Raw genomic sequence first — 239,022 nt, forward strand, 5'->3', positions numbered from 1 at the left:
AGCGAATGTGAAAGTGCAATTCACCCTGTTTTGAGTGGATGAACCACTGAAACTTTTTTGGAAACGTTATTTTAAGGTAAAAAAAACTCTTTGGTGTTGCTTTAATATTTTTTACTTAACTCATTCCACGCCAGCCATTTTTTTAAAAGTTGCCCGCTGGCATTTTTTTGTGATTTTCACAAGTTTCACAAAATGCCTTACAGAAAAAAATTCTTCTAAAAAATATATAAACATACATATATATCAAATGAAAGAACAGACCCTCTGCTTTCAAACAAACAATAAACAAACAAACAAACAAACAGAAAAAAAAGTTTCATCCTATCTATATTTTTTCCTCTGCTTATAAACTCTTAAATATGGGTATTTTTCTTTAGAAAGATTTTTTCGCAAAAAGCTGAAATAATTGCATTTTTGTGAAGGAATTTTGTTAGAGATCAGATTCTGAACGATTATCAAAACATACACAGAGTTTAAAATTAGTAAATAACGTTTTGGCTTCAGTTTGCATAAATTGGGTAGTGGATAATCGCGGTATTGCAGATTAACCTACATTTTTTCAGAAACACTTTTTTATGCAAATGTTTTCTCTTAATTGACGAAATAACTGAAAAATTATCTCGAAAAAAGTGTTACGTGATAAATTTAAAGTGAAAAAACTTACTTCAGTTGGTAACACCTAAAATTAAACTTTTTAACTTAAATTAAATTTAAATTCAGTTAAATTAATTTCAGTTAAAGTGAGAAAATGTAAGTTGAACATTTTTTAAATTTCTTACCAACTGAAGTAATCTTTTTAAGTTAATCCAACTTTCACTTTTCTTATGAACCAACAATAAACATAACCAGAGTGTCCAGCATACTATTGTCCAAAGGCGAACGTTTAACGGAAATACTGAAATGCAGACTGAATTTCAACAGGTACCTCTGGTTTGTGTCTTCTCGTATTATGAATTTGAATCACATTCTGCAGTGAGCTCATGTGGGGCTTCTGGCAAGATCATGCTGAGCTTTCAACAAGTGCCATTGCACTCGTTCACCCCCTTTATGTGTTTGAAGAAAAACGAATGCGTGCTGGCTAGTACGATTTCAAACCATTAAAATGAAATAAAACGTGACTTCCTTTCCAAAGCTGAAATTATACTTTTCCAAATGTGGCTCCAGCAATCTTGTTTCTGGGGTAATGGACTGAGGTATGATTAGAGTCAGGTGGGTTTTGCGCTTTGGCCAAGCTGAACTGAAAACAAACCTTAACCGTGAGCATTCAGTGCTTCCTTTCTTCTACTTTTCAGAAGAAAATATCTGGTGCTCCAAAGTTTGTTTTGCGCAGAAATGACTCATTAACATCCTGAGTTCCCGCTATCAAGTGACTATTAAAGTGATAAAATCTATCATCTAACAGATAAACAGTTTACATGACAACAACAATGAGGATCGTTTAGTAGTGCCTTTTACACTAAAAAAGCACTGTATTTTGCATGCCAGGCAAGTTGTTGCCAATGTCACACTTTATCTGTACACATAATGTCGTCACTATTTTCACAAATTAGATTTTTGTATTTAGCATGGAGACAACAACAATTTCATTTTCAAAAGTGAGCATTTTCAGGCCCCCAAAACCCTGTTCTCATGTAAAAAAAGATCAAAATTCATGTTGATCCCAACACACACACACTGGTAAAATGTACAGTATTGTACTGCACTGTATGTTGCTTTGAATAAAAGTAGCTTTCTGCCAAATCATGCCAAATGCACTCATTTAAAGGATAACTCCACTTTTTTTGATTTTTATCGTTTTGGAATCTATTCAGCTGATCTCCGGGTCTGGCGGTACCACTTTTAGCATATCTTACGTAATCCATTGAATCTGATTAGACCATTAGCATTACGCTCAAAAATAATCAAAGAGTTTCGATATTTTTCCTATTTAAAACTACACTCCTCTGTAGTTACATTGTGTACTAAAACTTTATCTAGGCAGATATGGCTAGAACTATACTCTCATTCTGGCGTAATAATCAAGGACTTTGCTGCCGTAACATAGCTGCAGGCGACGCAATGATATTACGCTGCCCGGAAAAAAAAACGCAACTTTTAATTTTCCGTCAGTCTTAGTACATGATTTAACTACAGAAGAGTCAAGTTTTGAATAGGAAAAATATCAAAACTCTTTGATAATTTTTTTGCGCGATGCTAATGGTCTAATCAGATTCAATGGATTATGCTAAGCTATGCTAAAAGTGCTAGCGCAAGACCTGGAGATCAGCTGAATGGATTGGAAAATGAGAATATTTTCAAAAAAAAAAGAGTGTCCCTTTAACACATCATTACAAATACATGGCGAGACAGCCTGATCTCCTGGAAATGCGTACGTATTTTAAGCATTCAGCTTGTTTGAAGAAAAACACGAGTCAGTTCTGAGTTGTAGCATAGCTTTGTTTATTTTTTTATTTCATTTTCATTTTATTTTTTTGCATAGGGAAACATACTCACTTCCAGTATTGTATTCATGAGCGATTTCTTTGCGAACAGCGATGGCTGAATACAATGTTATAATGAAATATTGTTAAAGCTGTAATCTCCCCCTCACACCAGTTCAAAAACACATGGCAAATTTAGTTGGGTTGTGCGTGAGAAAAACACAAAAGTAGTTTCTCGTCCGCTTCGACATACCGACTTTTGCTGACAGGTTACAATTTTTGCGAGGTTCTAGAGGAACACAGACAAATAACAAAAATCTGACGCTTTCCAAAAGAACACAAAAGCATGTTAGCGTGCCAGTCGTGTGATTTCTTCCACAGAATGTGTCTGAACTAAATGTCCACATGCCCCTTCCTGGTGTGAAGTGTGTTTATCTGTGCAGCAAGCAAGCGTTTAATGAGTAACTACTATGGTAATATTTGTAAAGAATAATGTGATTAAAAAAAAGAAAGAGGAAGGAAAAACCAACAAAAACCTTGAAATTTAACACTGCATTAGAATGCTCTCTGAAACACATTTCAACCTTCGTTCTTTTAACTCAAAACCAGCCTCCAAATGTAGAGAAAACAGCATGCTTTAAAAACAAACAAATAACAACAACAACAACAGAAATATTCATAAAAACTAAATCATAGTTCAAATAACAAACGGAGCAAAACAAAGTCATTGTTCTCATGAGAAAGAAGGGCACCTTGAACCAAACTGATTGGGATCTGAAGCATACACTGTATTTTTGGGACATCATAAAACATTAAGGGAGCAGGTGGTGTGTCTGTGTTTTTGGCAATTCATTGGTGACAGATGTATTAAAATATTGCATAACTGTAAAGCCTGTTAATGGCTTTCTCCCCTTTAAACAGCAATAGTGACTGACATGTATTCTTAACCCCCTTTAAGACCCATTTTGAGCCTTAGGACGGCCCTTAGAACAAACTAACATATTCCTAGCATGGCATATTCTCATACAATGGTCAATGTGAAAATGTTGCAGCAATTAGAGGTCGTGTTACTGACAGGCTTTGGCAAATTTGGCTCCTTGATTGGACCGTACAAAAACATTATTAGATAATAACAAAACCTGTATCCATAACTGAATAAAACAAAGCCGAGAATTAAAATGGCAGGCACTGCATGTTACAAATCTTTAACCCATTGTTGTATTATATCAGAATATATACCTTTGATTTCACCTGCTGGTTTGCTAGGAATAAAAAAGTGGGCATAAAATAAACAGCCAGTCTATAGAAACTGTAGGATGTGTCGTCATTCATAGTTATCTGCTATCAAATCTGTGAGTTCCTGAAAGTGTCACAACCCATTTCTCGTATTTAATCAACAAATTTTCATTTACTCAAGAGTTTCCGGATCTCAGTTAGCAAGATGACTATTCCAAAATATTTTTTATATTTTAATTGCAATGGGTTACTGTTATAACCAATGACTTCACCTACACAAAACAAGGCGGCAGCAAAATCAAACGCCAATTCACAGAAGCATCTAAGTCTAAACAGACCCACAGAGACCGGCTCAAACTAATCAAAACACATCAAAGATGGATTATCAAAATCAATTTTTTCCATATTTTTGAGTGGTAATTTTTGCGCAAACATCTCAGTAAAGCTAGGTTTAATTGCATAGCTGTTGTTCATACATTTACCCAAGCACAACAAATTTCCAGACGCCTTATAAAATTTTAGTGTACATTTTTAAGCTAGATGCTCCACACTAGCCTGTTATTCTGACCAAACCAGTGCAGATTTGCATATACCTGCAATCAATTTGAAAATCACCATCCTGCCATCAGTTTAACACGGGAGAACAAGAAGAACCGCAACATAAAATCTGCCAAGTGTCACAACATTTACTGAGCCCTTACTGAAAAGATCGGAGTACATTTCTATCTACCTCGACCGTACAGAGTTCATATTGCAGGGTTTAGATTTCACAAACCGCAAAAGGAAAGGAAACGTGTCAGACAAAGGCTTAAGTAGGATCGGTTATTTCGATGGTCCACTTTAGACATTTTACAAACTATTAACTATTAACTTTCAACTGACTATAAGACACTTTGCAACTACATGTCTTATTTTTTCCTAACCCCTAAGCCTAAAACCCGCACACGTGCATGGTCGACTGCACAGCCTTGCAAATTTATTTGACTTGTACATGTGCACATTGCGACAAAATACAATGCATCACTTGGGCTACATACTACATTCGCGGCATGCGCGACCTATGCATACAAAATCTCTTCTGATGACGAAAACGAAACACGGACCCCTGTATGCACGTAAAAATGGACTATACTTTGAGAGTTATTTGACATGTAGGTGCAAAGTTACAAATATTTTTAGTATTAATGTCTAAAGTGGACTATCGAAATACTATAACCGCAGGATCTTACAACATGCTCTTCATATCATTGGGTGAACACGGCATTGGGAAAATAAACTAAATTTACATTCTTTAATGGGGACATACTGTACATGTGTCATTGACTAACTAAAGTGCCTGGTTTTAAGAATTAAACAATCTTTTCAGTGATTCGATTGAGCACATTCTGCCAATTCTGGAAATACAGTACAGACATGAGTGGGGTACATGAGAAAGAGTGGATGAATGGATGGATGAAGGCACTCAGAACAGCTAAGTCAAAAGTTCTGTTACACTTACAAAAAGTAACAAAAATATTATGGTACTACGGTATTACTATGGTTTTTGATACAAATTATACAACGTCCAATAGTGCTATCAAGGAAGTATGCAATTATTACCATCTACAGTACCATTTTGTAAGTGTAATTATGGTAGTCTGATTATACACACTGCATGATACAATCAATAGACTGAGGTAAGTCAACCGTGCCACTGATTGTCCAAAACCGACTGGGCACGAATTTATCTCAACCACCTTCAATCCAATATGGCCGACTTTGAGGTTTGTAGTGCACTGAAAGTTGACATAATTTCAGTGTTGAAGGGTTAATTTATTTTAGAAATGACACAAGGATTAAATAAAAGGTAGCGTATAAGCAGCTTCTTTCTCGCATTCTCATCTCTGTGGATCGTAAAGGCTGAGGAATATACTCAGAGAAGCAATCCTTAAAACAAGCCCAATACCAGATTATCTAGTGCAATCTTCCAAGTAAAAGTACAGAAAGGAAGTGTTTCAAAATCTTGACAAAGGAAATGAAATAAGTGCAGAAGTGTAAAATAAGTCAAGCAATGAAATCTGCATATACCTCTAAAATCTAGGTGAAGCTGTTTAAAATGACGACAAGTGATGCTGAATTCACTGATATTTAACTGAATGAAATGGGTGTGGTGATGGTGCTGACAATTTACTTACAGTTCAGATCCTTCAAAAAGATCCTTATTTTCGTGGCTTGGCCACAAGCTTATTACTACCAAATCTGAACATACAAACGAAAACATATCTTCTCATACAAAAGACATTTTATGTACATTTTGCCTTTTTCTCATTCTACACGGTGGATATATAAGTAAGCATTTATACACAAGAAAACTGTGTTTAAAACGTAACATTTCAAAAGACGCGCATAAAAACGATAATATTAGTGAAGGGTTTCGAAATGAAATGCTAAGATAAGATTAATTTTACATGCATCGGCTAAAATGCATTATTAACGACGACGCAAGTTCAATCATCACCTGTGGCCACTTTAAAAACGAACGGGGAACGCCGCGCGGTTTGTCAGTCTTGCATAGCCTTATCCAATACAAAGCAAACAATTCACAGAGCTCTCCACAGAGCCACCGTGCTGGTGAAACCATAATCAGACCCCTGTTTACTGAGCCCACAATCCCAACCTGGCCAGAAGGTTAACAGCTTTAAAAAAATGAACGTGGAACAGTGCAAATCTTCACAGGATAGACGATGGGCCATGCAAGTCTGAACTAAGGTGATAGTTAAGTTTCAAAGAAACAAGCACAAAATGATTCCAATATGTTGCATGAGGATGCAATGTAGGTGTCTGGGCCCTCAATCATCTCTCATGCCCTGTAATTGTGCCTAGAAGCCCCCAATCAACTCAGACTTATGACCCGTCGCCTGTCCTGTTACACACAAGAAAAATTGCGTGCCGAATGACTTTAGCACTCCTGTAAATGTTTGGATAATGGTACGGTTAGAATGCCTTTCTGCTTAAGCACTCCGATTCGGCCGGTATGGGAAAAAGCGGGCTCACGAGCTTTCCGCTCCAAGATCTTACTACCAGGGACATCATGTAAACAAAACTCGTTCTTTCTCATTCAACTTAAACTTTAAATACCTACAAGCGAATTGTATTAGCTACCAGCATCGCAATATCCATTGCAGAAACAATACTGTACACTGCATCACATTCTACCTGATGGCAATTCCTAACCCAGCTCCAATACACAATATCTTCTCTTGAACTCCCCCGACACAACACAGTACGAAATATAAATTATCTCCTACCATCAAAAAAATCAGAATAAGCAAAATACAAAGTCAGCAGTTTGCATGGCATTTTTGCTGTTGTTGTGTCTATACACTGAATTTAACAAGTAAATTTCATCAATCTTGCTGAATGTGATCTATGAATGAATGTATATGGACATATACAAGGGATTCTGCTAATAAAGAAATTCTGGCAACACTACAATAAGGTTGTATTTGTTTACATTAGTAATTGCATTCACTAACATGAACTAACAATGAGCAATGTAGTTGTACAGCATATATTACTATTTGTTAATGTTATTTAAAGCCAATACGATTGTTCATGTTAGTTTATTACTAACTAATCTTAACAGTTACAACTTTTAATTATAAAAATGTATTAGTAGACGCTGAAATTGCCATGAACTACAGTGCTAAACAGCACTAAAAGTGGTTCACATAATCATAGGGTGCCATATAGCACATAAACTCACCTAAAGGATTATTAGGAACACCTGTTCAATTTCTCATTCATGCAATTGTGTAATGGTGTGGGGGATGTTTTCTTGGCACACTTTAGGCCCCTTAGTGCCAAATGGGCATCGTTTAAATGCCACGGCCTACCTGAGCATTGTTTCTGACCATGCTCATCCCTTTATGACCACCATGAACCCATCCTCTAATGGCTACTTCCAGCAGGATATTGCACTGTGTCACAAAGCTCAAATCATTTCAAATTGGTTTCTTGAACATGACAATGAGTTCACTGTACTAAAATGACCAGATCTCAACCCAATAGAGCATCTTTGGGATGTGGTGGAACGGGAGCTTCATGCCCTGGATGTGCATCCCACAAATCTCCATCAACTGCAAGATGCTATCTTATCAATATGGGCCAACATTTCTAAAGAATGCTTTCAGCACCTTGTTGAATCAATGCCACGGGAATTAAGGCAGTTCTGAAGGCAAAAGGGGGTCAAACACAGTATTAGTATGGTGTTCCTAATAATCCTTTAGGTGAGTGTATGTAGCACCTGTGTAAGTGGTGCTATAGTGGCACTATATCACCACTTCTGGTTCTTCATTGGTGCTATATGGCACTTAAATGGTTTAGCACCAATTTTTAGGGTGCAATATATTCTGTAATAGTATTGTTCATTGTTAGTTCATAATAGCTAAAACATATATACACTAATAATAATAACAAATGCAAGCTTATTGAAAAGTGTTACCGAAATTCGTTGTCACATGTTACTATACAATCTATTGCAGTCAGAGTTACTGAACCCTCACAAGTAAATATTTTAAGCCAACAGCACTTAAGGTCTTAAAAGTGTTTCGAAACAAAAAGAAATGTAAATTCGACCATTCAATGAACAATAAAAAAGTGCTTCGGGGAAATTAAGTCAAATGCTAACAAATGGGCACACACCTAAACGTGTGAATCTCAAGACTGACCCAAACTTATTAAAAGATTTAAAATATTCAAATTGAACAAACTATATATAATTTTATAACTTCTAAATAATTTTTAAAAAGTAAAAAAACAAATCAAATGTCAGCTCGGATTGGATATGGAGACCTGCTACTCCATCATTCACAGATTTTGTTACATTCTCAATACATTAATCAATGGAGAAAAATGAAATGTTTAAATGCAGGGACGATCTCATGCCCTGGCCATACAACTACGGCGCTTTAAAGGAAGGTCAAATAAGCTCTTCTTACCCATTCAAACCTACAGCTATTGGGTAACCCGGTTAGTCTTAATCTAATAATGACAGGCAATCAAACATGCAGCAATAATTTTCCCATCGTGACACAGGTTACATAAAAAATTGACTTTTTTAAAATCATTATCATCTATTATTGTTCTTAACTAAAAGCAAGGCACATAACGTTTTATAAAATATCGTGCAAAGTAGAAGAGGGATCGTTGGATAAAATTCAAAACCAATGTAGTATAAAGGTAAAATCCATCCGTGTCATTGGCTCTTCGCTCACAGGGGGTCATAAGGAGGAGTCGGGGAGCGTTTAGCTTCAGAGTTAATACTAAGATTATCTGCCATGCGCTTATGTCAGCGATACGGTGGTTGTTTGAGCTTAATTTTCATGATTTTTCTTTAGGAAGCACCATGCAGTTACATATAATTCATATATAGAGAGATTTTCATATAATTTTCATATCAGCACCATTAAAACAAGTCATGTATGTATTTGGGTCTTGCTATGGTCAACTTAACAGCATGTGTATGCAAAGCCATTTAAAAAGTTTAGCTAAAGCAACCAGAGTGTGGATATTATTCAGTTTATTTATATATTTGCAAGGGACCTAGGAAAGTTCTGATATGTGTTGATTTTGTCATGTTCTGGCAGATAACAAGAGGGTATGTTCATGTATCTTGTAGCCATCTGCACTGCCTGCGGCTGTGTGTGTTGACCAGTACAGCACATGGCTTGGGGGGTTTGCGGGGTCTCTCTCTGGGCATAAAATGACCCTTATACTTCTACAAAAACCCATAGTAGATGAAGCAAACTTCCAAAAGAGAAAAAAATAAGACTTTAAATCTCACAATGTCTCAGGCACTTTTCATGGCTTCGTGATTTAAGTTTGGTAGCGTTGTAGAGTAAAGCCCTGATGTTATTTCAATAGTACAAACCAACACATCTCAGAGTGCAGAAAAAACACGTTTCTGTGGCAAGCAGTCACCAACCAGCCAAGTAGAGACTTTTCTGCAATAGAAACATAGGAAGGATAGCTTGTTTTTGAGTTTTTTCCTAAACTATGGGAATTGTAAAAATGAATGGAGATCTTGAATAAATGACTTCTACATTAAAAATGTTGCGATCAACTTCTTAGCTACTAGGAAACCGACCCTTATCTACTTTGAGATCAGAACATGACTAAAAAAAAACTAAACGATTTGCAGCATTCCATACGATTAGGCCAAAGAAGGAATTTGCAAAATAGGAAACTTAAAAATTCAAAGTAGTGCAATGCCTGTAATTTTCAATGCATATGAACAAATTACACAATATCCTCTACACCCAATACTGTCTTAGTAGTGACAGAACTATATATAGTTATGAATATAACTATATATAACTTTATATTTCAACTCCCTTTGTCACTTCGTGGAAAAACTCCACCTATCTACATGAATCAAAAACCATAATCTGTGAAGTCACAGAGATGAATAAGGGACTACCAATATTTGTGAAGTTTGTGCACATGCATACACGCACGTACAGCACAGTCCAGGACATAAGGGGCTTTCATATTGCGAAGAGAGGAAGGTGCTAGTTAACCCCTGGTATTACCTGGTTCGTCCTATGCGGGCTGTTTTACAGCTCACACACACCTAGTGTAGCCTTAACAGTACATGCCTTTGCTTTAAAGCCTATTTGTAGGTGTGTGAGTGTGTGCGTGTGTGTGTATGCGCGTATACACGCTGACTGTGATGTATGATGTCACAAGGTACCACTATTAGTCCTCCGATGTACAAAAACATGACAGGCTTCCGCCAAAAAGTGGAACTCCGTTACAAACGGTGGAGTATGCAATTTAAAAAATATCACAATTTGAGCAAAACCAAGGACGCAGATGCATGATTGTCAATAAACGTGGATGAAAAGTTGCCTTTTCCTCTTGAAAATGTTGTGTGAACGGAAGCATCGACCAGTCAAAAGCTTTTAGTTTCCTTTTCCGCATAACGTCGCCCCATTTAAAAGAAAAACAGACCGTGCTCACTCTGAACCTGGCCAAATCCTAGCGCAATAAAACCCTGTCCTTTGGGTTTCTCTTCCCTGTTTGTTAAGAAAATAAAGGATACTTATTTTGCATATTGGAGGAAGCAGCACCTGTAGCGGAAGAAGGGGATGGAGGAGAGGTGATCCAGGAGGCAGAGAGTCAGGGTGGGCCGTTTTTGACACGTCCGCGAATGTACGCCATAGTTCAGGCTGTCCCCGAAAAATACAACATCCTTATTGTTCTCCTTGTCTTCTGATCCATCCATGACCTTGCTTTCTTTCTTTCCTACGTTTCCGTTCTCCTTTCGAAAAAGTGTATTGAAGCATCTTATACATTGTTATGCATATATAAATATGTGTGCACATATATCTATACACACATATTGTGTATATATATATGTGTGTGTGTGTATATATATATACAAATACTGCATATATATCTAATTTTCCCCCTTGCATCTCGTTCACAAATCTTTTTCTGGTAAATTCCACAAAAATTTGATTTTCAAATCCATGTCCGTGTCCTCTGGTTTGTCTGTGTATGTGTTCGTCAGTTTCCCAAATACCAGGACTGTAAAGGAAAAAAAGAGTAATCAAAATTAGTCCATGTAAACAGTAACACAATAGGAAACATGATATCAGATATCCACACATCGGATCCCAACCACAGTCAATATAGATCAAATTCATCTAAACTGGATATACACTCACCTAAAGGATTATTAGGAACACCTGTTCAATTTCTCATTAATGCAATTATCTAATCAACTAATCACATGGCAGTTACTTAAATGCATTTAGGGGTGTGGTCCTGGTCAAGGCAATCTCCTGAACTCCAAACTGAATGTCAGAATGGGAAAGAAAGGTGATTTAAGCAATTTTGAGCTGTTGGTGCCAGTCTGAGATTTCATAACCTGCTCAGTTACTGGGATTTTCACGCACAACCATTTCTAAGAACGGTGTGAAAAGGTAAAAACATCCAGTATGCGGCAGTCCTGTAAGCGAAAATGCCTTGTTGATGCTAGAGGTCAGAGGAGAATGGGCCGAATGACTTGATAGAAGAGCAACTTTGACTGAAACAACCACTCGTTACAACTGAGGTATGCAGCAAAGCATTTGTGAAGCCACAACACGCACAATAGGCTACAACAGCAGAAGAACCCACTGGGTACCATCTCCACTACGAATAAGAAAAGAGGCTACAATTTGCACAAGCTCAACAAAATTGGACAGTTGAAGACTGGAAAAACGTTGGCCGGTCTGATGAGTCTCGATTTCTGTTGAGACATTCAGATGGTAGAGTCAGAATTTGGCATAAACAGAATGAGAACATGGATCCATCATGCCTTGTTACCACTGTACAGCCTGGTGGTGGTAGTGGTGTAATGGTGTGGGGAATGTTTTCTTGGCACACTTTAGGCCCTCTTAGTGCCAACTGGGCATCGTTTGAATGCCACGGCCTACCTGAGCATTGTTTTTGACCATGTCCATCCCTTTTTGACCACCATGTATCTATCCTCTGATGTACTAAAATGGCCCCCACAGTCACTAGATCTCAACCCAATAGAGCATCTTTGGGATGTGGTGGAACGGGAGCTTTGTGCCCTGGATGTGCATCCCACAAATCTCCATAAACTGCAAGATGCTATCCTATCAATATGGGCCAACATTTCTAAAGAATGCTTTCAGCACCTTGTTGAATCAATGGCATGTAGAATTAAGGCAGTTCGGAAGGCGAAAGGGGGTCAAACACAGTATTAGTATGGTGTTCCTAATAATCCTTTAAGTGAGTGTATAGTGTGATGTATATATATATACACCCTACTAAGCCTACTGGGGAAACCAGGTTGTGTATAACACCCTTTACAAAATAATTATACATGAAAAACATAGATGCAAAACAAAAAGAACAAAAATGGCACAATGCAAAGTGAATACTGCAATGCTCCATCTTGCTACAAGTTTAAGAGAATCCGGCTGACCACCGCAATCTAACATACTTTACTGGGTCTTTACAGCACATTGTGATCCAGAAACCTGAATTGGCTCTTTGCACACGACTGCATTAAGGGTCTGGATGTGTGCCCAGTAATAATGCTCTTCTCCATTGTTTGGTCATCATTTGATGAAGCACTATTGCCATGATCAATAAAAATATACAACAGTCCTTCATTAAAAAGTTTACCACCTGCTTTCTGCGGCCAGTTACAGAAAAATAATCTTTAAAATAAGTGTCTAATGTACATACAAGAAGAAGAGCTTAAAAGAAACAATAACTAGCGTATTAAGTGACTTGTTAAACCAGATCATGATTGGTTAGTAAATAAAACATTTTGTTTTTATTTAATACTGCTTTAGGAAATTCCCCATTTTTACCCAGGGATCTGTTAAAACTAATACAGAGCACTAGAAAGGCAAAAAAAGAGCCCGGCAGGATCCCACCCAAACCCTTTTAAAAGCATAACAGGATTTTGGCTTTCCCTCACAGACCGCTGAAGTCTTTTTAAACAACTTGACAAGGTTTAAAAACAGAAAACTCAGTTCAGGCTTTAAGCCTCTGGCTCTTATTTTCCACTAAGATTTAAGTAATTTCACAGACATCTTTAACTACACCCAAATGCATTGATTTAATAATGCAAAAAAACTGTAATCTGTTCCTATTCCCTGCAGAAACGTTTGTATACAGTACATTAGACTAACGGTTATTCTGTGCAATACCATACCAAGACCTAATAAATCCCTAAAAATCCCATAGGCAACAAATGCATGGCCCAGATATTAGCACACAGCTATTATTGTGTAACATTAGGTACGGGATGCAACTCTAAAGTGTGACTGACGCTATAAATAAAGCTGTTAAATGTATAACAGACGCACAATTTTCAATCTATAACCATATTAATCTATAGTCATAAGTGCATTAACATCAACTCACTGTCTGTGTGTACTCAGTCTAATGAAATCTGTGTATTTTGACCTTCTGCTTGGTTGCTAGATGAGATACTGTTATTGGAATTGAAGCTAAGTTTAACCTTACACAACCCAGGACACTTAGGCGACTTGTGAAACTATTGCCAGGAATCAAAATAAGTTTATAATGACAGCAGACGCTGCTGGGAAATGCAAAGTTGTTTTCTGAGTGATAGCTACGGTGTCCTGGGGTGAAATATTTCCTAAATCATATTATGTGTTGATTACTGGATGGAATGTAAGCCCGGGAGAGTGGGCAGTGTGGGATTTTCTACGCGTTTTAAAGTTTGACGGCACAATAACGGAAACTCCTCTGTCAAAACTTATTTCGTCCAAAACTGCACTGAACTTTCCCTTTGAATGCTTGAGAAGGCAAACTGGAAGTATAAATCTACACTGTAATAATACTGTATACACAGTATGTACAGTACATTATAGAGCTCTGGATATCATCTTGGCTTGACCACAAGCCATTTTAGTGTACTTGAAATGTCTCTTGATGAGATAAATACACAATCCTCATCCTCCACAAGTTGTGATTTAATATATTCTAGTTTATGTTATGGAAACTCAATCCTCGACTCGGAAGGAAAGCGGGCCACGCAGTATCTCAAATGCTTGGTTTGACATTTTCATGATAATTTTACCTCCCACCTTAAATGGTCTAATTTGTATTTTACACACAAAAAAAGATCAAAACAGTTTATGAGTAAATGTCCCGTGCAGCATCTTGTCATTTCTTTGATTAATGTGGTGAAGTGGGCCAGAAACTGGAGAGTCGAGACCAAATCCATCTATCCAAGTGCTGATACATGAACACCAATGCAAAACCACTACTGAAGTCAATTTAAGAAGGATAAATAGGCTGAACATGCCTTGCATGCACAACACTGGAGCAAAACACAATAAACCCTTTTTTCCCAAAACACAATAAACGCCAGTCCTCCTTCTATGCAGAATGCAATAAATCTGCTCAACAAATAACAGCGCACCATTCCACACACTGTAAACAACAATGGTGGCACATTGAATACACACAGAATCCTAGTTTCCTCATCTACTTTGTACTTCGTGATCAACAAACAAACAAAAACAAAATACTACTTTTGTTGGCTTTGATAAACCTGTGGTGGTTTTCTGTGATGGGGAAGAAACGTAAGCCACCAAAATCTAATAATTTACGCGAGAGGTACTCAGACGAAGGAAAAATGCCGACTGTTGCTTGTTCTCCAGACAGCATCAAGCTTCTGTCATGCTATCACATTGATAAACTTTCTATTATTTTACTCGAAGTCAACGAAAATCGAGCAGGACCAAAACATTTTACAGCTGATCAAAAAAGTTCAGCGAGGACGTCCCAAGGATGTCAGCAGCAATGACAGGGTTCTTAATATGATAAAGTAAGTGTTTTGATTAATGACATTAATGTTTTTTTTAATCAGTGTATACCACTAGTTAACTAAACGAATATACAATGGCAAAGATGAATGCACATTTATATATTGATTCAATAGATTTATAGCATTTTGAAAAAAAAAGGTGTCATGGATTTTGCAGAAAAAATAATAATGGATAATAATAAATTATGGATTTTAATTTTGAATGTTTTTATAACCTAAAGATGCAATGTGAGAGTTTGTAACAGAAAATAGTGGTTTTCATCTTGTCACTTTCTTGGTATAGAAAACACCTTTTTTCCAGAAATTAGTCAAAATTGATTTATTGTATTTTGGAACCAAACTATTCAAATTACATTTACACTTATGCATTTGGCAAACGCTTTTATCCAAAGTGACTTAGCAGTTATATGTCTGAAACTGCCAAATGTAGCATCAATTTATATGGTCTGAGATGGTGTGAAAGAGTGGAAGAGGGAACAAATTTTTATATTCATATCTATGGTCTGAGCTGTGCGATCGAATAGAGGCAGGGAATAATTTGCTTATTCATAGGTCTGCGTATACTAAAGAAAAGAGGGTGTAGAAGTACATTCAAGCTGTTTTAAAGCATGAAGAAATTACTGTCACAGAAAAAACTTGTACATATAGGGGAGAGCGGGGTATGTTGTCACACTTTTCACACTGTCTAACATTTACTGAGCACCATACATCAAAATGGTATAAATCTCATACCAAATGAAAGAAGGAAGTCTTGGGCACATATGTTGTATTCATAACATCTTTATATCTTATCTCATTACAGAGTTGTAGACTGTTGAATAGTGACTGTGCACTTGTGACAATTTGCCCCATCGGAGGGTAAGTTGTCACACTAGGGCGGGTAAGTTGTCACACTAGATTATCTAAAAATAAGAACACAACTACTTAATTGTGAATATTGATTTTAATTTTTAAACTCAAACCAAACTGGAAATATAAACATCCGTGCCTGGAGAATCTGGAAAAACAATTATTTCAATCCAAATAATGCACATTTCAATTAAGTGGCAAGACCACTTTACTTTGAACTTTGGTTCAAATGTTCTATGGCTTTCACATAAAACCAGATAACTGAATGGAACGCTGCAGATAACTTGCTTAACTTAACATGTTTAACCTCTGAACAAAACAGATGCCCTGTATGACTAATAGGACTCATCTCCAGAATCACAATTCTGACACACATAAATTGCCTGGCCTGAGGTGCAAGCATCATGGGCCCAATTGTTGCATTTTACACATTTTACCCAGGTCTCCTTTGGACGACTCTTTGAAAATGGCTCTACACAGACGAGGCAGAAGCACTCTTCATCATCTGATGATGACTCTTGCATGATTTTTCTTCTTTTAGCTGCCTTGTTTTTCATCGGTCCAGATTTCTGCTTCCCTTTCTTTTGAAACAGCTTTTTGCTAGATTGAGGCTTATTCTTTTCTATATCATGTTTTCTGAGCATGTTCGATGTGTTTGTTTGTACAGGGGCAAGTTGTCAGATGTGACGACTTGCCCCAAAGTCATTGAGACAACTTGCCCCATACTTACTTGTGTGCTAATGTTGTCTAAATCTCAAGTTTAGCTCATCATATCACTTTAGCTAAAGTATCAAAAGACACTTTACGGTCTCCTCTATTTTGTGCAAAATAATCATTTTAAACATTCACACCTAACAAAGTTGTATTGCATAAAATGTAAAGTGATTTTTTTTTTACTTTTTAAGCAGAAAAATAAGAAAATTGTGCTAACCTCAGATTACAGTGATCTTGACCACATGTGAACAGGAAGTTGACTATAGAAGAAGAAGTCACATAAAGTGGCTATTTGATTTTTGACATAGAGCCTCTAGTGTTGCAGTTATGAACAGTGTGACAACTTACCCGTGTGACAACTTACCCCGCTCTCCCCTACTATTCACCTTATTTTTCACGACAACAAGGGCGGCGCCATTTCGCTCATTTTGTCAACGTTCTTCCGGCCGCATAGACGATGAGCAGCTGTGGCAGTGACTGAAGGCGACGCGTTAAGCTTAAAAAGCTCACTCGAGCGCCTTTATGTTTCTTTCTTACCAATTTTAAGCAAACTGAGGAACAGCCTTATCCCAAGTAATGGTTCGACTACGATGTTCCGGTCACTTTAAACCACGCCGGTTGTTGAAAAGGTGGCCAGTTTCAGGTAAGCTATCTTAGCTAACTTTGTGCTCGTTCGCCTAAAGTTAGATTTGTAAAGTCCGTTCTACAAATACACTTAAGACCAGGAACGTTAGTTTATAAAATGCAACTATTTGAATGGTTTTAATTGTTCACCTATATTTTTATATTTACGATAGTACAACGAGATATTATAGTACATTGCATTCTTACAGTAGCCCACGTGATTCCTACAAGTTACTGAGATTTCGGATGGTAGAATGTCAGTTCATTCCTCATTCAGATATTGATAATGACCTATTAAACAACGTATTATTTAACACTGAAGTTAAAGGTTGTGTGTATAATGTTACTGTCTCTTTTTAATGCATCTCTCTCTTTACACACTGTTCTGTTTAAGTATGGGTGTCATTTATATATTAATTCTCATGATGCAAGTTTATTTTAAATGCTAACATGTTTATGGTAATATTGTTTTCACAGATGCATTGATGTGTAGTGATGCAGTGGACAACTGTGAGGATGATACAATCAACATTTTCCTAAACTGTGATGCAGAAACACAATGGGAGCATCCATCCGTCTCTGACCACAACTACACTTTAAAATCACAACTCAACCTGAAGCAACCAACATCTGATATGGAAAAACAAAATTGAGGTTTCACGTAAAGGGCTTATCCTGGTCCCAGGCTAAAATGCATATTTGAGCTACAATAATTTAAAAACACCTTTTACTGACATACCTCAACATATATGAGTGCCATTGTTTTGTCACAAGATGCGCACCAGTCTTGTTTTTTTGTAGGGTTTGTTTGTAAAAACTAAAATGTCCTAATATAATTAAATCCTAGTCCTGTAAACCCTGTCCGAGAAACTGCTTCAATGTGTTGAGCTGGCACAAATGTACAAATCTCTACTGAGAAACAACCATCTTTGTGTCAGCTTTACAGAGGGTTGATATTGCATCCATTACACAGTCGCCAAGCACTTTACCAGTACATACACCAACAGCTTCCAGATAAACACTTGGGATCAGCTCCTGATGACTCCGATAAAGCTGTGTCTTAATTTATTGCAGGGTGGTCTTGCTTTACCTGTTGTAAAGTTACATTAAACCTTCATATGTGATCAGATGTCATGCAGTGATATTAAACATTTACAGTGTGATCAGATGTTGTGCATTTATATTAAACCTTTACAATGTGATCAGATGTTGTGCAATTATATTAAACCTTTACAATGTGATCAGATGTTGTGCAATTATATTAAACCTTTACAATGTGATCAGATGTTGTGCAGTTATATTAAACCTTTACAATATGATCAGATGTTGTGCAGTTATATTAAACCTTCACTATGTGATCAGCTGTTACCTGTCATGCAGTTATATTAAACTATGTGATCAGATGTAACCTGCCATGCAGTTATATAAACCTTTACAGTGTGATCAGATATTATCTGTAAGGAATTTCTTAAACCATATGTGAACTTTGTAGATTCCACTTAAAAGGATTTAAGTCTCCTGATTTGAAGGAATAAGTGTTGGCAAGTTTGCAAATGAATTCTATCGTGGTACCACATAAAAACGAAATAGTTATTGGACTGGTTAAGGTGCACATTTGCTTTAAAAAAGACGAAATCACTGTGTAAATATTGCTAGGCATAAGTACTTTAATAATTTCCAATGCTGCTCCATCAACTCCTGACAGGACGAGGTAGGTTACTTGCCGCGGCCGCTTCATATCGTCTAACCACGAGACGATTGATGGGACAATATAAGACTATCCGAGCGTCGTATGAAGTTTTCTCCGTGCTCCTAATTTAAAACATTAACAGCAGTAGCGATATTTGTCATTTGGCTAAAGTTATAGTGAACTACAAACAATCTTCTAACCCCCAAACTAACCACCGAATGCACTGTGCCATATTAGCAGCGGAAGTCGGTTGACAAAATGCGGAAGAGCGAAGAATTAAAAAGGGGCGTGGCGGAATAAGGTGAATTATGATGCTCAAAGATAAGTTTCAAGTAAATTATTGACTATAGGGGAACTTTAAGACCTGGTTAAAATCATTTCAGAGAATAAAATGGCAAGCTTATTCTAGAATTGTCTTTATTTTCCAGCTGCCAAGTGATATTTTTATTTTGCACAACGGCATATTCAAGACTAAAATGTTCTCAACTCTTCTGAGAACAAAATGAACAGAACAGCCCAGGCCCATGCTAACAGCAGTTAGGCGTTTACTCCAATCAAAATATTTAGTGCCCTATAAAAGCTAAAAGTTTTGTCTTGGTGACAGGCGGTTTAGGTTATGAATACAAAATGAGACAAGGGCGGTTTTATGTTTAACCCTTAGATAGACTATAAAGTATAATGCTACACTGTAAAAAAAACTTTGCTGCCTTAACATTTTTTGTTGAATCAACTCACAACTTATAAAATATAGTTGAGAAAAGTCAACTTAAATTTATAAGTTATAACAACTTACCTGTAGTTATAACAAATTATCTCTAGTCAAGATAAATAATAGTAAGTTGAAATGACTTGTAAATCCGAGTTGATTCAACAAAAAATTTTAAGGCAGCAAAGTATTTTTTACAGTGTATAGTAGAATCGGGAGGTGATTTTTTTTACAACCATTAGTCTTACTGTATGTTATGCTTTTGTAAATAGACTTTACATAGACAAATAAGAAAAAAAACGTTTTTGTTTTTATTTAGAAAAAAAAACGAGTGATCGAAAGAAGTCATTTTAGATTTAATGTGGTGGAAGAAAAACAGTGGAAATAATTTAGACACGAGTGAAATGAACAATATAACTCACTAGAAATGTCTTGTTGTGCTGTTGAGTGTCTGAATAGGAATGCCAAAATATATGACCTTCATTTTTATAGTATACCGTCGTCGAAGACACCATTTGAAGATAAACGTAGGTGTTTATATTTATGTGTTTATATAAGCCCTCAACCGGACAGACTGGAGTGATGAAATCATTTGGAAATCTTTTAATAATTTGAATAGGAAATAATTAGAGAAGATATCCGGTGTTCTGTCGAAGTCTGATCCCTCTATGTGTCTCTTATAGCGTTTTCATCACGTTACGTTTATAATTTATTTAGAAAGATTAAAGATTTGAATGAGTTCATAATATCAATAATATTACCATTTATTAAACTTTTCATACTTTTTACCTTATATCTTAGCCTATGTCTTCCTGTTTGTTCTAAATTATGATGTTTACTAATAAATATATAAACATAGCACACACACACGATGTAAAGTGTTAATAATATATAAACAGGCCTATACAAATTAATTTGTATGTAAACATAATACAACCCCAAAACAGAAAAAGTTGGGACATAGCAGAAATTGTGAGCAAAAAAGGAATGGAATAACCCACAAATCTCACAAACTTACATTTCATTCACAGTAGAACACAGACAACACATCAAATGTTGAAAGTAAGACACTTTGAAATGTCATGCCAAACACCGGCTCATTTTGGACTCCATGAGAGCCACACATTCCAAAAAAAGCTGGGACAGGTAGCAACAAGAGGCCAGAAAATGTAAATGTACATACAAGGAACAGCTGAAAGACCAATTTGCAACTTATTAGGTCAATTGGCAACATGATTGGGTATAAAAAGAGCCTCTCAGAGTGGCAGTGTCTCTCAGAGGTCAAGATGGGCAGAGAATCACCAATTCCCCCAATACTGCAGCGAAAAATAGTTTTCTGAGTTTCTCAAAGAAAAATTGCAAAGATTTTGAAGTTATCATCATCTACAGTGCATAATATCATTCAAAGATTCAGAGAATCTGGAACAATCTCTGTGCGAAAGGGTCAAGGCCGGAAAACCATACTGGATGCCCGTGATCTTCGGGCCCTTAGACAGCACTGCATCACATACAGGAATGCTACTGTAATGGAAATCACAACATGGGCTCTGGAATACTTCCAGAAAACATTGTCAGTGAACACAATCCACCGTGTCATTCGTTGTTGCCAGCTAAAACTCTGTAGGTCAAAAAAGAAGCCATATCTAAACATGATCCAGAAGCACAGGCGTTTTCCCTGGGCAACGCTCATTTAAAATGGACTTTGGCAAAGTGGAAAACTGTTCTGTGGTCAGACGTATCAAAATTTGAAGTTCTTTTTGGAAAACTGGGACGCCATTTCATCCGGACTAAAGAGGACAATGACAACCCAAGTTGTTATAAGCGTTCTTTTCAGAAGCCTGCATCTCTGATGGTTTGGGGTTGCATGAATGCGTGCGGCATGGGCAGCTTACACCTCTGGAAAGGCACCATCAATGCTGAAAGGTTTATCCAAGTTCTAGATCCATATGATCCCATTCAGATGTCGTCTCTTTCAGGGAAGAGCTTGCATTTTCCAACATGCCAATGCCAGACCACATACTGCATCAATTACAACATCAAGACTGCGTAGAAGAAGGATCCGGGTACTGAAATGGCCAACCTGCAGTCCAGATCTTTCACCCATAGAAAACATTCGGCGGATCATAAAGAGGAAGCTGTGACAAAGAAGACCTAAGACAGTTGAGCAACTAGAAGTCTGTATTAGACAAGAATAGGACAACATTCTTATTCCTAAACATTGGTCCTCCTCCAGCTGTTCCTTTATATGTGCATTTAACTTTTCTGGCCTCTTATTGTTACCTGTCCCAACTTTTTTTGGAATGTGCAGCCCCCATGAAATCCAAAACGAGCCAACACCTGGCACGACACCTCAAAATGTATCACTTTCAACATTTATTTTGTTATCTATATTCTACTGTGAATAAAATATAAGTTTATGAGATTTGTAAATTATTCCATTCCTTTTTTACGCACAATTTCTACTGTGTCCCAACTTTTTCTGTTTTGGGGTTGTAGTTTTAGAACAAACACATAGGCTATAAATATAAGGAAGAAATTGAAAACAGAAAAATGATGAAATATTTAATAAATGGTATTATACAGAATACATGATAGTATTGCTCTTATAAGTACTTCAGCAATTCATACTGTAAAATAATTGATTTATCAATAAAGAACAATACATATACATTACATACATGCACACATATCATATATTTAAATGACCAAGCCATTTAAACTTTTAATTTATTTAAAAAATAAACGTAACTTGGTGAAAACGTTATAAGAAACATTACACTTAAGAGAAATATAGGGGAAACAGACTTCTACAGAACACCGGATCCATAAAAATCACAGTTTAACGCTAAAACACTTCACACCGCTATTGCAGAGCTGTCACTTTCTGCCACCAGTTGGGCTCCGCCCACAAAAAAGTCATCTCTGTTTGCAAACACGCAAAAGGTCTATTGGTTACAGAGTTACGGTCAAATGAATAGCGCTTGGTAGAATGTGCGAGCGATGTTGAAGCCAATGGTGTAGTGGGGAGCGCTCCGACATATGGTGCAAACGCACTTCCGGCAACCCGAGTTCGAATCCCGGCTCGAGGTCCTTTGCCGATCCCATACCCCTCTCTCCACCCTCCACTTTCCTGTCGTCTCTCAAACTACTGTCTATCAATAAAAGCCAAAAAAAGAATGTGCGAGCGATGACAAATCTGGTCTAATAAGGTTAAAGAAAAGACAACAACAGAGTCCATTAAACACTAAAGTTAAAGCAAAGACATAAGGGAAGAGTCAAATAGAGAAGTAACAAAGAAAGAAAGCATGAAAGAGAAATAAATAAAGATAAAGTAAGTAAGAAATAAGCATTTATATCCCCTCTTGTAATTCTAAGCTCCTATGACTTTGTCTTCTGTGAAATACAAAAGTTAAGACTCCAAACTGTGCTGGTTGCTCGTTTCCATTTAGTTACAATGAACAGAGAGCAAAGTTTTAAAGCTTTTGACAGGACACAAAAGTACTCCACATGACTTCAGGACAATCACTGATTCACAGCCCTGTCCTGTTTCTTGGACAAGGAAGACAAATTGGTCAATCTGACTGCCTGTAGTGGACTCTTCCGGTTCCTCAATCACAGGTTTATCCGACAAATTACATCATGTCTGGTTTCCCTAGCAACCAGACAGCCTCGGACGTGACCATCCTGGAGCAAGTGAACAGGAGCTCCACAATGTTTCGCTTAATGTATATTTTTTCCTTCGTTTTCGATTGTCTCTCATCTAACTGGAGCTCAGCTCATGATAGTCTCAGAGGGACGTATCTAACCCAGAGCCAGAAGAGTTTTGACCTTCTTAAGCGTACCGCACAAAATGAAACCGCATTAAAACAACAGTAACAAAAGATTGCTTACAGCAGGATGCTACAGCACCTGGAGTTTTTACTTGCGGATTGTCTGTCTGAATGTATTTATACGTTCATATTGACCTGTGGCTTTTAAGAAACAAATCCACACAGACTGGAATACACATTCAGGTCCTTTCTGATCACTTTGTTTCTCTCTCCCTCTCATCACACACTTCAGTGAACTGCATTTAAGCTTTTTCCTAGGGCTGAAAGCACTGCAATGCAGCACGCTTGGACTCCTGAGCCCTGCGGTTCACACACAACCAGATTTTACCTGTGCTGCAGCATTACACATCCAACTGCAGCCATTATTTAGGTCTACTGTGAATTAAATGTGACCCTGTCTGTGAAATTCAGGTTGAAGTATCATAACCTAATTATGAGATTAGGAGCATCAAAGTTTGATTTCAATCATCGATTTCACTTTAATTTTATTACTTGGTCAATATTAAAGATATCAAGGTTATTTTTCACAGAATGCTCTTTGCATTATGTAAGTGATTTTATATAGAAAACAGTAAATCACAAAAAAATGACTTTAGATGGATTTTTGCAGGCAGGGTCTCAAATAGGCAGGACATACAGTATTAATGTTAGAATATCAGATCATGGGTCTCATTTATAAAGCGTGCGTATGCACAAAACATGTTGGAAACGTGCGTACGCCAGTTCCCATGCAAAGGTTTTGATTTATAAAAAACAAGCTTAATGGGAAAATGGGGCTTGCAGGGTGGGATAGCTTTACCGAATCTTTCTGATAACTAGAGTTGGGCAAAAAAATTTTTTTTTCGATTAATCGTTTTTTAAAACGTGGTCGATTCAAAATCGATTCTCAAAGAGCCGAATCGATTTTTTCCATTCATATTTATTTCATATTGATGCCACCTTCACATAAAAAGTCAGATGTATGGAAGCATTTTAGATTTTGCAAGCAAGACGACAACGATAGTGTTGTGGCTTTTAATTTTTTAATTAATTACCCACTTGTAAACTGCTGTTCACTGTTCTTTTTTACTAATATAGTATTTGTATTAAATCTATATTCATTGAGTTGAATCGAATATAAAAAGTGACCCGAGAAACGGAATCGAAAATTGAACCGAGAATCGAAATCGAATCAATTTGATAGCTTGTGAATCGAAATCGAATCGATCTGGACTATCTGAATCGATACCCAGCCCTACTGATAACGTACGAAAAAATGCAGACGGAGGAGTTACTACACTGGGAGGAGCGAGTACGAGTCATGCAACACTATACAACACTGTTTAACTTATGAATCACTACATGTTTGTGTCATTTATATAATATGCACGCGCCTATATCCAACATAAAGTCTTATCGCATGCAATTATGACCCGGTTGGGACTTTTCAATGAAATCCAGTGCATCAAACACACACGTAAAATTCCGCTGCTACCCCGGATAATAAACTATATTCATTGTTTCCATAAGGCTGGCTTTCTTCTCCTTACATCCAAAAACACACTTCTTCATTCATGCCATTGTTGAGTTTTGAAATTAAACAAAGCTGTCACGTGATATGATGTTTGTAAGTTCTAGCGTCTCCTGCTGATTGATGGGTGGGCAGGGTTTTCGGGGAAAGTGCCCATAAAAAGAAGTGATACCTATAGAAACCCCTGAAATGTCAGCTGGACCCGTAATCGAAAAAAAATTCCAAAATTTGTATGAACCCTGGCGAAGTGCATTCGGCACAGAAATACTCTGTAACACACCCAACTGCTTTTTTGACACTTTGCCTACGTTTAGCATTAGGAAACAACTCTATAACTGTGTTAATAAATCACAATGCATGAAATACCATTGAACCACCCCTTTAATATTTTTTGGCATACAGCATTTTTGGCTTTTGGGTGCACGTAAAGTTTTAGTAAGGATCCTACGCACAGTTTTATAAATGAGAGCCCAGATCTACTGCATGCATTAAGCCTAGATCCAGTTCTATGCTGCACTGCATATGTTAAAAGTGTCAGTACTGTATATGTATTTATTTGCTCTATATTTCATGAGAAAGACCAGATTTTATTCAGCTGCTGAGTATATACAGTATAATCTCTGATCTATAATTGAACACAGAGGTCTTTGGTTTCACACCAAAGAGTCCAGAGCACTGGGTTCCTCGGGAACAGGGTTTAAGGGAAATTTACAAGTGGTGCTTGAAATCAATAATGTTATGGTGTTTAGGTTTCTTAAAGTTATCAAGAAAAAGTTCCAGGAGTTGCAATGAAGTTATTTCTTTTAGAAATAATAAGATATAATAATTTATCAAAATCAATTAACAGGTTTAAAAGATTACTATTAAAAGTGCCAAATGTATCCAATAAGAACCTCGGCAGATATTTTCACGCTGGCTTGACACTGGGAATGCTTATATCAGGGGTTAACTTCATGGCCCCCCTGTTGCCCACAACAATATTTAATGCCCCCCATTCACAATTTCTACCAAATAAAATATAGTAGAGCATGGCAAAAACATTTTTTACAAACAAATAACCAAACCACAAAAAAGTTTCAGCTTATTTTAAAGCTTGTTTTATCTTATTGTGAATCATTTAAAGTTTCTTCTCTTTATCTTGAGATCCCATCAGAAATTTGTTGAGGAACCCCTGTGGAGCCCTGCCTCCTGGTTGAAAAACACTGACTTGTATTCATACCAGGGGCGGAGTGGGACCAAAAAATCTACCGGGAAATTTCGTATACCACCGGCCCTCCGTGGTAAAAAAAATGTCTCGTAGCCTATTTGTAGTAAAACTAGGGTAATACAAATCGTAATCAATTTGCCCCCCCCAAAAAAAAAACATTTTCATAACATTAATAAAATCATTAAATCATGGCTAATTTTCCTAAATTAGTAAATATACAAAATGATACCTGGTTGAAAGACGAAGATGCGCACCTCATTCAGCTATTACATAACAGAGCGAGACCAGAGATGAATGTGATCATAAACGGAGTAATATGGAATAATTTGTGCATCTTTGAATAACTGTAAGAATATTTCCTTTAAATATAATTTTTGTCAAAGTTTTGAGAAATAATAATGTTGTGAGGATATTTGTATATTTCAGTTGAATACTCTCGTCTATTAATATGGAAATCTAATAGAAATCTAATAGTAGGAAATATAAAATGTGATACTGCAAAGTTACCCTTCTAAATTTTATTTATTATATATAGCCATATGGAGATAAACCTTTGCAAAAGTGCTGATTTTATCCATTCAAGTACTGACCACCAGGCTAGAGATTTTAAACATCCTTAATCCACACTTTCTATCAAATAGTCTCCGCTTGATGGATCAATCCGACCGCATATGTTCTGAAATAAACAGGTATTCGGCGACGCAGCTTTTCACATAAAAAGGCCGACAGGCTATGTAATTTGGAGAGGGGCCGTTCAATAATCCCCCTATATTAAAAAAAAAAAATCCTAAACATGGTTGGACCTTGCGAACAGGTTGAGCACTTTAATATAGCCTTCTGTGTTGAGCAAAGAGGCTGCACAGTTTGACCAGCGGGAAGCGGACGCACATCAGGCCGCCAGACGGGGTTGCTAACTTGCAATGTATAACTATTATACATTATCAGACCGGCCCTCGCAGCCTCAAAACACTACCGGCCCACCGGGAAATGTCCCGACTCTCCCGATGGCCACTCCGCTACTGATTCATACAATTCAAAATAATCACGTATCCAGATTTACATTTTTAAATTTCCCTCTTGATATCTCCAGGTTGTCTACAACTAAAGTACTACTGTGTGTAGATGGAGAATTGTGTTGTGATACCTGTGCCTGATACAGACTGCCAGGGTCTCGAGAACCAATTCCTACGAAGGGGCGGTTGGCAGGTGGCGTCCCTGGAGCAGAGTATGCTAAAAAAAGAGAGACAGAAAGAGATATAGTTTAAGTAATAAAAAGTTAGCACCAGTTATAACTCATCTCCAATTGGACCAATCAGAGTCTACAAAACCATTAAACGAAGAAATCCTAGAGATAAAGGCCATTCATAATAAGCTTTTCAATCATAAGGGTGTTTACAACATGCATGTGTTACACACCGAGGTTCTGCTGATGCTGCCTCAAAGTTTATCAAACTGGTCTTTGAACAAGATGATTCTGTCTGAATAATTGTGCACATTATTGACTCTGAGCATGTGATACGATACAGAAGCGATCGATCATCTGTGATTCTGCAGTACAGCGGTCAGGGAACATATTGAGCTGTTTTCTGCATTTATTAATTACATTAGCATGATTTATGGGTGGAGCAGAAAGCACCAGGCCATTCGAGCTGACAGACCCGTCCTCTATAAAGTATCTGTGCTATGGGATTTTCTGATGGAAAGACAATCGATGGGTTACTCTCATGCCGAAACCACATATTCTGTAAAACCTTACAAAACAGATACCTTTGATTCTGATTGGATGAGCTGCACTTGATGCTGTGACAAAATGCTGATAAATGTACAGATGTGACCACATACAGTATAATCAGATTAACAACTTATATAATTTGATGAAAAATGTAATATATAATAAATGTATCTATTTATTGAACATTAGTGTATTTTATTAATGCACTCCACTGACTTTATCATAGTAAAGGCTTTATGCTTTGGACTTTAAACTCTGCCTACTACTTTAAATTGTGAACACCCCTTATCCATCTCAAAACAACAAACTGCCTAATGTTTTATTGCTTTATTATAAATGGGTGATTCTCATGAAATTAGACTTATGAGGTGTCATGAAACATTTTGATAAAAAAGTAAATGCAAAGTAAGAGTATCAAAACAAGAAGCATACAGTTACAAACATCTCTTCATGTACTATTTTGCACATGATTTCAAATGAAATCATACAAAACAATTTTGTTGTTTTTTTCACATTTAAAGGGAAAATTTTCATTACCGCAACATGTCCATGACTGGATTTGGGTTCTTTGACATGGAAATATTTATAGTTAAAAAATATAAAAATCAAAAGCTTCAGTGCATGTTATATTATAAACATTTACAGTAAAGAAACATGTGGTATTTGGTGATCATTGGTAAATGTAGAGTCAATAATAAGGAATATAAATGTGTCCAAGAAAAATTTTCTCATCCTCCGCAACAATTTTTAAACATTGTTTAAGCCCTCAAGGAACTAACATTTGAAAAAAAATTGTTGGAAGGGACATAATTGACTGTGACACACAAGATGGCTACCAGGTAAGCAGCTCTTATTTTTTCTCTCCAGAAAAAAGTTAAAATTGTGTTTGTCATATTACCTAGACACATTTTTTGTTCTCATTACCGAAACATGAGTTTGTAAATGCATATATTTAATGTAATATCATGTTGCGGTAATGATAATTTTTAAAATAATAATCTAAAAAATGTAAATAATATTTTTTAAATCCTCTAAAAATAATGGTTATAGTAAGTTCAGACCGTAATCTTATATGTGCAAAATAATTGGCTTCAAGGGCTTTTTAAAAAATCTGATGCTGAACACCTTCTAAGTCTGGATTTCGTGAGAATCACCCAAATGTATTTTGTGTGAATGTCAATATAAACATCAAAGGATAAAATGAGACATCATAGTCAAAGCAGCCAAGTCTCCATTGAGGTAGCAGTGACCACACATTTACAATGTACTCTATATTGCGTGTCATTGTGACTGTGTCAATGTTGTGAGACATGAGCCAGACCACTAACTCTGAGCCACACACTTTACATGTCTTTGTTTTATTCAAATGAGCATTAGCATCTGTATAGACCTTGAGGTATAACTCTGTTGTTTATGTGTTTTTTGGCTAATAAAGCAGTAGTCCTGTCAGAGGTGGGACAGAGACGGGCAAACGGACGACGGGTGCCTGACTTACTGGGGGAGGTGGGTGAGCTGGATGCTGCGTCTGCAGAGGTGGTGCTGGATTTGGACTCTGAGGGCAGCGTCAGACGGGGCAGGCCAGGGGGTGGTGGGGGGGCCAGCATCTGAGAGGAGATGTAGTGACTGGATACTTTCACCTGACCACTGCCATTCAGCTGCAGAGGAAGAGAGGGCAACAATCAGCCACTGTGGGGAGCGACACCTCACTGCCTCTACACAGCCAACATCACAATACATGCAGTCTACTTTCACTGTGTGTCCTTGATATCTCGATTATAAAACTACATTCTCATTATAGTTTTTAATCTTTGCATTTAGTAGCTAGATTAGTCTTGACATGCATTTAATGTAGCTCTTAATATACAATATTGTAGTATTCAAAAAAAGTATATTGTAGTACACGTTTAAGTAAAACAGTCCAACTTGGAAACTTGGGTGGAAATTTTTAAACCCACTTTGGATCAGATGTGGGTTTATGATATCATGGGAACATGGAGGCACCCTGGGAGATATACTACACACTAAAAGGGGGAAAATATTAGATGCAATAAAATATAATGCATGTTTGAGTCAAAGTGCCTACATTTAGTAAGAACGATCTTCTATGTTAATACATAACAAATGCTAGCATTGCCATTTCTTTCTTTACAGTTGTACAACAAGGATACCAAGCAGGAATATCCCACTTCTACTACATTTTAAACTGCTTCTGCTGTTTATTTGTCATCTAGAGAGCAATTTACACTGATCCAACCAACACCAACATTATAACTTAGAATGAATGAGTCTGTTGGCGTTTGTTGAATCAGTTTGAAATTGTTTTTCAGTGTTGGGTGGTGTTTGTGGAATGGTTTAGCCCTAGACATGTATACACAGATATGATCCTGCAGGTGTCACTCACAGCTTTTTAGGATACATTGAGCAGCCTCTGGTTGTAAATCCTGCAGAGATTGATATTCCCAGGAAAAATGGGATACATTTTCACAGGTGAGAATGTGTAGTTTTTGTATATGTATTACAGTTTTTAAAATACAGTAACGCTTTCGTGTGTTGTGTAAAAAGTTACAATGTTTGGGTCTACACAACAACACATAACATTTGATAATTATACAGTACTGTACAGTACAAAAGTCTTAGGCCACCACCACCAGATTTGTTGTTTTAGAAGTTTTAATGTCCATCCATATTTATTTTTCAATCTATTTTATAAAGATACAAACACAAAATAAAGGAAATATTTACAAAAAAATTAAAAAATAAAATTTCAGGACTAAATGCCTTCTTTAGGCATCGTCTGTTTTTAGTGTGACCTCTCTTGGCACTAAGCCAGTGTTTCTCAAACTTTTTCAGCCCAAGGACCACTTTATCTTCCAATTTTTTTCTGAGGACCACCTAACAAAATCCCACTCTAACACACCCCCAAAAAACAACATAAAAATTAAGTTTAATATGCAACTGTTTCAAGTCAAAAACTAATTTTTTAAACACAAATGCAATGCTATTTCAGAAATTATTCTATGAATTTATTTAGTTTGAAAAAGTAAATGTGAAATGAGTTGCAGCTTAATATGAACAACAAACTGCACATGTGAAAAAAAACCCTGCAATTAAACATACTGTAATTACAGGGATTTTACACATGAAACAAAAACTAGTACATTACTAAACGAATAGATCTGTGGATTTTAGCTGCTTTCCGTTGATGCTTGATCTTTTCTTTTGACTCCTCTTTGGTTTAGACACAGATCCATTTTTACGTTATTAAAACAGAATGGCAAGAACTGATATCACAGTTCTGCATGTGCATTAAAAATCTACTTAAATAAGTGACGATTGTATAAACACTTGCCTAGTTTTGGTCATCTTTTGGTGGACCACTGGGATGGTTTGGGGGACCACACTTTAAGAATTGCTGCACTAAACACATCTTGAGCGTTTTTGAGCAGAATGAAGTAAAAAAAATAATTTCTTTCAAATTAGAAATGTTAATTTTATTTAGGTTTAAGAGATCCTGCAGTTTCCTGCTACTGCTCAAGTGAAAGGGGAGTTTACCCTAAAAACTTGACACATCAGTTTACATTTATATACAGTTTTTAATACTATATACACATTTCCTGTATTTTCTGGATGTATTCTATTAAAGAGACTTAGAAACAATTATATATGATCACTATAGCATTGCAAAAACAACAAATCTAATTCTGGCATGGTGGCCTAAGACTTTTGCACAGTACTGTACATGCGTATTACCATGGTTGTGGGTGCACAGTCAGCTTGCTCTCTAGTGTTCACCAGATTTGCATAACAAATTCAAAAACTTTACTTTCATAAATAAAATAGTATTACGTTAAAGTCGCCGTGATAATAAAATTAAAAACTGTAATTTGTTTTGTAATATTGTGGTTCTTTTTTACAAATGACCTGTAAGCATCATTATATTTTAAAAAATTCATGCAAATCTCCTCCCCTCCTCAAAACAATCTCTCTTTCCTTACAGTCATATGGTATGGCAGGTGGGGGGTCCGGGAGAAGATCACTGCGATTACCAAATAGCAACACACCCCAACTTCAAAGAATCCAATTAGATCTCGATGGACAAATTCAAATCCAGCCCTGCCTTATTTCGTTTCAGAAACCGGTTTCACTCGGATATACGTCACCATGGGGAAAATTAGGCAATCAATACCTCAGTTTCATGGCGACTTTAATATTGACAGGGTTAGGGTTATATTGACAGCCAATTAACAAAAACCTTCCACATTTAACCCGCAGAAAAAACGATCCATGTCAACAGTTTTAAAGTAATCCAATTCCTCGGAAACCGCTGACCTGGCATATCGCCTTGGACTGTTCCAATCTGGTGTACGACTTATGTATAATGGTCCATAGAAACAGCTCCTAATGACTTATCTAGGTAAATATATGGATTCAGCCTACAAAAAACTACACTCACTTAATGGATTATTAGGAACACCATACTAATACTGTGTTTGACCCCCTTTCGCTTTCAGAACTGCCTTAATTCTACGTGGCATTGATTCAACAAGGTGCTGAAATCATTCTTTAAAAATGTTGGCCCATATTGATAGGATAGCATCTTGCAGTTGATGGAGATTTGTGGGATGCACATCCAGGGCACGAAGCTCCCGTTCCACCACATCCCAAAGATGCTCTATTGGGTTGAGATCTGTGACTGTGGGGGCCATTTTAGTACACTGAACTCACTGTCATGTTCAAGAAACCAATTTGAAATGATTCGAGCTTTGTGACATGGTGCATTATCCTGCTGGAAGTAGCCATCAGAGGATGGGTACATGGTGGTCATAAACGGATGGACATGGTCAGAAACAATGCTTAGGTAGACCGTGGCATTTAAACGATGCCCAGTTGACACTAAGGGGCCTAAAGTGTGCCAAGTAAACATCCCCCACACCATTAGACCACCACCACCAGCCTGCACAGTGGTAACAAGGCATGATGGATCCATATTCTCATTCTGTTTACACCAAATTCTGACTCTACCATCTGAATGTCTCTATAGAAATCGAGACTCATCAGACCAGGCAACATTTTTCCAGTCTTCAACTGTCTAATTTTGGTAAGCTCGTGCAAATTATAGCCTCTTTTTCCTATTTTTAGTGGAGATGAGTGGTACCCGGTGGGGTCTTCTGCTGTTGTAGCCCATCTGCCTTAAAGTTGTGCGCGTTGTGGCTTCACAAATGCTTTGCTGCATACCTCAGTTGTAACGAGTGGTTATTTCAGTCAAAGTTGCTCTTCTATCAGCTTGAATCAGTCGGCCCATTCTCCTCTGACCTCTAGCATCAACAAGGCATTTTCGCCCACAGGACTGCCACATACTGGATGTTTTTCCTTTTCACACCATTCTTCGTAAACCCTAGAAATGGTTGTGCTTAAAAATCCCAGTAACTGAGCAAATTGTGAAATACTCAGACTGGCCCGTCTGGCACCAACAACCATGCCACGCTCAAAATTGCTTAAATCACCTTTCTTTCCCATTCTGACATTCAGTTTGGAGTTCAGGAGATTGTCTTGACCAGGACCACACCCCTTAATGCATTGAAGCAACTGCCATGTGATTGGTTCATTAGATAATTGCATTAATGAGAAATTGAACATGTGTTCCTAATATCCTTTAGGTGAGTGTATAACTGATGTATTAGCCTCTCTTCTGTCCCCACCAGATGTGCCCCTCATTATTTAAAAAGGCACAAAATTGCTTCTGATGTTTCAAAGATGCTTCCTTAACCTGATCTTGCTAACGAAAATTCTCCTCAACACAAGTAAACTTCAAAGTTCAGGCGAAAATCTCCCTTCTCCCATCTTTTCTCTCTCCATCAGCAGTTATACGAGTAAAACAAAGTAACGTTCTGCACACCGTTCCATCAGAACAACCCATTATGCAACGCTTGTTTCTTCTTCCCCAGCCACGAATCCATAAAGCCCTCCATCATGCCCTCTTTCTCTCTGAGAGCTTGGCTGCAGGTTGCGTTCTCTCTCTGTAAAACTGCACACTCACTGCCCTGCACAACAATAGATGCTGAGTGAGTCAGCGGCATTGTGGGTCGGTGCGGCTGTGCTTTGTGACTGCAGCAGGGGGAATTTCAATGAGTCTGCAGAATCAGCGGGACCCGGCTGCCACAGTGCATCTCTCTCTCTCTCTCTCTCTCTCTCTCTCTCTCTCTCTCACTCTTTCCCTCAGACATTTACAATCCCTCTCATCCACCGTTTCTATGCCAACATCAGCAGCACTCTTAGACACAGAGGTCTCCTCTCTCTTGGCTGCGTTTCCTGTTTCTTTCAATCTCTTTATATTTTGACGTGGTACTGGCACATGGCTCGGGTCTCACATGGGCACCCCTGTGGATAGGTTATTCAGACTTTGTGTTAGGTCCTTCTGTCGCTGTCAGAATGAATCGATTCAGTGCTAATTGTTCATTCATGTTCAAAACTGGCTGGGAGAGACTAACACTGCCTATCCTGTTATAACTCACATATTCAGCTGTACAAGACTTTAAAAGAAAAATCATCAATGGAAGGCATCCAGTGTCTGGCAATTCATCTGGCTTGGCCTATGGCTACTCAATCAAAGGGGTATTCATTTGAAAATGTTAAAGAAACACAGGAACTGTTTTCTGTAAGTGTTAGGGACACAAGATTGGTGGACACTGTTGTTTAGTCTGTAGGTTGCTTTGTATTGCATATGTGTTTTTGCAGTTTCGTTTTTATAAATGCTCTTTTTAAGGAGAACGTTTTATATGGAAAGAAATCAGACTCAATATTATTAACAAATACATGCACAGTTATCTTTGAACTGGATGCATGTTACAAATGTATTTTACTATCCACGAACAAATGTCTTTAGATTTGAATATGTGAAATTCAGAATTTGAATGAACGTGTATCGATTTGTACAAATGTACAAATACACATGTTTTATTGTGTATTCAAATATCATAATTTGCGCGTGCAAAAAGGGAGATGTGCATTTGTGGATCAGATGACACGCGTGCATTAATCCCGCTCTGTTCATTTGTATATTGAGACTTTCATTTCGCTGTTTAAAGCATTTTATGAGCCAAATACAAACAACTATTAATGAATGAACTAAAAAGATGTCTTTGATTTTGTGTCTGCGAATTTTAATATTTACGTGAATGTGCATCGATTTGTACAAACAGAGACATATTTGTGAATTCAGTTGGCATATTTCGTATCATTATTTCACAATTTGTGCACGCAAAAAAGAGGATGCGCATTTGTGGATCAGGCGACGCGCGTGCATTAATCCTGTTCTGTTCATACGAGTTTTGAGACTTAAGTTGCGTGGTTTGCATTGAAAGATCCACGAGCACAGATGTGCTATGAAAACAGTCACCACTAGGTGTCAGTCTAACGGAGTTTCACACATGGCGGTGAATTCTGTTTTCTGTGTTTCCCTTTAGTCTGGTGTTTTTATAGCATTACGTTTATTATCTATATATATTAAATGTTTTAATGGCTTGGCTACTGAGATGTGTTTGTGTGCATGTATGTAATGTATCTTTATTGTCCTTTAATGGTAAGTCAATTATTTTTACAGTATAATTCACTTCATTTTAAAAAGTAATACTTTCATGTATTAAACTATACCATTTATTAAATATTTCATAATTTTCCTATTTTCTATTATTTCTTTTTACCTTATATATATAGCCTACGTGTTTGTTCTACAATTATTGTGTTACATGCATAAAAATTAATATGCCCCAGCCTGTTTATATATAAATAACACTTCACATCATGGGTTTGTGCTATATTTATTAAGAATGTCCACATAATAATTATTAAAACAATTTTATTAAAACAGGTTATAAATAATACCAAAATAGAAAACTGGGGAAAGTATGAAATATTTAATAAACTGTATTATATAATACGTTAAATTATTATTATTTTTTTTGTATAAACCATTCAAATCTTTAGTCTTTATAAATATATAAAAACATACCGTGATAAAAACGCTACACTAAAGGGAAGGGAACAGACTTTGACAGAACACCAGAAATCAGTTGCTTTGCTTGGGACCTATGCTGTTATCCCCAACGCCAAACAATGTATAATCTAGTCTAAATTTAATTAAGATCCTAAATCAGATTATACGTTATTTAAGGTTATGTGAATAATAGCCTATATTTAAGCACTTATAGAATATTGTATTAACAAAGTAGCCTACTTATACACACTTTGAAGTGCTGAACTGCTGATCGGTTCATAAATTATGAACGAAAACATGATTTATAAACGTACATAATTAGTATGATATAAATTGTAAAAAGTCTGTTGCCTGTTGTTAAAAGCGCTCCTCAGGCTTCGTCTTTGGGTCGTCAGAGGGATTACTCGCCCGAATATTAACATTTACTAAATTTCCCATCGGCCCGTACCTGAGACTGATTGCGCGCATCGCCTGTTCTTCATTTGGTGGACTTTATTTATTTCATTTAGATCTTCATTTAGATCTCACCAAACCTGTTCGGTGCGAAGTCTTGCTTTGCCATACGTTGCTGAGCGTTTCTTTGCCTATCTTTACTTGGATTTATATATCCCGACTGTTTATTGGATTAGTATAATCTAATAAAAATGTAATGTACTGTCACCCAGATCAGGAAAGGCAGTAAGGATCCTGATCTGAGTGACAGTACATTACACACACGGTAACGTTTTTTTATTAAGCTCCTAAATCAAATTACTGATTAAATTACAAATAATGTCACTGAACTAGTTTTGTAGCGGTGTCGGACTTTCCCTTGCGGTGATTTTGCGTGGCGCTGTATGCAATTTTACGGCCTTTATTTACTAAAAATATAATTTAAATCCAGAACAACGAGGTACACTAGAAGTTGGGTGCTATGCCTTAACCCTTATGAGAAGAAACATCATCAACACAAGCTACTACAGCTACATTTAAACAAAAATACATAAATAAATTAAAGAACATGGTTTAGGCTTGTTAAGTGCAAATTTTCAGAGCATCGGTATACAGAACACTGCGCTGTAAATGTACAAAACGAATGCAATACACAAGCACTGTTGATTAAATTAGGCCATTTTCAATAATATATGAGTATTCTCATGAAATGCGTACAAATAACACGCAGTTTGATTATCGTGCAATACATAGGCTACATAAAATTACAATTTTGAGTGAATATGTTACGCAAGTCCTTCCTGTTCCCTTATGGCTCATCTATTCGTGTTTTTTAATAATTGGTTTCTCATTTGTTTTTTACCATTGTCTCTTGGGTTTGGGGTTAGAGTAAGTTTTTGTAAAATAAAATGATATCCAAACCCAATCGGCAATGGTTTAAAAAACAGACAAAAAAACAACGACACCAAACGATGCGCCATTTAAGTGAACGGGAAGGACTAGCATATGCACGCAAAATTGAATTTGGCGTAGGCTATGTATTGCACGATAATCACACTGATTGCTATTCATACGCATTTGATGATAATAGGTTGATTAGATAAATTAATGTTTATCTATAAAGTATGAAAACGAATGAATCAGTATTTTGGCTAAATTAAGATGGATCATTTCAAGATCATTTTCAGTCATTTAGATTTTGTCATCATTTCAGAACAAGCTTATTCTATCTATAACAACTTACATTATATCATGTGTGTTTCTTGAATATATGTTGAAAATATATATAAAAAAGTACAAAATAAAATCGTTCAGCTCATGGGGAGTGAACAAAAAGACGTTAAAGTCTCTCCGCAAGGACGTGCTGAAACTGTCGAGTCGACAGATGATCATCATGCTTAAAATGTTTCACCCAGAAATTAATAATGAAAACTTGAATATCTAAATGCCCAGGTAAGAGTCAAGTGTTCAGTCAGTTCACTATAAAGAAAAAAGCCAACGACATTGGCTGCAGCTTCCTCATCCACGGGCGGATGTTGCAGATACACAAAGAAAAAACTATAAAGGTTTAAATGCTGGTAAAAAACGTCAATTGTATTATGGCATTTTATATTTGTGTTGATCAGTTAAAGTTATTTTAATCTTTAATACTGCATCTGCAGACAATCTGCAGACGACGCTATCATTCTATTATCTCAGTTTCACTTTCTCACGCATTCACTGTAGCCAGGCCCGGATTAACACAGTGAAGTGCCCCCCCCCAATATATTTTATTTATTTATTTATTATTTTAAACTAGTCATTCAGGGCTCCAGACTAACGTTTGTTATTAGGAGCAATGTAGCCCCTGACTGAAAATTTTAGGAGCGCTAGCAGAAAATTTAGGGCACACCTTAAATAAGCCTACAATGCAATATTTTGACATTTTCCCAAAATAACTGCATTACTGAAAAATACTAAATAGACTTAACTATGCAGTTGCTGCACATGTCATCATTATGCACAATTAATGAAACTTTCAGAATAGGAAGTTATGAATCAAAGATTCATACAACCCCCTTAACTAGGCATAAGATAGGCTACATATAGGCTACAATAAGTTATATCTAGATAGCATACTTTAATGAGATGAGTGGCAGGGCAGCAGTTTACATGCTTGTATCCTTTACACGTTTCTCATCTTTTATCTAGTTTTCCTTGGGCACTGATGTAGACCTTTATTCTCGTCTATAATGTTTTTAGTGTTAATGTAGGCTAAAAGTTGTCCGGCTCTCTTTATCTCTCATCGCTGTAATGTTTAACCGGCGCGGTTCTGAGTGCGATGTGTTAACTTTACCAGGGCTGCGTAGATCCATCGGTAAAATCAACCGAGCGCATGGTGACATAAAACGATATACGCGATTACGCGTCATGCAGTTGAGCGGTTAAAACCCAATCGCGCATTCCGTAGTGCCCGCACATGCTCGAGTACTTGTAAAAACGTTTTGGCCGCAGTCTGGAGACCTTGGTGACCCCCTATTGCCTGGGGCACTCGCCCAATATTGACAATCCAGCCCTGGCTGTAGCCTGTGATTTAACGAAATGACCTCTTACCAATTTATTTGGCCTTCATTATACATGTATGATGTGAAAAACAAGAAGGTCATAGCTAGTTTCATTAATTCAATGTAAAAAGCGCCGTGGTTGCATTCATGCGGTTGGCTTGTCAGTGCGGTAATACAGGATTGCGTTAATTAGTAGGTCCAAAGCAACTGATTTCAGGTGTTCTGTCAAAGTCTGTTCCCTTCCCTTTAGTGTAGCGTTTTTATCACGGTATGTTTTTATATATTTATAAAGACTAAAGATTTGAATGGTTTATACTAAAAAAAACCCAATAATTTAATGTATTCTATAATACAGTTTATTAAATATTTCATACTTTCCCCAGTTTTCTATTGTGGTATTTTTATAACCTGTTTTAATAAAATTGTTTTAATAATTATTATGTGGACATTCTTAATAAATACATAAATATAGCACAAACCCATGATGTGAAGTGTTATTTATATATAAACAGGCTGGGGCATATTAATTTGTATGCATGTAACAAAATAATCGTAGAACAAACTCGTAGGCTATATATATAAGGTAAAAAGAAATAATAGAAAATAGGTAAATTATGAAATATTTTAATAAATGGTATAGTTTAATACATGAAAGTATTACTTTTTAAAATGTTTTAAATTGTAAAAATAATTGACTTACCATTAAAGGACAATAAAGATACATTACATACATGCACACAAACACATCTCAGTAGCCAAGCCATTAAAACATTTAATATATATAGATAATAAACGTAATGCTATAAAAACACCAGACTAAAGGGAAACACAGAAAACAGAATTCACCGCCATGTGTGAAACCCTGTTAGACTGACACCTAGTGGTGACTGTTTTCATAGCACATCTGTGCTCGTGGATCTTTCAATGCAAACCACGCAACTTAAGTCTCAAAACTCGTATGAACAGAACAGGATTAATGCACGCGCGTCGCCTGATCCACAAATGCGCATCCTCTTTTTTGCGTGCACAAATTGTGAAATAATGATACGAAATATGGCAACTGAATTCACAAATATGTCTCTGTTTGTACAAATCGATGCACATTCACGTAAATATTAAAATTCGCAGACACAAAATCAAAGACATATTTTAGTTCATTCATTGATAGTTGTTTGTATTTGGCTCATAAAATGCTTTAAACAGCGAAATGAAAGTCCCAACACACAAATGAACAGAACGGGACCAATGCACGCGTGCCACCCGATCCACAAACGCACATCTCCCTTTTTGCACGCGCGAATTATGATATTTGAATACACAACAAAACATGTGTATCTGCAAATCTGCACAAATCGACACACTCTCATTCAAATTCTGAATTTCACACATCCAAATCCAAAGACATTTGTTCGTGGATAGTAAAATACATTTGTAACATGCATCCAGTTCACAGATAACTGTGCATGTATTTGTTAATAATATTGAGTCTGATTTCTTTCCATAGTTTTAGGTTCTGAAAGTTAAGGAATGTTTACATAATACATTATGTGATAGATGTTCCTGTAGCTAAATTGGTAGCGCATTGCGTTACCAGTGAAAAGGTCAATGTATAATTGCTAAAAATAATACATAAAAGCGTTTGCCAAATACATAAATGTAAATGTAAGCTTTTCTCAGATTACAAAAAATTATATCTAATGATTATGAATGAACACGGCAGGCTCAGAGCTGTGTATGGCTCGTGTCCCACAGGGTCCCAGAACTAGGCTGCTGGTTGGCTAAACTGATGATTTGATAACTTGGGAGACGTTTTGAAAGTTAGAGTGTGGATCTTACCGGGCTGGGCTGTTGATTGGACGGGTCACAGGCAAGAGAGACCAGGTCCTTCAACGGGTCTTGAGAGCTGAGGTGAGGGGGGTACCGGATGGTCGTGTGGGGGAAGTAGGTAGAGGCAGTCTGGGGGAGGATGGGGCCGCCAGGAAAGTGAAGAGATGAGGAGGGATGTGGACTTCTGGAGAGACCTGAGGGAGACAAAGCATTTTACATTCACACAATTATTGAAGGAATTACTGTACAGTGAAAATCTTGCTTTACATCACAGCTCCAAAGTGATGGTTATGACTACATTAAAGCCATTTTATTTTTTTAAAGAATTGTCGATTGATGGTTCAAAATAAACAACATTTGGCTTTGTACCTTTAACTTGATGATCACAGAGTATATAAAGTAAATGAACACATCAATGTACTGTACAACCATTTACTAATGCACCATATAACCAACATCTTAACTAAAGAGGTTTGTTCCCTGTCACACTCCAGTCAAACTGAACAAAAATCAGTTTTAAAGATTTTTAAAGTATATAACATAACAATATATTTTTTGTTTCCTCCAAATTATGTTTTCTTGAATTTTTAAGTCACACTTTTAACAATAAAAAAAATGTAGAGATTAAAGAAACATTATGTAAAGTGTGAAAATTTGGATATTTAGTTTAATCTGGAAAGAAACTGATACATCAGTCATACAGTGACAAACTTGATGATGCATTATAAAATAATAGTTGCAATAAAAAAAAACTCATAATGGGGAGTCAATTTTAAAGGGGTGGTTCAATGGTATTTCATGCATTCTGACTTATTAACACAGTTATAGAGTTGTTTCCTCATGCTAAACGTAGGCAAAGTGTCAAAAAAGCAGTTGGGCGTGTTACAGAGTATTTCTGTGCCAAATGCACTTTTTCGATTACGGGTCCAGCTGATGTTTCAGGGGTTTCTATACGTATCACTTCTTTATATGGGCACTTCCCCCGGAAAACCCCGCCCACCCGTCAATCAGCGGGAGACACTAGAACTTACAAACATCACTTCACACAACAGCTTTGTGTAATTTCATAACTCAACAATGGCACGAAAGAAGAAGTGTGTTTTTGGATGTAAGGAGAAAAAAGCCAGCCTTATGAAAACAATGGATATAGTTTATTATCCGGGGTAGCAGCAGAGTTTTGCGTGTGTGTTCGATGCGCTGGATTTCATTGAAAAGTCCCAACGGGGTCATGAGTTGCATGCGGTAAGTAAGAACTTGTGTTATGTTGGAAATAGGCACGTGCATATTATATAAATGACAGGAACATGTAGTGAATCATAAGTTAAACAGTGTTGTATAGTGTTGCATGACTCGTACTCCCTCCTCCTGCGGTAGTAACTCCTCCTTCGTCATTTTTGGTACGTTATCAGAAAGATTCGGTAAAGCTAATCTTTCTTTTATAAATCTGATTAAACTAAAGACTCTTCGGAGATATAAAGGATGTAATACTACTATAGGTACTCCAGATTAACATCAGAAATGCAGAAACAGCGCGTATTGTGTGAGCTTTAAAAAGCGCACCTACTTCATTGCTAAAAAACAATGCTATTTTGTTTACTTGGTATAATATAATGTCTTTGCGTGGTTTATGCACATTATTTTCCACATACCGTACATTTTTGTAGCTTCAGATTTCACTCTTATCCTAAAATGCATGGATCTGAAAAGCGTCCCTGATTGGCCAGCTAATCTGTACAGTACGTTGTGATTGGCCTGAATACCTCTGACGTCAGCCAGAAATGTGACGCTTTTTACCATGTTTGAAAGAATCGGTCACAATGCAATGCTAACAGGAGTTAAATAAAGTTGTTTCAATATAATTCCTTTTCAATCCCACCATTTCAAAAATTCCATTCTGACGTGGAACTTCGTTTCCCCTCAAAATTCACTCCCCGGACTCCGTCCCTCCATTTTCAGCACTGGTTGTAACACATTACGCAATGCTCAGCAGAGGTAATGTAGTATCAGCGTGATGCTTCTGTGCTGGCACCATATGGGTGTCATGCTCCACAGATTCATCTGAACAGTCAGGCTAATAGTTTAAACAGAACTCGGCCAGCTGTGCGTCTCGGCAAGACGACATATCACTCCTCAGTCTCCCAAAAGCAATGACCTAACAGGGACGGAAGCACAGTCTGCCTGACTATTTTCAGCCTAATAAATTATACCATAATTTATCATTAAATTAGCCACACCTGGCTCCAAACTAGTAAGCGGTTATTTTTAGTGAAACACAAATTTGAAGTTTAGTTCTGATAACTATAAAAACTAAAATCTTTATCCAAACAGATTGTACTTTGCAGGGTCTAGGTGGCTGAAGTCTATCCCAGCACCTCCAGCTGCAGGAAACCGCCTGGATAGACGGACAGTCCATAGACCACAAGAACACAATGATGTACAATATATTTGTGATTCTCATCGGTACTTTACTACCTATAAAACATTGCCGTGTGTGTGTGTGTGTGTGTGTGTGTGTGTGTGTGTGTTTATGCCCATGATAACAAGACACGTGTGTTTAGTCTCCTTACCGCTGTGCACTGCGATGACAGGTCTGTGATGCTGTGTAAAGCCAAGGCGTGGAGAGCTCTCCTGAGGGGATGGACTATCCATCTCTGTCTTCTTAACAGTGGGGGACATTCCTGAAAGATAAAGGAAAAAAGTAGGCAGCTGTACAGAGAGGAAAAGAGCTAATATTCTGCAAATTCAGCACCATTGTTCTACACAAGGACAAACTTTTCTGAATCTAAAGGAAAGCTTAGTCAGCTGATTATTGACTGTATGCATTGCCTCTGCCTGCAGTTACTACATCTGACCACCAGATGGCGCAGTGTTATGAGCAAACTGGTGGTTTTTCATTGCTGCAGTGCATTGCAGAGAGTGCAGTGGACTCTCTTCTCTTGTTGCAGCCAGACCTGCGGGATTATGGGAAAGTATGTTTATAGTCGTTGACCCGCGTCGGTTATTTAAGGTCAATCTGATGATATAGCCTCCATATGGATTTTCAAGAGTACTCTATAATACCGCTGCATTTAGTAGCTTCCCTATATGGGATTTTTTTTCCTGACAAGTGAATCATATATGTCTTAGGTTTCCAGTAATTACTCTGTTTTCAAAGGAAGAATATGCGGTCATCTTTCATTCGATGTTTTCATACTGCTCGCGGTTGACGCGCTGTCATTTAAGGACACAAATTATGAATGGATACGGTTCCTCTCGCATGCAGGCTCTGTTTAAAATGACATACTTATTCCATTGGTCTATGGTTTTGGGGAGAGGACGTCCTGTTTGGCTTGCCTCTATAACCAAACGCTCACCAGATCTTAAATCATATGTACCTGCGAAGGTGCCGGTAAAAAGTAATCAGAAGGGGAATGTTAAAGAGAAACTCATTAGGATCGTCTAGACAGGAAGTGAGGTGGGCAGAACCGGTTCCCCGCAGGGGGTTCTGCTGTGCATATGGTAATGGGATTTACTATCGAAAATTCTGATCTGAAATCAGTTCTGGCGTTTCATATAGAGTGATGGAGTTCAGATGCCTGCCGGTTATAGATCAGTGAGGAGGGGTGAAGCAGATCTCCTGAGATCTTTAGCAACAGTTTTGCCTGGAGGGTTTAATGGATATTCAAGGGTGTGACAGCAGTCAGATGATACGCTAGGACTGAAATACTAATTCAGCAACTTTCTCATCTTTTAACTCTTACGGGATTTAGGCCGACTGCATACCTTTAAGCTTTTTAACGTTGCATTAAAGCAATAGTTCACCCAAAAATGAAAATAATGTCATTAATGACTCACCCTCATGTCGTTTCAAAATCGTAATCCCTACGTTCATCTTCAGAACAAAGTTTAAGATGTTTTATGTTTAGTCTGAGGGCTTGTTGGCCCTTCATTGAAAATCTATGTAAGGTATACTGTCCATGACCAGAAAGGTAATAACAAACTCATCAAAGTAGTCCATGTGACATCAGTGGGTCAGTTAGAATGTGTTGAAGCATCCAAAATACATTTTGGTCCAAAAATAACAAAAATTACGACTTTATTCAGCATTGTCTTTTCTTATGACGCGACTGACGTGTTATCTGGTGCGCCCCAGCTGTTTTTTTTGTGCGCCAGGGCTTCGTTTACAGTCTGAGGGAGACGCTCACTGTAAGTTTGAAAAAAAATATTGCAAACATGTCTGAGGATAACACGTCATCCGCGTCACTGCAGTCACGTGACTTTAGTCTCATGCATGCGCTTCACAACAGAAGCAGAAGAGAAGACAATGCTGAATAATGTTGTATTTTTTATTTTTGGACCAAATTGTATTTTTGATGCTTTAAAACATTCTAACTGACCCACTGATGTCACACTAACTACTTTGATGATGTTTTTATTACCTTTCTGGACATGGACAGTATACCGTACATAGATTTTCAATGAAGGGTCAACAAGCTCTCGGACTAAATATAAAACATCTTAAACTGTGTTCCGAACATGAACGGAGGTCTTACGAGTTTGGAACGAGATGAGATTGAGTCAATAATGACATTATTTTCTCTTTAACATTTACGTGCGTATATATACAGTCAATTTAAATCCAGTTTATTTTAACACAAACCAGCAGAACTGCACAAGGACACATGAGCTCTCGAACTAGAACTCACTGCTCTCCATATCCTTTTATGCTCTTCACAACTAAACTCCCGCTACACAGATTGCTCATTGAAACTTTACCCATATACTGTGAATTAGTACGGTTTCTGTATATCTACTACCTGTCCTACTTCATCTGCACTTTGGCTGCTTCAGCATTATAAAAAGCTGTCCAAATGGTTTTTAAGTACCTTTATAGTGTGTTGATGGCTGTCAAACCCCCTTAGCTATTCATAAAGTCAAAAGCATCTTACCTATTTTAATCACGATACAACAGCAATTTACACATTGCACCACTCATTCGACATGTTTACTGTAATGGCATGCCACTTTTTAATACAAAGACAATACATTTTGCATATACAGTAAGATTTAAAGCCATACTAGGCTACAATGGTGCTCTAAAGTGCAGCGCAGACAGAAGAAGTGCTTTCTGCAGACTTATACAAAAATGAGAGTTCATGAATTAATGAAGAATTTGGCACTATGTTACGGAAATTCAAATCCCGACCTAAGCCTGTTGGACTTCCTCTACTGTAGCTTAAAACCTGATCTGATGCTTCGCATGTATAAGGTCAGTACCCTACCTGTAAAAATACGTAGCTAAAGTCCTTTACTTTTTTACATTAAATCATCCTACGTAACGTAAAAACATTGTGTGCAAATATAACCTTAATATATTTAATGTTGTCTGAGTAAGATCATGTCAAAGATTAAAATCAATGTGAAATCAGTGAGTGATTCTCCTAGTCTCATAATTAGATTACTAGACTTCAGCCTGAATTTCACATTCTCACTTGACACATTTCTATATTAAATCACATACTTTAATTAAACACAAGCTAACCTCCTTCGATCTCCTCTTGCCAGTTACGTGAACTGCTGGCGGGGGAGTTGGGCGAGGTGTAGTACTCGCCTCCTGGGCTGGTGTCTATATCGTCCTCCATGGATCCCGATTTGTGTCTCTTACTTCTGTGTGAGGAACAAAAATCAATCATGAACATAAAGCTCTGCTTAGTCATTCAGCATTATTTTTCATTTATATACAAACACATCTAAATCGTCTGGATGTGTATTACGGATACCTCTCAGCCTGGCTTTTCCCAGGCACACGGCTATAGCAAGCAGGTTGCCAACATTCACCATTCGTTTTAGCTTTCCAGTGCGTTTAATGGAAAATAAGAGCTTTGGCTGGCCACATAATGCTAATAAATCAAATAAACTGCCCTCGGATGAGCAGCAGGCCTGAGTGAAGTGCTATATTCCTTGCTCATTATTCTCAGGTGCACATGTAATTTTGCGATGTTTTTATTCAACTTTGTGCTCGCCTGAGGTGTTTTCTTTTGCCTCGATGGATCCATGACAAATTTGAATGTCAAATAAGCAAACTGGTGGTGTCAACAGACCTCTGGCTCCCTCTGTCTAATGCATCCAACACAGCACCAGCTACAGCCAAGGTTTTTCATAGTAAGACACTCAACCTTTAAAGACACATCTACCCCGCTACAATCTCAAAATTTCGTTCGGTGGTTTTAGGTCTGGTTCTGATAAGCGGGCCAAACCGATCTTGGTTTGGACCAATCAGCAACTGCTGCAGGCTGTGCCAATCACAGCAACATGGGGGACCACCAAACACAAAAACAACAGCTGGAGACTAAACTACATCTAGAACATGGCCACTGTTTCTTCTAGTCTTGAGGTAGTTTTTTTGGTAGTCTTCTGGAATTGATTTTAAGAGGCATTTTTACCTTTATGAGGGCATTGTTACCGAATTAAAACACACAGCGTGTGATCTATTTATGACAAATACTTTCAATTCTCGGTTTAAATGATTACAGCTGTTGCTTATGAAATCACACCAGCATCAAATACCAAAGTAGCTGTAAATAATGCACATGATATCAGTTCACAGTAAAAGATCTGCTTAAATATGTTTTAAATAACTGTCGCATCCCTGTGTTAGATTAAACAGCTGTCGACCGTCACAGCACATTTAGTCTTTTCATCACGTTCATTGTTTTCAGAGCTGATTTGTGTTTCTTTTTCTTTTAGATATACTTTGGGTTGGTTGAGTTGAATGTGTTACTTTTTAATGACAAGCTAAACTTTTCTACACTTATAAATGTGACCCAATGTTCCTGGTATTGGTTGGTTTTGAGTTCACGGGTTCAGAGATTCTTGTGTACTATAACGGCAATTAAAATGGATTAGAACAGAACGGCCTTGAATATTCTTAAGTTTTAACTATTCTAACTGAACAAAGTGTACTAAAAACACAACGCTCAGGGTATAAATACTTATAAAAATGGCACAACACCTAATGGTATTCTGTAAGGAGAATTAAATTTAAGACGCAAACAAGAGGATTTTTACGATGTAAACAGCTCAAAAAACAGCACAACAAATCTATAAAACATTAAAAAGCTTAGATGTAAAAGCCGCTCCACATTTGTCAAAAATTAGATAATGAAATGGACCAAATGGTCCTGGCCTGTATTATACGGTCATCAAAGACTTTCGCTTCATATCCGTTTAAGCCTGGCCTCAGGATATTGATCGAATTTTTTTGACTTTTAACTTAATTCAGAAAGGATAGTAGAGAGTGACTGGAGATGAGTTTTTTGTTTTTGCAAAAACACACACAAACACTTGACGAATAACCTTTTCATTGCCATTAAAGGGACATTCCACTTTTCTTGAAAATACGCTAATTTTCCAGCTTCCCTAGAGTTAAAAATTTGGTTTTTACCGTTTTGGAATCCATTCAGCTGATCTCCGGGTCTGGCGCTAGCACTTTTAGCATAGCTTAGCATAATTTATTGAATCTGATTAGACCATTAGCATCGGGCAAAAAATAACTAAAGAGTTCGATATTTTCCTATTTAAAACTTGACTCTTCTGTAGCTACAATGTGTACTAAGACCGACAGAAAATTAAAAGTTGCGATTTTCTAGGCAGATATGGTTAGGACTATACTCTCATTCTGGCGTAATAATCAAGGATATAATAATATAATAATAATCAAGCAGGTGTAGTGATATTATGCACTGCCCGAAAATAGTCCCCTGCCATTGAAAGTAACCAAGGGGACTATTTTCGGGCAGTGCGTAATATCACTACGCCTCCTGCAGCCATGTTACATAAGCAAAGTCCTTGATTATTACGCCATTATGAGAGGATAGTTCCTAGCCATATCTGCCTTGAAAATTGCAGCTTTTAATTTTCTGTCGGTCTTAGTACACAATGTAACTACAGAAGAGTCAAGCCTTAAATAGAAAAAAATCGAAACTCTTTGGTTATTTATAGCGTGATGCTAATGGTCTAATCAGATTCAATGGATTGTTGTAAGCTATGCTGGGAGTGGTAGCGCCAGACCTGGAGATCGTCTGAATGGATTTCAAAATGGTGGGGATCGGATGTTTAACTCTAGGGGACCTGGAAAATGAGTCTATTTTCAAAAAAAGTGGAATGTCCCTTTAAAGCGAAATGACTAAACCTAAACAAAAGAGCCTGATAAAAAAATGCTAATTTACAAGAATGCCAAAGCCAATGTCAGACACACTTTAGCATCTGAACTCTTCAATGTAAACCTTTATTTTAAAACAAATATAATATTACACTTGTTTCTCGACTAGTCTTCCATCACATCATCGCCCCGAACCCTGGTTAACTTCTGACCCTGTTTGCAGAGTAAGTGAAAGCTATACTGTAAAAGAACACAGAGGGCCTTTTTATGTGGCAGGAATGTGACAACGCACAAAACCAAAGTTATCTGGTAAAAATGTTTGCTCACTGATTAAGATCAGACTAAACCACTGGACCGAATCAGTGCGAGATCTCATCAAAGCTGAAGTCAGCTTTCTTTCAACGTGAGAGAATAGTGCATGGCAATAAACAGATGTTGCATTAGTTTTTCTCATTATACCACACACACGGGTTGAAAACCATCTAGAAATAGCTCACGGACACAGTGCCTCTCACAAGATGATTCATGCATGCTGCAGACAGATGTGGCTGTGCATGCAAGCATGTGGGTTTAGTGTCAGTGTGTGTGTACAGTGGGCATGCGTGTACTGACCCGCTGGAGGAAGTGCTGGGTAGGGTCCTTCTCATTCCCACACCTGAAGGGTTCAGATCGTAAGCAAGATGTCCCTGCAGCTCTCCGAGAGAGAAGTTTGGCCCCGTGCCTGTCACCACCGGTGCTGTGTACACAGAATCCACAATAAGCATAGCATTCGTAACATCATTCAATTTTTTATAAGCTGAATATCAAAAATCATACTGGACATGTTACATTGGAGTACAGCATGACAAAATGGTATCTCTTTGCTCTATATTTTAAATTACTATGGCACTTTACCATGGTAATGCTCCTACATTTTTTAAGAAAATCCAAATATACTGGTACTTGCAGTGATAAATCCTTTAGCATCTTTCCATAAAGGAATATTTGTGGTTGAGACATGACTATTCATGCCTATTTATTTACATGTGCACCGTAGCAATGCAAAAACAGTGATGGTTATCTACAGTAAACTAAATCCGCACAGGTTTAATCTCTTACATTTGTGTTTGATCGTAGAGTCTGTTAGCCTTTATTGCACAGGTTAAGACCTGTATGTCTTTGGTTACGTCTGAATGCATTATATGCAAATATATAATGTGAAACCCAAAGGCTTGGTGTTTTAGCAAGTATGACTAGTATTACCTCTCATCTATGGGGATTGAGGTCAATTGGGTCATGGGCTCATAATTTAACTAGTGCTGCACAATTAATCGCATCGCAATCGCAATCGCAATCGCAATGTCAGCCTGTGCAATTATATGACAGCAAAATGTTGCAATTATATTAAATGAATAAATGTGAGGACTTGTTAACACAAACTTTCTGATAACAGTTTGATGATTTTCGTTGCTGAAAGAAAAACGAACAAAAAAGGCAGTGCACCGTGTGGCATGCACGTGTGTGGTGTGCGTCGTCACTTATACCAGAGCAAAGATGGATGCAGAGGAGGTTGACAGTGATCTGGTAGCAAAAAAAAAACTATGTCTGTTGTATGGCGGTATTTTGGATTTAGGATTACTGACACTAAGCAGTTGCTACATCACGTGGCAATACGAAAACATTTCTAGTTTTACAAATACACATTTTAGCTAAACTGTGTGTGGATTTTCCTTAAATCCCATCAAGTTGACTCATGATACCATTTAGTATAATTGCAATCGCACATCGCAATATTAGCAGCAATAACCGCAATGGGAAAAATTACCCAAATCGTGCAGCCCTAAATTTAACCCATGCAAGGTTGTTTCAACTCAAAATGCTGGGTTATTTGACCCATTGTTGGGTCAAATATACATTTTTGGGGGGGTTAACTGTAACCCAGCTGCTGGGTCCCATTTTCATCACTTTTTTTACCCAATAAAGTTGGGTCAACTTAAAAAATGACTTTAATTGGTAACGCCTAAAAATGTCAATTTTAAGTGACAAAATGTTGAAAATCTTTAAATATTTTAGGTGTTACCAATTTAATTAATTTTATTTGTAACTTTTTAGCTGGTACCAATTGAGGCAAGTTATTCTTTTTTGAGGTAAGGAAGTAGAGCGGCTTCACTTTTTACAGTTTATACTAAATCAGGTTTGGTTTATAGGCAAATGCTTCTATTTTTGGTAGTATGCTTACATTTTCATAATTAGTTTATTTTATTCCAAAAAAAGAAGGAACAGTTTGGTGTTTAGAAAAAACACGGTAGTCTTTTAGGACATATAGACAAAATATTAATCAGATGATGAGTACTTGTACGAATCACTCCATAAAGCGGACAACTGACGGCCTGCATGAAACCACAGCGTTTAGTTTCTCTGTCACACAGATGCGTCACCTTATGCGGATCACCTAAAAGACTACAATATTTGTTTCGGGCAGCTGACAGATGATTTATGTATGCCTTTACCATCTATTTCATTAGCAATCCATCAACGTGTTTGTACAGAGTAAAGTGCAGTGATTACACACAGGTGTGAGGGCCGAACGGGCTCATGTTCATTTACATGGACCTTATCTGATTACCAATCAACAGGAAGACTGCTGGGAAAAAGAAAATAATTTCAGCTAAACGTAATCAATTATGCTGGTCATTTTTTCCTTTCTAATGAGGATCGGTCAGACTTGACGCGTAGCAGCTGTGAATTTGACGGTTATGCGGATAAGCCGCGTGGGAGGTGGGAAACGACATTTGAGAGAAATGAGAGAAAAGATGACTATCTCAGATGCAGAATGTGTTCAAACAAAGCGATTGGCTAAAATAAACACTACTTGCAAATGCTACCTAAAAGAGAAAAGTACAGTATTTCATGTGTATGGGAAAAACTGTCAATTGCGAGTAAACTGAGAAAATGTATACAGCATGTGAATATAGAGTAATACAATATAAAAACTAAAACTGCTAGTTTAACCTCCTGATGTTGATGCTCAATATTTTCTGAGGGTTTAGTACCTCATTTTATTGAACATTAATTGATAAAGAAATGGAAAGATCAATTAATTAGACATTTAGGCATGTACTCCATATAGAGAAATGGCCACTTGCGTCCTTCGTATCAATGTATACAATATTAAAACGAATCTGTATTGAACAGGTTTTCTCTGCTAGTTTTTCATTTGATTTTCTGCGAGGGTAAGACTACACTACAAGTTGTGGACAAAACAGCCGGATTCTGGAAATGCTACATATATAGCATTATAAATTCTGCTTAGCTACAGTCTTGATGTTGAGCTGTTCCTTGTAGTTTAAATTGTGGGCCATTGTGTTAGCAGTGCAAACTTAATAGGTTCGATCCCCAGGAAACATGCATGCTGATAAAATTTAGATCGAATGTGCTGTATGTTGGATACAAGCGTCTTCCAAATGCATAAATGTAAATGTACTGAAAAATGTATTTAGGAATGTCATTACTCTTAAATACAGCTTAACTCCAGCAGATTTAGATCACATTGCATTATTTGGGACAAGATTGGGGCCAACATGCTCATGCGGGCCACTGGAATTCATTTGCTGTTCTCTGCAAACCAAAATCTTTAAAGCAAGTCAGTGCACTTGGCGGTCGTATTCATTATGCCCCTGGGCAGCTTTTTCAAGTCAGGCAAGTAGAGCTCTGATCTACTTTAATAGTGAGAGACAGAAATCTCCAAACCTGTTAGTCAAGATTACGTTCAAAAACACATTTTAAATCAGAAATGAAATCTACATTGGTATCAAAATGATGATTTTATAGCTTAAATAACACAAATTTAAAGCTCTCTTACTGTAACTGTAAGGTGGGACCTTCATTCCTATCACCCCTGTAAGAATGCATTAAAATGAATAAATCAAAACCTTTTTTACTGTAATATGAAACTACAACCACTAGATTTAGCATTGCAATTTCTCCCAATCATATAAGTGTCCCATCTCTACAGTATAATGCCCAAAACGCTTAAGACCCAGTGTAAAATGAGTCAGATGGGCCATTTTTTAGGCAAACTGTATGATTTCTATAATAAAATACAACAATAATAAATATTTAATATAGCGAACCAACACGATTTGGCTTCCAACCCTTCATCACATTTCAACCTTTCAATTTTTATTTATAATATAAATACACAAATAGAGGGTATGCACGTGACATCACCTTCGGCGAAAGTGACTGCGGTTACGTCCACTGAGTGGCAAAAGACAGTGCCGCAGAATTTTTGTACAGTGTGAATTCACCGAAAATGCGTCCAAATGGGAAAAAGCTGTTGTGCGATAGACTGCACTAACAGATTAACAAGAATTCGGAGCTATCGTTATATAGACTGTCAAAAACACCGAAAGGAAAAGTAAATAGATCGTTTATTGCAACGTCCACAGGTGGGTTGACAAGTTGCTAGGGTCACTATCAAGCAGAGGTTTTACGTGTACTTTCTACTAAGGATCGACCGATACGGATTTTTTTGTGCCAATGCCGATACCGATTTTTGTTTCATCAGCCTTAGCCGATGACCGATACAGGCTGCCGATTTTCTTGAGCCGATACTGCTTTTGCTCACTCAATACACATCATAAAAATGACACGATGATGCCAAAAGTCTCAATTTCAAAAAGAAACATTTATTAAAAAACTATATTTAACAAATAGTAAAAACAGGTGAGGGTGCTATGGAACCATGAACTGCACTCTCCACAATGACGAAGAACTATCAGCAAAGGATATTGATTTGTAGCGCTTTACTACTACAAATATATATAGAGATGAGAAATAAAAACCCGCTTTGTGCAGCTATGATCAGCTGTTAGGCCGAGCTTTCGATGTTGTCATGGAAAGGTTGGTTGTTTTAGTCACATGACCTGCAATCGCTTGCGGCTTCCAGCACTCTGTCTGTAAATAATGCCGGAAAAAATCGGCGAACACAGCAGCCATATATTGGCTGATACACATAAAACTCGCAGAAATCGGCCCGATATATATCGGCCGGCCGATATACCGGTCTATCACTACTTTCTACTTAAACGGATTTTTTCAGGTATTCGTATTTTATTCGTGTTTTTCTTTGGAAAACATACATTCCAAAACATATTTTCATAATTTTTACTTTATTACATTTCATAAATACAAGTTTTTGTTTTACATTTAATATTTAAGTACATTAACGTACTTTTACTCAAGTAAAATCACACAATTTAAATGTAATTAGGTATTAAATAAATATTAATATGCAATATTAAAGAATACACAGTATGATTCTATGCTTTAGAATAGTGATGCACCGATGTATCGGCCGACGATATTTATCGGCCGATTTTTGATGAATTTAAAACCATCAGCATATCGGCAATAGCACGAGAAAGGCCGATACCGATTGTTTATCAATTAACTGCATAAAGAAATCCATTATATGTAAAAAATGAGTTAATGTTATTAATAAAATAAATGCTGAATAGCAAAAACCACCTTTGAAGGTTGTTATGCTGGGTTATTATATTAGTTTTAGCTTAATTTGTGCCTCTCTTATTATGTTGGTCAGTTGAATGTTAATTATATCCAATCCATGTTTAGTAAAAATAATTTGATGCAGAAATAAGCTAGCTAATAGACCAACTGTATAGTATTGTATACAAGTGTTTAATATCGGTATCGGCATCGGTATCAGCCAGAAGTTGTCTGTTTAAATCGGTATCGGCCCAAAAAAAATCCTATCGGTGCATCCCTACTTTAGAATGTAGAGAAGTAAATCAAGTCCAACTACATTCAATTTAAGCTGATAATAGTCAGTTTTACTGGCATTTTCGCAGCAGCCGCTATGAAAACCAGCCATTTTGTTGAACGTTTGCCACTCAACAGTGGTCACGTGGAAAAGTGACGTCAATGCATACCCTCTATTGCAGTAGCAACCATGTAAATATTTAGATACACAATCAGAAAAAATATTTAAAAAGTCCTTAGCTGTCACCAGGGCAGTACCCCTTCAAAACGTACGCGTTTGCACATGTTTATATAATACCTTAGAGGTAAATAATGGTATTAAAGAGTGCATAAAAATATCTCAAATGTACATATTGGTGCCAAATGTATATATTTGTGTACCTAAAATGTACATAGTAGGGACTTTTTAAAGGGTACGTCCACAGTGACTACTTGGGACCATTTTTTCTGACAGTGTGGCTATTTAGCCTCTGTTGTTGGATAACAGCCCATAAATGATACAGGTTACATTAATTATACAGACATAGATCCTTTATAATTATAATAAAATAAATGATCTCACTTCTTGATACTTGCACCAGTTCTGTTACACTGAAGACCCCTGAAGTCAAGAAGCTCTCCTGAAACTCTGGAGCATCTGTGGAAAAAAAACATGGAACAAATGATGACATTTTGCTTTCAGCACAAGAATGTCATCAGCGTGTCACACACACAAAGACTCTATTAACTTTCATTTCAAAGTCACTTTAGATAAAAGTATCTGCTAAACGAATCAATGTAAGTGTTTTTGCCAGCACACAGGGGTCTTAGTGAATTATAAACAACAGAAAGTTTGTTTTAAATTATTGTCACTTGCTGAGATACTTTTTTGTGTTAATCAAAGCCATTCACTGCAAAAGCACGACAGCGAAGGGTACAACTGGTTAAATATGCATACTAAACCACCAACCAGATCTCAAAGATGCAAGGTTTGCCTCCTGTGTGGTGTGTTTTGGTAATTCTGCACGTAATGCAGAATAAACCAGAGCCTTTGTCAACTAGCTCTTGAAACAGGGGAATGTGGGTAGGACTGTTATATGAACTGGGCAGAGAGAATGAGAGAGAGAGATTGTGTATGTGTGTGTGTGGGTTTGTGAAGCCGTGCATATAGGTTGAATTGAGTAAACAGGATGTTTGTATAGTGCAGGAGAGATCACTAACACGACTGCACTGCACTGTAAAAATGCTGCAGCCACACATGTACAGTATATAGAGGTTTGCTGCAAGTATTGTTGCATGAGTATATTTGTGCATGTGTTTGTGCCTACATACCCATGGTGGCTGCTCTGCTGTCCTCCTGATCTGAACCAATGCCTGTGCGAGGACTGCTGCTCTGTTCTGCTTCTGAGCAAGAGAGAGAGAGAGAGAGAGAGAGAGAGAGAGTGAGAGTGAGAGTGAGAAAGAGAGATAAGTCCAGATTCAGCAGATTCTCACAATAGATATTGAAAAAGTTCAGGTCAATGTTCCGGATATAACAAGTAAAGCTAAATGGTTCAAATCTGTTATACCTTCTGTTGTCTATCTAATTTTTTATTACAATAAGTATTGGTGTTAACGTGTTGCGATTTGCTTAAATGTGTTTAACATGGTTCAATGTTGCCGCATACGCATTTATGCAATTGAACATTACTTGAACATTATTTTTTTCTTTATATAATTGTCATAAAAATTGTAAAAATGTTCCCCTGGGCTGTCACTGCATGTATACTTTTAACAAGCACATCTTTGCACCTAAAAAGTTTATATTAGTACATCAAAGGGTAAATATTTTTAACAAACGTGTACATATCTGTACCTAAACGGTACATATTAGGACCTTTTTCCACTGTATTGAATGGCTTTGCAATATAATTACGTTACAATATCAGTTAAGGAGCTCCATCTAATACAGTCTCATTTATACAGGCGCTGCAGCTCCCCCTTGTGTTTTTAAAGAGATGTGCGATCATTGCGGTGATTGGAAATCATCGCGATGAGGTCAAACAATTGCGATGAGATGATTATAAAACATTGTGACAGCCCTATCTACTTTTTTATTTACAATTGCCCCAATGAGAGCAAAGGACCGTTTTTTGACCATTGTTTTTTACAGTGTAATATGTAATATTCATTGAAAAAAGGCAGTTTGAGAAATACACAGTATCTTTTAGTATGATTCAGAGACAGGTAAAGAGCCCTGTTTTATATGGTAGATCTAATTCTAGGGCTGTCACGATTTTGTAATTTTGTTGATAGTTAATTGTCTAATAAATTGTGCTGATTATGACGATTAATTGCCTATTTTAGAACTTTGCCGATTGTGGTGATTAATTGACTGTTTTAGAACTTTGCCAATTATGACGATTAATTGACTGTTTTAGAACTTTGCCGATTATGACGATTAATTGCCTGTTTTAGAACTTTGCAGATTATGCCGGTTAATTGACTGTTTTAGAACTTTGCCAATCATGACGATTAATTGACTGTTTTAGAACTTTGCTGATTATGACAATTAATTGACTGTTTTAGAACTTTGCCAATTATGACGATTAATTGACTGTTTTAGAACTTTGACAATTAATTGACTGTTTTAGGACTTTGACGATTATGACGATTAATTGCCTATTTTAGAACTTTGCAGATTATGACGATTAATTGTCTGTTTTATTGCTTTGACATTTAATTCTCATTATTTTTTTTGTTTGTTCATGAAATCTTTTTCACACATTGTTGTGATTATTTAAATCAAATATTTTGCTAGGTTTACCTGGCGGTAAGTATTGCTACACATAACACATAATTAAAAGTAATTATTATCTTTCAAAAACTAAAAAAAGTTTTGCAGCAGTTTTTTCCACTGTATTGAATGGCTTTGCAATACATTACTTAGAGAGCCATCTGATACAGTCTCGTTTATACAGGCGCTGCAGCTCCCCCTTGTTTTTTAAAGAGATGTGCAATCATTGCGGTGATTTGAAATCATCGCAATGAGGTCAAAAATTGCGATGAGATGATTATTTAAGCAGTGTGACAGCCCTATCTACTTCCACCCAGTACTTCTGTCCAATTATATATGAGGAGCTCAGATGCAAAAGCCGCTAAACACCACATCTGTCAAAAATGCGATAATGGTATTATCCAAATGCTCTTGGCACGTATTATATGCTCATCAAATACTTTTGCTTCAAATCCGCTTAATATCGACCTTAGGCCATACAGAAATACCACTTTGTTGGCACTACAGAATCTATGAAGAGTTTGATAAAAAAAGAAAGAAAGAAAACGTCAGACGCACTTAAAGGATTTTAAATCTGAGCTCTTCTTATGATTTAAATGAAATGTTAAAAAACCTTAAAACATTTCAGTCGATTTAAACTGCAGCATTTATTCAAGAGTCTGAATTTCTCATAAAAAAGCTTTCTTTAACCAAAAGAAACGGACATGTTGGCATGTGGTTGATCTTGTCAGCGATAGCTATGGTAATCTGACATAAGAACCCATTTCTGTATAAACAACAGAGATAGAAAAAATACACTGTATGTTTTATAAAATCACTCTAGGTTACTGATACAGCTATGATAGCCCAGCGAGGCTTAGCCAAATGCTTTGTAAATGAGAAACACACCATATCATCGTGCTCCAAAACTATTCAAATATTCTCTTTCTTTTCAACTTGTATGGCATCGGCGAGCATAATCTTGTTGAACCCTCTTCGCTGGCAGTGCACGGGGATTTGTATTGCCAAATTGTAAACTCACTGAAGCGATACAATAATGACAAAACAACCTAATCTAACCATAAAGACCTTGCCGTTTGTCTATGTTCCGGCTCTCTGCCACGCGGATGTGAGGGGAAAGAGCAGATAAACACATAAAACGAATTTGAGTCGAGAAGTGGCGGAGGATTTTCTCAGTAGAGAATGAAAGAATGGTCGGGTTACCACAAGGACTCTGGCAGGCGTTCAAAGAAAAGACGGTAAAAAAAGCTTGCGCTGGATAAATAAATAAGAGCACTCCCTATCAGATGGGCAGCACGCCACTGCCAGTTCAAAGTGGAGGAGAGCACGACCGGCTGCACACGTCTGAATTCAACGCTTCATTACGACTTCTCACACTTTTTATGGCCTGCAGGACTCAGAAACCAACCACAAGCTACTGCTTACAGTACAATATACATAGAGATACAAACACAGCGTGGCAGTGACAGTGCTGTGCTTATATTATACAGGATATGTATTACATACTTTTCTGTCAGATGTCCTTTATAGACCGGCATAGATGGTTACCAGCACTTACTGTGTTGTGTTTTTGATCCTGGCATGCTAATGGCACCAGCAAGGCTTTTTATCAACTCAACTATCAGGGTTTGGTCAACCAGCTCTAGCAGAAAGATCACAGCCCAAAGGCATGGGAATAAAAAGCATAAAGATCTCTTTAATATCTTAATTGTTTCTTCTTAAGAGCAAAAAAATTAAATGGAGGTCTTAACAATCTTGTGCCAAGCCTTGCTCAGACTGACACATGAACATTTCTTGTAAGATTGCTATGCACATACTTTTTATAGCTCTATACTTACTGTACGTAAACATTTATCATGTAAAAAAAGAGATATTGGAAAAAAGGCACAACCGAGAACCCAACAATGCCTTATAGGCTTTAAAAGAGTAACCTTAGCAATAAAACTGGCTTCCTCTGAAGCTTGTTGTTAACCAGATTCACTAGTAAAGAATTGCTAGTACGAGACAAAAAAAAATAATGCTTATATGGATAGTACATTATTATGCAAACTGGTCTTTGATCTGCATGCTAGGATATTGACACAAAAATATATGCGCACAGTACTGTCTAATAATGTTTTGGGAAATACACATGCTTTGGGAAAAATAATTCTGTAAACCCTGCAAAACAAATCACAAATCACTTTTAGTTCAAGGACATTTCAGATGAGACAGTTGGATCTGGGCCATAATAATTATATAATAAAATTTGGTTTTAAAAAATTACATGGGAGCAGACGGATGCGAAAAGCTGAATTCGTTCCCAAGAAGAAGCTACGCTTAAATTCACAGCAAATTAAAACTAATAAAATAACCCAATGCAAAAACATAAACAAACACGTCTGTCATCGCTGTGATTTTGTACACTGCCAGCCACCGCTCCAGTGCTCTCCATCTCTCAGCTTTTGTATTCCATAACTGTCTTCGAAGTCCTGTATGCTCCTGCCAAAATCTGAAGCGGTTTCTAGGCAAGCAGCCCTAGGCGAATCTTGGCAGAGAGAATCGGAGGAAAGGAAAAATAAAAGTGTCAGTCTGAGGCACAAATTGGCAAAGAGCACCTCTGACACATCTCAAAACGGCCCATGTCAAATACGGCCAGTGAGGCTGAGGGCACAGAAGCATAAAACATAAATAAGTGAGGAATTGCTTCTGAATCCAACCGAGAGATCCGCATTTAATCTTTTTTTATACGTAGAAACGCCGAAGGAAAATATGATCGGTAGTATTGAATAACGTCCATTTTGTCTTGTGTAAGGAGTCAGCGTGCACCATTTTGGTAGAATTATTATCGTTATCCTGGCACGTACTAGTTTAGTCGCTTAACAAACCGAGAAATATTTTCTGACCCATTGCTACGTCTCCTTCAACTAAGCCATCATTTCTGCTGCTTGACCTCTATACTTTATCACGCTAACCATCTTTAGCATCTTGTTGATTTAATGGCCGACAGCTAAGAACTTTTCGTCCTTGTACAGTATGTGCTTTCCATACTGAAACTGTCATTGCAATAAATGTGAGGTTACTTCTGGTGAAAGTTGTTGCTATTTCTTTTCAAGCGAGCTCCATTTCTAGGCAGAAATCATTCGTCGGCACGGCCATTTCAAGTTTTTTCTTTTTTGGCAGACATTTCATGAGCAGAGGAGTTTGCTGTTGGCAGCCATTTTAGATTTCTCTTTCTCTGCTGTCTGTATCTCTCATACTCACTCTATCCCTCCCTCCTTCTCTGAAGCAAGAACAGTAAGCCTATGTAACCCTACTAAAGAGTGCCAGCTTGCCCATGTGCCAACTTACTCTGTGCAGTGAGAAAGAGGCACAAATGGCCTCTACTAAATGGCTGGCAGAGCATCTGAAGATCCAAAAAGTTGGAGTGGGCAGAGACAGAGAGTCACCGGTAAATGAAATAAGGTTTCAGTTGTGGAAATGACTTTACGTGAAAGACATTCCTATGCACTACCTCAGCTATTAAAGTGACTAACAGCTAAATAACAACATGAGCTATTACGCGGTTAGATGCGGCAGGAAGAGTGAGTGAACTTTTACTCTCCTGGAGCCATAAGAAAATAGAAGCAGCCTGAGATGAGTGCAGAACGTCGGGAGGATCTTCTCCTAGATATCAGCTGAAACACTTAAAACAACCCACAACACTGTATGATTAAAAACATGCACAGACTGTTGAGAGTAAGAACTACTGTATGTGTTTTTCACACAGTTAAGCCTAGCAGCTCAACTCTTCAAATCAATGTAATGTTTCCAGTAACAGGCTACTTTTTCTATGCTAAGCAGAACAGAGTGATAAAATGCTAGAGTTATGGTTTATTTCACATTTTATTGAACTCATAGCGACACAACTGAGAAAACACTGGCTGGTAATTCTCATACTGTAAGCTGTCTCCTCTCCCTTTAATATTGAGTTAAAAGTTGCACATTTTCAAGTGACATGTTAATTTAAGTTGCTGTAAGTGAATGCTGTAAGTTCTGCTAGAGTCTCTTCTGTAGTTACATCGTGTACTAAGACCGACGGAAAATTAAAAGTTGCGATTTTCTAGGCAGATATGGCTAGGAACTATACTCTCATTCTGGCATAATAATCAAGGACTTTGCATGGCTGCAGCAGGCGTAGTGATATTACGCACTGCCCGAAAATAGTCCCCTGCTATTTAAAGTAACCAAGGGGACTATTTTCGGGCAGTGCGTAATATCACTACGCCTGCTGCAGCCATGTTACATCGGCCAAGTCCTTGATTATTACACCAGTTTGAGAGTATAGTCCTAGCCATATCTGCCTGGAAAATCACAAATTTTAATTTTCAGTCAGTCTTAGCACATGATAGTAACTACAGAAGAGTCAAGTCCCAAATAGAAAAAATATCGAAACTCCTTGGCCATTTTTAGCGCGATGCCAATGGTCTAATCAGATCCAATGGATTATACTAAGCTATACTAAAAGTGCTAGCGCCAGACCAGACCCGGAGATCAGGTGAATGTTCACCCAAAAATAAAAATTACCCCATGGTTTACTAACCCTAAAGCCATCCTTGATGTATATGATAAACTTTTTTCAGATGAATACAATCTGAAAATGTAAAAAAAAGTTCTGGCAGTTCCAAGCTTTACAATGGTAGTAAATGGTGCTTTGGACTTCAAACCCAAAAAAAAGTTAGTAAACCACATGGCTCCAGGGGGTTAATAAAGGTCTTTTGAGGGCAATCTGTGCAATTTTCATAGCAAAAATATCAATATTTAAAACTTATAGACATAAACTAGCTTAAAGGAATAGCCTACTCATTTTCAATATTAAAATATGTTATTCCCTTAACTAAGAACTGTTGATACATCCCTCTATCATCTGTGTGCGTGCACGTAAGTGCTGGAGCGCGCTGCGACGCTTCGATAGCATTTAGCTTAGCCCCATTCATTCAATTGTACCATTTAGAGATAAAGTTAGAAGTGACCAAACACATCAACGTTTTTCCTATTTAAGACGAGTAGTTATACGAGCAAGTTTGGTGTTACAAAATAAAACGTAGCGTTTTTCTAAGCGGATTTAAAAGAGGAGCTATGTTTTGTGGCGTAGTGGCACTTTTGGGAGTACTTCAACTCTGCGCAGTAACACCCTCCCTCTCCCATTATGAGAGTGAGAAGGGGAGCAGACTTTTCAGGCGAGTCGAAGTACTCCCAGAAGTGCTATTACGCCATAAAATATAGTTCCTCTTTTAAATACGCTTAGAAAAGCGCTATGTTTTATTTTGTACCACCAAACTTGCTAGTATAACTACTCGTCTTAAATAGGAAAAACGTTGATGTGTTTGGTCACTTCTAACTTTATCTCTAAATGGTACCATTGAATGAATGGGGCTAAGCTAAATGCTATCGAAGCGTCGCAGCGCGCTCCAGCGCTTACGTGCACGCACACAGATGATAGAGGGATGTATCAATAATTCTTAGTTAAGGTAATAACATGTTTTAATATTGAAAATGAGTAGACTATTCCTTTAACTAGGTAACTACTGAAACACATTCACGAGACAATGAGTTTTTCAACGTAGGACGAAGTGTACGACACATAGTCCCCATTTTACTATTTCCTTACTTACTTATTTATATAGCGCTTTTCACAATTGTTTAATTGTTTCAAAGCAGCTTTAGATGCAGGATAAAACACAAAAAATGTAATGGACAACATAAGCAGCAGAATACAGCGGCTAAGATTAAACCATACTAGCGAGCGTAGTTATAATGTAACGTATAGAAGAGGGTGCTAAGTTAAGCCAATGTTAGCAAACTCCCCAAGGGTTGAAAAACCCCCTAGGAGAAAAAACCTCCCGGCTTTTTAGTCAGGAAGGAAAAGTCCTAGAAGGAAAAAAACTTGAGAGAGAGACAGACATAGCTGATTCTATAGAGGATATATTTTATAATAGGTACGATTTTATGTTGTACGACAGCTTTGTAACAGCATGTGCAAGTATCTGTAACCTCATTCATAGCTGAAGCTAAACCAATTGGGAGGACAACCTTTGTCCTACCACACCCTTATGTTCTCCATCACTCAGAGAGGTGTCCCAGAGCCAAACTGGCGTGGCAGCGGTACATCCATTGACAATGAGACAGTTAGACTTGGAGGTCATTCAGATGGCGAAATACTGAAGCAATTATGAGCTGTTCCTTTACACTACAACTGTGGAATTTCAAATGCAACAGAGCGGAAAAAAACAAGCACTTATTAACCTTGTTTAACCCACAGAGCATGGTATAATACTTTTTGTATTGTAACACAAGAATCACTTGTTTGTACCACAAACATAAATAATACTTATGAGATATAATGAGAAAAGGTTTGTTATCACTATTCTAAGCAGACAAATTTTTCCATATTTTTGGAACTTGGGCTTTTGATTTGGATCACCTATAGTAGTAGTAACAATATACTGTATAATATCCTAGCAATCACCAAGACGACTTTAGCAACCACAAAGCAATGACCTAAACACTATAAAATATCAACAGCATAGCAACACCACTGCAACGAGGACTGTAGCCACGCATAACGCACAAATTCTACTATTTACATTAACACTTCAAGGACTTTTTAGGGTTGCACAGATGAAACCCTAGGCACTGTTTAGATAAGAGTCAAATACAGTAACTAATTGGACAGTAATTTTTCAATATTTTCATTTCAAACCTTTCCCTAACAATGGTGTTATTGGAGAAAAGCTTGACAGTCCTCTTGAGTTCTTGCAGTAATTTTCTTAGTGAACTGACATGGGCCCACAGGATCTCAGCCAATGTGGCATCTGAAAAACCACAAGTGGTGCCTCAAGAATCTTTTAATTTTTACAGTCGAAAGTATGCTTGGAAAGTGTTTAAACCGTTTAACCAAAATATAGCTATGCACCGCATTCCTGACTCTCAAACTCAACGGGAATCAATGGAAGACCCAATGCCAACAATCTTGAAATGATTGGAGCTGAGTGCTTGGCCTAAAGTTAAATACACTTCAGATTGCTGTAAATCACAACACAGCAGGAGACAACACACAACATAATGCAACAGCACACCCAACACTTAATACCACAAGACAATACAAGAATCAGTTTCTTATACAGTCAGTTTTTTACTTTACTCTCTCTGTTTCATTTAGTCTCTCTCTCTTATTCCTTGTAATCGCCCTTGTCTTTTTTTCAATCTCTGTGTCCCTTTCTCCTTCTCTCTCTATCCACCTATTTCCCGGACGCGGAAGTAAGTGATGTGACTTATTTCCCTTCTTGTGCAAGACTTCCAGTTCAATAGCCAGCCGGTAGAAAACAGTGTAGTGGGAGCACGCCTAAAACATGATTTAAACAGTTAATATTTACTAGACCTGCCATGTATGAACCAGTGTGAGGATGAAATTAAGAAGTGGCTTGATATACGAAGATATATTCGGAGGTGACGGGTCTTCAATGCGCAAATATAAAAGCACAGAGACGTACTAGTATCTTTACAATGGGAAAGTCAGTTGAGTGTTTGTACATGGAATTTACCAAAACTTCGTGTTTTTAACTTTAAAAATGTCACAACTGTCCCTCTGGTGTGAGTTTTTTTAAAACGGCAATTTTTAATGGACTTGTTTATGGTGACACGTCGAGCTTCACGTAGTCCAGCAGTATCTTTATCATTCTACAGTGTAGTTATTTGAACAAACCATAATAAACATATTAAACTACTACATGTATTGAGTATTGTTTTATGAAAATTGTATTACATCGCTTCTCACGCACTAGGTGGAGACAGGTGAAATTATTTACTTTTTTTTTTTTTAAGTATTTGCTTTTTATTTAAAACATAACAAAAGTATGCGCAAACACATTACGGACTATTAGATAATGTCGTATATATTCTGTACTGTAATCACATTTTTTGTAATAATATGGTAGCAGATTAAATAAATCAGCTAAATCAGCATATTTTTATCAGCATAATATTAGTTTGTTTAAACAATTATTGTATTTATTGTTTAATGGCAGTTTCTATGAAAGGTTTTACTGGATGGATTTGTAAATACAGATCATGAGTGCATGTGCGCCACATACACATTCAGCACTTGTGCATGGATTATGGTTAAAACAAATGTTTTGTAGAGATTTACTGCATTTGTATTAGCTATTTTGGCAACCCCTAACTGCCCAAATTATGTCAGTCTTCCTAGATTTCATAATAAACATTAAACAGCCAGTCAAAACGGCACACTTGTGTCCTTCGCAACAGACTACCATTAGCTTTAGTGGCTCACCGAAAGTCTTAAACAGGAAAGCTCAAAGATGGCGGCGCCCACATTTATGTCAAAAAACAGGTGGATAGTCCTCCCAAACTGTTTGCAGCTTTAATTTCATTACTCATCAGTTTTCTGCTGAGAACCAAACACAGTGAATGCAAATCACTAAAAGTCTCTCTCTCTCTCTCTCTGTACTGCCTGTGTCTCTCACTCGTTCTGCTGAGGGAAGGAGGTGTTGTAGGAAAAGTTATTGATCGAGTCACATCCACCCAATAAGTCATCAACAGTAAAAAAGTCTGTGTGTCAGTGTGAGAAATCAACTTTTTTATTAGTGGGCAATAATTGCCCACCGGAATTGATTTTCGGGGACATTTTTACCTTTATTTTTTATTCCACCATATAAAACACACAGAGTGCTGACAATTTTAAACATTCAAAGCGAGTCAATAAACCAAAATAAATTCTCAATCTGAATAATTGTTATTTTTACCTCATTCAATTCTGAAACTGGTGTTTTTGAAAGATAGATAGGGAGGGGTATCGTTGAGCATTTTTGAGTCTGGCGGATTTCACTGGCCCTTGGGCCTTTGTAGATATGAATCCACATGGGAAACTTTAATGGTTAATCTTAATATCTTATGAACATCAGTGTGCAGCTAAATTCAATGCAGACCCTTTCAATGGGAGAGAGCCAGGTTAAGTGATACGAGCAGTACAACAGCAGGCTCTATTTTCATGACCACCGGATGTCAACAAGCACTACTGATGAGAAATTATGGGTCTTCTTTATTTGATGGATCTCGCTGCTGAGAGGAATGGTGGGAAAAACACGCAACGCTCCATGAAAGAGCGTACAGGACAGAGAGAGAGAGAGAGAGAGAGAGAGAGAGAGAGAGAGAGAGAGAGAGAAAGAAAGATAAAAGAGAATGAGCGAGAACGTCTACTAAATCTTTCTGTGAAGTTGCTGAGGTAAGGAGAACAGAGGCAATGCTGCAAAGTTGTCGTTTACTGAAGAAAGCCTTTGCTTTCATGTGGTCCAGCAAACACGGAGGGAATCAGAGATAAACACAAGGAAGATTGAAGGATGTTACACTCAATTTTATAATAAAAAACATAAAAAAAAAACCCTAAGAGAATATAGCATAATAGATAGAATAATGCAGAGCAGTGAAAACAACAATTATTTTTAAATATTAGTAGTAGTAGTAGTAGTAGTAGTAGTAGTAGTAGTAGTAGTAGTAGTATTACATAAAAATCTGTATCAGTATGGCAAGTAAAATTATTAATAGACAAAAGAAATAGAGAAAACACAAAAAAATAATAACAAGGGTGAGATGAATGAACAACAGCAACAAAAAATAAATGTTCTGCATTAGAAAAGACAAAATGCATATTCTGCAGACAAGCCCTCAAAAACGGACAGCAGGGGAGGATGTAGGGTCATGTCCAACAGCTGCAAAAGTTAAATGACAATCTTGACTTTAACTTCTCGTCTCAACTACTGGGGGGAGGTTTGTGAGGAAGTAGTGGGTGAGCGACGCTGAGGGGAAAATGGTAGGTGGGGGTAATTGGCCCCCAATCTGACCTTTTCTTCTAGATTGCAGCTTCCTGTGGTAGAGGGGCATTATGGGACGGCCTGAGCCTGACAGTAATAACACACTGCAGCTATTTGCTCAATCTGAACGCCTAGACAAATCACAGCCAGCTGGTTGAAGACAGGGGAGGCTATACAAGAGTCACACTGCAGGTGCAGACCTACACACGCATATGTGTATATACACACACACTGCATGTGTTATTATGACCTAACAATGACCCCCTAAGGATCATATCTATCCTCGATTCATCTGTCCAGCTCAACACAATGCAAAGTAAAGCAGGACACTCCACTTTTTTTTAAAAATATGCTTACTTTCCAGCCCCCCTAGAGTTAAACATTTGATTTTTACCATTTTGGAATTCATTCAGATGATCTCTGGGTCTGGCGGTACCACTTTTAGCATAGCTTAGCATAATCCATTGAATCTGATTGGACCATTAGCATCGCGCTCAAAAATAACCAAAGAGTTTCAATATTTTTCCTATTTAAAACTTGACTCTTCTTTAGTTATGTCATGTACTAAGACCAACGGAAAATTAAAAGTTACGATTTTCTAGGCAGATATGGCTAGGAGCTATACTCTCATTCAGCAGCAGGCGCAATGATATTACGCAGTGCCCGAAATAGTCCCCTGCTATTGAAAGTAACCAAGGGGACTATTTTCGGGTGGTGCGTAATATCATTACGCCTGCTGCAGCCATGTTACGGCAGCAAAGTCCTATTACGCAAGAATGAGAGTATAGTTCCTACCCATATCGGCCTAGAAAATCACAACTTTTAATTTTCCATCAAGTCAAGTTTTAAAAAGGAAAAATATCTAAACTCTCTGGTTATTTTTGGGTGTGATGCTAATGGTCTAATCAGATTCAATGAATTATGCTAAGCTATGCTAAAGGTGGTACCGCCAGACTCGAAGCTCAGCTGAATGGATTCCAAAATAGTAAAAATCTAATGTTTAACTCTAGGGGAGCTGGAAAATAAGCATATTTTCAAAAAAAGTGGAGTGTCCCTTTAACACATCAGCTTTTACACAGCTGTAAGGAACACAAGCAAAAGGTTCGCTCTGAATACAAAGACAAAAACAACACACAGTGTATCTCAACAGAGCCATGGGTAAGCATCATTATTTCAAACACATGACAAGCCTAATTGCATTTTATTAAAAGCATTAACGCGTCAATTTGCCAAACACCTTTTAAACTGACAGCACACACATCACTACATATAATCAGAAACATCTGTCTCAAGTTTCTTTCAACAGCAAACAATATTGGCTCAACACAAAGTATAACACTGAAAACATCTACGTAAATTGGCAATTATTTATTAATAGTGTTCTTGTAGCTCTATGGGTTTGAATCCCAGGAAGCACATATACTACATAGCTCATTTTTTCCACTACTGGACATCGACTGAATGTTTAAAAACAGACGAAGATCCATCCAGACCCTTAAATTAATAAAAAATAGATAGGGGTTTTGGGTTGAACATATGGTCTATTATATTAAAGGTGTAGCGGAGGATTTTCTCGAATATTAGAAAAGAACCGCCTTCTCCACTTTTTTAAAAAAATTAATTGCGCAACACTCCTGATTGACAACTAGGAGGACCAATAGTCTTGATGATCCACCCGGAAAAATAAAATCCTCCGCAATACCTTTAAACTTTTTTGGGGAAAAAGTAAACTTTGATTCTTAATCTTTTTGATTCTTTTAATTGTATTGTTTTAAATAAAATGATAAAATACACATTAAATTCTCTCAGAGCTGCTCTGGATATATTCATTTGTTCACATCGTCATTTAGTGAGTGAAATGTATAGTTTTTATTATATGGCCTTCAACTTAAATTGATCTGTATATAAATCACTTAAATGGGCTTTAGTGCCTCTTTTTGCAGTCCCTTTTGTCCACATTTCTTGCAAACTGGATATTCATCTTCAAGGACAACCCAGCTTTCGTTTTTCGTATACCCAAAGTATTCCCCCTTCCTGTAGATTTTTTTTTGGTGGGGGATAGGGGATAGAATTTGTAGTCTCTGACATTTTATCTGCTGTACATAAACGAGTGGAGTCTAGCAGTCACGCCGAATGAAGTTGCTTGTGCGTAGTAGCGCAGGTGAGATCTGCTTAATTGTTTTCCAAAACCGTGTATAAGAAAATGTTTATGGTATGATAATCGTAAAAGTTAATATCAAGGTATACCGTCATACCGGTATACCATTACAACCCTGAAATATAAGTAGTTAGTTGTTTAAAAAGCAAAACTATCGGTAAGTATTGTATTGGCAGATGTCATTCTAACTATACAAAATATTGGTATCAGCACAAAAATTTTGTATCTGTGCATCGTGAGGGTAAATTTCATCACCCAAAAGCTATATAAATAAACTTTCCATTGATGTATAGTTTGGTAGTATAAGACAATACTTTGCCGCTTTGAAAATCTGGAACTTGAGAGTGCCAAAAATGTAAATATTAATAAAATCGCATTTAAAGTTCAAAGTCCAAATGAAGTCTGTATACATAAATGAATATTACTAATGAAAATGTTTGTTTAGCAATCTCTACTTGCTTACCGCTGTAATGACCTTGTGGACTGATGGGGAAAATTGTAAGCTTTTACACAAAACAAAATTGATTGGGAAATCCCCAAGGAACGGGTATCAAAGCAAAGTTTTTAGGCAAGTTTCTGGTAAATTTTGATCGCAATTTGCTGCATCCGCTCACAAAAATAAAGTTTTAATATATATTTACTGTAGGAAATGTATCTTTACAGAACATGATCTTTACATAATATACGAATGATTTTTTGGCACAAAAGGAAATCGATAATTTTGACCAATGCAATGTATTTTTTTGCTTTTTCTACAAATATACCGATGTAAGTTGTGACTGGTTTTGTGGTCCAGGGTCACAATTAGTCTTATGGAAAGTTTTAGGCAGTATACAACTGGCATGATGTATAACTGAGATCACTGCAGCTCTAGATAAATATAGGTGTTCACAAGAACAATAAAAACAACCACACTTAACCATTGACTAGTAAAGTCTCACATCCTATGACTGGTAAAGTGCCATACCAGTTCAGGAGATCCTTAACTGTGGCCCAGAGAGCCATTCAACAACAATAGTGATTGAGGCCGTAGTTGAAGAGGGCACTCTAGGGTTTCACTCGCATTGTGAGCGAAGAATTATAAAGCTCCTATTTTTTTCTGCTTTTCCGCAAGCCACAATATAAAAACCAGATGTGTATGGCGTATTCCTTTCAAGTTATTTTTGGATGAGTTTCATAGACATATTAAAATATATATTTATGTAAAATGGCTCAAACCACCCACCATAGACTTTGGATCAGCTATAAAGCACTCGGCCTGCAATTTAAGCGTAGCATGTCATTTGTGAGGACGCATGCAGAGTGCACAAACGTTGGCATGTAAAATTATGATGGTAAATGATTATGCACACACACAATATTTATCGAAATTATTTAACAAATGCATACGTTATGCGTACAGTATGTACAAAAATGCACCCCGTGCCAGTGCCGTGAAAATCGGCATTGTAACGGTTCCAACACGGTGTCATTTATGTGAATTGTGTGTGTGGGAAAGCCTTAAGCGGCTACCAATCTGTGCCTCCGCTGTCCAACATTTCCATGATTATGGGGACGGAATTGAGAAAAGACTTAGTTTGGGTTTCCATCAAAACATTCCCTGACATCTCTAATTGGCCGTCAGAGTTAAAGAGACAGCGGAGGCTAGAGAAGGTCACGGCAGTCGGGCAGATCTCGCAAAACACAACTCCCCTCCATCTCCATTTTGGGAGTGGAAGCAGGGCAGGGCTGTCTGGGTGGGCGCAGGGACCGTGTTTGGTTTGGAGAGGTCTCCAAGGCCAAAGTCAGGCCTCAGCCTGGGTTACTTCCACAGCCCTCATGGTTTCTGCTCAGCTCAAAATTCTTCTCAAATGGTGGTTTCTTATGCCTAGCAATGTGGTCAGGGATCCATAATAAATAGTAATGTTCCTCCACTGAGGTCTGAGAGGCATCAATCGCCTCTGATCTTACACCCGGGTCTCCGGTTCCTGCTCGGCTTTACCGGAACAGACCAGCCGCAGAACCTGAGCCACTGCAGTGAACACAAACAATGCAACCTCTTCAAAAACCACAACTATAGCCGATTACCTGAACATCCAAAAAAAATTATTAAACCCAATTTATCAGTGTTTAATTCATAGCATCCCAATGACTAGTCAACTTTAATAATATACATGGGTTACACATTTTTAGCTACAGACATCAACTGCTGGGTAGATGAATCCAAACAGCAAGGCAACAAGACAAATTTAAATGACTGCCGTATCAGAAATTTGCATATATCGCAATATGCAATGGGTTACAAAAACCTAATGATTTAATACTTCAAAAAGTTACCGGTATGTATAGTCAAAGTTTTAGGTGGATGCAGATAGCAGAAAGACTGCCGTTTTTTCCAGGAAAAATGTGAAACATGTACAGTATGTTGGTTATATACTTTTCACTTTTTAATACATTTTATTATTGGGATGCATGCAAGGGGCCTGTATCATCAGTAGGGGGCAGTGTTGCAGGAGCCAGTGTCATATTGATGGATGGTGAATAGCATGGCTTGTGATGAGAAGCAATGTGGAAATTTCCAGTACTGATATTCTCAATTCCATAGTTGACTATAAAACCTTCATAATTCAAGTGCACTAAATACTAAAAATAGTTCTGCAGGCACAATAAAATGAGTTACACATAACGAACATCTATTAAACAAACAGTTTTTGTCATCTACCAGAAAAAAGTGCAACAGCCTCATAAAGTTGTCCAGTTCGGCCAGCGCGCACCACTCTAGCTACACGCAGGAGTTTTTCATGCTTTTGCCACATGTCATGTCATGTTTGTTCTTCATGTGAATTAGGGGAACCATAAAATCTAGCCGGGTGTCTGAGGGTGCTAACCACCCCTGGTGGTTTGTATTGTGGTGGAGAAAGCGGTTGTGTTCCCTGTCTGAATCACAGATACACACTGGCCCCGTTTCTGTCGCTCTCTGCCTCGGGCTGTTGGATCCTCCTGCCGTCACGTGGCAGCGTTCACTGCTTCAGTGTGGCTTGGCTGTGTGCGACAGGCTCTCCGTCCAGGACTGATGAGGGCTTTCCTCATTCGGAAGGCTTGGAAAACTCTTCTGGCGGCTGTGTAGTCTGAGCCCTAAAATCTAACAATTGATCTTCATTTTGGTGCGTTTTCAAAGCAAATCTTTGTATAGTATAAACTAAAACATCTGTTTTAAAATGATTCAGAAATTCATTAACGTAATTAAACTCATATTAAAGGTGACGTGTTTCTTACGATGTTACAATCATTTCCCCTCACAGCTTGATCTAGAGCTGCACGATATGCAATTTGCAACATAGTGCGATAAACAATATGTGATACAATAATGCTTTAAGTTTATTGAATAAATTTTAGGTATTTAAAAACTGATAGTCATGTAAACAACTTACGTTTTACCAGTCCCTCCAGAAAAAACGTGATTATGCGATCGCATGATTCAACGCATAATCAGCCAAAGTCCGCATATTTATGGGGGGGGCGCATTTTTTTAAGAAAAACGTGATTATGCGATCACACGATTCAATGCAAAATCAGCCAAAGTTCGCATATTTATGCGGGGGTCACATTTTTTAAATACGCCGCATTTTTGCTGCATAAATTACAGATTTCTGCTTGCAAAATATGCAGGGCTTGCATGATTTCATAATCCCCGCATTTTCGTAGCAAAAAGTCATATGTATCTAGCAGAAAGTTGAAAATATTGCATTTACTTCACACATACGCAGCCATGTCCACTGTTGTCATGAGAATGTTAGGAAGTGACGTAATTATGTGACGTGAACATCAATGAAAAGCTGCAAAAGCTGCAAACAGTTTTTGAACAGTTCACACAGTTTTTGCAAGTTCCCGCAATTTTGGCAAGTTCCCGCAATTTCATCGCATAAAATTGCATAAATATCCCATATATTCCATCGCATTTTTTAAGAAAATGTGCCGCAAGATCAAGGATTTTTGCCCGCAACAATCAAGTTTTTCTGGAAGGACTGTTTTACATTTATATTTCACTTTTTTATTGATCATCTATACCATGAGTTTTCGATCTTTATTATCGCAAAATATATAAATATTTCTAAAATATATAGCAATTTCTAAATTAAATTTGTCTATGAAAAAGATTTAAACTGTGCTAAATATAAAATAGTAATTGTGATATTACAAAACTGCATATTGATTGTCATTTTGGTGTGTTTTCAAAGCAAATCTTTGTATTGTATAAACTAAAATATCTGTTTAAAAATGATTCAGAAATTCATTAACGTAATTAAACTCATATTAAAGGTGACATGACATGTGTTTCTTACGCTGCTACAATAATTTCCCCTCACAGCTTGATCTAGGGCTGCACAATATGCAATTTGCTAAATAGTGCAATAAACAATATGCGATACGATAATGCTTTAAGTTTATTTAATACATTTGAACTATACCAAAAGGTATTTAAAAACTGATAGTCATGTAAACAACTTACGTTTTACCAGTCCCTCCAGAAAAATGTAATTATGCAATCGCATGATCATTAATGCATCAAGTCCGCATATTTATGCGGGGGCCGCATTTTTTAAATACGCCACACTTTCGCCGCATAAATTACAGATTTCTCCTTGCAAAATATGCAGGGCTTGCATGATTTCATAATCCCCGCATTTTCGTACCAAAAAGTCATATGTATCTTGAAAAATGTTGCACTTATTTCACACATGCGCAGCCATGTCCCCTGTTGTCAAAAGAATGTTAGGAAGTGACGTAATTATGCGACGTGGACATAAATGAAACCGTTTTTCCAAGTTCACGCAATTTGGGGAAATTCACACAATTTCATCACATAAAATTGCATAAATAACCCGCATATTCCATCGCATTTTTAAGAAAACGTGCCACAAGATCAAGGATGTTTGCCTGCAACAATCACAAAAAAAAACTCAGTGTTTTTCTGGAAGGACTGTTTTACATTTATATTTCACTTTTTCATTGATCATCTATACCAGGAGTTTTCAATCTTTATTATCGCAAAATATTTAAATATTCCTAAAATATATAGAAATTTCTAAATTAAATTTGTCTATAAAAAGATTTAAACTGTGCTAAATATAAAATAGTAATTGTGATATTACAAAAAATTGCATATTGTTTCCAAAGTAGACCTTTAAAATATTTGCTTTTGTTCTTTTCCTCTACAATTTTCTAAAAACCTTCTGGGGGATCCCAGTTTGAAAACCCCTGTTCTATACCAAAAGCTTGAATATATACAACTTTCAGAAATATTCAAATAATTCAGTAATTGCTATTTGCATATTGCGGTATTTCGGTAATTAATATATTAAAATATATAGTGCCTCGCTATACCATACGTTCAAAAACAGTACTCTAAAGCAGTGGTTTTCAAACTGGGGGCCGCGAGATGGTGCCAGGGGGGCCCCAGCTTTATGACATTTTATAAAATACATTGATTTATAATGAATTCTGTGTTTTTTTAATTAAACCTAAAAAATAATAAGCCAACTAACCAACAGCACTACTAGGTATAATTTTATATATTTTGTTTAATTAAAATATTACATTTTAAAAATTACATTTTTCTTTCGGGGGGCTGCGAAAAAATGCACTGTACACAAGGGGGGCCTCACACTGAAAAAGTTTAGGAACCACTGCTCTAAAGAATAACAGTTATCTTTTTCTGTTTATGCTCTCTCTGGGCCTTGCACGTCACTTCTCTGCAGGACGGGTCGATTATCAGTCCAGACAGAGCATTACAACCGCACTCTGTTTTTACTCTGATTACACCGGCTGCACGTTGCAACTGATCTTCTATCTATACATTTCCATTTAAACTAAACCGTATTCACGGTGCCCGATCCGACAAGTGCAATGTGACGAAATGCAAATGCTGCATATTTAAGTTGCTGTTTACTATGTGGCTTAAGGAGAACACTGTATAAAAATATTTTAACAATGTCAGCTGTAACTTGCCGTGCTTGTGAACATGTGCCATCTACCCAGCTGACCCCTGAACACGTCCGGGAATAGTGATTTGGTGTCCTTAAATGCAGTTAAAAACCTCCTGTCTGAAACATATGGAGGTAATATATCACAACTACCGTAGGTTCGACCTCCGTGAACGTTTGGGGTTCTGTCGGCAATCGCAAAAATACGTGAAGAGAATATGCATCTGTATATTAAATGTGATACAGCCCAGTTTAACTTGAGACAGAGAAATGTGTGCAAGACAGGAAGAGCACGCTAAACAGAGATTACAACAGTGACGTAGCACCGCTGTCCTCAGATGCCCCTTCTTCAGCAGAGGCCATCTGTGCCCCTCCTTCAGCAAACTCACTTTCCCTCGCCATCCCTGCCATCGATTTTACCTCACTCCCTCTGTTGGATTTTTATGATATGCTTTCTGCAACAATGCAGCAATGTGGCAAACATTAACATTAACCTCAAGCCATCTGGACTACTCATTATAAACGAGCAATATCTGCTTTTCAACCCCCCACACCCCCTCAGTCTTTAACTTTATTTATTTTTTATTTTCCCTCAAAGCCACATTAACCCACTTCAGCAGTTTCCTGAATTTCGTCCAAGTGAACGCTGCAGTTGATGAAAAGAATTACAGATCATGAAACGCATCAAACGCAGGAGTCGATCAAATTAAATACACAAATGTAAACTACCGTGTTTGAAACTCAAAGTTCAGGGATCGCTATTTTATTTTGGCATGTATGAGAGTACACAGATAACTAAAGAGAATATGATTCACGTTTAAGCTCTGTCAAAGCATGATTAAGCCATGGCTAACACCTTTACCAGTTACCAGTAACAGTGATATAACCCAAACCACAGACGTCACAATAAACTAAAGCTGTAAATCAAGCAAGTTGTGTCTGTGAAACGTTTCAGACAGAATTTCCAGTGATCACCACAGAGTGCCATTCAATGTGGCCTCCATCAGTCTGAGTAATGTGCAGTAATAACAGACGTTACGGCGAGGAGCTGAGTCCCGGCAGGGCCGATGAGTGCTGCAGGGACCTGGGCGGCTGCACGCCGTGTTATAAATAGCATGGAAAACCCTGATCAATATTGGAGAGACAATAGAGTCAGCCAAGAAACTCAATCTCTTAGTCTTATGCATGCAAGTGTCTGGCTCTGAGTGCATGCGCAGGTATTCTCGCCTATAGCAGACACATATTGTACAGACAGTCACTAACAAATCAATAAGTTGTAGAAAGTTATAAACAATGCACAGGAAGTTTTGGTGCTTCTTGACTTTAGTATAAGAGAAGGATGCAACTGTCACTTTCAAGATCCTTTGCTCCTGTATAACTCAGTGAGTACAGCATTGTGTTAACAGCGCAAAAGATCATAGATTCAAACGCAATGGTATACCTTGTAATGCAATGTGAATAAAAATGTCTGCCAAATGCATACAAATGTAAACAGACCACGATAGAAAGATTGGTCATCAATAGGTCTGTTTTTACATCATGTATATCCTTACAGTGTGATCCTTTTAATCTTCTGGCCCAAACAAAATAAACAACAAAAAGAAGAAAGAAAATGATGAACTATCAACATGTTTGGGCAGTTTGATAGAAAAGGCCACTTTACCTGTCAATACTTTCAGTCTCTGTGGGCGATTCTTGTGAAGAGTAAATGTCAACATACTGTATGTAGAGAGACATGTTTTTGATGCAGAAACTGAGAGCAGAACTGCGGTTCAACAGGATTTGTTGTATTTACTCTGCAGGGAAAACTCAGCAATGGCTATATGGTAATTATAAAGATTTAGGGCTTTACTGAAAGGTTTGGGGCTTAAGCCTTGGTAATGCCGCCCATGTTCAGACTGATTTCTTTGGTCACTGCATCATATCGCTTAATGATTTACCAGATGTATTTTTTAAAGCATTTTAAAGTTTAAAATAATAGTAAAAACCATAATTAGTGGATTCGTCCTCGATTTAAGTATATAAAAAAGCATTTATATATTCGCAGGGCAACATATTTAAGGGATAGTTCACCCAAAAATGAAAATTATGTCATTAATGACTCACACTCATGTCGTTCCAAACTTTATCATCAGAACACAGTTTAAGATGTTTTATATTTAGTTTGAGAGCTTTCTGACCCTCCATTGAAAACCTAGTAACGGTATACTGTCCATGTCCAGAAAGGTAATAAAAACATCATCAAAGTAGTCCATGTGACATCAGTGGGTCAGTTAAAATGTGCTGAAGCATCAAAAATACATTTTGGTCCAAAAATAACAAAAATTAAGACTTTATTCAGCATTGTCTTCTCTTATGACGTGGCTGACGTGTTATCTGGTGCGCCCCATCTGTTTTTTTGTGCGCCTAGGCTTCGTTTACAGTCTGAGGGAGATGCACGCTGTAACTTTGCAAACATGTCTGAGGATAACACGTCATCCGCGTCACTGCAGTCACGTGAATTTAGTCGTGCGCATGTGCTTCACAACAGACGCGGAAGAGAAGACAATGCTGAATAAAGTCGGAATTTTTGTTCTTTTTGGACCAAAATGTATTTTGATGCTTCAACACATTTTAACTGACCCACTGATGTCACATGGACTACTTTGATGATGTTTTTATTACCTTTCTGGACATGGACAGTATACCATTACTAGGTTTTTAATGGAGGGTCAGAAAGCTCACGGACTAAATCTAAAACATCTTAAACTGTGTTCCGAAGATGAACGGAGGTCTTACGAGTTTGGAACGACATGAGGGTGAGTCATTAATGACATTACTTTCATTTTTGGGTGAACTATCCCTTTAAAACACCAATGTGTATGATCCCTAGCAGGCGTTTATCACAATGCCAAAAAGAAAGGTACAAAATCTTTGACTCGGACAATTCCTTTAGAAAGGTACAGATATGTACTCCTGAGGTACCATTATGTACCTTTGAGGTACACTGTAAAAAAAAATCTCGTAAAAAAACGGTTATTTTCTGGCAGCAGGGGCGCCAGAAAATTACTTTCAAATAACAGGGAAAAACTGTGACGTAAAAATACAGATTTTGACTGTATAATAACGAATGTACAAAAACAGTTTTTTTTGTGTATTTGTACAGCCTTTAAATGTGTAATGAATGATATTTACTTGTATAAAAACAGTCAAAACACCTATAAATACGGGTAAACGCGGCGACAATGCAGCCTTTTCATGTTTAATTAATTATATTTACTTGTATAAAACAATAAAAAAACTATAAATACGGGTAAACGCTGCTATAATGCAGCCATTTCATATTTAATTAATGATATTTACTTGTAATAATACTTGCTTTTAAACTATATGCAAAACACTAAAATCAACCTCATCCAATCAGGAAGCACAGGCACTTGCCTAGCTTTCAGAACAAGCCAAGACCTTCCAAACATATGTCTATGTCTGTTATGGTCTAAGCGCGTTCACACGCTGCATGCTCAGGGACCTTACTGATTAACATAAGCATCACAAAGACGGTGAGTGAAAAAAAATACAGGGATTTAATAGCAGGATAAACTCTCCACACCAAAATCGACAGTAAAGTGACAATAAATACAAAACATCAGTATAAATAAAGACAGAAAACATTACAAAATAGGAGCAGAGTGGGCTCATTTGCATAATGTTAATGACGCGCTTGCAGAGGTGCGTCAAATACGTCTCATTGCGCATGCTTTGAAATGAAACGTTTGGGATTATGGGTAATGTAGTATCGTATAGCAACGTAATGTTCATGTTACTTTCAATAAAGATAAAAACAAGACTTATTTTAGTGATGTTGCGGTGGTAGGCTTAAGTAAACTATGGCATCAAAATGGTTCCTTACCCTAGCTGAAGAGAAAAAGAGAAAAGCAGAGGAAGAAAAACAACCTTATAGCAAAGTTATGTATAATATACCCAATAACAATAAACCGTCTTGCCTAAATGACTATCATCAAGTTGCCCTCAAATCAATAGTCATGAAGGTCTTGTGCCTTATTTCCAAAAGTAAAATTAACAAATGAGTAAACTTCACTTTACAGTTAATTTTTCATAATTGAAACTGTATTTTTATGATTACTTTGTTAAAATCATTTGGAATCTGTTTAAAAACTGATATTTTGTGTAGTACATTTATACAGAATTTCTTTGTAAAATCATGTTACACATTTTATTAAACAGTATATTCTTGTGATTTGAACACACGTTTTCTGTCATGTAAAAAAACAGAGAAAACATTGTAAAATTAATTTCCCCAAACTGTAAATAAAATATGTTTTGGGCCCCTGTATTTTAACAGTGTTTTCATATGAAATAAAGGACATTTTCTATGAAATAAAGGACATTTTCTTTGAAAAAACGGAAAATCATGATTATTTACATTAACAGTTTTTTCCTGTAATTTTATATTACAAATCTAATTCCACAGTACATTTCTGTACTATTATCAAAACAATACTGTTTTCCACAAAAACAGAAAGAAACTGTAAAATATACACACTATTTTCCATAAAAATACAGACTTTTTTTACAGTGTAGCAGTATATACATTTGACGTACTTATATGTACCCTTTAGGTATAAGGTGTACTTTTTGAAAGGGTACCCTCAAAGTGACAGCTTTTGTACCTTTTCTGTTGAGACCCCTGCAAACTTTTTCCTTCTCTTGTGCTTTATCAACATTTATTCACATACAGCATCCAATTTTATCCAGAACGGCTCACAAATAAGAGAGCAATCTGTTTGATGTAAATGCCCTATAAAAATGCACAATCAAATATAAAGCTAGCTTAAATTTTCTAATTGAGCCTTCGTAAAACACTTTATTGAACTAGTTAGTGAGTTGTCTGAAATTACATTGAAAATATGTTCAGAATTACCCACAATTCTTTGCCCAACATTGTTTAATTTCAATTGTTGAGCATAATAAGGAGAATATTTTACAACTCTAATTCCTACTCATGCAGTCGAGTCTCCTCTGAGCTGTTATCTATCTAGCATGAAGTTTCGTGGTAATTCATGGAGTAGAAATACCTAGAACAGACTATAAGGGCTGAGCGAAGCTTTGCGGGTGGGGTGTCACGGAGGAGCGCAGCTGTGTAACTCAAACCTCCGAAACAGCTGGTGCCAGCATTTTCTCTCTCCACCTAATCCCCCAGCATGCCATTTTATTCCAAATAAACAGACATAGAGAGCGGTCCATATTTTTCAGGGTGGGCTTAAGCGCAGTTAGGTATAGATTTTCCTGCCTTCAATCACTTTAATAAGGAATACTGAGAGTGAAAGTGAGAGAGAGGAAAAGAGAGGGAGAGAGACAGCGGAAAGATTGACCCTCTCTTTCCAGGCCAATCATTTTGGGTCTTTTGGCTGATCCTTATAAAATATGATCTGGATTATATAAAGAAAAGTTTTTTCCTCAAATGGGACCCTCGCAATAAAAACACAAGACCCCCACAATTAAGTGAATTTAACTTCAGACACAGTCCGGAAAAAATATGGAAGTGGTGAAATATGTATTTATTATTACTATAAATCCCGACAATGTCACTGTGTGTGCCAACATAAACAACAAGTTTTATATTTTCGTTCTAAATATAGTAGTTGTCTTGCTTGTGATCATTTAAAAATGTAGCTTGTCAATCAAATCATCTTTTAAAGTGTGCAGACCCTCCCACTTACAGTACCTGTTCTTTTTCTTATTCTGAAAATTTGGATGGATGGGTAGGTGGGTTGGTGCATGAATTGATGGATAATAGATTGAAACAAGGTCTGTAGTGTTTTTTTTAAAGTGACATATTGAAGAATTATAATTTCGATGCACCTTTAAGTAAAATTCACAAGGCCCCCAAGAACTATTTTTATATTGGGCCTCATCTCCCCTGAGTCCAATGTGTAAGGCTATTAAAATTCTGCACATAGCAATAACTACAGATTTTGTCAAAACTGAGTAATTGGGTTGACAATTACCTCTTCTAAAACAAATCTAAACCCAAAGAAAACAGAGCATGACATTTACAGTAACTACAATCTTACCCAGCTTATAATGCCCCCATGAGCATCACAGCCCCATGTGGCAACCACTAGGCCACATCTCAAATGAAAAACTTTTGACTTCTGAGCTCATTCAGTTTGTGCTGTCATGATTGTTTAGGATTTGCCAAACAGAGCTTTAGCAGAACCTGCACCTATTCATGATGCATTGTGCGATGCACGCTTATTTTGGCCCATAGTGTCGCACATAAAACCTCCATTCACTGGCACAGGACGGACTGTGTTTCCCCTTTACTCGTAAATAAAGATGTAATTAAAGCTGAAAAAGATGTGGACAGTCGATCGGGGATGCATAAGGAGTAATCCGAACGAGCAGCATGATAAAAAGGCAGAATGTGTTCCGCAGCGTATGGCTTTCCATCCGGCAGAGAGGTAATTGTACTTTGAATTCAGACAGCTGCCTCTCTCTCTCTCTCTCTGTTCACACAGCTGTAGCCAAGCAGAGTGGAGGTTTTAATCAAAACATAATGAATTAGCCAAGTGTGGGTGGGGGCAAAACAGTTGAGTAAACCCAAACAACCATATAATTGCCTTTTCTCTCTCTCTATTTCTCGCCTGTCATTTCCAGGTCTCCCCCCTCCTCTTCCTCCTTTTCATCCTTTATGGGGATAAATCGAGAAGGGGCCGTATGCCAACCATGCCACCAGTGATGCTGTCTGTCAGGACTGGCAGTGCCCCATGCAGCCCGCAGGCAGCTGTCTGTATGCAGGGAACAGAAGGGAAGGGAGGGTCCCGGAGGGGGATGCGGGCCATCACACAAGGAATACAGGAACGCTATACACATTTTACATAAAATATCATTTGAACTGGAATACTTTGTGTGTCGTATTTAATTATGTGAGATTAAATATAAGATAAGTTTAATTTGAATCATTGATTTCAATGGCCTTATTCAATAATAAAGATATAAATATTCACAAACAGGACACCACATGCACAAAGTATTTGTACATAAGCAACTTTCTGCCACTAACAATGCTGCTAGTGGGCACCTGCTTGAATTAGCCAATCCCTACACACCAGAGCAGATGGAACGCAAAAACCTTTTCTGTCCTGCGTATACTGTGTCAGGGCTCTGACCTCCTTAAAACCGCCGGCTTATCTGTGCGTGTATATAGAATAACACATCGTTAGAGCCCGACCGATATATTGGCAGAGCGATATTATCGATAGGCCGATATTATTTGCCGATATTAGGCTTTTTTCCAAACTATTGGTATCGGCATTCATAATGGCCGATAAATGAATATAAAAAAAAACATGTCATGAGTGTTGCCGTTGTATAGTTTGTCCACCAGAGGGCACTCTACAACCTCCCTGTTGGCAACACTTTTGTATAACGCGTCACACATCCTGCAACCTGCTGATCCAGCCAGAGTTGGGCAGAGAGAACATTGGTTAAGTGAGTTCATGATGAGTTGGTCACGAGTCAATAAAAGAAACAAGTTTCTTTTTAAAATGCATTATCATATTATTTTAGTTAAAACTCATAAATAACTACAAATAACTAATGTTAGGGAAATCTGTTATTGTCTTGTTGCGCGTTTTTGAAAAAAAAAAAACCCGGCCGATATATCGGATTTAAAAAAAGTATCGGTATCGGCCTTCAAAATTCTTTATCGGTCGGGCTCTACACATCGTAAATGTTATCTGCTAAACTTTTAAAGAGTTAAAAATGAAAACAATTCATTCAACTGTATAATAATTACATATGCACAAAAAATACAACTATTATCACAGGACTCTCTCTCTCCGTGTGCCCCATACTGCCTCTACTGGCAGAAGGGAAACATCAATCTCTGTCTTATTAACAGTTGTTTGCAACATAGGATATCAAGATAGCTGCTTGATGGGCTCACACCTCACATTCACAAATGAGTCACAGTTATAAACCCTGACAGCTATTTTGAACATTTTTATAGTGTAACATGATAGATTGGTGTACCTTAAGCAGGCCACTTTACATTGCGTATGAAATGAGTAATTGTTTGTGTGCTGCTCAGATTTTCTCTAAGATTAATGACTGCGCGCACACACACATTCTGATTTCCATGTTTTGTGGGGACATTCCATAGACATAATGCATTTTATATTATACAAACTGTATATTCTATTCCCTAACACAAACCTTAATCCCAACCATCACAGAAAACTTTCTGATACCTTAGATTTTCAATAAGCATCATTCTGTTTGATTTATAAGCTTGTTTCCTCATGGGGACCTCAAAATGTCCATATAAGGTCAAAGATTTACTGGTATTTCTATCTTTGTGGGGATATTTGGTCCCCACAACATCATAATTACTAGACATATGCACACGTGCACACACAAACACACGCACGTGCGCACGCACGCACACACGCACCATTTACAATTACTTATGTAAAATATTAGTTACATTTCCAGAATTTCCTAAAAATTACATCATAATATACACTGAAAAAGAATGATTCATTCAATTTACTCAACAAAGTGGTTGCAATCAATTTATTTAAGCTACATTTAAACAAACGTTTTTTATTTTGTTTTATTTGACTGTTTTTTTGTTTAAATGTAGCTTAAAGAGTAACTAAACCCTAAACCAACTTTTTTTAGTTAATGATCTGTAAGAATGATGCTTTATTAGTGCTGTTCGTTGATTTTAGTAAGTTTTTTGACATTTGGATATAAAGTGTTTCAATACTGCAATATATGGTGTAAAAACGTCTGAGTGCTGCCCTCTTCAGGTTAAACGGTGGCTACTGCAGTTGAATTTTCCTATTTGATGTTGGGTCCAAAAAATTACACGTGACGTAAGCAGGTTCAAGCTCACCACGCCCTTGTTACTATCTCACCACACACTTGGTACGAGCTTAGTTCGTCCCCTCTATCTCCGTTGGGGTCTGCCCACTTTTCTTGCATTTTTCAAATATTGCAGTGGGTGGAGTCGGGCTCTGACCAGGGGTTTAGTTATGCTTTAAATAAATTGATTGCACCCACTTACCTTAAAAAAATTGAGTAAATTGAATGAATCACTTTTTTCATTTTACAGTAAAGGCCAAAACTAATGTCCGCCCTAGGACAATTCCCTAGGGGCGGATTCCCAGACAGGGATTAGACTAGTCCTAGACCAAAATAAATGTAAGAACTGTCAAAACTGAAAACAACTTGCACTGACATTTCTGAGAATACTTCAGTGCCCTTTGTTTTGTCTTTTAATGCATGCCAGTAATGGTTTTAGTAAGGCATGTTTGTTATAACTAGTTATATTTCCTAATTAAACTAAGGAGTCCTGGCTTACATTAATCTTTGTCCGGGAAACCATCGCTTAATGTCTTCGCCCTTTATTCAAACAATTAAAATATTTTGAATGCAAGTTGTGTAGTTGCGCTTGTGTAAACTGAAGCTTAGCTCTGGGACTAATTTAAGAAGGCTTGGCATAAAATGTATGCGCACAAACAACTTCACCAATCAAAAACAAGGGAGGATTAAAATCAGATTAAATTGTAGTCTGTGTATGTATATAAACATAAATAAATCTGCAATATTAACCCTGTCCTGAGGACACCTATCCTCTATCTCCCCCCATGGGTATCATACTGCTTACTGGCATCACGCCAACTGCCCAGCAGTACATCCACATACAACTCTCCCTCATTATAACCCTAAGGAAGGCCGTGGCAACCACAGGCGCTATTAGCGGGAAGGGCAGTTTGGGTTGTAGTACCGAGGTTAGCGTTTAAGCTGCGGGGAGCAGATTGTTTCCAGCGCATGTCATTCCTTTAAAACCCGTTCCAAATGCTACAATAAAGAGCTACAATATGGGAGCATGTTTGGGCACCCACACACAGCGCTTGGCGTTGAGTTTTAATGGAGAGCACGATCTTAATGAGGCATTTCAACGTAAATACGGCATGCGCTTGAGCGATGGAAGAAAAAACGGACCCTGGCGTGACCGCAATGGCTCTGCAACAATATTTTGCCACGTTTACCAGTATTGTTATTTTAGACTCCGGCTCTCTGTATTTATTGCTTGATTTCAAAAATCAATATTGACAATGTGATGCTTGGTAGCCCTAAAACACAAGGTAAGAAAAAAGTCGGAAAAAGGAACATTTGAAAAAACCCATTAGCGCAACCGTGTGTTCGAAGGGGAAGAGAGGAGAAAGGCGCATTAAAAACAAGCAAAAACAAATTAGAAGGCAGCTAGGATTGGCACGGAAGAAAAGAACACATGAAGATGGAAGTTAGCATGGAAAGAAACACAAATAGAGAGAGGGGAAGAAAAACACGATCAAAGCTCTCCGTGTAACTTTCTATTTCTCACACAGGAAGACATACCACGCACTGCCCATGATCTGACCTCACTGTTGCAATGACAAGTGTGGCAGCTCCCTAATGAGAGAGGTTAGGATCTCTCAACAGGCCAATCAACACACAGGAGAAAAGTGGATGGGTGGGGTCAACAGCTGTCAATCAAAAAAAGCATTCTGAGAGAAACCTTAGGGTAGATGCTCTGAACGAAAGGAAATATTGTTCTTATTATGGCATTCATACTACAGTATGATCCTCTTAAAAGTGCTGCAGAAAGCAACATAAAGATGAAATGCTGAATTTGAAACAGCAAATTGTGGAAAAAGGAAAACAAAGAGGTTAAAAATATTTCCATTTGTGAGACAAACTTTTTTTTAAAGGTGACAGAGAATGAAAAGTTGTATTTACCTAGGCATAGATGAATAATAAGAGTTATGTAAACCTTGTGCATGCAAAAGACTTTTGATAAAAGAGCCCAATCCCACCAACTGTGACGTTACAGTTGGGATGTACACCCCAACATTAAATTGCACATTAAATTAATTAAAATGTTTTTGCAATGCAAAAAACAAACTTGTGACTGCTGGGTTAGCGCTTTATGCTAGTAAATGCTGCTAGCGTACAGGTACGTTTTGCAGGTCCATACTGAAAAAACACAAACTTACTTAGAATAATTGATAGTTCCTAAAAATCTGTATTTTCGTCTGATAGAGGCTCAAAAATAAGGCCTGTTTGCACACACACAGAGCTACTGAAATGAGCGGCTCTGTGAAACATCCAATTAGAGCAGAGCTCAACTTCATTATTCATGACCCTTTTAAATAAGGTAATAATAGACAATTTCATTCTTAGGATTGTAAATGGACATGTAAAAACATTTCTGGATAATTTCTGCACTTAATAAAGCCACAGAGAACAATTTAACATATTGTATCAATGCATTGATTGGCACCTATAAAGGATTAGTCCATTTTCTTAAAAAAAAAAAAGAAAATGTCATCCAAAATGTTGATGTCTTTCTTTGTTCAGTCGAGAAGAAATCACGTTTTTTGAGGAAAACATCCCAGGACCCCTCTCATTCCAATGGACTCCAATGGACCCCAACACTTAACAGTTCCAATGCAGTTCAAAATTGCAGTTTAAAAGGACCCCAAACGATCCCAAACAAGACATAAGGGTCGTATCTAGTGAAACGATTGTCATTTTTGGCAAGAAAAAGAAAAAATATGCACTTTTAAACCACAACTTCTCGTCTTCCTCAGGTCATGTGACCCGCCCAAGTGACCTCACGTAATTCGTCATCACGTCAAGAAAGAGGTAACGGATGACGTATGCGAAACTACACCCCAGTGTTTACAAGTGTGGAGAAAGAGGACCGTTCTGACGTTGTTGTATGTGGAATGATACTAATTAATGTCTTTGTGTCAGCTTATTGTTTAAAATGTTCGCAAATGTGCGTTTCATATATGTAACACGTGAACTTTCGACGTAATTACGCAATTACGAGAGGTCGCGTTGGCACGTCACAGGACCGGAGGAAGATGAGAAGTTGTGGTAAAAACTGCATATTTTTTATTTATCTTGCCTAAATGACAATCGTTTTGCTAGATAAGACCCTCATGCCTCGTCTGGGATCGTTTAGTTTCATTTGAAACTGCAATTTTAAACTGCATTAAAACTGTGTAAAAGTGTTGGGGTCCATTAAAGTCCATTTAAATGAGAAAAATTCTGGAATGTTTTCCTCAAAAAACATAATTTCTTCTCGACTGAACAAAGAAAGACATCAACATTTTGGATGACATGGTGGTGAGTAAATTATCTAGATTATTTTTAAGAAAATTGACTAATTTTTGTGTGTTTTTTTAAAGTCAGCCTTGGTTTTCTCACAAAACGACGAGTGCTTACGAATAAAAATATTTTTGCATGCATGAATAGTAAAATGTACTTTGTAAAGCTGCTTTGAGGGGAAAAGCACTACAGAAATAAAACTGACCTGACCTTAATATAACCACATCTAATACTGTTTAAATATACAGTCTTAAAATAGCTATTTTGGGGATTTACTGTTTTCTACATAAAATCATTCTATACAATATATAAAACATTCTGTGAAATCTTTAAGTAAGACCATGTCAAAGATTAAAATTGAATTGAAATCAAACTTTGATGTTCCTAATCTCATAATTAGATTTCACAGACAGGGTCACATATATTTAATAAAACTGACACATGTTAGCTTCTATTTAATGGCGATCTCAGTTTCTCAGAGACCAGACCAGCAGCTTGTCGATGTCAGATGGAGGTTAGCTGACAGCAGCCCGCTGTGTGAAAAACTCAGCACTGCCGCAGAGAGCACGGGACAGTAAATTAAAGCGACAGTTGGGATACGTCATACCAAAGAGCCAGATTCCTTTTACCCGAGCCAATAGTATGAAGTGCGCCTCGTTCAAACCCTGTGCGCAAAATGAACAAAGGATATGGATTAAGATCTCACAGGATGCTTGCCAAGCATTAGAGAGTGAGGAGGTGGAGTAATTGCATTTGAAGTCCGCAAAGGACGTTTATTAAGTTTGACTTCCTTTAACATATAATGTGGTTTAAACCCTGAATCAGGCAATATGGACTGCATGGACTGGAAAGGGCGGCTGATCTTACTGATAAAGTGATGCTAATGAGTAAAAAACAAAAGGGGAGAGTCCTTGTTGTAACATCTGAAAATGTACCGAGAGTTTGAAATATCCTGTAATAAACATTGTAAACGACCAGTGCTCACACTAGAAATGTGGACTATACTTTAACTACTTGACCAATAAAACACAACTAGTTAACATAATTTACGAACTCAATGGCACAACAATGGTAAATTATTTATTTGAATCTAAAACCAACCCAGCGGCAAACGTCAAGTCTTAAAAAGGGTTTGTTGCAGAAATGCTATATATGCTACCCATTTATGGCTCCCTAATGAACCTTTTAAGTCAAAGATTTTTAAAAGAACCATTTCTATATTACATTTTTCTTACATCGTATGTAAAAGTAAAAGGTTCTGTGGATGTCCAAAAAAGCAACCATACAGCCCAAAAAGATCATTTTTGGAACCTTAACTTTTAAAAGTGTACCCATAAAGCAAGTTCAAGCCCATACAGTACAAACCAAAACATCTGGTCGAGCTTTAGGATCTACTCTCATTATCATACGCAATGACTGATAATGAAAATGGCAGAAGGGATAAATTGCGGTGACGTGCAGAGGAATATCAGTAATGGAAAGACAATCGAGGTTAAAGGAGAAGTGATGGTTCCCATCTGTGCTGCGTGATGAAGTTTACTATAAAGAACCCTGCACACGTTCATCATAGTGACATCACTGCTGTGATTCAGAGGACATCCTCAAGACTTCAGGTACTGTGAAGGGCAAACTAAAAATATACGCACAGGAGTGTTAAATACGGTCATGTACGCATAATTACTGTAAATGAGATGCCGGTCTTGAACACCTACTGCGTGAATGCAGCTTAATTGTGAGGCTTAAGTGATACAAAGTCCTGTAAAAAGTAATGACGTATCTCCACTAAATGTGGATTAAAAGGTGAATGTTGTAAAAAAAACATTAATCGACCACTGGAACATGCATCACAGAGAATCAATACCTAACTTAAGTTTGATACACATAGACATTGCTTATAGACGTCGCAACCCTTCAAGTTTCGAATCTTGACACAAACGCTTTGCACAAAGTTCACCGAAGTTCAGAGTCTGACCCACTCAAGAAAAAGTCTGGACAAGCTTTTTCAAATGGGGCTCCCACTACAAAACAACCACTTATGCATCATTTGGCCGTCAATGCGCTGGGCAATCTCGCTCTCTAACTGCAAGGATTAAAGGCAGCCTCTTAATTGCTTCCTTTGAGGGCAGAGAGGATTAGATCAGAGGGAATGCTGAGGTGATGAAGACCCCGGCGCCTAAACTGGGGTAAATCTACAGTTCTCCCAGAATTCCCTAGTGTAAATCAGTGGGCACGATGCACACATTAGCATGAGACCTGAAAAGGACTTCTGGGAAGGGTTTTCAAAGACTTATGAGGCATCGCTGATGGCACGGTGCTATTTAAAGATTTTTAAACTTTTAGTTTAGTTGTTGAGTGACAGGTAGGGAAATCGGGGGGGGGGGGGACTGGTTGTGAAGTCCACATACAGTGGTGAATCTTAGGTGGTGTAGCTTAGAACTTGGATGCTAGTGGAAAGGCTGTAGCATCAAATCCTGATAGATGAACTACTGTATCACCACCACCAGTGTTGTGCCTGAACGAGTTCATTGAACGAATTCATATTTTGGGCGAACATGAACTGAACATACTGTAATACTTGCTGGCTGCATGCATCATCAAAACAAAAAGCAGCATGCAGGTGACACAATGACTCTGGACACTGGTGAAATCCCTGCCCGGCCATAGAGCGCCACTCACATAGTTTAACATTAAATTAGAGCTGCAACTATTGACTATTTTTTCAACCGATTAATCTATCGATTTTTTATTAATCGAATAATCGCTGCCGAGCCATAGCGCGCCACTCACATAATTTAACATTAAATTAGAGCTGCAACTATCGACTATTTTTTCAACCGATTAATCTATCGGTTATTTTTTATTAATCGAATAATCCCTGCCGTGCCATAGCGCCCCACTCACATAGTTTGACATTAAATTATAGCTGCAACTATCCACTATTTTTCAACCGATTAATCTATCGATTTTTTTTTTGATTAATCGAATAATCCCTGCAATATAGCGCACCACTCACATAGTTTAACATTAAATTAGAGCTGCAACTATCGACTATTTTTTCAACCGATTAATCTATCGGTTATTTTTTATTAATCGAATAATCCCTGCCGTGCCATAGCACGCTACTCACATAGTTTGAGATTAAATTAGAGCTGCAACTATTGACTATTTTTTCAACCGATTAATCTATCGACTATTTTTTGATTAATCGAATAATCCCTGCCACGCCATAGCGCCCCACTCACATAGTTTGACATTAAATTATAGCTGCAACTATCCACTATTTTTCAACTGATTAATCTATCGATTTTTTTTTGATTAATCGAATAATCCCTGCCATATAGCGCACCACTCACATAGTTTAACATTAAATTAGAGCTGCAACTATCGACTATTTTTTCAACCGATTAATCTATCGGTTATTTTTTATTAATCGAATAATCCCTGCCGTGCCATAGCACGCTACTCACATAGTTTGAAATTAAATTAGAGCTGCAACTATCGACTATTTTTTCAACCGATTAATCTATCGACTATTTTTTGATTAATCGAATAATCCCTGCCGCGCCATAGCGCCCCACTCACATAGTTTGACATTAAATTATAGCTGCAACTATCCACTATTTTTCAAATGATTAATCTATCGATTTTTTTGATTAATCGAATAATCCCTGCCATATAGCGCACCACTCACATAGTTTAACATTAAATTAGAGCTGCAACTATCGACTATTTTTTCAACCGATTAATCTATCGTTTTTTTATTAATCGAATAATCCTTGATGTGCCATAGCATGCTACTCACATAGTATGAGATTAAATTAGAGCTGCAACTATCGACTATTTTTTCATCCGATTAATCTATCAATAATTTTTTTGATTAATCGAATAATCCCTGCCGCGCCATAGCACACTACTCACATAGTTTGAGATTAAATTATAGCTGCAACTATCGACTATTTTTTCAACCGATTAATCTATCGGTTATTTTTTTATTAATCGAATAATCCCTGCCGTGCCATAGCACGCTACTCACATAGTTTGAGATTAAATTAGAGCTGCAACTATCGACTATTTTTTCAACCGATTAATCTATCAATTATTGTTTTGATTAATCGAATAATCCCTGCCGCGCCATAGCACACTACTCACATAGTTTGAGATTAAATTAGAGCTGCAACTATCAACTATTTTTTCAACCGATTAATCTATTGATTATTATTTTTGATTAATCAAATAATCCCTGCCGCGCCATAGCACACTACTCACATAGTTTGACATTAAATTAGAGCTGCAACTATCGACTATTTTTCAACCGATTATTCTATAGATTTTTTTTATTAATCAAATAGTCTAAAGGTTTTTCTAGATATAATTCACCAACAAATAATAAAGAATTTTCTCAATGAAACAAATACACAAACCAAAATTTTCAACATGAAAAATAAAGTGGCAGTGCCAAGGAAAATATAACAAATCACATAAAAACAAGTCCAACATAAATTCAGCCTAACATAAACAGTGCAAAAGGGGCATTAGTCACCTTAAATACATAAAATAGGCATATATTAATATTAAAGAAGTAAAATAAAAATAAATCAAACTGAATGATTAAATACCATCATATTTGTCCCAAATCGTTAACGATTAACATAGGCTGCTAAGGCATATTTTGGATCTTGAAATAGACTCTGACTAAGCTCTCGCTATTTAACGTGCACGTGCAGTGTGCGATACCTGCGAGTTGTCCCCGACCCCATGCAGCGCTTCTCGCCCGGTGTGCGACCCCCTTGAAGCACCCAGCTAGCGTTTCAAGGTTTGTGCAAGCAAATACAAAAATTAAAAGACAGTCAATGCTAATCTAAACCCTGGTTGGATAAGGATTTAAAGGGAATATGAAGATGAAATGTGACGCATTTAGCTTCAGTGTTAAAACTGATTAAATAATTGCTGTCTGTGGTTCTATATGGGCTACAATGGCAATAGTTTTTTTTAAATAATATGGGAAAAAAGAACTATAAATTAGTTCATTTTTGGAACTGTGAACTAATTAAAAATTTTGAAGTATGAACTAAGAACTGAACTAGTTCATTTGAAAGTTTGTGAACTTTGAACTAGTTCATGTAGAAAGTGAACATTCCCAACATTGACCACCACTGTGCATTTGAGAAAGGTGCTTTATATATGGAAAATTACTGTAGGTCAGGATGGTCCGCTAGTTAGCATTTATTTTTTATTATGTAGTCTCTCCTATTGTTTTTGATAAAAGCAACCTAAATGGCAAGTTAGTAATTTGTACAGTCATTTTAGTTTACGACACAAAATCCCACACATCCTCACCAGAGGCTCTACGATTGGCTCTCTGTGTGTGGTTTACAACGGGGTGGGCAGATGCGCTTGTCACATGCTGCTGCGAGGGACGGCACTACAAGACATTATAAAAGCCACAACCCACTACACAGACACCATGTGCTCTGGAACAGATACACACACACACATCAGATGTGATACAAAGGCACCATTCAAAACCAGCTGAAAACACTTTTGCATCAGTAACAAAAAATATTGTCCTTTTAAAGCTTACAATGCCAGAGCCCTTAAACCACATTAAACTGGCAAACCTGGTTTACACACGCGTAAGAGTATGTGCATGTTAAAGTGTGTGTCCTGTCTTTGGCACGGATATGAGGATGGTATGCAAAGCCAAGAGAGGAAGTCAACCAAGTCTGGCCTGAAAGCTTCTGCCCGCCTCTCATCTCCGTCTTTCATCTGTCACTCCTCTCTTTCACCACTTTGATCTGCTGCTCTCTGTCAAACATCTCTCAACCTTAAGATCTTATTCCTCCATGGACCAATCCCAAAGTGACTTCAAAGTCAGACAGAGCGAGAAAGACCTTTCATCCCCTTCCGCTGGCTGGGGAACTGTAAAATGTACAGTATGTTTCACAGATAGCTAATTATGCTAACTGTGGGGATACAGACTCAATGTAAAAATGCTATTATAAAAAATGTAACTGTCACTTATACAGTAAAAAATTGTAATAGATTTAACAAGACATTACATTTTTACGAGAAAATTATGTAAAATATTTGTTTTTTTAAAACTGAAATTCTAAAATTTAACAAGGTTATACAGGTACTTCTACATTAAAAGATTGTTAAAATTATGTTTTTTGCAAGAAAAAAATACAACCCATCCCTAAAATATACTGTGAAAAAGTTAAAAGGACATCCCTATAATTCACTGCACACGTGTAACTATAAAAATTTGATGATATCTCATAAAACAATATGTTTTGTTATATATTTGTTGCCAGATATGTACATTAGGGTGTTAAATATCACATAATGAATTATGATTTAAAATTCGTAAAATATACACAACTTTGTCGTAATGCATTAACCTTTGCCATCATATCTAACTCTTTACGGGGTTTTCTGGCAACCGCAGCTGCCAGTTTTTTTACCATAAAAACAACAGATTTTGTAAACCGAGAGCAAACAGCACATTTTCAACCGACTAACACACAAAACGCTCACTGTCAAAATGAAACACAGCTGAGTCAAACTAAAAATTAACTAAAAAAAACTAAAATTGCTAGAAGCATCAATATCTCAGTGATGGATTTATTGAGAAATTAAAGACAAGTATAACATGTGAACAGATTTGTGCATAATTTTACAATGTAAGCTATAATTTTCTTACTATACAAACAGTGTTACAGTGACTGTGTGATACATAATATAGTTTTAAACAGGTACAGCTTACATTTAATGTGGCTAACTATTAAATAAACACCAGTACTGTTCAAAAGTTTCCTATACATTCTTGCAAAAAAACTAGACTCCTAATCTATAAGTGTGTGCTTTTCATAACCTCAAAGACATCTGGAAGAGATGAAGCCCCTCAAATGGCAAATGACAAGACAAATTGCCTGCCTGACTCACTCAATTCAGCTGAAACATGGTAGCCGGTGAGGGAAATTTTTGGAATGAATAATACGTTAATGTGTCATCAATGGTGTTGTCATGGCGGACCACATTAAAGCAAAATTCTAATTTCATGACATTGAAGTTTCTGGTAAAGTTATAGATATTTGCGTCAGTGTGTGTTGAAGTGCGTATATATAAGTTTCATTTATCGCAAATGAGTTTCAGTAACGGCATTTAAACGGAGCTGTCAACGCAGATAAAAAATGAGAGTGCCACTTCCTGTTCAGGGGGGAGCGCCTTCCGTTGTCGTCATTTCAGACATGGTTGTGAGACAAGTTGAGTCAAGATGGAAAATGATACCAATTTAATTTCCCATTTGTGGTCCAAAAAGCATTCGTTCAGATGCGTTGTGAGAGTAAGCTAAATCAAGGGGATTCCAACCTTACTTGACAAAATCTGTGCAGAAGGTAAAACTTTGATGTACCCAATTTCAATCAAAAATTTCGGTTTCGGTCCCAGACACGTTCTTCATAGTTGCATCTTGCTGAGTGACTTGCTATATCTCATGTTATTGCTATGTAAATTATGTTAATTAAATATGTTGTATCGTACTGTCATGACCGCTGTGTTGTTCAGAACTGCACCCAAGATTTTCACCGACTGTTGTACTTGTAAATATGGTTGATTTACAATAAAGAGATTTAATTAGATTAACATTATTACTAAAGTCACAACTAAATGTATTCCAACTTTATATAATGTCACACACAACAGCCTATAATGTCTTATTGCTTAAAAGGGACTTTTTACAAGACTTTTTTAAGATGTCAAATAAATCTTTGGTGCCCCAGAGTACAGATGTGAAGTTGTATAGCTCAAAATACTCCACTGATAATTTATTATAACATTGCCACTTTGTAGGTGTGAGCAAAAATTTGGCGTTTTTGGGTGTGTTCTTTTAAATGCAAATGAGCTGATCTCTGCACTAAATGGCAGTGTCGTGGTTGGATAGTGCAGATTAAAGGATTAGTCCATTTTCTTAAAAAAAATTCTGATAATTTACTCACCACCATGTCATCCAAAATGTCGATGTCTTTCTATGTTTAGTCGAGAAGAAATTATGTTTTTTAAAGGGAAACATTCCAGGATTTTTCTCATTTTAATGGACTTTAATGGACACCAACCCTTAACACTTAACTCAACACGTAACAACACGTTTTTTTCAACGGAGTTTCAAAGGACTATAAACGATCCCAAACGAGGCATAAGGGTCTTATCTAGTGAAACGATTGTCATTTTTGACAAGAAAAATAAAAAATATGCACTTTTAAACCACAACTTCTCATCTTCCTCCGGTCCTGTGACGAGCCAGCGAGACCTCATGTCATTGCGTAATGACGTGGAAAGGTCACGTGTTACATATATGAAATGCACATTTGCGGACCATTTTAAACAATAAACGGACACAAAGACATTAATAAGTATCATTCCACATACAACAACGTCGGAACGGTCCTGTTTCTCCAAACTTGTAAACTCTGGGGCGTAGTTTCGCATACGTCCTCCGTGACCTCTTGATGTGATGACGTACTGTGTGAGGTCGCACTGGCGCGTCACATGAACGGAGATATACGATAAGTTGTGGTTTAAAAGTGCATATTTTTCATTTTTCCTGTCAAAAATGACAATCGTTTCGCTAGACAAGACCCCCACGCCTCGTTTGGGATTGTTTAGAGTCCTTTGAAACTGCAATTTTAAACTGTATTAAAACTGTTACGTGTTGGGGTCCATTAAAGTCCATTAAAATGAGAAAAATCCTGGAATTTTTTCCTCAAAAAACATCATTTCTTTTCGACTGAACAAAGAAAGACATCAACATTTTGGATGACATGGGGGTTATTAAATTATCTAGATTTTATTTTAAGAAAATGAACTAATCCTTTAAGGGGTAATATTATCCCCTTTTGACATCACAAGGGGAGCCAAATTTCAATGAACTATTTTTTCACATTTGTGCAGAGAATGGTTTACCAAAACTAAGTTACTGTGTTGTTCTTTTTCATATTTTCTAGGTTGATAGAAGCACTGGGGACCCAATTATAGCACTTAAACATGGAAAAAGTCAGATTTTCATGATATGTCCCCTTTAAATACAGCACATACAGTACCGATAATGAGCAAATGACAATAAGATGAATTGCTCATTAACTCTGCATGCATGTTTGCATAAGTGTGTGTTTACTAACTTGTATTGCATTAATAGAATCGAACACATGATTCCTGAGGAAAAAATGCAGGTGCAAAGAAAATGCATCGAACACAAGGTGCACAAATAAGTCCTATAAATATACAAACGCAATAAAAACTTCAAAGCGCAAGTCTTCAGACATATTCATATTTATTGGCAGCTGTGGTGAGGTTAAGTAGTAGAAATGACACTTCACACACACACACACACACCCTGGCAAAGCAAAGACAGGGTGTGTTAAGTCAGTGGAGTTATCTATCTGCACGGCACCAGCTGGGGCATCTGTATTTCAAGGGAAACATTTTTATAGGGCTTCAGGACACCATCAGTCTGTCACGACCAAACTCTCTCTCTCTGTTGAAACCTCTCTTCACTTCTTTCACACACACTTTTTTCCTCTTTAAAACATGCAGTTGCTCTACCAGTTAGCAACAGTTAGCAGCATACAGTAAAAGGTCATAGGTTCAATCCTCAGGATCATAAAAGATCATATTACAGTCGCTTTGGATAAAAATGTCTGCCAAATGCATAAATGTAAATAAAAAGTCAGTAATTCATGACTTCTAAAAAGCCTGAACCCACTAGAACCTCAAAGACGCGCTCTCGTTCACAAACACACAGCACACACACACAGATTGGCAAAAGTGCTACAACTGTGACCGTGGTCTTTCAGTCAGGCAGAAAGCAACAAACAGTAAGTATAATGTAAACGGTTCTCTTGACTGCACTCTGACGCCTGCCAAACCCTATAACATGTCCCAAGGATAAAAACATGAGGGTCTGTACTAATCATACAAACACACACAAACAAACTGTACATGCTTGTTTTTCTGTCATGGCGGGGACTTTCCATTGACTTCTATTGTTTTTATACTGAGCTAATGAGGGAATTTTCTATCCTCAAGCCCTCAAACAAACTGTGCGGCACCTTTTGGTATTGAGTAAAATATTACTTAATTTGAGAATGTTCAAGTGTCGTTCGATAAAAAAAGAAAATCTGACCTTTTGTACAAAAGTGTTACTATGATCAGTCACATATTTGAATGCATTTGATTAGTGACTTAAAAAACATCTTACAGGGTCAAAAATACAAATGTACACTGTAAAAAAATTGCTGTAATTATGCAGCTGGTTGCCAGTAACTTACTGTAGACGATAAAAACTAAAAATGTTTCATGTTCATTTAACTTTGAACAAACTGTTGCCAGTAAATAACATAAATGTAAAATCTACAGTAAATTACTGGTTACTGTCTTTTTCCACACTGTAAAAAAATTCTGTAGAAATTAGTGTTACTTGCAGCTGGTTGCCGGTAACTTACCATAGATTTAAATTTATGTTACTTACTGGCAAGAGTTTGTTCAAAGTTAAATAAATTTTAAATATCAACAAGTCTTTATCTTTAGAGAATAAAGATATACAATGCAAAGCATTGCAGCCGCATGCAAAGCATTCTGGGAACCAGAAATCATCATCAACCTTTTTCTGTTTTTTGCTTTAGATTTTGTTTCCCAGAATGCTTTGCTTGACGCTGTTATTTTGGTTTTACTCTGTAAAGACAAAGACTTGTAAATGTTTAAAGTCGCCATGAAACGGAGCGATTGCCTTATTTTCCCCGTGGTGATGTATATCCGAATGAAACGGCTTTTGAGATGAAATAAGGCAGGGCTGGATTTGAATTTGTCCATCGAGATCTGATTGGATTGTTTGAAGTTGGGTCGTGTTGCTAATTGCTAATCGCTGCGATCTTCTCCCGGACCCCGCCCACCTGCCATACTTATGACCGGAAGTGAAGAGAGATCGTTTTGAGGAGGGGAGGAGATTTGCATTTTTGATTAAAGATTAAAGATGAGCACACACAAATTTTTTTAAAATAATGAAGCTCACAGATAAGTAATTTGTTAATAATAATACAATATTAAAAAATATCTATAGTTTTTCATTTCAATTTCATTGCGACTTTAATGTTCATTTAACTTTGAACAAAATGTTGCCAGTAAATAACATAAATTTAAAACTACGGTAAGTTACCGGCAACCAGCTGCAAGTAACACTGTAATTTCTACAGATTTTTTTACAGTGCATGTTTAAGTGTAATTTCTACAGAAATTTATATAACATTGATATCTTTAATATTGATTGAGTCCGACATGTCAAAGATTGTCAGTGTCAGTACAATATTTTTATTTATATATATACACAATAGATTTTTTGGATAAAATGTTACTTTAAATTCAAGATTTTCAATGTGGTCTTCTGGACCCTCCTTTATTAAAATTCACAGAGAAAGCAGAAAATAGCAGAGCTTGCAACTGATATCCCTGCGGTAAAGATATTCCCATAACAAGAATACTTATTAACAACTCCGAAAAGGTTTCAAGTTACAAAGCAATAAAGATGTCATAAAATCCATCTTTATTTCACACGCAGGGCTGTTTGAACACAAGTGTGTGGTAAATTAAGCCTCGGCAGCACTGAAAATTCAGGTGGCCTCTATTAAATTTCCACGAAGCAGAAATGCTGAGGGAGTTCCAGATGGTGACCTGTTACAGCGGTTTGAGATACAGTAATGCAGAGGGTTTTATCAGGGAGTCGCTGTTTAATCTGTGAGGAGCCATGCCTGCTTATCACCTGCTCTCTTCTGAAGGCAACATAAGGTCACACTACTGGTTCGCACACTTGCATGTTCATGGTGGGCTGATGTCGACCGTCTCCTATCAGATGTAGTTCAATATGGATGCATTGCCCAGCCACTGTATACACTTTGATAGAAGACACCGTTCTGTTATATCAACTGATGCAAAGATTTATTAGATAGAACGTTGTGTTCAAATTACTTATTAGGGCTTTTCACAGATATAAAACCCAGCATCACATTGATGGAGAGTCTGAAAATAATGTGCTACACCTTTCAATAGCATTAAGAAAAGTTAGGATCCAAAACTATTCGTAATTATAAAAGATTTTATTTTGTTTGGACAATATGTGACCTGGGGCAAAATATTCACAAGTGGGTGATTCTCGCAAAGTAAGAGTATCAAAATAAGACGCATACAGTTACAAACATCTCTTCGTGTACTATTTTGCACATGATTTCAAATGACATCATACAAACCAATTTTGTTGTTTTTTCAACATTTAAGGGGAAGATTTTCATTACCGCAACATGTCCATGACTGGATTTGGGTTCTTTGACATGGAAATATTTATAATTAAAAAATATAAAAAATAAAAAGCTTCAGTGCATGTTATACTATAAACATTTACAGTAAAGAAACATGTAGTATTTGGTGATAATTGGTAAATGTAGAGACAATGCTAAGGAATATAAATGTGTAGACCAATTTCCTCATTCTCCACAACAATTTTCAATCATTGTTTAAGCCCTCAAAGGAACTTACTTTTTTTTTAATTGTTGGAAGGGACATAATTGACTGTGACATTCAAGATGGCTACCTGGTAAGCAGATTTTATTTTTTCTCTCCAGATAGAAGTTGAAATTTTTTATCATAGTAGCAAGACAACTTTTTTGTACTCATTACCGCAACATGAGTTTGTAAATGCATATATTTAATGTAATATCATGTTGCGTTAATGATAATTTTTGATAATGATAATCTAAAAAATGTTAATAATTTTATAGGAAATATTTTTTAAATCCTCTACAAATAATGGCTTCAAGGGCTTTTTAAAAATTCTGATGCTGGACACCTTCTAAATCTGGATTTCGTGAGAATCACCCAAGTTGGCCACTTGTTTGTATTGGGTTTTTTTTTTTGCAATAAATGCAGTTCATTTAGTTATATAATTCAAAAACATGGCAAATTAAAGCAGAATCAAGCAGAACTTTTACTCGCAATTGCCACCTGTTGGGTTATTTTTGGTGGTTGAAAGTTTACTACATTTACTACTACTAAATGTGCTCTGTTTAATGGCCAATACTATGCCCATTTAAAAAAAAAGTTATATAAGTCTTAGGACAGGTGTGCCTAGAATGTGGCACCTATTTGGGTTGAGCAAAAAAAACGCTCTTTTCATGCGTGTCCCTTTAAATGCAAATAAGCTACAGCTTTCGGTTAAAACTAGTCTGTGACAATAGTATCTTTAGCTGCATTAGTGCTTAAACATGCTAACAAACACATTTTCAGAAAAGCTTTTTGGTCAAATTAACCAGTCAGTGGCTGTGGGCAGGGCTTTGTCACATTAACAAGAGAATCAAAACAGCATGTTAAAGGGACGATTCACATTTCACGTCTTTTGCGCACGTAATTACATAATTTTGAATATAGCCACGCTACCACTGGGCCAATACCCTTTCAAAAAGTACACCTTGGCTGTTTACACTTGGCATGGTGTAAACGGTGTTCAAAACTTTTGAGTTCATCCACTTTCGAGCACTTTCAACCACATTCAGAGGTAGTCGAAAACCCTTTAGATCGGATTGCTTTTGTAGTAAAAACGCACATGTGGTTGAATGTGTTCGAACAGCCACAGGAGACCGCCTTCTCTCCGCCCATTTATCTAATCTGAGGTACTGAACACAATGTTTTACGTCTTTTCTGACTTCTGGCGTGAACTCACAGTGTACTGCGCTATCTTTAGGGTTTTATTGATAAAACTAAAGCAGCTGATCTCCGCGTAGTTTCATTTTGCAAGCGTGTGAAGTTGCGCGATCTTATTTCATCAATTGCGCTGAAATATCAGAGGAAGCTCTAACATATTCATGTACAAAACACTGTGCAGCATGTTTACTGACAACCCAAGCAGCGGATTCCGACATAATATTAGTTCATGTTCATATAAACTCATCATTACTCTCGCTCGCATTTAAATGACAACAGAGAGACTCACTCGCAGACCACCCCCTCAAAGTAATCAGGACAAAAGTGGACAAGAAATACGGATTTAAATACCAGGTGTAAACGTGATGTGTGTTTCTCTCGTTTACTTGTGATCCGATCAACGAAAAAAATCTTAATACCAAGTGTAAACAGCCCCTAATCATATTAGTAGCCTACCTCAAAGATACATATTAGTACCTCAAATGTTTACATACGTACATAGGGCCACATAGGGCCTTTTTTTAAAGGGTACTGCCCCAGTGACAGCTTTGGACCACTTTTATTGACCATTTTTCAGACAATGTAGGAGCTTGACGTGTCTCGTGGACTATGAGCAATAAGCGTTTTGTGAACACTCAGCACTATTATGAGGCGCATTGATCTGACAGATTGATTATCATACAGCTGCAATGCTACCGACTTTCATCTGTGACCTCTTTCTGCAAGCATCTCTCTCATCACAATTTCCAAATAATCACATTTAAATCTTCTCTCAGTTTTTTCTTCGTAGTTCTATCATTTGTTTACCAAAGTTGGAGTAGCAGGATGAAGTGATGATATCAAATGGTAATATAATGGTTCGTTGTTTTATACCACGGTACTGAAAATTAATACAGTGCTAATACCACAGTACACTGAAAATGTTTTCTTCATTTTCTTCCAAAAGTGACACTGTAGATTGCTGCAAAGATCACATGGTACTGTACCTTTATGGCATATTGTATTGTAGCTTAAATAAGACCTTTTTTTAAGATGTCAAATAAATCTTTGGTGTCCCCAGAGTACATATGTGAAGTTCTAGCCAAAAATACCATAGATCATTTATTATATCATGTTAAAATTGCCACTTTGTAGGTGTGAGCAAAAATGTGCCATTTTTGGGTGTGTCCTTTTGCAAATGAGCTGATCTCTGCATTAAATGGCAGTTCTGTGGTTGTATAGTGCAGATTATGGGGCGGTATTATCCCCTTTTGATATCACCAGGGGAGCCAAATTTCAATGACCTATTTTTTTTAACATGCTTGCAAAGAATGGTTTACCAAAACTAAGTTACTGGGTTGATCTTTTTACATTTTCTAGGTTAATAGAAGCACACTATTATAGCACTTAAACATGGAAAAAGTCCGATTTCCATGATATGTCCCTTTTAAACACTTTAGGTCAACCCAAGCAATAAGACAGCTCAGTTACAAAAGCTCGGCTATAAAACTGCAAAAGTCATGGGATTCCCAAGGAAACACTACAGATAAATCAAAAAAGTATCTGCAGAATGCACAAATGTAAATGTAAACAGAGAAAGCGTTTGGCACAAAGTCAACCAGCATCATGAGTAAAGATTATAGTGTTAACGAAGGAATTAAAGTTACTGAAAATTGACATATTCAGAGGCATGCCGAATGCAACAGGATATGTCCTGCAGACAGAGTGGCTACATGAGAGACTGGTTCTCTCAGAAAACTGTCGCTCGGAGAAAACAAGCGTTCTGTGAGAAGCCAGAGGATTGACTAACAGTAATTTACTGTGATTACCTGGAAAATATATATTTTTTCTCTGAAGCACCTGAAGGTTTGGTAAGTGTGAATAGAAAGTTCTGTGGGGTGGGAACACTTTGATGTTTCTACAGACGACCCACAAGCTTCAGCCGCAAGTGAGCAGGTCTTATTTTCTGTCAGGAAATCGCACCCTTGACTGTCAATCATACTGTCAAATGGTATGTCTGCGTAAGTATCTCTGTACGGTGTCCAAAAAATTTAGATCACTAGTAAAAATAAATGTAGTCATTTACTTATAATCATTTTAAATATTATATGATATAATAAATATTTAAATGTTTTTTTAAGTATTTAATACATTTTTATATATTTATATATATATATATATATAAACAAACATATAAAAATATATATACAAATTTATTAAATACTTAAAAAACTTTTAAATATTTATTATATCATATAATATTTAATAGGATTATAGGTTTCACTGTTTATATATATAAACAGTGGAAGGTTTAATCGAATAAAAAATATTTAAAAAATATATGATTAATGAAAAAAATATAATATAATATACATAAAATTAAAATAATAAATTTTAAAATCTGCAAAAATGCAATTGTTAAACCTATACATCTACGGTGGTTGGGCCCAGCATACATGGCATACATGATTAATTATTGCTTTATACAAATTTGCAAAGATTACAGTTGTTAGAACTGAAAGGAACAATATTTTCTAAAACAACACCCGCACCGGAGAGATTGCCAAAGTCTAGACTAGTTCTGTTAACTCGCTTATCTGCAATAAAACAGCATGCGCTCTGTCTAAGGCGCTGCTGGCCCTTTAAGAAGATAAGCATACCGAACACCTCCCCCTGTTGGAGGCCGGCGGCGCTGTGAACTTGACCTGATATGACCCCCTTTCTCCCACCCCTCCCAAATTTCCGCTGCCAGAGCACTGGAGCACATTCCAGCTCCGCCGTGTTTACTGAACATATGCGTGTGTGCATGTGTGTGTTTGCACTTGTCTGTGCTGTATCTTCCTGTCTTACAGTGCACCAATAGAGAGAGCCTGAGCGACACAACATGTATCTGTGCGTCCTCATTCACTGTACGAGTGGAACGACAGGATATGGAGGCCCACAGAACCCTGGTTAGGTATCTTCTGTCAAGCTTCTTATAAACTCCTGCAGTCTTACCAAACCAGTCACGTGATCCGGCCCTAAACCGCTTTGGCAACCGTAATATGGCATATTTACTGCCAAAACAGCAGAGACTGAGACGGAGGTGTGAATTTAATAAACAATCATTTTGGCACGTGGCATTTCCGTACGCATCGCAAAAACTATGACCAGGTGCAATACGCAATAAAATACACCATAATGCGGTGTACTTTTAAGCAAATTGTGTCATTAAGGTTAGTCTTTTTTGCTATTATCATTCATTACGGAGTTTGTTTACATTTGTTACTATTGATTCTGGTGTGCTTTATCAAATGATGATCAAATGATGATGAACCACATGTTCAGAATTTTAAAGAGCTGATTCAGATGCTCAGATTGCAGTGGTGTAGCATCGCTACAGATTATAATCTCAGTATAAGAGATTGTGGTTTTCTGCTGCATCTACCAAAACACCTCTAAACGGTCCTGCCAAAAAGGGAGTTACCCAATGCAAGTTACATTTACATTTAGGTATTTAGCAGGCATTTTTATACAAAGCCACTTAGAGAAATGTGGGTAAGACAGCCAAGGGAAGCAATAATATGAGAAATGCAATACAAAGTTAACTTTGTTTTGTGCATTAAGCGCACATTTTGTGGCCAAATTTGCACCATTACTTTTTGCATAAACCATTTTGCAAACCAGGTGCTGAAACAATGCAGACAGCAGCGTGTGCATTAAACAAATCTACTGTAAATGCCCTGATGCTCAGGTCAGGTGATCCGACTAGAAACTGAAATAAACCGAAACAATAGCAGATCAATCTTAATGCTCTAATCAGACAGATACCCTAATCTTTTTTTTTTAAGTAATTCATTTGATTATCTTCCGAAGGAACCGTTCCCCCAATGAGATCTGCGGTTAAACTGGTTAGTAAAATACATTGAACAGGAAAAATGAAAATAATAGCCACTGGTTCTTGGTCAGGCAGTCATTCGGGACCGCCGTCCCACCCCACTCTGCGCTCCATTAGTAAATAAACATACTAAAAAACACAGCTGCAGCAACAGCTAAACACTACAGGCCCTGTTTAAGTCAACTAAGGCCTGTGAAAGATGACACTGTGCCTTTAAGAGCAAATGCTGACTGTATGCTTTTCTAGGCCACTCCCCCTTTCTTTTCCCTTCACTGGCTTCTTCTCCGTGGTACTGCGGTTAGTAGGAGGGCCCGAGACGCAGTTCTTTATCAGTGGGTTTACAGCAAGGAGTTTGTAGGTTATTAAGCAGGTCAGATGACATGCAGGCTGCCTGCCTGACCCAGACAACAGAGGGTGAAGGTCGACTGGGGGGGGGGGTGGAGAAACAAAATGGGCGGAAAAGAGAGAGAACAAGAATGAAGGAGTAAAAAGATAGAAAGACAGGTTGCAGATGTGGACGTTTTTTGTGGATGTCTGTCCTTCCACCTGTCTTTCTTCATAATACAATGACACACACACACACACAAACACACACACACACACACAAGATTCTTGTAGATCAAGCGATGGTGGGTGTAGAAAAGCGTAAACAATACAAATAAAATTCTTAAAAATGCAACTTGGTAATTGAATAAATAAAATTTGGACATGAGAAATTTGGAGAGAAAGATGCACACTAACATCGCTGAGTCATTCGGACTCCTGCTACGCTTATACACTTCACACTCCATCAATCTGACACAGTGACCAATCCACTGAACTCATAACTGTGCTTTCACGGGAATTTATTTTAAACATATCATGCTTGACTAACTGTTCACAAGTAAACCTTACTCGTAAGTATTACTGCGGTTATTCACAGTTTAATGTCTATGGCGAGCATCTGTGGCATGCTGGCATTTACCACAAAAAAACCCCGTCTGTTTACAAAAACAAATGAAAAACATTTTTACAGTAATGCACACGTACACTGACAGATTTAACGGAAATATCACTGCTTTTCTGAGAAGTCACACCTGTCTCTGTGACAGCCCTAGACAAAAAAATAAGTCGGGTGGCCATGCTATTTGTTTTTGCCAGAAAACAACACTTTTCGTCTGATTTAGGGCTGTCACGTAGCCTGGGTGCCAGCCGATCTTAGCCCCGCCCACAACATTTTAAAAGACGGAAAGATCGTTCTGGGGTTTCTCCCTTAAGGAGCTACTACGCGAGAACCAAAGCTGGTCGACCAATCAAATTGTCAGGGCGGGCTTTATACGATGATGGACAGATGATCAACAGTAACGTAATCAACCACGTCACCAAACAGCACGTTTGTTGAATCTGATTACAACGAAATGGCTGCCGAAGAATTCAGATGTGTGGATTCTGACATTAAGTCTGTTCTAAAAGATATCGACAGCGCATTGATTTTAAAAGAGGAACAGAGAAATGCGAGCAAGGCATTTGTTGATCGGAAAGATGTTATTACCGTCCTTCCTACGGGATTCTGCAAAAGTTGGTCGCACTTATGTTAAAGAAGCAACTGAAATGGGTATCATGGCGATGCAACTCGGCGTGCACAACGAGATAGATATAATTAGCGGTCGTTGCCAGCTTCTTTTCGGAACCCTGGAATCGTGGCTGCTGAATAAGTGTAGGGACATGCTAGGCGCCGATATTTTTCAAGCAAACGTAATGGGTAACGTCGTGGATGAAGTTCAACTAATGTACAAATAGTCTTACTGTATGACTTAGTTAATACTTAATGTTGTGATATAAATGAAATGTTGTAAACATAGTAGGTGTTGGTGTACGTTCGCTAACTCAGACTTAGTATAATCCCAATTTTAGTGTCATTGTAGCGAAATAACTAGCAGTTCGGTCAAGCTGCAAAAGACGCCATTTCAACATACGCCACACACTCCGTTGCTCTCATTGGTGATAGGTCTATCCAATTAAGTGCAGAGGCATTTTTCGGTTGAGACACGCCTCATAATCATAGCCCAATGGAGCGGTATCAGACTCAAATTCTGACTAGAATTGAGTATGACAACGTCAGGCTAGCTGTCACGATTAAGAAATGGTTAATTGTCTAATAAATTCGTACGATTACGACGATTAATTAACTGTTTTAGGACTTTACCGATTATGAAGACTAATTGTCTGTTTTATTGCTTTGACATTTTAATTCTCATACATTTTTTGCTTGTTTTTCACACATACTGTATATATCTTTAAAAAAACTAAAAATTCTTCATAAGAAATAAACACAATAACGTGTCTGAAAAATAACTGAAAATAAAAATGCAATCAATATAAACTAACTATACCAGAACAGGCATTAAATAGTAGCCAATCCTACTAAGGTCATATTAGTACACATGTATTTAATGGCAACGTGATACATTGCACTGTCAGTTAAAGGCGAAGTGCACAATGTTTGAAAGCCATTGTTGATATTTGATAAATCACCTAAACAAACACGCCCCTACCCCAATAGAATCTGGACCTTCTTTTAAAAGACCCGCACCACATACACAACCTTGGCAAGGATGTCGGTTTAGTAGACACGCCCCTTACTGCTAATTAGCTACAAGTGTGTTTTGGTAGGCGGCCCGTCTCCTTTTCCAAAGCGCTTTTCAAACATTGTGCACCCCGCCTTTAAGGAATGCCATCTGATACTGTTTCGTTTATACAGGCGCTGCAGCTCCCCTTGTGTTTTTTTTTGAGAGATGTGCAATCATTGCGGTAATCTAAAATCATCACGATGTGGTCAAACAATCCAGATGAGACGATTATTTAATCATTGTGACAGCCCTAGTCTGATTCATTTTGCAGGTTTTCGTTCAATAACAGGGACGCATGAGTGACGAAATGACATGAAGATGTGGACTTCGCGCATGTAACCTTTAAACAGTCATTAAATAAAATAAATCAAACCACTATATAAGAAACGATTGACACTTAACACTTGTGAAGAGAGGTTAGAGTTCAGCCATGAGGTATGCAAGGGTTAATGATACATTAAAGCTCAGCCATAGGCCTATGTATACGCCAACTTGGCTGGCACAGGCTGTAAGATCATCAGCTGGCTTCCAGGCACCTCCTTTTTACAACACAATAAATTGAAACACATCTCATGGCCTGCCAGCGCGAGCCCACTTATATTAAATGAATCATAGTGTCAGAGCTTGGCTCTGTATGTGTCTTAATTTCCCTTTCTTCCTGTTTCTCTGGCTCGATGCAGACAGATGTCTCTATGCAACTCTGACAGCTCAATTCTGCTGCTGAAAAGGTCGCCCAGCAGCATACCTCACGGTGCATTTTAAGGCTCGCAGCAAAAGTGCAGTCACATTGTGGTGCTCCTGGTACCAAGCAGAACAGGAGATGAGTCAACAGCTTTCTCAGAAAAACAAGCCGGAGCATCTTTTGTGATTTACGCCATGTAGTAAAGCAGCGTCCGTTTCAACCGTCACACCAACCTGCCTGGGTTTCTCCGTACATTTACACAAGACTTCCCAGTACTGCCGTCACAGTTCAAAGGCAGCCCAGTTCTGAGAATCATGCACTTTACGCATTGAATAGATGAGAATTCATTCAAACAAACTTACAGATTGCATAACACTTAAATAGACTTCATACCGGCCCCTTGTCAAAAAATATATAAATCTTGTATCCTAGTAAACTAAAACCCAATACATGAAACATAACATGCTAACTCACCTCTCTCCTGCACAAAGTAGGCGAGGTAAAGGTCCAGTTCTTTGACGGACACACTGATGTGATGAGGCTGGACGCAGAGAATAGAATTGGAACACTGGCCGCCCTTTACCAGCCGTTCTCCATCTGTGCTTTCCAGCGGGATGCCCTTGAAAAGTATCACCATCACCAGGTCCAGACGCCAAACTTTATCCGCCTGCCGCAGACAGTCAATGCGCCTCATCTTTCCCTTCTGGTCAGGGTTCGAGAGGACACAACACGGAGGCTTTTTCCCCGTGATGGACAGCACGAAGTCCTCACGACACTCCGGTCGGATGTCTTTGCGGAGCTTGGCGAGGAGGCGTGACGCCCACTTCTGTTTGACCTCGGGCTTCTCGCCCAGGAGTTCGTCTTTGACTGCGCGCTCTTCATCCTTGGTCATCCGCTTCTCATGCTTTTTGAAATACTTGCGCTTGCGGGCCTGCAGGTTGAACCAGGTGTAGGCAAAGGCACGCACATGTGGCAGCAATGCCTCAATGAATGGATGGAATTCATCCTGTAAGAGAATTGCAAAAAAATATTAGTCGAAAAATAATACAAATATTAATCTGCTTAAAACTTTTACCTAAAATCCATTTTGTTTACATTAAAATCCAATGAAAAGTCATTTTTGTGCTTTTAATGGCACTAAGCGCATAATAATAAAATCTGTTATTGAACAAGTACTTAAACAATCAATGTTTAAAACGGTCTCCTTAACACAATTTACAACGGTCGAACTGTCGGGACGGATTTTTTTTCAATACATGTAAATAAAAATGTAAAGTAACAGTAATTTTATGTTTCAAACAAAGACGTCAATACTAGAGGGGCAAAAGTTATGGTTTGCAGCTTTAAACAGGTTTACCAATCTTTAGTTACATTTACAAAAATTTCATCGTCAAAATACAAGCGCTACAAATAGCGATTAATAATAGTTATTATAGTAATAACAGACCACAAACATATTGCAGCAAAAATTGAAATTACAGCTGCATAACAACTAATCGCAACTAATGGTTTGCAGAATAAAAGTTTTTGTTTATGTGTGTGTACTAGGGATGGGACGATTACCGGTTTCACGATTAACCATGATAAAATGTCCTGACGGTTAGTATTATCGTTTAAAATGTAATTATCATTACAACCGTGTTTGATTACCGTGATTTTGAAAACTCGCGGTAAATCCTTTCCAGTCAGAATCAGCTTGACGCACGCACGCGTGCAACATTGGTTTTTGCACGAGAAGGCGTGGCGGAAGGCAGTAACAGGTGCACTGTGTTTTAATGCGTTGCTTATGTGTGCATTTGATGTTCTTATTTAAGGTACTATTCATTAAAACAGGTTCATACATCTCAGGGCTCCATGTTAATGTTCATTTAATGCAGGGGTGTCCAATACGACCAGTCGATCGCAAATGCAATGCCGGTAGATCGCACATAAGTTAATAACTGTGTATGCTGCTCCACGCCTCCACAACCTTCGGAAAACAAAGCGCCAAATTGGCATTATGGTCTTAGAAACAAGTCTTTTTGAGTTGCTGCGCATTTCTTCTCAAGTGTGTTTTTATCAATCTTATGCCTGCCTGCTGCAGCTGAATCGTCTAACTTCCGAAATTTGGATGCACATTCTTGTATGTGCGCGAGACCGACCGACCGCCCGAACGAGAGAGAGAGAGAGAGAGAGAGAGAGAGAGAGAGAGAGAGAGAGAGAGAGAGAGAGAGAGAAAGAGATGCATCTGATAATGTTGTCATTTTCTAGTTTATTTCATCAAAACCGCATCTCCGCTATTCCGCTATAAGAAGTACTCGGCATGTACTCAAATGATTTTTTTAACTCCTCAAAAAGAATGGAGTAATGGTGACAGCCCCTAAATTCAACGTAGAAATAGTCCTCCTAACACACATTTAAAGTGTTATTAAAAAATTTAACAGTGTTTTGTTAAAAAATGTTTTCTAGCAGGTAGTTCTTGTCGGCTTTATCATTTTAAAAGTAGATTGCCACACAAAAAAGGCTGGACACCCCTGATTTAATGTTTATGCTTAAAAAAGTGCATATAGCTGCTAATTGTATTTGTTGTTTGCTGATTTTCAAAAATAAAACTTGTTAAAATGTTTTCAGTGTGTGTATCAGTTCTTTTTGAACATTTCCATCTCAATTTAAGAAAACCATGATAATACTGATAACCGTGATAACTTTGGTCACTATAATCATGATATGAAATTTGCTAACCGTCCCATCCCTACTGTGTATAATAATTATGTAAATATATATATATATATATATATAATTATAGTTGTTATGCAGCCCTAATAATTTTTTTTTTAACAAAATCCAACCTCACCACGGATCAATTAAAACTAAAGCAGACGAAAAAGAAACGAGGTGGAAAAATTGAGCAATATATGAGTTCTGATCAACTTTACCATAACAAAGAATCGCATATCATTACCCAGGTATCCCAATGCCAGATATTCCCGAATCTACTTGTACTTGTCAGTTCCTAAGACTACAGTTATCTCTGCATATTAAGATGCAGTAAGGTAAAAATCCTAACATCCAAAAAATAACACTCACCTCAATAAAAGGATGGAATTCATTTTACATCAAACTGTTTACTCAAAAACTATTTCTGACAAACAAAACCACGTCAAGTTCAAAGAGGATATGAATCATTCCGGCTCTTTTCTGTATTGATTCACATCATCGAAATGCATTTTTCCATTCCCTGTGTGTTTACCAAAACAGAAAGCGTAAATTCCAGACGTAACGTTTGAAAAGTCCCAATAATATTCTACAGATTTCGCAGCTAAATGTGTTCAGAGTTTATAGCGAATCTAATGCATCTACACTTCTCCATTGTTTCCATTTTCGTGCACCATGTGCAGTCATCATTTATCCAATTATGCCGTGTTGACTATTTTCACTTTCAGTGGTGAGTTTTAAACAACAACAGCAACACCGCACACATATGTACCTCCCAGGCACGTCCGAACCGCAGTCCCCTAACTGTTCAGGGCAGGAGAGTTCCTCATCATTCATTTGGGCTGACTAATTACTTCCATATTTGACCATTTCTAAAACCTTAAACTAGCACCAGACTGTGCTATAAATGTTACTAAAACCCCAACTGAACATTAAACATGCACATCTATCAATTATCATTAACAAGACTTAAAGCTCAGCGCACACTGCTGTGGATGTGTGTGTGCATAAAACAGTCATAATGAGACTGGAGCTCTACAGTTCTGCGATAATCATCAGTCCAAAAAAATCCCCAAGTTTAATAGGAGGGTTTTTGCACTTATGGCAAAATAATGAAAATCAGATTTACATTGAATGATGTCAGCTGTGGAATCAATACAGCATGACATAGTCACCAGCGTGTCAGTTTAGCTTAGTTATAATGCAACCACAGAGAGTGAGAGAGACAGAGAGAGAGAGAGAGAGAGAGAGAGAGAGAGAGAGAGAGAGAGAGAGAGAGAGAAAGAGAGATGGCTTAGGGCTGCCTGACCATAGTAAATGAAACAAAGAGAAATGAATAGAATAAAGAAAGAAAACATATCAGCCCTCAATCTGGTTGTGCTGCGAGCAGTTAGCTGGTGTTGGTGTAACATAATTAGATATATTAATTTGGCACTCATGTGATAAGGTTCGTGGCAGTAAAACGTCTTTCATCGTCTTTACAAAATCCACCAACAACATCTCTCATTAACACCTTCAAACACATCCCATACAAATTTTGTATTGTATCAGACAAAAAATACTCTCTGCTTTATGCTTGTACAAAACATCTTCAGCTCGGGCTTCTGTAGATGCTGTTTATACTTAACTACTAAACATACTTAACTAGCAAGATTACCAATTGCAATCTTTGCTAGTGAACAGTTTAGCATTTGGCAGACGGTTTTGCAATTAAGTTATATATCTTTTTTTATCCGTACAGATGTTCTCTGGGGTTTGAACCTATGAGATTTGCACTGCAAATGTAATACTCTTCTATTTGAGCTACAGTACAGGAACATTACACCAATCTACAGGAACCTTACCTTCATTACACCGACCAACACAAACATTACATCGACCAACAGGAACATTAAATGAATCTACAGGAATATTTCACTGATTTACAGAAACATTAAACTGATCTACAGGAACATTACACCGACCTACAGGAACATTACACCGACATACAGGAACATTACACCGACCGACAGGAACATTACACCGACGTACAGGAACATTACACCGACATACAGGACCATTACACCGACCTACAGGAACAGTACACCGACCTACAGGAAAAGTACACCAATCTATAGGAACATTACACGTATCTACAAAAACTTTAAACCGACCTACAGGGACATCACACCAACCTACAGGAAGAGTACACCGACCTACAGGAAGAGTACACCGACCTACAGGAAGAGTACACCGACCTACAGGAAAAGTACACAAATCTATAGGAACATTACACCGACCTACAAAAAAAGTACACCGACCTACAGGAAAAGTACACCAATCTATAGGAACATTACACAGATCTACAAAAACTTTGAACTGATCTACAGGAAAAGTACACCGATCTACAAGAAAATAACACCGATCTACAAAAGAAGTACACCGACCTGCAGGAAAAGTACAACAACCTACAGGAAAAGTACACAAATCTATAGGAACATTACACCGACCTACAAAAGAAGTACACCGACCTACAGGAAAAGTACACAGACCTACAGGAACATTACACCAACCTACAAAAGAAGTACACCGACCTACAGAAAAAGTACAACAACCTACAGAAAAGTACACTGACCTACAGGAACATCACACTGACCTACAGAAACATTACACCGACCTACAGGAAGAGTACACCGACCTAAAGGAACAGTACACAAATCTAAAGGAACATTACACCGACCTACAAAAGAAGTACACCGACCTACAGGAAAAGTACAACAACCTACAGAAAAGTACCCCAACCAACAGGAACATCACACTGACCTACAGAAACATTACACCGACCTACAGGAAGAGTACACCGACCTACAGGAACAGTACACAAATCTATAGGGACATTACACTCACCTACAAAGGAAGTACACCGACCTACAGGAAAAGTACAACAACCTACAGAAAAGTACACCGACCTACAGGAACATCACACTGACCTACAGAAACATTACACCGACCTAAGAGTACACCGACCTACAGGAACAGTACACAAATCTATAGAAACATTACACCGACCTACAGGAAAAGTACAACGGCCTACAGGAATAGTACACAAATCTATAGAAACATTACACCGACCTACAGAAAAAGTACACCGACCTACAGGAACATTACACCGACCTACAGTAACATTACACCGACCTACAGAAAAAGTACACCGACCTACAGGAACAGTACACCGACCTAGAGGAACAGTACACCGACCTACAGGAACAGTACACCGACCTACAGGAACAGTACACCAACCTACAGGAACAGTACACCGACCTACAGGAACAGTACACCGACCTACAGGAAAAGTACACAAATCTATAGGAACATTACACCGACCTACAGGAAAAGTACACCAACCTACAGGAAAAGTACACCAATCTATAGGAACATTACACAGATCTACAGGAATTTAAAATTTTTAGACAGAAGTTTAGATATCTGTAAAACATACTTTTCCATACTGTAGTGTAGATAATTTTAATGTGTAGAGACTGTCTGCAAGTACTTATTTTAGACTGAAAATATACTGTTCTTTCCTTGTGCTGCTGGACTGAAGAAAGGAAACCAGATTTAACATCCTTACCCAAGAGCAACAGCAGAGCATAACATGTTTTTATTTCCAGTTATTTAAACGTTTGTGTAGGGAGAAGCTGAAAGTAAAACAGAGTCCAGTAATTGTGAGGTGGAGAGGCCTGCAGACAGCAGAAAACACCATCACATCTGTATTCAGTCGAGTCAAACAGAGCTCATACAGTAACTGAGTATACTTTACCAAGACTTTATCAAAAAAACACACACACAGAGAGAGAGAGAGTGAGAGAGAGAGAGAGTAAGTGAGAGATAGACACTCACAATCTCCGTCCTCAGTAAGGGTCAAAAGATTTTATAAGAACAAAATGTTTTTGATAAGTGCTTTACAAATAAAAATCCCTAAACTTGACTAGTACAGCCTGGACAAAATTAGCACCTTTTAACAGCAGAGTTTTTTAAAAAGCCAGGAGAAAATTCAGGAAGAGAGGTCGTTTAGAGATGACCCTGTATCCCTGCAGACAGCTATGGATGTGTTTTCTCTCAGAGTTTGGGATAAAGCTCTTATTACACTTGCTGTAGGACCAGCGGATATACTAACCGCTCCTTTGGCGACATTTTGAGTCAACATTTTTGAACTTTTCTTTTCTTGCTGACTTGGAAAAGAAGGAGGTCAAATGAGGTATGGCCAACTAATTTTTACATCCCCAGCACTCACGAATGCTTCCGTACAACTTGCACATAATTCAACTGTATAAGGCAAACTTTTCTCGAAAGCCAAAATATTTGATCAAAAAATATAGTAGTTCGTAAAAATTAAGTAATTAATTAAGTAAATTAATTATGAAATATGCATCAGTGCAGTTGCTTAACATTATGCAATACTTGAATTTGAATTAATGAATTAATATTACAAAACAGATTAATACGGACTCTACTTCATTGGAATTTTCTAAACTTTAAATTCACATCTCTTACACCGCAGTGTAACAAAAGCATGTTTAGCACGACAGCACTGCATTCTGGCCTTTTATTGTTTGGTTTACAATGTTTCAAGATGTTTAGCAAATAATTGACAAGCTTATTTTTATTCCTTCTCCTTCCCTCCAATGTTGAAATATCCAATTTACACTGGTGGTTGTGTTTACATTTAAGCTGGTTTCTCACCGGTCCAAGTTGGCCGTTGTCACCATGTCTCAAAAACCAGCTCGACCACATGAAGCTGGTTAGACCGTCTGATAGCTGGTTTGTTGCTTGTCTATGATGGTCTACCAGCTTAAGCAGCTCCCCTCTTAAGTGAATTTTTCCAGCCCAATTTTTCTCTTTTTCCATATTAGGCCTGGCCGAGCTCCAACGGCACGCTCTGTTTTTACTACAATCAACTTCGACTGGATTTCGTGTGCAGATTAAGGATGAGAATGTTATTGATAAACATGGTTGATGAATGTCTTCATTATGGCAGATGAACCAAAGTTCTTTGATCTACAGGAGGCTGATGGCTGGCTGGCTGTGATATCACAAAGGGTTTGGTGACCACTTCAGTGAGAGAGCCAGGCGTACCAGCATTGCCTCTCTCTCTCCGTCAACCACACACACACACACACACACACACACACACACACACACACACACACACACACACACACACACACACACACACACACACACACACACACACACACACACACACACACACACACACACACACACACACACACACACAGCTGTATTTATGCAGTAATTGAATCATTTTGTTATTGTGGGGCTCAGGAAAATGTGTTTTTATTCCTGTCCGTTGCACGGATACCATCTTTATTATGTCTTAAACAGAGAATGTGATTTTTTTCCTCGTTTGAGCAAATCTTTTTAAGATACAGACAGAGAGAGAGGGAGGAAACAGAAAAGTCAAAAAGATGACAAAATGGGAGGGTTGTGGTCACACACACATAGTTGCTGCTATGGTCACCCTGCGTGTCCCCATCTTAGCTTTCCCCCAAATTAACAATGAAAACAACTATTTTTTTGGAGCTACTATTTATTTGCACAAATCAATTAAATACTGTAACATTGAAAATACCCTAGCGTTTTCATACTTCACAATTCACCTTTCACCTCGCGCAGAGTACAGCCTGCCAAGGAAAAGAAAATGCCAGTAAGCCTCGAATTTTTGTAACACTGCTATTTACCCAGAATGCCCTTTGAGCATTAACAGCAGACAATCTCTCCCACCCTTCCTGCACTGCTGCCAAAAGCACTTTCACTCTCTTTCTACTGACTGCCTATAAAGTGGATCATCTAGGATCTGGATAATGGATTCAGCTTTAACACTCTTTAGAGTCAATGCACCAAACAGAGAAGAGTCTGGATGCTTCTGTCTGGGATATACAGTGCACGATATTCGTTTCTTTGCCTCATTGCAGATTAACACTCTTCTTAGTTCTCAAACATTCTTAAAAATAAAGTTTCCAAAAATGGTTGGGCGATTAGGGATATTAAGATTAAATGTATGATATATTTAAGCCCTATGAACTGGAAACTTTTTAATACACTTGAATAGGGTTTTTGCTCCTCTTAAAGGTGCAGTGTGTAAATTTTAGGAGGATCTCTTGACAAAAATGCAATTAAATATACATAACTATATTATCAGTGGTGTATAAAGACCTTACATAATAAACCGTTATGTTTTTATCTACATATGCCGCGGATTTACTTACATGGAAGTGGCCATTTTGCGCCGCCATGTTTCTGCGGTAACCCTAAATGGACAAACTGCTCTTAAGAGTGTGTTTCGTCACTGTAAAAACCTCATTGCTTGACGTGCTACTCTCGGCTCTCTCAGACGATGAAATGTTTGTCACAGTTGGCCATCGTAGCTTCTCTATGTGTTTTGAAAGAGAGAGTGAGCCGTGGACTAAAGGCGAATGTATACTAGGGACGTCCGCGTATGCGCGATATCCGCATGACATAATTTTCTTCATCAGTCCGCTTACAACAGCGCATGCGCGTGAAAATATTATGACAGGACACTCCACTACAAACAATTATACAAAGGAAATAGACAGCATTTGCACAAACACTATTTTTTCGTCTTTAATTTTTACTTCTTAAAAAGAACAGAAACTGTAGAGCATTTTCGTCAACATAATGCTGCGTTCACACCAGCTGCGGTAGAGGCGTCAAGCGCGAGTGATTTCAATGTTAAGTCAATATAAATATGTGTTGATGCGCGTCTGGAGGTCTCGCGGCGTTTAGCGTGGCGCGATAGACGGGATTCTGCCTCGTTCGCGTGAATGCCGTGAATTGAGCGGAGTTGAATGCACTAATTGTAACTTCGGCGGAAAAACGAGCCGCGTTAACCAATAAGGAGAGTGCTCTAGTAGTGACGTGATTACAGAAAGCGAGCAGAGTCACAGAAGCCCCTCCCATGGCGAGAATTTCGGCGTGAATGTCTCGATAACTAGAATTTCACACGAGGCTTTCACACGTGAATGAAGCGAGTAAACTCAAAATGTTCAAGTGGCAAAGTAGACGCGGTAGACGCAAATTTGACGCCTCAAACGCGGCTGGTGTGAACCCACAGTCATGTTTGATTCCTGTTCTTTGTTTTCTAATTGTTTGTTTTAATCTGTGTTTGCAATGGTGGATCGGCTACTTTTCTTCACCTATCCTAAATGTTTTAATGTACTGCAAATGTCACCAAATCAGTGCTGCCCTGACGGCCTTGTAGAGTAATAATTTGAATAAGAAATCAATTGCATTGCGTCCATGCCGAACGCGGCCAACTGCGCGTAGCCGCGATGAGTATACTTTGAAAGCTATGCTAACGTGCGCGAGCCGGACGCAGAAAAAAGTATACCACAACCTTAAGCCATTGGTTGCAATTTACAACCTCACCACTAGAAGCCGCAAGTTTACACACTGCACCTTTAATAGCCTTTACTTAAAAAGTCCTGTAGTCCGACATACATTTTTGCAGAATGTGTTAATAAATAATTAACACATTCATTTTGACACCGCTAATGATATTCATCCAAACATTGTATAAAAAAGCTTTAAATTAAGTTTAGCATACCACACTGCTATCAGTGCTTAACATTTTTAATATAATATACTGTACAGATTTATACATTTGGATTAGCTTTTAGTGGAAAAGTAAAGCTCAAAGATGCATCAATGTTCTAAGTAAAATTACAACTGCATTTTAAACACTTTTGTGATTTCTACAGTGAGAGAATAAGAGACACAGGACACGCAGCAGCAGTTGGGTTATTCCTCTGGGCCCGGTGGGCTGATGGGATGAGGTTCTGAATGCTGAATGGATCAAAGGGGAGCCACACTGCCTCTTCCCCCGTCCCTCTCACACAACTGCTGAGTCAGCCCTCAGTCATGCAGCATCATAATGGAGGGAGGGCGATGCTGGGTAACCATCCTCTCTCAAGAGAAAAGGCGGTTTGTGAGGGAAGTGCTGCAGTGGTATTTGGGTTATGTTGTTCGCTCTTTTTATACAACTCTAGATTGCACTTTACCTTGCACACTATTACCAGTCAGACTGTTGCTGCCCCTACTCCACATTTGTGCACTATTTCATATATAATAAATACATACTTTGTACATATATATTTGCTTTCTTTTAGAATAGAATGATTCTTCTTAATCTTACTTTTTCTATTCTTTTGTTTTTTTATTCCTAATCTATGTATTTGCTTATTGTAAACTGTGGTAAAGTCATCGTACCAAGCTTCTTACTAAGTCAAAATGTGTGTGTGTGTATGGTTGCATATGTGAGTATAAAAATGTGTGTAAAATGCAAAATGTGTTTCTATATTTTAAAATATCTGTTTCTGCAAATAGTGGTTAATCATCTACTATCCAAAATTTTTCATGTAAAAATAACTAAAGAAAATACTCATTCTTTGCATGAGTATAGCATATATACAAGTCCGTTTACTCTTTCAAGGTATACGCAGGTTTAAAGAGTCATGGTTTTAAAATAGGGATGCACCGATATGGAAATTTTGGCCGATACCGATAAGCGATAACGCTTTATATTTGGGGGGCAATAACCGATATATATAGGCCGATAAATATTCATATTATTTTCACAATTAAAAACTCCCAGACCGCGGACATCTTGTCTTTGCGCTAGACTAGCATACTCTTCTTAAGCCCGCAACACGTGTCATCTTTGTGCTATGTCACAAAAAGCACCAATCAAAACTCCACATGGCCAGCAATGAGCAAGTTAAGTGGTTCAACAAACCAAAATAATCCATCATTTATCGGCTTTCATTTATCGGCCTAATTTTGCTATCAGACCGATAATATTAAAAATAAGCAGTTATCCAGGGTTCCTGCAGGTTTCACCAAGTCAAATTTAAGACTTTTTAAGACCTTTTTAAGACCATTATGAGTGAAATTTAAGACCAAAGCAGCACAATGATCTCAGAAATTCTAAAAAAAATAATATTTTTATTATATCTTTGTTTATGTTTTTTTTTTTTGACAAATAAAATCCCTTAATATGGGAAGATCAGTATGGTCAGCTGCTGATATGTGCCTTGTTAACATGTTTTACACTTTCTCCACCCATACGTTATGTGCATAAATATACCGCTATATGCTATACCGCCATCGCATTTATTCCCCTCTCTAATTACACAATAATGAAATGAAAAGGAAATTTACTATTAAAAGGCTGTTCGTGGTTTGTTGTGTGTTGCAAACAAGGCCGTTTCTAAATCCGAAGGCTCTAGCCTCCAGAGGTAGCATTGGTAGGCTGCATATGAAAATTTGACTCATTGTTGATGGCGCGGGACTTGACGGCCTGACTGTTTAAGTTGATTTTCAATAAAGCAGTGTTGATTTTTTCGCTTCTGGGTCCTCTATGTTTCAGAACCTTGCAAATGCTCTGGTAAGCCACGGGCTAGTTGGTTAAATTAACACAGAAACGATTTTTCTCGCCAAACCTACAGTATACAGTCCGGATCACAACACCTGAAATATAGCTTATGGCATGAATTGCGTGGATTATAATAGCCTACATTTGTATTCTCTTTAAAAAATAATGATTAAAAACTGGATTGAAGAGACATTCAGTGACACGCAAAGTGCAGAACTTTTCTTTTTAGAGGCCCACCCATCAAATACATTCTTCCTCCGTCACAGATTAGTTCTACAGCATTTAAATTTACCATTTTATTTTTTTTCGGACAACCTTTTCGGGAATAAATGAAGGTAAGAAATTTAAGACTTGGGTTAATTACATTTAAGACCTAGGGTGAAAATCTGGCCATTTTTAAGACTTTTTATGGCCTTAAATTTAACTTTCTAAATTTCAGACTTTTTAAGACTTTTTAAGACCCCGCGGGAACCCTGGTTATCGGCCGATAACGATATGTTGGCCAATATATCGTGCATCTCTATTTTAAAACCATAAAAATTTTCTGTGATTCTGTTTCCAGAGCTGTGTTTGCACAAAAATATATATTAAAATTATAATTATTGTACTTTAAATTATAATATTAAATTTTTTACCTGGTATACATGTTTTATGTTGCTTTAAATTAAATTGTATCATGTCCAGTTGAAAAGTTGTTGTTTGTATATACCGCCAAAATCTCATATTAAATATAAATATAAATATAAATATAAATAAAATATCCTAATACTTATAAAATCTATATTTTTCCCCAACCCTATTGGTTATACTGCACTACCGTTTTAATCAATATTATGATAATTTTTGTATAAATATTATACAAACAGTTTTGTGACCTAATCTGACAAAGATTTATGTGGGACTGTTTATGTAAATTATAAAAAAGGTCAAAAAAAGTGATAGCCAGAGAGTGACCAGTAATAGCATATAAAAATAAATAAATTCTACATTCAGATTTTTTATAAAATCTTAATGTAAAATAAAAGATTTGTTAACTACGCATATTCCTTAATACTCCCTAAATCATTCGCCAATATCCCTAAATCATTCCCATTAATTGGCCTGTTTCAAAACAATGGCTCCTTCGGGAATATGTAGCAAAAGGATGGTGGGAAAATAATGAAGATAAACAGGAATGTATCACTTTCAAAGCACACTTTAAAAAGACGGAGACTCATTAATGCATGTGACCCTCTATCACAGAATGAAGTCACAGGGTTCATGTTCCCATGCCAGTTAAAAGCACCTGTTCCATTAGCATCTGAAATGATTTGAACCTCCATTGATGAAACACAGAAAGGGTTTATTTACTTAAGATCTAAAACAAAAAGAGACCAGCATAATTATGCACGATTAAACTTTTGCGACAATTAGCACCTCACATCCGCTAGATCTTTATGTCTTAATGTGTCCCGGGGCTCATCGACAATACAGTGTCTGGACTGATTTCTTTGTGTGTAGATTAGAGGAAAGTGTGGGAAGGAGCACTACTGAAGACACTACAGGTACTTAAAACATGCAAGCAACTAAATGCTGCTTATATTTGTGTGGCATGTTTCTGTTTGTATGAGAGAGAGAGATAATAAATGCTATAATCATTTGTTAGCAAACTTTGTGTTAAAATTTGTGGAGTAATTATTAATGTCAGAATATGAGATGTTTTTGTAGGACCTCCAAAGCATATGCACAATAAATGTACAATAAAGTTACAAAATCAAACCCACAATTTTGGGTTGCTAGCATCATGCTTTTGCTTTATCACCCAAGCTACACTAGAAAAAAATGCTGGGTTATTTTCAACCCTGTGTTGGGTCAAAAAGGGACGAGATCAGCCTGCTGGGTTGCAATTTATCCCATGCTGGGTTGTTTCAACCAAAAATGCTGGGTTGTTTTAACCCATTGTTGGGTCAAATATAACAATTTTCTGTGTTCATTTCAACCCAGCTGCTAAAGCTCATCCCTTTTTGACCCCAAATATGCAACCAGACTACAGTCTAAAGATACAGAGTTAAAACATCAAAGTATTACTGTGCATGAAAAAAATTCTGTGTCATATGGTTATTTCCACTCAACAGTTTTTGGTTCATTTACAGCAGGGACTGTCAGTTGTGAAACAACGTCCTCAAGTTTGGTTTCTATATGAGTACACAAGACAATGAACAAAAAAATGAGGCTCTGATGTGTCAGACGCTCTTGCACCTTACCTACGCAAACCAAAAAATATAACCTGTATGTCATGATATACAAAAGGTCAGCCTTTTCTCTTGAAATTATTATTTATATACTTTTCCTATCGAAATCTCTTTATATTTTACATTGGCCTCTCCCTTGCCCTCATTCTTGAACTATGAACAGAATTAATTTGCATAAGAATGTTTTCACGGATTATTTACACATTTCTGCTTTTGTTTAATGAATAAAGGCCTTTGTTTGGTCCACCTCCTCTTCTCCAATTAACAGAAACACATGCGGCATCAGTGAGATCAACATCCAGCTTTGCAGGACCAAAAACAATGTCTCTATTATTTTCCAGCTTCTACTTATTAGTTTTCTTTGAATACTTAGGTTTCATTTTCATGGGAAATAATATAGGGCTGTAACAATTAATTGTGCAAATGCGCATTTTCTCAATGAATGAATTTTAAAGAATTACGGTGAAATCCCCGTACATCCGAACGCCAGGGGGCGCTCTCATGCAAAAACTCCCTTTGTGCCACAGAAGAAGTAGCATTGCAAACGCTATCCCAGGAAAAGTCCACAGAAATATTTTTATCGCTGTTCTTCAAATTGTTTCAGGTATTTTCATGATAATAAACAATATTTCAAATGATTTTTATTTAACGAGTGTTGCTTTTTTAAATGCACGTTATAAACGACTCCAACTCATAGTCATTTTAGATTGATAAGGACTTCATACTGACCAAATGCCGTAGTACACACACAAGCTGTAAATGAAACAAAGAATCCCAGCCTTGTGATTCAGAATCGATTTCAATCCTTACATCCCTAGACATAAATGAAGAGTTTGGTTCAAAAACACAACAAACGACTTTAAAAAAAAAAATTTGTTATTGCCAAAATCAGTAATCAAGTAAATTATTAATTTTACGCAAAATCCAATATCTGCTGTGTTATTCTGTCATCTTCTCACCCTTTTTTCCCAAAACGCGATAAACGCCAATCTTCCTTCTCTGCAGAATGCAATAAATCCATTCAACAAATCACAGCGCACCATTCCACGCATTGTAAACAACAATGGCGGTGCGGAATACACACAGAATCCTAGTTTTCCTCATCTACTTTGAACTTCGTGATCAACAAACAAACAAACAAACAAACAAAAAATACCTTGATGGCACTGATAAACCTGTGGTGGTTTTCTGTAATGGGAGAAAACGTAAGCCATTAAAATCGAATAATAATTTACGCTAGAGACACTCGGGAGATGTAAAAATGCCGGCTTTTGCTTGTTCTTCTGACAGCATCAAGCTTCTGTCATGCTAACACATTGACCCCAGGGGATCTTATGACTTAAAACGTTCCATTATTTTACTCGAAGCCAACGAAAATCGAGCAGGACCAAAACATTTTACAGCTGATCGCTGTCAAAAGTTCAGCATTGACGTCCCAAGTATAACAGCAGAAATGACAGTGTTCTTAATATGACAAAGTAAGTGTTTTGATTAATGCCATTAATGTTTATTTTTTTAATCTAGTGTATACCAGTAGTCAACTTAATGAATATAACATGGCAAAGATGAATGCACATTTATATATTGATTCAATAGATTTATTGCATTTTGTGGAAAAAATATATTTTTTGATAATAAATCTTTGAAAATCAAATTATGGATTTGTATTTTTTAGGTTTTTATAACCTAAAGATGCTATGTGAAAGTTTGGAACAGAAAATAGTGGTTTTCATCTCATCACTTTCTTGGTATAGAAAACACGTTTTTAACGAAATTAGTCAAAATGGAATTATTGCGTTTTGGAACCAAACCATTCAAATATCCTTTCATCTATTTCTCAGCATAGACGCATGTGGAAGCCTTTCTCTCTTTCTTATAAAACAAAATGAAACAGACAAATATTCAACATCCCTTGGACTTCCATAATATCATGCATTTCCATAATATCAAGTAAGGAAATAATGTAAATATAGGATTTTTATAAAAAAGAAGGTAAAATTATAGGTAAATTATTATTATTACGGCCCTGGTTAAAAAAACATTTCCCCGACAAAGGATATCAGACTTTCATTACAATAAGTGTATAAAAACAAAAATTAAAGAAACAAAACTTTTTGTCTTTTTGAACAAAAAAAAGAAATTGATGTTTATTATTAAGCAATTAAACCGGATCAATTTTATATGTTGATATGATGTCACGAAGCACTCCCTTCAAACTAATATGCCACCTACAGTGTCACATTTAGCATTAAATAACAATATACTTTGTCTTTCAGTCTTCTTATATCTATTAATTCACCACAACATTTGTCTATTCCACCCCCACACACATTCAGAAAAGGGGGATCGACTGCAGCTTCATCTTCTTAACATACATGCTAACCACGTAACCACAAAAACAAATACGCGGCCCCAACAAACATACACTGGCAACACTCTGCCGTTTATTCACTGGTGAATAAGCAAAGCTGGGGCACAGTGGTGCTCCTGGGTTTATTGGGGAAACAGCTGTGCCTTCACAGAATTTATTTGTGCAGTGAATCACAAACCCACACAGAGCTTTTGTCTTCATGTCAGTCGATGCTTATTGTGCTGTGCCACTGTAGCTTTCTGTGTTTTGGACTTACTTCTGGTTGGTTTTCAAGTATTAGTCTATATAAAACAACAATCACACACTTACTGTACTACAAATAAAGCAATATATTCATGAAAAAAAAGAAAATTGATTACAGACGTAATCGTTTGCGCAGCCTGCAGTATAGGTGATGTCAGCTAAAAGGAAAAACTGCTTCATAACTGATGATAGACTGTGATGTATTGTGTACAATACAAGGCGTTCACACTAAAAGTGTTTGTTGCTAGCAGGCGTTCCTATTCGACTGCTGTGAGCACAGTGTGAACACCCCTTAAGACCAGTAGTGTCACTCTTAAAAATAAATAAAGGTGCTACATGATGCCATAGAAGAATCATTATGATTATTATCAGCTCTACTTCTGTAATGCTCACACAAGCTGCTCACACGTGCAGTGTGAATGATGTAGCCTGTTAACATTAGTTCTGCAAATAAACAGTTCACGTATGCATTGTGTGAGACCGGACTTAGAAATGATGTGTCTGAAAACGCAAAATGTAACATCTATTTAGATATATAGCTATGGTCTGAGGTGGTGCGAAAGAGTGGAGGCGGAGACAGATTTGCATAAATCAGTGTATACTTAAAGGGGACAGAGAATGAAAAACCATTTTTACTTTGTCTTTGTTGAATAATGGTAGTCTACCCACATTCACAAACATACAAAAAGTGCTAAACATGCTAAACATCTCAGTCTCATAGAAATTCCTCTTTTAGAAATGTCAGCCAGAAAACAGCCCAATCTGAAAAACTAATGCTTATGACATCACAGGCATCTAACTGCCCCTCCACTTTAAAATAATTGGCTACATTTTTTGAGTGGCAGCAAAGTCAGCCGATCAGTAATGAGATTGCAAGTTAAGCCAGTAGGGGGAGCCAAATAGGTGCAAAACCGCTTGTTTAAAATCCCCCACCCTAATAGAGCTATCTGAGAGAGGTTTTTAGGAAGCTTCTAAGGCATTACAGACCCAAACTAAAAAATGTTTGTCTACATGTCACATCACAGATTAAGGATATATACTCCGTTCAACCATTCTATGTCACCTTTAATGAGGCAAAAGTGCAGAGTTACATTTAGCCTGTCCGAAAAGCATGAACAAATGACTGTCACCCGAAAACCTTTCACACATGCTTATATGATGGTCAAAGATGAGTTTTACGGTGAGTGATTATTACCTAGGGAGGTTCTAAGAACCTTTGATTGAATGGTTCTTCTACGTGAAGAACCTTTTGTGGCACCTTTGTTTTATCTAAACAGGGTTTGTCTTATGTAAACAGGGTTAATTTTACACTGACTTTATGTTTTTTATATCCTTTAAGCCTCTTTTACAGCAATGCTCTTTGTGAGTCCTGTGTCCCAGACAGGTTGAGCAGTAACTGCAGCCGAGTTTTCCAGACTCGTATGGTAACTCGGAGCAGCAGGCAGTCGGGAAAATGCAATGCACCCAACTCCACTTGAGCTATGACCTTTGTATGCCACAACAATAGACGTCTATTATAAAGGATAAGAGAGGGAAGCTGGGTCACACGGACTACAAGCCCAATCTTTGCATGAATCCAAATCTCTCTCTAAACAGACGAGCCCTGGATGTCCCGTCGAGCCTAGAGTAAGATGGCTCATACCTTCACACTCAATTGCCAGCACTAGGGATGCCACAATTCTCAATATAATATTGAACCGTTCGGTTCGATCCCTACGGTCCAATACGTGCATGTGAATTGGGGTTGTTCGGTTTATCCATCCAAATCTGTCCGCTTTATATTACCTGCACTTCGGTAACTGTGTACGTGCCTGCATGATCTGCGCGATGGAATATAACTTAAAGTAATAGTCTACTCATTTTCAATATTAAAATATGTTATTACCTTAACTACACTCAAAAAAAATATTTTTGCACCTTGTCTAATTTACTTAAATGAAACAAGTTAATACAACACAATTTTTTATTTTTTTTGTCTCAACCTATTTTTATAATGGTCAATCTGCTTAAATTTAAAAAAATTACATGAACTAAATCATTTTATATTGGGAGCACATTAATGATTTTTGTTGCTATTACTTACTGGGCCGTGAATCGGTATTTCCCAGCATCCTTTGCATGCAACTGCCTTTGGAGAGTATTCTTTTAAATTAAGTGTTATTTTATGCATTTTTAGGTAAAGAGAAAGACTTTATAGTGTTTAATGTTGGTTTATCTTATTGATTTAGAAGAGTTTGTGTTATATTTTTACGAATTGTTTGGTTACCATCGTGCAGAAGAGTGGCGCTTGTGGTTAAGTTGTGGATGTGACGTACGTAGTTCTTTTAAAGAGCACTAACACGTGTCTCTTCTCACATGTTCAACCAATGTGTCATTAGCATGCTAACATGTGCTTATGCTAATTAGTATTATATAGAAACTGACAATTGGTTTAACTAGACTTTTTTGCTTGAATGAACTTATTTTGTCTTTGTTGAACAGACCAGAATTAATTGCGTAGAAAAGTTTTCCTTAATTGAATTAAGTTTATTGAACAAGATATTTTTATGAGCAATGAAAATATATTTATTAAGTTGGTGCAACAAAAGATTATTTGTTTAAATTAACTTATTGTATTCTTGTTGTACAAGCCTAAACTACTTTCGTGGAAAAGTTTTCCTTAATTCAATTATGTTGAATGAACAAACATTTTTTTTGAGTGTAAGAATTGTTGATACATCCCTCTATCATCTGTGTGCGTGCACGTAAGCGCTGGAGCACGCTGCGACGCTTCGATAGCATTTAGCTTAGCCCCATTCATTTAATGGTACCATTTAGAGATAAAGTTAGAAGTGACCAAACACATAAACGTTTTTCCTATTTAAGACGAGTAGTTATACGAGCAAGTTTGGTGGTACAAAATAAAACGTAGCGTTTTCTAAGCGGATTTAAAAGAGGAACTATATTTTATGGCGTAATAGCACTTTTGGAAGTGCTTCGACTCGCCTGAAAAGTCCGCTCCCCTTCTCACTCTCATAATGGGAGAGGTAGGGTGTTACTGCGCCGAGTCGAAGTACTCCCGGGGGTGCTATTACGCCATAAAATATAGGTCCTCTTTTAAATCCGCTTAGAAAAGCGCTACGTTTTATTTTGTACAACCAAACTTGCTCGTATAACTACTCGTCTTAAATAGGAAAAACGTTGATGTGTTTGGTCACTTCTAACTTTATCTCTAAATGGTACCATTGAATGAATGGGGCTAAGCTAAATGCTATCGAAGCGTCACAGCGCGCTCCAGCGCTTACGTGCACGCACACAGATGATAGAGGGATGTATCAACAATTCTTAGTTAAGGTAATAACATATTTTAATATTGAACATGAGTAGACTATTCCTTTAAAGGAGCATTTCACCCTTAGAAATATTAATCTTTATTGAAAGCGTGTCATATTTGTAGTCGAAATATAACATACATTTTGAATTTGGTGCCTACTTGACCGAGAAAAGGGGTGTTTGTAGTCTCACCCCCTCAACAAAGATATTGGATTTCCTGCTTTCATTGATGCAAAAGATTAATTTTACATCACTGAAAGAAGGAAGTGCAACACTGAAATCTGTATTTTTTACTTTCTCAGCGCAACTGAGGAAATGATGCACGACCATTCAAAACCATGACTGGGGTTCTAACTATACAAAGCTTAATGCAAATGGGTGAAGTGTTGATATCCAGTCATTTGCAATGCTGGTGTCAGATTTCATTTGCGCGCACACACAAAATGGTGATCACACGCAGAGAATTCCGACAACAAAAAGAGGCAGCACTACTGTCTTTTAAATATGTTGTGTGGATTAATAATTTGTGTGAGTAGATTACATACAACATTAATGTAAAGAAGCAAATTCGCGTGGGGCAATGTGAATGACGCAAATTGGGTTTTGTTATTGCCGCAAATGTGCATTATTTGCCTCAAACACGTCTTCCGCGCAAAAGTTGAAAATTTCAATTCAAGAAGAGAATTCGCATGATATGAAGGTAAATCCCACCAGCAATCTTGATTGAGGAAAGTATTTTTGGTTTCTACACAGCACAGAATGATGTTGGACTTAACAGTAGTGCAATAAGGTATAGCCTTCATTTACAATGTAAAGTTTAATTTACTAAGTACAAGTATTTAAAATGGCCAATTTATGTTTACATGTGTTTATTTTCAACATGTCAGAATTCACTAGGGTTGTGACAATTAATCGTGCAAATGTGCGATTTGAATGAATTACGGTGAAATGCCGCCACATTCAAAAGCCAGAGGGCGCTTTTGTGCAGAATAAAAATTATCTCCTATTTAATTATATCTTATATTATTTTATCAATTCACTAGAAATGTGTAAGATGATTTTTGCATTTACATAAAATAAAGAGAATTGCAATTAAAACCAGTTTTTTTTTTTGCTACTTAACTTCTCAGTGTTCCTGCTACACTAGCATAGAATAATTTAAAAACACTTTAATAGGCCAAGTCATCAGAACCGAACCAAGCTGAAAACCGTGGATATGAACCGAAAATTGTATTGAACTGTAGACTAACTGTATTGTTGCATCCCTAGCCAGCACAGAGAGGTGCATAAAAACTTCAACCTGTCTTTAAATCACAAAAATCGGATTCACTGGCAACATCAATGTCTTTAGATCAGATTGCTGCATAATGTAATTATGATACTAAAGATAATTTCAACTACGCGTATATGTGAGATTGATTAAAATGTTAGTAAAAAATGACAATTTACTAATTTTTTTTTATATTAATCGTTCATATAATGACTTTTAATATTGAACATTAAACTAGTGATGCTTCTTTAATTTCTATACACCGAGCTCAAAATCATTGCAAATCCTGTTCTCTTTTGATTGACAGTAGCCTATATATTGCCCATGACTATTGGCTGTGAAAAATAGCTTGGTAACACTTTACTTTAAGAGGTGTTATCGTAATCATAATCATGACATGTGCCATTAACATGAATGAGATTTTATGCACGTTTATGACAACTAAGTGTCATTTGTTCAATTATATAATTATTTTATGCAAAGATTAAATAATTTGAGATGTCTTTGTTATTCTTTGTTATTTAACAACTTAACATTAACCCTAACATCATAACTTGTCATGACAACTTGACATTACCAAGAAAACACAACTGGCCAATTTTTACCAGTGATACAAATTAAATTTGTCATTAAAATCTTAAAAGTGTTTATTAAGTGTCATTAAGTGTTAATACTCTGTCAAATAGTTTTATAACAGCATCATGAATATTTTTCTTGACCTCAACTACAGTGGTACAAATTAATTGTTATTAAAATGTCATTAAGTGTTATATTTATAACAACATCATGAATATTCTTCAGTTCACAATGTTTTTTTTAATCTAAAATGTGTTTAACAAATAAAATAATAATAATAATAAAATGTATAATATTTTATTGCCTTTGTAAAACGATTCACCTAAAATTAAATAAAAACAGTACAATAATGGGTAAAGCCATGCAGCGTTGGATCCATATTGCTGGGAAAACAGACAAATTATATTTAATTAATTAAATAAATGTTTAGTACGTTTTTTTCTTTAATGTCAGAACCCTCGGTGGGAGGAAGAACCAGTTCTGTTAGTTGTCAGTTTTTATGTATTGTGCACATACATAAAGTTAATTATAATCTTTTGACGTGTCTGTTGCATTTTGTTAAGGCATTTAAAATTATTTGACATAGTATTAACACTTAATTACATTTAAAAGTTTAATGTAATGTTAACCCATAAAGCTAGGTAGTTTCTTGTCATAACAAGACAAAGACATTTCAAACAATGTCATCTTTGCATTAAAAATGACATAACTGAACAAATGACACTTAATGACAGATGTCATAAATGTGCATAAAATCTCCTTCATGTTCATGACGCGTATCATGTCAGTCTTATGATTATGAACACCCCTTCAAGTAAAGTGTTCAATTGCTTTTATCAACCAATACAGATTATTGGCCGGTATATATCGGTGTATCTCTATACCAAATGTATACATATCTGTACCTACTTACTTGGTAAATATTACTTTTTAAAGGGCACTGCCCCAGTGACAGCTTGGGACCGTTTTTGGATGATTTATTTTAACAGTGCACTTAATTTATATGTAAAATTTTTGGCAATAGAAAATGTAACACGTTTGTCATGCCAGTAAAGCAGAGCTGAACTACACATTGAATTTGTAAGAGAGATAGATTTAGTGAAATACATTCCTAATAAAAGAGCAATGCTGCAGGGCATGCAAATACATCCCACCATGTGACGTCTGCGAACAATGACACAATTACCTCAGGTAACCCTCGGATTATTACCCCGCCTGCTCTTACGCACACAGTGAGCCCAGCCGTGCACTTAGACCTCAATCAAAGATCTCTACAAATAGTCATGCCACACCCCTCAAGTTCAAGCGCATTACTATTAAACTGGATGTGCTATGGTGCAACACAATCTTGGTTAAGTACAGCAAATCGCAAAGGGTTTATACATTTTCAATCAGGATAGCAGAGATCTTGTAAAGCCTAGACGCGCAACTCAGTAATGGTCATGCAACTTTAATCGCACAGTTTAACTACACGAGAGAACAGCAGGCTTTTGTATCATTTGGATACTGTAAACCCAGCTGTTTAGCTCATCTATTGTTTATCTTTTATTCAGGACACGACAGGGTTTAACTGACCTCTACTCTGAAGTATTGACAATGTGGTCAGTGGATGTAAACTGAAATTCTGTTTTCACGAATCCACATGTGGTTGGAACTCTTTCTAGGTTGATATGAAAGATCAACCTGCCTTTGGTTCAGTACTGGGTTCTTCACATTCTGGGACGTTCAAATGCAAACCGGAATATGAGGACTGATTCAAGAACTGTCCTTAAGTTCCAGGTCACTTGTACGCGGTACATGCTTTAAACATGGTGTAATGGCATTATATTAGAAAATGACTTGAATGGAACAGCACTGTTTTTCCATTCACAATACATCCAATGTTTGAATTTGTTCTGATTATGTTTCCATTCTGGAAGACCTCTTGTGGATTCAGAAGGAATGAAAAAAAATTATACATGTAATATTTTCCAATTCAGTGAATAATACTGTATGTTGGGGTAAAGTTGCTTTTCTCATTTCCCAGTTATATTCCTACTCAGTAAGTAGGAAAATGATTTTTCTATGCAGACCATTTCTTTCACTGTGTGTATTATAAGGCATGCCTGATATGTTTTCAAAATCAAATGAGATACAAATAAAAGCCAGATCCATATAGCCAAAGGTGCTGAATCTACGTTTTTGATTGTAAAGCAAAAGCAATAGAGAAAATAATAGCTCAGCATTTACAAGCATATTAATTATGAATGAGTGTTAGACAACCAAACAGAAGCACATCATTAGTGGTATGAAGAGCCATTAAAACATGCTTGTGAAAAATGAGCCATGAAAATGTAAATGTGCCTTAGAGACGAGGCTAAACAACACAAACTCTTGACCATGTGCAGTACAAGTACAGTAATAACCCTCATTAATTTATTGCTAACAAAACAACGTTATTTTATAGGGCTGGGCAAAAAAATACATTTTTCGATTAATCAGGTATTTTTACGCGGTCGATTCAAAATCGATACTCAAAGGCCACAAATAGTTTTTCTCCCATATTTATTGTCGCAAACATTGAACGTAAGATTAAGGTTAATCTAATTAGTCTTCTCTACTAGATAGGGCTGGGTATCGATTCAGATGTTCCAGATCGATTCGATTTCGATTCACAAGCTTTTCGATTCCGATTCTCGGCTGATTTTTATACTGGATTCTTGATTCAACTCAATGAATATAGATTTAATACAAATACTAATTATTTATAAAAAAAGAACAGTGAACAGAACTTTACAAGTTTTTTTTACTTTATTTATCCAGGAAAGTCTAATATAATATAATATAATATAATATAATATTCTATATAATCTATATTCATTAAGTTGAATCGAGAATCGAATCTAAACCCCCAAAGAAAAAAAAACTCTTAAATCGGAGTGAGAATCGAAATCGAATCGATTTGTTAGCTTGTGAATCGAAATTGAATCGATCTGGAACATTTGAATCAATACCTAGCTCTATTATTTTGTGTATTTGGTATAATACAATGTGTTCACATGGTTTATTGTAAAAAAACAAAAAACATTATTTTCAACAAACTGTACATTTGTTTAGCTCCAGACGTACTGCTTTCCTCAAACACTATGATTTTGTACAAAGCTCATCGATCTGAAAAGCGCTGTGTCCTTGATTGGCCAGCTAATCTGTACGTTGTGATTGGCCTGATTACCTCTGATGTCAGCCGGAAATGTGATGCTCCTTACCATGTTTGAAAGATTCGCTCACAATGCAATGCTAACAGGAGTTAACTTACAGGCTGTGATTCAAAGCGGGAGGAATTGTGATAATGTCGGTCTTTTCTACATCAACAGGCCCAGGAAGTAAACTGTTGCCTACAATCCGTGTGTTTGATGTAGTCCAAGAAAAGAAATTTACGTTGGAAACGATAAATTGCGTCATTGTTTACTTTAAGGGAATGTACCTTTTGTATATTATTAACATGTACTAATACACACTTAAACAACAAAGGAAATGTAAAATCGTGAATCAAACGATAGTGTCTCTTTAAAGCAACCATTTTTAAATATGAAACAATTGTATTAAACATTACCAGTTTTTTCATTTCCAACAATTAAAAATGTCTTCTCTTTATGTCCCTATTACTTTCTATAGGAGAGTTTTTGTATACGCTGCTCTACATCTAGTTAAAGTAGATGGAGACCAGGGAATGTGAAGCTTCAAAAAGTCCTATAAACAGAATAAACATTTCATCCATTCCATATATTCTATATTTGAATTTGTAGTTTCCACTAGACATAAGGATGACCAATTTAAGCTTTATTAAAATTTGTTCTGTTTTGTGAACGATTCCTCTAAACATCTAAAAAGGTATATTTCTCTATTTGCCAATTATCAAAATAATATGCATCCATAGATATCTGTGTGTAGGCATGCATAGCCTTTTCAGAATAATTTTCGTAATGATGGAAAAAGGAATCTAAAATAAAAGGACGCATGTGATTTGACTTTACCAAATCAGAGCGGTAAATTGGTAAATGATGACAGAGGTAACTTAGGATGAAGGGCCCTTTGCTTGGTCTGCTGTGTCTTGGATGCTGGCTGTCCAGAAAAGAGCAGGACACTGTCGTCTGTCTCTCTGTGGATATAATTACATTAGCCCTGTAATTGAATTTTGCCGTAGCTTCGGCTTACTCTCTCTGACAGTGCGGTTCTAATCATGGAGAACCCTGGGAAAATGAACTGGGTCTTCCCTCTGCCTCTAAATCTCCCTTACTCTCTTTGTGCCATGGGATCAGATCAGATCTGTGGACCCCAAATCAAATTAAATCTACTTTCACATAGGATGAATAATTTATTAACTTCAAATAGGCGAGTTACAGAAAATTTAATTATTTTAAACAAAATACTGAATTTTAGGCCAGATAAAGTTTGGGGTTAAGTATGCGCTTTCATTCTGTCTTTCTTATGGGGTTATGGGGTTCATTTGTCTGAAAGACAACAGGCAGGTCTTCCTTAGTGTCAGAGACATTCATTGAAAAAGGTATTCGATACAACAACAATTAATCCACATTCCTTTATGTCAGCGGCTAAGAGTCGTTTTTTTTGTTTATTGCTGTAACTTTTTGCCAAAAAATGAAATATATATGAAAAATACATTTTAAAAATGCTACATCCAGAATTGATTAACACACGGACAAACCCAACCATTGGGTTAAATTAACTTGTATGCGTTTTTTATCAAGGATTACTCCACTTTCTTAAAAAAAAAAAATCCAGATAATTTCCTAACCCCCATATCATCCAAAATGTTTATGTCTTCCTTTGTTCAGTTGAGAAGAAATTTTTTGAGGAAACATTGCAGGATTTTTCTTCATTTAATAGACTTTATTGGACCCCAACAGTTTACGGTTTAAATGCAGTTTAAAATTGCAATTTCAATGCAGCTTCAAAGGGCTCTAAACAATCTCAACCAAGGCATAAGGGTCTTATTAGCGAAACCATTTTCATTTTCGGCATGAAAGATAAAAAATATGTACTTTTAAACCACAACTTCTCGTCTAGCACTATCTGCAAGTGTGACACCAGTGCAACTTTAAGCAATGCGCCATGACATTGAAAGGTCACGCGTTACGTATGTGAAACGCACATTTGCGGACCATTTTAAACAATAAATATATCACAAGGACACCATTCCACATACAACTACGTCAGAACGGTCCTCTTCTCCACACTTGTAAACACTGTGGCGGTAGTTTCGCATAAGTCACACGTAACCTTTGACATCATGACGCATTACGTGAGGTCCCGCTGGTGACTTCTTGCATTGTTTTGCTAGATAGGACCCTTATGCCTTCGTTGGGATCATTCAGAGCGCTTTGAAGCTGCGTTTAAACTGCGATTTTAAACTGCATTTAAACTGTTGGGGTCCAATTAAGTCTATTAAATTGAGAAAAATCATGGAATGTTTTTTTCTAAAAAACTTAATTTCTTGTCGACTGAACAAAAAAAAGACATCAACATTTTAGAAGACATGGGGGTGAGTAAATTACTGGGATTTTTTAAGAAAGTGGAGTAATACTTTAAAGGCTAATTAAAAAAAAAAAATGCAAAAGGATTGGCCTGGTTATGTCATGACATTATTGCAGAAAACTTCATAGCAGTTGAACATAATGTTCTGACTTACAGTAATTGAATGCAGTGAATGTTTACAAATAAAAAAAAAATATTTTGGGAAGATTCTGGTAACACTGCTCAGCAATGTGGAAAAAATACAACAGATCAAAATGTGATTTATCTCTGTGCTCTCAAACTGCTCTGTAAGCAATACCATTAAGTCAATGTCAAGTTGCCTGTAGGTTCTTTGCAACCTATGTGAGCCTATATGGAAACAATATAGAGAACCTATATGAAGACATTGTACACAATTTTACAGCTTGTGCATTTTCTTGAGAAACATTTCACAGAGACATGCATACACACAAGCCCAAGACTATATTTCACCTTTGGTTCAACTTTTGTATTTTCACAAGTGAACTTTATCCACAATGATGCTGATTCTCACACAGTTTGATCTCAGGAGAGATGCAGATAATTTCTGAGACATGTAAAAACGTTTTGACCTGGACTCTGAGAGTGCATGAACTCCTGTATCAAGTCAGTGTTTCCTTTCAACCACATAAAGCGAGAGGAAGCCAAAACCTGCGTGACCCTGCTCTGACCTTACCCAGCCCATCGAACAAAGCTGGGATAGCGGTAAAGCCGTCTCTGTATCTTTCTCTCTTACTTTCTTCCCCATTCTGTGTCTATGTCTCTCTCTCTTGCTCTCGGTCTCTCATTCGCTCGCCTCGCCATTACATTCAATTACATAACCAGATAGCCTGCTAATCTCCATAATCCAAGTCATGCCACAACAGGGCCCAGTGTAGAGCTCAAGAACACTAAAAAAAATCTCTTGTGTTCCTCTGTGAGAGTTGAGGAGTGTAAAGCACTGTATATAAAGAATGAAAGCTTTAAATATACATATTTATTTATTTATTAATCAACTTCAATTTTGAAGACAAAACTAAAAAAAATTAAGTGTTACCAATTGAAGTAGTTTGTTTAAATAGTTAAAATATTCCCTTTTCACAGTGAGCAATGCTCTCTAAAAGCTGAACAAAATGTCATTCTCACACTCAGACTGGACATAGGTGACTGCTTGACTACAAATAACAGCATCTTATTTCAAAACTGATATGTGCAGTTGGCAATATGTTACAAAAGGCTCTTGTAATCCCTCAAAGGCACAGTTTTCTTAAGAGAACCAATCAACAGATCTTGTTGAAAGTATGTTGAGGTAAGTTTACCGTCTCAGAATGTTTTATAATATAGTCTCAACATTTCAACAGGTATACGGATGACTCACCTTGCACTACATCTTTTAAAAGTAAAAAATTTTAAAGGGTTCTTTGCATGGATGCAATAGAAGAACAATTTTGGGTTCTCCAAAGAATGGTTTAAGTCAAAGGTTCTTTAAAGAACTATTTCTTTCTTTTTATAGTTTGTAAAAACTTTTTCTACAACAAAGAAACTTTGCAACAGAAAGGGTCCAAAAAGTAAAGCTTCTAAAAATTGTCTTTGTCAGGCTGTATAGACAACTGGTGGCAAAAAATTGACAGCTCTGCAGTAGCGGTGTGAAGTGTTAGCATTAAACTGTGATTGTTATGGATCCGATGTTCTGTCAAATTTAGGGGTGTCACGATTCTCCAAATCCTCGATTCGATTACACTTTCTATTCTAAGGTCACGGTTCAATTCGATTCTTGATTTCACATACCTGATAAAAAGAAACTTCCTGTCAGATGAACATCTGTCAGTACCTTGCACCTTAAAAACGCGCTTTTATTACCGTCAGACGAGATTGTGAGACTATACCCCAATAAGTCATGTTTAAATGCTGTTTTCATAACTCTTAAGCAACTGAAATAAGTTGTTGTGAAACTTAAACGGATCTCAGTTAAGAGAAACGACCGGTCCTGGCACAGACGCCGCTCTGCTGTTGCCGCATGCTATTTTTTGTTTCCCATGTACAGAGCAGCTCGCGTGGTGTCTCCTGCATCTGCAATGCTATCTTTTAACTAGCTGTAGTTAGCGAAGTTACAGGAGGTTGACTTGCAGCACTGAACACGTGTGTTTTTTTCCGCTTGGCAAGCCGACCGGACGTGACATGGGGGCGTGGCAGCATCAACGATTCCATTTTTAATTCAAAGTTCGAGGTTGTGACTTAATTTTGATCAATTTCGATTTAAAATTGAAATCGTGACACCATTAGTCAAAGTCTGTTCCCCTATGTTTCCCTTTATTGTAACGTTTCTTATAGGGTTTTCATCACGTTACATTTATTTTTTTAGATAGATTAAAAGTTTATATGGCTTGGCTACCGAGATGTGTGCATATATATAATGTTGTTCTTTATTGGTAAATAAATTATTTTTACCATATGAATCGCTAAAGTACATATAAAAAACAATACTATCATGTATTCTATATAATACCTTTATTTAAATATTTATAATTTTACTGTTTTTTATTATTTCTTCCTTATGTTTATAGCATACATGTTTGTTCTAAAACTATTATAAAACTATTATGTTTACATACAAATTAATATGCATAGGTCTGTTTATATATAGATAACACTTCACATCATGTGTGTGTTTGCTATATTTATATATTTATTAAAAATGTAAACATAATAATTTTAGAACAGCAGGGACAAAAAGGAAAAACACATAGGCTAAAAGATATAGGGATGGTTTCCCGGACAGGGATTAGCTTAATCCAGGACTAGGCCTTCGTTTAATTAGGAAATATAACTAGTTTGAACAAACATGCCTAACTAAAAACATTACCTGTGTGCATTTTGAGACAAAACAAAGGGCACAGATGTATTTTAAGATATGTCAGTGCAAGTTGTTTTTAGTTTGGACAGCTCTTAAAAATGTTTTAGTCTAGGACTAGTCTAATCCCTGTCCGGGAAACCGCCCCGTAAGGTAACAAAAAATAATAGAAAAATTATGAAATATTTAAGAAATGGTATTATAGAATACACAATACTATTGCTTTTTTAGTATAACCGATTCAAATCTTTAATCTTTTTAAATAAATTATAAACGTAACGTGATGAAAACGATACATTAGAAACACATGGAGGGAATCTCCACGTTTGTTTTGTTCCACCATACTTACTCGTGTAAGTACTCATGTAACAGTCTTTAAATAGGGAAAACATGGAAGTGTTTCTTGGCTTCTAATTCATCCCTGTTTGGATCCTAAGGAATGAATGGGGCTAGGCTAAATGCTAACACATTCATGCCACGCTGTACAAAGATTAAGTGCACACATTGAAAAAAAATAGGCATGTATTAATTTGTCTAAGTTGAGGTAAGAATATAGTAAAATATTGAAAAATGGTGGTGTTTTCCTTTAATAGAATTGGGGATGACACCCAACAGCACAACAAGACATTTTCTAGCAGGTTAGCCTGCCCGTGTATAATTCTTTTCCACTGTTTCTTTTGCCACCACAGTGCGCTCGCAGCTTGCAGTGACGTAACTGTACTTGCAATAGGTCTATGGATCCAAAAAAAAAAAACGTTCAACATCCGCAGAACCTTTTTGTTGTACATAGGGGTGGGCGATATGACCAAAATCTTCTATCACGATAGGATTAATTTTATATCATGATAACGATATGTATCACGGTAGAGTTTTTTTATGTTTTAATAAGGTTAAATCTTTAATACCATAGAAATGTTCATAATTCTCACAAAAACATATACAAGCATAAAAAGAAGATAAAAACAAACGAAACTTAAGCTCTCTGAAGATAAACAGTCAATGAAATAAGAATGATAATAAATAATTATGCATATATGTGTAGGCTTATATATATCTTTTTATTTAAGGTAGAAAAGTGATTTAATCAGGAGCAGTGAGAGATTTTTTATCAATGCTGTTTGATTAACACGAGTGACAGACAGGAGCAAAATTAGGTAACTTCCCCTTTAAGACCAAAGTCCGGATCCAATACACTGTTACACATGCGCTTTCTCTTTTAGCTGTTTACTTTCTCTTAAGACCTAACTGGTCGTGTTTATGAGGATGCTTGCAAAGACGGGAATTTTGACGCATATGTCTATTTAAGGCCAATAAAGCGGAAAAATGCTCACAAGCTTAATGAGCAGCGGTCGCGCGACTTGCGCGCTCCTCACAGACAGAAAGAGCAGCGGTTGCGCGACTTGTGCGCTCCTGAGACACAGAAAGAACGCACGCATACAGATCTTTTGTCTGTGTTTCAATGGCTTAAAATAACTTGTTTTAAAACTGCAGTGCTTAAATACGTGTACAAACGTTACGTTTTAACTACCACGTGCATAGGAGCGTGACGTGGGCGCGTAACCTCGATAGAAACGATAGTCCAAAATCTCTACCGGTTGACAAATTTCTACCGGTTAATTATGTCTACCGGTTTATCGCCCACCCCTAGTTGTACACAAGTTTCTTTGTATTGTATAAAGGCTCTACGTTAAAAAATTATATCAAATCAACATTTATTTTTATGTTACTTTAACTTAAGTCAAACAATTTCAACTTATATTTTTAAGTTGTGTCAACTTATCACAAGTTGTAAAAAAGTTAGTTGAATTGACTAATAATTAACTTTTTAAACATTTTCTACAGTGTGGATTATGATAATATAAGAAAGAAATCGTTGTTGTTTTTTTTAATTAAAAGGTGTTTTGGAGAACCACAAAATGGTTCTCTTATGGCATAGTTTCAAACAACCCATTTTGAACCCTTTTTTTAAAAGTATACACTGATTTTGGTGTAATCAAATACTCGCCTCACCATCAAAATTACAGTACACAAAAAGAAAACTAAATTGTGCAATTTAATGGCATCTTTAAAATTCGTAACACAAAAAGCATTAACTTTCATAACTATTTCATAGTTTCGATACACGGAATGATTGAAAGAACAATGAGACTGCAAAAGCTTTTCAGTTTTCATCCACCGACATCCAAAAAAGCTCAAATATTTCACAGAAATAACTTGCAGATGAGTCCAAAAACAACTGTCGATATGGCGCACATCTCAGAAATTCAGCAAAGGGGAACTTCACATAATTCACATAACTAAAAAAAGGACTAACAAAACGAATTTAACATTATTACTGAACTGGCTTGCTTATCAGGACATTAGCTGCTTATAAAAGAGGCTGCCCCGTTTCTGCCATGTAGCGAGGCAGAGTCATATTAGGTCATAGCCAAGTGTTGACGTGTCCTCTTGCTTTCCCAGCTCTGCTCTGTTTGGCTTCGATCCTAATTCATAGAGATATCTGTCTAGGCCTGTAATGTGTAAACACACACATATCTAAGGCCTATATAGACTCCTCTCTCAGTTTTGACACCTTTGAATCGTGTGTGTAAAAGAGAGGGGCGAATCGCACGTGCACAGTCACCTCGAACGGGGTCGAGAAACGTCAGGATGGACTTCAACATCTGCCACGAGGCAAAGCGGACATGAATGGATGCACTATGTTCTCTTTCTCTCCCACGGAGGCGGTGAGCTTAACTAAAAAAATAATCTCGCTGATAAAAAAGTGAGAACTGGAGGGCATTTCAAAGGGTATTATCAGATTTGACTGAAAGAATGTTTTGCCAATTAAAGTGGATGTACTCATAAAAACTAGAAAGATGTGAAATACCAAGTGTTCGCAATATATTTCCAATGACTTTGATAAATAGTGAGAGTCATTAGAAAGAATTGTCTAAAAGTCTTATTTAAAGGAATAGTTCAACCAAAAATGCTAATTGTGTCATTATTACTCACCACAAAACTGCTGAACACAAAGGAAGATATTTTGAGCAATGTTTGTAACCAAACAGTTTTTGGGCACCATTGCCTCCCATAGTATTTTTTACTATTTTTACTATTTTTCTACTATGGAAGCCAATGGTGCTCCTGTTTCCTGCTTGATTACAAATATCTTCCTTTGTGTTCAGCAAAACAAATAAATCCTTACATGTTTGTAACAACTTGAGGGTGAAAAATTATGACCTAATTTTCATTTTGGGTTAGGGCTGCCTAACGATTAGTCGCGACTAATCATTTGCAGAATAAAAGTTTTTGTTTACAATATATGTGGGTGTACTGTGTATAATATTATGTATAAATACAAACACACATATGCATGTATGCATTTAAGAAATATTTGCATGTGTATATATAATTTTATATTTATATATAATTAATATTATGTATAAATATTTATTATATAAATATATTTTTCTTTAAATTATACATGCATGTGTATGTATTTATTTATACATAATTATTATACACAGTACACCCACATATATTATGTAAATAACAACTTTTATTCTGCAAACGATTAGTCGTGAATAAGGCAGCCCTATTTTGGGTGAACTATCCTTTTAAGTAGTCAAAAAAAAAACACCCACAGAGAAAGGTAGTTTTCTTCTGTCCTTACTCTATGACCCCATACACCCACATTTTTCTCTGAAGCGCATCCCTCATAATGTGATAAAGTGTCTCTCTGCTGTGTTTTTAGGCAGCTCCTGCCCTTTATCAAAATAACGGATTGCTGTCACTACGTCCCAAAGTGCAAAAGCAGGAAATAATGTACCTATGATTTGACTTTAATATTTCTTTGTTGGAGAAGTGAAAAGAATTTAAGTCATATCTGGGCTGTGTGCCTAGTACATGATTTTGGGTCCAGAATGTGAGAGAAAGAGAGAGGGGGAGCCAATGCCAAAAGGTCTAGTGGCCTATTCATATTTTTTTTTTCAACAATAATGACAGCCATATAGCCTAATGCACCATATGCGGGTCCAACTCGTCTAAAAAGCTTTTTGTTTGCCAATGCAAACATTGTGAGAATCAGGAAATTCATTCCATAACAGAAAATAAGAGTCATTTTCTTAATCTGAAACACAACACGAGAAATATTTGCTTTTACATTTTTAGGAGCTCTGAACACCAATGTGAGGTTAAGGTTGCTTCACAAGAAAGATTAAATCAGGGCAAATCAAGTATGCCACAAGTTTCAGCCTATTTCAAGTTAATGCGCAACAAAATTAAATGCATCGCCAGAGGAAATTATTCAACTCCATGTCAGAGAAACAATGAACAATGCGTCAGAACCCCAGTGGCATACCTTATGATTTCGGTTTGCATGGCGGTCTGAATGCATCAAGATCTTAGGTTGTCCTTTATCTTCAGAAGGTGTTTAAACCTGCTCTGAGTGGGTAGACACATGAATCAAAGCTGTCAATATGAGAGGCTACGGTATGTGCACATCCAATGATAAACATTCTCATTATTGTCTTGGTTAAGAACATTAAAGTCCATGAGGGAGGATCAATCAATTCCCTGTAAAGTAACACACTAGATTTTGCCATCAACTGTACCACCCCCTTAGCGCACACACACACCAATTAACAACAGCAACACTCAACTGTAATGCGTGTATCTAGTACAGTCACATCACAGAACGTGCAATATAGTAAGGTAAATATATATACGTATACTAATTTACAAATTATAAGTTTAAAGGCGCAGATGCAAAACCCTCTAAGTGTGTCTGACGTGTTTTCTTGTAAATTTGCATTTTTTCAATCAGACTTTTAATGGATTCTGCCAACAAACATTTTTTTTATGGCCTGAGGCCGGGATTAAGCGGATTTGAAACGAAAGTATTTGACAAACGTATAACATTTGCCAAGAGCATTCGGTTACAGGTGCAGTGTGTAACTCTTAGAAGGGTCTAATGACAGAAATGCAATATAACATACATAACTATATTATCAGTGGTGTATAAAGACCTTACATAATGAACAGTTATGTGTTTATTACCTTTAAATGAGCCGTTTTTATCTCCATACACCGTGGGTCTCCTTATAAGGAAGTCGCCATTTTGTGCCGCCATGTTTCTACAGTAGCCCTAAAGGACAATCTGCTCTACAAAGCACTACTGTATTTGTCTTAGACGACATTATGTTTGTCTTGTGGCGGCTACTGTAGCTTCACTATGCATTTCGGTGAACGGTGGATTGAGCCATTGGTTGCAAAACCCAATCTTACTGCTAGATGCTGCTAAAATCTACACACTGCACCTTTAATATCATCATATAGTTTTTGACGGAGGTGGTGTTTAGCGACTTTTGCACCTGAGCTCCTCAATTATATACATCTGATATGATTTAATTTGGTCAGATTATGGGTTCATATTGAGTTTATTTTTATTTAATTATTTTACACAGAGTTCGTTAATGCACACTGTTGACATGCAATGAGAAAATGACTGCAAGTACTTTTCTCAAGCTGCCATCTCAGCACTTTTTTCACATAAAACAGTATTTTTAACATTGCAATACAAGTCACAGAAAAATACTGCCATTTCAACAATCCCCATATTGTGCATCTTAGACAATTATCCACCACATCTAATGCCTTACCTAGACAATAGAGATGAAACAGATTATAAGTCGAGACTTTTTTGCTACCCTAACCATCTCATATGTGCACTCAGATTTGCCAAGATGTACACATTTAATTACAGTAAGGAAATTACTAAAAGAACCCGTCTCCGTTCTTTCTATGTCTTTAAAAGAATTTTTGTGGCAAAAGTTGATTCTTCAATGAAACGTAACTGAGAACTCCATGACGTCTCCTGAGCTATAAAAGAGTAACCTTGAAACAATAAAACTTTAACTTTTAGAGAACGAGACATACTCAAGCTAAACGGCTCACTGCACTCCAGGACATAAAGATCCTTAAATGCACAACAGCATTGGCAAAAATGTAAATCGCTTATCTTGCAGTATTGGGGAGTCTCCATTACACCACAAGCTCTATGGCACACTCACCCAGACATTTACAGAGAGGAAGAGTGTGAAAGCTTGCTCAACGACCCTTCAAAACTATTTGCAACAATCTTTTGCTGGATTATAGTTTATAATGAATGCAACCAGTGACTTGTGCCGTTGTGCTTCCATTCATCATACCGTTCCAACCCTAGAACGAGAGTAAATGACCGAGTCCAAGAAGAATTGTGCTCAGGACATTCGTAATATTTAATCTCACTTTTCGAGACTTAAATACAAATAAGCTATTATCAAAAAAGAATGAAAAGCATTCCATAACCTGACTTTTATGGGTAATTTGTGCCTGGATAAATGGGTGTTTTTCTGGTAAAGCACAGCAATTGCAACACTAGTGCAATTGCAACACTAAAAGTTGCACTGTAAAAAATACTTTGCTGCCTTAAAATTTTTTGTTGAATCAACTTGGATTTACAAGTCATTTCAACTTACTATTATTTATCTTGACTAGAGATTAGTTGTTATAACTACAGGTGAGTTGCTATAACTTAAAAATTTAAGTTGACTTTTCTCAACTATATATAAGTTGTGACAACGTATTTCTGTTGACATGACTTGTAAAAAAAAAGTTTTTTTACAGTGTGTGGGTTCAAGAAAATGCAAATACTAAAGAAAAAATGCACTCGGCAGTAGCTTGGGATGAAAGTGTCTGTATAAATATTAATAAACGTCTTCACATATATCCGCACCAGAGAATGAAAAACGTGCATCTGCCCAACAATAACAGATGCAGAGATATATTGCATAAAGAGCACCTGAACCAAAGGCACAGAGCTTTCAGCGGCAATTTTGCATAAGTGAGAGGCATTCAAAAAAGGCTTATCCATTCACAATTTATTTGCCTGCCTTTTCACAAACAAGGGATTCATATCGTGCAATGTTCCAACAGTGAGGCTTTGGAGAGCAGCGGAGAGGTGTAAATCAGACACCAAGAGCAGTGCCGGTGCCAAAAAAATCCCCCTGCATCTGTTCAAACTCAAATACAGTGCTGTTAGAATTTCCATCCAAAAATTTCTGATGGGCAAATAATTACAGAGAACCCAATATATTATATATTCGAAACATAAACAACTCGGCCGACCATATGACTTTAATCTACACTACGAACAACATACAACCCAAACAATTCCTCCCATTTGGACCGTAACCGAGGAATGTGATCGAGTATCGAGTTTGTGGCAAAAATCAAATCCAGTTAACAAAAGTACGACTGGAAAGCAGAGCCACAGTAGTGGAGAAGCAGAGGTAGATTTAGAGCTCTTTTAAATAAACAACCCGCTACACCCTGCCACGCCAGCACTGCTCTTCTTGATCGCTTTCCAGTTGGAAACATTTCTTAAAGTCTTCCCAGCAGAGCCGACTCTGCCAAGAGCGGAGGTTCTTCTCAAAATGACCTACTACTGTGACTCTAAAGCCTGGGGCAGAAGACAAAAACGTTCTCCCTGCTGGAGGGGGCAGCAAATATGGGCCGATAACATACAGAAAATAAAAAATAGACTTAAATGTCTCTAGAGGTCAAAAAACTGAAAATGAATAGCTTCCCTGTCAGCTAACAGCACTCGAGCTATGAAATATACACTTTATTTCAAGATCTGCAGATGTATCGGTATGCAGAGGTGCTCGCAGTTTGTAATAAAACATATTTCAGCCAATTAAGTTTGAGTTGTTCTTTGTAAGGGTCGTTTAAAAAAAATTAGACTCCATAGAAGTATTCAAGCACTAGCTAGAGCACATAGAAAACAACTAAAACAAACATTTCCTCTCCTAAAATGTATTGGCATAGAGACGAGCGAGAGTCTGCGGGCTCAGGTGGAATCCAAACACATCTTCATAAAGTAAATATTTAGGGTCGCTCACCATTCTCCCCGCAGAGGAACCTGGGTGTGATATGAAACGCATCCAACCTTCCACAGACATCTCCAGTCCTGGCCACATGAAGTCCTCTACTCATGCCAAAAGCTCGGGCCTTTATAACTGACGCTTCTCTTTGTGCCCGACTCCCCTCCCCTCCCCTAAAATCTCCTCGATGTCCTCTAATGAGTATCAGGCACTAGGATCAACACATGAAAGCTAATGCTCCACTTAAAATTTCTGACCCTTTTATCTAAAACGCTCCCTGACACGAATAAGCGGGCAAATATCTAAAAAAGTTGACAGACGGATGGAAAACCAGGAAAAACGGGCGATCAAAACAGCTTAATTAATCTGTTAACGGGCACACTGGGAGCTGGCGCGCCGGGACGCGACCATGACTGTGCCACTCAGGGCTGTCAGCCGAAAGTGGGGCATGCATTTCTGAGCCGAGCGAAAGAGCAAACACTCCCTACTGACGAAAAAGCCCTAAAGCAGGCAGGCACACATACACAGCGGACCGAGAGAAGACCAGTGAAACACTGCGGGGGTGTTCTGGACCGTTTCAATACCCAGTAGCGGCACTTCAAACACAAAGTGCCCAACCATGGAGAGGGGTGGAGAACATTTCAGTCCTCATAACATCAAGTCCTAGTTAAACTGCTCTCTCATGCACACACAACCAAGTTGATGAGCAAAACTTTTACACTGAAAATAAATAACAGGCCGTGTGTGCATGCACTCAAAGCATTTCAAGCCCCAAAAGAATGATCTCGGTGCTAAAGACAAACATGTGCGGAAATATAAAAATAAAAGTACACAGTGCAGGTCTCACCCGCATAATTTAAAATGCTGTAGTACATTGTCGGTCAGTGCAATCGAGAGAGAGTCTCAGAATGGCTCGCCGGTCAGATCAAACCTCCTCTCCTATCCCGAGGGGGACTAATTGCGGACCTAACAGAAGGAATCGATGAGGAATGGGAGCAGGACAGCTCAGGGGAATAAAGCCTTTCAGATCTCCCACTGATATTTTTCTACACTGTTGTGAAATACACCCAAGGCCGCATATGTCCAAACTAAATACATCATATTTATACAGAAAATTACAGGGCTGAAATTGGCTCTATAACTTTTACAGTGTTATACTTAAACAATTAGCAATTACAAAATTTTCTATATTGTGCACTTACTGTGAGCTAATTAATAGAAAAAAATGTATTATTTTACTATATAAATAGTTATTGATTATTATATCCGAGATATAACTTTTATTTATTTATTTTAAAAGTTGCAAAATACATATTTCAATATGCATATATATAGTCTCTCTGAAATTAACTACCTTTCATTTGATCAGTCACATTTTGAACATTTACAGACATAACTATGCATAACTATTAATCGTGATTAATCTATAGCAGAATAAAAGTTTTGTTTACATCAGATATGTGTGTGAACTGTGTATAACAACTTTGTATAGATAAATGCACGCACATGCATGTACATATTTAAGAAATGTTTACATGTGTATATACTTTTGTATAGTTTTGTATAATTTATATTATATATATATATATATATATATACTTAATACTTTTTTTCTTAAAATTATAAATGCATGTGTGCATATTTATATATATATATACATAATTATTATACACAGTTCATGTGTAAACAAAAACTTTTATTCTGCTATAGATTAATCGCGATTAATCATTATGCATAACGTTTTATTAAAAAAAAGAAACTTAAAACTTAGTATTAGATGTTCTACTAGAAAAATGTTCTGTCAATCATAAATAAAATGCCCTTGCATTCTTATCTTGTTTAACTATTCAAGTCAAAGTTCAAGTTTAAAAAATGATGTCTTAATCTGTGACTTGGTCATAGTGATCCCACTGCAGACGCAACACTGCAGATGCATTACAATGACAGCATAAAGAGAAAGCTGTGAATTCAGATACTGTTGTATGGAGGGTCTTTGTGGAGCGAAGCACCGAGCAAAAGGCCCCTCCGGCTGCCAGCGGAGCTGCGGTGGAGTCTGGCACATGCTTTGCTTCTCTCTCTCGCTTGCTCTCTCTCTCTCTGTTTTGGCCCAGCACACTCACTTATATCACGGCCAGAACCTTTCTGCACACCGCGTGCTCTCTCGCAAGTGCTGCAGGCTGCTACATTAGATTACACTATCAGCAACAACAGCAATCCCAAACAGCCAGTGGACACGCCAAGCGCTACAGAGAAAACCAACTTGCACAGTATTTGCAACCTGTTGATTCAATCTGCCCTGAAAATGTTCAGGTAGAGTAATCCATTTTCAACACTTTTCAAGAATTAGTTTTTTTGTTGCTTTTTTTTTTGCTTTTTCATGTTTGGGCAGAGTTTACTAATTAGTGAAAAAACTGAATCTGTCTTAACCTAAAAACTGCAGTGTGCATTGAAACATACCCCCATCTAATTTATTTAATAATAAATTCAAGCGCTGGAGGGTGAGGCGTGTATTTGTGCTGTTGCCTGTTTGAACACATTCACTAAGTGCAGAAAAGTACAATAAATATTTGTGGGACTTAAAATCCTCATATTCCCAAAAATGATTTCTTAAGAATTTGTTTAGACCGTGTTTGATATGGATAAAAAAAACCCAAATTGCATCCTTTTGCTATTTGCCAACTTTGACCTCTATAAAAATATACATATTTTCAGTGTCAAACTGACAGGAATAATAGACAGTCATTAGGTCTGTCACTAAGTACAGGCATTTTAAAATAAATCATAACAGCTCTTATACCTAGCAGATTTTTTTAGTCTTATTTCTGATAACCTGTAATTATGTTTAGACTATAAATTTAGCTAGTTAATAGGAATTCCTATGCTTATAAGGGAAAAAGCAAACAGTGGGTTGGCAGTCGAGATCTAAAATTTAAAACAAACTCTTAAACAAAGCTAAACTACTCATACTATCCCGAAACTTTCTCATCAAAGCTACAGTCGACTATAAAAACTCTTAGTGGCTCATGTAAATGTACATTAAGTACATTTTAATACAATAAATTGACCTTAACCAACTCTCTCATTTTCTATCTCAATTCAGACTGACGGCAAATTTTAAAAATACTAATTTAGGCTTGAACACATTACTCATACAATGTTAAGATATTTTCTGATTGTTTTAATTATATGAGTTATTAATTATATTATTATTATAACATATAAAACTATAAATTATAAATTGTAGCCTAAAAGGCCAAAGTCTGACTAATCAGGTTTATTCTGCCCAGAATGCAAAAAAGTTTAATCTCTCTTAAGTGACTAGCTGTTTGTTAAATATGAACAGGGTAAATATACTTAATTACCATACTCTTTTATGTCAACAGCAAACTTCATTTTGAAAACACGTGAAAAGAACCAAAACTTTCGTACAAAAAGCCCACTTTGAATATTTGATTTAAATCTATCTGTGCATAACTATATATGTTTAACTATCTGCACACACCACATAAAGAAATTTAAATATTTTTGTAGAAAAACTGTCAAAATAACGTCTTTGATGGTCTCGACATAATATCAACATTACTAATACACTATCTGTCCTCATGTGGCACGATGCAAGAACTGATATAACCCGTGTGCTTTCCGCCGCTAATATATAGGCTATCCTGACAAATTTTAATATAATTTGGATACTGTCCACATTACTAGACATTATACTATAAACCCAGCAAAATAAGAAGTTAGTATATTTTTACATTTGATAAAAGTAAAAATCTTTACCCTGACTAATCATTTGCCCAAACTTCCCCATACTTTAAGATTTACTAATGCATACACCATGCACTTTTCTTTGACCAAACTTCATCTTAAAGTTAATAAAACGAAACACGACTTGTAATTGTAAAGACAGAGTCGAGGATATACATGACAACAGTTGGACAGTAGGAAAATAAACAAATACACTCATTGGTAAACAGCATGGTGTTACATGAATGGATGTAGGATATGCAAAGAGAATAAACGAGGGAATGAGCCAGAGCACAGCACGCCCTTTTATGAACTCAAATCTAGTTTTACGACCAGAAGCAATTCTCTCAGTTATAGACAGAAAGAAAAATCTTTACCTGAGTTAGACAGAGAGGAGAATACATCATGTTGGAAAAGGAGCGCGTGACTCGAAAAGTGGCAAAACACTGACACGTTAGTGGATCATTTTTCACAGTTAATCATGGTTAAGCCTCATTATGATTAACACTTCCACCGCTGCCACTTCTGACTCCCACTTCAGGTCCGTTAAACTGTCTGTCGTCCAAAAATCACGGGAAGCCAGGAGAAAGAGACTGCGCAAACTGTGTACAAGTCAGAAACCAAACTTTGCAGGCAAGAAAGCGCGCGGGGTGGTGCAATCTCTTCCATTTAGGAAATGGTGGGAGAAAGAATCAAAGAAAGAGAAAATGAAAAAGAGGGAGGAATGAAATGACGTTATGAAAATAGCCCATCCCAATGAAAGCGCATGAAGAAGCAGGGGAGGCTAAGCTCTCGTTTCCACTGTCCGGGGGAATCCGTCGAGTACACGAAATTAACAAATAAGTGATTTGCCTCGGCTTCTGGAGCTCATGTGGTGCGACCGCTTTGAAACAACGTGGTAAACGACTTTCTCTTCGCGTCACCGGCGCGTGCACACCACTCTTTCCTCTCGCGCCGATCCTGTTCGGAGCGCAGTGATGTTATGTCCGTGCGCGTGTTCCAAACACATTTACAGCAACACGCGCGGATACAAAATAGCGATTAGAGCCAAGCTGGCGCGGACATTGCGTCATAGAAAACGCTCATACATGTACCCATTCATGGCAAAGCGTTCGAGGCTTATCGCAAGGCAACTTTTCTTTGAGCTATGTAAACAACCAGCCCGCGTAAAATGCCATAGACAGCGATAAATTGTTCACCTGGACTGTGCTGCCTGGTAAGGCGAGATCAACCTCTATTAATTTTTACGCGTACAGGCAACTCGTTTAAGTGAAATACGATGGGAGGACTTCCCAGTCAGTAAAAGTATTAGCCGCGTCTAAATATGAATAGCATAGCTACTTGCTTAAAATCAAAGCAAAGAGTATCAAATAATTGCAAAAAAAGTCTTAAAGTGTTGTTTTCGTTAAAGCTTTGTTCAAAGAACATGGCATTTAACTAAGGATTTTTGTAGGCACCAAGTTCACAAGCCTTCAATTGAACGCGTGGGCAGGCTATAATAAATAACACCTGTTATTAATACTATAAAATACACTGTACGCATTGTGTTTACTTAGAATTAAGAAATTAAGTGAAATCCATAATTATTATTTGTTTTTGCAAATGCATGACACTGTAATAGAACTCCCAAGTATTTAATTTCAAATAAATGAGAAATGCACTTCCTGAAATTGAATAAATAGAAAATATCCCTCCAGATCAAATCTTTATAACACAGCTTATCATAATTAGAGTTGTTACACCCGTTAAAATACAATGCAAATTAACTGTTAAAAACAGTGAAAGTGACTAATATAGTCTGTAAAAGTTTAAATTACACCATGGCTAGTTCTTATCCAACTTAGGCTATATAGATAAGTAGCCGAACTATTTGTGTGCAGATAACATGTCATTTTTCGGCCCTGTCTCGTGAAGTATGTTTAGTTACACTCTGTAAAAACATGGTACTGCCACACGAATGTGCCAAGTTTTTGCGCTTTTTTAAAACAACGCCAAACTACCGGTTTGTGTGGCTGTGTAACTACGGTACACTGTCTAACACTTAGTCCAGGGAGGGAGCGCCTCTGTCGGTGTAGATGTCAAATTCACGCCGGCGAGCCTGCGGCTTCGGCCATTTTCTGCTGAGTAAACTACAGCTGGGCATCTCCCGGCTTTAAACTTGAACTTGGCCTTCGGGATACGGCTGTTAACACACACACCATGCATCGTTTTATATTCAGCTGGCAAAGCTCTAATAACTTTCACTACGAAAGAAATTGCAAATCGCCGCGCGTCTTGATCTGTGCGCGTCTCTATTACGTAAATAACACGACAGGGTTTGTAAACCTTTCCCACAAACCTTACGTTTGGCTCAAAACCAACTAGAAAAAGGAGCAACTGGATGGTAAGATAGGAAGCAGGGGGAAAACCGAAACACACAGCGCTTGTGTGATCACGACGATGATCTCATTTGACTTTACAGAGCGCAGAACTCGTGATCTCCTCGCGTCTTTTGGAGCGGCCACAAATAATGATGAAATTATTAACGTACCATTTCAAAGCGAAACTGCCGACCTCCCCCAAAAAGTTAGCGCGCAGAAGCTTCGATAGTACTGCAGTTCAACGCCTGGTCATCTCGTCGGGCTGCTTTTATAACTCCTTATCCATTTATGTTCTTAAAGTAATCCGCGCTCTCCGGATGGGAGGACGCTGACCAAATACAAACGTCCCACGCAAAGTCTTCAAGGCTCGAGCGATCCGAATCCTCGTTACCAGGTACAGCACCAAAGCAAGATTGTACAGTAACGCGCTGCTTGCGCGACATCTGGCATGGCTGTTTGCTGCAGATGCACTGCTCTGAAGGTTCTGGTTTACCGTGCTTTATTATTGTTGTGGTCGTGGATCCTTAATTTACAGTGCTGAATCGTCGCTCTCATAGCTTTGCAGCATTGCACATGCAGTACGCGTAGATGTGCATAGAGAGGAATCAATGATTCGTCTGTTCTTTTGTTTTTTTACTACACGAATGGCAATACTCGGACGGCCCGTGCGTCTTACAGTCCTTTCGGTGAAGAAATTGATGAAATACGAGGGTGGCGTGTGTGTGTGTGTGTGTGTGTGTGCGCGCGCGCGCGCGCGCGTGTGTTTGTGTGTGTGATAGGCTATGCAATGTGTATTCTAGTTTAAATAAAGTGCACTTAATGGCGTAGTGTACAGTATATGTAAGCTAATTGATTCAATGTAACTGCCTGGATATTACTGAAGCATAATTATATAATTGACAGGTGCGTCTGCACATCAAATCAACTTGACTGATGTGATACTATGTCTCAAAAATAAAGTAATACATTAAACAGCTTTGTATACAAACCCCATGATGTGTTTGTTTTATGTAGATATGATATATATATAGGACTATTATATAAATTATAAGCTGTTTCGTTATTAAAATAGTCAGTGTCCTGATATGACGTCCAGACATATTTCTGCTCTCATTTAGAGGGTCGCAATGATTTGGACCCTTGAATGTATAAGTTGGCCAACAAGAGAATAAATGGCGTTTTATAAAGAACTATTTTAGGCCTGACATCTGCAGGCTATTTACTTTGAAAGCAAGGAATAAAGTTTTAAAATGGCTACTTAATTATAATTTTGCAGGCGTAGCTTGTTTTTTTAACGAAAGTGCGACAAAATACAAAAAAACAAAATACAAAAACAAACGTGTATTTTTATTTGTTTACTTATAGACTTCAAGCTAAATTTCTCAAGTTTCTGTTAAAGTCTGGGATGATAATTGGGAGACCTCTCTTGAATTCAGGGTTAAGGACATATTGGGGTTAAATGGGTTGCTTGTTAAAAATTGTATTTTGTCTAAGATATCTTTTTGGCAACTCTAAAATAGTGGCAGTATCCAGCCCAACATCTAATTCAGACCTTAACGTGCATATATTTTACATTTTAATGACATTAAAATAAATACATTTGTCTTTTCGCAATGTTTAGACTGTTGTTTTAATGCCATTAGTGTTATGCAGACAACGTTATTGGCTATTGAAACTGTCTGTTAAAATAATAAGAGGACTGCCACCCAAATTTTATGTTTTTTTTCCTGTAAAAACCAAATCGCGACTCCATTAATTTAAAAAAAAGTCTGTATAAAAATATGAATATGATTTGGATATGAAATCAATAATTTTCGTTGATGTGATAGACAAGAGGATTTAACTTTCTGAACTTCAGGCACTTTGTAAATGTATTATTTTAGTTAATTTAGTACAGTCTTATTATAATGTAATATAATTTAACGCGTATGTCGATTGTCAAAAATGAAAGTGCTCTTTATTTAAGATGAATCGCACTTTGCGCCAACTTACTGTAAATAGAAATATCTTATATGTATGTAGCCTAAAGCTTTGGATAAAAACCTTCCGACAAATGAGAAATATTCTGATTCATATGAATTATATTTTAAAGAATCCGACGTAGGTTCTCCAAAATCAACAAGTCCTGTAGGCTGCGCAGTCGCGTATTTGGATCACTGGCTTCATTCCTTTATTCCTCTTTGTTTTAACCACAAAATTCTTTTCAGTCAAAACACCAACTTCTGCTCGACTCCATATAAACATTTTGTCCTTTTTTCACTTTATTGAGGGAGCTTACATTACATTGAGGCTAATTTTACATTTACTTGATTTATTTCCCTGATTACCCTCCGCTAATTTTGTAAATTACAATCTAGAGTTATTTTACAGAAATGTATACACTGATGTCCAAAACGCAGAGTTTAATGATTTATAGCACGAAATATTTTAAGTGCTTACCTAAATTCATAAAACTTATGAGGCACGTATACACACATAACACACACACGTTGCTGACCATATTCATTTTTTTACTGCCAAACCTGAAATCATCTGGAAGACAAAGAACAGACATTAAATACAGAACTGCAGGAGGAAAAAGCACCATTGGCCACAGAAAGGAAAGTTTAGCAGGGTTGCTGAGTAAGCTGCCTTGGCATGCCATCTGCCTCAGGTACTAAACAGAAAGAAATATGAACCAGCACTTGAAATGAATCATTTAATCAGGTTGTTTAGGAAAGGTTTTTATTGCAACAATAAGTCATTTTGTGAATTTTTTTTATACACTTATTTTCAATGCAAATTCATAGTGAAAGATTATTTCTAATCACAATTAGCACCTAATATATAATAAAAAATTAATATGAAGTGATTTTGTGTGTTTGCAGAATTATTGTCTTTCATTGTACTTTGAAAATTCTTTAATATTTATTGTATGCACTTTTTAACTATTTTTTTACTATTTTTATTATTTTAAAGCATGTGTAAATGTCCTAAGCATGCACCTAATGTCAATATAATTTTTTTAAATATTTTTTATTTTTTTATATTCTTTTTATTGGTTACCATTCAACCTAAAGATCCAAATAAAAAAAACCAAGTCTGTAGCCTATATTTTGCAACCAGACAGCTAAGCAGAGATACAGAAACTCAATGGCCATTTTCATTCGTCTTTCACTTAAAATCATAAAGCAAACATTAAAAATACACTGCATATGTTTACTGTGTTGATGCATGAGAGTTAATAGATCATATTCCATCCAATCTTCAAATGTTTGGCAGAAAACTTGTTTGGTCTATTTCTTAACTCAACCAGGCAAGATCATAATCCTTGAACAAACAGCCAGCGGGTCAGTAATCTGGCATATGAAATGGCTTTACTTAAAAGCAAATGAAGTGATATTGTTTTGTGGAAAACAATAAAATACCATTGCACTAATTACACGTTCATAAAAATGGGTAGAAAGTTGTAAAATCAAATAAAAATTAATTGTGAGAAAAAACTTAAAATGAAAACATATATTTGGCTTTATGTTTGGGCTGGAGCAATTGGATCAGACAGTAGCCTATTACAGAAGGGTACACACATACTGTACAATCAGTACTGAGTATCAATTACTGTACCTATCGTGTTCCCAGTGTTCTTATGGTGTCATACTCCTACTAGTGGTGAGACAGAAGAACTACAATGTTCCAGTGTCACCAAACCTAAGGATGTTTCCAAGTTACGATATTGCAGTTCAATTTGTACAACTCTTCTCAAAACACAAATTGTTTCAAATCATCTTTATAAAGAATAGTGCCTCACAAATCTTGGATTAAGCAAGCATAAGATGACAGCGCTGCTTTAAATGATCTAATTTTATCAAAGAAAATAACCTCTGTTTATCTGCCATGTATGTGTTTTGCAGATTTAACATGTCAGGTGTTTTAATACCATTCACTTTTTTAAACAGCATCCTTGTATTTGATCCTAGCATATATGGACTCTGCCATTATGTGGCTTTTTCTGTCATGAAATCACATGCAAGCTTAAACACGATTGGCCTGTTTCAAGTGAGACCCACATCTCGCCCGGTAAATCCGAGTTTCCAAAACAGCTCCACTTTTCCAAACTACTGCAATTTGAGGGGGGGAGGGGGACACGTCTGGAAAGTCTCTCCGAGGACACAGATCCAAGCCAAGCAGACGAACGCCAAGACTTTTCTCCTTCTTTTCAGAGAGGAACAACTTTTCCTTTACTGCTCTTGCCATCTGAATGCTTACTAAGTGCAAATTGTGCATAATGTTCCTATTTTGGATCATTTGTGGTATATTATGGTCACCGTCAGGCTGAGCCAAGCAATTTCATCAAAAACAAGAAGTCGGTCTCGCTCGCAGTTCACATATTTTTCAATGGTACACTTTGTACGTCTGTATCCGGTGTGTTGGGAAAAAAGTCTGGGAACCTAACAATGCAATTTGAAACCTGAAAAAATGTACTGTATGTGCTCTATAAAATAGTCGGGACAAAAAGTGAGAGGCAACTTAATTGCATTAAGTTACACCAACACAACAGTCATTTCTAACAGTGCAGCACCTTCATGTAACAACTGCACGGTTTCATTACTGAATGTGTGGTTATGTTTTGTTTTTAATAACACTGCATATGCAATACAATAGTTTTATATTGACTGTGCTAATAGCAACAGATTCCAATCCACACCATGCAACAGGCACAATAAAAATAAAAACGCTGATAGCAAAACAATATCCTTAACCATTTATACACAGATGTTATACACATATGCATCCATAATGTGCTACAAACATTATGGTTGCAAAAAAGAGTGAAAACTCTTCTTTTGACAATCTTTTCTGAGCATCAAATATCTTGCATTTGCATAATGTTGAGTTAATGGCTATGGCGCAATAATCCACCAGTGATTATCCTGTGATGAACTAATGACCCTGTATCCTACAGGTATACTTCCAAGGACGGTAATTACATGCCGATCTGACTTATTAAACCCTAAGGACATTTTCACAACTAAATAACTACGAAAGCTGCCATTACAACTAATTATCTCTTCATTGATCAAATTATTTTTATTAAATTCAGGACAGATAAGTTCATATTTGTTTAGCCAAAGTAAAACTGTTGTCAATGTTGGCATGGCCTAAAACTATAAAACTAACACAAAACTATACTATTTCTGGCATTTTCCACTCCAATGACTCTTTACAGAGCAGCTTTACCCAAAAGTTTTACATCATACAGTTACATTTAGGTAGGGATGCACCGATAGCAATACTGGTATCGGGTATCGGCCTCAATACCACATTTTCTAAAGTACTCGTACTCGTTAAAAGTCCCCCGATACCGGGAATCGATCTGAGAAATGTCTATGTTTGAGCGGCGTGTAAGGGGTTAATGCCTCTTTTGTTGTCCAAAGAGGCAGAGTTTACAACAAACTGGAAAACTAGTCCCTTGTTTTTTTGTTAAATTATATGACTAAAGCTGTTACCTGTAAATTTAAATCATGTTTTTTTATTAAGTACTCTGTATCGGCAAGTACTGAAATGCAAGTACTCATACTCGTACTCATATTCCAAAAAAGTGGTATCGGTGCATCCCTACATTTAGGCATTTGGCAGAATGTGATTTACAAAAGTGATGAACACAATAATGCAGAGCATACAAAGAAAGTATAAATCATAGTTAAAGCTGATTCGTAAACCTAAAGCAATGTGAATATAAAGTGTTTTTCCTTTTAACAGAGTGTTTGTAGTTCTGTCCTTTATCCCACTGTATGAAAATATTTTCATGTGCTTTGAATTTCAGTTTTGGACACAACTCAAAGCTTGATGCCATTTTCCAACACAGATAAAGAAGATTGCCACATGTTTACGATACTACAGAGATAATGGATGAGGTTTGGCTTCAAGTGAGCTCCAGCTGTGACTCTGTAGTTTTTGGGGTTGGGACACTGTCCAATAGCATTGTGATGCGAGGTTGATTGTTTGAATTTGTTATGCACAGCAGAAGAATACTAAATGCCAGTTCTAAATACCATCTTATGAAAAAGTTCACAAAGTATGAAACCCAAACGATAAAATCAGCATTATTTGTGAAAAGTAATGGAGAGGTAAAACTAGAATAAAATCAATCATTTAATATAATGAACTAACCTACAATTTATCATTTTATTTGGTTATATTTATTATCATACTATTACAAAGAGTATCCCCGGTTTCACAGACAAGGCTTAAGCCTAGTCTTAGAATAAAACACATGTTTGAGCTGTCTCAGCCGAATATAACTTGCTGACAGATCTTAAATTATGCCAGTACCATTGATTTGTTTTAAGATACACACCACTAATGTCTTTTTCTAAGACATGTTTATAAAAGATGCTTTAACAGCTCAATTTAACTAAGGCTTTGGCCTATATATAATTTTTGGAATACTCTCTCTGGCAAACACATTACTAGGATATTAATGAAAAGCAGTGTGTTGTCTCCCCCTTGTGGTGACCAATAATGTTCATCCTAAACAAATATAGGCCATGGCTTAAGATGTTTTGGATGTACTCAAAAATAAACATACATTTGTCCTTTATTTGTAAACTTCAAACATCAGGCCCAACACCAACATAGATATTATTAAAATAGCTCTGCTTCCTCCAAAATTCAGATATGCTTTTGACAGTTTTGGATGAACTATACTTCTTATTACATTTAGTCCCAAGACTGATCCTGAAAGGACACTCTAAAAGAAAAATGGTGCTAAATAGTACTAAAAGCTTGTAATCATAGGGGAACCATTTTAGTGCTTTATAGCACCTATATAGCACCTCTGTAGAACCATAAGTGGTGCTTAAAGGGATAGTTCACCCAAAAATTTAAATTCTGTCATCATTTAGTCACCCTCATGTTGTTACAAACCTGTATGCATTTCTTTGTTCTGATAATCACAAAGGAAGATATTTCAGAAAATGTTTTAACCAAAGCATTCGTGGACCCCATTCACTTCCATAGTATTATTTTTTCCTACTATGTAAGTGAATGTGATCCACAAACGATTTGGTTACAAATATTTCTCCAAATATCTTTTTTTCATGAAATGTATACAGGTTTCTAACAACATGAGAGTGAGTAATGATGACAGAATTTTCATTTTTGAGTGAACTATCCCTTTAAAGGGGTCATATTATGAGATTTTTTTAAGATTTAAAATAAGTATTTGTTATCCCCAGAGTGTGTATGTGAAGTTTTAACTCAAAATACTCCACAGATAATTTATTATAGCATGTTAAAATTGCAAATTTGTAGGCCTGAGCAAAAATGTATGCAAATGAGCTGATGAAATGCAAACACTGATCACGATTGATGGTGGTTTGTTGTAATTGAAACTCAATTGTGCTGTCAAGCATTATTTCTTTCTCTCTTTCTCTCTGCACTAAATGGCAGTGCTGTGGTTGCATAGTGCAGATAAAGGGGGCGGTATTATTAAAATTTGCCTTGCTACCTACCTCAGAAAAGAGGCAAAATCTGAACGACCTAATTTTTCACATGCTTGCAGAAAATGGCTTACCCAAACTAAGTTAATGGGTTGATACTTATCAAATTTTCCAGGTTGATAGAAGGACTGGGGACCAATTATAGCACTTAAACATGGAAAAAGTCTGATTTTCACGCTATGACCCCTTTAAGCATGACAATAGCAACACTTGTGGTTCTACACAGGTGCTACACAAGTTCTAAAAAATGGTTCCCCTATTACGAGCCAGTGAACCACTTTTAGTGCTATTTATTTAGCACCATTTCCAATCCTGCTGATCCCCTCAATGTCAATAACTTTACATAAATCTCAATAAGTTGAATAAACTATAGTCTGCTTTAGTAATCACTGCCCACAGGACAGATACAACATCGCATGCAGCTTTCTGAACATTTCCTCACACAGATGGCGTCAGGATTATACTGGACGGTTGGCAGGCAAAATGTGAAAGAAAATATTTTCCCTTTTTAAGGTGGCGGATAATCCAGAGGCAACAGATTGGCATTTCTGAGCATTTCATTAAGAGAGAAGCACTAAAGCTTTAAGTTTTACTTGGCAGGATATGAAATGATTAATTGAATGGCAAAGACTTCATTTTGTCCCTCTGGATTTAATGTTGTTGATTAAGCATGCATGAGTTGTATTAAAGGTATAGTTAATTCATGTCAGTGATTATTTTTGCACCCTCATGACTTTCATATGATTCGTATGATTTTCTTTCTGCAAAATCTAAGTTATTTATAGACTTTTCATGCCACTCTTTTGAATACAATGAAAGTGAACAGTGACCACAGCTGTCAAGAAGGTTTTACATCAAAAATTGTAAACGCTGACCTTAACTTCATTTTATAACTCAAAGAAAGCTTTTATATATATATAAAAAAACTTTTATGAAAGTGCTTTTTTTGACAGACTTTCACCATTAACTTTCTGGAGGAGAGCTGCTCAGAACTGTCTGCTAATAATAATAATAATATAACCAATGTATCCCAGTCTGTGAAAACCCAGAAAATGTCTGTTTTGTGATTTGCTGTTTACTATATAAAATCATAATGTAAAAAACATTCTGTGAAAATATAACCTTGATATCTTTAATACTGACTGAGTAAGGTCATCTCAAAGATTGAAATCAAAGTGAAATCAATGATTGAAATCAAACAATGATGCTCGTAATCTCAGATTTAGACTAGATTTCACATACAGGGTCACATATATCCAAATACAATGGTATTATCATCTGATTGATCACTGTATCATATTGAATCTATTGTCATTTGGTAAGGGCTGTATCAGCAATAATGTTGCATCACCACAAGGTCACATGATCCCAAATACTGGAAATGTATAAAAACATGTCAACGCACAAGGATTACACCTCTGACTGGGCGGCTCAGCCGGCCCTGACTGGCTGTTAGTGTGTCTCCTCAATGACCATTCTCTCTAATTTTAGCTTTTCTGCTCTTTCTACTGCTGGGAATGATTCATGTCAGTTTCCAGACGTCTGAAGTCACTAGAACCGCAACCCCCGTACCGTCCCACTTTAATGCTGTAAAAATCACTATTGGGAAGAGATTCAAGGGCTTTGTTACACGTTTTGTCATCTTCTCTGTTTAGATACACCATCAAACTCTGCTCTTTTACAGGGTTGGCAGTATGAACCCCATGCGCACTTCCTGTTAAGTTGTTTCACGTACTTCTATTCGTAATTCATGCCATGCTGATGTCACTACACCGTCATCACAGTAGCTGAATCAAAATGTCACTTGAAGAAATCTCTTTTTTAATCCTTTAACATTTAAACATTCTGTGAAAATGATAACCCTACTGAAAAATCCAGCTAAGACCAGCATAAGCTGGTGAGCTGATTTTAGCTGGTCTCCAGCTTGGTTTTAGCTGGTTTTGCTGGTGTAGGAAACTTATGCTGGTTTTAGCTAGATTTTTCAGTAGGGAACCTTGATATCTTTAATATCAATGATTGAAATCAAACTCTAATGCTCGAAACTCTAATTGTTTCGAAAAATAAAACATCAAATAAAGTGATAATTTGAGGCAGGGATCTTCAACTACTCTTCTTCGAGGACCAGATTTTAAAACTGTAAATATGATGCGGGACCCCTGTTTTTACCTTTTATATATTCTGTATTCTTACCCATTATATGTTTTATATTTTAAGTTAATATTTTAACTTTTTAACTATGAACATTGCCCAAAAAAGTGCAAGTGTAAATAATCAACAAATAACTTCTTTTGTTTATAACAGTTTAACTTTTATAAACTAATATATTTCAAGTATTCACAACATATAGCCATTCTTCTCCTAATGACTAAAATTGCACTTCATGTGTTCTTTTTAAAAATATTAAAGATATATAGGCTAAACCACCTTTCTTTTGTACACTACATTCATATGCCACTGTCAGAGTTCGCCCCCTAGTGGCAGTCGTAATTGAATTTCAGTTTAATCGTAAATCTGTGGCAACATAAAAGAGCCTTTAATCGACAAATATATTTATACGTAATAATTTAGTTTACCAGTAATCAATCAGTCTTTAAAGATTTAATGCTACGTACACACCAAACGCGGGGCATTGCGTTATGCTGCGTTCAGACCAGCTGTGGTAAAGGCGTCAAGACGCGTTGAAGTGCGTCTGGAGGTCTCGCGGCGCAAATGAGGCATTTAGCACGGCAAGATAGACGCAATTCCACCTCATTCGTGCGTCTAGTTGGCGTGAATGATGCAAATTGAGCATTGCCGCGGAAAGTGAGCGGAGTCACAGAAGCCCCTCCCAAGTAAGCAAGTAAACTCAAAATGTTCAAGCGGCAAACTAGACGTGAATCGCGATAGACGCGAACTTGACGCCTCGAACGCAGCTGGTGTGAAACCAATTACTCGCTATAGATTACTCGCAGGATTTAACTTCGTGTCATGCGAATTTACGCTTGAGTTGAATATTTTCAACTTCGGTGAAGACGCGTTTGAGGCAAATACCGTGTGTTTTCGGGGCAAAGGTGTCTGATCGCATCTTTGCACTGACTTTGAATTTAATCTACTTGCGCAAACCGTTGAACTCGCGTCTGGTGTAAACCCACTGTAAATGTAACTGATAAAGTTAAACAAAAAACTATTATTAATTTTCACCTTGCACATAGTGTTTTGATTGAAACGCACTGAAATACATCACTTTCAACTGGGTGTGTCACATGCGGTGTTGATTTTTTTATGCATCCAAAGCTCAAACTGGATCTGATAATTACGTACTCACAGATCAAGATGATTGGAGGGCCGGATTTGGCCCGCGGGCTGCTAGTTGACTAGCCCTGATTTAAGGTAATGATATCGAGATGACTTAAAATATATATTGACTCTTTTTCCTCACAGAAGAAATTAATTAATTAATTAAGACCAAAATGTTATAACCTGCCCTGCCTGAGGCAAAACCCATTAAATGTTTTTAAAGATTGATCTATTAAGAAATAGCACACGATTCACCCTGAGCTTCAACTTAATGCTGTGAAAGTCCAAATAAGTTTGGGCCGTGTAATCGAAATGCTCGTGTTTAATTCGAAAAAGCCCATTAAACATTACAGCCAAACCTAATCTCCTCTCTACAATCTATACCCTGCTTAAATAAATCCTAAATTCTCAGAGATGTTCCTTTGATTGCTTTGGACCCGCTGACCGTGAAAAAAAAACAGATTTGGCTGGATCCAAAATGCACAATATAGTCAAGGTCTGGATCTGGATGACAGATTTGAGTAATGAAAAATCTTTGGCTGCCAAGTTGGAATGAACGAAATGACTCCTACTGCCCTGCAAAGTGTCACCCACACCTGATCATCTCAGAAACCCACAGGTTTACACAGCGCAGATGGAAAATAAACAAAAATTTAAAAAAAAAGATAATTCCAGTATGCTTTATACTGTAAATCACTTCATTGCCATTGTTTATATAAAGACCTCCAACACTGATGTTACTATGAAAAGAGATTTTACAGGAACTAAGCAAGCACAAACTTTTCAACCCACAAACATAACGCAGAAAAATAAGATGAATTGCAATCACTTTGAAAACATTTTGCCTCTAAGTTGATTTTCGTTTTCCGCCTGTCAGATGGGATTTCAAAGGTTGCGGCCAAAACAGCACAACATGTGTAACCCACCCACATGTCATGAGCTGTGCATTTTAAGTATACAAGAGTGCATTTAACACTTTCCAAACACGCATTACACCTAATGCATTCTTAACAAGCAACTATACGGGTGATTCTCACGAAACCATTGAAACACCACGGCACTAATGATTTTAGCTTTAAAATGTGTAATATAGTAACATTAAAAAGCATCAGAATTAACACAATACTGTGTTCTACCTTGAACAATGTGTGATTTCAACATAAGAATTTGTAATTGGAAATTTTATCTCATTTTCTGCTGAAATTCTCATTACCGCAATGTGTCCGGCTGTGTTTGAACATGTTGTAATTTAATCAAATTAACACAAAAGAAAAAAATAAATGGATGTTTTGCTAGACTACTTTAGATGACAGAAAAAATATTTACTGAATATTCATGTATAATAATAATGAAGAAAAATTAGGAAAATGATGTGTCCATGCCTGATGTTCTCATCCTCCGCAACACTTTTTGAGAACAGTTTAAGCACACATACAGAATTTTAATAAAGTTTGATTTTGAGTGACCAAGCACATGGACCAGTTACTTCAAGATGGCTACCAGGTAAGATCATTTTTTTACAGTTAATTTGAAATATTGTCTTGTCAGAATGCTTACACGACATTTTGATTATCATTACCGCAACAGATGCTTATTAAATGTTAATTTAATTAATAGAAGCATAATACTTTGATTTTAAATGCATGTGCAGAATCTCCAAATTATGTTCTTTCAGGTTTGTCATGTCATTTTGAAAATATGTCAGTGTTGATGTTTTCTGACTGTTGCGGTAGTGAGATTTTTTAGGACTAATTTTTAAAATTATGTTACAAAAAGTGTTAAATGATAAGTAAAAGTTAAATTAATGTTCTCATTTACTCCAGACTTTGTTTTTCAATGTCTGGTGGGAAAAAAAGTAAATTTAAGCAATTTTTACATTTTCATGCTTGACATTTTTAAAACCAAGTTTTCGTGAGAATCACCCATACACTCTCAGAAATAAAGGTACAAAAGTTGTCACTGGGACAGTACAGTACCCTTTCAAAAAGGTACACCTTTGTACCCAAAAAGGTAGTTCAAATATACATATTTGTACCTAAATGGTAGATATATCAGGACCTTTTTCAAAGGGTACTGCCCTAGTGACAGCTTTGTACCTTTATTTTGAGAGTGTATGCAACTGAACTTATACAGAGAAAGCAAACAATATCTTGCACTTTTATGATGAAGTTGATCTTAAATTTTCTTTAAAAAAAAGAAATATACTCTTCTACGAAGTACGTATGGAGAAGAATAAGCACAGCTTACAAAAACGATCAAAGCAAGTGACGAAAGAGAGATTGAGCGAGTGAATGAGTGAGAACATGTGTGAAACATCGGCTCTGTGAACATGACCATTTCTCAAACTGGGCTTGACAAACAATCAAAAGCTCTTTCATTCTGATTAGCTATTAGTAAAGGCTCGCAGCAAATGTTAATTGCCAAGTTAATTTAAACAACGGTGTGGGTGGCTAACACAGTAAAGAGAGAAAAGGAAAGAGTAGAGGAATAACGGCGGGGACGATCACTTTTGAGAAGAAGCAGGGAATAGCATCAATCTATTATAGATGAATAAACAAGCAAAACCAGAGACTTGAACGTAAATCAAACAAAGAGGATTCTGGCTGAGAGAAGAACTGATCTTTCCAGCTCTGGGGAACGTGGTGAGATAGCACTAAAAACAAAGCATGCGAAATAAAACACATGACGTTAAAACAACTCTGGGTGCTAATGATATAGAGATACAAACAAAATCAGCCTATGTGGAACGGAAGCGGGTTTAACGTCGTTCACACAGTAACATTTAAATCCAATGCGTAACAGATCTATCAAGTGTGACATTTTGAAATAATTAAAAGTGAGCATTGTGAACGATGTATTCAGTCACAGTTAAATTTTTTAAAAATCAATAATGAACTTTTAAATAGGAATGCTACAAAAAGTAACAAGATTTGTACACTTTCAAAAATAAAGATAGAAAAGCTGTCACTGGGATGAAACCCTTAATAAAAAGGTCCTAATATATACTATTCAGGTGAATATATGTATAAATATGGTACTAATTTTGAGTAACTAATATGAACTCTTTAGGTACAAAAGTGTATTTTATATAGATACCACCCCAGTGACAGTGTACGTTTATTTGTAAAATTATTTTTTTTTAATCCAGAAAATCTGTTACAATTTCAAGGCAAAATTTAAACAAAATTTGTTATGCTGATGCTAAAAATACCCCAAATACATAAAAAATAACAGAGGATCTGCTCCATTTATACAATGCTGACCTCAGCTATATTGAGGTCACCTGCTGACCACGCTAGAAATAACACTCCAGACCCTTCGAAGAAATACTCCACAACAACCACATCATAACTGGCATACAATAAAAGATTGCAAGAAAATCCCAGCAAACAACTGCACTTTTGTATTTTTGTATCGCATCAGTGCAGTTTTATCTCTACGAACGTCCTGTGAAGTCCTTTAAGGTCGATTAAATAACAATACTCACCATCCACCAGGTTTTGGCTGTCATGTCATAACACAGCTGCCATTTCACAGGGTTCTCTGCCACGCTGCCGCTCGTATGTGTGATGCTGGGGAGCTCCATAAAGAGAGACAGATACAGAAAGAGAGAGAGAGGACGATGGAGAGATATGGAAGTTCTCAAAGCAACTCCAAATTCTGCCAAATAGCAACAATCAGAGAAACAACATGACAAATCCTCCTCAGCCGGTTATTTCTTGCTCCCATCTTTACCTCCCTGTGTGGCACAGAGAGAGATTGGCCAGTTTAGAAAGAGAGAGAGAGGGAGAAAGAGAGAGAGAGAGGGTGAGAGCAAAAGGATTAAGATTTCAGCAACAAGTCCCACTCAAAACTCTCTGAAGGGAACATCCAGTAGACACACAGACCACACCAGCACCACCACAAGCTGCTAGACAGACCAGTTAATGCCAGCTGTGCTAACAGCCACACGGACGAGCACACGCGCGCAAAACCACACGAATGAAGACCCTGGGAGGTGATGCCATGCAAATCCCACTAAAACATGTATAAAGAACATACATACGGTATTATATAAATACAGCAGGTTGAAGATCTGGTCATATTGTAATCCAAGATCAATAAATTGTTTTTTTCTCTAAACCTCCTATTTTGTAATGACACCACCTAATGAATGTTCATCTAGTATAAATGGTCCCTTATGAAGACCACACAGCTGGCATGCGTTACCAATGCAGTCCATCTGATTCTGTCCTTTCTATCACCTTTGATTCACACACAGCGCCTAAAAGAAAACATCAGACTTGTTGTTGGGAGACGGCGGCACTTAAATGAGTTTTAATTTTTTTCCCTCTTAAGAGCGTTGAAATTAAAACGTTTTTCCACCACCTCCACCAACCACATGGCAATGAGAAGTCCGGCCCTCTCTCGGCCGCAGTAGTGCTGAGTGTGTGTGCGGGGGAGATGTGGGCTGTATTTGTTTTGTTTTGTTTTCTTAGCTTTTTCTTTTTCCTTTTCGTATTTTGGAAAATTTTGTTTTCATATCGCATCAAAGGACCAAGTGTCAAAACATAAGTTCTCTCATAGGTCCACACGTGCTTTAGATCAAAATGCCACAACACAAATGAAACATTTCTAAAAAAAAATAAAAAATACTGCTATTGTGAAGCTATTACTTCAGCATGCGTGTGGATGAAATGTAAAAATAGATCCATCTAAGATGTAGGTGACTGCAAAAGTGTTACGGCAGGAGTGACTAAAATAATATTCACAATTAAAGGGGACATTGCACAAGACTTTTTTAAGATGTCAAATAAATCTTTAGTGTCCCCAAAGTACATGTGTGAAGTTTTAGCTCAAAATACTATATAGATAAGTTATTATAACATGTTAAATTTGCCAATTTGTAGGTGTGAGCAAAAATTTGCCATTTTTGGGTGTGTCGTTTTAAATGCAAATGAGCTGATCTCTGCACTAAATGGAAGTGCCGTGGTTGGATAGTGCAGATTAAGGGGTGGTATTATCCCCTTTTATATATATACATATACACTCACCTAAAGGATTATAAGGAACACCTGTTCAATTTATCATTAATGCAATTATCTAATCAACCAATCACATGGCAGTTGCTTCAATGCATTTAGGGGTGTGGTCCTAGTCAAGACAATCTCTTGAATTCCAAACTGAATGTCAGAATGGGAAAGAAAGGTGATTTAAGCAATTTTGAGCGTGGCATGGTTGTTGGTGCCAGACGGGCCAGTCTGAGTATTTCACAATCTGCTCAGTTACTGGGATTTTCACTCACAACCATTGCTAGGGTTTACAAAGAATGGTGTGAAAAGGGAAAAATGTCCAGTATGCGGCAGTCCTGTGAGCGAAAATGCCTTGTTGATGCTAGAAATAAGAGGAGAATGGGATGACTGATTCAAGCTGATAGAAGAGCAACTTTGACTGAAATAACCACTTGTTACAACCGAGGTATGCAGCAAAGCATTTGTGAAGCCACAACACGCACAATCTTGAGGCGGATGGGCTACAACAGCAGGAGACCCCACCGAGTGCCACTAATCTCCACTACAAATAGGAAAAAGAGGCACACACAAATAAATTAATAAAATTTTGCGTGACTATAACACGACTTTCCGTGAGATCAGTCATGTTTTGAGAGGGAGGGGTAAGCTGTGTGGACTGAGCCGTTGGTTGCAATTCACAGCCTCACCACTAGATGCTGCTAAAAATCTACACACTGGACTTTTAAATATGGAATAAACAAAGATGGACACTAGTTACTTTTGTCAGTTCTAAGTAATTTCAGACAAGTGACGGATAGTGCAATAAGACATCGAGGTAACCTTGAGTTCAGCTTGTATCTCTTTGAAAGTTTTCCTTGGCTCTTTGTTCATCATTCACATCATCCACCTTCAATCTGGGTCAGATTTTCCTCCCTTGGCTACATCCAAGGTTGGCTGCAGTCCCAAGGACCTTAAACGTCTTAATAATATTTGCAACTGTTTTCACAGGAACATCAGGCTGCTAGGAGATGGATTTGTTGTATTTTTACCATACTATGTGAATGTATCTCTGTGTGTCAAAAAGCAATAATTTTTATCTTTTAAAACGTTCATTGTTTTGATCAATGACAAACCAAGTAGGTAAAGGCATGCAGACATGAGAAAATTGCTTTATTTCATCCCTTGATGAAGCATTGATTCAACGAGCTGTAATTTGTTCATGTCTGTACATACCGGCCTCTGAATACTACTGATTTATATTCCAATCCAGACCAGTCTGCCAACTACAGTTTTGTAAGGACAGTAAGGTCAGACATTTCAACTGAGATCCAGCATGTCTCTATGATACTATAATAAACCGCATGTTCACTCCTTACAAAAGGCCATGACAATAGACAAAGAGCAAACCTCAGACAAAATGTCATTTCGACTAACCTAAATGATAGTGTTGGCAGCTGTAGTGACTGCATGAGCAGAAATGAAGATGGTCAGATTACATCTGTGCCAAATGTTCATGCTATTTATACATTACTAAAATCAACGGTAACCAGGCATAGCTTGTTTACTAGGGGTGTCACGATTTCGATTTTAAATCGAAATCGATCGAAATTAAATCACAGCTTCGAACTTCGAATTAAAAAATGGGATCGTCGATGCTGCCACGCCCCCATTTCACGTCCGGTCGGCTTGCCAAGCGAGGAAAAAACTCTCAGAGATGCCTTTAAAAACATCTGTCCAGCGGAACGCGATCATATTTTAAAGACGAGGGATGCTACAACTCCTTGAAATGCATATCATAAACAGGATTACCAGTGATCTGACTTTGGACAGAGTGCAGCTCTCTGCACGTGCGCGATAGCGAGGGAGGCGCAAAGATGCAGCGGGTTATATTAAACAAAAGGATATTGCCTCAGCTTGCATGAAACGCATAAAACTGAACAAATACGTAAGGGTTACTACTTTAGTTTATGTTCAGACGTCGGACAGATGCGAGCACGTGCACTTGAGACAGAGAGAAGCGCAGCTGCTTATTATGCTGGATTTATTTCAGATGCTATGAGTCCAAGACACGCGCATTAAGTCCATGTTAGAGATGCGCGGATGGACTATTATTTCATAGCCTGCACTGGTGTCATCCTAATTTACCACGTTGGAAAACTTATTCCAGGCAACCCTTTCTCACATTCTATTTCCTTTGTTTTTAATTCTCATTTTTTGAGTTTGCCACGTACCTCCTTCGCCAGCGTTGATAAGAGCTGTGTCAAAATGCGTCCTCATTTCTCCGCGCTGTTAATGATAGAACGAATGGATCCTTAACAGCCGAGGATTTCCCAAACAATTAAAAGCTTTATTAAATAAAAGTGTGTATTTATTAGAAAACTTTTTCTTGTCACTGTTTTAGTATTATAAGTTATGTTTTGTGTTAATATTATTCTGTTTATGTTGCGTATATTTCTAGGTTGATTATTTGAGATGCTGTTAAATAGATTAATCTAAATCAATGTGTCATATGTTCTGAAATAAATTAATATTTTTCTGATTACATATTTATTTTAATAAGTCAGAAATGTCTCCGCTGTTTTCTGCTGACAGGCGCGGTGGGCGCTACTGGGGGCGTGTGCAGCAGGTGACGCAAATTTTGGGTCCTCAGAAGGCTAGACCGTCTCATTTCAGTTCTTTTCTTGAACTTCTAAGACTGCCACTATGAAAGACAGAGATGTCGCATGCTTAGAAAAACAGAGCTAATAACAAGCAGTCGATCCGGCACCCGCCCGAATTTAATTAAAATATTATTTTTCGTCACGTCATCCGCCCGATCCATTAAGCCAACCGCGCATAGTCATGTGCGTGCAAGAAGGAATCCTCTCTCTACAAGCTCTCGCGTTAAGTGAAGCCCACAAACCCCCATGCGAGTTTTGCAATGTGCATGTTAATGTTAAAGTATTGTAATAATAATAATAATAATAATAATAATAATAAATAATGGCATATAATTTTTGTCTAAATTATATGCCATATAAAAAATATGTAAAAATCGAGAATCGGATCGAATCGTGACCTTAGAATCGAAAATGTAATCGAATCGAGGATTTGGAGAATCGTGACACCCCTATTGTTTACAGATGATCTGTCTCTGGTACATCATCCACTGATGCGTAATCGTGGCACATGAGGTCTGTGAGAAATAAATCACACTGAAAACAGCAGCACTGGAGGTCAAAGCAGCAGCTGATCCCTGACGGGTTCGAATCCAGTTCCAACAGGTCCGAGCCAGGCGCCTATCCCAGCTGGGGGCTGGAAACCTCACTCGTGTACATTCTTTGGTCATCCACAATGATTCGTGATGTATCTTTATTCTGACAATAATCACATGCTCTTTACCATGTAACCTTTTCTCTCTTTAATTGACTTCTCTTAAAGGTTTTATGATTTTGAAGGAGAATATGTGGTAAGACTGCAGAGTCACTCTCTCAAGGACCCATTAAAAAAATGCAAATATGACTTGTCAAGCCCACAGCAAATTATAAACCTTTATAGCCCTCTTAAATCTAGACCAGTGCTATTGTGCTTTCATACAAACCAGGCTTGTGCATTTAATGACTCATGCGCAATGCGCTGGTACCACCGTAAGTCATGTATGATAATGTACTCTCATGCAAAATGTGAATGTCTTTCTATAAAAAATCATACATTTACTGAAATATAATATCAATATAAAAACAACGACAGACATTTAAATGCAGCCATCCGATACGAACAAGAGTTTAAAATACAGCTCTAAATTGTCAACATGGTCTAGATGTCGATGGTCTAAATGTCAAGTTTCCGTTTATACGCGAGTTTCAGATGATCGTTGTAATTTCGAAAGGGTTGAAGGTTTTTTGGGGGGCATCCAGATGTCAAAGGCATCCAAACCCACGAAAATCAAAACGTAAGGGATGTTTACTACGAGAATTGTGCTCTGAAAACTAAAGTTTACTATTTAATTAGTATTAGCCACCATTGTCAAAACAAACTTGCAAACAATAAATAAAAAAATATTACAATAGTTACAATGAATGTTATTAAACCATAGTTTCTGCCAAAATGCTACACTGTCAGAATGAAACATAGAAAAGCTGTCACTGGGGCATTACCTAAAATGTACCATTTAGTTACATATTTGAGATACTAATATGCACCCTATGGATTAAAAAGTGTACCTTTTGAAAGTGTACTGCGCCAGCAACAGCATTTGTACCTTATATCAGAGAGTGCAAAGTTATTGTTACTACATTAAAACTGTATTACACAGTACTGTAAAAAATTATTTTTTTAAAGGTGCATTGATAACTTTTCGATGAATCTTTTGACAGAAATGCAATATAAAAATTAAGTTTTATTTGAGTGTTTTATTCGAGTGTTTTAAATAAAAATATTTCATTTTCATTATGACGCGTACGCCCCCCTTTGACGACCCCCCTCCTCCTTGGCATGCAAATGTCAATGGAAAATACAGCCTTAATAACTAAACCTGACCTAAGAGATCTATATTGCAACTTCGACCACATTTATAACCTTTTCCCTTCAAAAGAATATAAAGGATTTAGCTAAACTAATTTGTGTGCGATTTATTTGATCCCCCTAACTTTTCGATGAATCTCTTGACAGAAATGCAATATAATATACAGGGTTTCTCGCAGCACTTTGCAGTTCGGGTGGCCCCCCTAAGCTGGGAAACCCTCCCGCCTTAACTAGGTCATCCAACAACAAAAAAATTGGCTGCAGAAAAGGCCGTCAAGTGCATCTTTGAGAATAGCATGGACGCTCTTCACACTGCGAGCGTGCACGCGCGCCACACGGGCAAATGAGAGAAAGACGTGATCCGTCACTGTCTGGAGGATAACTAGTAGCCAGTTGATAAAACATCTCGGAGACTAGCACGAACGCTCACACACCCCACACGGCCAAAATGGTCCGTCAACTGTCTGGAGGATAGCCAGTTGATAAAACGTGTGTCCGTGAGAACTGTAAGTGGACTTATGTTTTGGGTTTATTTGTATTAGTCTATAGTTCTTGCAAATTTAAAGTAAGTTAGCTTGTTTGAGCAACCTGCTAGGTAGGTTGCACGTGCCTGTTGATTCAATATAATTGTTGAGCGCTCTTGCTCACATTATTTATGTGCATTATTTACATGCTAAAGTAGTTACACTCCTTTAAGATAATGTAATTAATAGTGGGAAATAATCTTCACGCTATCTATCATCGTTCGCCAGACGTTCTACAAATCTGCTTCAGTTTGTGTTTATTAACCCTTTAGTTTGACTTCATCACGCAGCTGTTAGAGGTATCTGTTTAAAACATTTAATTAAGGGTGCAGTGTGTACATTTTAGCTGCATCTAGTGGGAGGTTGTGAATTGCAACCAATGGCTCAGTCAACTGCTCACCTCTTGCTTTTGAAACACATGCTACGGTAGCCCCCACCGGACAAACATGTCATCATTGGAGACAACTTAGTAAAAAAGTTGTCTGTTAAGGGCTTCTGTAGAAACATGGCTGCACAAAATGGCGGCTTTCATGTAAGGGGACCCTCTGTGTATGTAGATAAAACGTCTTATTCTAAGGCAATAAACACATAACGGTTCATTATAAAAAGGTCTTTCTACACCTCTGATAATATAGTTTTGTATATTATTTTGCATTTCTGTCAAAAGATCCTTTTAAAAATTACACACTGCACCTTTAATTAACAATCTAGTATGTGTTCATTTTGTGTCATTGTTTCTTCAAAATTAAGTTTTATTTGAGTGTTTTAAATAAAAATATTTCATATTCATTATGACGCGTATGTCCCCCTTTGACGCCCCCCCTCCTCCTTGGCATGCAAATGTCAATGGAAAATACAGCCTTAATAACGAAACCTGACCTAAGTTATCTATATTGCAACTTCGACCACATTTATAACCTTTTCCCTTCAAAAGAATATAAAGTAAAGGATTTAGCTAAACTAATTTGTGTGCGATTTATTTGATCCCCTCACACTACCCAACCCCAACTATACTTGGGTGGCTGTCCTCTACCTCGATGTCACAACGTAATCTTATATCATTCACACCACTCCGCCTCCATCCAAATACAGGCCATGGTCCAGACTTCAATTAGTGGTCAAACTAACAGGCCTTTAAATTACCCACAGCAGCATGTTTAGAGACTTGCAAGGGGGTATCGCTGTCACACCGTGGGCTGATACCCAGGAGTCAGGCAGCTCTGGCATAATTAAAGGGTATTTCGCATTTGTTTCTGCTCGTTCTGTTTAAGAAAATGCTTTCAAATGGAAATGCCACCCAGTGTTGTGACTCCAGTGTATTCAGGTACGATGGTGGGAAGACATTGACAAACTATCTGCAGTGCTGCAGGAGGGCTGCTGCTCTATAATCTCAAAAGGCTTTTATGACAGAGTCTTTAAAGTAAGTTAATCAGAACTATTCCTGAAACCTCGGCTTTCGGTTTCATATGACGAATTCAAAAACGTAAACAAACGACTTGGGTCAAACTTAACTTTTGGTATACTGGAAGTCTTTCTAGAGTAGATTGTTTCTGATAACAACCAAAATAAATAACCAGCGTTTTATCCATCACACTGACCGTTACTGTGTAAAATTAATACAATTAGCTGCAGAACCTTAAAATTCTTACCTGGCTGCCAAATCTGTCAGCACATCGTTTATCCATGCTCACGGTCTTCCCTCGTCTTCTGGAAACCGAAACATGTGTATATTCCACAAGATATTTATTCAATTTTCCAGAGGTCAGTTTAGTCACGCCAGACCGATAAACAAGCACAGACCGGAAGTAAATGTCTGTCCAAACACGTAACCGCGGCAACGCGCGTGGAAAGCAAACCACTTCAACCATAACTTCCATAAATGTGTAAAGAACATTTACTATTTTCAAATTATCAGAGACAAATTAAAATAAATTCAGACAATAAAAAATGACTGTATGTATGATTGTCAATGATCAATATTCATGCATAGCTCAATTAAAACGGTTGTGGGTTTGATTCCCAAGGAACACACATAAAAATATGTAGCTTGAATTCATAAATGTAAGTGTAAATGATTGTTTATTATTTTGCATTTCTTTTAAAAACAATCAATTCTGGTATACAAAATATACTGTAGAAAAAATCCCCAAATCCACAGCAGACACAATTATTTTCTTGTCATGTCTCCCTCTAGTGGACAGGCTTGTTACCGCTGTTTAAAAGCACAATAAGTGAACACAAAATGTCAATGCAGAATTATTGTACAGTATGTGTTATATTCCTGCAACTAACAAGGTAGTTTTCAAGGCTATGAACAACTAAATATTTTTAATCATGGTCAATGAAATGTAGAATGCAGACCCAGTCAGAGAAGAACTAACATTTGAAATATAAAGAAACATGTCTAAACCACTGCTGCAGGACTTGTTTTTTGGTATAGGACACGTGTGAGATGATGAGCATATTAAAAGTATCAAATGTTCAGTACAGGCATTTCCGAAACTGCCCAAACAAGCTTTACTGGACTCATAGTTAGGTGGTTTTGTTAATAAAGTAGCTAGCGTGACTATTCCACGTAGTGTATACAAGACAAATACACACCACAGTAGACTGGTGTTGCTTAGTGGGCACAAAACCTAAAGGGTGTAAGGTTTAAACTCCAAAGAGACCCCAGTTTGTAGACTGTAAAACAAGCATCCCTGGGGAAATGTACTCTCAAAATGAACAATAAAAAAGAAAGCACAACAGTGAAGTATGATCAGTAAATATATCCTGTTGAAAATAAACATAAATGTTTTAAAGGAGCATTTCACATTAATCTTTATTGAAAGTACGTCATATTTATAGTCGAAATGTACCATACACTTCGAATTTGGTGCCTATTTGACTGAGAAAAGGGGTGTTTGTAGTCTCACCCATAGATATGTATAAAGGCTAGATGTCTTACGGCGGAATCTCTAACGGCATCACCTGGCGGCCATCTTACCTCACTTGTAGCATCGAGTTCAATGGTGCAGGTACTCCCAAACGACCACAACCCGCTCAACCTTCCACCGACTCTCAAACGATTTGGTTCTTTACAAACGTTATTAACGTGGCTATAATTCTGGATGCTTTAACATGTTTCATGATTTATTTATTTATTTTTTTATAAGTATGCAGTGTCATAGGTACATCTTTGACGTTTATAACAAACCAAACCGTTTGAAAATCGGTAAAAAATTAAGCAAGCCATGGTCACCCAAAAGCACCTGCATCATTAAAACCCAATGCCACGAGTGAGCGAGCGCCCTGTGGTAAGATGGCCGCCAAAATGCGGACGTTTCACTCAATTGGCCAGCAGCGAGGGCGAGACATCTAGCCTTTATACATATCTATGGTCTCACCCCCTCAACAAAGATATTGGACTTCCTGCTTTCAATGATGCAAAATGATGATTTTTACATCATTGAAAGAAGGAAGTGCAACACTGAAATCTGTATTTCTCCTGTCTCAGCGGAAACTGAGGGATTGATGCATGACCATTCAAAAACATGATTGGGGTTCTAATGATACAAAGCTTAATGCAAATGGGTGAAGTGTCCCTTTAAAAATATAAATGTATAAATGCAACCTAGATATTTTTCTACCAATGTGATCTTTTGTTTTGGAAAAGTTCCTTGAGACAACTATAGAAAAGCAGAATCTACTTTCAAATCTTATCTCTTAAATGTGTTAACATTGTTCACATGTGACAGAAGCGAGTTCATATTACAAATATGACTCACAAATACTCTCTTGGGAGATAATGTCTGAATAATCCAGAAACCTGCGTATGTAAATTGCTGAGGCAGGCACCCGTGACCACAGTGAAGCCCATTTCTCAGCTTCCTTATTCCCGGTAAGTCACAAAAGGAAACGCAAAGTTTTTTTTTAATGATTGCTGATTCCATCAGTTCACTCTTCCATTGATCACGCAGCTGTTTGTCTCATCTTGTGTACCCATCGGGTCTGTGATGAACCCTAGACACGAAGAGCACGAGGAAGTGAGTTTATAATTGAAATATGAGGAAGTAAAACCAAATTCAGGGTTCAGACAAGACATTAGCTGTGGGCACACAATACTATAGCACTGAAATGAAGTAAAACACATAAAGGGGGAAATGTGCAATCATACTATTTATATATATATATATATATATATATATATATATATATATATATATATATATATATATATATATAAGAGAAAGACAACAGAAATGTTCAGCACTAACAATAATGTAACGACCATGGTATATACATACGTAATCTAACTAAATAAGTATGTACATCATAGTATTTATCAAAGTTCAATGGTATTTCTATCATCACTACTTTTTTGTAAGGGATTGTATTCTGAAGCCAACAATTTTCCCTTTCTATAGACTTTGCCCTTTTAATTTAGAGAAGAGATTACATCTGCAGAAGATTTCTGAACATTTCTGTAGATAAACAATAATAAAATGTAAACCACATGCTCATTAGTACTACGCACATTTGCCTACTTTTCTGCATAACCTGAAATTTTGCTCCTGGTTTGTATTGCTGCATCTTTCGGTTGGAGTGCACTTGTTTTTTCTCCGTTTTGATTCGAGTTCATTCAAGGTTACACAGCAGACAATACTGAACATTTTGTTGTATATTCTTCAGTTCATGCTTGTGTGACTGTGGCGGATAAATGTCGTTACTGTCAGGAGGATTGATCATCCCTGAGGCATGTCAAAAACTTGCTGTTTACAGGAACACAGTGGCAGCTCAGGGGACAGAAATGAATGATCAAAATACATTTGCATGTTTTAAGCTTCGTGTTAAACTCGCAGTAGCAGAGCGAAATAATTTCATTTATTTCAATGGAACCCTGCCAACTTCCGGCGACACGAGCGAAAGTGACTGTTGGCGACCGGATGGGGTGTCCAATAATGCGACAAAGTTACAGTGGCAGCTCGTGACTGCTCATCCGAGGGGCGCAAATTCAAAAAATGTGTTCGGAGTGTCATGCGTGTTGCTTGTGTTTTCAAAATATTTGTTTGTTGCGCCATGCGAACCATGTGCATCACGTGTTTTGTCAAAATAAGTGCCTGCTGCACACGCGTCAAAACCGTTTATGATAAAAGAGACGCTCACGTTCACAAAATACGCGCAAGACACTCCCTTAACAGTAAACTCTGATTACGCATGAGATTATGCGAGTATCTGGCAAACGCGAGCGTCTCTTTTATCATAAACCCTTGCGTGTCTGCAGCAGGCACTTATTTTGACAAGACACGTGATGCACACAGGATCATTCGACGCGCAGAACACATATTTTGAAATTACGAACCACACACATGACGGGCTACATACATGTTGTGACAACTTCGCATCAGGCACCCTCGAAAAAACCGGCCGCCACTGGTTAATAAAAGTTTTAACTTTATGCAAATGATGAGTGACTTTCAGGAGCGACTACCAATGAGAGCGAGGCAGTGAAGTTCACGCCATCCGTCTCTCGTCAGTTACTGGAGTGGACGGTACTCATTTGTTTATGACAACCAGATTGATAAGCGACTCCTAACGACTTAATTGAAAAAGATGGGCGACAAACATCGACAAAGTCACTGGTGGTCTGAACCGATTTCTGGCGACCTTTGGCAACAGGAAGTGGGCGCGTCCAGCCACACGACAAAGGTGAAAACAGTTCAACTTCATGCAAATGACGAGCTACTTTCGAAAGCGACAACCAATGAGTGTAAAGCAGTGGAGTTCACATCATCCGTCTTTCGTCAGTTACTGTAGTGAAGAGTTAGGGCCGGTTCACATTTCGCGTCTAAAACCGAGCGGAAAACGCAACCATTGGTTGGTTCTTGTCACATGATCTGCGGTGCGCTTGCGGCATTCTGAAAAGCTGAAATGTTTTCAACTCGATGCAGTGCAAACGCGCCTGAAAAAACGAGTGTGTCGCTTTCGTTATGAGCACGCATACCGCGCGCCTATAACGAACTTGAGCGCGCAAAAGACGCGATATGTGAACCGCCCCTTACTCATTTGTTTATAAGTGTTACTAGGACAACAAGAATTAGGAACGCCTCCTAAAGACCTCATTGAAAGAGGCTAGCGACACACAGTGACGACGGTGTACATGCACAGTAAGTTTCTCGTCATCTGCATAAAGTTGAACTGTTATCAACTTTGTCGCATAGGTGGACACTCCAACGTCCTGTCGCCAATGGTTGCCGGAAATTGGCAAGCTTCCATATTAGAGAAATGCGATCGCGTCGCTCCGCCTTTGCTAGTGGGGGTGTACACGCCGCTTAAGTTTGCTGTGTTTTAATAAAATTAAACTGCAAGGACAGCACAATTCGCCAGGTTTTTTATTTGACTATAAATAAGTACCAAATGGCACAACTCTAATTTAAGACAAGCTGGTTTTAATTTGTGTATGTGTCTGCTTCGTAAAAATTCTGCATCAGAACGGATAAAAACCAAACGTCTAGTGGACATTTCATCGAAATATGCAGTGATATACCTGGAGCAACGTAGTTTAGTTTATGTAGAAATGTAGGCAAAGGGACGTATGGTGAGTGATCCTGCCTTGACATATTTACAATATAAGTATGACACAGAAATTACCCATACTCACATCTGCGAATTTTGATTGGCCAGATGAAAATAGTACAGAGACAAAGGGCTGCAACAACAGCCACACCTCCAGTAACAATCACCATAACGTTGTGGTAAAACCCAATGCAGTCAGAATCATGCATGCTGTCAAGAAAGTAAAATAATGATGACAAAGTGAAAACCAGAACAGCACACAAGACAATGATGAGAAATGTGATTTTTTTAAATGATTTTTATAGCCTTTTAATTTTCGCACACACACAATCTTTCCAAAGGAAGTGAAAGTGTATTACTACTGTTTTGACTACTGCAATATTTGTCCTTAAATGAGTTAAGTTGATTATCCACAACAAATGAAGCCACTGTGAAAATTTGCAGACACGGAAGGTATTTAAAGATTCAACATTTCTGGCCATTATGCAGCTCTGTCTGCTGGTTTCAATAGGTCTTTATTTAAAGATGCATACTGTGACGATGCATACTTACTGTGATGGGTGTAATGTCTGTATTATCATAACTCCAAGTCCATTCGCCACCTTATCGGTAAAGCTCATCGCTCCGTACACAAATGCACCACTTTGCTGTTAAAAAAAACAGATTTACATTTTCCCATTAGCACTGTTAAAATTGTTTAATTTTTTTTATTTTAAAATTTAAAGTAAACACTCAAAATCGGTTTTGAGCTAACTGCGCACTGTGAATTTCTTTTATAATACAGATTTTAAAATCTAATTTTCTTTTATTGTGCAATTTTACATTCATTTGTATCATTGGTTTTTATTGTGATTTAATATATTTTTTACTGTTATTTTTATTATCTTTTTTCTGTGTTTACCACTCTTTGTGAGCTAAATAAATAAATAAACTTGACTTGCTTATTAAGAAAAAAAATGCTAGGCTACTGTATGCATATCATCTCCTTGAAATATCAAGTACCGTTTGATCTCCGATGAGATTGGCGGTCATGGACAGTGACATGACCAGAATCACAGCAGACCCAGACCCCAGCAAAACGGCCGCTCCGTAAACCCGCTGACCCATGTTCATGTCCAGCAACACCCAATAGGAAAACACCATGATTGGCAAGAGGCCAACAAAATAGGTCATCTATCAAGAAAAAATGACGTTGGATACATTTCTTCCACTTTAATTTAGCGTCCTGAAGCATAAAGAGGATAAATGTAACACTCACAGATGTGCCAATCCGTTTGCTGACAGGCTTCATAACCAGGGAGGACACCAACCCACTGACATACATGACCAGAGGAATAGATGCAATAAAGTTCTGAAAAACAGTTGCATAAGATGGTGCATAAGAATGCTGAATTGGCAGAGGATTGCTTTAAAGGGACACTCCACTTTTTTAATTTTTTTTACATTTTTACAGTTTTGGAATCCATTCAGCTGATCTCTGGGTCTGGTGGTACCACTTTTAGCATAGCTTAGCATAATCTATTGAATCTGATTAGCCATGAGACCATGCTGATCAGACCATTAGCATTGCACTAAGAAATAACCAAAGAGTTTCGATATTTTTTCAGTGCCTGAAAATAGTCCCCTGCTATTGAAAGTAACCAATGGGACTATTTTCGGGCAGTGCGTAATATCACTACGCCTGCTGCAGCCATGTTACAGCAACAAAGTCCTTGATTAGTACGCCGGAATGAGAGTATAGTTCTTAGCCTTATCGGCCTAGAAAATTGCAACTTTTAATTTTCCGTTGGTCTTAGTTCACGATTTAACTACAGAAGTGTCAAGTTTTAAATAGGAAAAATATCAAAACTCTTTGGTTATCTTTGAGCGCGATGCTAATGGTCTAATCAGATTCAATGGATTATGCTAAGCTATGCTAAAGTGGTACCGCCAGACCTGGAGATCAGCTGAATGGATTTCAAAACGGTAAAAATCCAATGTTTAACTCTAGGGGATTTATTTTGTGCCCATACGTAAATTAGATTTCGGTAAACAAGTTCAGACAGTTCCTCATAAGTGTCTACTAAAAGAATAAATGTAGATTTAACATGCAAACCGAAAGGTGATTCAGCCATAATTATTACGGCTTTCGAATTAATAAACTTCCTTACCTTTGGCAGTGATAAGGAGTTTGTCAGATACATAGGGATGTAGGTTTGGGACAAATTTACAATCAGTCTTGTGCACATATATAGTAAGGCAACCTGGAGAATTGCAAAAAAAATATTTTATTTGCCTTAGAAAAATATTGTGAATATAAAAAAAGTAAAATTCTCTGAAGTGATCACCTGGTAAAATGCAGGCTCAATAAGCCAGTGCTTCCATCGGAGCAGAGGTCCAGATGTCCGAGAAGATCGGGGGATTAGAGGCTGACACTCCCCAGCTTCAGGTTCACTGTTCTGAGAACAGACTCTCTCTTTAGTCCCCAGATGAAAGATGATCGAGAAAACTGTACCAATGCCCCACACAGTCAGGGCCAGATACTACAAAAACACAAATACTGTATGCTTAGCCATTTCATTTTGTAGTATGTAGTAATCCTAATTTCATGCATGCTTTGCATTCTGATATCAAAACTGTACATTCCAATATCATCTTAAAAATCATAAGTCATGTTGCTATATGTATAGCATTTGAAATATCTGCAGTTACTCACTCTGAATGTAGTAACATCAGCCCAGCCCAGATTCTGTGAGCCAGATGGGTCACGCAAATCTTGTGACTGAAAGTGAAACAAGAGCCATGCCACAGCGTATACAGTAATATTGGCCACCACGTTGAAAGCATACCTGCACAGGCACAAGATGATAAAACTTTAAAATCATCCGGAATAATACCGCCAAGAATGCACCTTTAAGACAAGTTGGAGTATTTTTATCAAATGAGGAAACAACATCTTGCAGTTTCCTCTTTAAGCAATGATCCGTGCCTGATGATGTAATGGAACAGATTTACTCTAAGATTATCATCATCCCACATTACTATTATTGGGAGCCAGTCAAGGAAAACTTGCCTAAAGTCATTTTGAGTAAGTCCATGTCAAAGATTGATATCAAAATTAAACTATGATGTTTCTAATCTTATCATTTGATTATGAGACTGGATTTCACAGACACGTGGGTCACAATTTTATACACACAGTGGTTGGTTATGTCTGTTTTCAAGGTAAGATACCTGTATGATGTGAGTTCTACTTTGGCATGCTCACACGTGACCAGCTCGGGGATGAGTGACAGGTGGGATATCTGAGTAGCAGCCCAACCAAACTGGAAAATGATAATGAAAGGGATGGCGTAAATGAGCACTGCTGTCTGTGGGGTGTCTTGATCGCATCCAACACACGGGTTGAATATGAAGGGAAAGGAGGCAAACACACACAATGTTCCTGTAGGGAGAAATCGACAACAAATTGAACCAAATGTAGTTGAGAAATAAAATCTAATTTGTTTTTTGTACATTGCATCCTTGATTCCTAGAGATTTTCTCAATGTGCTCTGCTGCAAAGAGGCTTTACTGAAAACAAAGCACCTTTAGAAAACCAAAATACAGCAGGCATCAAGTATGTCAGGCAGAATTAGGATAAACTCAAAAAATTTGGGTTGTTTCAGCCCAAGAGGTTGGTTTAAAATAAACAAAAGATTATTGGTTCGATACCCAATAAAGGGGTCGAAGCGTATAGCTTACAAGAACTGTAAATTGCTTTGTTGGATCAAATATGAGATTTATCCAATGTTTAAAGTTTTAAAGCAAAAAAAATAAAGAAATATTGACATCCTCGTCAGCTGTAGTTAGGTAGCTGTTATGTTCATTCAAGCAGTGGGCTGTGAAATGCAAGTGCAGTAGTCATACCCACTAAATGCCAGGTCTTTCTTTTCCCGTACTTTCCGCATCCTGCCGTCCGATCGGACTCGTATCCGATGAGAGGAGTGCAAATCCCATCCGCGATCTGTCCGATCAGAAGTAACAAACCTGCGTTTGTGTCCTCGAGACCCACAACTAAATGATAATAGACCAGTAAATAAGTAAACCACATAGACGCGCAGAGATCGTTGAAAAAGTGACCGACGGCGTAAGTCAGTCGCCGGCAGATGGGTAAAGTTATCGACTCATCCGACATTGTGAATAAAAAAATGAGCGTCTCAGTCACGGTTGAGATTTAGCGTTAAGACGCGTTGGCGATTTGCGGCATCACGCAGACTTCCAACCTCACAGCAGCGTAGACACTAAAGTAACAGAAACCGATACATTTTGCCTTCAGCAGCTCTCGTGAAATATAAACGCTTTCTTGAATTAAAGTTTGGATCCCATCCATCGCAAGGACGGATGGAAATACACGAGACTTTAGTGTTGAAGCAAAAGTGAAATTGTTTCCATAATCTAGGATCAGCGTCCAGCGGTCTGTTTTCGCTTTCTGACAAGACACTATAATAGAGCAATAGAGGGCGGGGGATTTACCGTGACATGCTTTTATTATGGCACGTGCCCCTTTACAGTAAAAAAAACTGTACCTTTTCTGCAGAGGTGGACACAACTTGAGTATTTTAGTTACATTTTCCAAGGATCTGTGCTTTATCAGTGTGTTTGTCTTGGGAGAAACTGACTTTACTAAAAAATGTTCACTACATTAAAGCATATACTTTTTATATTGCATATTAAAATGTATTTAATACCTAATTACATAAAAATAGTGTACTTTTACTTTTCTTGACTTCCATGTGTACTTAAATGTTAAATATAGACCAAAAACTTGAAATTATGAAATATAGTGGAGTAAAAATTATGATTAAATGCTTAGGAATGTATGTTTTTCAAAGAAAAACACTGAAAAAATATGAATACTTGAAAATTTACTTTTATGTATAAAGTAAAAATATTTAAGTAGTGTCCGCCTCTGCTTTTCTGTCGCTGGGGTGATACTGGTGGTACCCCTATGATTCCGTTTTGTACCGTTACACATGTGTATAAAACATAATACAATGCAGCTGTACTGGGTACATTACTGTATTTTAAGAACTAATTGTGTACAGTTAAATGTTTTGTACCCCTAACATTTAGCTGGTAAAAAAATTGTTCCTTAAAAGTACACAGCAGGTCTTTAGGGTATAATATTGTACCTCAAAAGGTAAGCTATGACATTTCAATCTGTTGTATACCCATAATTGTACAAAAATGAACCTTTAAAGAGCACCTATTGTCTGATTCATGTTTTTACATTTCCTTTGGTGTGTAAGTGTGTATTGGTAGTACATGTTAACAATATACAAAAAGTAAACCGCAAATTAAACGCTGAGTTATAATCTCCAACGTAAATCACTTTTTCTTGGACTACAACCAACACACAGATTGTAGGCAACAGTTTACTTCCTGGGATTGGTGATGTAGACAAGACCACATTATAATAAATCCTCCCGCGTCGCAGCCTGTAAGTTAACTTTAGCAACAGAATCTTTCAAACATGGTAAGTAGCGTCACATTTCCGGCTGATGTCAGAGGTATTCAGGCCAATCACAACGTACAGATTAGCTGGCCAATCAGTGCATTTCAGGAAGAGAGTGAAATCTTGAGCTACAAAAATGTAGGTTAAGTGGAAAATAATGTGTTTTTTTAACCATAAACTACGCAAACACATTGTATTGTACAAAACACACAACATAATGTTGTTTTTTTAGCAATGAAATAGGTGCTCTTTAAGGGTAGCACCCCAGAGCCAGATAAGGTACAGTCTTGTAAACCTACTTTTTTTGACAGTGAGGGGAAATAAATTAAAGTCATTGTGATTGTTTCGTTTTGGTGTTGTCAAACTTTTAAATGTTACAGATTGTTATCTTAAATAGCAAAGTGGAAGTAGTCTAATACAAGATAGGGGAGAGTTGCAACACATTGCATCGTCCTCAGTTACACAAGACTATTAAGATTAGACCAAACTTTATTATATGTTACAATTCACCTCTGTCTGATATTGCCCATAAAGATGATAACATATAGTAGTGACCCTGTATGTGAAATCCAGTCTCTCTCGTAATCTAAATGTGTGATTACGGGCATCAGATTGATTACAATCTTTGTGATGGCCTTACTCAGTCAATCTTAAAGAGATATATTTTTACAGAACGTTATTAACATTATATAAGGAGTTACAAACAGGTGTTTTAGTATTCGTTGTAAACTTGTGGACACATTTTTCCAAACGCCTCACACCCGTATATTCTTCCGTTGAGAGCTTGAATAATAGACACTCCAGCCCAGTTGGTGGCGATAATCCACCTTTGCCAATTGCAAGAATACAAACAACGTTCCCGGCACGGAGTAATACCGTACCTCACAGCACATCTAATACAAATCAATGGAGTTGGCAAAAACTACGATAAAACCTGTTGGAATGCGTCTTTTGCAGCGATTTTTGTGTGAGCATATCAGTGAACACCCCTAACCACTCGGTGAGTTTCACGTCTTTGTAAATGAAAGTTTAATGCACTTTAGGAAGGATTGTTCCTGTGCACCTATACAGCCATTGTTGAGGCCGGAAGTGAAACAACAAATACCCAAAAATTCTCTGGCCAGCATCATATGTCCAAATTTCAGTCAAAACCGTTTTATTTCATCATAAACAATCTGAAAACGGCTTTAAGTGTAAATACCGAACTTGTCCTTTAATCTCTATATTTCAGTGTGACTCCAGAACAATGGAATTTCTAAAACCATCCCCACCCTAATAACCATTACAAAACATCTGTAGGCACACTGAACTTAACACTTGCTAAGATTGTCACTTAGTAGTCAAATATTTCTTGGTATGCTTAAGGCGAGGGTCTAACTGTGTACAGTAAGAGGGAGTTTTCCCAGACTGTCCCACTGAGTATCATAAACAAGTTTCTGATTAAAGTAGCAAGTCTGGTTGCAATTGTCCCTTGTTGTGGCTGTTCCCCGTCTCCCAGCAGGGCAAACTGCCAGTGAAAACTGTATACAAACTAAATGTAGTAACATGACTACTTCCTTTACAGCATGTAACAATTATGAAACATTTAAATGCATCTTCGGATTCAAATATATTTTCAGATGCGTGACAATCAGTGACTACATGGATTTAGCCATCATATGACATGACAAGACAACAGTCACATGGCCATCAGAAACAATAATTATGACATCTCACATAAAATGTTATACTTGCATAATAATGGATTTGTCCCACTGTAGCTTTAATCATTATGCAAGTATGAAACAGCACCTATGGCCAACAAAACTAAGCTTGGATGTATGCTTTATTATTAAAAAATGAATAAACGACTGACAGGACTTATTTGGAAATGTGAAAATGAACCTGTGAAGTTAAAATGTAAATGTACTGTAATGTATCAGGGTGTTATATCTACGACTACACCCAACATATCACACACACTCAGAAAGAAAAAAACTCATGGCAAAACATTTGCTTCAATTTTAAACATTTTACTTGGAAAGGCACAAACTATGATTTCCTGGTAAATAAATTTGATGAGAAATAAAACAGAAGTACATTTTCTTCTTTTCCTTAAACAGTCCTTGAACAGATATCAGCCCTGTGCAGGAAAGCTCCCACATCCGTTTGTACGGCACGTCGTTTTTCTCGTCCTTTAAATTTCAAGCCCACTGTGTTGCCTTCTTTAATCCAAAGTGCAATAACAACATTGACAAGAAAATAATATCCATTTGTCTCTCCGTCCCCCACAGTACCTGAGGCCAGTAACTGTGCTACAGAGTTCACATTGACAGAAAAAAGGAAGTGGAGTTTATATTAAAAAAACAAACAAACAAGAAAACAAAAAGAAAGCATTTCCAGGACACTACAACTGCTTTACAACCCAGGGATTCCTCTGAAAAGAATCAAAAATTAAATTACAGAAAAACAAAAGACTCCAGAGTCTGGTTGAGATGAATCGTGTCCTGTTACTTTCGCAATTTTGTGGGTGTCATCTCCAGTGCCGAGTCGAGTCCCGCCCTTACGTTTGCCACAAATAAGACCTATTCCTAAGAAAACTTAAAATATCATTTCATCAATCGATGTTTCATCTCCCTGATCAGAAAATGATCTGCTTGGAATTTAGAATACACCAACTGTTTCAAACAGCATCTGTTCACATAACTGTTCATCTTTTTCATTTCATCTCTTTAAGTGTTTTTGTGTGATTACACACATCTTAAGAATCTTCATTTATTCTCTTTGTTTTTTGAAGGATTCAGAGTCAACATTCCTTTGCACTCCAATAAGTGGTCAAGCATTTTTGAAATCAAGTGTGATGGGCACTGAGAGAGAGAGAGATAGAAAGAAAGAAAGAAAGAAAGAAAGAAAGAAAGAAAGAAAGAAAGAGAAAGACAGAGAGAAATCTGTGTATTTGCTTGCATTTCAAACTTAACAGTGACCAGAATGATTCAAGTTCTTAAAAGCGCTCTTCATCACTTGTGCCTCTGGAGAGCTTTCCTCTTTCTTCGCTTGAAGAAACAACAGCACCTACAGAAAAATCAGAGCAGGAGGAGAGATTAAATACTACATTTAAAGAATATGATCTGAGCAATGACGTGCTAAATTGGAGAGCACTGAGAGCAGATTTACACCTGGTATTAGGATAGCTGTTCACACCAGGTTTCGTTTTGAGGGGATGGTCTACGGGCGAGTCGTTAAAAGACGAGAAAATGCTTCCCTGTCAATGATGGCAATCCGAATTTTCGTTATTATCCACCAGGTTATACACCAGTTGGCGCTCTTATCCAAGTAATAAAACCTGGAAGTATTCCCTAAGGGCAAACAGTTCAAACTCCGTGTATGTTTTGAGGATCGCTCTGAATCTGATCTCTATCAAAAGTCCTTCACAAAAATTTAATCATCTCAGCTTTTTGCCCAAAACTGGGTATTTTTGGAGAAACCTGCCCATATTTGACAGGTGAAAAAAAGAGAAAAAATAAAGTTAGGATAAAACTTATTTTTTTTAAAGCAGAGGGTCTATTTTTTATTTGATATATTGTATGTTTAAATATTTAAAGAAGAACATTTTCTGGAAGGCATCAAACTTTTGTGAAAATCATTAAAAAATGCCGTTGCTGGTTAGCAAATTAAAAAAAATGCTGGCAGGGATAGAGTACTACTGCTTGTGTTGTTATACATACACATAACGTTGTGCAGCATGTTTATCAGGGTTCCCACACCTTAGTTAACTTCAAATTTAAGGACCTTTCAAGGACTTTCCAGGTCCAATACCCTCAAATTCAAAGACTAAATGTGGGGACACATTTCAAGTGAGCTCAAGGTTACATTGTGTTACCTTTAAAGATACATTGTTACAGTTCCCTTTTCGAGGGAACTCACGCTGCGTCACTGCAGTGACACTTTGGGGACGCCTCCAGGGGTAAGTGCGTCTGAATGTGTATATCAAATTCAATGGTGAGTCTTAACGACAAAGACAGGGTGACGCGGGAGCCAGGTAGTATATCGCTATCTGAAATATTGCCAAAGACTGTAACCAGAGACGTTTTCAAGTGTCAAACACAACTATGCAGAAAAGCATTTTGGTATGAATCAACATTTGCATACAGAAGATATAAGCATTTAAAGCGAACAGTTTAGCATGTGTGCTTAAAAAGTCGAGAATTTTAATGATATTATCCTACACAGGGAATAATATGGATTTTTTTCAGGAAAACTTCTTGCATAAAATCAATTCAAGCACTTTCAATGACCTGTATCTATGTATGTATATTTTCACAAACTTCTCAGGGCCTTAAATATTTTTCCCCAGATTCACAAACTTTCAAGGACCCGTGGGAACCCTGGTTTATGTAAGGGCTTTCTTAAATATTTCAGAGCAATTGATGTAATAAGCCAGCACTACTAAAGGGCTTGTTATAGTCGTGCGTAGGTCCTACAGCGTAGCAGCGACGGCGTAGGTTCCGCGTCGGTTTTCATTTATACTTTTGCGTCGTCGTCCGCGTCGACATGCAAACACGCGCGGCCGCTGGTGGGCAGTATCCACGCGTGTAACCACAGTAGCAGCGCGACCATCAGAGAAGAAGAAACCGGGCAAGTTAACCCACAAACGAAGAAGAAACAGCAACTTGTTGTGTATAATTTGAGAAGACCAGCAATGATGGAAGTAAATAAACAGCGACTTTTGTTGCAGTTTGAGTTAAATCACTCCTCAATTTGGCTCATCTTTGTTTTCACCGTCACAAACAGAAATACCTATGACGCAGTAGCTACGGCGTAGAACCTACGCACAACTATAAATCGCCCTTAAGGCCGATGTAAAAACATTGTGCTTTGTACATCACACATTAGATCAACAGGCGAAAAATCAGTGGCCTTTGGTGGCTGCTCGAACACATCGGAGCATACGAACACATTTATCCAAACCACTAACACACCCACTGTACCTATATTTAGCATCACCCACTTGTGATACGATGGACCAAAACGCATCTTAATACCAGGTGAAAAATTGGCCGCTCAGCTGTAACAAGGTCTGGCCTGCTAATTCAGTGAATCAATAAATACGCAATCATACTGACATAAAGCATTCCAAAGTAACATTAAGCATCATACATGTCAAAACACAAGCTGAAATACATGCAAATTAGAAGTGACAAGGTCCGACTATCTATAGGATTATTGCATGATCCGTCTCCTGTGAGAGATACTGTAGTGATGTGCAGGTAAAATAAAGGAGAGATTTATTTTACTGTGAAACAATTACATATAGGAGGTCTTTTTAAAGTCTGTCTATTTAAAGGTGCATCACACCTCCTGCTAATAATTGGTGGTCCTATGACCATGACTCAAGTGCAACGGTTTAATTAAGCATGTAAAAAAAACCAACACCTTGTCTGTAACTAATTTGCTTAGAATGTCAGCAGAGACATGATACATTACACAATGCTCCAACACCCTCCCCCTTCCGAATTTTAATTTTACATGAAAAGAAAACTGATGTGCTTTTAAAGGGGTCATGACATTAAGAATCAATTCTGCCTTGAACTATTAAAATATTACGGGTCTTGGCAAATTTCAACGTTTAAAACGCCCTCCTTATCAATAAAAAAAGCATTTATGTAATCACTCTCTGGGTACGAATAAATGGCTGGATTAGTGACGTACATACAGACATATTATTTTCATATGACCTGCCTGCTTCAGGTCTGTAGCCTCCCCCTTCTCTGCCAAAGAGAAAGACATGGCACATCATCATATCGTTGGCTCCGCCCACTGGCGTTCACTGCCGCAACTCAAAGGGATCTGAAGGAGTAGTTGTTTACAATCATGATAAGATTGTACGATAAGACAGTAAGATTGCGACGTCAGACAAATATTAAAACGAGCATCTTTACAGGGCGTCTAAAGGATCCCGAACGTCAGAGAGAAATAGATTGTTTATTTTTTTAATGAATGTACTGTCATCAGTGCTAAACTATGTGCCTACTGTTTTGAACTATACAAGAAAATGCAACCAGTAATGACCCCTTAATACACAAGTTTTAAATTACATCGCGCAAGATTAAAGCGAGAGATTTAATAACATATACACGAGAGCATAATTGTTAGAAACATGCTGGAAATGTATTGATAACTGCGCTCACAGTTGGTGGCAAGAAGTGCATTATTAAAAGTGCAATTCTCTGTTTAAAAGGGTAAAAACGTCTTTAAATGGATAAAATCCAGATAATTTACTTACCACCATGTCATCCAAAATGTTGATGTCTTTCTTTGTTCAGAAATTCAGTTTTTTGAGGAAACATTCCAGGATTTTTCTCATTTTAATGGATTTTAATGGACCCCAACACTTAAGAGAGTTTTAATGCGGTTTAAAATTGCAGTTTCAAAGGACTCTAAACGATCCCAAACGAAGATCTTATCTAGTGAAACGATTGTCATTTTTGACCAGAAAAATAAAAAATATGCACTTTTAAACCACAACTTCTCGTCTTCCTCCGGCTCTGTGACGCGCCAGCGCAATCTCATGTAATACGTCATCACATCATGTGTTACAGATGACGTATGCAAAACTACGCCCAGTGTTTCTGGTGAATGAGGACCGTTCCGACGTTGTTGTATGTCGAAAGATACTAATTAATGTCTTTGTGTCAGTTTATTGTTTAAAATGGTCCGCAAATGTGCGTTTCATATATGTAACACGTGACCTTTACACGGCATTACACAATTACGCGAGTTCGCGCTAGCTCATCACACAGCCAGAGGAAGAAGAGAAGTTGTGGTTTAAAAGGGCATATTTTTTATTTTTCTTGCCAAAAATGACAATCGTTTCACTAGATAAGACCCTTATGCCTCGTTTGGGATTGTTTAGAGTCCTTTGAAGCTGCGTTGAAACTGCGATTTTAAACTCCATAAAAGGTGCAGTGTGTAAATTTTAGCAGCATCTATTGGTGAGGTTGCGAATTGCAACAAACGGCTCAGTCCACTGCTCACCCCTCGCTTTTGAAACGCATAGAGAAGCTACGGTAGCCGCAACTGGAAAAACATGTTATCGTCAGAGACAACTTGGTAAAAAAAAGTTTGTCCGTTAAGGGCTTCTGTAGAAACATGGCGGCACAAAATGGCGACTTCCACGTGAGGGGACCCTCATGTATGTAGATAAAAACGTCTCATTCTAAAGGTAATACAGTAAAAACATAACGGTTCAATATAAAAAGGTCTCTCTACGCCCCTGATAATTTAGTTTTGTATATTATTTTGCATTTCTGTCAAGAGATCCTTCTAAAAATTACACACGGCACCCTTTAAAACTGTGTTGGCGTCCATTAAAGTCCATTAAAATGAGAAAAATCCTGGAATGTTTTCCTCAAAAAACTGAATTTCTTCTCGACTGAACAAAGAAAGACATCAACATTTTGGATGGCATGGTGGTGAGCAAATTATCTGGATTTTTTTAAGAAAATGGACTAATCCTTTAATACAAGTTTTAAATTACATCACGCAAGATTAAAGCGAGCGATCTAATAACATATATACACGAAAGCATAATTGTTAGAAACACGCTGGTAATGTATTGATAATCTGCGCTCATAGTTGGTGGCATTAAGTTCATTATTAAAAGTGCAATTCCCTGTTTAAAAGAGTAAGGGGAAACAGAAATCAATCGGTGATGAAAAACAGGGTGGAAAAAGTCATAATTACTTAAATTTGTATGTATGTTTTTAGGCTAGAGTAATTAAGGGGGGAAAAAATCATGTCATGGCCCCTTTAATGAAAGTGACAATGACCAATGTATGGTAACCCATACTTTGAACGTGACCTCTGCATTTAACCCATCCAGTGAGTCGTAAACACACACCCAGCTATTACCGCAGCACCCGGGGAGCAATTGGGGTTAAGGTGCAGGCCGTGAGACTCGAACCGGCAACTCTTGGGTTACAAGTCAGACTCTCTAACCATTAATGACATCTTATCTTTACTAGGAAGACCAACCAACCAGCAGTGTTTAATATGACTGTCAGTGTGAACACGCCATGAGAACACTTACTTTGTGTCGTCGGCCACCTCTACTTCAGCCGGTGCAGTGATGGGGGCATTGGAGTGTCCTGCAGTTGGGTCATCAGTGTTCAGCTCTCCATTTGTGGAGCTTATGACCTGACGATCACAGAAAAAAAATTTCACATACTCGCTAATTAAATCATTAATAAATATGGGACAGTCAGGACCTATAAAGTAAATGACTGATGAAAGTGAAGATTTACATGACCAAATAAGCTCACTACTATCAAAAGTATGAAACATTATCTTGTAAGTACATGCCACGACTGCTAATCCATCAAAAATATACAAAAGTACACTTTGGCGGCTTCTTTCAGCTTTTGAAAAAACATCCATATATCTAGGGGTTTTGGAGTTAAGGTTATAAATAAATGCCTGTTTGAATGCAAACATATTTTTTTCAAAGCAACCTGGAGTTTTTTTTATCATTGCAATGTGCTAATAACCAACAGAATTGTTTAGACACAGTAAATCATTCCAACAACCACTAGATGGCGCATGTGCTTCATTAAACGTACACCATCTAATAAAAAAGTTTATACTGTGGGAAAATAATAGATGGTTTCTCCTTCCAGTCTATCAGCATCAATTAGATCCTATCACAATATGAGCTCCTTTCTAACCAAAATGCTTAATGGCTTCTATAAAAAAAAAAACATTCCCAAGGAACGGCACCACAGCCATCAGTAGCGTGCTCAGAGTTTAAAGGAGGCATACCGAGCATAACGGATGACTGAGTGTACAAAAAGTAGACAAAGAAGCAGCCAGAAACCACACAATACACTCAAAAGCTTTTGTGCAACATCATGCGCAAGCAGTACCTGGACTGAGCCCCCCAACCTGTCCACTGTAAGGTGCGACCCCAGAGTCTCCATAGTGGTCACTGGAGTGGGCAGGGACTCACTTCCTTTGGGTTCGGGTGACTGCCCGACAGTGGAAGAAGAGCATTATGGGTAGGAAAGCGGGGAGCGAGGGGGTGAAGGTTGCGGGTGGAGATTTTGAAGGACGGTGGGTAAGTACAAACAAATGAAAAATAAAAACATTAAAAAGGGAAGGCATCTCACATGCAGAAGCCTGACCATTACTAAGAAAAAGAAGTTAATAGTGAAAGAAATGATAAAAAACAAACAAACAAACAAACAAACATGCAGAATTAAAAAAGGTTGCTTTTAGAAATAAACGTGAGATTTTACTTATACTACGGATAGTGCTAATGTCATTAAACATCTCTTTACATAACCATAGTACAAAGATGTGAGAACAAGCAAAGAGGCACATAGAGGTACATAAACGCTGAGATAATTAAAAGCTCTTTAATTGTGATTACAGAGGTGGGGAAATTCTAAGATCCCGGTTCAAAGACCGCTTCTTTTGAATACTCCAATGCAACTCAGTGATATGTACATCAGGAAATGTACTCTTATTAGGGGTGTAACGATTCATCGTGCAAATGCGCGTTTTCTCATTGAATGAATTTGAATGAATTACGGTGAAATCCCGGCACATCCGAACGCCAGAGGGCGCTCCCGTGCAGAAATCCCTTTGTGCCACACAAGAAGTAGCATTACAAACGCTATTCCAGGAAATGTCTGCACATGAATATTTATACGCTGTTCTTCAAATTGTTTCAGGTATTTTCATGATAATAAAGAATATTTTGAATGATTTTGTTTAACGAGTGTTGCTTTTTTAAATGCACGTTATAAATGACTCCGACTCATAATGATTTTAGATTGATAAGGACTTCCTACTGACCAAATGCCGTAATACAGGCATAAGCTGTGCATAAAACAAAGAATCGCAGCCTTGCGATTCAGAATCGATTTCAGACAGGCATTTTTAATGAGGACCGCGATTGAATCGTGATTGAATCGTTACATCCCTAACTCTTATGGTTATAAACAAAGGATTACGGATTGGCAGAGGTCGAGTTCATTTACCACGATGAAATTAAAGTAAAAAAAGATACAATTCTCACACACACTAGAACAGTGATTCCCAACCAGGGGTACGCAAAAAGATTTAGATTTTCCTTTGATTTCATTTACTTTTAATAAAAATGTCTTTCGTTTGTCCAGTCATTGACCTAAGATTGATTTTTGTGAGGAAAGCATTTTAAAAAGGACTACTTTATATGTAATTTTAATCTTATCATTAATATTATTAGCCGTCGTGAGTAAATGAGCTGCATGCTCCAAAACGCAAAAAGCGATGTCCAACTCAAGAACGATCTGACTATTTTCAATGAACCTGAATAGTTTCTAAAGACACAAAGTTCATTAACTATAAATAATGTTCAAATAATGATATTCATTCCCGCTGCCATTGCATCTTCAAATGACGCAAAAAACATTTGCATTGTTTTTGGCAACATATTTTGTACCGTATGATGATGTCTTTTGTATTTATAGTGAATGTCTTACCACATTTTGTTTCTCTTTATATTTGAACAGAATAATTTAAGTTATTTGCACACTTTAATTATCAGTAACTTAAAAATTGAGATTTTAGTAAATTTAGGGCCAGATTTACTAAAAAAGGACATGAGAGCTCAATTCCAAACAGAGTGGAAAATGTACGTGTGATTTACTACAAAATAATGTAAAATTCCCCTTTCCAGCTTAGTAAAAGACAAAGTACACTAAGAAGAACCAGAGGACGAAAGATATGAAGTGTAAAAGAAGTTTTAAAACTGTGCCTGGTATGAGACACTCTTCTGCAGGCAGGGGGAGGGGCGGGGCTGTGTTTCCTACCCTCCACCGCCACTTTCACAGTGTGCTCATAGCAGCTAGGAGGCTGCTCAGGTTGCAGCAACAGTACAATTTGTCCAGTTAAAAGTTGTTCTATCACTGAAATAATTTTAGAGACATTATTTAAAGGTAAAAAAACTACATAGTGTTGCTTTAAAGTGGTCATATGATGATTTTTTTTGTAAAATAACTCTTTGGTATTCCCAGAGTCCGTATGTGAAGTTTTATCTCAAAACACCCTACAGATAATTAATTATAGCATGTCAAAATTGCCATTTTGTAGGGCTGAGCAAAAATGTGCCGTTTTTGGGTGTGTCTTTTAAAATGCAAATGAGCTGATAAAATGCAAACACTGATAGCAATGATGATGGTTTGTTGAAATAAACATGCTTCATCAGTCAGTGATTTTTACTCTAATTAATGAATTAATTTTAAACATTACTAATTATTTGTCTTTAAAACAACTTTGGTTTAGTTTCGATTAAGGGGTACTTAAGCCTTACTGATAGGGCTGTGGGGGTACTTAGGGCTAAAAAGGTGGGGAACCACTGCACTAGAATACATGCATGTCTGAGAGTCAAGCTAACAGCAAAGGTCTTTTATTAAAAGCATTTACACAAAATCAAAAGCAGATCTTGTTAATGGACAGCCAGTTAAAACATTCAAACCTAATTTATATTCTTTCTTCCTTCTTTCTGAGCAAGGCACAAATAAGCAGCCTTTCTTTGGACCAACCAATCACTGTGTAGTATTTGTGTTGCATAACCCAAATACCAAGCAAAACTTGAGCAGCAACTCTGACATCATCAAAACATCACAAATTAGTCAATGTAACAAGCCTGAATTAGGCTTTATTCTGACTGGCCACAAGCCTGAGAAGTGCCCACAAGTTATCAGAGAGGTCCCAGGTACACGTCCAGCACTCACCTGGATGTTAAAAAACCATGCTGGACTGGAGAAGGTCTACAGTACTACGCCCGACGTATACTGTGTCCACCTAAGGTGTATATATGGTAGACAAACTCACATGGGTTGGCTATGTAAGCTTCACTCACCTGGTTTTTGGTCTGCTGTTGTGCTTTGTCTCTGCTGCTGGGCTGGGGTGTGTCTGTGGGAATGGGGCCTATAGGTGTAGGCTATAAAAGAAAACAATGATCTCATCGTTAAACAAGAACATCGCCTGTTCATTCACTTTCAAATAAACCTTATGTCGAATGACAAAGGTGTTTGAAGAAGAAAAAAGGATTTGAGGAAGTGTCTGTGAAAACAAACACTCACGAGTGGCTTGCCGACCCAGTCGTACTCGTAATCGAACACGTAGCCGTTCCTGTCGAAAAGATCTGTGAAGAGCTTCCTTAAGTAATCGTAATCCGGTTTTTCAAAGAAGTCCAGCCTTCTCACGTATCTCAGATAGGTGGCCATCTCCTCTGCAATGTGTAAAAACAGGAACAGGCAACTAATTTAGTGTTGCTTCACACAGTAGTGTTTGTGATGTAACATCGGCTAGCTTGATCAAGTTTGTTAAACTGATCAGTAATTTTTATAAGATAGGTTAATAAGATAAGAGGAAAACAAGTAATTTTTCCTAGGAGGCAATAACATGACAAACAGACCTGGAAAACTTTCACATAGCACTTCAATAGGTGTAGATCGCTTGGTGTCCCCTATTTTCTGGTAGCGTTCTTTCAGTGTGTCCGCCTGTTTGGGAAACACAGAGACGAATTATTTTACACCATCATACAAATCCTAATAAAGTAAAAGTTAAATAAATAAAACCTTCCCCAAATGTAATTAGTACTGCATAACAACTAATCGCAACTAATCGTTTGCAGAATAAAAATTTTTGTTTACATCATGTATGTGTGTGTATTTTGTATAATAATTATGTATATATAAATACACACACATGTATAATTTTAAGGAAAAAAATGTGCACATATCAAGTATTTATATGCATATATAATACAAATTAGATATAAATATAAAAAAGCATATAGGGGTGTGCGGGGCAAAAACTAACGCGGGGTTAGTACCACGGACTGTTTATATTGTTGCACAAAGTTGAGCTTTTTGTTTTTCCGGTATTTTTTCCGGTATTTTTTTCCTGTATTTTTTCACGCTGCCAAAAGACGCCCTCCTGCAAATTATTGGAAATGTATAATGTTTTTCCAGAGAGTTATTGATGAACCAGTGTTTTGGTGGCATGCAAGTACTTTTTTCATCATGTTTTTTTCCTGTTTCTAAGTTGGGTGTGTAAGATACTAAATCCAATGCTATGTCATATTAATCAGTGTCTTGTTGACTAAAGGGCGATTTATAGTCGTGCGTAAGTTCTACGCTGTAGCCTGTGCGTAGCTCTGCGTAGCCTGACGTGCACCTCGCAAATATTTTAACAGCGCGTCAGTTCTACGCGGACCGCAAGCGCTGTGATTGGTCCACCAGAACCCCTCCCGTCAGGTAAAAAAAACTGCGTCATAGGTATTTCCGTTTGCAACGGTGAAAACAAAGATGAGCCAAGTTGAGGAGTGATTTAACTCAAACTGCAACGAAAGTCACTGTTTATTTACTTCCATCATTGCTGGTCTTCTCAAATCATACACAACAAGTTGCTGTTTCTTCTTCGTTTGTGAGTTAACTTGCCAAGCTGCTTCTTCTCTGACGCGTGGATACTGCCTACCAGCGGTTTGCGCGCGTGTTTGCATATTGACGCGGAGGACGACGCAAAAGTATAAATGAAAACCGACGCGGAACCTACGTCGTCGCAGCTACGCCGTAGGACCTACGCACGACTATAACGAGCCCTTAAAACATAGCATCGTTTTAAAATATGTCTGCAGGTCTTAGCAACTTTTTTGGTGGGCTTGAAAATATTTTGACCCAGCACTTACGATATGAAAACTGCTAAAGCTAACGTTAGTGTAATTCTTGCTGTTGTTTTAAATAGGCTACACACGAATGATTGCTGGCTGCCAACAAAATAAATGTACGTCTTATCAAAAATTGTCAAAATTAATTTTTATTCATATGTTTAATATTGATTGAATAAAGTCACGTCAAAGATTAAAATCAAAATAAAGTGAATGGCTAAAATCAGACTTTGATTTTTGAAACCTTGGCCGGTTGCATAAAACTTTAAGACTAGCTTTAAAAGTTAGTCATGAATTTTTTTCTTCAAGACTGATCATAACTGTTTTAAGTATGTTACATAGAAAGGTAGATTGGTCTAATTTAAATCCAAATAATAAGACTGATTAGCCCTAACTAATGGCTAGTTAGTCAGAATCATACTTAAGACGCAGTCTTAACGTCACGGCCATGTTTATGCAACCGGCCGCTGGAGTACGATTATTACAGACTGGGTCACATATAAAAAAATTGTCATAATTGTGCTGCTTTTCTCACATATTTAGATATTTGTATCCGTTTATAATCGAACTATTGTTAGAAAAGGGCTGGATGAATACAGTGTGGATACCTGTCTATTATAGGCCGATATACAAACAATATCCACTTCAAGTATATAGACAAAACTGTATTAAAATATTTGCCTGCAAACTTAATTTTTAGCAAATGTTACAACTAACCCCCTGCCTGTTACAATTAACCTCACCTATGGGGTCATTTGTAACGTTTGCACTTCTGTCACGTTTGGTGTAATTTTCCAAGAATGGCAAGTAATAGAAGCAAACTTCAAATTTGTAGCAGAGATGTGTGTGTTGCTTGTGTAAAAATATAATTAATCAAATTCAAATATTTTTTGAAAGATTGAGCCAAAACCAAAAAGTGTTAGGTTGTGCCCCGCTCTGCCCTACACATGTAAATATTTCTTAAATATATACATGCATGTGTGTGTGTGTTTATATAGACATAATTATTATACACAATACACACACACACAAACACATATGATTTAAACAAAAACTTATATTCTGCAAACGATTAGTTGCGATTAGTTGTTATGCAGCCCTAAAATTAAATGCATGTCACGCATGGCTCGCTAATATCTAGTATCGTTTTGCTTTATTTTTCATTTTCACTCGTTTGTGATGTTGTTCCCATGTGATCTTTTCAAGTAATGCATTAACAACGATGTGATAAACATGGACTTCAGCGAGCAAATGCTGAGCTTCACCGGAGGGGTTTCTCACACCTGTGTGTGCTCGCATGCAAACACTGAAGCCATGTGACTATTAGCATGGTGCTTCTATGACACATGGCTGAGCAACTGAGGTAAAACACGAGCAGCTGATGTCTGCATGTGTTGCCGCATCATCGTGCTTTCACAACTACGCACGTACGGAAAAAAAGAAACAAAGGTAACCAGTGAACTGCTTAAGTATTGCCACAACAAAGAATACTTGCAAGGCTTAATCACACACTCACCTACATAAATGAAGAACTGAAGATGAAAGTAGAGTTTCAAAGAAATGACAAATGACAAAAAAAGAAGAACGAACCTTCAAGCCCTGCCAGGGCAAACTGCCTCGCAGAAAATACATAAACATATGACCCAGTGCTTCCAGATCGTCCCTTCTGCTTTGTTCTGATGAAAAGAAAAAGCAAATCAAATGTATGCACAAATCACAATGGCAAAGGCACTGTGCATGCCCCACCATTGGGGCATGTTGTCACAAAAAGTTTGTGTTTAATGAACTGTATATCTTTCTTGTGCAATTACGGTGGAAATGTTCAGTAGCTTTATAGAATATCGAAAAATATTAATTGGAATAAAGAAACAAATTAAGGGGGTAACAAAAACACTACAGTGAATAGCTCACTCCCACCGTTGTTTTCGCAAGAAATAACTAAGGCTAATTGGTTATTTATTTAGCTTACCTTTCCCCAAGTGTGTGTTGATACTCATGTATCGAGCGGTGCCGGTCAAGCTCTTATGTTCCCGGTATGGGATGTGTTTTTTGGTCTCTGGGTCTATGTATTCTTTGGCAAGCCCGAAGTCGATAATATGAATGGTGTGCTGCCTCTTAGATCCCGGCCGGCCCACCAAGAAATTCTCTGGCTTGACGTCTCGATATATCAAGCTCCTTGTGTGAACATACTCCATCCGTGTTATCTGAAAAACAAGGAAGACGTCAGTGAGGATGTTCTGAAATGAAACCCACACAAACATGACAGAGCTGAATGATTCATAAGGACAATTTAAAAAACCATTACTGCCAAAGATATCCTAAACATTTAATGAGACAAAAACTGCTGAGAGAAGCTAGCTGGCTATATGACAGGATGCTTATCAGTTGGATAGCGATCATTAGGACGGTCTTGAGGGAGAAGGTGCGGTCGCAGAGGTCAAACAGGTCCTCTAGACTCGGTCCCAGTAGTTCCAGAACCATTGCGTTGTATTTACCGCAAGGCCCAAAGTAGAAGACCTGAGGAACCCCCTCTGTGATAACATATGAGAGAGGATGTACAAAGTCAGTCTAATGCAAAGTTAAAGATATCAAACTTACATACTGCATCAAAGTTTACTCAAAGTTGATGGATCTATATTACAGTAAAAGCTAGGGCTTGGGGATTTATTCAATAAACATGATATGTTTAAATGACATTTATCTGGAATATAATATTAGGACATAAATATTAGTGTTATTGGTCCCTGAGTGACAATCATGCGATCCAACAAAGCAAAGAAAATAAATCATTACTCAAAAAAAAATCAACAAACAATATGATTTGTAAAAATTGGATGTGACCCAGGACCTTAGTTCAACCCGTTAGCCAAATATTGTGTAAGTTTATTATTAGGGGTGAATATCGAACAGTTCATTCCGATTCGATACAAAATCGATTTTCTCCGCCGGCGATGTGATTTTTGCTGATACATTCAAAAACTTCTTCGATGCGCTTATGATTAGATTAATTTAACATTATTTTTATATTACGTGCCTAATCAATCAGTTACATTTTACTTACAAATGCAACCAAAATATGAACATTTAATTAAACTCTTTGAAAACGGCACAATCTCTGTCCCAATTGGAACATTTACAACAACAAACAAAAAAAAAGTATACTTTTTTAAATAAAGAAAAATGAATAATGAGTCACATAAAATCAAGCTTATGAAGGCAAGAGTCACGTCTTTCAGTATTTTGTGCCAAAATGTGCAATATTGACAATCACTGAGGTAGTTTTAGAAAAAAAATTTATTAAATTAAAAAAATAAGTTAACATAAAAAATAAAGCTGTTAAACTTAAGCATTTGATCCATCACACAACATCAGATCTAACAATCAAACAAGTGCTGCAGTGGTCTCTGAGAGATTTTTCAAAATTAAGGTACCATCGATGTATTGTTATACCCCTATTTATTATATTCATTTAATTCAATATAGTATCTAATAGTGTTGTAGTTCTCAAGACCGGTCTCGGTCTCTTTTTAAAGGTCTTGGTCTCGTCTTGGAATCGACCGCATTTTTACTCGGTCTTGTCTCAGACATAGAGGACTCTGATGGCACATCACAAATTTATTTTTTTATCATTAATTTTATGCAGTTTATTCAGGTTTGGCATATGATGTTGGCATTGTTTAAGCATTGTTTAAGTTTCTCCCAAAGACAATTTTTTTTATTTTATTACTAAAAACACCTGCATTGTGTTAAGTGGATGGCAAGCCATGGAAAGACAGTTCAGAATAAATCGTTAAGTTAATTTCAGCTCTTTAGTGTTTGTTCACTTTTATTTGCTTATAGACAAAGATAAATTCCCACATATCTGCAATGCCTTTTTATCAACTTATCTGATGGCATACACAGACACACACACACACAGATATGCAATCATATGCATATTCCACATTTTATCATAAGTGTTTTAATGCAGTGACTTGCACTGGTCTTGGTCTTGACTGGGTCTCGGCCTGTCTTGGTCTTGTCTCGGTATCAGCCTGTCTTGGTCATGACTTGGTCTCTGTTTAGGTGGTCTTGACTCCACACTAGTATCTAACATGAGAGGTTTGAACATCTTGATTCACAGCTAAAACACATTCACATTTATATTCTTCACACACCCAAATGTTGAGCCTCCTGTTCACAGACAGGACAGGCCATTGTATCTAACAGGACCCATAATGACAACACCTTGAACAAAACATGACTAACAAGCCCTCAAAGAGAGAGAGACAGAGGGAGAGAGAGAGACCATAACGCAAGTCATTAAAGCAACAGCTATCCCACACCCGAGTTTTCAGAGGTCTGTAAAACAGCTGAGCTATCTCACACTTACACATGCACAAAAACAGGAGTCGTAAGTGGACAGACTGTGAGCATGATTCTGGTACACAATTTTAGTGGCTGATATCCAAGCCAACTTTTTTATTTTGTCACCATTTATTGTGGCTTAAGGGGGTCGCACACTGGACGAGAAGCGCAGCGCCGCACCATGAATCAAAAAAACAGAACACATTATTTTCTATGAATGTACGCACACCGTTGGTGTCTGGCGGCGGCTATCGTCAGCTAACCGCTGTGACTCTGGACACTGCTCATATACTTTAACATTAAATAACATAGCGATTAACATTGGCTTCTAACGTATATTTTGCATTTTGAAGTAGACGCTATCTGACTAAGCTCACGCTATTTAATGTGCACTTCCGGTGTACAATATCTCAGAGTTGTCCTAAACGCGATGCGGCGCTTCTCGTCCGGTGTGTGACACCCTTTAAATCTGTTGAATCGCTTTAAATAGAATCAAATGTCAATATTTTATTCAATGTTCTTACTTCAACTTAGACGAATCAATACTTTTCAATGCGTGAACTTTTAATCTTTGTACAGCGCATTGTGAATGTGTTAGCATTTAGCCTAGCCCCATTCATTGCTATGGCTCCAAACAGGGATGAATTTAGAAGCCACGAACACTTCCATATTTTCCCTATTTAAAAACTGTTACATCAGTAGTTACATGAGTAAGTATTTTGCAAAAAATAAAACTTTTGTTTGGAGCCATAGGAATGAATGGGGCTAGGCTAATGCTAACACATTCAAGAATCACTGTACAAAGATTAAAAGTGCACGTATTGAAAAAAGATAGGTATGCATTAATAATCTAAGTTGAGGTAAGAACATAGTAAAATATTGAAAAACTGTGGTGTTTTCCTTTAAGAAATGAACATGAAGTTCCTTCAGCAAACCTGGTTGAACATGCAAAACTCAGGATTTTTAATTCCCTATTATTTTCGATAAAAGTGACAATTGCCTTATTTTTAAATGTAGAAGTGTACACAAAGTATTATAAACGAAGGCCGTTCTTATTCTGTAAAAAATCTGCTGTGTTTTACAGGTGAATTCTGTGTATACATTTAATGAAGGCCTACTGACTGCTTTGATATCAATCTGCAGACACCAAGACTCTTCTAATGATATATGGTAAACCCAAACAAATCGCTTGCCCAATAAAAGGCCACTCTTTCAGGACAAAGCAAATAATATGTTACAAATAACAGGTGTTGTGCGGTGTCATTTTATTTGATGCAGTCTCCAAAAAAGGCCTCAAGGACACATAGCACATAGTTTCTAATTGCTGCCCATGGCCAATGTTACCAATTCAGTTTTGGGTCGCATCCCGTGTGTGTGTTTTGAAGATTCTTTCTGGTCACAAAGTGTATTAGGCACACACAAAGACACAGCGACCTGTGAAAGCCCAGATCGAGGGGGATTATAGGAGAATTAACCTGATCGGCCAAGTGTCATCATTCCCACAGGTGGGGGCGCAAAATGCGCGCACACCTGCCTGTGCTTTAGCTAGACGGATCCGTTTGGAAACCACAGCAATGATGGCCCACAGCAAGAGTGCAGCCAGGAAGCTGACTCATCAAAGCATCAGATCCGAAGTTTAAACTCAACGCCAACACGGCAATCAGAGGGAAGAAAATTACAACCATGCCTGGCCAGAACGTTTCCTTGAATTGTAAACAAGGCCATCAAGGATTATTAAAGTTCCAAATAGAAAAAAACATCTGAAAAACTATAGCAAAACTATAAAAAGGTCAGAGCGATTGGTGAAGTGGGCAGCACACTGACATGTGTTTTGCACTTTCGGTGACCCGATTTCAATTCCCGGCTTGTGGTTATTTGCCGACCCCATACCCCTCTCTCCTCCCTGTACTTTCCTGTCCTCTCCTCACTCACTGTTAAGATAAAAAAGGCAAAATGGCTAAAAAATATAAAATAAAATAAAAATTGCCACCCAATTCAAACATGAATGATAAAAATAACGCCCATGGATTATTTTTTACTGTTGCAAACCAATCCACTCAGCCTTGGTGCGAAACTAAATAGCAACAAGAACATTTCTCAAAACCCCACTCGTTCATGTCACTTATAGAGCTTGAGAGAAAACAACAACTCATTGTTCATCAAACACATGTCCACTTATAGCAGATGCACTGGAATGTCAGTGTACCGCGCATGTCAGACTGTGCCGACCGATCGAAGGCTAAGTATTAAAAATTTAACACGCATTTGTGATAAAAGCGTAACATCAAAATGTTAATAAGTTAGAAAGAGTGCAAGGGTGCAATGAGAGGTATCCTAATTTGACCTGAACTCTTTCCAGGCCAGTGAAGAATTACAACTCTTCTTCAGCTGCAGGTTTAAGCAAGCAGGGGTTTGCCAGTGGCTTAAGGCGAGCCTCATGGTGTTAGATCCTCTCAAAGGATTCTCTGCTGGGAAGGTATGGTTTGGTTGCATTACGTCTTTTTATAAAACCTTCAGATCCAGGTTTTACCACTATGACTCACTGACTTGGATACACTTCCCTTGAGTCAAAAGCTAAGCATCTCCTCACAGGCCTGGTGGTCTTTTGTCTGTCTCGGTATATATTGGTATGTCCCAAGACTGCATCCTGTGGTTTAGGACTTGAATCCAGAACAAATTACATGAACCAAAAAAAGAGGTGGGGATCACAAGTCAAAAGCAGATGAACAAAAGCCAACAAGACTTTATTTTTAAATGTAAGGTTGAAAGCAACAATATTGTATAAAACTTAAAGGGACATTCCACTTTTTTTGAAAACATTTAATTCTTATCGTTTTGGAATCCGTTCAGCTCCGGGTCTGGCGCTGGCACTTTTAGCGTAGCTTAGCACAATCCATTGAATCTGATTAGACCATTAGCATTGTGCTAAAAATAACCAAAGAGTTTTGATATTTCTCCCCTTTAAAACTTGACTCTTCTGTAGTTAACATCATGTACGAAGGCCGACGAAAAATTCAAAGTAGCAATATTTTAGGCAGATATGGCTAGGACTATACTCTCAAACTGGTGTAATTATCAGTGACTTTGCTGCAGTAACATGGCTGCAGCAGGTGTACCGATATTACGCACTGCCCGAAAATAGTCCCCTGCTATTGAAAATAACCAAGGGGACTATTTCGGGCAGTGCGTAATATCACTACTTTTAATTTTCTGTCTGTCTTAGTACACAAGTTAACTAAAGAAGTTTTAAATAGGAAAAATATCTAAACTCTTTGGTTATTTTTAGCGCAATGCTAATGGTCTAATCAGATTCAATGGATTGTGCTAAGCTATGCTAAAAGTGCTAGCGCCAGACCCGGAGATCAGCTGAATGGTTTCCAAAACGATAAGAATCAAATGTTCAAATGTTTCAAACTCTAGAAGAGCTGGAAAATGAGCATATTTCAAAAAAGTGGAATGTACCTTTAAAAACCTGGATAGGAGAAAGGTTTCAATAAATACATTTCCTGTTTCCCCTCATAAGCTTTGGAAAAATCTAAATTTCAGTCGAAGTTATTACAATAGCAAGCTTGACGTGATATATGTGTTTATTTTCTCTTTGTGCACTACTACTGCTTTCTTCTCAAAGGGAACCAGTCACGTGCTGGACATTCGATAATGGCAACCGTGCCATGAAGAGTCGTGTAGTTACAAAAATAGCCGTCACTTTCACTGGCTATTAATGTTGCAGGGGCGCAGGAGTGGCTCCAGTGAGCTGGCAGAATATCAGATGCCTGCTCTGGACACATTCGTTCAGTGAATGAGATCATTGCATTGCTGGGTGGCAGTGTGTGAGCGGTGGGTATACGTGTCAATGAGCTGCTCTCAGGTCTGCGTGCGTGCGTGTGTAGCGTTTCATGCCGGTCAACCTTCTGCTCCAGTGATCAAATGGATAGATGCACCAAGGATTTGCACAAGCAGCTCCTCCTTTTCATTGAAGGGCTTAAAAGGATCAAAGTTCAGCCCTCTGGCTCCGTTAACATGTGTGGTAATTACAATTAAAATGAGTGTAGCGCTTCAGCCGCACTGCACAGAGATTTAATCCATTATAATCTTATTCTTAAAGATAGAGATCATTTAAATCCAGGAAAGGGAGACACATAAATCATTACACACAATAAGAACTTCAAAAACTTGTGCGCTGCACTATCGAGTCAAAGAAAGATGGCAATGCATTCAAACGCAGTCACAGCACATTTGTAACGTTATGAAAACCTTTATCTTTTGGATCATGCTTTTAATGTTTAAAACAAAAAAAAAGATTAGTCAGTGATTTGAAGCATTTTATATAAAGTATTAAATTCAAATTATTTACTGCCTTGCCGAAAAAAAAATACATTACTACATGGTATGCAATAAAAGCATTTCTTTTTACATTTAGATTAATTAAAAGACTACACAAAATATATCCATCCATAACCATTGCTATTACTTAATACCATGATAATACTTCCCACTACTACTCCATGATAACCTCTGACCCCCTTAATCTGAATCCAATCTCTTGGACTCTATCTCACCATCATTTTTTTGCTGATGAGTGAAACAACCACATCAAAGGCTGGAGTTCACCGCCCCCATAATTCTCAGCATACAACTGAGAGACTCACACAGGAAGAGGAGGTGGTGGCTTTTCATAAACCATATAACACACGGTTATGGAAAGACTGTGATGCTTACCTGAATTTCCCAGCTGTTTATAAAATCTATACTCCAAATGGAGCTGTGGCGCTCTAGATTTGATTGGCTCCTGAAATAGAAAAAAATAAGAACAGCCAGGCATTAGAGGATTGTGGGACAACAAATAAACCAACATAAATGATCACCAGAATCACATATTTGTAAACCCTAGACCAGAAGTGTGCAAACTAGGTCCCAGAGGCCAAATCTGCCCACAAAGCAGTTTGAAATTAAAAAACAGTGTAGGATAACTTAGTTGATGATATAACATCAAAATCCAAAATATGTCACTAGGGCTGAAAACTCAACTAGAAAAATGAGCGTGCCAGAGACGCAACAAAATAGAAAAATACACACTGAAAATTGCATGCTAAAAACAGAATGGACAGCAAAATACTTTCGAAGAAGTAATGCCATTTTGAAAAACCAAAAACTGCTTACCTCGGTTTTCAACATCTTGGTGAGATGTAATAATTATCTAAGCAATGCACAGGGAATGATTTGCCCATAAGAAAATGAAAGACGAAGCATAGCTATTGTACAATCTCTGCCGAAGCAGATACAATAAAGTGATACAGGTTTGTATTAGTGTTGGGCGATATGCCCTATTTTGAGATCGTCCTATCGTTAGCCTGTGAGATCGCCGATACACAATAGTATCAAGGGGGGTGCGGAAGTGGTTTCCTAATTTATTTATTTGTTCATTTTTATTTATATATGACAAGTCACTTAATTGATGGACAAAAAAGCAGCAAGGGCAACATCCTCATCATTAAAGGAAGAGTGTGTAAGAAATGTATATCAATTAATCACAAAATGGCCCTTATATGCCACTAGACATTAAGAAATCATTTTCATTTCAAATACTTATATCACTGACAACAGTGGTTTGGCCAGAATATTGTCATTTAAAACATGGAGTTGCAGCCCTCAACTGATGTTTATGTTGTCATATTGTGTATTGGCCACCAGTTGTGTGATTGCAGTACCAGTTTTAGCCACAAGTTTTGTAATTGCAATATCAGTTTTGGCCACAATCCTACATACTGTTCCTTTAAGCATGATCCAGGCCATCTAAAATTGCCAGGGAATGGGAACAACAACCTCGCTGGTTTTAACCCTCTGCACACCTATCAACCTCTCTAGTACAAGGAAATGTCAGAGCCGTACGTACTACAAGTTCAGGTGCTAGGAGGAGTCCATGCCTTGTGCATTCAGGTCCGAGCAAGAGTCCAAGACGCATGCATTGAGTTCACATGCGTGCAATAAGGAATCCACGCACATTACAAGCTCTCTTGCGCAAAGTGAAGCCCACAAACCCTCTCATGCGATGAAAAGCACGCAATGCGCATGTTAATGTGAAACTATGATAATAATAATAACAATCTGCAACTATAGTCTTAAAAAAGCCCGCTATTAGCGATATGTCTGACGATCGTCGATACATGCTACTATCGTCTATTGCAGAGGTCCCCAACCATCGGGTCGTGACCCAGTATTGGTTCGTGGACGAGTTGCCACCGGGTCGTAAGAACGTCCCATAAAAATGTTGTATAATATCCACGTAATAGCTTAATCGGGTATTTTGTACTTTAAGAGCTGAATTCAAATAACATAAATAATTTCTACTTTTGTACAGAGCTGTGCTCTTTCTTTTTCTCGGTCTCTCTCTCTCTCTCTCTCTCTTTACCAGAGCATCAGCGATCACATTGCGGTCAGTTTTTTGAGCATTCAGTACTTCTAAAAAAAATCAATCAAAGAATTTATGAATCATTTGCAAATGCATCTCGCAAATCATGTAAATACGCGGAGACGTTCAACTGTGTCACATCGCAAATGACTGCAAAGTAATCATTTTATTCTTATTTAAAACAACTTCAGAATTATCCAGCGATAGTGGCACCATGATCTAAACTATTAATAATATTTTTATGGCTACACTTTTAAAGGTGCAGTGTGTAATTTTTAGAAGGATCTCTTGACAGAAATGCAAAATAATAAACAAAACTATATTATCAGGAGTGTATAAAGACCTTTTTATAATGAACCGTTATGTGTTTATTGCCTTAGAATGAGACGTTTTATCTACATACACAGAGGGTACCCTTACATGGAAGCCGCCATTTTGAGCAGCCATGTTTCTACAGAAGCCCTTAACAGACAAACTTTTTTACTAAGTTGTCTCCAATGATGACATGTTTGTCTGGGTAGCTTCTCTATGTGTTTCAAAAGCAAGAGGTGAGCAGTGGACTGAGCTGTTGGTTGCAATTCACAACCTTACCACTCGATGCCGCTAAAATTTACACACTGCACCTTTAATGTAGGTTTGAAAGGAACCTAAAACAGTCCTGTGTCAATCATCGTTAAAAAATCATATGGTAGCCTAAATGGGAGTCTCTGTGAGCCGCAATTATTCTGGCATCTCTCCTACTTCACTCAATTTTTATCTGTTCCGTTACTTGTACTTGGGGCTCGAGCCCGACCAAGATTCGAGCTGCCTTCGAGAACAGCAAGCCAAGTTCATTTAGTGTTAATTATTAAGACTTAATGGGCAGGCAAACTAGTTAAATGAAAGTACAAAACAATCCACCAAAATATGTTTTTACACGTCTATAGAAAATATACTATAAATTAAGCTATTGTTAATTTTTCTAATGCGTGGTTGTTATCTTTACTTCCGTTTAAAATGTTATACATTTCGAAAAAGTAGAATTTTTTAGCACCTTGTTCGAACAGCAAGCAACTCAGCAACCCCCACCCAAATGTCACACCACGGTCCGCGGTGTAAAAAGGTTGGGGACCCCTGGTCTATCGGCACAACCCTAGTTTGTATCAATGTGAACACCAGTCAAGACACAAACCTATATTTTTTTGTTTACAATATTTTGCTTTCATTAGCTTATTTTTTTATAAACTTAGTAGAATCGAAGTAGAATCTGGTAGTCAGTCACCTTAAAAACCGAATCAAGTGTGAACAGAAACAGGATTAAGCAGTCTTACAAGTGTTAATCAAAAATGTTATTCGGCTATGGATTTAATTTTAAGATAGATCATCAAAATCTGTGAGAACAGATGATAGAGATCACATGTTCCCTGCTAAAAAAAAATAATGAAGTGGGAAGAGAAAAGAGATGCAAACGCCAACAGCACGCCTGCATCGGTTCTCACGGCCAAACTAGCAGAGACTGTTCTATCATCCTCCCACATTTTCTCTCAGCTATAAGAAACAATCTCTGCACCCTTTATAAAACTCTAGAGAGATGGCTTGGAAAAACGTTCCAGTGGTTAATGGTCTGTAACATAGAACACAAAAGCGAGTGCTCAAGCGAGGTCGAGTCTGGGTGTCATGTTACAGAGCCGCTGGAAGTCAACAGCCTGGCCTCGATCTTTCAGGTCCTGCAAACATCCAGGGCTCAAGGTGTAGTACCAATCACCTGACCACAGATGTTTGAGCATACCCAAGTGAAAGAAACATGACCCTTATGGTGTTATGGTGTATACTGGCCCTGTGATTAAAGCTCTGGGCTGGTAATACAAAATTCACAAGTTCACTCCTAGTTAGGAGTGATCTGTAAAATGGAAGAGCACTAACCGTTGGGGAAAAGACTTTGAATATATAGATATAATGATTTTAATGGAAGTATAAACATTTTATGTAAATGTACAAAATATCACTTAGCATAAACATATTCAAACAGCTGCTTCTTTTAAGGCATGTATATGGCTTCATATGCTCACAATCGATACAGTAATGACCAGGTTGTTATAACTCTATAGACTAAGAGGATTCGGTGCTGTGGATTGTAATGGTTCACTCCTGCTCAAGTTACTCACTTAGAATACAGACAGACACAGCGGTGCAAGGCTACATCTGCTAAGCTGTGACAACAACGCTCCGACAAACACACAGCTTTTCCAGGAAAAGCACAGGGATTGAACAGATTATGCAAACTGGAACGTACACTCAAATCACACCGTTGAGAGTAAAGGAGGGAAATAGATTAATATCAGTTTAACATTGAGCATCTCTTAATAGGGCTGAACAATATATTGGAAATAAATATTCAAATTGCAATATGTTGTTGAAGATGATTAATGGTCAGAAAGAATGATTTTACAAACTTAAGGCATTAGCATATTGCATTATGCAGCAAGTTTCACACATCGCATTTTTCTTCAATATCGTGCAGCCCTTGAGAAAACGTATCATAATAATGCAAAGCACTAAGAACAACCTACCTGCAATAATGAACAACAACCAACTCTGAATATCTGGAAATCTTACAGTTACACCTGTTATTTCATGTTTTACACCTGTCAGGCCACAACCATTAAGGATAATGAGGTTGATGGCCCCAAGGCCAGTGTGAGCGCATTTAAGACTTACGAAATCTAGTTCCTGATATTCAAAATAGTTTTAAAAATGTATCAAATTCATATAAAGTAGTAACATTACAAAAATGCAAAAAACTGAAACTGCTGACCTAACTGGGTTAGCAGTTAAAAACTTATAGTTGAGCCCTGCCTGTACGTATTAAGAGCCATATGTGTCAAACTGGTGTGGTAAGCGGGGTGGCATTTTTGCCTGAGGTTAAAATAAAATGAGATGGAAATGATCTGAAACAGTTAGTGAATTCTACACAAACTTTTGACAAGCAAAGTTTCTGTTCAGGCAAATGCTCAGCCCTGCTATAAACAGGATGTTCAGGCTTTTTCCCCTTTAATAACAATTAATCATTCACAGACTAGGAACAATAAGACTATGAATAACAACCACATTATTAACTGAGTGAAATCACATTATGATTTCATTTTAAAAATTAAAATGTCACATTATATTTAAAACTTTATTTCTCATACTCTTCATAATTTGCATGCATAAACATGCACACAGCGACATTTGTGCACTGTAAACAGGTAGCCTATATCAACCACAAAAATCTAATCCAACATTAAATCAGTCCATCTGCAGACAGGGGTCAAAATCAGTTCCACCTGACTAAGCTTTGAACATGAATGTTTCTCCCAAAATGACTGTAGGCAGACGAGAGGGTAGGTACCATAAGAAGCGATTAAACAAACTAAAGTTTTGGGGTAAAAAATACTAAAAGGCAATAGCGCTCCAAAATCATGGATTACAAAATTTTACTCAAAATATCTTCTGTGACAACTTGAGTGTGAGTAAATGATGACAGAACTTACATTTTTGGGTGAACTATCCCATTAAGGCCAATAAATGCTTGACTGATGACCAAACCCACTGCTTAAGAATAATTCAAGAGTCCATAATTTAGTGTGATACCTGTGCCATATCCACCCGTTTCTTGATGTAAATGTGGGCCCGCCATCTTTGAGCTTTCCTGTTTATGACTTCCGGTTAGCCACTAAAGCTAATGGTAGTTTATGGCAAAGGACACAAGTGTGCCGTTTTGACTGGCTGTTTAATGTTTATTATGAAATCCAGGAAGACCGACATAATTTGTGCAGTTAGGGGTTGCCATAATAGCTAATACAAACACAGTAAATCTCATCAAAACATTTGTTTTAACCATAATCCATGCACAAGAACTGAATGTCTATGTGGCGCACATGCACTCATGATCTGTATTTACAAATCCATCCAGTAAAACCTTTCATAGAAACTGCCAGTAAAAAAATAAATACAATAATTATTTAAAACTAATTTTATTCTGATAAAAAATAAAGAAAAAAAGATACTGCTGACTGTGTCGGACCGCGTGAAGCTCGACGTGTCACCATAAACAAGGCCATTAAAAATTGCCGTTTAAACAAACCTCACACCAGAGGGACAGTTGTGACATTTTACATCAGCCTCTGAAAAGTTAAAAACCACGAAGTCTTGGTAAATTCCATGTACAAACACTTGACTGACTTTCCTCTCGTAAAGATACTGTTATTTCTCTGATCTTTTATATTTGCGCATTGAAGACCAGTCACCACCGATCAACAACACAACATGATTAATTATATCTTCATATGATATATCAAGCCACTTTTTAAATTCAATTTCAATTTATGCGTGCTCCCACTACACTGTTTTTTACCGGCTGGCTATTAAACCGGAAGTCTTGCACCTGAAAGGAAATACGTCACATTACTTACTTCCACGTTCGAGAAAAAGGTGGATACCCATGCTATTATAAAACACACGCATCCCAAAAAACATTGTGAAAATATCTTCAATGCAAGTACGTTTACGTTAAGCTAAACCATGCACATTAACTTTAACTATGCAGTTAGCCAGAGAATATTCAACACCTTCAAAAGGTGGTGGTCTGTAACCGACAGTAATTGAAGTTATATTAGGCTGAGGATTGGCTTCACATGTGTTCATGTGCCCAAAGTAAAATAACTGTGCTTTAATCATCCAGACGAATAGGTGACTCAGGTTATCTAGACCTTACACAAAAATGAGCAGGAGACTTAAGGTACATCAACAACATACAAAAATATGCTCCAGCCTAAATTAGAAATTAGCACCTGCTATGCCAACTGTGTAGGTATGTTTTGATGATGTGTTAGAAAAGCCAGGTGGGAATCCATCAGTATTGCTGACACGGGCTAAAGAAGGGCAAGTAACATAGCCAGCAGGCATGAGAATGAGGTGCTATGCTTTTTTTTCCAAAACTATGCTTACATCAGAGTGGTTCAGCATTTTTATGTCACAAAATGGAGCATAAATATATTTTCAGCAGGAAGGTGTCCAAAGATAAAATGCTTATGGATTCATTAATGCTTAAACTGTTTTGGAAAATCAGCACTTAAAGTGAATATTTAAATATTTCCCACTGAAACATATGTAGGGTGTGGGTTACAGTAATGCTGGCCATCACATTTTTTATTATATCACCAGAAAAAAAACAAAGTTACTACTTCAATGAAACTTCTTCGAAATCACAAACCATTTTAAAATAACGTGCCATAATGATACATTATAAAAGTTAACAGGGTAAGCTTCGCTTTTGGTCTTTAAGTAGCTACACAATACTACAGGCACGAGTTTGAAATCTTTATGGGTAAAGGTGTCGAGGAGTCTGGATAAGAGAGAAACAGCTGGTCTGCATCCACCTAATGCAACCTCTCAGCTCCAGATCAGATTTCAGAGTTGCAGATGGAGTGAGAACAGCTGCAGAGGTCTAACAGCCGGGCTGGTACACAGACTGGTACCACTGTCACTAGTGTGACCGGCCTGAGGGAAATAAAGGAGGATTCCAGTGCAGGCGGTCATTCACAGGGGAGCTGAGCAGCAGACGTGACAGGTCTAATCTACTCAGCAAATCAATCATTTGCTTACTGAGAGGATGTTAGAAGCAAGCCATTTCATATCCTTCCTCGGGTTTGCCTGGATCAGTCTAACATTTTAAAATTAAGAACACACACGTGTATCTGCTTAAAAAAATCAAACCTAGCAGATATCTGAACAAAACATAAAAGTGCATATTTCTAGAACACAAATAAAATGCTAACACACCCTTTAAATGCATTCACTACTTCCTTCATAGATATACAGATGGGAAGTATGTGTTATTTAACTGCCGACTACAGAAATGTGGAAGATGGTAGACATTTATTATAGGGTTCATACCACTGTTTGCAAATATAAGTGTCTATTAAGTGAAACTTTAGATTTGTAAACCACCCTTTAAGGGATGAATATGTCATATAGCAGTACGGGTGGGCGATATTACCAAAATCTTAGATCACGATAGGTTTCATCTTATATCGTGATAACAAAATGCATCATGGTACAGTTTTTTTACTCTTTTAATAAGGTTTTTATGTTATTAAAATCTTTAATGCCATAGAATTTTCATAATTTTTTAGAAAAAGGACAAAATCTTATTAAAAAGATAGTTCACCCAACAATGAAAACAATGTCATCAATGACCCACCCCCATGTCGTTCCAAACTCGCAAGACCTCCGTTCATCCCCAGAACACAGTTTAAGATGTTTCATATTTAGTCCGAGACCTTGCCGACCCCTCATTGAAAATGTATGTACGGTATACTGTCCATGTCCAGAAAGGTAATAAAACATCATCAAAGTAGTCCATGTGACATCAGTGGGTCACTTAGAATGTGTTAAAGTATCGAAAACACATTTTGATCCCAAAATAACAAAAATTACGACTTTATTCAACATTGTCTTCTCTTCCTTGTCTGTTGTGAAGCGCATGCGCGAGACTAAAGTCACGTGACTGCAGTGATGCGGATGACGTACGACGCGGCTGACGTGTTATCTGGTGCACCCCAGATGGTTTTTTTTTGTGCGACCGGGCTTCGTTTACAGTCTGAGGGAGAATTTTGGACCGAAATGTATTTTCGATGCTTCAACACATTCTAACTGACCCACTGATGTCACATGGACTACTTTGATGATGTTTTTATTAACTTTCTGGACATTGACAGTATACCATATACAGATTTACAATGAAGGATCAACAAGCTCTCGGACTAAATATAAAACATCTTAAACTGTGTTCCGAAGATGAACAAAGGTCTTACGAATTTGGAACGACATGAGGGCGAGTCATTATTTTCATTTTTGGGTGAACTATCCCTTTAAAGGGTAGAAAAGTGATTTTGTCAAGAGCAGTGAGAGATTTTCTCTAAATGCTGTATGATTAAAATGAATGACAGATAGAAGTTAAATTAGGTAACTTCCCCTTTAATATCACAGTCACTTAGGACACAGTACACATGGGTTTGCTTATTTAACCATTTACTTTCTCTTAAGACCTAAATCATCGTGTTTATGAGAATACTTTTTGACGCATGTGTGTATTTAAGGCCAATAAAGTGGCAAAAATGCTCACAAGGTTAAAAAGCAGCAGAAGCGCGGCATGCATGCTCCTCTCAAACAGAAAAAGGGCGCGCATTAAAGCAACACCAAAGAGGTTTTTTTACCTTAAAATAACGTTTCCAAAAAAGTTTCAGTGGTTCATCCACTCAAAACAGGGTGAATGGCACTTTCACATTCGCTTTACAGCCCTCTATCGGCCAAAACCGCACTAAAGAAGTTTCCAACCGTCGGGTAGTGGTCCTGTAGTTCGAGTGAAAACTACAAAAACTTGCTTTACGGCAGACCTACAATCCAATCAGAGCCAGCTATGCTGCAGTATTTACGACAGTGGTAATGAACAATTACGCTTCTAACCTATAGGGGGAGCAAAGAGCAAAAACTCTTTAGTGTTGCTTTAAGCACTGTTGTCTGTGTTTCAATGGCTTAAAATCTCTTGCTTTAAAACTTTGTGAACACACGCACAGCAACGTGACTTGGGTGCTTAACCTTGATAGACACGATAGTACAAAATCTCTACCGGTTGACTAATTTCTACGGGTTTATTATATCAATCGGTTTATCGCACATCCCTATACAGCAGTGATACAGAAGGCTGTGCATTTCAATTTTTCATGGACCAGGTTACTGTCAATCATGTGACAGAAGCTGTCAATTAATCTCAAAAATCTAGTGAAGTGCTAATGGACACCATGACAAAACCAATCATAGTTCTTGCCAAGACACATGCCAATTATCTGTTCATCCAGGAAACACATTTCTCACTCTCTCTTTCAAAAAATGATCAATGGAAGACGATGTATATGGGTGGGGCTCAAGCAACTCGAATTGCAGAGGGAAAGAAATCAAATACAAGGGGTGACGGACAACCATCACATGATCTGTGGCCACAAATTGGATGAAACAAACCAAAGCTCTCGTATCACTACAAAGTCGCTGTTTTGGAAGCTGTCATACATGTGTTACACAACTGGTATTCCCTGCTGAAAGAGAGAGAGAGAGAAGCGACAAGTGTTTCTACTCTTTTACTCTGTTCTGGGTCCCCGGTGATCCTCTCGGTATGGACTGACTGCGGCACTGTGTCGACAAGAACCGGGAAACAAAAAAGGCTTTCATCAGCTGTATTCTCTCTCCAGCTCCTCTTGTAATTTTTTTCCACTCTTGCTTTTCTAGTGACTCCGTCATAGGGCAGAAACAACTGTAGTTCCTTTCTTTCTTATGCACACGTCACGTGTTACAGAACAGTGACACTGTTGCTCACCTTTGCCCCAGGTGCAGTTGCCACAAAACATAGAACAAACAAATGAAAAAACTCTGGGAACCTGTCGGTGTCGTTTATCAGTTGGCAAAGCAGATAAACATTCCTAATGGTTAATTACAACTAACGGCATAGTTTACCAAGTCAGCAGGTTTCTAACACAACCTCTTCTAATAGGGCTTATGTGGGTGGGACACACTACAGATGTGAACATGCCCCAAACTGGAAATATTGGAAGTGGGACTCCTGAACTAAAGCAATATGGAAAACATCGGCATTAGGGCAGTTCATTTTCATTTCTCATTTCACATCTCTGTCGTAAAAAAACAATAACAATGCTTAACTGACAGCACAAACTTGCAAGTATACTCATTAAATAAGCAGCAGGCAGCTGGTGAAACTGTGGGTGTCTTGAGGTTTTGATGCTTAGAGAGGAAGACATGCAACATTCAGCCTGTTTGCATCAGTAGACAGATGTCTGAGATACCCTGACACTAGGTCTGGGTGATAGTATCACCGTGATACATATTATTATTACATGAAAGCACTTGAATTTAAATGACTCAATATTTCAGCCATGATTCAGACATACAGCCACAGCTAAAATGTGGACGGAACCACACTGGCATTGGTGCATCATCATTAAATGCAAATAATTGCAGTGCTAGGCTTAAAAAAGCAACAATGCAAAGATAATGAAGCCTTTGACGTAACTAATGCAAAGATAATCGTATCCTCCACTGAAGGATCCGGTGAGATGGGCGACTAAGTGTATGTCTATCTATGACAATCCTATTCTCAGGGTGCAGAGTTACTCGATGGTCATTTCCCAGAACATAGGACCTCGCGTCAACAGCTTAATATGATCCTTATGAAAGTCCTATCAAACAATAAACCCAACGTGGGCTTTAAATAGCACTGAACTTTGAGCTTCTGTTTGGGTGCAGCATGACTTAAAAATGTCAGAGTACTTTCAGAAGTCCCTTGTTTACGTCTATGAGCCAAGTGCAGAACTATGAATGAAAATATGAAGAAAATAATTAATAAATTTCTCTGTGATAGTCACAAAGGGTAGTAAAACAAATCTCCTGGAGACATAGAGGTGTGCGATGCGATGCTGAAAATATCTGGGATTTTGACAAGAATGGAAAAGTCAGCAAATGCGAACTTTTGTCAACCACAAGCAGTGAAGCACAGCCTTACATAATGGCTTATTTTGCTTTAATATAGTGAGTTCCTCTATCAGCGATTTAATGCGTCATGTTTATAATAGCTCATATTGGTGATCCAATAGTCCAATTGAAATTATTCTTAAGAACAGACTATATTTGTCAGAAAAACACTAAATAACTTCTCAAGTAACACACGTTAACGATATATCCAGCACACCCCTACTGAGAGATAGATACCCATTTCCTTAAAGGCTCTTGTCGTGTTTACTCGTGTTTTAGAGGCCAATTTTAGCCCACAGAGAGAGTCAGGAGATGTTACGTCACAATGATCATCCACTGCAAGGTCAGTCAATACTTTATTCAAGAGTGAGTGTTAAAGCTTGACTTCCAAACAAACAGCTTGTCCCTAAGCCACAGTAAAAAAGGTAGTATTTGAGGAAGTGGTACTAAAACAGCCCCAAATCATGTTATTGGTAATTTCATGGATTAAAGCTACTCTATAAAAGTACTTTATATACTGATAGCCAACCAAAACCAGCACATTTAAAAAAATAATTGCCATCATCTATCTTTCTCGCAAATAAAAACATTATAATATCAGTCATCATTAAATTATTTATTTGCTTATTAAGAAGAAAAATTGAGTATGTGTCAACAAACAGTAACACTGATTTATTGTACTTGCTTAAAGTTGAACATGGAAACCGCTGTGTGCGTCTCCCTGATTAACTATTACCAAATTCTGTTTCCAAAGTTACACTAGCAAGCAACATTTATTAAACCGTTGCCCAATCAACTTTTAAAAACTTCCACTAAGCTCAGCTGGTCTACTGTTGATTTACCAGGATACACACAACGTTTACATTAAACTGAAAGCATACTATTTTAATATATCAAGACTACCTGAGTTGTAATAGGGGTGTCTAAAGGCAAAAGCCTGTGAGAAAGCCAAGGAAAGGTCTAATCACTGGTCAAGGTCTAATATTAAAAGTAAAACTTAATCTTTGCAACACTGCTGCTGAAACAGACACTATTTAAAAAAAAAATTAATGTAAAATCTAAGAAGTTTGTGAAATAAATTTAAATTAGACACATATTATGAGTGGAAAACGGCAGGACCTGACAACACAATATTTACTATGTATTTGGCAAATGCTTTTATACAAAGTGACTGTCATCATACGGTTAAAAATGTATATATATCTTAAATGCACTGTGTGTACCCTGGGAACAAACCAAAAGCCTTCTCGCAAAAGCAGAGCTCTACCAAGAATAAAACCTCTCTCTCTCTCTCTCTGGTTACAATAATATTGCAATTATCTATATTTAAGCACTTTGGTGATTTACCAAACTTTATTCTTAACTTGTTCTAAGTTTAAATGTTTGTCAAAAAGAATAATTGTGCAATAATAAAGTGTGCAATACTGCAGTGCATTTTACTTTAGCTCTGAAAAGTGTGCTCTCATTTTCCTTAAAGGGATAGTTCACATAAATTAAAATACTGTCATTTACTAACCCTCTGAGTAAGGCTCTGTTTACATTAGAGCATTTGCGTTTTAAAACGGCATTTTAAAACGAGCATTAAATATTAATATGACGTTTATTTTAATGTTTTTATTAATTTATATTCACAAAACTTATCAACAAAAAATCTATTAAAATTAAGAGACAAATTATATGAAACGAAATTACTTTTAAAGTAGCAAGCAAAACTTAAATTAAACTCGAAAATATTGTCTGACCCGTTACAATTCTCCCTTCATATTGGCATTTACACGCCCTATATGGCATTTAAAATTACAATAACAATATTCAAACCCAACAATACTCAAAAATAAATATAAAACAATCTGATATAGCGTTTATAATAGCTGGTTGGTAGATGTTTACTATTTTTGGCAAAACCTCCAGTGCAAACCTCCATTTACCTGAATAAAAATAATTTTTACTTTAAAAATGATGCGCTGTCACGTTAAAAATGATCAGCTGTTCGTTTACATGAGACTCCGTCTACGTTCATTTACACTGCAGCGCAACGTCTGAGTTCTCAAACTAAAACAGGGTCTGCAGCGTTTGCGAACAAATCTGTTTATGAGGGTCGAAAAAGGAGATGTAGTGTAAATAAAAGGCATAAACGTAGCAAAAGTGACACGTTTTAAAGGATAAACGCATTAATGTAAACATAGCCTAAGATAGTTGAACTATCCCTTACATTTTTACACATAGTAGGTCCCTTAATAAAAAGATTCTGTGTATAAGGATCTTGATACACTGAGGCAAAATCTTGCACCAATTTGAAGTGTCAACTTTCTTCTTTCACCCCAAAATAAACTTGGGAAAAAAGCAAAAATTTAATGACAGTCCTTACCAGTTTGATGGCCACATATTCATTGGTGTAGAGGTTCTTGCCCAGCCGTAGTTCACCAAAGTTTCCACAGCCAATCTTCTTCCCAACCCTGAAGTTGGGGCCAACCATAAGGACCCCAGAGGTGGTCCCCGTTCCCCGTCCCCCATGACCAGTCCTACTACTGGCTGCTTTGGACATCCTTTTGCTTTCCTCGGTCTCCCCCTTCCCACCTCTCTTTTCAAAATCCATAAGCTTGTGATACCCTGGCCTCTCCACGATTACTCCCCTGCCATGCAAAACAGAGAGGTTTCAAAACAACCCCCAGGGAATGTGTGGGGACGGTGGTACCAACACAAAACAGGTAAAGGGGTTGAAAAGTATCTATGTACTGTTGATTTCAGAGGAGCAGGAACTGATGTCTTCCGCAGACGCAGTGGGTATCACCGAAAGCGTCCTCCTCGCATTAATCCTTTGGTGGATGTGAACTTTCCTGCGCTTCTGCCCTCAGAATAGCATGTCACTGCCTGAAGCAGGCAGGTAATGGTAGCATACGCACGCATACAGACGCACACGCACGCACGCACACATGCAACCGCGCAAGCTCTTCAACACGGACACATACACAATTCCTGCTAGTGGAACCAAACTGCAACCAGTGAACTTTCCCTTGCGCTCCTCATGATTTCCTTGAAGTCAGTCTAAGGTGGTACAGCGAACATTTTTCATGTTCAAACAGTGCTGTAAGCAGATCCAAACAGAACCAGAGGTAATACGTTCAACCAATATAGTCCACCTTTCTCTGGAAACCTGAAATGAATTAAAGAGAGAAACAGATTATCAATTAGAATAGTCAGGAAAATTATAATGCATCTTCTTTAGATTACCTTCATAAAACCAACATTTCATATGAAAGGATGTATAGCAATGTTAAGACAAATACATGCACAAACACAGGCTGAAGTATTATAGGATGCTCAAACACAGACACTAAGCCTTGTCTTCAATGTTCATGGAATCCATTTTCAGATTACGTCAAGGTCCAATAAAATAATCAATAAATGAGAAAGTGCAAAGAGTGCATACTGTACATCATAGCGAGTACACACAATAAGAATGCATCCTTTACCTATAAAAGACAAACGGATAATCAAATGGATAACATTACTTTGTTTGTTTGTTTTTTAAAAGAAATAAACAGCAAGCATTACAATTTTGGTGGTCCACTGAATTGGAGTATAGGACACTACACCAACAGATTTCACTGGTTGGCCTCCAAGTCATGGGATTTTCAAAGTGTGGAACAGAACGGTTGAGAATTACAAGCCTAACAGTACTGGTATCAGTTTCCAATTCCAACAGGAACTTTGATGACACCTGTGTGGTTGTTAATGGAGAGGGGAAGCAGTGTAGAAGGTCAGAGATCTCTATTCCACAGCAACCCACCCTCCCCAACCAGGGTCAACACTGCTGTTAATGTAAATGGAAAATAAAGTCAGAGCAGGTAATGCCAGAACTATTGGAGAGACGGCTGTGCTTTCCTTCAGAAAATGCACTTAAACCGATCAATGGCTGCCTGACATTGGAACAGTCCTGAGACTGGCTGTAAAAGGATACAAGAGCTGATGAGCAATATACAATCAGCTTAACTGAAAAAAGTCTTTAACACTTTATTAGGGATTTTTAGTACTTAATTTCAAAAATCCATGGCACTGCATATTCAGCAAACTCATTAGATTAATGCACTACTCGTTTTTCTAAACTCTAAAAATTGAAGTACTCTAGCCTGAGCAAAAACAATAAGATGAGTCCCAGTTATTTAAAAAGATCCATCACCAATCAAGTACGCTTAAGTATTTTAAACAATCAATGCATTAATATTTAATTTAAAAATATATATGCTTTTATTTCAGTCAAACTGAACAATCAATTTCAGATTGAATTTTACGATTGTAGCCCCACTTCCATAATAATCAGAATACAATTGGGTGATTCTCACGAAATTAGACTTATGAGGTGTCATGAAACATTTTGATAAGAAAGTAAATGCAAAGTAAGACTATCAAAATAAGAAGCATACAGTTACAAACATCTCTTCACGTACTATTTTGAACATGATTTGACATCATACAAACCAATTTCGTTTTTCCACATTTAAGGGAAACATTTTCATTACCGCAACGTGTCCATGACTGGATTTGGGTTCTTTGACATGGAAATATTTATAATTAAAAATCTAAAAAATATAAAGCTTCAGTGCATGTTACACTATAAACATTTACAATAAAGAAACATGTGGTATTTGGTGATCATTGGTAAATGTAGAGACAATAATAAGGATTATTAAAAAAAAATCTCATCCTCCGCAACAATTTTCAATCATTGTTTAAGCCCTCAAGAAACTAACATTTTCAAAAAAAATGTTGGAAGGGACATTATTGACTGTGACACTCAAGATGGCTACCAGGTAAGTTGTTCTTATTTTTCTCTCCAGATAAAAGTTAAAATTTTGTTTGTCATAGTACAACTTTTTAGTTCTCATTACTGAAACATGAGTTTGTAAATGCATATATTTAATGTAATATCATGTTGCGGTAATGATAATTTTTGATAATGATAATCTAAAAAAATTTAAATAAATAAGTCTATAGGAAATATGTTTTAAATCCTCTAAAAATAATGGTTATAGTAAGTTCAGACCTTAATCTTATATGTGCAAAAATTATTGGCTACAAGGGCTTTTAAAAAAAATCTGATGCTGGACACCTTCTAAATCTGGATTTCGTGAGAATCACCCAATTGGCCTCACTGTTGTATGCATGCTCCAAAAAACAGAGATGACACAATAAAGTATCATCTGTCTCATGTAGACTCATTCAGACAGATAAAGACTGTAACTAGATTATAACCATGCATATGAACGTACTGACTTATGAGAGGCGTGCTGGGCATCAATTTTCTGACATCAATTCTCAGTACATGATAATCTTCACAATCACAATCTAAATTGCACATTGTTTAACTGTAGATGCGACACAAAGGTGAATAATAAACAAGACGTTACATAAGGCATTCAACAAACAAGCTGCAATACAAGGAAACGTATAACACATACTGACGCAATTCTATTCTACATAACACATTGTAATGTGAACATCAAGGTTGTCAACATCAAGTGACATGAGTGATTAGTCATAATCAGTGGTACATAATGCATTTTGTTGGATAAGGTTTGGTTACCTAGCCCAGTTGCTGTCTCCCATTAAATGTTGATTACAAGCTTATACGAGGGCGAAATGTAAAACTATGCCACAAGGTAACAATTAGACAAGGATCCGAATTAATTACAACATATGGTTTCCAGTAGAACAGAAGTGGTGTATAAATAATGATTACAGGGCATATATCATTCTACTTTAATACTTGTCTTACAGGTTAGATCAGAAAACATGGTTATCAACATCTAAACAAATTTACATTAGCCTTCACTGTAAAATAGGGCTGCACGATATTGACAAAAACCTGGTATGCGTTAACTTGCTGGATGGTGCGACATGCGGTATGCTAATAAGGCTGGGCCGATACCACTTTTTCATGTTTAATACCGATGTCGATACCACAACCTTAAGTATCTGTAGATACTGATCCAATACCATCACCCTTTTAATAAATTAAGATGCAAATAACACATTTGGTATAACACATTAGCCATACAAATGCAAAGTAAATGTGTAAAGTAAGCCATAAATTAAGTATGATTAACATAAAAAAGTACCTCCATTACAAAATGCAAGGCACTCACAAATTAGATTTTAAGCATTACATCTGATATCACAGTAGATGCACTACTACAGTGCAGTTTTAATGTTTAACTCTTTAACTCCTGAATGAAAAGAGACTTTGAATGTAAACTAAAATATTTGGTTCAAGTGTCCCATAAAAGGTAAAGAGATTACAGTGGGTGCCTGATCTTAAAACTGCCACCACTGTAACCTCTCAAAATGCTTACGTTACATATATTGCACTCGGCTTTGTTTTTGTCTTCCTTGACTGTAAAATAACTCCAAAACAGCGGACATGGTCTTATTTATTGCTTATGCTTTAGCTACGGGTCTACTTGCAGTGCTTTACGGCATGTTGTATATGTTGCGTTTTACGGCATGTTGCTCAGCAAGTCACGCTTTACGGCAAGTTGCCATGACAGTTAAGATTCATTTTGGTATCAGATTGGATTGTACTCCTGGACTTCTACAATATTCGATTTTGCTACTAGTCGCGACTAATCGTGAGGCAGCACTAGATTTTGCCATTTTCCCCAATATCGGACTAACAACGATACTGAATATCAGATCGGCCCACCCTTATATGTGATACAATAAAGCTGGATTTCCACCAACTGCGGATCCGCTGCGGAACGAGTCAATCGGTTTCCATTCAAGTCAATGTGTGTATTTCCACTGACTGCGTTCAAAATCCATCACAGCTCCGGCCATCTGCAGGCCTCCGGAATAAAATACGCAGAGCTTCTATTTTTGCCGGATGTCGGACAGGTCCGCAGGGCGGAGCCATGACTATATCGCGTAATCATACCTAAATTCGCGAGATCTCGTGCATTGTGATCTGGGCTGGTCCAGCAAAACGTCATAATTTAATGTCATAATAGGCGAATACAGAACTAGATATCGCGCGATCATCACGTGAATTTGCGAGACCTCATGGGTCCTCGTCACTTCAGCACGCAACCGCTCTGCAACAAATACGGAACTGGTGGGTATTGGCGGACGGCGGAGTGCGGAGCCGTAACGCAGCGGAGTGGAAATCCAGCGTAAAGCTTCAAGTTGTAAAATCAATTAAAAAAATTAAATAAAATATAATTAAAAACTACAAATGATGACAACATGGATTGGTTCTGGGCAAAGAAAGCATCACTCTCTCTGCCTTACCAGTCTCTCTGCTACCTGTGCCGTCGACCCAAAACTCTAATTGTGCATAACTTTTTGAAGTAATTAAAATCCTTCAGTTATTGCAAATCAGTGCTGTATGTGTACTCCGATATGCAAATTTGCGCCATTCTGATAATTCATAACTTGCATCCCTGATATAACAAAACAAACTTCAACTGCAGTAAGGGGGTTACACACCGGACGAGAATCGCAACGTCTCATCATGTCTAGGACAACACGGAGGTATCGTACACTGGAAGTGCACAATAAAAAGCGCAAGTTTAGTCAGATAGCGTCAACTTTAAAATGCAAAATATACATTAGCAGCCAATGTTAATTGCTAATGATTTAGGACAAATATGATGTTATTTAAAGGAATAGTCCATTTTCTTAAAAGAAAAATCTAAATAATTTACTCACCACCATGTCATCCAAAATGTTGATGTCTTTCTTTGTTCAGTCCAGAAGAAATTATGTTTTTTGAGGAAAACATTGCAGGATTTTTCTGATTTTAATGGACTTTAATGGACACAAACACTTAACACTTAACTCAACACGTAACAGTTTTTTTTTCAACGGAGTATCAAAGGACTCTAAACGATCCCAAACGAGGCATAAGGGTCTTATCTAGTGAAACGATTGTCATTTTTGACAAGAAAAATAAAAAATATGCACTTTTAAACTACAACTTCTCATGTTCCTCCGGTCCTGAAAGCGTCAGTGTGACCTCACGCAATACGTCATGACGTCAAGAGGTCACAGAGGACGAATGCGAAACTCCACCCCAGTGTTTACAAGTGTGTTGAAAGAGGACCGTTCCGACGTTGTTGTATGTTGAATGATACTAATTAATCTCTTTGTGTCAGTTTATTGTTAACAATGGTCCGCAAATGTGCGTTTTATATATGTAACACATGACCTCCCTACGTTGAGTTAAGTGTTAAGTGTTGGTGTCCATTAAAGTCCATTAAAATTAGAAAAATCCTGCAATGTTTTCCTCAAAAAACATAATTTCTTCTCGACTGAACAAAGAAAGACATCAACATTTTGGATGACATGGTGGTGAGTAAATTATCTGGATTTTTCTTTTAAGAAAATTGACTATTCCTTTAATGTTAAATTATTCGAGTGGTGCTCTGTGGCGCGACAGGGATTTAAGCAGTGTCCGGAGTCACAGCGGACAGCCGCCGCCAAGCACCGCAAAGGTGCGTACATTCATAGAAAATAATGTGTTCTGGCCTCAGGCTGCGATTAATCAGATTCGAAGTTAAAATATATTTATGAACATATATACAAGCCAAGAGCATTCGGATAATATCATTAATTCATTGTTGACGAAGGTGGCGTCTAGCAGCTTTTGCATCTGAGCTGAGCTCCTCAATTATTCACCCAAAAAGTCCATATTATGATGAACTAGTACTTAAAAGCTCAGTAATGCTCACAATACCACATAATCTGAAATTAAACATGATTAGTGGTTGCAGTCTCCATGAAGTTACAGTTGATTTAAACCACTTTGCCCACAAAGAAACAAGATAAACAACCAGCTAACAATCCATTTTCGCTTTATCTTAGCTCTTACTATTAAAAACAGCCATGGAAAGAAACCAAGTTGAAGCCTACAAGCTTCATCATTCAGACAAATACAACCTTCACCTCAAATGTGCCTTTAGCTTTCAAACAGGAAATATGCAAGTGTTAAAAACTGTTTAAAGACATTTACTTCTACTTTCTCAGATGACCAAAAGAGAGAAGCTGGTGTTATAGACTTTTGTGCATTTGATGTTTTGGGCTTTTACGTGTTGTTAATACAGGCCTGGGACACAAAGACAGATAAAGAGGGCTGCCTGATCATTTATTTCCTTGAACACAGTGTGATTTCCCATACTAATTTGTTTGGCCTGTTAGTGAAATTGAAAGACGGAGTTTAACATACTGCTTGTTTGTTTTTTGTTATCTTTTTAATCTGATAACAGGCTAGAACTAAGACACAACTCTATATAAGAAAAGTAAACTAAACACAGTTTACATAATTTCTTAGACATTAGACTTTACACTTTCACACATCTGTATGATCTTAATATTTTAATTTTAATTACATAGTTTTGAATAATGGCATAATCTCCATTTAAACTAGGTCTACATAGAAAATAAATACAGCCATTTCAATCTTAACACTGAAAGTGTATCTCATCCGTCCATCAAATGTTTCCCAAATCTATCATTTCTGTCATGGCCTAGCTGTAATACACATTTCACTAACAAGCCACCACTTTCATTGTCTTAATAAAACGCCTTCAATGTATTTATTAGCCAATATTTACGATCTTAAAACTAACGAATGCCTCTCGTAACCGTCAAATATCAAATAAATACACGTCGAATGGAGTTTCGTTTTACATTAAACACAATTAAACTTCTCTTTTGTGGCCAACACATACCGCCAACAAACCAAACAACTCTAAGTCTTGTTAGACAAACATGATAATAATCCTCCACAAATGAACTAGCTTAGCAACACACCGGCTAAGCGAACATCGCATTAGCCATTTAGCAGCTAACCTTTCGGTTTTTCGATTAAAATGAGTGGAAGGGTGTTTTCTTTAGGCAACACAAATATGATTTTACCTGTGTGTGAATTTCCTACGTGGTATGCCGCGACATGGTCCTTAAATTTGAGTTTTTAAGTGATTTAATTCTCCTCTGAAGACCAGACCCGGCTTCGCTGTCGTCTCTTTAAGCTACCCGTCTCGGTGAGCGAAGCTCCGGCGTCACCCGACACTCCCATTGCTGTGGCTACGCTCTCTAAATTGCGTACCGTCATTGGTGAATATGCAGCTGTTTTAGCGCACAACCGTAGCCCCCTATCACCCTCACCCGGTAGAAAAATACGATGTTTTTTCTGTATCAACAGTTGCGTTATAAAATAGGAAATATAAATTTATTCGAAGAATAATGATGATTTAATGTATAATATGACACGTCAGAGCTGTGACAGGAGATTATATGTTTACATATTGATCAAGTGTTCTAGGCATCTACATTTATTTTACAGAGAAACTTAAAATGGAAAGAATGTATGCAAAATTTTATTTCTTCTAAATACGAAAATAAAATAGCTTTTTTAACATGTGGGGGACAGTACAATAAAGTTGCTTTAATTATCAATGTTTTTTAAAGAGTTACAGTTCTTTAAAATCCATGTTAGAGCATTCTTCAATGCCAGTGAATGGTTTATGATTTTGCATAAAAATAAAAAAAGGATCATGATCATAAGACACTATTTATATGCTATTGCTTCATGATTATGTAATAAAATTATTTGCAATAAAAGTAATGAATATCTAAAAATTCATGAGCAATCCCAAGGTTACACAATAAAGTTCTACAAAGAACAAATCATATAATTACCCATTTCCACTGTAACCACTGTTTCAGGATTTTGAACTGCTTCAAGTCAAAACCTATTTGGGTGGTTCTTATGTTTACAAATATTTAAATACTCAAACAAACTATGAGATTAATGTTTATAAAAATCTACAAAGTGCTCAAAATATGTGTGCAACACAATCATTTGAAAAAGCTAAAGAAAAATATCCAATTCCAAACTTTTCCCCCAAAATGATTCTATTCTAAGAGTGGAAGTTGTGGGGAAGAAACACTGGGACACCTGTTACCCTGTTTACATCCCAACGTGAAGAACCGACTCAGTCGAGTCTTTTGGTTGGTGCTACTGCTTCATGTCTAGGTGGTGGTGTACCATAGATTTAGAATGACAGACAGATTGAGGAACAAGATTGCTACATTTTCCCATTGACACAAGATTGGCAGACATGCTGTGCTGATGTTGCATTATGGGTAAGTAGTTAGGAGGAAAAGGAAGGCCAGCAGACAAAAGGCCAAGTGCATTATGCACTGGTTGTTGGTAGTGTTGTCCAGTAACGAATGGAAAAACACAAGAGGAGTTTAGACTGGGTTGGGGTTGAACATGAATAGTGTCCGTTGAGGATGAAATTGTAGGTTTGACTTTGTCGTCTCTGATCGGGCTTTGAGATTTTGAGTCTTTCTCGTGATCCTTCGCCTCTTGTTTTCTTTGCTTACTTGAACAGCGATGCACAAGGCTTTCCTCTTTTAGAAGAGGACTAAAGCGTTGACCTTTTCGAAACTTGGCACGGCGGTTTTTAAACCACACCTGTAGAAATACGTTGTGTTAATCTAAAACATTTTAGGCAAACCTTTATTTAGTACAAAGGTAAGGTTAAAATATAATAATTTAATATTTAGACATTTTTTATTGCTGTGGCTCTTACCTGAATACGAGCCTCTGGGAGGTTGATGCAGACTGCCAGCCTCTCTCTCATGCCCACATCTGGATACTGTGTTTGTTGAAAGGCCTTTTCAAGGGCTTGCAACTGTGACACACTGAAGGCTGTGCGACTGCGACGCTGTTTCTGCTGGTTCCCATATCGAGCCTCAAGAATGAGCTCTAAATGTATATAATAACTTTATTATTTATATTGAAATATTAAATATATTGACAATTAAATCAATTAAATGATTAATATAACAAAATATATTACAATTAAATTCTAAATGATGAGGTTTTTCAACCCATGGTTGAGTGAAATATGGACAAACACAGTCATTGGTTTAAACTAACCTTGAAATGCATGTTGGGTTAAAACAACCCATTCATTTAAACCCAACTATTGTGTTTATAATCATTAAAAACTGCTGTGTTGTTTCAACCATGGCTGGGTTAAATATGAATACTTTCTAGTTTCATTTAACCTGATGGTTGGGTTAGTCAATACTTAACACAACCATAACAACCCAGCAGTTTTTAGAGTGTAAACCCTTAGAAAAAAATGGTACAAACGTTGTCACTTGGAAGGTACCCTTTAAAAAGATCCTAATATGTGCCATAAGGTATACAAATCTATACATTTGGTACCAATATGTACATTTGAGATATTAAAATGTACACTGTAAAAAATACTTTGCTGCCTTAAAATTTTTTGTTGAATCAACTCAGATTTACAAGTCATTTCAACTTACTATTACTTATCTTGACTAGAGGTGAGTTGTTATAACTTATAAAATTAAGTGGACTTTTCTCAACTATATTTTATAAGTTGTGACTCATCTCTGTTGACATGACTTGTAAGTTGATTTAACAAAAAAAATTAAGGCAGCAAAGTATTTTTACAGTGTAGGTACAAAGGTGCACTCTAATAATGTGTATTGTCAACGCAGATTATATGCTGGATAGTTTCAACTCAATATGCTGGGTTAATTTAACCCATTTTCTAGATAAATTTAAACCAAAAACTGATTACGACCCTTTTTGACCCAACGCTGGGCTGAAAATAACCCAAAATTTTTTTACGTTTGTACTTTTTGAAAGGGTACCACACCAGTGACAGCTTTTGTACCTTTTTCTACTTTTTATACATTTCAATGTTTTATTATTTGTAATTAATTTAATATTAACCTTAATTAAGTGTAAATGGTTGCATTTTGATCCCATTTTTAAAAATTAAATGTTATCATTCATTCATATACGTGTCTCTACCTGCCAGGCTTTCTGCTACTGTAAAAGTTTGAATAGATGATGGACTGCATGCTGAATGATCCTGATACTGCTGTGCCTTCTGCTTGTGAACATCAAAAAATAAAGAGTTGACCTGTGACAATGGAAAGAGGCCTTGGCTGCTTCTTGATCCACAGAAGTACACAGAATCCATTTCACTTGCTGTGGAAAAAAATATAAAATAAAATCTTTAGTACAGATTTTAAGGTTTTAGTTCAGAACGGGGAACATAACAGAAATAAAATGAACACTTACTTGGGACTTCCAATGACTATCAAATGATCGTTTGTGTAACTTCACATAAGATAAAAAATTCCAACGCGGATAGAAAAATCCTTCAAATATTGCTATTTAACTTGTTTGGTCCTTGTATTTCCAGTCTCGTCTTGCTCCATGCGTAACTCAAGCATCAGTTTAGTTTCTCTCCAGCTCCGTATCCACTATTTAAGAGGCATTAACTTCAGCTTCCTTCAACCATTAGCCAATAGAAAGAAAGGTATTAGCTTGGATTAACTGGGATGAGGGAGAGAAAAGGGGGGTCTTGGGGCTCAAGTTTTTGAAACTATTGAACTTGGGAGATTTAGGCAGAGCATCTCCCGTCAATGAGCGTCCATTGCGCTCCCCCCTTTAAACAATTAAAACAATGTGCTTCACTAATCTCTGGGGTTGGGCAGATTAAAATAACACCCTTTGATTGTCTGTTGTTCTCTTGCTTCTTTCTCCACCGTTCCCTGGCTTTTGTTAGTATTAACTCTAAGGGTGGGTATTTGCTTGGCAGGTTTGTTTTGCTAACTGGACCCATATTTTGCCCAGAAAATGTCAATTTAAGAATGCACTCTCAAAGTGGCCTATTAGGGTGATTTCACAGGGCTAATCTTTTATTTGGAATAAAATAAAATCCATTAAAAGCCATTAGCATTTGAAAATTGTTCATGTATGGTTGTTAAGACAAAGATGATAATCAAAGCAATATGAGGAGAGTCAACAATTGATTGTTATTAGTAAGACAAAGCTATAAACTATATGTGTGTAAGTGTGTATATTCACCTGTGTGTGCATCTGACACCCTGAAAAAGTCTATATTATTTAGGCTACACAACAAAATTTCACTTTTTGTCACTACCTGTCATTACCCCATAATCACTTTTACATTGAGCTCAGCCAGCAGTTTAGCTCCATCTGAAACCTCAGTCACCTCAGATCAGATCATCCTCAGTTAAACTGCAGCGGAGCGGCTGGGAGCGGCTTAGGAGGTTCAGAGATGTAAATTCCACAAAATCCCGACACTGTGCAGCTCAGGGCCAGCAAGGCAAAGCATGTGGAGGACTAGATTATGTTTCCCACGAGTATCAGCGGCGTTTTGCACTCCTGGATGTGTGAATGTGTGTCCCCGTAAAGCCAGCTCTGCAGACACACAAAAAACTTTGCATCACACTCAACTCGCTTTTATGCAGGAAGGGTTGGTTTATCTGCTTGTTGTCTATTCTATATGCATATGGGTACATGGTATTATGCGTGTATATGTGTGAAAACACAATACTGGTCTAGGCCTGCTGGACAATGAATCAGAATCACAGAGAGAACTAACTCCACAAGATTTTAAGAATTGTCTCATTAATTCTTTAAATTCACAATTTCTTTAATATCAAATAATAAAGAAATCCAAATGATTTGGGATGTGTTGGTAACATGAACAATAAAAAGAAAAATGGAAAATGACGGTACAAAAGTTGTAACTGGGGCGGTACCTTTTCACTTTTTTACCTAAAAGGTACCTCAAAGGTACATATCTGTATATAAATGGTACAACGTTGTACCTTTTTTCTGAGAGTGTGTTTCAAAATGGGCAAAACACTTAAAGGAATATTCCATTTTCTTACAAGAAAAATCCAGATAATTTACTCATCATCATGTCATCCAAAATGTTGATGTCTTTCTTTGTTCAGTCGAGAAGAAATTATGTTTTTTGAGGAAAACATTGCAGGATTTTTCTAATTTTAATGGACTTTAATAGAGCCCAACATTTAATACTTAACTCAACACTTACCAGTTTTTTTCAACGGAGTTTCAAAGGACTATAAACGATCCCAAACGAGGCATAAGGGTCTTATCTAGCGAAACGATTGTCATTTTTGACAAGAAAAATATAAAATATCCACTTTTATACCACAACTTCTCGTCTAGATCCGGTCCAGCGCGACCTAACGTAAATGCGTAGTGACGTAGGGAGGTCACGTGTTACATATATAAAACGCACATTTGCGGACCATTGTAAACAATAAACTGACACAAAAGACATTAATTAGTATCAGTTGACATACAACAACGTCGGAACGGTCCTCTTTCAAGACACTTGTATGCACTGGGGCGGAGTTTCGCGTTCGTCCTCTGTGACCTCTTGACGTCATGACATATTGCGTGGGGTCACGCTGGCGCATCACGACCGGATCTGGACGAGAAGTTGTGCTTTAAAAGTGGATATTTTTTGTTTTTCTTGTCAAAAATGACAATCGTTTCGCTAGATGGGACCCTTGTGCCTTGTTTGGGATCGTTTGTGGTCCTTTGGGGCTCCGTTGAAAAAAACTGTTACGTGTTGAGTTTAGTATTAAATGTTGGGCTCTATTAAAGTCCATTAAAATTAGAAAAATCCTGCAATGTTTTCACCACAAAAACATAATTTCTTCTCGACTGAACAAAGAAAGACATCAACATTTTGGATGACATGGTGGTGAGTAAATTATCTGGAGTTTTCTTTTAAAAAAATGGAATATTCCTTTAATGGAGAAAATAATTTGGCAAAAAAGCAAACCACAGCATATTAGGGAATCTGGGTTTTATTTGAACATACAAAAAAATGCATAGAAAAACAAAAAGCTCACAAGTATTAAAGTATGCATTGAGCAACATGATCTCACAGAAATTTGTGTTGTAGTCACGAAAAATTTGATTAATTTATTTGTGTCCATGGCACAAAATTATTTTTTACACGAATGTCTATATTTCTTGTCATTCAGCACAAATTTATAAAATATTTTTTGTGTCCATGGCACAACTTTCTTTTTCGTATTGTTTTCTCCCTATTTTTAAATATTTTTTCCCCCTATTTTTAAATCATTGTCGCTTTGGGTTAGATTTGGGGTTTGGGTTACAATGTACTTTTATCATATGTATTGGTTTCTACATGTTTTTCTTCCACTTTTAAAACTATTCTCGCCTGGAGTTGGGGTTAGAGTTGGGGTTTGGGTTAGGATGTCTAAAAATGTAACAGAAAGTGATTCTAACTCCAACCCCAAGCGACAATGGTAAGAAAATAGGAAAAAACTAAGAGAAAACAATACATTAAATGACATGAAAAAGAAAGTCGCGCCACCAACACGAAAAACTATTTATAGAAATTTGTGCGACTGACACGAAAATATATTCGTGCTCAAGGCAAGACAAAAGCTGAATTTCGTGCCATGGACATGAATAAATTAAACAATTTTTTGTGACTATAACACGACTTGCTGTAAGATCAGTCTGCATTGACAACAATTTTATCTGTTTTTAATATTTGTTGATCCTCTTTTGTGGTAATATTTTGTAGTCATTGTCCTGGGCTATGTCTTTATAAACTTTGCACGTGTTATTTAAGTACAACCCTCCTTAAATTCTCAAAGCTGAGCTAAACACACAAATGCAACATGCATATACAATTTTAATGCATCTTTAACAAAGTATTTAAAAAAAGAGCAAAGATGTAAATTGTTCAAATTTGGACATACTGGCCACTGCTGTATATATGTTTAAATGTGAATATCTGATATTGGAGGATGCTGGTATGAAACCTCTTTTTAAGTGTGTATTGTTGTTTTTCCATGCAGACCCCATGTTCAATGGTAACACATGATCAAAACCAAAACTTTTCACTATTCTGATACTTTCACATCTTCCAAACATCCATCTTGGAATAGTGTGCAACTTTTTCCTTGTGCTCAAGGCTCTTCTTTTTTCCCCCTTTGCGATGTTCTTGCCTGTCAAGCTGTATTAGTGTCCGCTCAAAATAAGTCATTTAGAGGAACCTTATAGCTGAGCAGCCTCTGAACCCCATTAAAAGCCTTAAACTCCGAGCCCAGAAGCCTTTGTCTCTTCAGCCTGCAGGATTAGTGGAGATTTGCTTCTAAGGGAAAAAAAAGTATTTATTTCATGGCACTTTCATGATGAAACCTGGCCAAAGCTGTGTTGGCTAGAAGGATTAGAGCCACACAAAGGCGCTGGTTGTGTGTGACCCCCCATCCCTGAAACCACCGCCCCAATGCTATGCTCTCTCCAAACTTTAAATACACACCAGCCCTACCTCATCACCCCTGCCTCAATATATGTAATGAGAGCCGCGTTTTCATCTCCAGCCCACTAAAATTGCTCTTCGGCTTTACCACGACCTCTCACGCCAGCTTTAAAGTGCTGGATCAGGAATTTTCTCATCACCTCTTAACATTCAAATGTTTATTTACACTGTTGTAATTGGATGCAACTCCTTAATTTGTCTTAGTGCGGAGCTGTAGGCAAGATTAGAGCTTTGAAGGTCCAGTTTGTAGAGTTTAAGAGGTTTAGGTAAAGTGTCCAAGTGGATCCATTTACACAGACACAGATTAGTGGCATTAAAACACAAGCCAGTATAGACCTGACTTTAAAAGCTTGATAATAAATGCATAAAACTGTGTATTACTTATTCAGTTTATTCATTAACATGCTAAACAAACAGCAAATTTAAACAGAATCTATAAATCAAGAAAAAGATATACACACACTTGAATAGCCAAAGTGTGACGTGTAAGGAATGCTAAACATCATCTATGTTTTAGGCAAAATTGTGTGTTTTTTGTAATGCATGAGATTCAATTTGTTAGCATAGATGAAAATGTGTTACTGTTCATGAAGCACCTTTATTTTTAGAGTCTAGAAAGAGGAAATTAAATGAGAAATTTGGACCATTACCAAAAAAAAATTTGAGTCTGAGGAAACAACTTGCAAAATCCGCTTTTTGAGTAAAACTTACCTTTTATTTAGTTTCTGTCGACTTTCTAAAGCGGCCACTATAAAGCTTTTTAATATGATTTGGATTGGTTTTAAACTATGGGGGGTCACTAGAAAAGGACAGAGGGGGTTCATTTAGCCTTTTCACAGGTTTTGTTTACAGGTCCTGTTTAACAGATGCTGGTGTGAGGAGCAGAATGCTCTCCCTTTCATTAATTACTTATCAATAGTGGAAATTTGTATTGACAAGCGCCTGTCAAGTGAAGAGCTTTGTAGTTGTCAGTTATCCAAGAGAGCCGCTTAACTAAGAGGCCCCTCGGACATTTGCCGGATCGATCCCAGAGCAGCACAATTGACTCTCCGGGCAGCTCCGTGTGGACAGGAGTGCACGAGGGGGGCCGTAGGAGAAGCTAAAGACTTCTTCATATGGGGAAATCGATGTGCCTAGCTTGGCCTCTGACCCCACGCAGTGAGGCTCCAGGAACTTGAGGTCAGCGGCACGGTTAAAGCTCCAGTAACAGATATTCTCAAAAGAGCTCACAAGCACAAAAACTATCGAACTGCAAGATTTAAAAAAGGAGAACTGAACAGACTGCATAAAAGGCTAACCAGACTTTAATCCTGATAATGGACTGCTCCTCAAAACTACAGGAGGGAAAAATTTGATACAAAGACCAGGAGAAATTTTTTTGAAAAGTTACTTCACACCAGTATGAACTTTACTTAATAAAATTGATCAATACTGGAAAAAACACAGAATTAATTATATTCTTAAAGGGGCACTGTTAGAAAAAAAATGTCAAAATATGTACCCCAGCTGTCACTGGAGCAGCACCCTTTAAAAAGGTCCTATCATTAGATACAGATATTTGGTACATTTGGTACCAATATGTGCCTTTGAGAAACTAATTAAAGAGTTTATATTAGTGCCTCTGAGGCCAAATTGTGATGGCTAGACAACTCCAAAACTGCAGCTCTTGTGGGCTGTTCCTGGTCTGCAGTGGTCAGTACCTATCAAAAGTGGACCAAGGAAGGAACAGCGGTGAACCAACGGCAGGATCATAGGCGGACAAGGTTTATTGATACACCATTGGCAGATATTTTGCTTGTTTTAAGCACAAATTCACTTAAATTGTATATTTTTTGTCTAAAAAACTAGACTTATTTTCTTACGTCATTTTGGTCATCAAGAAAATACATATTGATTTAAGAATTTTTAGCTATTTCTACTGAAAACAAGACAAAATACTAAGAAAGTCAAATTTTCAAGAAAAAAATCTTAGTATTTTTGTCTTGTTTTCAGTAAAAATATCTATAAATTCTTAAATTAAGATGTTTTTTCTTGATGAGCAAAAATCTAGTTTTTAGACCAAAAATATCAAATATCAAA

At 37.2% G+C, this 239,022-nt stretch overlaps 4 protein-coding genes across 11 annotated transcripts; all 4 read right to left on the bottom strand.

Annotated features, from left to right (window-relative positions):
• Positions 1-2,415: 2,415 nt before the first annotated feature.
• nfic (nuclear factor I/C) lies at positions 2,416-175,498 on the bottom strand. Of its 7 annotated transcripts, XR_012369698.1 has the most exons (13): positions 146,829-146,948; positions 108,847-109,378; positions 55,899-55,970; positions 55,150-55,224; positions 52,666-52,701; positions 49,437-49,560; positions 46,206-46,330; positions 43,252-43,362; positions 40,694-40,878; positions 29,385-29,544; positions 27,302-27,387; positions 10,741-11,228; positions 2,416-9,640 (listed from the first exon to the last, which is right to left on the bottom strand). XR_012369698.1 is itself a non-coding variant. In XM_055168093.2 (12 exons), the coding sequence occupies exons 1-12, from the start codon at positions 175,375-175,377 to the stop codon at positions 11,208-11,210; spliced, it is 1,563 nt and encodes a 520-aa protein (XP_055024068.1). In that variant the 5' UTR covers positions 175,378-175,498; the 3' UTR covers positions 2,416-11,207. The 7 variants fall into 7 exon arrangements, 6 of the variants coding, with proteins under 6 accessions (XP_055024068.1, XP_055024074.1, XP_055024072.1 ...); XM_055168093.2 differs by lacking the exon at positions 146,829-146,948 and adding an exon at positions 175,342-175,498 and having other exon boundaries at positions 2,416-11,228; XM_055168099.2 differs by lacking the exon at positions 146,829-146,948 and adding an exon at positions 153,088-153,578 and having other exon boundaries at positions 2,416-11,228.
• A 254-nt stretch (positions 175,499-175,752) lies between these two features.
• On the bottom strand, positions 175,753-184,786 carry mfsd12b (major facilitator superfamily domain containing 12b). Its single transcript, XM_055168100.2, has 10 exons — positions 184,136-184,786; positions 183,461-183,671; positions 182,943-183,075; positions 182,575-182,769; positions 182,398-182,490; positions 181,506-181,598; positions 181,250-181,420; positions 180,800-180,894; positions 180,333-180,457; positions 175,753-177,694 (listed from the first exon to the last, which is right to left on the bottom strand). The coding sequence occupies exons 1-10, from the start codon at positions 184,401-184,403 to the stop codon at positions 177,624-177,626; spliced, it is 1,455 nt and encodes a 484-aa protein (XP_055024075.1). The 5' UTR covers positions 184,404-184,786; the 3' UTR covers positions 175,753-177,623.
• A 2,744-nt stretch (positions 184,787-187,530) lies between these two features.
• csnk1g2b (casein kinase 1, gamma 2b) lies at positions 187,531-229,842 on the bottom strand. Of its 2 annotated transcripts, XM_073867935.1 has the most exons (13): positions 229,652-229,842; positions 222,473-222,890; positions 222,105-222,369; positions 208,486-208,555; positions 201,798-201,950; positions 201,389-201,619; positions 201,010-201,095; positions 198,166-198,250; positions 197,831-197,979; positions 197,608-197,688; positions 194,624-194,725; positions 193,792-193,898; positions 187,531-188,774 (listed from the first exon to the last, which is right to left on the bottom strand). In XM_073867935.1, the coding sequence occupies exons 3-13, from the start codon at positions 222,330-222,332 to the stop codon at positions 188,720-188,722; spliced, it is 1,347 nt and encodes a 448-aa protein (XP_073724036.1). In that variant the 5' UTR covers positions 222,333-222,369; positions 222,473-222,890; positions 229,652-229,842; the 3' UTR covers positions 187,531-188,719. The 2 variants fall into 2 exon arrangements, with proteins under 2 accessions (XP_073724036.1, XP_073724037.1); XM_073867936.1 differs by lacking the exon at positions 194,624-194,725 and having other exon boundaries at positions 222,105-222,890; positions 229,652-229,836.
• Positions 229,843-230,085: 243 nt separating this feature from the next.
• Positions 230,086-233,590, bottom strand: dmbx2 (diencephalon/mesencephalon homeobox 2). The gene is made up of 3 exons (XM_073867358.1): positions 232,599-233,590; positions 231,334-231,509; positions 230,086-231,215 (listed from the first exon to the last, which is right to left on the bottom strand). Exons 1-3 carry the CDS (start codon positions 232,768-232,770, stop codon positions 230,754-230,756), a joined length of 810 nt encoding a protein of 269 aa, XP_073723459.1. The 5' UTR covers positions 232,771-233,590; the 3' UTR covers positions 230,086-230,753.
• Between the last annotated feature and the right edge of the window lie 5,432 nt (positions 233,591-239,022).

The sequence above is a fragment of the Misgurnus anguillicaudatus genome, chromosome 5 (assembly GCF_027580225.2).
Source record: "Misgurnus anguillicaudatus chromosome 5, ASM2758022v2, whole genome shotgun sequence".
In the NCBI taxonomy this organism is placed as follows: Eukaryota; Metazoa; Chordata; class Actinopteri; order Cypriniformes; family Cobitidae; genus Misgurnus; species Misgurnus anguillicaudatus.

What these genes read in the sequence shown, in the direction of transcription:
- nfic (XM_055168095.2), bottom strand. Translation starts at nt 146,906, where the DNA reads ATGTGGCCAGGACTGGAGATGTCTGTGGAAGGTTGGATGCGTTTCATA. An exon ending in GCAAGAGGAGATCGAAGGAG is followed by an intron (nt 43,363 to 46,205) that starts GTTAGCTTGTGT and finishes TTTATCTTTCAG; the next exon opens with GAATGTCCCCCACTGTTAAG. An exon ending in TGTCATCGCAGTGCACAGCG is followed by an intron (nt 40,879 to 43,251) that starts GTAAGGAGACTA and finishes TGTCTCCCTCAG; the next exon opens with GTCTCTCCAGAAGTCCACAT.
- mfsd12b (XM_055168100.2), bottom strand. Translation starts at nt 184,403, where the DNA reads ATGTCGGATGAGTCGATAACTTTACCCATCTGCCGGCGACTGACTTAC. An exon ending in GCAAACGGATTGGCACATCT is followed by an intron (nt 181,421 to 181,505) that starts GTGAGTGTTACA and finishes TTTTCTTGATAG; the next exon opens with ATGACCTATTTTGTTGGCCT. An exon ending in ATCTCATCGGAGATCAAACG is followed by an intron (nt 180,895 to 181,249) that starts GTACTTGATATT and finishes TTTTTTTAACAG; the next exon opens with CAAAGTGGTGCATTTGTGTA.
- csnk1g2b (XM_073867935.1), bottom strand. Translation starts at nt 222,332, where the DNA reads ATGGATTTTGAAAAGAGAGGTGGGAAGGGGGAGACCGAGGAAAGCAAA. An exon ending in CAACACACACTTGGGGAAAG is followed by an intron (nt 201,096 to 201,388) that starts GTAAGCTAAATA and finishes TCTTTTCATCAG; the next exon opens with AACAAAGCAGAAGGGACGAT. An exon ending in TGCCCTGGCAGGGCTTGAAG is followed by an intron (nt 198,251 to 201,009) that starts GTTCGTTCTTCT and finishes TTTCCCAAACAG; the next exon opens with GCGGACACACTGAAAGAACG.
- dmbx2 (XM_073867358.1), bottom strand. Translation starts at nt 232,770, where the DNA reads ATGGATTCTGTGTACTTCTGTGGATCAAGAAGCAGCCAAGGCCTCTTT. An exon ending in AGTAGCAGAAAGCCTGGCAG is followed by an intron (nt 231,510 to 232,598) that starts GTAGAGACACGT and finishes ATATACATTTAG; the next exon opens with AGCTCATTCTTGAGGCTCGA. An exon ending in TCCCAGAGGCTCGTATTCAG is followed by an intron (nt 231,216 to 231,333) that starts GTAAGAGCCACA and finishes GTATTTCTACAG; the next exon opens with GTGTGGTTTAAAAACCGCCG.